Source organism: Falco punctatus (assembly GCF_963210335.1).
Source record: "Falco punctatus genome assembly, chromosome: 4".
Classification (NCBI taxonomy): Eukaryota; Metazoa; Chordata; class Aves; order Falconiformes; family Falconidae; genus Falco; species Falco punctatus.
Window position 1 is genome coordinate 17,421,519 of NC_137583.1, and position 288,358 is coordinate 17,709,876.

The 288,358-nt window shown below is 45.0% G+C and overlaps 2 protein-coding genes across 7 annotated transcripts; one reads left to right on the top strand and one right to left on the bottom strand.

Moving 5' to 3' along the window:
* Positions 1 to 26,297: 26,297 nt before the first annotated feature.
* Positions 26,298 to 152,287, top strand: SLC25A26 (solute carrier family 25 member 26). Of its 4 annotated transcripts, none has more exons than XR_013927445.1 (10): positions 26,343 to 37,644; positions 41,215 to 41,324; positions 57,652 to 57,756; positions 59,215 to 59,262; positions 99,665 to 99,709; positions 111,172 to 111,241; positions 119,531 to 119,595; positions 121,061 to 121,134; positions 125,957 to 127,605; positions 150,508 to 152,287. XR_013927445.1 is itself a non-coding variant. In XM_080382881.1 (10 exons), the coding sequence occupies exons 1-10, from the start codon at positions 37,612 to 37,614 to the stop codon at positions 126,051 to 126,053; spliced, it is 804 nt and encodes a 267-aa protein (XP_080239007.1). In that variant the 5' UTR covers positions 37,477 to 37,611; the 3' UTR covers positions 126,054 to 126,267. The 4 variants fall into 4 exon arrangements, 3 of the variants coding, with proteins under 3 accessions (XP_080239008.1, XP_080239007.1, XP_080239009.1); XM_080382881.1 differs by lacking the exon at positions 150,508 to 152,287 and adding an exon at positions 39,434 to 39,590 and having other exon boundaries at positions 37,477 to 37,644; positions 125,957 to 126,267; XM_080382883.1 differs by lacking the exons at positions 26,343 to 37,644; positions 150,508 to 152,287 and adding exons at positions 39,453 to 39,590; positions 40,163 to 40,265 and having other exon boundaries at positions 125,957 to 126,267.
* LRIG1 (leucine rich repeats and immunoglobulin like domains 1) lies at positions 128,506 to 223,191 on the bottom strand. 3 transcript variants are annotated; one of them, XM_080382879.1, is made up of 19 exons: positions 222,862 to 223,191; positions 186,437 to 186,508; positions 181,366 to 181,440; positions 162,418 to 162,555; positions 161,222 to 161,365; positions 158,848 to 158,991; positions 157,858 to 158,001; positions 152,764 to 152,907; positions 148,843 to 148,923; positions 143,776 to 143,847; positions 142,419 to 142,490; positions 139,974 to 140,137; positions 137,532 to 137,852; positions 136,592 to 136,873; positions 135,613 to 136,032; positions 134,169 to 134,291; positions 133,426 to 133,572; positions 131,922 to 132,230; positions 128,506 to 131,777 (listed from the first exon to the last, which is right to left on the bottom strand). In XM_080382879.1, the coding sequence occupies exons 1-19, from the start codon at positions 223,038 to 223,040 to the stop codon at positions 131,545 to 131,547; spliced, it is 3,264 nt and encodes a 1,087-aa protein (XP_080239005.1). In that variant the 5' UTR covers positions 223,041 to 223,191; the 3' UTR covers positions 128,506 to 131,544. The 3 variants fall into 3 exon arrangements, with proteins under 3 accessions (XP_080239005.1, XP_080239004.1, XP_080239006.1); XM_080382878.1 differs by having other exon boundaries at positions 133,426 to 133,590; XM_080382880.1 differs by lacking the exon at positions 181,366 to 181,440 and having other exon boundaries at positions 133,426 to 133,590.
* Between the last annotated feature and the right edge of the window lie 65,167 nt (positions 223,192 to 288,358).

The window sequence follows — 288,358 nt, forward strand, 5'->3', positions numbered from 1 at the left end:
AATCTTTCCGCATTTCAACTATAAACTTCATTATAAATCATTTAGTAATTTTGTGACTGAAAATCCACAACTGTATCATCAGGAACTGACCTTGGAATTAAATGTTTTCCTCTGAAGTTCTGACTCGATAAAATGTTCCTGCATTTCCATGGTTGGTGAAACTTATCATGTGAGTAGGCAGCTGTGAGATTTTCTGGGTCTGCTTTCCAAGCTTGGCTAATCACACAATTTTAATAGCAATAAATCACTATTTCAACAAAGGCTGTCTCTTTGGCAGAGACGTGTAACTTTTACTCACAAAGGTATGGATTTATCATGTTTATTAATAGACATGCTCTACAGCTTTGTCTTGCTTTGTGTACTGCAAGTGGTGACTCAGCCCTGTGCCATGGGCACAAAAACATTATTAATAAAACCTTATTCTGCCACATTTAGACAGATTATGGACAAGCGATAAGAAGGGATTTGCATACAAGCAACCCCATCAGAAGTACGTGAGAGAGGATCATAGCTTCTGGTAAATTAGATATGCCATTTCCTCTGGGAAAAAAATCTAAAATTCAGGTGCACTATCAGAAAGTGCATTATAGCTTCAAATGCAGTAAACACTAGCTACTAGTATTCACTGTGGTACTTCATTTTGTCAGTAACTGGGGCATGTCAAGATGCTTCCAGAGGAGGATTTGCAGCCTGCTGCTGGGGATGTGCTGGGTTACACGATGGGCAAGCAGGGCCATCCCTGGAAGGAGCTGTGCTCCATCTAGTTCCTGTACACGCTGCAGAATTAAGAAAGCAGGGATTTGCTCCCCAGTTTTGTACCAAAACCACATTCAATGGCAGCTATTAATTACAGGCAGCAGGCTACTCATTGGAATTAAACTACAATAATTCATGAGTATCCCCCAACCTCCTAAGGGATCAGGTCTAGGATCAGATCTAGGAGATCCGCTGCTACCTCGTGCTTCCCAGGGCGCTGCTGTGGGAGCAGCAGCAGTGGGAATAATTCATTGCACAGCAAAATGTTTCACTCTAAAGCTTTTGTCTGTGCTTTGTGGCAACAGGACGTCCCTGATCAACCCACAGATCTTGCTGCCAGCATGGGAACCCTGCGTGAAGACATCTGGCTCCACCAATATTTCTGTATTGCAGGGGTCTGCCACAAAAGGGAAACCAGCCAGCACTGCTGATGGTTGTCAGGTCCCCAAAACATCTCCATATCAGGGTGCTCTCAGTACCTGTCTCTTTGCAAGCCTGGTAAGCACCACTAGCGTAAGAAAACCTACAAAATACTAGTAAACAAGGCTTCCCAGGAGGGAGATAGACTCTCTGCCTTTCCCTCCTACTCTCTCTCTGCAGGCAGGCAAATTTAGCAGTGAGCCAGGATTTACGGTTTTAATTACGAACTTTAGCCCTAGCAATCATTCTGGAAATATCCTGGCTGGGGAAATGGAGAGTGGGACCTGGGCGTGCACAGCAAGGTCTACAGATGTGCCTCCAGTTAATTGCACTGATTCTGGTCCTTCATTAAGGTGATTTCATGTGTCAGGATTTTATCTCCCCCCCCCCTCCCCCCCTGCCCCGCTGGTGACAAGGAAAAGAAAACAGGAAAAAAGGAATCTCAACCTGCCTTTTACTGTATTATCTAATAAACCAGCAAAAATTAGCCTCAGCAGCAAAGATTAGCCTCCTTCAAGCTCACACACCTTAATTAAACATGCTGAGCTCCAGCTGGCAGCAAACTCAAAATGTCTTACACTCTTAAAAACTGTTTTACTCTTCAGTCATCCTGATTTTTACACTCAAAGCTGATCAGAAGTCCTAGCAAGAATGTGACCACAATGGCAGGCCACAGTGTAGGAACTGCCTTGCTCATTTCAGAGAGATTTCAGGCAAGAAGGTAGGGAGATTTTTGTAAAGAAATCACTTGTAAACCATTCTGCAGAAAACTAGCGCAGACCACTGCCACAGTGACCAGTGGTCTTCGTATTGAAATATTACCTATTTGGGATATGCATCTCCAATAAACAGCATAGCTACTGCAGGTTCATCAGGGCAGTGACAAACCAACTCTGACTCCGTACTGAAAGCGCAGCCACATCATGAAGTGCTCCCTTGTTTCTGAGCCTGAAACTCTGCCATGGTCAAGGCTGTGCTGAGACCATGGTTCTGCAGCAGAGTCAAAGCAGGAACACAAGCCATATAGAAGATCTCTGTGGCATTGCCCATGTAGTTTTTTTAATGAAATAAACTTCCTGTGCCAGACTAGTGTGATTCCATAAAGGCATTATGGCACCGGGAGCTCTGCACGAACTTACAGAAACTAATGTCAAGACGCTGTAACTCCCTTTTGCAAAAGGTCTGAGATATCTTCAAAAGCCCAAGTACAGGGAAAGGGGAGCAGCTCAGAGCACAAAATTCAGCTGCAGCATCCCACCTGCCTGAGGCAGAGTATCAGAGGACACCTTGCTGGCAGTCAAACAAACAGGTAAAAGAGCTGAACCTGACCTCTGGGTTGGCCACCCTGAAGTGCAGAGCATGGTCGTGATCAATTTTTGAAACACGTTTTTCATCATATCTATTATTCATTAGACGCTATGGAAAGGGGACTTGCAGTTCCCTGCGGAGTCGAGATTGGCCGACGCCGTCCCTGAATACATTACATGAGTACCATCCCCGCCGGGCACACCACCGCGTGTCTGATCCCCGGCACAGAAGCAGAAAGCAGCATTACAGCTGCAAAAAGATGACATGCTGGGAGGTTTCATTATGTCACGTTTGACCCTCCCAGCTTTCCTAATAGATTGTTCTTGTCATCAGGACCTAACAAAATGCATTACCTTGCTGGCATTTGCTGCTCAGCAGCAAGTACAAATCTTAACTCCCCTAGCTTCATTTGGAGTTCCAGCACTCTGATTTAGAAAGTAACTTCAGAGGCTAAACTTATTTTTTTTTCCTTCAAAAAGATTAAATTTTAAATCTTTTTGTAGGAAGACATTTGCAGCTGAGCAGTCCTTTTAAACTACATTTCTTTCTTTATAAGAAAGAAATTGAAGTGCATTAGAAAATGTTCAACCAAATCAGTATTCTTAAATATTGGCATGCAGGAGACAGAAAAGTGCCTTTTCTTCTCTAGATGGCCCAAGAAAGGCTCTCCAAGGACTTCTGAATCCCTTGCTTTGCACCTGTTGTGTGCCTGTGCATCCCAAATGTCCTTTTCATTATTCTTTGAAGACTTTCAGTTTTATGTTTTAATTTTCAATTCCAAACTATAGCTAGCTCCCTGCTGGTGTTTGTGGCCTGTCTCACCAAGGTTCAGTAGTCAGCAGGAGAGGTTATTTTTTTTCAACTATGCAGTTTAAGTATTATATCATTTCTTCATGTCCCTTTTGATCACATTTTAGTTACACTGAAGATAGCTGTGAATAAGGTTACTAATCTTGAACTAATTCTGTTTTCTGAAGGTCACACAACCCTGTCCTTCTCTCAGCCTCCCCTAAACTCTGTGGTCGTTACATTTCAGTAAAGAGCATATGAGCACCACTGCCACTAACATTGATGGAGAATTATGTTCAGCCCAATTATACAGCCATGGTCCTTAATCCACTGGTCCCTGACCACGTGCAAGCAGAGACATTGCTGGAGGAATCCCTCTAAAGGCTCTGCAAATATTCACCTTCATCTCTTTTGCAGATAAATACATATGTATACTTTCACTCTTAGCCCCTGTTTCAAGACCTGCGATGAAATTGTGTACAAATGCTGTATTTCCTTTACTAGGAAAATTATCTGGAAGAAATATTGTATCAACTGGAATTCACTAATGCACAAACAAAAGCTGTCATTAAGTGATGCATCATGCATTAAAGTTATGGCCTCTAAAATGGATTTGGTAAAGGAAAATTTAACTTACACTAAATTACCTATGGAAATAACTCACCTAAACACTGAATTAATTCATTATGATTGGCACCATTATAATAAATATCAGATATATTCATAGTTGCATGGCATTTATCTTCAGTTAATGACTTGTAGGAAGGTTATTATATAGGTTTCATTTTTTGGTTACTGTAAATGGAAGTATTCATGGAGCTGCCTTGCAATCTCACTCTTCATCCTGAAGAACAGGTATTGCCGAGCCCTCCTGCAGCGTGACTAAGGCGTGGACCAGCCCAGCCGGTGGCTTAGCATTCACTCAGTGCTGACATACCCTGCCCGAGGGAAGAAGCAGCCAATTTTTGGTTGCGCTGGCCAGGAGCTACAAGGACAAGCTATGACTCTACTCCACCCACCTGGCAGTGCTAATGTTGGTCCCTTCAGCACAGTTTACTTGTTAAGAGCAGGCCAGAGACAAGCCTTATCTCAGGTTCATTTGTATAGCCCAAAACTTCAGTGGTATCTGTGGAAAACAAGACAAACACGTCCTACCCCTAATTAATGGTTATATGTAAGTCTACTCCTGCTTCCAGAAGCTGGAATTAATGCTGACCCTGGTGGCAAATGGGTCCATGCAGGGTCAGAGCAGTGAATAATCAGCTCTTCTCCCTGTTTCTAGGCTGGACAAAATAATAATAAATCAGTTGAAGATGCCAGCAGTCCATCTGTTTCCCTTGTGAGCATTAGGTCTGACATGCAAGTCATTAATATAGTGCTCCTTACCCATGTTGCTTGTACTGGAAGCAGCTGTATTGCCAAATCCTAGAATAGAAGCATGAGCTTATCTCATGGCCAGGTTTTGGAAATCATGTTCCAAGAAGGTACTTGGCTGAATGCTCTGCAAAAGAGCTCCTCTTCCATGGCTGTGTCTTTAATCTTAACTGTAGTGTCCCTGGTTTTCCCAGGCCTCATCAAAGCAGTAGGTGGCCTAGCAGGCTGAAAGACCTTTTGTTGCTATTAATTCACCTCCAGGTCTTTTGGTTCTCCTGGCATCTCAGCATGGTGGTTCACATCATCTCTGGTACCCTTAAACCAACTCTTCCTGCCTCTAACCACAGTAAATGCTCGCAGTGCAGAGAAAGCTGCCACCTGTCCTGGCAATTAAAGGCTTTTCCTTGGCTGGTGTTTTATCTATCAGTCTTTCCTCTCTGGACTAATTTTAGAAGCTGGATTCAGTGCCAGCTTCACAGATGATCTTTTCATTTTGTAAAGGTGTTTGGCTTTGTTCACCAATAACTTCATTAGAGGTACTCTCCAAATTCCCTCTCTTCTTACACAGCCCTCACACTTCTTCTTTTCCTTGTTTTCTCTTTCCTTCAGACAGGCATGTCACAGCTCAGAGGACCCAGGGGTGATGAAACGTGGGAACACGGATGAGTGTGTGAGAAGAACAAAGGCTGCAGCACCTGAGAAATGGTTTGCTGAAAGCCTCTTCTGATTGCAGCCACATTAGGAATGTCCTCTGCTTGATGAAAAATTAGGGTGTTTGGGATGCTGAGAGCTTAAGGGAAGAGAGGGGACAGACATTTCACAGACAGTACAAAATTGGAAGTAGTGGTAGTATGCCAGATGGTTGTGCTGTTCTTCAGAGAGACCTTGGCAGGCTGGGAGAAATGGGACAAGAAATACAAAGTCCCATGCCTGGGGAGGAACAACCCCAGGCACCAGGACAGGCTGGGTGCTGAGCGGGTGGAAATCAGCTTTGCAGAGAAGGTCCTAGTGGACACCAAGTGGAACATAAGCCAGCAGTGTGCCCCTTGGGGCAAAGCAGGCCACCAGTCTCCTGGACTGCTTTAGGCAGAGCATTGCCAGCAGGTCAAGGGAGGTGCTCCTACTTTTCTGTTCACACTGGTGAGACAGATCTGGAAAGCTGGGTCCAGTGCTTGGCTCCCCAGTACAAGAGAGACATGGACATGCTGGAGTGAGTCCAGTGAAGGCCCACAAAGTCGATGAAGCATCTCATATATGGAGAGAGGCTGAGAGAGCTGGGACTACTCAGTCTGGAGAAGTAGGGGCTCAGTGTGCATAAATACCTGACAGAGGAAATAAAGAAGACAACCAGAAGCTCCTCAGTGGTGCCCAGTGAGGCAATGGGCACAAAATGAAATACAGGAAATTCCACTTAAACATAAGAAACAACTTTCTTGCTGTGAGGGTGGTTGAACACCAAAACATTGCCCAGAGAGGCTGTGGTGTCTCCATCCTTGCAGATGGTGCCCAATGGGACACGGTCCTGGGCAACCTGCTGTAGGTGACCCTGCTTTAAGCAGGGACTAGGTGATCTCCAGAGCTAGCTCCCAGCCTCAGCCACATTCCCATTCCATGGTTTTTGCTGTCTCTAAGGAGAACTTCTATTACCTCCAGCAGGGTAAAATCTGCAAATGTTTCTGACATTATTTGAATTTCTAGAAGAAACTGGTGTTCCTTCTTCCTTTTTAGGAGCAATAACCATCTGTCCTGATTCCCTGAATGAAAGCTTTTACCTCCTATCAGCAGGCATGGTAGGAAAGAAACAGCAAAGACTGAAAGCAGCTTATTGTTTATTAATGTTTGACTGAGTTTATATCCTTTCTGGAAGTCTGCAGCCTTGTGTATGCTGACTGTTCTCCTGGATATCCTTCCTATGGGTATAAATGTCTCTTTTTTTTAAACTCCTTAATAAACTCTTGGCCACAACAAGAATTCCTGGGGGCAAGAAGTCCCTGAAAACGTGTTATATTAATACAAAATATGCTCCTTACAAAAAGTCTGAGTCCAGGTGTGATGGATTGTACAAAGATTTCCTTGGATTTTTCCAAAAATGTGACCTGAGGCCTTGGGATGGAGGAGGGTTCTGATTTGACCGGCATGGTTACCTGACCCTTGACAGAAGAGTGCGATCCAGGGAGACTGACAGCAGCAGTTTTTTTGTTCCAGCGTCCCTGTTGTTCTGGTTTTATTTAAATTGGAAAGGCGAGAAGGCTTGGGAAGCTGCCAATGTTAATGCTATAGTCACTGACAAGGTAATATGTGCCTCGAAAAGATATACAGCTCTCCTTTTACAGCCGCATTTGCTTTAAAGTTGGAGCTAAACCTCTCCATAGAGCAGATATGGGGAGCATGGATTGCATTGGCCCTGTGAGGCTAGGAAGAGATTTGGCATCTAACACCAGGCCTAGGCCTGCTGCAGGAGGAGGTGGCAAAGGGACTGACTGTTTTGCATGGCTTAATTGCCCTCAGCACTGCAATCTGCAGTAGTTTGTTAAATTATGGCTAATGTTCAGCTTTATTTCTCTGTGAGAAATGGCAGCCAGTAATGAAGTAGAGCATTTAGTCAATGATAACAAATAAAAATAATTTCTTTCTTAAGCAGAAAAACAGGAAAAAAAGGAGCCACAGCTGGATGATCAGGGTTTTCTTCTTTTCTTCTTCGGTAACATCACCAATCAAAAACTCGGGAGCTTTAAGGGGTCAAATGCCCACCCAGAAGTTTATTGGTGTGACACAGCAGGTTCTTCCTTGACTTGACTCTGCCAACTTATGTTTCAATCTTAAGCCTATTCTCTATCAGGCATGCGTTATAACGGAGATTTTAGTCCTCTGCCCACATAACACTTTCTTCCCTCTTGCTTGAGCCTCCTGCTATTGGCAAGAGCACAGTCTCCTACAGAAACAGATGTTTCCCTCTTGCCTGTCAAGGACACATCACTCCTGGGCTGAGGCTTTCCACTTGCCGGTACTTCCAAGCCCCACAGGTAACTCCTGCTCCCGGCCAGAGCTCCCTTCTCTCCCTCGGGAAACAACTGCCCCTCCTGAGCAGCCCTGGGAGAAGAGGCTGAAGTGAGCAGAAGTTTCCCAAAGTATGTCAAGGCTTTTGCTGTTTGTCTGCTCTCAAAAGCAAGTGGGGAGTCCTGGGATGTGTTAATCCCCCTGTATCAGTGACTGATTTGGCTCCCTGTGAATGCTTTGGCCATTTGCACTATCCTTAATATTTCCACAAAAAAGGGATCTGAAAGGGATCTGATGGCACCCCTTTGCAAGCCCAAGGGAAGGCTGAGAAGAAAAGGACCCAGGCTGACAGCAGAAACTTGCTCATGGCCCCAACAGCAGCTCTCTTTGGGACTGGGGATCCTCAAGGTCCAGTCTTTGATTGTTCAGAAAACCTTAAATTGCTATGTAAAAATTCAAACAGGTCACTGAGATGCCATGTAATCTCTTACTGATTGTACAACAGAAACTTTGGGGGTCTGTTAAGAACAGACCAGATGTCTAGGGATGCTGCTGGCTCTGCCTGGTTCCTGTGTATTTACTCATTAGTTCTTCGTGTGCTCTTTCCTGCAAGGTACTGCTATCAGTGTTTGGAAAGATGGTACATACCAGTTACTAACTACACTTGGCTTCCTCTGTTCTGTGCCTCATTAGTTGTAGCTCTTGGCATGTTGATAAAATTTTATCTCCCAGATAAGCTGAACACACTGTGCTGTTGTCTTGACTTGTACAATAACACTTGGCCTCTGTTTCTACGGGAAGTAACAGAGTGGAAAGCGTATCTTCTGAGACATGATTAAATTATCTCCTTGGAGGTCCTGCCTGTGTATTACCACCACAATCAATGGTGTCTGAGAGGGGATCTGAAGATGAGCACCTTACAGGTGTTCCCTTCCCTGCCCGGCACCATCAGCACCTGCCTATCTGATGCAGGAACACACACAGGGTGTCCTGGACTGACAGCTGAGCAATGGCAGGGACAGCGTGAGACCTGATCTAACAACCAGCTGTGCGAAAGGCAAGGACCAGCTGGGGAGGGTCATGCAGCAATGGGTTGTAAGGGACTGGCCTGAAACAAAGGATCTCCCCTTGCCAGAGGCATAGTTCATATTCTTGTGACTTGGGGGAGTCTGGTACCCTCTGGGGCCACCCAACCACTCTGTCTTTCTGCCACACCTAGCCACTGCCCACTTTGCATTTGAGAGGATGCCCAGGACTACATTTGGGCTTGTCCAGTATCCAAGCGGTGGGAGCACATGGGGTTTCAGTGAGGTCCAGAGCACATCATGAGGTAAGCTGCAGCTCACCACCAAGCTTTGAAAACTATGTTATTGGTATCTATATGTATATGTGTGCCAGTACAGCAGCACAAACCAGCACCTACAAGCCCTTTGTGTGCTTTCTCTGGTGTTCCTGCACTGGTTCCCCAGTGCAAACACACAACATGTGGGATCTTTTCTGCAAGCCCCTCAGTGATACATGACTGTCAGCATTAATATAGCAGGAAGAACAGCATAACCATCTGCAGCACTGACAGGAACCAGGCTTGATCCATGAGAGCACTGCATTTTCAGCAAGGATCAGAAAACCAGCTTACCAAGAAGTAAAACAAAACAGCTCATCACTTAATACCCTTGTCTTTTCCTCTCCTCCCCAGGGTATGAATCTGGACCCTGCAATGTTCTGGCTTTTATTTTATTCAGCTCTCCAGAGGATGAAATGACTGAGATCCTCACTCCAACAAGATAAATGTGGCTAATACACAGGTAGTGCCACTGCCAGCAAAGGGCCCAACCTGCTCTAAGGCCTCAAGCGATCTGTGTTCAGTGATCTCTGCAGATGGTTGAAGTGGCTCATCTCTCTAGCAGAAGTGTTTTATGTTCTCCATAGGGGAAAAAAAAAGGGAGAATAACTGCATAAATTATCAGTGGAAGCAATCTCTTCCCTGACAGTCTTCCCTGTCTGCTCTGCTCCTAAAGGACCAGTATATACTGACTCTAATCAGGCTTGTCTGCTCGTGTTGGGAATTTCAACAAGAGGAGGGAGAGGAGATACTCCGCTTTCCAAGCAGCAGAAAATCTCCTGCAGCAGAGATTGCTCTCAGGTGGCTCAGGCCCTTTACCCTCATTGATCAGAGGAAGAAGTCATTCCTAGGCATTACCTAGTTACCTTGGCCTTCCTTTTCAGGAGTAAGGAGACTGCAACTGCCTCCTGCTGAGCATCTGGCTTACATTTTAACAAGGCTGAGTGCAACCATCTTCATATCACACAAGCCAGTGCAACCACAGCAAAGCAGCAGAGCTTCACTCTCTATTTTCAGTACAGGGAAACAGGATCATGAAAATGCCCTTTACAGGTTTCCTGTCCTAATCCAGAAAGAAATTGCTCTCATTGTTCACTGAAGTTAAGGAATTGCAGGAGTTTGTACATTCCTTTAAAGAACTTGCAAGCCCTGCAGAGGCAGTGCCTGTGTTCTGTGTTTTAGCACCTGCAAAAACCACTCAGATCAGCAACTTGCCAGAGCTACAGAGCACATAAGCCTGATATTTTGCATCTGCTTAGTGTGTGCTGTTAGTAGGAACCAGCTGAGTAGGTTCGTGTATTTTTTGCAGGAAAAAGCGGATGACACAAAATCCCTTTTGCTGTATTTTTAAAAGGAGGCCAAGAGAAGCCACTTCTCTCTCCTGCATAAAACATTCAACAGGGCCCAAGATCATTATTTTCCATGTTTTTGGTATAAATCTCTAAAAGCAATGATCACAACTGGCAAGGACAACAGCCTACCAAGCATGAGACACTCATTTGGACTGACTTGTCCCCTCCCACCATTTCAGCTGAGATGGGACCAAGCAGCCCATTTGGGCTGGCTGTGCACGTAAAACTGTTTTTCTTGGTATCGACTGGTATTTCCCAGCCCTCTCACAAGCCATGAGGATTTGAGGGCTGCCTGGGGAGATGGTATGAGGCAGAAAAGAAGAAAACGCCAATATTGAGTTGTTAAATGTTGTCTGAACGGCTGGAGCATGACTCGAGCTGGGAACGAACCACCACTCACAACTGTGCATCGGGTGCGAATACTGGCTTAAATTGGTTCCTTTTTCTACTTGGGCACCACCTGCTGGCATGTAATTAAATTAGCATCATCAGCCAAATACTAAACCCTCTGCAGTCCCTGAGAACATGCCAGGGTTTTTTCCAGATTATTAAGCAAGGTAGAGAGAAGAATTTTTTTAATCACCTTGTGTACTCCCTGTACCAGTGTTTAGTCGCTGTAAACACAGATCCTTGTACATCCCTCGTGTTTTTAAGATTGTGGTGGAGAGCTCTTATGGTGAACATTTTTTCTGGACATTACTTGCTCCTGGCAGCAGGCAAAGCCAGGCGTGTGCATGGCACAGGCACCCAGCCATGGTGCTCAGCTCAGCTGCTCAGCGCTTCCCGCCCTGCCTGTGGAGCCCCCTGGACCTGCCAAAACACAACCGGGACAAACACAGGGCTGGAAGGACATTCCTGGGAGCCAAGGCTATGTAACTGGCTATAACCCCCAAAAATAAAACATTGTGGCTGACAAATACTGGACAAGGTCACCTGGGCATCCCAGGAGCTGCAGCAAGAGCACAGCCTGGGAGCCAGCAAGCTGATCTCAGCAGGGGAGAGCTGTAGAAGGGATAGCAGGAGAGGACTGTGGTTGCATCCTAAGAGCTGCTAATAGGTTTCTGCGAGTTTTGACTTCACGTCTGACACAGATTCAGCTTTCTTTGCAATGTTTTATGCAAGAATATGAATAATACCCATGCACAGCAGCATAAGCTTGTTCAAGCTAGACTGGCACTGCAGGGCTCATCTGCAGCCTTTAGCAATGGTTTGCCTTGGGTCCTCTTCTGCCCTTGGCAAAAAAACTCCTGCAGCCACAGTTGGTTCCTACAAGTTCCTACTTGTTCCTACAAGTGGCTTCCTACCAGCTTCTTCCAGCTGCAAAATATGTAGTATGCAGGCAGCTGCCAGGAAGGAAAGGAGATGGGGCAGAAGGAAGGCTGAGGGAGAACACACTTAGGGAGTGAAGCACTACATAACCATGCCATGGTTTCAGAGCGGCCAGCTACAAAGCACAGTAATCCACCGTGTGAAGGAACACAGTGCTAGCCCACAGATGAACACACAGATGTACCCACAACACGGGGATCGGCAAGCCTTCCCCTTCAGAAAATCATGCATGCTGCTCCCTCTCCCTTGCAGAAAGGGACAGACAAGTTTGCTGGCTGGTGATTCTTCCCAGGAGTGCAACAAAAAGGAAAAGGGCAGCTAACAGCCAACTTCTTTTCCCCAGGCACCCAAAGACATCTGCTGGTGCATATACTGGCAGCAGGGTAAGAGATGGCACATAGTGCCCACTGTTCATCCCAAGATATTTCCTACTCAGCTTTTGGCTGAGAGCTTCACAACTGGTCCCAAACATGCTGTTCTGATTCGCCACATTGAGGGGAAAAGGATAACTGGGACTTGGATTGGGAAAGCTGAGGGGAAATGAGAAGTGACATCCAAATTCCTCATTGCCTGCAAGATGGGCGTACACCAAAAGAGGAAACAAGCCAAGAAGAAATCAAATTAAGAGATATGCTTGTGAGAAATTGTGCTGAGTAAAAAATCTCCAAACTATCATTTTTGCTGCAATCTGCTGATGAAGGCTTGTGGTCTCGCTGGACACCCAGTGCTTTGGGACAGCTATGTCAGGTGGCTCTGCAAAGGGATAGAGAAACATACAGGAGCGTTCAGACAATATCTGCCTTTAGCTGGCTGCAGAAATGTGTGACTTTTATAAACAGGGGTCCTTTGGGGAGCCTCAGACTTGCTGCAGAGCAGATCCCTGTCCATTGTCTTGGCTATGAGCTCAGAGACACAAGAACAACTCCCTGAATGCAGCCAGCGTGTGAAACTCCCCAGGACCCAAGGGACAGGCCCCCATGGGCAGAGGCAAACTCAGGACCTTACTCCAGGCTGCCTGACCCACCAGCTCCCATCTCCTCTGCATGGGATGCACATACAGAGCACAAAAAATGGCGATGCTGAAAGAAGCATGTACAGCCAAGCACACCCCTGCCACATGCCAGCCCCATGGTATGCAACCCATCTTGGGGGGCCCTGAGCCAAACACAGCCCTTTCTCTAGGGAGCAGGAAGCACCTGGGACAGCCAGAATGGGCGGAAAAGTAGCTTTTAGGATGGGGTTGACGGGGTTGCATGCTGCTGGGGTGGCCATGGAGAGAAAGGCCCTCCTGGACCTGAACTTTTCAACCCCAGTGTTCCAGCTGGCTTATTAGGGACACAGGCCTTTCAGCAGGGCTTACAGTACTTTACTCATTAGCTCTTTTACTCATTCAATAAAGGGAACAGAAGCCCTGCTTTCAGAGAGCATCACAGTGCTTACCGAACTGTCCAGAAGAGAGAGGAAAATGGCAGTCAGCTGCCCAAAATAGCGAAGTGCCACTCTGGGGAAGGGGTATCCCAAGACCACTTCAAATGGAGCACCGCCTGAGCTGAGCAGCTTTGCCTTCCCCATCCTACACAGCTCTCCAGAGCAGCAGCTGACTGCTGAGACCCAGCTGTGTGGGGGCTGCCCAGGGAGTTGATCTGCTCCCCAGGAAAGGCTCCTCCTCATACCCTAGGTGCTGGGAGACAAAGTGTAGTGAGAAATGATGAAAAAGGAAGGTGGCCAGGAAACAGTAATTTAAAGAGTCAATTAAGCTTTCTTCTGCTGGTAGTATGTTTTGGGGTAGGGGTCATTACAGGACCACAAGCCTGGGTAAGGAAACAAACAGGTTAACGTTATTTCCAGTTCAGAGATGTCAAACAAGCACAGTGGTGGCATCTACGACACCAGACCAGGTTCACAGCTCATCCACGTTAACCCTTCTAAGCAGCATCCTTCCCAGGAACCTTATGAAAAGGCAGAGCATGGTCCAAAACCTCTAGAAATGAAAGATGCTTGGTTTTGATCTAATTTCTGTTATTGAAGAACAAAATTAACTCAGAAGGTAACTTTGCAAAAATACGATTTCCTCAAGAATTCTTTGCAAGAAGTGGAAGCTTAAGGCAATCAAAGTAGAAATGTTTCCTCCTTATCAGGCACAGGAAGAGAAAACCAGGCCTTTAAAAGCAACTTCTGGGAAGGCCCCTGCAATGCGTGGGATGTGTGAAGCTGCAGGTGGGATTTGTGCAGAAGGAACAGAGGAGTGATCTGAAGTTGATGAAAGGATTTCCTGACGGTCGTGCATCTCTGCTTGTGCATGGTGATGGGGCTTTTACTTGGCAGCCCTGTTCCTGCTCTCTGTCATTCAAAGCTGTTTCAGATCCCCATATGGGTAGAGAAAAGGTACTCAGAATGATTAGAAAAAGGGATTTTTCAAACACAAACCTGAAAGATTCCCTAGACTTCAGCACACAGAGAAATGCATGTCTTCATGTCCTCCCTGCCGTAACAACAGTCCCCCAGCTCTTACAGAGACAAAAGAACCCTCCCAAAATGCAGCCATACTAGCAATTGCATTTAGGATGAAAATTGCACTTAGATGTGGAGGAATGTGGACTTGCCCCAGTCATTGTAATTTCCTGTGGGTCTGAAGGAGATGGTTAAAGAAGTACAGATGGGAGCACCAAGATGCTGTACCTGGCAGAGCTGCAATTTCTCTGCTGGATTCAGCCGACAGGGAGTGGTGCAGCTCCTGGCAGGCACCGGGCAGAGCTCAGCACTGCCCAACCTGCGGCCCTCAGAGGGGAGCAAGCCCTCTACCAGCTGCAAGCCCTCCTTGCTTTGCCCATAATGACTAGTACAGGCAGGGACTGAACATGCCTCCAAGGCAGCACATGAAAAAAAAATAGCAAAAGGATTTTAAGTGTGGTTTGTGAGCAATAACACTTTCCCCATGTTGGCTCAGTCTGACAATCTCTCCTCATACAAATTTCAAAGAGGGTTTTACCCTAGTGAAAATACAGTGAAAGGCTCTCTTTTTATATGTTTTTTAAAGCCTATGCAATCAAAAAGCTCTTTGAAGCTCCAGGAGCTCTAGACATTGTCTAAAAACATCTGCTTCTATTTTTCTGCTGTATTTTTCCTCGATGGGAAATGAAACCAATCAAACTCTTGTTAGGGAGCAGAGGCAGGATGACCCTCTGCTGACAGCCTGGGTGCCAGGCTAGGACTCAGCTCTGCCAGCAGGGACCAGTGACACCTGTACAAACAGGCACCAAGGGATTTCCAAAAGCCAGGCCTCGCTTCCCCTGCTGCAATGGATACAGTTTGATCCAGTGGGCTCAGGACACCCAGTACAGCTGCAGTCACTTCTCCAGCTATTTGCTGTCCCCAGCCCTGCCAGCTCCCCAAAAGCCAGCATGTGCTGCTCACCCTCCTTTCCTGAAGGTCTGGATGGAGAAGTCTCTCTGGACAGCTGATACTGGAGGACACATTTGCCCTCTTCTGCCCAAAGCTCAGTCTCAGGAAGCTTTTCCTTTGGTTCAGCTCCATTTATGATGGAAAGGAGAGCTCGATGGACAGCAATGCTGGCCTCGGAGAGCCCCAAGGAGCTTCCTGCACCATCCCTGTGCTCCTAGCAAGGGAGGAAGATGCTGGCCAGTCAAGCCCACAGCCATCACAGATCCATTTGAGTGTACTGTGTTTAAGCAAGCTGGAAAGAACATCTGTGGATTTGTCATCTAAAAGCATTTTAATGGGAAGAAGCCCATTTTTCAGTGCAAAAGCAGAAGCTCAAAGAAATATTACAAACTGTGAGCATTACTTTCTGCTTCTTTCGTAGCAGTTCTGAGCCATCTAATCTGGCACATTATGAAGAAATTATTTAAGATTTCCTAACAAAAAAAAACCCAAATCCAAAACCCAAAAGTAATAGTGCAGCTACCTTGCTCCTTCTCCCAGGAAGTAATTGCTTAATAGGAACATCCCACTACCTTCAAAGAAAAATAAAGTCACCAGGCCTGCAGGTCTTCCTCCCCAGTTGTTATCTGCAAGTGCCCACAGCTGCTGCCAGTAATTTCTAGCACCCTGGCTTGTTTATGTGACACAGCTACAAAAATACCATCATTGTGAACAACCTCATTGTGTAAGAAAATAGTATTTAGTAAGCTGGAATTGATCCCACAGTGGCAGTCAGGGCAGCATGTTCTGTGTCCCACGACAGTCAGAGCTGATCCAGCCTCAGCCATGGATAGGGCTGGTACTCATACATCAGCTTGGGGTGATGGGGTTCCATTTGTGCAGATACCCTTCAGCTAAAAACCCAGCAAGCAAAACAATCTGGGCTCAAACATGCGAGGGGAGAGAGTGCAGAGTTTCTTGGGCTGTTGTGTCTCCTCCTGCACCTCTGGGCTGAGTAGAAGGTAAGGTGAAAAGTATGAGCATCCAGCCCAAGAGTGCACAGGGAGGAAGCAAAGAGCATCCTCAAGAATACAAATGTGTTTAAGCAGAGGATAATAGAGAATATTTTATGTAATTCTGGAAAATCTGCTCAGAGGCAGTGCTAGGGCAGGCAAAGCAGGAATGACCCTCCTCCCTCACCACAGCTTGTGTTCCCACAGAAATAGGCTAGGGCAAAACTGGTGCTTCACAGCCCCCGCCAGCCTTTCACTAGCACTGCTACCCCTGCACCACATGTGAATCCTGAGCTTAGAAGCTATTGGAAAGGAAGTGACCACCACAGCTTCACTCCTTCAGTTCCTCAGCCCTTTTGCCTTTCTGATATCCAGCCTCAGCTTTCAGTGATTCTGACTTTTGCTATTCCAACCTGATCTCTGCTCTCCTCCAGCTCTTCTCAGACAATTTCAAACAGCCTTTAAGCATGGCTCAGAGTGCTGCAGCTGCTGGCTGTGGACTCCTTGTTTCTCTGAAGACAGTCATCCTGCTGTGTTAGAGTGGCACTTAGAGGTCTTAGTCCTTCCCTGTCCCCATCATGTGCTCCCAGGCCCTACGCTGAGGTTTCCCTCCCATTGGAGGTAGGAGCTGGAGGCTCCTTCCCCTGGATATCTGTTAAGCAAGAGGCAGTGCTGACATGCAACACCTGCAGCATAAAAACTATTTGAGAAAATGAAATTGCAGGGGGTAGAAAGCTAGTGTAACATTTTGTACTCAGATTCAGTCTGAAAAATCTGTGTTCCCCATTCACACACCTGATTTCTTCCCTCCCCATTAGCTCTGAGAGTGCCATCAAAACATTGCAGCTGAATATATTTCTGCATGGAGACAGAAGTGATGATTTAGCATTCAAAATGGATACAGTTTATGCAGCAGAGAAGAAATTTGGGGGAGAGACTTGGCAGTGAAACAGGAAGGTTATAAGATAAAGATTTGATCCCCCCAAACACACACACACCCAGAAACACAAGGGAAATAATTTTTAACAGCAAGACCCAGAAAAAAACGCAACCAAAAACCCCAACAAAACCAGAGTGATGCTAAAAAGAATGCAGCGCGAGCTGCATCTAGTGGCTAAGGAAAGTAAAGCTTTTCTTTGGAAGAGCAGTTCAGCTTGGTAGGAAAAGTAATTACAAGTCCAGGAATAGAGCTAGTGCTTGTCTCCTCGCTGCTCAAGGTTGGACCCAAACTGCAATTGTCCTGCTTTAGGAAAAACAACAGCTTCTGTTAAAACCACAAGCCTCAGCATTTCAAACAGCACTCGTTTGGGAGGTGCCAAAGGTGCCCTCCTGACCCAGGTTTGCAGCAGCCCTCAGAGCCTGGAGGCTACTGCAGGCACCTACCTCTTTGGCATCAGTCGCAATAAAATAAAAAAGGCTGCATCTGTCTGCATCGCTTGCAAACAAGGTGGCATAGGCAGAAAGGCAGCAAATGCAGAGCAGGGCAGTTGCATGCATTAGTCAAGATGCCTAGAAGGCCAATAACACAGACTTAGTGAGCCTGTGCAGCTTCATATTCTGCTCAGGGCTACATAATCCCTGGATGCATGTTATTACAATCCTCAGCATTTCCTCCTCTAAATCTTGACAGTATACTGACAACTCAATTTGCAAGCCAAGGTGTTTCCTTGATGCAGGACTTCTTCCAAACAGGAGGCAGAGTACAACAACCCACGGCATGATTCATTACCCTCATCTCAGAATATATGGCATGTCAGGGATAAAGCTGTGAAGTTTTGATTTATACAGGCTAATCAAGGAGAAAGCTATTAACTGAGGGGCAATGGATTATTAAATAAAATGACAGAAGAAACGTAATGTCAAAACACCCAATTCTGACTCTTGGAACATGTAATTGCTCTTCTTATCTATCCCAAGTCTTCACCCAAAAAGTTAAACCAATCCCTCTAGCTTAGAAGCAATTTTAAACATACTGAGGACCCAATCCAGCTCCCATTTAAGCATTTAGAGCATGGCAAAGTACTTGAAACTGAATAATGTCACTGAAGGGCTTTCTCAAGAGTACTCCATAACAGTGAGCTCAAAGATCAAGACCTGGGCACCACCTGCTGCAAAACTTTCAGTGAATTGCCCATGACTGACAGCAGGGTTAGTTTTCAGGGGCATAGCCTGGAGGGATGTGCCCACAGCATATTGACAGAGTGCAAGAGCAATACCCATGGTTGTAAATATTACCCATGTGGCATCTCCATCCTAAAGAGCAAAAGAGAAACTCACAGCAGCATAGAAAGCAATAAAGAGCCATATATACCTCTATAGATCCAATATTAGACCTGTATGTCTGTAACAGTGCATCTGGAGCAAATGATGAAGAATCCCAACCCATGAGCAACTTCCATCCCCATGACCCTTATTAGGGCTACCTTTAGGATGCCACTCTCTCCAAGGCCACCTAATGCCTTTCACTACCCCCAGCTTGTTCTCAGCCCTCATTCCTGACAGAAAGGTGTCCTCCCCATGCTGCTTCTGCTCCACCCCTGAAGCCCATTCCCACTCTGGTGCCATCCCGCCCAGCACAGAGCCTCTATGCCTCCTCCCATGGCTTGTGCCTGCTTCCTCCCCACCATGATCAAGATGGCATGTTATCTTGATCTGCTACTTGATTATCCCAGCCTGCTACACTCATGGCAGGAACTTCCTGAGCAGGACCACAAGCTGCCTGCCTAAGACCTATTATTCAGCAGGAATCCACTTAAAAGAGCCAGAGGATGGGGACTCAAGCAGAGTTCAGTGCTGTCCTACAGCAGCTTTTAGAAGCTGGGCATTGGTGCATAGCAGATCCTTTCTTAGTCCTAATTAATACAGTTTGCTACAGCTACTTGTCCAGGGCTTCCCCTCCCCCCCCTTGTGTCTTGGTTTTGTGCCTAGCTTACCTGTTTTGCTTTTTCCTATCTGTTCCTCCTATGCAAGGCAGACAGAAAGCAAAGCCTAAGAGGCCAGGGAGCACACACCACCAAAGGAGTGAATGTAAAGACACAGCCTAGAGACATGTGGAGATTCAACCTTAATACCAGCCTTCCAGCTGCAAATTCACAGGAGGGCACTTCTGAATCCCACTTGGCAGCTTAAAGAAAGCAACTCACAAGTCAGTCAACACAGATGGCTTGTTCTGAACCATATTTTCAGTGTGGTGAGCAATTGTATGTGGAGCAGAAATGGCAATATCATCCTGCCTGCTCTTCCCAGTGTCTTGGGCTCACCTGCTCAACCAGCACATGAGCACCAAGGCCAAGGACTCCAAGCTGTCCCAACCCCAGCCCAGGGCTACCTACACTAGCTCTGCTCCACCCTTCATCCTCTGGGGTTATCAGGGGCTGAAATAGCTCCTGCAGCTCTGCCAAGGACCTGCTTCTCTGAACTCTCCACACTGCCAGTACTTTTTTTTTTTTTTTGAACACTGGCAAACTATAGCACGGTTCCTTTTCTCACCTCTGTATTATCAGCTCTGCTAATGGCTGTCCAACTGGCTGCACATCAAGTAAGTGCTCTGTTGAAGTCTTAACAAATGGACATCAGTACTCTTAGCTGTGTACTAACTTAGCACAGATTATGCACAATAGGACTCCCTACAACCAGCTCAGGCTCACTTAAGGTTAGGCTAGTCAGACAGCATCCCATAGTATTTATTAAGTAAGATACAAAACAAACTTAACCATAAAGCAAAACCAAAAAAAATTTCAACCTTCCTGCTCTATCCCTTTACTTATCCTCTTTTTCTTATAAGATTCTCTTGTAAGACTCTCCCCAGCTTCCCTTCTGCTTCCTTTCAGGCTGCATCACTGTATTCTTCTAGTACAGCATCCATTGCCTGGTAATCAACTGGCTTCTGAGTGTCTTTCTTCCCTCCTACCCCAATGCCTTCTTAGGAAAGGGAGGGGAAAAAAAACCCTGAATTACAGTAATTTCTGCTCTAGACCAAAAGCTTTTTGAGTTGAGGAGCTTGTGCTATATTATGCTGCTGTTGGAATGTGGAAATAGGATAGGCTGGAAATTACTAAGGTGTAGTTTCATTTTATTTTTGTTCTCCAAGATCAAGATACAGCCAAGCTCTGTTTCTTGCAGTAATTAACTTTCAGGATTAAGGAGCTGCTGCGTTGATTTTTCTTCTTGTGCAGTAAGTTGATCTTAAGCTTTTTCTGAGGACTTCTTTTTAGTTGAAAGGTTGCCTGTGTTGTAATGGGTTGCTAACAGCTGAGCCTACAAGCTAAGTTCTGGGTTGTGCTTGGTTGTTTATATAAGATAGTATTGTTTCCTACTTTTGTGAATGCCTGAATACAAAGGTGAATGCAAATACTTGTCATAGTGACTTTGGAGTTCCCCTGAAACATGACGTTGGTCATCCCAAGACTTCCTGCAGGGTGTTCAAGGCTCTGAAAAAAGTCTCTAGCATGTATTCCTATGTCCAGGGAAGTGGTATCTGCTTAGTATAGCAAGTGTATGTTCACCTTCTTTGTTTCACAGAGAGATTTTGCTGTTGCAAGTGGATTAGTATTCTCTTCTCTTTGTATCAGTTTTCTTTAACAATCAGTCCGAGATCTTCTGTTAGTTTAAGCTCTGAAGTAGTCTCCTGGCATGCCTAATCCAAGCAGCTGTGTGGCTTCTGGGGCCCTGGGAATTGCAGGAGTGAGATCTTGTTTGGGTCTGTGTAACAAGGGCACTAACAAGTGGAAGGAAGGAGAGCGAAAGGACAGGGAAAAAGTCTGCTGGTCTCAACCCCAGGCTGGTGGAAATATTCTATGAAAGGCCTCTCGAGTTCCTCTGATTGCCTGATATCTATGGCAAGGGAAAATGCTGGTGACAACTCTGTCAAATAAGGTTTTCTCTTAAATAAATCTACTTCTCTCTAAAAGGGATTTCTTGGTTGCTGCTATACAAAGAATATTGAGAGAGAAAAGAGCCATTGGGTTTAGATGTCAACAGTGTCAGTTTAATGTTTGAGAAGGACTTGCCTACATGTCAGTCCTTAGCTATTTCTCCCTGATGTCACACTTCTGGCCAGAACAGAAGTGAGAAGGACCCTTGTTTCTGCCCCTTTTTTACTTTGAAAAGTCTCTTCAACGTTTGCTGACCAGAGAATTTTGCTGCTATCTGGCACTGCAGTTGTGGCTGGCAGTTGGCTTCCTCGGGCCTGTGGTAAAACTTGGAGATCTGCCCTAATTTCCTGCCTATATGCAAGCCCTGGCTCCAGCCGAGGGAGCAGGGGATTTCTATTGGGAATGATTACCACCCTCTCGCTCACTGCAAAGGAGCAGAGGGCTCTGCAATCCAGCAACCTGTCCCTTTGTTCCACCCCAATATCTTCATGGCAACAATGGTTCAGCTCTTGTCCTAGAGTAACAAATTTTTCTTTGGCCCATATTACTGAGTAGTTTTAATTTTCACATGTCTTTATCAGTCTGAGAAGGATGATTAGGTGTGCTGAGGATTACAGCCTGGATGTTTGAGCTGTAAGAGAAACCTGAGTTGTTCACAGTCCGCTGGAGAGCACATGAAGTATGCTGGAAACAAAAGGCAAGCACTCTAAAAAGAGTACAAAAGCACTGATACCTTCAGCCTGAGGATGTCCAGACCCCTTAAAACATTGTGAAATTGTGTCAATAATTTGAAGAAATAAGATGCCATTACGGCTTCACTATCAAAAGCAATATAATGGCTCTTCTTTGCTGTCACTGGGTTAAAGGCTTTCTCTGAACTATAGCATTTTCAGTGGCAGATGTATGTAATGAGCCTGGCATGGTGCAGTCTGTCACAGCTCATTCAATATCTGCAATAGAGCAGAGCTGCCTCAACAGTCCCTAATGCAGTATTTTTCCAGTTGAAAATGCTGTTACAGCACATTGAAACTGCAGTTGGGGAATGGGAGGATTTTAAGGCAACTTCTCTTGGAAAGGCGTTTTCATACGTCAAAAGGGAACTTCTCATTGTGTTTTTTCTTCTGAATTTAGTTTGGGAAGTATAATAGAAAGTGAATGGTAATTCAATCAAAGTCAAAAGCTGGAGAAGGCATTTTGTTTTTTGTAAAGCATTCAATGTTTCAGTAGCTTCCACTGCATTTTCCAGTCTCCCCTGCAGCAGCCTGGCAAGAACAGAGAGTCCTCTTCCCCTTCAGGCAGCCTTGTAGGGCTTGTGGGTCACTTAGTATCTCTTTGGACTTGACTTTGCAGAGTGGTCACAGAGGCAAAGACTGTCACTTAATTAGGCTGATATTGCTAAGCCACCTACTCCTCACTGAAGCAGCCAGGCAGTGGGGTTTGGATTCTAAGCAGGGTATTGATTTGGGAGACCTATTTTAGAGGAAAACTAGCTCTTCTGGCATGTTGGAGAGGTTCTAAACACCTCACATCACCCCCGCACCAGGAAGTGTGAAGCGCCTTGGAGCATGGAACATCAGGAACAGTCAACATGGATTCACCAAGGGAAATCATGCCTGATCGACCTGATAGCCTTCTGCGATGGTATGACTGGCTGGGTGGAAGAGGGTAGAATGGTGGATATTGTTTACTTTGACCTCAGTAAGGTTTTTGACACTCTTCCCACAACATCCTCACATGTAAACTCAGCAAGTGTGGACTAGATGAGTGGAGAGTGAGGTGGATTGAGAACTGGCTGAATGGCAGAGATCAGAGAATTGTGATCAGCAGTGCAGAGTCTAGCTGGAGGCCGGTAGCTAGCAGTGTACCCTGCGTGTCAGCACTGGGTCCAGTCCTGTTCAACTTATTCATCAATGACCTGGATGGAGGGACAGAGTGTACAAGTTTGCTGATGATACTCAACCAGGAGGAATGGCTGTTAAACCAGAAGGCTGTGCTGCCATTCAGTGAGACATAGACAGGCTGGAGAGCTGGGCAGAGAGGAACCTAATGAAGTTCAACCAAGGCAAGTGTAAGGTCTTGCACCTAGGAAGATACAACCCAGTGCATCAGCACAGGCTAGGGGGGCTGACCTGCTGGAAGGCAGCTCTGCAGAGGAGGACCTGGGAGTGCTGGTTGACAGTTGTCCTAGTGATCTGGGACAGCAAGTTGCCCACGGGCCAGCAGTGTGTGACTAGGAAGGCCAATGGGATCCTGGGGTGCATTAGGAGCAGCGTGGCCAGCAGGTCCTCTCCCTCTACTCTGCCCTGGTGAGGCTGCATCTGGAGTGCTGGGTCTGGTTCTAGGTTCTCCAGTTCAAGGGAGACCAGGAGTTACAGGAGAGGGTCCAGCAGGGGACTACAAAGATGACGATGGGACTGGAGCATCTCCCTTATGAGGAAAGGCTGAGAGGGCTGGGTCTGTTTAGTCTGGAGAAGACTGGGAGGGGATCTTATCCATCTCTGCAAATATCTTAAGGGTGAGTGTCAAGAGGATGGTGCCAGGTTCTTTTCAGTAGTGCCCTGCAACAGGACAAGGATCGATGAGCACAAACAGCTCTTTCTGAATATGAGGAAGAACTTATTTGCCCTGAGGATGACAGGGCACTGCCACAAGCTGCCCAGAGAGGCTGTGGAGTTTCCTTCTCTGCAAACATTCAAAACCTGCCAGGATGTGACTCTGGCAACCCGATCTAGGTGAACCTGCTCTAACGGAGTTGGACAAGATGGTCTCTAGAGGTCTCTCCCAACACTGACCATTCTGTGGCTGGTCCAGCAGAGCTGTATCGTGAGCTTCTCCAAGGAGAGCTGAAGATGCTCCTAAGCCCCAAGGCAGCAAGAGATGCCCTGTGAGGCACTGAAATTCCATGCTTCTTGTGCCAGTTGACTATCCCAGCTGTACTAATAAAAGCATTAATGTGTTGTCAATTTTACTGGACCAAACATATCACTTAGGCTTCCTGTGAGAGGTATTATTAATAGTTATTTTTAGTCTATTATTAATAATAGAGTAACAGCTCAGTGCATTTTTTCCAAGATCATAAGCCTAGTTGACTTCTCTATTCTAATTCAAGTGGGAAAGTAAGATGGCATTGCATAGCCTTCAGTGTCTCTTCTATCTGTACATGTGTATCATGAGATTATTTATAATTAATTATAAAAATGAGCAAACAAGCAAATTGTACATTTTTTTCCCCGTCTAAAGAAGCTGCAGTCTGTAATCAAGACACTAGATGGTAGTCTCAGTCCAGAAACACTCCAGTGGATGTTTGACACTGCAGTAACAGTAAATCACGTCTGTTTCAGTATGGTTTGCTCCTTGTAACACAAGATTTGAGGTGATTCGCTTGTGATGTGGAAACATTATCCAAAGCTGAACTTTCTGCAGTTAAGTTCAGAAGCTGGCAACAAATTCCTAGCTGATTTCCAGAAAAGGAGATCTCGAGTCTGATAATTTTGCAGTTAACCCTTACTGATCCCACCTGAAAGTGAGTGAAATCCCTATTACTGATGGTGTGAGCACAAATTTTGATTAAAAGATAAGCCCAGTCCCTAGGTATCTCAATAATGATTGGAGACAATGGGATGTAGAAAACACATTGGTGTTTGGGGGTTTTTGTTGGGTTCCCCTCCTTTCTCCTTAGTTTGGAGCAGATGTATAAACAAGTGTCAGCTGAGACCATGTGTCCTACAAGCAAGTGTCCTAGCTTGTAGGCCATTATGTGAAGCTGTTGTATTTCACATTTGAAATTAACAGACTGTGGCCCATGAAGCCACGGTAATTTTATCATGTGTGTTTGCGCTGGCATATTCTACTTTGTGTAAATCATTAAATACTTGCTGACTTGCATTTTTTGTTAGGGATCCAATAAGCCTATTCTTTGAAGGAACTGGGCTAGAAACTAGCTTGTATCTTCCACAGCCAGGCCCCAACACTTCCCTTTCACTTGCTTCTCTTCCCCTGAAAAGTCAGAATTTTTAAGGTTTTTTTTACAGTTACTGCAGATATATTTATGAAAAATAAAATCAACATATGATATTAAACTTTCAAGAACAGAAGAATTCAATAGCAGCACTGAAGCAGAAGAGACTTAGTTGGCTTCATGACCCACTGACCAATGTTCAGGCTATTTTAGATGTGCTGGCTGGGGATGGAGCTTCTTCCCGCTTTCCCTGAATCAAAGAAAGGACTCCCTTTGACAGCAGTGATGTTAGGAATATGGCTGTGAGTCTTCCTTGCTTGCTTTGTTCAGTTATATTTCAGTGTGAGGTTAAAAAATGTGTGTGGGATGTGGAAATAACCGGTTTTAATTATTAGACATCATAGGCTGACTGAGAAGTGAATCCAATTCTGACTCTGCTAGGGGACTGGGAATAGAATGCAAGGAGAAATCAGGCATGTGTTACTCCTAACATGACCATTTAAGTTTCAGCAAATTGCAAACCAGTATTGATTTCTATACATAAGCTACAAACATAAAAGAATTACAAAACTTCTCAGCAGCCTGAAAAGCCAATATCGACCAAACTAAAATGGCATTTAGGAGAGCGATGCTTAGCTGATGAAAATAAATAGCAGTAAAATAGCTTCTCACTTGTAATTTTTATCTAATATTGTATCAGATCTGTAATCCTTTGCAAGTGTCACCTAATGCATCACTGGTGACTGCAGAAATGTGTAGAATTAATAAAGAAGGTGCCTGGATGTGGACTAGCTACCTACTTCCAATCTTCCTGAAAGGCTTCAGTTTGATGTATGATATTCCTCTGATTAAAGTATAAAATATATTTTTTCACAAAGTGAGTCTTCTTCTTGAGCTCCAGCAAAAGAAGCTCTTTGCTTGAGGCCTCAGTTTCATACCATTGATTTGTCTTTATCCCAACGTGCATCTTCAGTTGTGGTGAAGCTATGTGGTCAAGCACTTCTAATAGGAGTGGTTATGGGGCTGCAAACATGTCGATTAGAATAAAATCTGGTTAAAGACTTTGCCACCTTTAGATATCTGAAGCAGAGGAAGGGAGCAATAGGTAGTAGATGGGTGTGAATTGGCAGGCTGCACATGAAGGGAGCTCTGGCAGGAAGGGGAGTAAAGCAGGATATGGATCACTGGAATGCTGTGAAATAAATGGGTATGTACAAAAGCCAAAGCATGACAAACATTCCCCAGAAGATGTGGGACTGGTTCCTCTGGAGATCCCTTCCTCTTCTGTTGTTCATCCCCTAAAGCAGGGGTCCTCAAACTATGGCCTGCAGGCTGGATACGGCCCCCCAGGGTTCTCAATCCGGCCCCCGGTATTTACAGAAACCCCCTGCCCACCCCCCCCGGGGGTTGGGGGCGAACCAAGCAGCCGCAGGTGACTTCCTGCCACTTCATCCCTGCGCCGTCCCCCTGTTTAAAAAGTTTGAGGACCCCTGCCCTAAAATGTTACTGTCCCAGCATACAACAATCATCAATAGCTTTTAAGGGAAATGGAAGGAGAAAGTCTTTCTCACTAATACAGGCCAATCACCATTTTGCATTTAACAATCTTCCTTTCCAATGTTTTGGTTTCTCCTCTGTTTTAGAGCAGGGGATGGGGGAGCCCGGAGGGATGGACATCAACAAAGCACAGCATGTGGGATCAGTCTGTTCAAACATGTAGGTACACACACAACTTCCACCATCATCCCAGTGCCAGAAGAAAAGAGCCAGTGGAGCTGGTATTAGGTCTCGAAACGTCTAACACCTCTAATGTTCTGGTTAAAAGTGGGACTCCTGGTCCCTCCTTCCTTTGATAGGTCCCAGGTCTCCCTCAGATTCAGCAGAAAGCGAGACCCAGCAGGATGTTCATTGCCTCCCTGGAGCACATCTCAAAATGCTGGCCTCTCTTTTTCAAGTAAGTTTTGAGCAATCCTTAGTTCCTTCAGTAACCTACTCTACTGAGATGAGAAATCCCTACTAGGCAAGTGCCACTGTAATTTTTAGGCTCAACAGGTACTGGTTCTGCAAGGTGTAAACTCTTGCTAAGCATAGGAGGTTGTTGCTTGCAGTAGGATATGGGTGTTTCAAATTCAACACACGCTTTGCAAGCCTGGAGCTTGAATCTTTATCTACTTGTGGCCAACGGCAAGCAAGAGCAGCTCTACTCCTTAGGTTAGGAATATTACTGTTTGACTGGTATAACAGTGTGAAAAGAAATTAAACTGAGAAGCAGGTGTTGCCTATAACCAGACAAAGAAAAAGTTCAGGAAGCCTCTCTCTGTATCTTCACATCAAGATGAACTTTGATAAACTTGGGCTATTAAAAAAAAGTAGCATTTTTCTTCCTCTTTTGATTTGCAAATTAAGCTAAACTTGCATAATCAAATCTGATTGGAGTTTATTTTCAGCTGAAGAGTTTACCACAGACTTAAAAGACTAAAGCCAAGACCATAATTGCATATTGTGGACTGCCCTTGCTGTAAATTTTTTCCTGATTTCAGTGCAAAAAACCTACTAAGTGAAAGAGAGTTTTGTACTAAATGAACAGTTCAAAATGCAGAAATTGATGTTTCCCATTCAAATGCAGAAAAGATTTTGATTCAGATCCCTCCTCCCTCCCTTTGAAATGCTATTTACCTACATCAGAGTCTAATAAGGTTAATGTGTCAGATGTTCCCCCAGTGTAAATTGTATCAGTGGGAAGAATACTGCCTGAATAGAGTCCTCCAGCTCTATTCATTTGCTTTCAATGTGTCAAATTAATTTTGCCACATGGGTAATAAAAGCTGTGCTTCTGTGTATTTCTGTAAACATTGTACGACTTAGAAAGTGTTTATGATTTCTTTCAACAATGAAACTTAAACTGTGTGCAGGCCAATATCAGCAAGTAATTTCAGAAGCGACTGAGGCATGTAATTGAGTTTGTCAGTGTAATTGTATTTTGGAATAGATAGTGGTATGTTTTTTTTAGTCGTTAGCGAGTCTCATATTTAGTGTGCTGATTAATTCTATTAGAGGAGTTAATTAGACTGAGAAGCTGGGGGTGAGAATGGATACAAATCACTTTAAAGCACTACATTTAACTCAGAGTTGATTATTCTGTGCACAAAGAAATGCTGCCTCTCCCTGTTTTGGACTCACGTGTGTGATTAGAGCTCATCAGTGCAGCCCTGTGCCTGCTGACAAGGACAGATGATGAGTATGGATGCAATTCCCTCTCCTTTCAAGTGTGAACTTCCAAATTGAGGCACTGCAGGGTACAGAGCTGACCTGGTTTAAAAATATTAAGCTCCTGTGCATACTCCATAATAATAAAATTAATAATTACAATATCTGTATTTCTGGCACAGCCTCCCCATATTGTTTCCTGTAAAGAACAAAAGGCAATAAGGAATAAACAGGCACCACTTAAGGGCACTCTCTGGCTTTGCAGACTTCAGAAGAGCTTGGGCTCAAGTCTTGGCATGGGAGATTCAGACTTTCCCCTGCAGAAAGAAAAGAGACTTGGATGCTGGAGGTCTGGCAGCTGCAATATCTGCCCTGGAGGTGCTTGAGTTGGAAGCTGAATGCAGGGCTCTCTTGGCATCTCCAAGCAGGCACATCTCGCTTGCAGGCAGCTGCATGGGCCCTGCCTGTACCAGAAGGGTGGATGCTCTGCAGAGGAGTTAGCTTGTCTGGAAGAGAGAGCTGAACTTGCAGCTGCATTAAAAGAAGACTCATAGATCTGGACCATTGGTAGATGTGAACCATTTTTGGAGAGCATCGCTAAGCCTGGGACGGAAAATGGAGGAGGATGGACTGACGTTAATTCTCCCTACCTGTTGCTCATATGCTGTGCACAGAATAGTACAGCCTTAGGAGTGACTGTGGAGGACCTGATGCGGCTCTTAGTCTTCTGCATCCAACCTAGTGTGGACCAAGCCAGATCAAAGTGCATGCAGGCTGAGCTCAAGTTCTCCTACACCTCTCAATCCCAACAGCATGCCCCAAAGCGCTTCTAGGTGCGAGACGGGAGGGGCTGAGGAAAGGGCAGAATGGAGAATTGGAACAGTCTCCTCTAAAATTAAAATATGTGAAATATATACAGAATAGATTTAAGAAGCACTCTGTAATTTTTGAATCACCTGGAGTATTTCCAACTAGACAAACACAAGACAGTGTCAGAAGAGCATTAAAACATGCCTTGAGACATCATTTGAGCTGGACAAAAGTCAGGTCCCTTTATAAACCAAATGTACATATTGGGAGCTAGTATAATTTTCTGGAAAACAGTTCCAGTCCAAACAGATGCAAAGGAAGGATACTGTCAAATGAAGCAGTGGTCAGGACTACAGAAAACCCAGGTCAACAGCCTGTATATTTTCAAGAAATTGTGATGCTGTGTCAGGGAATTTCTCCCAGGCTGCCTACTTAGGCCATTACAGCGCTGTTAGTAAAAATGCCTCTTATCTTCCAACTCCTTCCACATACACATAAAGCAGTCGTGGTCAGTAAAGGGCATATTTTAGTAAGATTCAGAGTGGTAACGTCTGGCAAATTCACATGTCATATGCTTCTCCTTCCCCATGTACAAACAGCCTGTGTTCCCATGCTTTTGTGTTTCCCTTAGATAATGGCTTTTCTGCAACAGAATACTAATGATAGGTTATCAGCTGGGAATGGCAATGTGCCTCATGATGGTATGATATGAAGAAATCATCAGAAACTTTCACTGTTGGGAAACTTCACATCGGAAGCCAGCTCCGATAATCCTACTGAGAGGAGAGGAGCTGGCAAGTCTCTCTTGCTACAAAACAGAAGGAAAAGGAAGAGGGCCCTGGAAAGCTGCAGGAAGGTGAACAAGACTTTCTTGTCATCAGCCTCTTTCCGCTGTTCCTGGGAAGGACCTCTCGGCTGCCTCTCACCAAAGGGTTGTGCTCCACAACATCAAAGAAAACATGGAAGATGTCTCACATCCAGGACTGAGATGAGACTGAAGTATCTCAGTAAAGACTGAGGTGCACAGAGGGAGAAGGCAGTGGGAGCCTCATGCAGAAGAGCAGTAGCGTGGCTGCCCAGGGGTTTCATGCACTATTGGGATAAACCAACATCTTTTTGTAATGGCAGATCATCTCCTGACTGTCAAGCTTGGGCTTGGCTGCTGGATTCAGTGGCTATTACAGCAATGGTGCAGGGGTTTGGGTATCTACAGATGCACATAGGTGCCTCTAGGGATAGTCTGAAATGCTCAAGAAGGTTAAGTCTCTGCAGTCAACAGCATTTATGAACCTGAAAATGTTTAGGCACTACTGAGGCTCTCAGGATCCTGCTTTATCTCACTTTTCTATCACTGTAATCATAGCATCATTTGACTACTAATACTTTAGCCCAACATGTAGGCCCACAATAGTTTTAGTCACTTCTTGTGCTTGATTATAATAAAAAAATCAAGCATTGTGTACAGATGGGGTTTGCACTTGTCCAGGCTGAGGTGTAATCTGTGCCGAACTGATGCTTCTCTAATGTAAAAGTTCAGCTGAGCTTCCAACAGCAGTATAGGCCCTCCCACCAAGTCCCTCAAGACATTTAGGCAAAGCTTTCCAACCTCTTTCAGTGCATGGATGTCTGCAGCTTTTGCAGGTCTTGTGTTTTTAAACTTGCTACCCACAACTCTGTCTCTCTTAGTTTCTTCTGATAGACCACTCAAATGCTGGTGGTGCTGGCTGAAAGCCTCATGCAGCTGCAGTCCTTCAAAATACCCAGTCCTTGAGTAGCGCAGCTGCTTTTGTCCCTTTGTCAGTTAACAGCAGCATTTTGACAGCTAAAGTGATGAGCCACAGCACAGCAGTGAGGAGGAGAGCTGCGTATGCAGGGCACTGCTAGCTCAGCTGGGCAATGCTGGCCCATGGGTCCTCAGACAGTGGAAGAGCTACGTGTGTCCTCCCAGAGACCTCAGCTTGCTGGAGGCATGGTGAGTCTTCTGGAAAGAGTAGTGGAGCTACCAAGTTTTCAAAGCCACTCACCCATACAAATAACACTGTGTAGTCTGGGATTTGTGAGCAGGCACCCGTGGCACATGGTCAATCTGCCAAATGGAGCTGGGTGTGGACAAAGCTCCATTCCCTGCTCTTCTGGAGCTGCTGTTTCACCTTCCCCCAGGGGTATCATTGTGGGTTTGACTTGCAATCGATGACTCAGTTACTAGAACATGGAAAAGGAAGACTGAGTTTAGGCAGCCTTCATTCCTCACTGTTGAACTACTCCTTAGGGTCAGGGAAGCATACACAGCCTGTCTCTGTTTTGGATTTAGGGATCAAACTCTCCATGAGGCAGTCGCCTTCATCCACTCCACTGCTGTCCCTGGCCCTGAAGAATTTGAAAATGAAGCAGCAGGAACCTCATGTAGTCTTACAGGACATAGCCGGCAGTGTGCAGTGGTGGCAAAATGGGATGTGCAAGCAACATGTGCCCTAGCACTTAGTCCTTAGAAGAGTCTGTACTCCCTTCATCCTTCTGCTCCCTGTCCCTATGATGTACTTTTGTTCTTTGTCCTTCTCTGAGTAGTCAAAACAGTTTGAGAAAGATTTTTTCCTTGAATTAAATGATAGTAAAAATTAATTATTATCAAGTACACAGCACCAAATGCACAGCACATTTTTTTTTAAAGCAAACTATTATTTTTACAGTTTACATTTAAAAAATAGCTGTAGTTTACATGCTGAAGTTCAGCTGTTCAAATAAACCCTTAAGTTCCTTTCTTCAGTCAGTCACCTGATTGGCATTTCCCAATAGGTGGATCGTTTCAGCCACGGTGGCTGCTCTACATGTCATTGCAAGCACTTCCCATCAGCCATGCTCCCTGGGAGCTGGAGAATGAATTTAGCTGATAAAAACTCTGAGCTGAGCAAACATCTGGCAATGAACTAATTTTCTAAAGTATTACTCCTTGTCTGTACAGAAAATATTGCAATTTATTTAAGCCAGAAGGCTGATGGAGCTGAACAGTGGAGGTAAGGGTTGTCCTTGAGCTGGAGCCACACACCTCTCCCAGGAGCCAGGCTCACCATTGCTGCAGGGCAGTGCTGGTCCACAGCATTGGGATGAAGGATTCATCCATCCCTGTGGAACAGGGAGGGGTCAATGTTCAGCTCTCCAAAACCATGAAATTCAAGGAAATCCAATTTTAATTAAGCCTTTTATTACAAAGGTCCAGTGAAATAGCCCAAGGGGTCATGCTGGTCATCCACCAGGATGGCCTTGGTCTGCTGTTGGTCAATACTGTTTGGAAGGGGAGGGATGGTGGGTGCAGCATTAATGCTGCGTCCACTCCTCCTCCTAGGAGGGGACAACCCATCCCATGTTTCATTAACACTGCCTGTAGCCTTTGGAAGAGACCAGGTCTGTTAATCCTCTTTTTTAAACAGAGGAAAGCACTAAATCACCAGAATAACTCAAGCAATTTGGTGACTGAAGGACCCCAGTGTCCCAGTTCCAGCCACTCTGCAGGAATGTCAGGGATGCTCCTCTGGGACCATTTAGAAATGCACAACCGTCTGGACAGCTTAGGGCCATCCTGCTGCAAACTTCTTAACTCTGCTTCCTGAGTCAACTAAGTCATTGCATCAGCCCATGAAATGAGCTGAGAACAGATGTGAGTGATTCCAGTGTCAGGGGTTTGGACTACAACCACAAATGCAAGTGTAATTAAGATTTTCCTCCATTTCTCTTACATGCTAAATGGAAATATTAGATTAACTCAGCTGTGCTGTAAGACTAACTGCAGAGTCTCTGGAAGATGTGTTCACATGGAAAAGGTCACTACATTGCCACTGGATCGTTATTTCACCTACTTTAGCCAGTAGTTAAAATGCATGTTTTCTGTCTCTCCCAGACCTTTCATCTTCAATTGTCCAGGCAGCCAATAAGGCAGAATAAATGAGAAGCATCAGAAATCCGTACAGTTTAAGGTTTTCTATCATTATGCAGAATCTATATCTTCATTAATCACTTTTTTCCTTAATGAATTCGGGGACTAGTGTTTCTGCTGCTAAGTACTCAAAGGAGTTATTAAATTTCTGGCTGTCTCATTCCTCCATCTGTTTCCATAAAAATTTACTGCAATTAGTATTTCAGCAAAATTTCTAAAACCTGCCAGATTTTTTAAGAACAGGGAACACTACCGTAAGCATGAGGGGGAGCTTATGGTGTCTGAGTGGCAAGAAATGATCTAAAATCCACATTAAATCAGCCTTCCCTGTAGTCTGCAGGAGGGTTAAGGCAACAAAAGGGAGACAAAATGAAGAGACGCTGGAAAAACTGCTGCCTGTCCAGGTCCAGCTGTCCACTGCTGGCTAGATATTAGGATAATAATTTTCATTTTTCTGAAGGAGGCAGCTCCAGAAGCACATGCAACAGCCAGGGAAGTGGGTAGAGGTCTGCAGCACAGCTACTGAGCATGCAGAGGGGCTATGGGGCACCAGGCAATGTGGTGGCTGCTAGAGGCAAGTACCAGTCCTGGTGGTAAGTCCTGAGCACAGGACTCAGCTTCCTTGCGCAAGCGCTCCAGGTCACTTGGTGTCAGGGGACCTCTTGGATTTACTACAGTGAAGCTATGGCCAAGAACATTGCTGCCCTATCCCAGTCAAAAATAAACTGCAGAATAAAGAAGCCTGTGCTTCTGCAAGAGTATGGCAGAAGCCCTCACCTTAGCATGTGCGTATCAGGTGTTTAAGGAGGCTGGTGACAATCCTGTCTCCTGGAGAAGGACCAGTGTCACACTTTTCCAATGCATGGAGCCACCCGCTCCCCTATACACTGATGTGATCTCAGGAAAGGCCCTTGGCTCTGCACTAATTTCACAGTTCTGCAGCTGTTTGTAATAAAATGGGACAAACAAGATTTTTATGGCCAAAGGATTATGTTTTGTTCCTTGTTTTTCAATTAACAGGCCTCCTCTGCCACGATGTGCTCCTGTGGTGCATCACAACCTCTTGGATCCTGTATGTGGCCTTATTATTGAAACTCCCCCTTCAGATGACCCTCTGGCCCCATTCTGTACCTGCACAGTATCAAATTAAAGGGCTAAAGGGCTCCCTGAGTCTTTATTTTCACTATATTTATGCCAGGATAAATTATTGCAGCTGATAAATTTCCATCTGCTTTTAAGAACAGTGGGACAGACCCAGTTTCTCAGGAAGGAAGAGATGCAGGGTGTTGTCCGAGCTGAAGAAAAAATGACGGTCCAAGAAGGGCTGACTGACTGGAAGGGGCTGGCTCTGATGTGCCTGCATTGCCCAGGAGAAAGATAATAAACAGAATGAGAAGAGCAATTGCTTTAATAAATAAACGGGAACATGTGTGCAACTGATACCGCCAGGGGCAGATATATGCCAAGAAGTCTGTTTTTAACATCTGCTCTTCAGCAGCCTTAATATGCTATGACCAGATCAATATATCTTCTGCTGCTGGTGTCAGATATGCTATAGCAGCTTGAGACTGAGGGAGGAAATACACACAAACAAGCATATAGCCATGCATACATATATACAGATATACATATATCAGCATTTTTATATGTGTACATAGTTGTATCAGTGAAAGGATTAACAATATGAAATTGATTCAAAATGGTGCTTAAGTAGCCCTGACAAAGAAGACCCATCAGTGGCTCATGTTTGTTCCCTACAACCTCTCTTTTTTCCAGAGTATAAGCTAGAGGATTGCTGTTGTTGGCAGCTCATATCCCACTCAGTGCATCCATAGATGCAATATGTTCTTTATCACACTATAATTAAAAGGCTTTTCATCTCTTGCCAAGGCTTTTATGTGCTGCAAAGGCTGAGGAAAGCAGGTGAGGTGCTGTAGGCATAATGGTCATTTGTAAAAGCACTCCTACCAGCCTGCAGCCATGGGCAAGGAAGGGCAAAGAAAGAGAGGAGCAAGGAATGAAAAAGGAGGTGGAAGGAGGGGCTGAGGAAAAACCTGGTGGCCACCAAGCTGCTCCAGTGCTGGCTGAGTCAGCTCTGGCAGGGACAGAAAACTGTCTATTCTCTTCTCTGCTACAGGGTATTGCACACGCAGTGCCTGGGAAAAGCATTGTGTGGCTGTTCCTCAGCCTCCCCAGCTTGCCCACCAGTTCCCAAGCTTCAGCTACAGCTGAAAGCAGGCTTGGGAGAAGCCGCACGACCATGAATGAGCTGAAAACAAGGTTGAGTGAAGGTATGGGACTACAAACACCCATCGCTCAGGTGCAGACTGACACTTCCTTTGCCTGTGCTAGATTTTTCTGCTCAGCCCATTTTCTTCACTTGCAGTGTAGATTCTGGGAAGCACCCACAGTGTTTTTGCACAAGGAAGAAAGGACATGAGAAAGCAGATCTCTCTTCACTCAACTTACTCTGCAAGCTCAGAGGGAGTCCATTGAAGGACTTAGCACAAAGATTAATGTTTGGCCTGCGGCATTAAGCAGAACTTGGTCATTTAAGACGGGACAGTGGCTTGGAAGAATGGGAGGTTATGACCCCTCTGATGCAGCAGCAGTTGTCCTGACAGAAGGTGATAAATAAAAGAGTCGCTGCCTCAGAGTGTATCTGAAAGCTTTGCACTGAACAATGTGAAAAATGCTCGCTATGACCCCAAGAACCTTTACATCAAGAAACCTCCTGGGCACACATGGGGAATAAGGTCTCATTTTAAGTGCTGCCATCACTGGGTCGTATGGGGATAGCAGTAACTCTAAAAGCATGCTTCATTTACTGCAGATGTCTGATTTTTCCCTCAATATCGCTCCAAAGTACCTAATTTAATGACAGATGTGAACCTTGAAACTGAGGAACTTTCAGCTATTGTGTTTATTTAGCCACTTACCAGAACACCAGCTGGAAATGGTAGATTTCAGATCGTTTTTATTTCTGTCTGAATAGCAGGGTTCTTTCAGAAAGCCAGGTACTCTGCTGGGTGTTACTATAATAACTGCTCACAGTCCAGTCTTTGCTATATTACAGCTGAAATATGTAATGGTGGCTTCTGCTGGTGGCTTCTGCTTCTTCCAGGGATCAGAATCAAAGTTTCCAGGAATTAATTCCTAGGACAGCAAACTGGCCTGCCTTAAGCTTCACACGCATTGTGGGCTTTGGAGGAAAACAGGGTCAGACAGCCATACTGCAAACAGGTGTGCTAGTGATGTCAAAGGAGTTCACTTGTTTGTTCATGTCCTGATATGAAACCAAGAAGTGATCCTTGATAAACACAACAAAGCCTAAACTAAAACAAAGTACTGATAATCCACCAGATTATTGTAAAAATGTTAAGTTAGGACCAGAAAACCAAGGAGCTGCCTTCGTTCAAAGGAGGTTGAGAGATACAATACATTCAGGCTCTTTCTATTTTTGCCTGCAGAGCTTTGAGTTTTTCACTCAAATGAAAATGAAAACTAAATGAAATGAAGACTAACATTGCCTGTCTCTGGGGACTGAGGCAGTTCAGGAAAAAAACCCACAGCACTGCAGGAGAGCTGTAATAAATTTGCTGAAGCTGGCAACTCTTTGATGTCAATCACGATGCTGCTGCAGGCAGATGGTACAGGACAGGACAGCATGGTGCTTCCCACCTGCAAAAACCCTGAGCAATTTGATGAAGAGGAGCTGAGCTGCTTGTAGGTGGTTATTGATGCTGAGAATGTGAGGCATCGTCACATCCTTGGCTGCTAGGCCCAAAAGTCATCCCAGGTGATGTGCTTGTAGCCAAGGGCATCTTGAAGCCTGCTTATTTTCTGGTTCTGTGTGCACAATGGTGCTTTCCAACATTTACCCCTTCTCCGTATCCTATAATTTCAAGTGTAGTTTCCTGCTGGGTTAGGATTATGAGAGGACTCTGTGCCAAAACCCTCTCTGCAACTTTGGAAACCACTGCTGATTTGAATGCCCTTTGTGGAGACGCCTCAGCAAGACACAAATGCAAAACACAAAAGCGTTTCTCATGGGAGTGACAAATGGCATCTTCCCTTCCAGGGAGAGCCAGCACATCTCCTCAGAGCTATGCCTTGCTCCAATCTGCTCTTTGTAGGAATGGCCCACGGAAAGTCTGTGCAGGATGGTGTCAGCAGGACATACCAAAACCAGGGCGTCTGCGCCGCAGGTATCGATTGAGGAAAAACCTCAACTGACTTCACAAATGTTCTCACCTAAAAATGTCATATTTTTTCCAGTGGATCTGCTTTCAGAACAGATCCCAGTCGCTGGCGGCTGGAAGCATGGCGGCCACCCACGCCTCAGGGCCGCCCGGGCCCAGTGGCAGCGCAGGAGCCCGGGCTGAAGGAAGCGCCACTTCCCTCCTTTTCTGAAGCGAAACCAGATCTACAGATCACTACTATGTAATAACTAATCAGCGCTTACTGACAGCTGATGGCTGCTTTGGCCCTTAGACAGGCAACCCCTGTGTGCGGGGCCGAGGGTCCCGCTCCCTCAGCAGGACGGGTGACGCTGCCGGGCACCGCCGTCGCTGCCCGCCCTGCGCATGCGCGGCCGCCGGCACAGGCGCAGTGACAACCCGCTCCCGCCTGACCGCGGGCCAGGGGCAGCAACATGGCTGCGCCCTTCTTCCCGCCCGGGACGCGGCTGCAGCGGGGCGTCTAGTCCCGTCCCGCGGTGGGGGCGGTCTGACTGTGCTACGCCGTGTCGCCGCCCGGTATCGCCACTCCTGCATGGAGCCGCGGGAGTCCTGGGCGGCCTTGGCGGTGAGTGAGCGGGCACGGGCCTGCCCGTTGCCACGGCGACGCGGCGGCCTCGGGTGCCGGCGGGAGCGCGCCTTGGTTCGTCCCCTCATGGCTTCGCCGGCCGCCGCCGGGCGGGCATATGGGGGCCGTGGCCTGGCGGCGCTTTGCGCAGCATTTCCCGCCCTAAAAGCTTCTTTTCGACGTGTGCTCTCAAACAGCGTCACATACAAGGGGGTAAAAGCCCGTGGTCTCCGTAGCTAGGGACTGCCCTGCGGGTATCCGGCGCTGGCTCCCGGCGCTGTGTGGGAAGTCGTGGCTGTGAGGAGAGCTGCGGGCCCAGGGCCGCCGGGGCACGGTTGGGTGCAGCTGCCTTCGGGCCTAATTTTGTTTAATCGTTTTGGTGGAGTAAGCTTTAACTGCTACGTCCCACTCCGGGTAAAGGTTTTTCAACTCTTTGACTTCTCATAATGCTGTTGTAACTGAAAGGTGGGGGAGAAGGTGCCTTTTAGTTGTCTTATCTAAAAATCACTGCTATTTTCTGCAGGTGGCCTGAGCACGCAGGTATTTTCGCCCTCTGGCAGGTGCTCTGTGAGCTGCTTCATGAATTTAAATGACATTTAAGATACAGAACTTTGAAAACTAAAGAAGCAATTAGTAACTTTGATTCATGTTTTAACAGATGGCTAGATTAAATCTGATCAATGTTATTGTGAGCAGATAAGGATTTTGATGAAAGGAGTGAAAAAAAAAATCAATGCATGCAAAATAGCCAACTAGATTAAAAGAGTAATTAACTTATTGGTTAAAACTTTAGTAGTAGATAGTGAACACCTCTCTGAATCCTCTGTTGGCCCTGAAAAAAACAATGGTAACACACATGTGATTTGTTTTCAGGCAGAGTTAAGAATCTGCAGCTGTTCCTTGTGCATTTCTTGTGTGTTTCTTGTGCACTGCTTTCTGTGAAATAGACTTCAAACTAAGTTTTCCATTCTGATTAACGGTGCATCTAAGTAATGCCTCATAATGGATTAATACTAAATACTGATTATTTTTCTGTTTGTGAAATGAGTTTTTCTATCTCAGTCTCCTCCTCCTGTCATCTAGAAAAACAAAGTCATCTAGAAACATAGACAATGGAAAAGATTGAGCTTGAGTCAAACCCTTTTTTTTAAGTTTGGTTTTAAGAATTGCTTTGGCTAAAAACCTTCCCCTTTTCTTTATGACTTCGAAAACATCTTTATTTAATATGACTTTTTTTCCTGTAGACTTTTGTCAGCAAAAGAAATTAAAGCCGTTTTAGTTTGGGCTTTGTTCAACAAAGGAAAGGGGAGGGTAACACTTTAAATAAAGAAGTTTGCTAGAGAAATGTGCATGTGCTTTCTAGAGATGCTTAAGGGGGAAGCAGAGTTTCTTCTGTGTTTACCTGATCTTATCACACAACTTCCTGGAGGTGTTGGTCATTTTGTGCTGTGTCATCTTGATAAATGACATTCACTGTCTTGTTTTTATGTGTAGTGGCTAAGTGTTGCATTGCTTTGCTTATGCCATTCAAAACACTGAGATTGTTTTGACACTACCTTAAAAATGGTTTCAAAGTTGCAATATCTATTGCTTTCTCTCTTTTGTTGAAGCATCTTTATAGCTATAGAAGCTATTGAGGTCTGTGTAAGACTATTAGTTTATAATTCGACCTCAGAAAGGATAGGGTCAGTAGTACTTTGGTTTAGGCATGCCTCAGTTACTCGCATAAGCACCACAGCTTCACTCCTATGACTATTAATGCACTTTACTCCATGGTTTTGTCTTGAAGGCTGGTGGAGTTGCTGGTGTCTGTGTTGACTTGATCCTTTTTCCCTTGGACACTGTAAAAACAAGACTGCAGAGTCCTCAAGGATTTAGGAAGGCTGGTGGCTTTCGTGGGATCTATGCTGGTGTCCCTTCCACTGCTATAGGATCCTTTCCAAATGGTAAATTTTCTTTGGATTGTGCTTTGTCTTTAACTGGGAACTTAAGTAGTTTAGGACAGTCATGCCTGTAGCTTCCTCTGCTGCAGGTGACTGTTTGGATTCTGTGAGTCCATGTCCAGCTGTGAAAAGCAGTTTGTAGAATTGTATGTTATTGAACAAACCTTTGAGCGAGCCTAGAATGAAGGCTGTTGCATGTTTAATCTGAAAAGTAACCCTTACTCCTTGGAAGTGTTCCCGGATATAAGCCTGTCCTTACTCATAGGTGCACCCTGAAGCATCTCCCACTGCCAAAGAGGACTTGAGTCTTGCTTGCCCTGGACATTTTTGTTGCAACCCATTCTTCCATGGCTTTGGGAATGGAGCAAAATTCAGAGTGACTGAGCACTGGAGGTCTTTGAGCTAATTGCCCTGGGGATGCTCTGCCCATCTCTTTCTCCCTAGAAGCATCTACAACACTTAAAATGAGAAAACATTAGGAATACTTTGAAAGCCTTAAAAAAGTAAATTTTTGTAGTCCAGCAGAGAAGAGGCACCTAAAATTCCTAATTCCTTTGTCCATTTTGTCTTCGTAGGGAGGGGTAAAAAAGCAGCAAGCTATCCTGTCAGTAGTGAATGTTAGGAGAATTTTGCTGACAAATCCACCGACACCTTCAGATCTTTGATGTCCTTCATAAGGTGATATAAAAAATTCAGTTCTTTATCTTGTCTGCTCTGTTATCTCCTTTTGAGATGATAAGCATCTTTTGATTAGCAGAAGGCAATTCACATAGCCCTTCTTTACAATTAAAATCTGTTCCCCCGCCAGACATGTCAGTTTTTTCAGGATTTACATCTTCAAAATGTGAACTGTGGTTTTACTTTTCCAACGTATGACTAAGAACTGAAATTATCTTTAGGAGGAATAACCCTTAAGGTGCAAGTGCCTTTGTACTTGACTGTTGCAATGAATAAACACAGCTTCTGTTGCTATGCTCGGTTTAGTTTTGTACATTTCTTGTTCATGGACAAGACTTTTACGAGTCCTTCAGAAGCCTGGAAGAATTTTTTTATGGAGCTAAAGTGCAAAATACTAAATGGATGATAACTAGGAAGAAGTTATTAATAACTGCTACTGAAACAGCTTTGCATGTTGCAGGTTAGCAAACTTGTATCAAGTAGCTTGATGATTTCTGGGTTATTTTTGAGTTATTTTTATTTTTTTTCTTTTCAGTTAATCAACTGATTTGTGTCTGTCCCGCCTCCACCCCCTCCCCCCAATAAAGACCATTCAACCAAACAACCTCTCTACCCTTCCTATCTATGAATATGGAAGATAACATTTTTTCAAAACTGGACATTAATGACTAATTAACACATCTTTCCTTATCTCGTTACTAAATACGGCCTTAAGTCTTGACACCTTTGATATTAATGGGAGGTTAACCATTGAGAGCCAGGAGCATGAACTTCTGAAGGAATTATCTCACAGATTGTGTTGGTACTGTTGTACTCTTTTGGGGCAAAAATACCCTGTTTTCAACTACAGTTGCAGAATAATAGGTGACAAAATCCATGTCTCAATGTTTTTGTGCTAGTTCTGTGAAGGAGGAACAGTTAAACAACTGCATGTATTCTTGAATTTCAGCTGCTGCATTTTTTATCACCTATGAGAATGTGAAATCCATGCTGCACCATGACTCTACATCTTACTTGACTCCAGCAACACACATGGTGGCTGCCTCCCTTGGAGAAGTGGTAAGAAAAAAGTTCATATATTGTGTGTTTGTGAGAGGAGTGGAAACCATTCAACTATGAAAACTAAGGTTAGGTGTCACATCTTACTTTTTTGAGTGTTGACCATCTTTGTACTTGTGAGAGTTCTTAGAAAGATACTACTTATTTTTTTTAATGAAGTGTTGGCATTTGTAAGGATTGTTTCAAAGTGAGTAAATGAGTTAGTAGTACAATTCTTAGTAGGCCTATTGGCTGACCTTACTAAGTTAGTAGACAGTGGAAGCATGGATTGTTCCAAAACATGAACACACCTTCACATTGTAATCGTCATGCATCAGTGTTAACATTCAAGAAAGACTTCTAGAGCCTTTCAACTTCATGTGAGGTAGTCATGGAATGGATTTTTATTTTAAAAATAGCTGTAAACACTGATGTTAGATGTAAAGTAGTAGGTGCCATCATCTGAAATGCGTGCACCTTCATGCGTAAGAAGCAGTATTAACTAATTAATAAGTCTCCCCTCCATGCTTTCACATTCAGTCAATACCTTTTACCAAAATATTTTATTGTATTTTTTAACAGACTCTCTAAGTGGATGTACAAAGTGACATGACAGGTTAGGGCAACTGGCAGCTGTGTAACTTCACGTACCAAATGACAGGTAATGCTTTCTTGATGAAACCTGTCTCAGTGAAAAGTGGCATGGGTAATGTAATGAAGCTTCTCCCCATGAGATGGACATCTGTATATTTTGGTGACAGCTTTTCACATGATCTCACTGATAGCTGTAGCCCTTAATTTAGTTTTTTCATTGGGATATTGCAGGATAAAGATACATGTGAATAATGAAAATACTTTCTATATACAAGCTCTTTGAAAACTCTTGCCCCCCACTTTTTGGAAAAGTTTCTGTGTTTTATATCCATTACATCCATTAGTTTGTTTATAGCAGGTTCTGGAGCTGCGAGTAATGGCTTGTTTTGCCAAGGTTTATACAATACCCAGAATAATCAGGATCAGATTCTATTGAACACTTTACATCAGGGGTCCTCAAACTTTTTAAACAGGGGGCCGGCACATGGATGAGGTGGCAGGAAGTCATCTGCGGCTGCTTGGTTTGCCTCCCCAACCCCCGGCGGGGGCGGGGGGGTTCTGTAAATACCAGGGGGCCAGATTGAGGACCCTGGGAGGCCGTATCCAGCCCACAGGCTGTAGTTTGAGGACCCCTGCTTTATGTGATCATTAAGGGAAGTCACAAGAGAAGCCTCACTTGTTTTGATGCCTAGGTCGCCCTTGCCTTGTTAACACCATGTACTTTGCAGAAATTGAGTGTGTGCATGGGTAGGTGTTTGTTTGTTTTATATTGTAAGTTAAAAATGAAATAGCATTAACCTCTTTAATTTAAGCAACAAAATACATCTTGCCCTCATGACTTTCCAATCTGGCATATCTAGGCTCTTTTCCAGGTTAAATTCACCACTCTTTAGAAATCTTTTTTTTTTTAATTTATTTTTTTGGAGGGAAGAAAAAGTTTTCAGTATTAAGGAAATATCAAGGCTGTATTTGAAAGTGACATTATATTCCAGTTTAAGATCATAACATTCACTTCATTGCCAATGCAATGCCAGGATGACTGGACAACCTGTAGATCCACAGACTTGAAGTTTTAGCACTGGGAAGAGCTAGTACATGGTGCTCCGTAACAGGAACTTCCTGTGCTAATAGACTGTAGCAAGTGTTGAGAGAGAACACTTCTTGATGTGATGAAATGATGACCATTCCTATCTGATCCAGACACAAACTTAACTATAGGTAAATACTGAAGACACTTTATCCTAAAACTTGAGTGTTCTGTTTTTAAAAACTGTTACTGAAATTATTTGCAAATAACAAGGGCAAGGTTGCTTTGGGTTAGCTGAATCAAATACATTCCAGGTTAAGCAAAATCCTTTTTTTCCCAGATACTTCTCTTGGTTTTAACTGCAGAGTTGGCACAGTGCCTTGGCAGTGTTCAGGGCTAGGTGTTCAGCTGTCAACAGTCCCGTTGCTGTTCCTGCCAGCACTGTCCACCTCCTTTCTTCTGCGTTTGTCACACTGGGTGTTTTCTGGCACTGCAGTCATGAAATGGGGTGAATTGCTGTGTCTTCACAAGCTTGGGGGAAGGAAGTGGGCTGTATGCAACTAGCTTTTCTGGCTCTTTTGCAACTTAAATTTAGCCCATGATGTGGGGCAGAAAAGTGTATTTGTCTGTGGTTCCGCATTCTGCTTTTATTAACTGAGTTTTTTCGTGCCTTATGACACTGGCTTCTTTCTCTCCATTACACGTAGCTGTGTATTTATACTCCCTGTGGTGGCTTAGCTTACTTGTAGGTTGGTGCCAAGCTACCAGAGTGCAGAGAGATCCATGCCATTTTAGCTTAGCACCAGGTGCCTCACTATTACAGCAGCACAGCCTAGCTCCTTCCCATGGGAAGCAGGCCAGCTCTGTCTGCTCTTTGTGGGTTCAGCTTTGATTCCAAAGTATTTTTTTATTCTTCTGTTAAAATGATACTGATTAGATTGAGTGGGACTTCGCCAGGGAACTTAACATACCAAGCACATGAAGATAGGTGAATACAGCACTTCCTAACCACTCTGGTAGTGGTTATATGCAGGAGGAGATAGAAAGTGATAGATTTAGGGCTGGGTGGGATACATTTGTGTTCCTGCCTCAGGTGGATTCTTTTTGATCTTGATCTGAGCCTGTGCTGTCAGGTTATGACTTCTAACTTAAGGCAATGCACAGAACTTATTTCTATGGAAATTCTCTAAAGGCTGTTAGAAATCAGTGAGAGGTTCTTCACCGCTATAGCAGTGCATGGCCCTTGAATTCCTTGTTTGCCTAATGTCTTATGGAACAGAAGATCGGAGAGGTGTTTTAAGCTTCTCAAGTACTCTTTTAGAATCAAGTAGAATGGTGATAGTGTTCATGAAGAGGTGCTCTGTGATAACATCCTCTAAAAAAATCCCTCTTTTTTTTTATGAGTGTGTTATCTATAGAATATGTCCTCGGCCTCTGAGGGTTCTGTGAGAAAACTGTAACTGGGTAATTTAATCATCAGCAGACAAAGAACCGTTGCCTACAGATGACTCCTTTCATGATTACAGTACCTGTTGTCCTTTTTTTCCAAGGTGGTCTGTAGTCTTGTGACACTCACAACTCGGGCACTTACTGCTTTCCTTTTCATGCTGACAGAGATGCAGCATAGTTAAATGAGTTGCTCAGGGCTGTCTCATGTGCTTGGCTTTTGCTACTCTAAGGCCATTTATTACATATTCTAAGAGAAATATATAATAATAGCTATTGAAATGGCAATCTGACTTTATGGTGTGGAAGCTGTGATGTTGTAACAGCCATTTTTCAGCTAATATAAGATTGTGCTTTTTTGCTATCTTTTCTCCACTTGTGTTATGGGAGAACTAAGCTGTAAAATAATTGAGGTAGGGATTTAGAGATTTGCTACAACAAACCTGTAATAAAAATAGGACAAAGCAAGATCTTTTCATATTTGTTTTATATAAAGTCTTAACCAATCAATAGAAATATATAAACTATTCCAAATTGCGTCAGGGTGAAAGTTATAATTATAGTTGTATTGATTTGTCATTAAGTTTTAATCAGGGTATAACCACTGGGACTATTATTTTGCCATTTTTTTTTTCCCTGATACGTACTTTTCCTCCTTTGTGCACTTTAATAATTACGATGATATAAATTGCTTTTAAATGTGAAATAATAAACCAAAGACTCTTTCATGTTAGGATTCCCAACTCATCTCTTTGCTTTTCCAAACTGTCTTTTTACAAACTGGAGAAATTAAGATTTAGAGCAAGAAACTGATGTTGGATTTTTTAAGTTTGGTGCTCCTTTACTGGTGAGCATAAATGAGTCAGCTACCTTTTTGTGCATCAATAAAATGTGAGTATGTGCTAAGTTTGAAGGTGTGTTAATGCTGACTAATCTATGTTTTGAATGTGACCCAGTAAAAATAATAAAATAAGTAAAAAGGAAAAAATGCAAAGATTGCATCAAGATTTGTTTAAATATATGGGAGAAATTGATCAAATGGGAGCTTTTAGTTTTTATAACAGCCACTCTTCTATATTATTTTCAGCCTGTATAAATTCATGGGAAACACAGTGTCCTGGAACTGGTTTGGTCCAAATCCTCAGTTTCAGGCTAGGAGGCACAAAACCAAGCCGTGAAAAGGCAATGGCTGTAGTGTGTGTGGTTTGGTTTGGTGTTCTTTTTCTTTCAGGCAGAAGGAATATAGAAGGCTAACCTCATCTCCTGAAGTGAGATAAAGAAAAGTGCATACAAAGTCTGATCCTGTTAAACATAGTTTTTTCTTATAACTGAATCTTGCTGTATAGGGACTCGGAATATCCCATAATACATGCAAAATTACTTACAAAGACACAGCCAAAACACTAGAGGGCAGATATATGGTATATCATCTCGTCTCTTCAAGGAAAAAGAAGGTTGAAGAATACATGAATTACCAATGGGGGGAAAACCCTTATTACACCACTTGTGTAACTGAAACTTGGAGATAGGAAACACACGGCATCCAGGGCTTTGGAACTTTTCATCTTGACTCTGCATTGTCCTGTATGTTTAGTCTGCCTGTATCTTTACAGTGAGCTGCCAAACGTGCTTGGAAAACATGATATCATAGGGAGTGGAAAGGAAAACCAGATGTTCTAAAATTTTACTTATAATATTCTAAGGCAGTATAAGTAACTCTAAGAAGGAACATTATGTTTAACCTCCTAGTGCCCATTTTAAATAGTAACCAGGTGTGTCTTGCAGATCCAGAGTTAATTGTACAGCCCCAGATTGAGTTGTACAGAATTTTTAATGTCAGTTTAATATGACAGTGTATACTATTAATTACAAGAAACCTTGATAAAGAGAAGTTCTCCTCTGGGCTTCCCCCACCAGCCTTTTGCAAACATGGTTTTATGGGACAAGTTTAAGACTGTCCCAGTTTGACCCATGAGGTTTCCTTCATGAATGCCAACATGTTTGGCTCCAGCACAGTTAATTTTATGTCCTGCTGGCTTTTCCATGGAGGTGAGAGTAAAGTAGTTTGGATCACGTTCGAGAGAAGCTTTTTCCATCTAGTGTTTAGATATTGCTATGGTTACGATCTGAACTTTGCAAGATATTTGGTGAAAGTTTTGGGCTTCTAAATATCAGGTTCCCTCTTATCTTTCTGACCTTTTGTTTTATTTTTAATTGCTATTTTTGGTGATGTTGTCTTTTTCTTTCTTTTTTTTTTTTTCTTCTTTTTTTTTCATACTCTGTAGTGACTTTCAGCTCACTTGTCTAAGTGTATGGGAGGACTGAGGACCAGGATAGGAGGTAGATGTCCTGTTCTTTTGGCAGCTAGCAGTAATGACGGTGCTCTGGAAGTAGATTACTAGCTGAGGTTACTGACTGCTTTTGTTCTTGTGTAACTTTCCAGAACACTTTAGGATTACAGCACTGGAGATGTGTTGACGCTGTGCAGTGCATCCCCAAGACTGCCAGATTCCAGGTTATTTGCAATGAAGTGGTGTGTTCACAGAGTATGCTGTAGCACGAGAGTAACGCAGATCCTGAAAGCTGCCTAGTCATATTATTGACACTGTGCCTGCATTTGTCCTGTTAAATTTTTAAGCTGATGTAGCCATGATACTTTAGGCTCCTCATCTGGCTCGTTTTCATTCTGCTTCACTGTCTCTGCAGTGTGGTCCTTTGAGTTGTATAAATTCTGGAAAAGCTCGTGGGTCTAGAAAAATGTTTCTGGTCTGGCTGCAGGAATGCTAAAACTCAGGCTACGTACTAGGCTTTGGTGGAGCATGAACCTCATAGAAAAAGATGGAAACTTCAGCTGTATTCTGAGACAGAGAGAATGGTTAGGTAGGGACTACTCCCTTCAAAGATGATAGGCTTGGCTGTTCTTAGCAAGAAGGATTTTGACACAGCCTCACACTTAAATTTTTCCAAAATTTGAGAAAGGGGGGATCTTGCATCAGTTTGGATTAAAACATCCAAAATTTTTTCATTTCAATGGGGAGAGAGGATCATGTGGCTCTACAGGGCAAGGTGAGGACAGGTATTTCAAGGTGAAATTCCAAGCTCACTTGTGTATTCCAGTGGGTTGCCACATAAGATACTTTTGTGATAAGAGCAAAGTGTGTGGTTCATCTGTGATTAGCATCTGACCCTCGGTATTAATAACTTGGGAATTTTTTATCTGCTGTTGGGATGTGTCAAACAGGAAAGCTTCTTAATGCAGGAATTATCTTTCTGGGGAATTCAGCTAGCTTTCTCTACTAGACCTAACTTGTTTCTTAGAAGAAGCAAGCCCAAATGCAAGCAAGTTTATGGTTTACAAATCACCATCCTGTAGAATGACATTTTGAGTGTGCTTTTAATTCAAATAACATAGAACATGCACTTTCCTTCTTTGTTAGGCTTGGGTGGGTGGTGTTTTTTTGGGAAAAAAGGCCTTTTAGTCATAATGGACAACATCATGGTGTCTATCTCTGTCCATGAATTAGCCCCTTCTTCCCAATGCCCTGGCAGTATCTTTTAAAAGAGTTAATTGGTTTCTATTTAATAGAAGAAGTGTATTGGTATGAATTCTGTTGAGGAACTGGCCAGGTCAGTTGCAAGAAGAAAGTTGCTATTAATGTCATTCTGAGGAAAAGGCAGAAGCACGAGTCAGACAAATCCAGAGAGTAATACTATGGAAGAATTTCCAGCAGAATAATTGGTCAGGCTTGACAGCATTGTAAGCCCTAGAAGATCAGCTTGCAGGAGCCCAGCCTAACGGAGATGAAACAGCCATTCACATCAGACATGGAGTTAAGATTTTAGCTATTTGAAACTCCAAAACTTGCATGTTGGAAGATGTAGCTTTTCATTTCAACAGGCAAGTTGGACACTAGGGAGAATTGCTTCTAAATCCAATTGTCTCCTGCAACGAAGAAGTGACTTAGTACTTACTGTGTCTAGACTTTAGGCTGTTGGCTTTGAATTTTTAACTATCCATTTTCTAAGAGCTGAACTGATAAATGGACAAAATTGTTTAAAAATGAAAAGCTGCATTTTCTTCTTCATCCTGTCTCCTCTCAATCAATGTAGTATCGACTGGCAGACCATAGTCTTCAAGGTAGTATCCAAAGTGTGACAGCAGTCAAAGTCTGATGCGACCTCTTCCACAGTACTTAAGCATTTTTTGATGTTTTCATTGATCAGTGCCTGTCATTTTAGATGTGACTGTGTCTTTTGTGTGTGTGTATATCTAGGTGCATAAGGACAATGAGAAGGGGAACGTGCTGACCCTGGCGAGATGCACAGTGGTGGGGAGTGCAGCAATGCAGGTGGTCTATTGAATTAATCATGGTGGATTTTGAAATATTCATAAATTAATCAAGATGAGGTCAGGTCTGCAATACAGGTGCTGTAGGATTTTCACCAAATGCTTATGTAGAAGCATAGCTGAGCTGTGGTTGGAAGATGGCTGTGAAGGTGAGACTGCTGCCATTAAGAGCTAGTGGAGAAGGAGCATAGTTAGACTGGATGAAAACTCAAATTAGAGCTGCAGCTGAAAATGGTTGTAAATAAAGATGAATGGAGGCATGAATCCAGAAATGCTGCCAACAAATTCATCATACAATTAAAGGCTGAAACATCAAATTAAGAACTGTCAAAACACCTAACCAGCCACCCACACTGAACTTTTCTTGCATGCTCCATGTTAACTGCATGTACTGCCTCATTTTCATCAGCTGCCCTTCCTAGATTCCTACTTGGTTCAGGACTTAGAGGATATACTACTTCTCAGTAAAGAGTAGGAGCTTGATGGTTGTCATCTCTTTTCTTTCAGTCTGCTGATATTCAGCAGATTTAGAAATATTTGTAGCTCAAAGTGTCTATAGAGGAAAGTTAGTTTGGGTTAAAGGGTATAAGTGAGAAATAAATAATTTAAAAGTATTTCCTGATGGATTTCCTGGTTTGCAACATACTCTGCCAGAGTTAGCTTTGGAAATGTCTGAGGTAGTTTAAGGAAGTTTATTTCAAAGTAAAGTTCTGTACAAGGTTTGTCAGGAATAGCTATTTCTGAATACCTCCATATGTGGACAAGCCCGTAATTCTTTGAGTGAAAAGGCTGTAGGAAAGAGTAAGGGATCAATTAAAGGAAAATGCTTGATAAAATACAATGTAGTTGAAATTTCCGTGTTGCAGGCCAATGTAACCTCAAGAGACTGAGCAAATTTTAAAATACTAGTCATCTTTCAACAGGAGACTTAATGTGTTTTCAGAAAATATTGCCTGTGTTCTCTTGCCTGGAATCTCATTAACATTTGTCCTCCTGTAACACAGCCTGACCCCACTTGGCTCCTTGAAAACAGTTTTATGTCGGATGGGATACACCATGCTACTTCTGCTGAAAGAACGGTTTGGCTGGTGGATGTGGTTAGTTTCTTAAGCCTTTTAAAATAAGTTTAACAGACTCTCAGTGGTGAAAGAGTTGCTGGGATAGATTGGATCATGCAGACAATTATGTAGGTTGAATTAAAGGTCTACTTTTCTTCAGCTTTAAGGCTTTCTGTGTTTAAATGTGGTAGTAATTTATGATTCAAGCATCAACCAATTTAAGGAAGGTTTTTTGTTTGGTTGGGTTTTTTTAAAGCTGTTCAGCTGTCTGATTTTTGCCATTTAGGTTTAAGCCAACAGCTTGTGACTGTACTGAGGAACTTCAGCATTTATGGAACACTTAGTTTGTGCTGCAAAAGAGATGTGCATAACATCAGGCCACTTTCAGTAAGTTTTAGGTTGAGTTTTAAAAAGGTAACAAGACTGTACATTGATTAAACTTTGAAAGACTAGTTTGTTTAGGCAAACCACTGATACTTTCAAAACATCTGCTTTGAGAAGTACTTCCATGAGGAAGTGTTTAGTGTTAGTCTTGTCAGTTTCACAGACTTTCCCTGTTCTTTGCCTGTTAACTGATATAATTGGAGTAACATTTTCTCCTTGCTGTGAAGGGAACTTGGCAGAAATTTCCACTGTTAGAGGGAAAAAAAAGTTTTTCAAGGTGTACCTGACATGGCTGATGAAGGGGTAGGCAGGAAACCCACAGCAAGGGTTGTAGGGTGTGTAGCTGAGCAGTTGAAGATACACACAGACCTGGCTATTGTGAAGGAAGAAGTGTGTGGTGGTGCAGATGATGCTCTGGAGCAGGAAGAAGTGAGCTCTGGAAAGCAATACCAAGGAGTGGACTGAAGTTTGACAATGACAGGATAAAATAACACCCTGCAAAACAGCTCTGTAGATTCCAGGTGAAGTCATCCAAGGTAGAAACTTGGAGGAAGTTGAAAACATTTGTGCAGTAGTGCCAGTTTTCCAAATGCTTGTGACATTTGGTCCCCGTGAATGGTCTCATCTCTGAAATAATATGTTTTTAAGCTCTGGGAAGTGCTGAGATCTGAGGGATCTTGCTGGGTGAGATTGCTCTTGGAAGAACTGTTTCCTGCCAGCATACAGGGGAGCTGCAGTTAAATTAATGAAGGCCTTATTGTGTCAGTCAGAGGAAAAGATGGGACAAAGAGCTTGGCATTGTCTAAAGTATCCCATCCAGAGCCCATTAGTCAAAACTCGTTCTCTCCATGGGGTTTAAATTAGGAGTGGAGTCACCTGTTCATGACCCCAGCAGCTTTGCACAGGACTGAATTTAACTATGTTGGAAGGGCACATCTGTGCTGTGCATGGATGTGGGAGGGGAAAATAAGATTAGCATATTCTGAGGTTTTACTTTAAAGATGAACACTTTCTGGCTGGCACTTAAAGCAGAAACTGACAGTGAACAGTACATATATTGGGCAGTTTCTGTTATCGCTGGAGACATTCCTCATTAACATAAGTGTTAATGCTTCAATTTTCCAGTTCAATTTTGCTTTAGCAGGTAGCACAGCCTGCTGACAAGCACGTGTGGAAAGACTTGTTCACAAGTTGCATTGTGACCCATAGCAAATTACAGGCCATAGAAACTTAAATTTTTGTTCTGTGTTGGTCAAAAGGGCAGCAATTATTTAGATGAAGGTTTATTGGTGTTTGAACTGTTATGAGTCCATGATTGCAGCAGTTCAGGCTTCCTTGTTCAAAGAAAATATGAAACCAAATGACAAAAGTGTATTTCATGTTTCTGAGCTTTTCTGTTAATTTTCCTGATGGTGGAAAGGGTGAAGCAGTTCATCTTCCATCTACAGATACATCTTGTGCTCCCCAACTTGCCTGCTATCAAACATTCCTAATCCAAGGGTTGTGACCAGAGTTTAGAAACAATTATTTGGAGGATGAAATACTTTGCTAATCTTATAATACTGCACTGAAAAGTTCATTTTTTCACTTTCATTGGAGAGGGGAATCCTGCTGAGATCTGAAGAACCAAACAAACTTAGGTTTGGAGAGGCTCAGAAAGCTACAGCACTGAATTCAAAGTTGTTGAGACCTTCTGACTTCAACCAAGAGGGAAATTTCCTCTTTCTATTTCAGGATTCAAAGGAAATCAGTGCAATTTTAGATTTGCCTATTATTATAATTGTTCAGTTATCTGAGGAATGGAAAAAGACATTTTTAATGTTTCAGATTAAAAATGTAACTTCCTACTTAGAAGGTAGCATCTGACAGAAATCGAGATGCTCAGATTGTGTAATATTTATTAACCTATTTTGGGAAGCAGCAATTTTTTATATTAAAAGACAAAAAACCAACAACAGAACAAACCTGAACTTTAAGGTAGCTTTTGCACTTCAAAACAAAAACCCACCAAAAAAGCAACCAAAAAACAAGCATCCCAAACCACCAAAAACGTCTTTGTTCCTTCTTCTTTTTGAATGGGGTTATAGAGTTGCTCCATTTTGTTGCCTGGTCCAACATCGTGTAGAAAGAGCAATCCTTCTGAGCTTCAAGAATGGGATGAATGATTAGGATTTTGGTACTGGATTGTCTGCAGTTTAAACATATGTCCTTTGCTAAGTCATAGCCTCTTTGTTGTAATTTTTGTGCAGCAGCTTTTTTTTCCTGAATGGGTTAGTGATTAGATTGCACAGGTATAGTGAGGTTTAGTTTAAAGTCTCTGCTCTCTGGATACGAAGTTGTATAGTGTCATAAATTAGATTCTTATTTGATTAAGAATAAACTTACGCAAATGACATTTAAGAGTAACTCTCCCCAGGTATGTTCCTTTAGTTCTGTGTTAAGTATTAAATTATATTTATATGGTGAGCATCAATTAAAGCTTCCCAGACTACTCAGATAAAGTCATTAAAACTAACCTCCTGCTTGGGAAATTTAAAACTAAAAACCTTTAGAAAGTGTTCTAAAGGGTTTAAAGCTGCAACACAGAATTTTCTGGAGCTTGCTACGTGCTTCTGTACCCAATTTTCAAAACAGGCTTAGCTATGCAAGTCAGAGATTTGCTCAGTGTCACTGAGTGCAGGTTCCTAAATCACCAGCCACTAATGTATTCCACAACAGTTTCTGTCCTCAGATGACTCTTCTCCTGCCTTGTAGCAGAATGGCTGGCTAATTACTAAGTGGAAAAAAATTGGTCTCGATCCTCACCCAAGCCCAGGCTAGTGCAGAGCATAGATCAGCTTGTTAGCCAGGAGCACATCAGGTACCAGCATCTTAACAGAATGGGCTTTTAATCTTTGCCCTGCAGTAGCCTGTCTTAGGAGTGTAGGTAATATCTGTCTCTTATGAAAGATAAGAAGTGCTCAGAGTGTATGGTTGTGGCAGCTTTTAAGAGTGTGAGTCAGATCATCAGCTGTGCAAGGTGCATGCCAGGCTGCATGAAGAAATGCTTTCTCAAGTGTTCTCCTTAGAGGTACAGAGCTGCTAATAGTGTTGTACCAGCTGTGTCCCTGGTTCTGAGAACAACCTGCCATGCATCAATGCAATTTAAATACCCAGCATAAGCCCCTAATAGCAGCACTAACACCTGCTCTGTCCTCTTCCAAACGTTTCTGGATACACCTCATGCGCAGATCATGCCTGCAAGGTTGGTGGTCTAACTGTAGTATAGATGCCTAAAAACAAATGCACATTACCTTTGATTCTCTAATAAATCCTACAAAACCATTCGTGTAGAAAATGGTTAACCTGGAGCACAAAGGATGGAAGCAAAAGGCTGTTAATTTAAATGGAATATGTTAATATTTGGGTAATAACGTAGCTCTGAAGACCAGGAGGAGTTCTGATCTTTTCTAAAGATGATGTTGTATTTGGCTTTGCCTAAAGAACAGAACATACTGGGTAGAGGAGCATAGACCTGCTAGTGAGCTAAAAATGATGTCATGGTGGTTTGCAAGGAAGTGCTTACTACAGAACTTGCAGTGGCAATGCAGTGGGTTTTGTCTAGTCCAACCAGCTGCTTCAGATTCTTTGTCACATTAACCATGAGATAATTAAAAAAAATAAAAATCTCCTTTTGATAGGGAATTTTCTTCAGCCGTTTTCACAGGAGGCTGTTTGCTGCTGGTTTCCCTGAATGAGGTGTGTGTGTCTTGCAGCTTTTAAAGTTCCCTGGCTATTGAATCATCAAGGCCTGGACGACCTACTTGCACCGAACCCTCTTGTAAGCGGGGCTATACCCTCTTTGTTCATTTTTATTGTGTGTCCTGTGTTATTGTCTACAGAAAAATGCTTGGTAGCCTTGTGCTGTAGAATTAGATGAGTACTGCCTCGTTCTGAACAGCTGCTCCAGCTTTAAGTAGGATTGGTGCCTATACCGAAGTTAGTGCTTTAAGTGTTTCCAGTAAACTTCAGTGAAGCCATTCAAAAGGCTTCGTGCAGGTTCCTGGTGCTATTTGCAGCCGATCTTGTTAGCTACGGCCACATAGGAACTGCTTTCAGATACACTGAAACAAGCTGTTTAAATCGGTATATATAAAGAGGCTTTGTGTTGACTTCAAGGCACTTTTGAGACTTTAATTGCACTGGTCATTCTTCATGATCAGCCGAGAAGACACTGGTCAGAACTACCAGGATAAGCCTGGGTCCAACATGAATCTGACCAGGAGATGGCAGCATTGATGCATGGAAGGAGTACCCGAAACTTTTCCCTGAACTCGCAAAGGAAAAAAATAACCTGCACTGTCTTAGGAATACATAATAATGTTAACAAAATAGTCCTATTTTTAGTTTTGTCCCTAACTGGCTAATGTAAGTCAGTAAATGAAAAATGTAGTTAGGTTTGTGTCTAAATATTGGAGTCACCCTTTGACCTGGTAATGATTTAAGACAAGGATTTCAAAATTCAGTACTCTTTTGTACAGAAGTGGTTGTAGTATTAAAAGGCTAGAAAGGTAATAGATGCTAATGTCATTTCTGGATACCTGCTCTGTAAACTAATAATAGCTTTGCTTGTAGCTGTAAAACTGGGTTTTGTTAAAACTTAAATCTAAAATCCTTGAGCCTTTTGTTTTCAGCGTTATTCTTCCTGCCCTTATGTATGCATGTGCATTGACATGGGGGAAAGTCTGAAAACTGGACAATTGTATTACCTGACCTGGTAAATAAGGTAGGAGCTTACAGGGTAGCACTCATTTTTCCCCTGAACTTATTCTGTAAGGTCTTGATTCTGTCTTTCTGTTCCCATCAAAAGGTGGGAATAACTCCTGGCTCCAGAGCTTGTCTGGAAAAATTAGCATGGCTCCTATCAACTGTGTGCTGTTGTCTGATGCCTTGATGTTGGCCAAGGTAGCTGAGGGCCCACTGCTGTACCCTTTCCATGTCTGCCTATGTGGAGGTTTGACAGAGAGCTGATTTGACATAGGGCCATCCCCCAAACCAGTAGGATGCACCAGGAATGGCCTGAGTTTTGCAGGTTGTATTGTGCTCTTCTGTGGCAAGCCACAGGCTACATCTCTGTGAACAGCCAAGAGATTAAAAAGCAATTTCTTCCTGGGATCTAGGTGATTTGGGAGGTGAATGAGTTCCTACCATGCGAGGTCGCATTATTGGCTGACTTCCACATCTGTTTATCTAGTAGCCGATGCAGGTAAAAGCATATATGTGAACAGTTACTGCAGAGCAGTCACACAATTATGCCTTTCATCCTTGCTCTTGCAATTTGCTTATAGGTTTCAGATGTCTGAAAATTTAAGTATGAGTTCTCTTGGTTCATTATTATCATACTGGTGCTGCTTGAACCTGTTTAGCCAAGAAAGCAAATTGTGGAGATGTGCATTGTGTTCTTTCAACTTTGGCAGCATTACCTGGAAGGTGCTGCAGTGATTGAGATCTAAGTGTAATAGATTGGAGATTTTTCTGCATCCATCTGTTCCAGGTTGTTACTTTTTTTCAACCTTGTAGACGAGTAAGACTACATGTGAATTTAATCTTGCATACTTTACTTCAGAGACCTGTGTTTGACATCAAAAGACTACTCAGATTGTTATTGATAGTAAGGTACACATGTAGGAACAAATAAGGTAACACATTGTAAGTTCAGGTGCACAGCACAAATGTCACCGTTAAGTCTGATGTTGGCAGCTGTAGCTTATGGCTTTTTTAGTACCAGAAGTGCCCTATGGAGCCAATCTGACAGCGCAGCCCGGGTGACACAAGCCTTTATTTCCTTTCATAACAGCACAATGTAATCACTGTTTTTGTTCTTGTGCAGCCACAGATTCCCTTGTAAGTGCAAATTCAAATGGGAGAAACATCAAAGTTAATTTGAAATGAAATGCACCCCAAGTAGTCCGGGGGAAATGGAGACATTACTTTGTAGCCACCCTTCTCCTGCCAAAACTGCAGCACCCCAGATGTCAGGAAGCCACGCTGCGCTCTTTGTCTGGTCTTGATTGACTGGATTGTTTTCATCCGAGCCTTTTTAAAGCTTTCCTCCTGCCTCCATATTTTTAAGGAATAAAAAGCTAATATAAGGACATGGAGTGTTATGAAGCACATGGAGTGTTATGAAGCATGAAGTTCTATAAATATTTATGCTGAACTATCAAAAAACTTGACAGTTCTTATTTTCTTGACAGATTGGGGTCACTTGTTATTTTTGACCCTGAGAATTGAAGAGCACATGGAGTTAGATCTGTTTGTAATGACTTTTGGATATTGTTGTCTGGTAAACTTGTAGGAATGTAACAGGATAGCAGGCTTTTTCTTGGTCTCTGAGAAAATGGAACTTAAACCTTGTACTGTTACCCACAAATGACTACTTGAGTTACTGTCTCTGTGCCATCTGGCAGTGAATTCCTGAACTAACTTTGGTGCCTGCGTTTGAGCTAGCAGCTTGGTTTGCCACTTCAGATGGACAGCTGTCACTTAGGTTGCTTTTGACTTGAAGTACTCGGTGATCACTCATACATCTAGGAACCACAGTGTGTTCCCCAGCCCAGCACAGTGTGGGATTGAGGAAGGCTAAACATCTGGCAAAGGCCCAGGGTGTCTCTGGTGTTTGGCCACCAGTCCCAGGACTGCTTTAAGTATCCCTGGGGCCAGCTGAAGACAAACTCTTCTTGAAAGTTTAAGTGCTGATAAACAGGCATTTTGTAGAGAGATGAGAAGCTTATAATTCTCTGACACTTCGGGATCCTCGTTCCTCAAAATTATGTACCCAGAAGCTTAACTCCTACCTGAAGCCAGGTCTGGCTTATTCAGAAAAGCTGGAGCTTTGTGGTGGCAGCCACATTATTATATCCAGCTGCATGGGCCTTTCTTGCCTAATAAATTCATTGTGTAGGAAAGAATCCATCTGATGCTTCACCTTGAATGGAGTCCAGCGTGTTTCTATGTAAACCTTGAATATATCATTTGCATCTAAAGCTAACGGGAGTGTTTCTTGCTGTCAGTCACTAGAGGGCTCAAAGGAACTACCTAGGGAAGAAGTCTGTTGTTCTTCAAGTCCTGAATATCTAGTTTAGATCTGTGAAAGGGGCGGCAGGGGTGTGTGTATGGAATTTGTATGGCTGCCAAAAGACAGGATGGCTTCAAAATTTTAGCTTCATCAGTGATATTCCCCACCCAAATGTACTTCTGGTTTGGAAGTTAAAAATTTCAAGGGTATTTCCATTTTTCTGTTTGTACAATTTTATGTTCAGAAAGTACGTAGCTCTTGATGCAAATCCATAAGCTGCTCATAAACAGCTTTTAAGTCAAACTCATTTAATTACAAAAAATATTTCCTTATTTCTCAGATTTCTGTCCTTGGAACAATCTCTAAATGTGTCCACTATATGAAGAGCAAGGCAGCAAAAGGAACTGCTCTCTCCATGTCTGGTTCTCTTGCAGGTTGCATGCCTCATACGGGTGCCATCTGAGGTCATCAAGCAAAGGGCCCAGGTTTCTCCTTCCTCTAGTACCCTCCAGATTCTCTACCGTACCTTGTATCATGAGGTGAGTTCAGAGCACAGTGTCAAATAAGTTGCTTCATTCTTCCTTCTCAGTGCCATACATGTCCAGAAGCATTCCTACAGCTTTATTCTGGATCTTTCTGTGGTTCTGTAGTGCTCTCCCAGAACTTTCCCATCTATTCTTGTGTTGTTAAAAGCAATTGGCGTGTTAGGTTTAAGGAAACCAAACCTCTACCACCCTCATGTGAATGCATTTACATACACACTTCAAACAACTCTTTTTGTTCCCCTTTTTATAAGGGGTACCTACATTTGAAAAAAAAGAAAGTAGGGCGTGGAATTTAGCTTTCCAGTTTCCAAAGCTCTGCTTATATGTATGTAAGCAGTCTTTGTCTGGGACAACAGAACATTGGGTCTCTGTATATAGTTTGCTGAATGGTTTCCAGTTTTTGAAGCAGGCTTTGTAGAGGATGTCCTAAAGACACCATTTTGGAGAGGGTATGTAGGAGCTCTGGAAATGAGTGCTCATCCAGTATTGGTAACTTTTGAAAAATAAAGGCTTCTGTCATCTTTTCAGTAGTTACACTCTTCCTTCCTGTAAAAACCTGTTCAGGGCTGTTTTTACTGAGTCTCACAAGGGGTGTTTTTCAAATTGTGTTCCATAAGAGAAACTGGCTCCAGAAAACGCTGTGGGGAAAAATATTATACACACTTCCATGTGTAAAAGCCAGGAAAACGGAAATAATAAATATGACCTTTAAATGATCCACTTGATTTTTATTTGCTTGTTAATGAAAACTATTGTGATAACCCTGCACAAGAGGGTTGCTGGAACTTCTTTCTGTGACCTGATCATTTTGCTCTAAAAGCTGGTGCTCTCAAAACAGTATGGTTTTGCCCTTCTTTGTAACTGGCCACAGAACTATAAGACTTGCCAAACACTTGAATAAACTGTCCTGTAAGATAATAAGCATAATTTTATATACACTTATAAAATAAATTGTTTTGAATGTTATCAGCTGGTTTAAAATATGAAATATTTGTCTTGATAAAAGCTCTGAATCAAGGCTAAGAAGGTGGGCATAGGAAGCTGTCATTCTATGGTTCATTTTATGCAGACTATTTAAACAGAAGAGTAGTAGTTTCAAAATACTTATGGGATAGTGGATACTTCTAGAGCAAAATATTGGGCAAGTAGAGGTTGAAGTAATGTGTTTCTGTGCCTTCTTGCCCTTCTAATTTTAACTGTAAGGTATATTATCTTCTCTATAAATGATTATTCTGAACAGTGGTTAAATGATCTTTGAAATAAACATAAAATCCTCTGGCATTGTAAACCAGGGAATATAGTATGCAATGTTATAATCAATATAGTCAATTTGCAAGAAGTTCATGTCTGACATTCAGTAAGGTTGTAATGCTTGCCTTGTAATCACTGATAAATTGTGGTCTTTGGCAAACTAATTCACTGTAGCTGATGCTTTCTTTTGTTGGTTTACAGGGTATTGAAGGACTTTATCGGGGTTATAAAAGCACAGTATTAAGAGAGGTAAAAAACTTTTCTTTTTTTTTTAATTGATTCCTTTGCTTCAGTTTGTTTTCTAACAAGTGAAAGTAGTGCAATTGAGATAAATTGCTCTAACCATAAATTCTTAAGCCCTAATGTATTTCATTCTAGATAAGTTACTAGTCTGTAATTTAAATAGAATACTGATAATGTGTGCTAAGAAAACCTGTGTTAAATGCAAAAATTCATCTACCATGCTGTCTCTCTGTTCTGTTGCTTCTAATTGTAAAAGGATGGAAATGTATATGTTAACATGATGAAAACCAGAAAATGAAGTACTGGAAACTTCCCCAAGTCTTATGATTGCATCATGTGAAGTATGTGTATGCCAGCAATGGTGAACTGGTGGCATCAGGCCAAGTTTGGCATAGACAGATTTAGGCTTTCTTTAAATATATTCATCAGCAGATGCCAAGAGATTATCAGTCTTCTGTATATAGGGAGGATTGTGCTTGTTGGTTTTTTTTTAAACGTGTGAAAGAAATGCATTTAGTTATCCAGTCTATAGATGTGATATGGCATTACTTAACTCTAAATCAGAAGTACATCACTGTTGGGGAAAAAAATGGAGCTAAAAATATTTTGGCCTGCTTGGCAGAAAATAGTTCATAAAGTAAAATCTCTTCGTAAATGTACTGTGAATTACAGTATTGGTGTCATGGAATTGTTTCATGTGCTGTGTGAACTGAAGGCAGATTATAAAAGAGGTAGAAAACCATACTGATGAACTCCCACTCTAAAAGCGTTTCAGAATCAGATCCCAAGAGGTTGTATTTTGACAAAGCAGAAGTTGCACCATGGGTAACTCAAATCAAGAGATGAGGCTTGATTCCTATGAAATCATAACAGCTATTGCCCAGGAAGGGTTCTTTACTTACTGTGTTCAATGTGGTATGTGTGGGTTTGTCATCTTATATTACTTAACTGAGTAAACCAGGTTTGGATCTTTGGTTCATTATTTTTTTAAACACAGGATCAGGTCTATTGGCTGTGTTGCCATTGATAGTAAAGCCAGTTGCAGAGGCTTTTTAAGCCTTCATTCAATAGCTCTGCTTTTAAAAGCCTTTATTTTAAAAACTGTTTTAAAGGCAGTTATGTTAGCCAGCTCTTGTTACAATTATGGAATAAAGATGGGTAATAAATAAAAAATACCAAAATAAGAAATACCAAATGTAGTGTTCCTAAACGTGTTGACAAATGATAATGCATTGCAGTCTATTTTAGCAGTTTTGAGTGCTTAAAAATTAGTTACTTGTGCAAAGACAGCACCTGCTTTTCTGAAATGTAACCTCCACCATAGATAGCTTCGTTCTATACTTATTTTCTGGCTCACTAAACACGTTATTCACTCAGTTTTCATTTGGAGGCAGGCAAAAAAGGCCAACGAATCATTTTGATTTCTCTGAGGGGTTCTGAATAAATGAATAAATTTAGATCCCATTGAATACAGATTTTGCATACTAACAGGTAGATAAAACACATGGTTACTACTGGGTGTTATTCCCCTTAAAATTTGTTTTGACATATGTCAGGATGGTAATTAATTTGCAGACCATATTCATGGCATAGTGTGTGACCCTGCTGAGATAACTTTGTTTACTCAAAATGGCAGCACTTTGTTGGAAATTTAATGGGGGTCTTCTCCATTATGTATATTCATAAAAGATCCTTCAGGACTCATTTCAGTTGAAGTATTGCTTTTTGGGAGAATCTGTCCAATAGAATGAGAAATAAATGATTACCAAATGAAATGTGCTTTCTCTTCAAAATGAAACAAATCATAAGTGATGTTTAAGAAAAAATATAAGTCTTTGAATTTAACACTGTTAAGACCATTGCATTTTTCTGACACAAATACTGTAATGCAATGTCCACTTGAGTAAGAACAGCATATTGAACCTTCAGCTGGAACTGTTGTAAGCCTGACATTTAATCTCTGTATTTTCCCTTCTATTTGGGTATACTTTTTCCTTTAAGAAAAGTCTTTGTTTTCAGATAAAAATCTATGTTAATTCATTATTGCACACATCCAGGTAGCTGCATAGTATGTATAGACTGATATTTAATTCCAGCTGACTTCTATATTTACCGAGTTTGTTTACATGCTTTGGTTCTTTACTTACACAAAACTCTTTGTTTAGTTACAGTGGAGTGGGTTTTTTGGATAGAGGGCTTCAGTCCATGATTTTTAATCTAAAAAAAAGAATAATTGGAAGAGGCTGGTAATATTGATGCTTTTTTTTAAAAGGAAGATTAATTTTAGTTGTTGCATCAGGCTAAAATTCTGTGTAATACACAAAGCGGATTTCAGTGCTTGGACAGAGATCTGCTTGTGACTTGCTTGGACTTCAGTGAAAATGAGTCTGTTTGTAAATGGAGTACAATGTTGAAACCTTATCTTTTTACTATAGCATAGTAGATCTTTTCAAGACAGCCTTATTCCGCTCCATGTAATTTGCATTAGCTGCTCTGCTGCTTCTGTTCTGGTGTTCTGGTGCAAGGTAGTTGTTTCATCCTTCATTTTTTATTTTCACTTTTTCACTTATTCCCTTTATCTTCTCATCAGAATACTTTCTGTACAGATGAATATTGTAAGAGAAAGAAGATGGCTAAATATGTAATGCTTTTGGAAATAACTTCAAGTGAACCTCAATGCTTGGAAATTTTGGCTATGACTCTTTCATCTACCTCCGTTTTGGTGCCTCTTCTCTCGCTTGTATCTCCATTACATTTTTGGTCTTTACATCTATCTTTGATGTAGTTACACTGAACTAATCCTAAAATTGAAAGGGAAGTGAGGTACAGTGCCTCATTCTGTTGGCAGTAGTAGCCTGAAAGAGACATCCGTGCTCCAAGAGGAAAGCTTTTGTGCAAAAGCACAAAGTGGGAGTATGGCTATTAGGTTGCTGAATGAGACTTTGAATAAATGGCAGAAATCGGAGGCTGTGAAACGATGTGGAATTCCCATGATGTCATTTCCAAAGCAAATCCAAGTGAGAATTGTCCTTTCCTATGGTTGTAGTGTACCAGTGTGCATCGGTGTGGAAACTGGATCATTGTACCAAGAACAGTCAATGAGCAGGTAAATTTATTCATGTTTTCCACAACACACACAAGTTCATTTGTAAAATCTCCAGCCATCTTATAACAAGGCAGGAGCAGACTATAAATCTGCTGTAAATCCTCTAGAATTTCTTAATGGGAATGTAGTTCTGCTGCTGAGATCTTATATAAGCAAATGGAGCCAGATTTTTAATTCCTGCATAATTCATTTTATTAACTATGACCAAGTAGAACATCTGTTAAAATTCCATAATGTTCAGTTCATGGGAAAAAGAGAGAAACCCCTGAGTTCCTGTTGGAGCTTTTCCATTTCCATTAATGTTACAGGAGTCTAGCAGATGTCTTAAAGGACATTATGAATGAGAGGACAACACAAAAGAAAATGAAGTGCCTGTTCAGTTTCCCCGTGTACAATAGCTTGTTGTACAACGAGTTACTTCACCCTCTGTGTGTCTGCGTGCAGGTTGCAGCTTTGCACAAGCAGTGCCATGGTTAACTGTAGTGTCTCTTCTGTTCTGAGTTGCCATAGACTGGAAGAACTGAGTGAGTTTTCTGTGTGTTTTTAGTTTAATTTGTCACTTAAAAATTCTGCAGATGGACTGGGCCCTAGCCCAGAAGTAGATTCAAAAGGAGCTAAAATTAATATGAAACTCTTCCTTAAAGACAAAGGGTATGGAGGATGACTGGATCCTTACACAGGTGTCTTGAAAGGGGGCTTAGAATAGTTTTCAAATGTCAGTCCTTGCGGTGCAGGTAGCCCTGAGTGGGCTTGTCCTTTGTGGTGCCTCACAGGCTTTCCTGAGAAAATGCAGATTATCCACTTGTGGTGGCCTCCATTCCTCAGGACTCATCTCAGAGCTCTAAATTTGAAAGAAAACTGCTGATAAATCTGAACCCACACTTTTACAGCATCCTATTGATCTTACTTCCAGTGAGATAGCCTAGTCATCGCTTTTGGGAGTCCTTGGTTTTTAAGTTAGTACAGTTGTGGGTTGGGTTGGTTTTTTTGTGTTTGCTTTTTTTCCTTCGCTGTATGCAAGTCAAAGCCCTAAGTGGATAAAGGCAGCTACTGCTGTCTTGGGAGGAAGAGAACACTCCATGCTACATTAATTTTGGGGAGGAGAAGAACAGCTAATTCAAAGTATGCTGTTGCATTAATGAGTGGCAGCAGTGTGACAAACAGGGCACAAATTCAGGCTCTTCTCAATCTCAGAAAGCCAAGAACTAATAATGTCTCCAGAGGAGGAGGTACTGTTTGTTGTATGTATGCTGCAGAGCTCATGTACTGTTATAATGAGTGTATCAAAAGGGATGTGGAGGATACACAATACCGCCTATGCAGATGAAGAAGGAGCTAGCAGAAAAAAGATCAACCAAAAAACCCCTTCTTAAATGACTTACTACCTGGGAGAGAGGGAATCTAAAGCAACTAGCAGTAAAATGGGCCTTAAAGGCACACCTGCTGCATTTTCCTAAATTTAAAGGGTCTGTGAACAAAGGATGCCGAGAAGGGTTTGTATAAAAATGTGAAACCCAGCTGAGATATGTTGACCCTGCGACTGGGGGAGGGAGGGGATCTCTGAGGGCTGAGCTTGATAGGGAGCAGTCTGCAAACAGGGAGCCTAGTTTGTTTATTCACTAGAGGTAGTTTTGCATGCTTTTCTTTTGTTAGGACATCTTTATATAAATATCCTGTTCTCGTAGCTGTTAGAGTTTTTTTTAAGTTTATCTCTGTTGCTGTAGGACAGAAAGAATGTTATTAATACATTCTTTTACTTGCACAATTAAAACTTTGATCTTCTGTCATTCTCTGTGTATTACAGAGCAGATGTCGATAGAAGTAGGCAAACAGGATGCTATCTTAATGCAATATTTGGAAAAACAAACATCCTCCTTAATGAAATGTGTAGTATCTGTCTTTTGTTACCTTCTGGAAAACTGAGCTGGCTTTATTTTATTTTGTGATTCTAGATAGATTATGTTTAACCAGAAATTTGCCAGGCAGGATCTGTAACACCTGTTTTTTACTTTTACTGAGCACCCAGCATTTCTTTGGCTTCGGTGTTTCCATATAGGAAGAACAACAACAGTCTCATCAAAGGGATAGAAACTGTAATATGGATTAACTAGTTAGTCCCTGCCATGTGGAAAATTATGCGGAAGTTATGTGACATGATTAATGGGAGAAATAAGTCCCTCTTTTCCCCTCCCCTTAACATTACTCTGTCTTGGAAAGCTGATCACTCGAGTTGTGTCAGCTCTTGTATCACTTCTACACTTGAATCCTTCTAGATACCTATATTCAAGGGATTACCATTTTGAAAGGTATGTAAAGGTTAAAGATAACTCTTGTGCAGTAAGAGCAGGAGACAAGTCCATGCTCTTGGGTAAAGGCTCAGACACATCCTAGCTTGTGACCTGGAACACTGGTAAATGGACAAAAAAGGAATAACTGTTCTTTGCTGTTGTAGGTTAGGCTTGTTACCTTTTCCCTGCAAATGCTGGAATAGCACTTGGAAGTGAAAATGAAGATCTCAAAAAGCACTTACAAATTACTTGTACAGACCGCAAAATAACCCTGTTTTTTCTACTTTACCAGTTGTGGGAAATAGGTTTTGTGACTGAATTGTCTGAATGGCAAATAAACTGGCCAGGATGGATAGAGACCTATAGAGATCTAAAGCAAATTCCTTGTTGAAGTTTCAGGGGGGGTGATGTCTTCTCCCTCCACCTCCTGTCAAGCATGTGCAATGATCTCAGATTTTCCGGTTGAGCATGCTCCCTCTCTCAGGCTAGATGTAGTATCCGTATATACTGGTTAGAGGCAGAAGAAGCCACCCTTGCCGCCGTTGATTTGCAGTTTACCAGTGGAGCATACAATTATTGCATCTGTCTGACATCAGTGGATATTTTCAAATGAAAAGAATTTCGTACATGCAGAGTGTTTCTGTATTTTGAAAACTACAGTGTTGCATTTAGGGTCTTTGAACAGAAAAAATGCTTTGAAAACTATATGTGCTAAAAACAGCTTATGTGACTTGATAATGCACATTCTTTCCAAATGAATGTGTATGCAAGCAGAGTCATGCAGGAAGCATACTGTGCTGCATGCTTGAAATAGAGATACTATTTCCATGCGTTCTCTAAGCAGCTTACTTAAGAATTTTTGCAAGTGATGTTTTCTGCAGCATTCACAGCGTAGGAATGTGTTTTGTGGGTCAGTAGCAACACTGTGGGCAAGAACAAGTTGAGAAGAAGAAAATGCCTAACTTTGTTCTGGTTTTCAACATGCTGTGATGTTTCTTGTTGGTTGGGGTTTTTTTGTTGTGCCTTTTTTTTTTTTTCTTTTAATTTTTATACAACTTAAGAACTATTTTCTTTACATTGGTTGCTTTTATTTTTTACATGTTTCACAGTAGTTTGAAGAGCATACTCCACATGCTATCTCCAGTGGAGAATGTGAATTTTCCCCCCTCTGTTTCCCCACCTAAATAAAACTACCTGTGATAAAGGATCAGAAAGTGGTTGCAAATCCCTGATGACGGAGAACACAAAGAAAGCATCCCTTTCCCTGATGAGAAGGTGGGACTGTAACAAGAAGGAGGAAAAGCACCAAGAGACAGAGTCCTCATGAAAGGAGAAACGGCTTAAAATAGTAGAAGTAGTAAGTAGCAAATAAGTGATTACAGGTAGTAGTTTTTAAAAACCCAACAAGCTATCTGATAGTGCCATTGGATGAGTAACATCTTTAAAGCTTTCCAGAGTAAACTAAGGATATTAGAGTTAATGGCATAACTTTGAATCTTCAGTCATTGAAGTCTCTAGCATGACACTGAAGTCAAGGGAAACCACTACATGTCTAATGAGATTAGACAGTTGTGCCTACTTCTGTAAAATTTGGCTGGCCTTAACACTTGTGACTGTTTAAAAGCCAAAAAGAAAGAATCAAACAAAAATTTGTGGAATTTTTGGCTGAGTGGTGGCTTTTAGTTTTAATTCCACAGCTCCGTTCCGCTATGGGCAACTGTATTTTGTCTGTCTAAATTCTTTCTGTAGTTCTCAGTGGGAGATGAGATTTCCTGTTTTACTAGGTTTTAGAGTAATCCTGCCAGTGGCTAAAGGGTTGCTGGACTGTGTCTGGGGAAGACCGCGTTTCTTTCATGGGTGAAACCATTTCTGTATGTCTGTGCTGAAGTGGGTAATCCTCTAACCCTAAAAAGACATGTGCGTGCTGTATCTGTTTATATAAAATCTGTGCAAAACAACATATGGATGCATATAATTGTAAAATATGGTATTGTTTTTGATAATACCTTGTCTCAAGGGTCTTGGACTCTCTGAAGCAACTAGTCCTATAAATGTGTGATCTGTCTGGAACAACAAGCAATTTAGCAATTTTCTAAAAGTACAGGGCTTTCTTTCAAGGATGAAATTCTTGCCTGAAGTAGACCAAAACATGATTTTTACAGTGGAAGGCTTCCACCAGCAGAATCACACTGCTGTCAGTATTAATAGCAATTAACTGGTTTTCATACTTGGGCTGCTGTTACCTAGATTGTCTACATCTGCTAAAACCCAGAAGCATGGTGAAAAGAATCAGCAATCCAAGATCAAAAGCTTTTTCCCAAAATTCCTTGTATAATGTTATCTCAACCAGCAGTTCTGCTTTAAGACAAAGAGCCGAGTGTCTGCTCTGGTCAAGAGAAGATGCACTTCAGGACCTGAGGGCACAGTGGGAGTTCTGGGCAGGGCTGGCATGGACCAGGAGCCTGGGCTGTCTGCTTTCTGCTTGTCCTTGAACCTGGCAATGACCGAGAGCCTTTAGCACTTGTGAGTCTCCAGGCACTAATGGAGCGGTGGCTGTCATCTTGCTTTCTCTTTTGTCAGAAAGATGGTGTTTTCAGAAAGACAATGTTTTCATGTTCTGTAGCTTGGGTGAAATAGTTCGGCAAGGGAGGTCTGAAGACATTGACACATGAGCTCTAGTGATTTTTTTGGGAGAATCCCCTCCCTTCTGTGGTGGGGTTAGCACCTCTGTAGCTTGGAGCAGCAGGAAGCAGTGGGCTTTGAGCAGGTGTTCGAAGGAGGGCCTGACGGATGCTAGTTTCTTCTGGTTCTGGTACAGGGGAAGGAACCTCTAGCAATGGGGTGAGGCAGGCGGTTGGGGAAAATCTCTTAAATCATCCCAGCGCTGATTGCAAGAATGTGTCATCTGTACTCTCAATATGAAAATTCAGGTCTGTGTGTATCCATAATAATGTGCCTGCTGGTGGTGCTGGTTTTGGTGGGAGCCTAAACACTCGAATTAATTTCTCTGCGGATCATTGGAGACAGTAGTGAGCATGTAGGAGAGGGGAAACTGATTTTAGTCTAAGCTGCTGCTGAAACCATGCCTTCATTCAACCGTAAATAATTCCACTTGATCCTGACAGGCCACTAGATTTTTAAATATTTACTTTTATATATTTATTTATTTACTTAGATATATAATACTTTCTCTGTTACTTGTTTACATTACATGTAATGTTTATGTATAAATATTAGGCATCTACTGAGAAATATGAAACTGAAAAGTTGAATCTGTAACCCAAAGGTTATTGTGAAGGTGTGAAAAGAAACAAGATTTGCAGCAGAGAGCTTATGTAATTTATCATAGTTACGATAATGTTTGGAAGCATGGCCAGTGGGGCACTTGTGAGAGTCTGCTACAAGAACCATTCTTCCAAATGCTCAATATAGATCATACTTCAATTTTTTTGAAAGACTATCTTGTTATTATCTTGCAGGAAACAGGAGTTAATTCCACTGTTTTGAGTGTAGGAAGTGACCCAAAAAAAAGAAAATACTGAAAGTCATACCTAGCTTCACAATACTTTATGGGCCAGCTTTGGCTAGTTTTAGGGGACGGAATGATAAAATGACTCTTTTTAGCTTGTTTAAAGGTGAATATTGGGAGTGCACTAGCAGTCAATCCTTATAGTAAACATTTTTGCTAATTAAGGGAAAATAAGTCAATTCAGGGCATGGGATCTCTTGCTTCTGTTTAAAAAAAAAAAAAAAAGCTGGAGCACAGTGACTTTTCTCGTTTCCTCCTTGCTCTGGGTGTATTGCCTCTGTGCTACAAGCTGTCAGAGACACCAGAGGGCACACGCTGCCTGCACTTGCTGCAGTGTCAGCCCAAGGAAATGCCTGTCGCAGGGGACCCAGTCTTAGCATGACCTGTGGATCTTGGAATTGACTTTGCTTTAATCCTGCCTCTCAACCCAGTTGCAAAGGAAACATAAAATTTGAAATGTTATTAATTTTATTTGACTCTGGGGACTAGTCCCATTGAATTTCCTGGGACTAACTTGTGTGAGTAAATGGAGTGAGATTTCGTTTGGGAATGATTTTTATGGATTCCTATTTTTTAACTTTGACTAGGTTTTCATTTGATACGAATTGATTGTATAAGGTCTATAGGTCTGTAGTCTTGCCCAGTGGAATAATGTCTATGTGATCATAAAGAAGAGAAAGGAGGTTCTATGATTGTGACACATTACACTGTCCATGCTGAGACTTTGTAGGTTATGTAGTAAGCTATTTTAAATTTTATTTTAGCACCAGTTTTTGCCAAGATTCTGCATTTCTTTAGCTTCTCTGTTTTTAAGACAAATACAATAAGCTTTATAATATTTGGGATAATGCCCACATAATGTGCACCTTAATTTGAGAATCCCTTGTCACTTTGTAGTTGGAAATGCATGTGGGGGATAGAACAGGAGACGGGTGGTAACGTGATTTTCATTATTTTTATAGAAATGGAGGCAAAGCAGGCCTGGTGTGTATACTGCAGATGGAAATGGTGTTATTAAACGAGGCTCTTATCTCGCTTTTATTTTTCTGTTAATTTTATAGACGCCAATAAAGTATAAGCTCTGCAAATTTTCTTTTTATGCCAGTTGAATATGTGAAAACTGTGTTCTTGCTTTTCAAAGCCAGCAGGTCTAGCTACAATGAAGTAGAGCTTGGCCTGAATGTTTTGGCATTACACTGCAGATGCAGCAATGCTCGGGTCACTCTGCCAGATCTGGCTATCCGAGGCTTGAGTCTTTCCCAGGTAAAGGCTGCTAGTGATGCACAACACATGACATGGGTGAACTTCTGTCATGAGTAAACTAGGCATCTCAAGAACACCCCCCACCCCCCCCAAACAGAGAGTGAAACGTAAGCCAGGATACTATCCCTGCCTTCCCATGGGAGAACAGCTAGTACGTTGTATTCTGTGTTTGCATTTGACGTTGTACAGTCCTTTAATGTAAAAGAGCAGAGCAAATAGAGAAGTATCCATGCATATCAAAATAAATAATATGCTCGTACCTTAGCAGAAAGTTATCAGCTCCGTTCTTGTTTTTGCTGATACAAAATCCTGAAGGTCAAGAAAACATTTTAGGAGTTTTGTGAAATACAAGACCATAAGGCACTTAACTGTGAATCTTGTTTCTTTAATGCCAATTAAAGCAAAATTTGGCCCAGTGTTAATTTTGCCACTGGCTACATACCTCACAAGTTTTGGATGGATGTTTTTTTCCACTTTTTCTCCAGCCCTCCCAGCATTTTGCCTTCTGGCCTGTACAGCTGTGCTGCTAGTATACTTTCTATTTCTGGAAATGACCCATGTGGTTAGGTCAGTTTGTTTTAGCCTTGCTCCTTGTTGCTGAAGTAGAATAGCACATTTCCCCTAACTGCATGAAAGCTAGGGTAGACAATCTTGATAAATATGATTAATAGGCCTCTCTGCTTTGCTCTGCAGCTGAAGACTTCCTGAGATTCTGTGTCAGCTGTGCTACAGCTCCCCAAACCAACCTTTGCACAGAAAGTATGCCACAGGTTCAGTTATGTTGTTGAAGATATTTTTATTCACAGCTTTTGCTATAGGAAAGTCTTTGCAATTGAAATATGGTAACAATAGTCTGAAGAGGTAGTATTGGCAGGAAAAACAATTTATAAATATGGGTGAGTGTGGATTTTTTCCCCTCTGTTACCTAGAAGTTTGTTGGTTATGTTTCTTGTGACTGAAGTTAAATCTGGAGTTTAGTCAGGTGTTTAATTCCTCCTCTGATCAGCAGGATAGTAACTATGATAGGATATAGTAGCAAGTGTAGTAGCTTTGAGTCAATTACAACTTGTTGGTACATGGACTGTATTTGTAGGTTACTGTTATTTTTTACTGACTTAATGTGACTTAAATTCATAGTACTTGACAGAAAATACCTTTTGTGGTGTTACTTTTGTCAGAAGGGTAAACAAATGAGTATCATATTATCCTGCTGAAAAATGTTATCTAGAGACTCCAGCAGTTACATGACTACTTTAGAAATGGAAAGAAAGAATATAGGGGAAAAAATACTCACATTGATGTGAGTGATAATAAAATGTGTGATTGGCATCAAGGAACATTCAGCTCGTACCTCTCTGTTAATTAGCAGACACTCAAATTTGTGAGGGTACTTTGTGATTTGTCCTTAAAATTCAGAGGCCAGACTTCTTCTGCCCTGCATGTGGGAATTGCTGGCTGCAGCACAGGCTGAATCTATCTAGTTTTCCTGGTGACTGCTATGCAATTGTAATTGCAGGGGCACATCAGCATTCTCAATAATTGAGTACAAGTCTTAATAGCAAATAATCCTCTTGAAGCTGTTCCCCCCCCCCCCCCCCCCCTCCCCTCCACTGCAATCAAAGGAGAGCTTTGTTAAGGCATTAACTAACAAATTAGCTGCTAAATGCAGGTAATAAACCTATTTCCCATAGATTGCTTTTTAATTATAGCCTAAGCTGTGTGATTCCTGAAATCACTTCTTTGGCAAACCAATGTTTGTGTTCTTTTCCAACCACTGTAACTAATTGGCAAAAAAGTAATTTTTAAAGTCTTTACTGATACCAGAACACACTTTGCTTATATATTCCTGACTGCAGAAATACCTTATCAGTGTTTCTTTTCACTGTTATTAGTATTTAAAATTAAATGTGCAAGGCTATGCTGTGAAATTGTTTTTAGTTTTACTTCCATGTACAATATGTCATCATTAGATTTTTAGATAGCATAGATATTTTTCCACTTAACTGCTTCCTATGAGGGAGGAGGAATTAACCACTTTATTTTTATATGTATTGGTTAATGCAAACTATTTATTTTTCTAATCTGTGTCACAGCAACCATTTAGAAAACTAAATTATGTCTGGGTTTTGGCAGGAGGGTGTCTTTTTTTTTTTTTTTTTTTTTTTTCTTTCTATATTTATTGCTTGTCCTCCCCAGATTTCAGTAAAGGCTGCATGTCTTCCAATATATCATTCCACTTCCCTTCAAACCTGACTTTTTTATAAGGGAGCACAGCCATCAAAATTGGCAAGCGTTAAGCTTGATAATTAGTTCAATATAGTGACCAATTCTGTGAATTATGAGTTCAAAGCAACATATGGACATGGATGAAATCAGATTTTGGCATTTCTCACTTAGATTGTTTCAGGACACTGCTGGAGCTTCTTTGATCTGTAAATAACAACTGCAGTTCAGTGCCTTACTTAAAATACATCAAACGCATTCATGACTCTTGCTTTTACATGTAGACCTCACTTCTAGTTACAGTTTTGAATCAGATTAATGAAGCTATTCATGTTTTGAGATTTCATAAAGAAAGCAACCAAAGATAGCTCTTTTCATTCTTCGTGTTTTAAGAGAAGCAGCTAACATTTCTCTGTCTTAATGTGCAGCCCAGACACATCAACAGATGCTTTGTGAAGTCAAAAGCGGCCATCTCCTGTACTGCAGATCCTCTACAACCTGATGGCAATGGATGTCTTCCTTTATTCTTTATAAAACAGTAATAAAAAGGTTTATTTTCACTGCACCATGTAGTAGCTTACTTCAGTAACTCTTTTTCCCTGCTGTAGCCTGCACATAGCAACCTTCTTCCTAGTTCTGAACTTTGCGGTGGTTTGAACTACAATGTGCCATCTAGCAGACAGTAGCTGGAGATAACTGGACAGGCGCTATGCTATGTATTACTCCTTAAAGATATACACAGTCACAGACCTAGTTGAATAAGCATCATTGCCTTTCAATAGTTTGTTGAACGCACTACCTCTGAGCTTACCAATTAGCTATAAAAGGGCTGTATGCTTTTTTGGTAGCAAAGGAATGTGGGGAATTATGGCTTCTCAGTGTTTTAACCATCAACTTTCCAGCTGGGTAACTCCATTGCGACTAATTAAACTCCCAGTGTTTTGCTTAGAAGTGTTCAGTATTCAGTGGTAGTGCTATGGCGTTGTTTTCTGCTGAGTAGTTAGTGTAATTACCTGAGTTGTACACAAATGCTGAAGAGTTGTTTTCATGGTGCTTTGGGGTCTGCTGAGATAAAGTTCTCGTCCGGTGCAATATATAATTTTGTACCTGGTGAAAATTCACTGCAACTCTCCACTCCCCCCCGCCCCAAAAAAGCAAAGAAAAAACAACCCAAAAAATCCAAACAAAAAACAAACCACCCATAAGTTTGAAACTTAGCTGAAAGACAAGCTTCTTTTTTCTAAGCCACCCTGTCCTTTTTTGTTTATAGTCTTTTGATGAGATGCCAGATGCCTCACACTTGGAGCATTTGTTTTGGTGGGTGGCAGATGAGCAGGCATGTTAGACTTTGCCTGACAGGATCAGACCTATGTTTTGTCCAGTCCAGTATCTTGTCTGTCCTTGGGGCCAGATGTGAAATCCTCAGGGAAGTCAGGAGGTAGGAAAGGTGCCCTGCTGTTTCAGGCTCACAGCTGGCAGCTGTTAAAAGGCAAGCATCCAAACTCCCTTCAGTGAGTCCTTGTTCCTACCAGCACTCCCAAACAAAAATGACTGTAGAAGTAGGTACTGCAAATCCTGAACTTTTACATTAAACCTTTTGAATGGATACAGCTGGCTCAGATTTTTTACACCAATGATTGATATTTTTTTGGGGGGCAGCTTGTATTTATTTTCTGGGAAAACAAATGATTCTTCCTACTTACTCCACATTTATCTTTCCCTTCAAGATTCTCCTCCAAAACACCCTTATTTATTTCTGTATGCTTCCTTGAAAAACATCGTCTTACGCAGATAAACTTTGTGGGCTAAATCATGCTCTCATCAGTGTTTTCCTGCTGACTTCCCTCTCAGCAGAATTGTGAGCCAACAAGTTGGGGCACAACCCACAACCATGTGTCTCCTGAACCTTTGTGGCAGAGGATTCTTCAGGGTGCCGATGTGGTTCCTCACTTTTGTTTCAAAATTGTTTCAGCAGTGCAGTTTCTTGTCTGAAAAGTGAGAACCAGAAAGACAGCTAACAAAGCTACGGACAGAGGAGATGCTTCAGAAAGAGAAGTTCTCACCGTGAAAATTCTTGGCAGCTTTGGAACAACTTCATCCCACACCTGCCATGCTTGGCAGAGGATTTCACTTCCGTGTCAGGGCTGGTAAAAAAAGCTGTATGCATCCAACAAACCCTGAGGTATGTAGGTACAGTGTGATATGAAAGGAAGAGTTAACATCAAAATTCAGCTGGAGCTGTCACGAAAAAGGAAACAAAAGCAGAGGACAAGGAAGACCTGAGAAGTGGCAACAGCGAGAACACCGAGGTGCAGTGAAAGGAGTTGGTGCTCTTGGTGTTGTGTAAGGTCTTGTGTTTAGTTCTAGACTTGGTCAAAACATGCCAATGGGAGCAAGAATTTTCAACTGATTTTCTGCTTTCCTATCCATTGGTTTCCTTTTGGGAGCAATGCACTTGCTCATGGACACTTGAGGGTTCTTGTCATGTGCTCTGGCTGGCTGTAAGGCCTTGTGTTTTGCAAAGGCAATGAATGGGTAGTGCCTGTAGTTTTCAGCGTGAGAAATCTTTGTGGATACTTTCAGTGTAGTGGGTTTTTCTTGCCAGTTTTAAAGGCCTTTGGTTTCTGAACAGGTTTTTAAAAACAAAGAGAGAATGCCACTGCAGGGACCATCTATCTTTTGTGGTTTTAATTCTTTCAGAAGTTTTGATAGGCTCTGCATTTTCTTAGAGAAACAATTCAGTGAAATTCTACTCCTTAGCTTTAGCTTGAGTAGTTGGTATCACTGAGCTACTGATTTTTTATTTTGATCAGCTGGTCATTCAAGCTAAAGATTCTGGTTTGAGCAGTTGGGAAGAGGTGGGCTCGCTCAGCTTGGAACTGGCTAAGAAGGTATGATGAGCAAAAGGATAGTGAGGACTGCTCTGAGAAGGTAAAAGGGGTGTCTGTATGAAGGCTTTGGGCTTGAATCTCAGCAGGATTTGTTTTGTAAATTAATATCTGAAAATTCTGGTAGAGCTAGATTCTGAAGAACATTTTTCCTCTTTTGGTTGTCTCTAGTATTTGTATCAGAACTATATCCCACAATATTATATCTTATGCATTTTTTAGTTATTCTTCCCCCCCCCCAGTTCATTTACCCTTTCTGGTGCTCTGAAATGTATGCACTTTTTCTATGAGTGCTAACGCTTCACCTTAAAAGTAATGAGTAGGAATTTTGTTTTGGATTCACAGCTCTGTTGCCAGTGTTCTCTATTGTTTTTTCACTTTGGTTGTAAGTCTAGATGTGTGTTTAATCAGTTCGTTTTGAATTTTAGATAGTTGAGAGATGCTTATTTTGAATATTTAATGGTACTAACCGTTATTTTCAGAACATGTAGTTTCCGAAAGAATGTAATTAGAGACTAAGCCCAGGAATTTCTGTGGCAGGTCAGGCACTTCTGGCCTCAACTGTCACTGTCTGGAAGAAGAATAAAGCTCACAGTGCCTCTACAAATCACTGAAGCATTCCCTTCCCTGATGTTATGATACATGTCATACGCTCTGTTGAGAGACAATATGAATGTGCCCGGTGGATAAATGTTCTCTGGATAAACTTGGATGTTACTGTATCTGTTATGATCCATGTCTCTGACTGATGTGAATATGTAGAATATGAGCTGCTTTTAAAAACCAGAAGTGTGTATACATCTAATGACCATGGAAAAAAAATGCCTGAGAAGTGAACTAGATGCCGTGGTGCAATTTCAAATGCCAGCCAACAAAAGAGCCCTGATGTGTTTGTTTTCATTCCTGTACTTTTTAGAGCCTATTTCATGATTGGTGATGCTTGATTCAGAATTGTAGGGGGGCGTTTGAGGAAAGCAGTGAGTGTAGTGTGATTTAAGAGGCTGGTGAACTGCCATGGCCTCTATGCATGGTGACTGAGAGCAAACTCACCTTGCCTTGATATTCCAGATGCCTGTGGGAGCAAATAAATGAGGGAAAACAATGACAATTTGAGTGAGGAAGAAAAAGTTAAAAAGAGTTTGGGCTTGGCATACGATGGGGAGAGAATTCTGCCCAAGACCTTGCAGCACCATGCTGTGTTTGGTGTGGTGAAAGGCAAGATGCAAAAGATATTTAGTCTTTTGTTTTACTCTAATATCTGAGTCAGTATGTTGCACAGATCCATGGGTCAGGTGAACATAAATTGTGCTGTTGGGATTTATCCGGCCAGTAACTTAACCTCTGATTCACCCTGGCAATGGTACAGCATTACAAATGTCGTCTTCAAGGAAGGATGAACAAATTTCTTAAGCCATTGGGCACAAAGAAAACCTTGCAAATCAGTCAAGAATACTTCCTTGTTCCACTGCTCCATCACCCCTCATGCCCTGGGATGTATTTATTGCAGCTAATGCTAGGAAAATTCAATCTGTCCATTTGTGTCCTGTGCTCAGAGTGACTCAAAGTACCTTTCCTCATTTTGTCCTGGTTTAATTTTGTGTCCGTTTAAAAATTTCCAGAAGACCAAGTATGATGACTTTCAGCTAAGCCTATGAATATCCATGGTTTGACAAGCTAATGTCTTCTGTTAATTTACTTCAACAGAAGGGAACATAAAGAAGGTAATGCTTTTGCATAGTTTTCTTGACAGTCCCAGCAGTTTAGGAATTAACTACTTCAGGACACAGCAATCCTGTGTATTACTAAGGGACCTGAAAAGATTGTGTCCTCTCACCTGTGATTTCATTTTACTTTCATGCTCTCCTCAAAACCACCAGATGCGCAGAGCTGCCATTAACAGTGAGGAAGGAGCTTAGTACTTCCAGAAACAAGTAAGGCTGCTTAAGTGCTTAAATCTGGTTTAGCTCTTTAAGTATATGAGTTGGAAATGTCTCTTGTGTGTGTAAGGGAACTATTCCCATTGCTAAATTTCCTTTCTCTGGAATTTCCCCCCATTTTTAATTAAAAAAGGGAGCAGAGCTAGGTAATATTGGTAGAAAGAAGCCAACTGAAGTATCCAATATGAATTTTGTGCGAAGTAGGTGGCTGGAAGATCCTGCCTGTATTAAGGGGCAGGCACTGAAACATGGGACCACTTGTTGAGGTTGATGTTTGAGCTCAGTCCCCTTGGAAATGACAATCTTGAAACGGGATGGCCTAGAACAACTTAAAGTATTTATTTTCCCAAGGCCCATGAATTGCCAACACAGAGAGTACTTTTACTGTAACAAAATACTGTGTATTTAAAGAGAATTCCTTCTTTCTGAGCAGTAATGTGACCTTGATTAAATTATTTCTATTTTTAATCAACTTTAAGGTCCCTGGAACTTCTAAAGTTCTCAGCAGCTGTTCCTCAGATGTCTGCTGGCCTGTTGGCCTCACAGATTTCCCCATCTCCTCAGGAGGACTGAGGACTCTGAACACATTCTAAACAGCCAGAGATAACATTTTGTGGCCAAGAAAGACTTAAGTGGTGCCCTGAGCTTGGGAAAGGGCTCTATAAATGGTCTCCAGAGCTTCCCCACAGAGGCTATGTCTTGGAGAACCCTGTTAAAGAGCACTTCAGCTTTAATAGTTGTACGCTGATACCCAAACACTGGATCTTCTTTCTGCTACGGATCTTTTTGTGCATTATGTTTCCTTTGAGAGCAGAATACAGGCAGAATCTCTTGGGATCTTGCTTTACTCTTTAATCCAGCACCACAAACCAGAAATCCTTGGGGTTTAAGCAGCTTCACCATTTATTTACACAGGTCGGCAGTGGCTTTTTGTTTCTTTGTTGTTTCATCTGTGATTTCCCCCCTGCTGTGTTTTGGATGGTTCCGTTTTCTGTAGGAAATTCTAAAAGGCTGTTTAGCTGCATGCACGCAGCTTTCCCTGGATGTTCACCTAGTCATCTCTGCACATTGTGCAGTATATGAGCATCAGCGTGTTCTCAAGGCCATAGTACCTTTTCTTCACTGAAGTAGTTCTATAAACAGAAGAAACGCATTTTCCTATGGACCTGTGATGCACAGCACCTGTGCTTTCCCTACTGTGCTGACTTAAAAGTGCTGCTTTCATGGCCTCAAAACTTCCTCCTACAGCCCTGAGCTGTTGGTTGAGCAGGTGATAATAGATGCTAGCGTGCTTCCTCAGGTATCTGTGTACTGGTTGCCTGCCTGTGTATATCCACTGATTGCCCAGCCAGCAACCACACAGAAAATTCTTGAGCTTCTTCTGCAGCATGTCCTGCAACATTGCCAGATTGAGTCTCTCGGCTCAACCAAGACACTTAGAGATGTGTTTGAGGTGTTTATTTTATGTTCACAGAAGTTCTGGGAGCTTTGGCTCTCCTCTGCCTTACTTGCCTAAAATCAGATGATGAATTCAAAAGCTAAGGAGGAGGGAAAAAGAGGGCAATTTGATGCACTGCTTCAACAGCAAACCAGTCTAAAAATGCAGCTTTATACAGTCAGAGACAAGGTGTCAATAAATATCCTATTGAATGGCTTGTTCACTGCTGTACCAGTAAGTGATGGAAATAATTAATTTTTCTGAGCCAGATTATAAGCATATAGTGGAGGTGGAAACCTTAGCACTGGTTAAGTATCATTATCCAAGTGATTAACTAAAATTTTACCATCCAGATATTCTGTAGTTGGAGCTGGTGGAAGGCAAAGCCCAACAATGCCAGTGAAATTTGGATCAGGACCATGTTACAGTATTAATAATTGGCAAAGGCACTGAGTTTTACTGTACTAACCAAATACTGTAATTTATCTTGTCTCAGGTACCTGTTGAAAATACATGGGCTACAGTCCAAATACCTGTGGAGATTAACAAGCTGAAGGTTTAGTTCAGGGCACTCCTGAAACCACTCAGGTGTTAAAAATGAACAATATTTTTTGGTACAAAATGTTCTCAAACTTGATCAGCGCAGATGTCCTTTCAGTAGTTATGGATAGTCTGTGAGTAACCAAACGTTGGTGCAGGTCTGAGGTACCACTTACCTTTTCCTGGTAGATATGAGACTGTTTAATTGAAGATTTAGTTAAGGAATTTTCTCTCTATGAGCAGAATTCCACAGTTTATTAGAGTGAAATTCCTGAAATAGCAAGGAAAAAATCAGCCTATAAAAGAGGATCAGGGAGTTTAAAGCCAAGATATTAGAATTGTATGGTGTTGTATGTGCATTGGGTTGTAATGGCCCATACCCATCATGAATCAGACTTGCAAATACTGCATGTTTGCAGAGGTGGAGTTTTGCCATTGTTGGTTTATTTTTAATTAATTGTATCCATACCACATACCTCTTACAGGTACTTGAATGAGTTTAGAAATTTTTTTCACTTGAGATGGAGGGTACTTTGCCACTTTTAAGCTTTAGCACTGGTAGATTTAGGTAAATCTGTCAAATGTTATTTCTGCCATTGGTGATCTTATTGCTGACTACAAGCACTACTATTTAGTTCCATCAAAGGTGTTTCCATAATTAAATTTATAGCGCAGCCTAACAACATTTCAGAGAGCATAAAGCTCCCAATGTGTTTTGGTTCTGTTTGAAAAAGGATACCCAGGCTACAGTTTGGATCAGAGACAGTAAAATTGGATAGCATTTTGTGACCCTAAAGCTTTTCTGTTCAACCACATCTTAACATTCCATGGTACTGGAATGGAAAAGGTTTTTGTACAAGTGTGTTTTGAAGTATTTCAGTACAGCAAAGAAAAATCACAATGAAATGGAACTGTTGGCGTTTCTGTACATTAAGAGCTGTTCTGCTCTCCAAGCTCCTGTTAAGTGTGAACTGCTTAAATGAGATGTTTGCAGGGTCAGGCTGCTTCCAGGCATCTAGATGGAAGATACCCGGGCTTCTTTACTTGGTGAAGCATGTTGAATTAAGGGGAAGTTACTAGTACCTTGTCTCTCTCCTCCTATTTTTCCATGAGAATAATCAGGAAATAAAAGTTTGTTGTCTAACAGAGAAATGATCAAATGGTCCTTTGACAGTAAAGAAATGACAAGATTAGAAAATACAATTGACCAAAAGTATTTTGCAGGTTTTGTAAACTAAAGTATTGTGAATATGGGCACAGTGCAGATGCCACAGCTTGAATAAACTTTGTGATCAAGGATGCAGGTGTACCTTTGGATGAAAGAATGCAGAGTTGAGCATTGCTCCTTTTTTAGCATGAGCTTTACCCCAATATATCCTTTAATGCCTGTGCTTACACTAACAGAAAACCTTTTGATTGCTAGTGCCTATAAAGAGCAGATGGTATCTTCTGAATGTATTCTAATATGAGAAGGTATTGAGTATAGATTGAGACTGTGCATATTTTAAATCAACTGTGTCTGTAAACTCCATTTCAGTGTTACCTGTTTTTTGAAGAACTTAGGATATTTAATATGTCTACAGACATCCCATAAATTCTTATTGACCCCACCTGCCTCCCTGTGCTAAGTTCCTGCTGTTACAAGTAGAGCTTTGATGAACATTTAGATTGCACTATAAAGTTCTTTCCTTCAAAGACATGGATTTTCCTCATGGAAAAAGCTTTGTTTCTGCTCAGAAACACAGAGGAGAAAAGGATTGTCTTATGTCCGCAGCTCACCGGTGTTGCAAGTGAGATGGGAATAAATAGGTCTTCCTAGAGCAGTACAGAGCAGCAAATGTAGTTTCCTATTACCCTACAAGCTTGGTCAAAGAAGTTTAGTATATACTTAGGACTTTCGGTACTAAAGACGCCTCTTTCCCTAGTTTTGAAATAATTGCAATAATCAAAATCTTGATAAATACTGTTCTGTGTTTGTTACACGCTTGCTAGTCTTGTGACCTTCCCTCCCCCCTCCCCTCCACCTTTCCAACTATCGATCAGAAGTCTCAGTCATAGGAACCTGGCTGGGTTTTCTTTGTTTTCCCTCTTCAGGAATCAGCTATTTAGTACGAGATAGAGTTTTACGTATGCAGCTGTCTGAAATTACAGCTCCCTTTTCTGAAAGGGGTTGTTCACTGCCTCATTAATACCAGTTAGAAGTTCTACTTTATAGTATTACATTAAAGCAAGGGGGAAACATTAGTAGAAGGTTGAAGTCTGAAATTTTGGTTAGTGCTCTTGAGTGTTGTTACTGTCCTTGTAAAGCTATAGGTAAGCCAGTGTTCTTGTGAGAAATGTGTGCTTCGTCTGGCCAGATGGTTTATAGAGCTTTAGATTTATCATCTTCCTTGTCTGTCTTCACAGATGACCTTTTTGCAAAGCTTTCTAATAGACACCTATTTGATCAGAGTTGTCTTTGAGAGATCTCTCCTAGCACTTCCTGGAAAACCTCATCATTTAATGGTTTAATTTTATCTTGAAGCATTTGGGTTCCATGGAAAATCTCTTGTATGTGTATACATACGCTCCAGTAAGAGGAAAGCTGAAATCTTGCAGCTACTAAAAATTTGTGTTATAATGTCAGGATCTGACCTTTTACAGGCCTTACAGAGGGCTCAAGAAGAAGCCTGGATAATGTACCTGCTGCTTTAGGCTTTGAAGCAAAACTGGAAATCTGCAGACATAATCTGAACATCCCTTGTGTTGCTGGGCAATAAGATCCATAGTGGAGATGTATTCTTATAGAAAATGCTTATCTATAAGTTTTTCCCTTCAGGGAATTGATGCTTCTGAATGCAACAGTAATCATTAATGGAAAGAGGTTGTGTTCTCAGGTGGACTTCATGTGTGTTATCACTGCACATCTGAGCTGGCACATAATGTTTGGGCCCTTCGGCCAGTGCTGTGATACGAATAATCCATACAAACTCGGTCAAAAGCAAAGCCTTACTGTTTTGCTGACTGTCCTCTTGGCAAAAGGTCATCTTTGAGCTCATGACCTTCTAGTCCAATGGGCAAGATGAAGGGCTACCATTTTTTCCAGATGTCAGATCCAGAAAGATTGAGTGCTTTGCCTGAGGTTATGCTCCTAACTTCCTATGCAGTTGGGGAATTCTTCAGAAATGGAAAGACTATCCTACTGCCTCACTTAAGGGTTTTTGTTGTGAACTGAGTTGAGCACACATGTGACATTTTGCAAGGCGCTGAGGGTTGAAACTGTCACACTGACTGACTTTGCTAACGATCTGCTCAGAAATTCAGTGTACATATATGGTGAGTTCCCTCCTGTTCACTTTTGAGCCCCAGAATAACGTAGTCCTGTAGCTCAAGCTTCTGCACCGCAGCATGCCTCGGAATACACAGGCTTGCACAGACTCTTAGGGTTATACTTGTTTCCCACAATTTTCTGCGTGTTTGTCTCTAAACGAACCATGAAATGATTCAGTGCCCGCATGTGGTTTTAATAACAAGCGTATGTGGGCAAATGAGAAAATACAGAATGTTTGACTGGAAGTTTCTAGCATATGATATGGGTTAAAATTGAAGTAGGTTTGTAGTACAGTGTTTGTCAGAGTTGGTTAATTACTTTGGGTTATTTTAGATGAGACTTCTCTCTATAACCTTGTAACAACTGTTGAGTGGTGGAAGGCTCCGTACTTAATCAAGGGCAGATTTGGAGCAGTAAGCTCCAGTTCGATCTTCACTGGGATCTGATTGTTTTTCTGGGAAGTTTGTGTAGTTGTTAGTTTTGGGGTGTTTTGTTTTGCTGCTGTTGGTTGTTGGGGTTTTTTTGAGAGAAAGTACAACACGTAGCCTTCTGATCTTGTTTTAGCTGAGAGTTATATCGAGGGCTTATACTTCTGTAATAGAAAGTCACGTTAGGCATCCACATCTCGAAAACTACAACTGCTATGGATACATTCTGACCTCAGGTGGTCTTTTCAGAGTCCAGAGCAATCCTTCCTTCACCTTGTATCCACAGCTTTGCTAAATGCTTCTGAAAAGACTTTGTGTCTTTCATTATTATTTCGTTAGAAAGCAGTAAGTTCTCAGATTTTCAAAATCTGATTTTATTTTCTTTTCTCCTACCTTAGCCATATTCAGCTCTGATGTTCCTTTTTCCACGCATGCTGAAGGGAGATTGTGACGTCCCACTAGCCTGAAATCAGGAGGAATTTATTGCTGTTAGATGAGAGCATCTCTCTTAGGCTATTCGGACTCTATATTTTCTTTTGCTCCCAAACTTGAAGGGTTAATATTGGTTTTGACTTAACCGGCTTTTTCTAACTATCTGGCTTAAGCTTGCTGATGAAATACACAGTGAGGATTGCCTTTGGCAGTCTTTGAGACTGATGTCCTTGTGTATGAAAGGGAGGAAGAGCATTGGAAAAGCCACAGGGAGGAAGAATGATAGATAAAGACAAGTACTTGAAAATTTTCTGCGAAGGAGAGAAAAGAAAAATCTGTGCCTATGCCTGTGATAGGAGGGTGAAGTAATGATTTAAATTGCTCTGGGGAACTATCCAACAAAGCAACACCTGAGCTGATCATCTGTGCAGTCCATCCATCAGGAGAGGCCATTAAAATAGGTTAGACAAATGTGTTGGAACAGGCCCTGCCCTTGGTCAACGGCCTTTGGATCTCATTTTCTCCATAATACTGTAATTCCTAGGAAAGGCAAGTGTTGTTGTAAGAGAAGGTAAACAAGAACTGCAAGGGAGCAGAGATGTTTTTGTGGCAGCAGTGCTTTGGATATTGCGTAGAATAAGAGACTGAAGCAAAACAGATGAATAAAGCCTATAAAATTTGTTAAACACTGTGTTTCTCCACTTGTCTTCCAGTAAGAGTTTTTTTTCTATGGAGATGTTTTCAGTATCTACATGATGTGTCAAGGTGACTGTGGTGTGTAGGTGCGTAGGTATGTATATAAGCTGTACTGGGCTGCATTGGTTTCTTCTCACTGTGATCTTTGGGTACCAGCCTTGATTGCAAAGAGGAGTTACATGGCACGTGTATGGATCTTTTTGCTGTACTGTGAAGAGTGTAGGTCTGCTGGAAGCTCTGGTCAGTGTAGAGGTCTGAAATGACTGCAAGGAAATTGCAGTAAAATAAATCCTGCCACCTCCGTAACTGACTTACATAAAACTTACAAAAAGTATTTTTGGCCCAGAAATTTGAAACCTGTTGTATGTCATCCAGGCATATAAGCTGGAGCAGGCCAACTGGTCTGTGGTTTAGGAGTGCAGGAGATTTCAGGAGTACACTGAGACTGGGGGAGTAGTTGTTCCCCATGGCTGTTCTTGCTTTCTGCCTCACTGTGGAAGCAGACCCAAACCCAGGCATTTTATGGGACTTGTCACAAAGCAAGGGCTATAGCGTCAAGGCAACTATTTGCATATTGTAGGGGGGAAATGCACTTCTCTGAAGCACAAACATCCCAAGGTGCTGTAGATGATAACACCTGTATGCAGTTATTTTATCTCTGGGCTCATCAGGCTTTAGGAGTGGAGCCATATCTTAAAGGAGCTGTCACAGCAATCCTTGTTTGCCTCCAAGGTGTCTCCTGCAGTGCTCCTGCAGGTAATTAATCACCTAATAAAATACATTCTTTGGCAGTAGGTGGAATTTGGAAATTAATTTGCACCCATTAAATGAGGCTTCTAAAACTGTAATTATCATGAAAGGAAGAAATGAGCTGTATCAGGTGTATAAATGATTTATTTATCAAGAATGAGCTGTCACCAAAGTGGCACTTAAGCATGCAGTGTCTGTGCTGCATTTCTTTTAAGTGAATTAAGCAATGACATTTCCCTTCCTTCCCATATTTGTAGGTCCTGGGGCAAATCTTCAGTTGTTTGTGAGGTGTTTGGTACGTAAGTGACCTGCAACAAAATTATAGCTGCTTTTCCCATGTTCTCTCTCTCTAACATGTGATCACATCTTGCTGCCCCATCATTCCGTGCTCAATGACTTATCCCCGGCAGAGCCTCTGGCCTCCCCAGAGGACACCACAAACCTTGTGCAGCCCAGCTGGCTGTTTGGATTTCTCATTATCTCTCCAAATGGTGGGTTTTGTGAACCGAGTGTTGGTGGCATCAGGAAATAGAAAGGAGGGGGGGAAGTTTTAACAGGTTGGCTGGACTGTGTACGTTGTAAATTACCTGGAATAAGAAGAAATCCAGGATACCTGAATGTCTCTTTCTCTCTCTCTTTTTTTAAGTTGTTGTTTAATGATACAAGTTTAAAGATCTGTTTTTGAAGGTTCCGAGAGGGCAATTTTTAGATCCGAAGAAATGTGAGAATAGCAGCATTTTAGAAGTGAATCATTTACAAAAATATTTACCTTCAGAATCAAGCAAATGCCCTGCTAAAAATGTGTTACCAAAGTATCTGACCTGTGCACCAGAGCATCTAAAGACTTAATTTAGCTGTGTGGGTAAAGGGAACATGGGCTTCACTGCAGCCTTCCCTGCAAAACTGCCACTAACAACTGTTCTAGTTGCTACATCTGAAATGCATTTGTTGCTGACAGTGTAATTTGCTGGCTTCAAAGTGTGCGTGGTGTGCCGATACAGTATATGTAGTTTGTGTGACATGGAAGGAAATTGTCTCATTATTACATATTAATCTTACGTTATTGGTACATTAATTTCTGAGAAAGCCCAAGAGGTTTTCCATTCATGTCAGGCTGACTTCACTAATGCGCAGCCTCTGGGAAGGGCCATGCCTCATTATTTCCCCCATACTTGTTTGCCTGAGGTTAAGTTGATTTGAAAAAGGGATGAAGGTGCTCAGCACCACTGGCTTGATTCAAAAGTCTTTTGCAAACAGTGAGAAGATTTCTTAAGCTAAAGCCTCTTGAGAAAAACCGGGAGTAAGAGTGAGATCATTTACAGTGCCCTTTTTATTTACATTTTACTAATGTTGTCTCCTATGCCAGAAGTGTGATGCTTTTGCTGGAAAGCATCACAAACACAAACAAAATAAGCTGCCATTCAAAAAACCCAATGTGGTGCTATTAGATTGGAAATGCCGTGTTTTAGTTATGGGAACTGACAGATTGCAAATAACTTGTGTGAGCAAAAAATACTTGTGATTCTTACTTTTAGCTTAGGAGTGTAGGTTAAATAATGCTGTGCAAAACCCTTTCAATATAAACTAATACCTTTCTTCTTTCTTCTTCTCCAGAGTTTTACCACAAAGTATTTTTACTGGATTGCAGTATTTTTTGGAGGTGTATGGGAAATATTTTTCATGAAAACCGAGTGGCAAAAATTAAACACTCTGGAATGCAGCTGAAGGGGCAGCCCAACTACCCTGAGCATGTCCTGGTTTGCTTGAAATATGGTTACCCTTTACAGGCACTCAATTCATCTTGAGGCCAATTTTAACAGTGCACAGTGCAGAAATGACTGTTATGACATGCCCTGAACCAGTTCCAGTTCAGCTTGTGTAAATTCTACATGTGGGGTGCTTTTGGAGCTGACAGGTGGAATTTTATTGTGATTGTATTTAACTATCCTGCCACAGTAAAGGCTTTTGTCATTTATCTTACTGAGTTGCTACGTGTTGCAAAGCAAAGGCATGAGTTCTTTGCTTTTTTGTTTTTTTTCAACTAGCTCATCCTCTAAAGATTGTTTCTCAGGGTAGGGTTTTCCCAGTGTTCAGCTACACTTTCCAAATAGGCGCTTACCAGCTGCTCTGTGGGCACAGGGCATCGTGTCAGGATCTTTTCTAGGATGACCGCTGCTGGGTGCACCGTGGTGGTGGTGGGAATAGCTTACCCTTAGTTTAAGCTTGAGAGTGAAATCAGCCTAATTGTCTGTTCCTTAGGCTGTGCTCAGAGATCCTCTTCTGTCTGTACAACCAGCTTGAACAGGTTACAGCCCCCGTTGCTAGCTGCCATCGTTAACCTGGCTTACTTGGCATGAAGTGGGGATGGAGCAGTTATGTGAGGAGCTAGACCAGTGCATGGGAGAGACGGGGACACTAATGTGTGGCGGGGGTTGTGATAAGCACATGGGAGCAGAATGAAAGCTGTAACCCGCCCTCTATCCCCACAGCTGCAGCTGGAAGGGGTAGTACAAGTAGACAGTAGTAGTAGAGCTCATTCTGTATCAGATTCTGTTTCTTAGGCTACTGGAAATTTTCCCCCAGCATAACAGGCTGTTTTCACCATGTCTATCAGCAGTTCAGCATGAATTTGGGAACCTCCTTTCCACCCCAGATTAGTCCTAGGCCTAAGACACCAACAACAGCAGGACTTCCAAATGAAGTCAGATCACGTACTGGCATGATGTCAGCTGAGTTTCTAAAATTGTATGTGCAAATGCAGAATTAGCACACTGTTCTTCAGGTTTCTTAACTCTTTTCATGATCCCAAAGGCCACTAGCAGCATTTGGTGGTACTATTTAAAGAAAGGTATTAATGGTTTTACATCTTTTGATTGAAAGCCATGGTTAATTTTTGCTCTTGTGGGAGTTCTGCAGATTTTGGTGGTTTTATCTGAAGAGTTCTATTAGTCCTTGTGCTGAGATAAAAATTGTGTTATAAGTGAAGAAAGCATTCTGGCACAAATCAGAAAATCCCAGGGAAGATAAATAAAAGTAATTAAAATGCCTTGAGGTTGAAACATTATGAGAATTGCAATGTATACCTTGGTAATCTCATTAGAAAAAAAACCAGGTTTAAGTCACTTGAATATATCATACATTGCTAATACCAGTCTGTTCCACTTCAGCCCAAAAGGTTGTGAACATTACACTGGAAATGGCATTTGCTTTGAGATCAGCTCATTCTTTGTATTAGGCAATAGCACTGCTTTCTTTCCTTTGCCCTTCAGTCCTTACCTTACTTGCTAATTTTTCTTTACTGCATTACCTGTTGCCCAGTTCTTTGAGTCCATCTATGTATATGCAGCACTACCTCAGGGACACTGTGCCTTTGATCAGGATCAGTATTTCTTTTCTTCTTCAGTTGCTGCCTTGCAATTTTGTTGAACTGATTTGGACAGATACATCTCAGTCTCAGGGTGAAAGGAGCATCACACGTGCGTTATAGGGTCTGTGAGTGACAGCCAGAATAAGGCATCTAAATGCTGCAGGAGCAGAAACAGTTCTGGAGACCTATCCAAGGGCAGGTATCTCAAGCAGATACTAAAATACTGTCCATTGAAGAGGTAAAATTTCTGGAGATTCCTCATGGTTAGGGAATGTCTGGCTATTTCCCCAACTGACATTTTTCTGTTTGATTTTCTGTCCCCTCAAGTAATGCCTGTTAGCATGAAAATTATTTAATTGCTGATTTTCTGATTCCCAGCTGGAAAACAATTGGGAAGACTATGGTTCAAATCATGTATCTGTAAATCCCATCTACTGCTGTGTATCACAGACAAAAGCCCATACCAGGCAACACAACCTCAGCCATTGCACTGTGGGTTTTATGAATCTACCTATGACAGCAGGGAATTGGCAAATCTGCCACTTGGCTGTGATGGGCATTTGACATGGCTGCAAAACCAATGAGGAAAAGAAATCATCTCGGTGGAACCTTCTGGATGCAAAATGGCCTTTAAATGAATTAAAGCTGCGAGAGCAGCATTTCCCGTCCTTTTTCCTCTAGAGGCCACGCTGCAGTGGGCGTGCAATTTGGCTTTTTCCTTTTGGTGTCAATGTTTTCCACAGAACTAAGTTTCTTAAAGGGACCATCAGTGTAACAGATGCTGTGCTCAGACCTGCTGCCTGAGAGAGGAGCATGCTGGAAATGGTGGGATCTGATCCCTTTGTGGGGCCCTGGGAGCCACACTGACTGCTTGGTGGAGCTGCAGTTGTGTTGTTACCTTGGCTTATCTTATCCTATGTTGAGTGTTGGAGGTCACTTTGAGTGCTTTATTGTATATCTACATTAACCCACAGAAAAGTTTAGACTATTTTATTTGGCTTTTCTCTTCATTCACCATGTTGGTTGCGGCCCCAAATTAGCAGAAAACTTTGTTTAGGCGTCAGTTCAACAAAAACACTTTGGCCCAGCTCCAGCTGTGGAAGAGCTTTTAGATTAATGCGAAGTTGGAAGCGTAAAGAAGAATATGGAGTCTAAGAACTTGTTTGGGTCTGGTCTTTAATGTTTTTAAAGCATAATCTTGTTCTTATTCAGCAATAGTGAAAGCTAAGCATGTGCTTAAGTGCTTTGCCAAGCATGGAGGGGATGATTTATACTGGTAAAGTGGACACTTAATAGTGTCTACTTCGCTGATCGCAGCTATAACCGGGACTTCATAGAACAAGAGTTATCTGCTGTTGCACTCTGTATTTCAGTTCCCACTGGGCTCTGAAAATAGACCAGAACTATAGCTGGGGTATGTGAACAGCCATGCAGGATGAGCAAATGAAGAAAACAAGGGCTTGTGTGTGTCTGGGACGTTCCAGTTGTTTAGTTCTTGCCCACCAAAGCACCTTTGTTCCTCTGGATCCTGTTCCTGTGTTCTTCTAGTTTGGTACAATTTTCTCATGTCCAAGCTGGGTAACAGTGTGAGAAACTGTTTTGGTGTAGCTTTATGGTTTACCATTGTGGTTATGATAGATCCTCAAGGCAGACAGAAATGAGGTGGCTGTGTGAAGAAATGCAAATGAAATCAAAGGCTTATGGTGAAAGCGACTTCTCCATACATGAATTAAAACAAGTAATTGAGAGTCATGGCTTTTATTTTCACAGCTCTTATGATGGTGGTGCCGTTGTGCAAGCAGAGCTAGGCTCCTTTGAGGAAGCCTACAAGAGGTTCTTGAAGGCAAACCCTCCCTGCTTTCTGCATGCTGGATTTGCGTATGCAGCCAGCGGCAACTAAAGTTTTTTCCCAGCTTGCTGACATGCAGGAAGTTGGGGGTTGCAGGCAGCGAGACAGCTTTCCCAGGGGCTCGATTGCTGTGGACGAGTCTGCAAGTCCACACCTGGGAGGGCAGGGGGTCCCAGGTGGCCCAGCAGTGTCCGACCCGACATCGTACAGCTGCTGCCTTTGGGTGGGGGTGGAAGAAATGCTCCATTAGGAGCAGAGCAGGCTCCAGCTGCATAGGCAGGGAGGTCTGCCGGGTCCAGGGGGCTTCCTGTTTAAATAGTTACAGAGTCTGCAGAATTGGTTAAACCGTCAAAAAAAAAAAAAAAAAAAAAAAAGACATTATGAAGGGTAAAAAAAAATAATAAAGGAACCATCCTTCCAGTATCTGTACATGCATTGTCTAACTTTGTTTGGGTTTGATCAAATGCTTGTTGTGATTTTTCAATTCACTTTAATGAGTTTTAGATAAGGTCTTTTGTAGTGTAGAATCAGATTAAAGTTTGTGGAACTGTAGCTGCAGTTCAAGAAAGCTTATGTTTAATACATAAAAGCCAGGAGAGATCATTGTCATAAGTTAGTAGGTCCCCCATTGTCATTTTACTCAGTGACTTCCACAAGAGCATGTCTTGTGGTTGGGCTAAAGCAATACAATTGTTTATTAAAAAATAAAAAAGGTAGATGAGGGATAGAATATAGCCCAGTCTTATTTCAGGCACAGGGAACAGTCAGGCTATTCAGTACAGGACTTCAGGACGTATTTAACTGCTTTTTTATAAAGAGCTTGGAAATTAGGCATGTGTGTTGGTGCTTTGCAGAAACAACTATTCAGCCAACACTGATGGAGATGACTCATGGGGAGCTCTTTCAAGGAGTCTGTGAAGATCAGTCCTTTAACTCCGCCTGTACTGACTTACCATTTAGGCTGCAGTATGATGGACTGCTCACCCCAGGCTACTGAAGCTTCCTCTGTGTTTCCCCTGAGCATTGTGTCGTTGGCACCCATTGGGACACTGCCTGGGAGATGGCAAACACCTTGCAGGACAAGGCTATGTCTTCTTTACCTGTAGTGTGCAATGCAGATACAGCTCTTCCTAAATAATTGAAAATAGCAGTCACAGAAGGAAGCTTAGCAGTGGCCCATTTTGTGAGAGAACAACATTTTGAATGTGTATACACTGTGTATACCTTTACATGAGTAGTATTTTCTAGATTTGAAATTAATCCGCATTTTTTTTCTCTGCCACATGATGGAGATAATGGTGTAAGATATATAAATAGTGGTGCATGGGTCATGCACTTCAAAGAAAGGAGTTTCCAACTTGGTGGTTTATAAGAGTTGTTCCGTTAATGTTGATTTTGCACTAGCCTTGATGAAGTAATTTTCTCATGGTATCTGTGTGGTTGTTTTGTTTAAAGCAACACTTGATTACTTGTCATGTTCTGGTTTTTGGTGTGGGGTTGGGTTTTTTTCCCTAAAAAAGGCAAATATGTAGGAATACTCTTACCAAATAATCAGGGCTATCAATGCAGCAAAACTCCAAAGTTCAGATTTAATAAAACATTCAAAAGAATTTGCTTAGCTTATATTAACTTTATTTGGACTTTAAGTTGTAATTAAATGTACAGAGTTTTGGCTCAGATACAGCTACTAGTAGGGCTGTTGTATAGGCTTCTATAAAAGCAGAGAATTGGCAGGAGTTCCTGCATATGAAGTTAAAAAGAGCACATCCTAGATCCTGCTCTCACCCTGAGTCTGAGTCTGTGCATCCTTGGAAGGATGTAGTAGGATCCAAATTAGTTGATCCTTGTGTTATATGCTAGAACCCTTGCATCTGCTCTCCTCTTTTCTCCATCTCCAGTGTGGGTCCTGATCGAGAAGCTATCAAAGCTACATGTACAAAATTCCCAGCAATTTCAATGAACTTTGCGTCAGGCCCATATGCAAAGGATTTTCCTGTGGAAATTTTTTTAGTGACTTTCAGAAATCTCTTGGTGAGAGATGTATTTAATTTTTATGGCAAGAGCTGCTGTGTTATATTTGTAATCAAATGTAGTTTGTAATGAAACTGCTATAGGTTCAGATACATCCAGGGAGGGAGAAACACATGATTCTTCCCAGTCTGTTAATTTTTTTTTGTGGCTGTTCACTCTAAAGACAAGAGTTCTATGGTGATGTCATTGCAGTTACAGCTGCACTGTTGCCAAGTTTCTTTGATTGAATATTTGCTGGATGAAGAAATACTCTTGCTCCTCTCCATAGATCAAATTGCTTTGTGAATCAAACACTGCTTGTTTAATTCCTTGTGCTTGGTTCCTTGTATCTCCTGCAAAATTCCCATTTGAGGAAATGTTTAACTTTGTGCTACTGTGAATCTGTCAGTCCAGTGTTTGACTATACATTTTTTTTCTTTGACTAGAGTTTAAAAATTTGTATTTAGAGGCTTTCCCTTAATAGGTGCCTTTTATAAGGCATTTTTGTAATTATACTTAGATGTAAAATGTTACATGTATGTAAAACATACATTAAAATGCCTTCAAAGTTAGCAAACTGACATGCTGCCCAGACAGCAGCACATAACCACGCCTGTGTTTGTGCACCCACATATTGGTGTAATAGCTTCTCCAAATGTTAGGGCTTTTCTTCAGAAGACTTTTTCCAGAAATGCTGCACTCCACGCTCTAGGGTTCTGCTCCTATGTTTTTTTCATGAGAACAAAGATTAGTCCTTCATGGTCCTAAACTCAATGCATGTGCATGACTTAAAGGCATTACCTACCAATAAATAGGAGATTAGCTGCGGCTTGTGTATTTCCTGATCAGTTCAGGTTTTTTCAGATGGCTCGTTGTTATCCCGTTTCCTTTAACGATGGGACACTTTAATGAGTTTGCCATCTGACATACATCTGCTTCCTGTTAAACAATACCTTCATTCTTCTAGAGCTGCTAAACTCATCTTTTATCCTACAAGATTTTTATCTGCGCCTTGAAAACAGCATGTACAAATCAGTGTCAGCATATTCATTTTCTTGTTGAGGATTTTTTGATATGTTGTTTTTGAGAATGAATAGCAAAACAGGCACCTCCTTTAGTGCTTGTTTGTTGGAAAATTGGAGGACATGGATATTATTTGTTTAATGAGGGGCCAGTCAGTCCATCTTATGTTTGAAGTCCAGTAAGATCAACTTATGTGGCTAACGTTATACAATTTCTAACAGTGATTCTGTCCTCCCATCAAAGTAAGGTTCTGGTGCAAAAGGTGGGGGATTTGAAGACTGTTAAATTGTTGCTTTGAGGACGGAGCCTTCAATAGCTTGATGATGGTGTTTGTAATGCGTGTGCAAAGTTGGGGCTCTGTGATCATCAGGCTTTCTTAAATCAGTCCATCCTGCATTCAGTTTGTGGGTCTGCCTCAGTGCTGCTCTTTTTCCCGTGTTTTGGGAACACACAGTCATGCCAGATGTCTGATCGTGCCTTTCCTCTTTGCTGGTCAACATTGCACCTCCAGAAAAACATTTTTTTTTTTACTGGATAGAATTTTCCTTGTGTTTATCTGTCTCTACATAATGTCCTTATATGTTGCTTTTGTAACAAGTGTGCGGTGCTGTTTAAAAGAAAACCCTTTTGCAAGTCAGGTCTGCCACACAGGTCCGAATGACGTCTGTGAGAATGGCTTGTAACCAAATTAAGCAGCCTTGTGGGGTACATGATGTTTTGTCTCAGAAAGGAATTTACTCCCAAACATTCACATATGCAGAGTGACAAGTGGAAATACTTGAGGTTTAGAGCTGTGGAAACAGAGTAGACAAGGTGCAAATATTTATTTGAAGGGTTAGTGGATGCTTGAATCAGAATAATGAGCATAATTCAGTAATTTTGTGTTTCTTCCCATTTATAGCTTGCATTGTCTTCCAGCGCGCACAGTTAATGTTATTTGCTTGTAAAATGAGGGAATTGCTGATTACCTTAGTTGGCTGCTGGTGCATGATCTGAAACCTCTGTTTTAACAATGCTCTTGGTACTGTTGAAACCGGTGTTTCTACCACCCTAAATGCTGTTCCTTTGCCTTTGGCAGTGCTGCAGAGCCACACGTTCAACACCAAAGAGCTGTGAAAAGTTTTTTGTCACAAATGCAACTTGATAGACTTGCCTGTGATGGCCCAGCTTCCCATGGGGTTCCACCTCTCTTTGGCTTTGTGCCGTCTTATAGGAAGGTGCTGTATGTGAGCTTGGTCTTTCACTGTGTCTCTTAAGGAATGCAGCCAAGAGAAGGTCTTCTCTGGTCATTGCTATACCAGTGTTGTCATACTAGCTTGAAGAGTTTTGTTTCTAATTGCACCAGTGTTTATTAACAAAGCCCTCCATAATTTATTTAACATGTAAACTTGTCCATTCATTTACCACACTCGCATCGTGCATCTCTCGGAGCTGCAGGAACGTGGCTGATGGCTTTGACGGTCTTTCATTCATGTTAAGATGACAAATTACCTTTGTTAAATTGCTTGTGAAATCTGCAATTTATCAAGGAGGATCTGGCAGGTGGCATTAATTGAAGCTTTGCAAGAAAATAAGTCTACTTTGTCAGCTTTGGTGTATACTATCGATGATGGCTGTGCTGAGCTCCTCTACACCTTCACCTTCAGGCTGCACAGTAGAAAGCTACAGGTCTTCATAATGGTGTCTTTTGTTATCCCCTCTGACATGAGTGGGGAGAGGCTTACCTCATTTCATGCTGTCTTTTCAAATCCCAACATGGGGAAAGTATATTTATAGCTGCAACATCAGTTTATCATCACCTGATGTATTGGGCAAGAGTGTGAAGAATTTTAGAAGGGCAAGACACCGAACCAGATTTACTGTGATTATTAATGGAAATGTTTTGGTGTTAACTCCAGTGGGCAGACAAAGTTGTTTTAGTCTACTGTATCTTGAACCTATTTGAAAAGAACCATCTTTTATAAAAAAACTGATTAAAAAAAAATAAAAGGAATGTAAAAGCGACTTAGGTAAAGTGAAGATTGTTCTCCTGAAATTTGTAGTTTATGTATCCTTGGAAAACAGTATATTTCTTGATACTCAGAAGTGGATTATTAGACTTTTCTTTCTAATTACAATGGAGGAGCCACAGTTTGGCACCTGCAGCTCACTGTGGTGGAGTGATTCAACGGTGATAGCATCTTTATGAGCCTTGTCAAAGTGCGTGTAAGTGACAGGTTAGGTGCAAGTTTGAGAACTACCCCGTGACAACTGCGGTACATTCTCCCTGAAGTGAACAGATGTTCTTACTGTTGGCCTCTGTGATATTCATACTCTCAAAACCCTCTTCCTAACCGTTAGCCTTTTTCTTATTGCTGTTAATGTAGGGAAAAGTGGAGGTATGGGTGAGAGCGGTTTATGGGATGGAGGTACAGTTTCAGGGGCATTGAGAAAGCTCTTACAAGGTGAGCCTGTTCCTCTGGCTGTTTGTGCCAATCTTTTTTTCAGTATTTACTCTAACATTTCTAAAAACAGATAGCTGTTCTAGAGAGCAAAGCCCACTGAACTGGAGGCAGGGAAAACCTGAATAAACAAACATGTGCCACAGATTACCAAGAACATCTGTAGGTTTTATATTGTTTTAAGAACACATACCACATAGTTTTTAATTTCTTATGCTTTTCTAGTTTTTCCTTTTCTTTCTGTCTCTCTGTTTTCTTCTTCTTTTAAAATATATTGCTAATAAAATTTGGAGGTGGAAAGCACAGCTGGACTCTGCATGACATGCCACTGTTTAATTTCTAGCTTGAAGGATGAGAAGAAGAGTAGTTTTATTGTATCCTAGAAGAGAATAAAGCCACATGCAAATTCCAGCCATGGACATCTGTTTCCTCTTTGTGTGAAAGAATTCTCATATTTGGAAGGGAATCCCAGTTCTGAAGGGGCTGATGAGGTTGGTTTTGTTTTTTGTTGGGTTTTTTGTTTTTCAGTTGGTTTTTATTTTCCTTTTGGTCCTTCCCCCACTTCTTTGCCATTCCTTCAGCATGCTCTCCTTGCACCCTGGCTGCTGTGGTCCCTTCGGGACGATGTCAGCTTGCAATTTAGCATCACATATTGAATGGGTGAATTTTGAGTTATTTGAGAATATTTGAATATTATTAAGCTCCTCCTTAAACTTCTTTTATATAATTAAACAGTATTTGGTGGGATGACATTTGCTCTGTTACCAATCTTCAGTAGTTGCAGGTTGGTTTGTTGTTAGGGTTTTTTTAGAAGTGAGATGTGTATCTGTTGCTCTGGCTGTGAAGTGCCAAAATAATATTTTAAAATCCTCCTCTAGCAGGAGAATTAAGTAGATCTGTAGAAATAAGAATCTGCAACATTCAGTACATTAGGTTAGGCATCAGGTGCTAAGGAATACAGGGACCAGAGTAAATGATAATTTCACTAACCTATAAAACATTGGAGAGTAATGATTTACAGCTGTCTGAGGGCTTTAATTTTTTTTTTTTTTTTTTTTTTTTTTTTTTTTTTTTTTTTTTTTTTTTTTGTGTGAGAGTTGCCTCTGTCGAATGAACAGCACAGTTATATAACATTAGACCAGACATGAGAACTGGTACTCTCTGTCTATTTTATATTAACATTGAATGAGAGGTTGGTGGAGCTTGCCAGGGTTTCATATTTGCTGGCAGAAAGTTACCCACATGTGTGGACCACATTTTTATTGTTGCCTTAGCCTATTTCAGGCATAAATATTGCTGCCTGGCAGGGTGTGATTCTCTTCATTGCTGAAGAGCTTTTCTTCTAAAAAGCAAAATATGAAATGAAATTCTGTAAATGTTCAAATTAAGAAGTGTCCCCAGACTGCAAGATTTTTGTCACGTCTGTTGTGGTAGAGGAGTAAAGGGCAATAAGCCATCTAAAGGCTTTTTCATTGTTGGATGAGTTATCCTCGCAAACCTATTTATTTTTGCATATATTAATCCCATTTTTGGGTGTGGGCTGTTTAGTCTGGCCTCTTAGGGAAACTAGGCTTACGCAAACAGGGTGTATGCGTACGTGAACACACAGCAGCCTGTGCAGCCCTTGGATGCGCTGGCCACAGCAATGTGGCAGAAAGGCAGAGGCTGCAGTGAAATAGAAGTTCCTATAAGTTTCTTGAAAATATATCTGTGAAGGGAGAATAAAGGCAATTAAGGGGTTTTAGGGAAGGTTTGCAATAGGAACTGAACTGTCAACAGGGGCTGTGGAATAGATGTCAAGAGGGAATGTGGTGGAGGTCCCTGTCGTGGGAGGATCACCAAGTGTGTCTTGGAAATTGTTTGGCTTCAGAGAACCTGATGACAAAACCCAAATCTGCAGGAAGCCAGACTCCCTTTCATTCCAGTACCCATGAAATTGCTTGTGTGGGTTTTGTTTTTAAGTCGGGATGTTGTCAAATAGGCTTCAATGGGTGACTGTCAGAAATGGAGGACACCTCATTAAGACCTTAGTGCAGACAAAGGTGCTGCTTTGCTTGGTTTTGTTGGTGGTGTTTCCTAGTTTGTTTGGTTTTTGCAAGTTTTCAAACTCTCTTGAAGTCAAACTTACGAATGTTTAGGCCCTTATCCTGCAGGGATTTGAGAGAGGAGGGAGCCCAGCAGCTGTGCAGATCCCACTGATACACATCCGAAGTCTTCCCAGGCATTTTGGAAGCCTGTGCATAAAACTTGTTCAAGGCAAAAAGAAAGTTCAGACCTCAGTCAGTATATTACAGAGAAATTGGTTTCAGTGTCATCAGTCATAATTAGTACATGTATGAATTCTTTTACGTTGGTTCATACATTGTTTTGACAGAAAGTAACATTCACTTGTACGCCCAGCTAAATTGCGTGGCTATATCCTGAATGGCATCATCAGGGCAATTCCAACACACTTGCTGTCATGTGATAATGCTTTCATAACATGAATAAGAAATGTTATTTTCACCAATTGTCATCTTACAAAAACGCCTTTTCCCTCTGCCCTTGCAGCATCTCGTGGGGTGCATGGGGAAAACCGAAACCTGTAAACCCCATCCAGTTCTGGTCCCCACCAAGTCGGACATGGAAAGCAAACACCACTAACATCGAAAATGAAACAGCAGTCATGAACAAATTTCCCCTGTGATTGAAATGCTTCTAGCTAGGAGATAAAAAAGGGGTTTATGTCAAAAACTTCCCTTGTTGTCTTATTAACAGCTGCATAATTTTACCGCTCATTCACAAGCATAAAAAAGCAAAACTTGGAGACTGTATTTGAAAGCTTGTTTTGTTTGGTGTACAGCTGGATACAGAGCGCTTCCTTTTCTCTTTTTTTAACAAATTTGAAACAAATGTAGTGGGCATTGTTCCTTTTTTTTTTTTCTATTTCTTGGCCTAGATAATAGAAGTTTATGTTGCTTTTCATTTTGCATTGCAAAGAAATCATGCCATTTAACGCCAATTCAACAATGATGCAGCAGCATGTAGATATATATATATCTTCTCATAAATATATTACCACACATTACTGTCAGATAGCTGGACTTTTTCGCCCAGTATTAAAGATGAAATTTAATTGCTACAGTAGAGTTTCAAGGCCCTGATAAATAAGAGCCATGTCTGACCTTTATTGTGGGGCTCTGAGATGCCACCAGGGATATCGCTCATTGTTCAAGATGACGAACTTCCTCTGAGATTTCAGTTTGTCATCTCAGTGTACAGCAGTGACATTGATTTCTTCTCACTGCCATTTCCTGCCTGAATAGATAACAAATTTTATGTGGCAGGTGTCTGTCAAGCTTAGTTTTGCCTGGCAGATTAACTAAATAGACTCATTTATTAATCATTAGTTGCAAGACAGTGAAGCAGACAATATTCTTTAACTCTTGTGATGTTGAATGGATGTACCATTTCAGATTCCTTTGTGTAGCTTTAATTTGGGTTTAATAAGCCACTCATCTCTCTAGCGAATGTTTTTAACCTGACATTACTCGGATTACAAAGAGCAAAGATTTGTGTGTTAGTTAAGTGTGACCCATTTTGAGTGTCTACTACTTTCATGGCAAAAGGTGTGTAAGTACTTTCTGAGACTAATAAAATATTGCAAAACCTGCAAAATCAGCCTAAATAAGGGGGAAAACTAACCCAACATGCATTGTGCTTGGAAAGGAAGATAAGAGTAGAAGAAAAAGGCTATCTGGAAGAAGATTTGAAACTGGGGCTGACCAGCTGTAGGGGAGATACCCGCAGGAAGGGACAGAGCGGACCTGCAGATGCACCTGGAGGGCAATTCTAGCACAGGCTAGTATTTTCATAGGGATCCCTTTCTCTGAGATGTCTTGGGATGGATACTTGGGCTGGAGATAGCAAAGGCAGGGTCAACACCAGAGGTGGATATTGGACAGGGCTTTTCAGAGCGATGAAGGAGGAGGAAGAGCCAGAAGAACTTAGCAGAGAGACTGGAGGAGGAAGAAACTATAGGGGAAGATACAACCTTGGAAAGTGTTCTTGGAAAGGAGCCCTGTTCATGGTGGTACAAACAGGCTTACTACATGTATTAGCCTTACATAGCCTACAGAGCTGACAGAGACGTATGTTTGCTTTTTTACCCTTGCGTTAAGAGGGTTGGTCGCGAGGTATTTATCAGGGCAAAATCTGTAAAGAAGCTAGAAATGCGTTGGCAGTGCTGGGGACACATGACAGCAGAAATGAGCCTAGGTAAACATAACAGGCTGTTGCTGGACAGAAGAACCTCTTGTTATAGGTTGTGAAAAGAGAACCACCAAGCTTATCCCTTGAGTTTTAATTGGGTTGTGGTAGCTTGTCACAACCTGCTTTTAATTCTCAAGGGAGTGTGTTAATGTGAGATCACTGGGAGATGTTGAGGAAAGTTTCTGCAGCTGATGCCCCACTGCAAAGCTCTGGTTGGAGCACAACTGTTTTCAGCTCAGTATTTGTGAGTGTGTATTGCTGGAGATGTTTTTTTGCCAAGCTGTGTTCCTGGTGTTGAACATGTTTCTTGAACCATCCTTACGGCTTTCTTGGCTGAGCATCAAACCAAGAATGTCCCTGCACTAGATCATACTGCTTATTGCTCTTCGAGGCCACCCTGGTAACAATACATTAACCTCTCAGTGGGGAATGTGATAAACAAAGTAAAACTGTTTTAGTGAAACCAGTCATTTAATGGCAGCGTACATAGTGTCCGTAAAGATTTGTAAATGTAATAAGCTGCAGTTCACTGAGTGAACAATAACTGTTCCTAATTTAGCCAGCTGAGGAACACGCCAACCTAATTTACTTTTGTAACATTATGTTGTTGTGTATTTTTTCTTCCTCCCACCTCTCTAGATTCCTTTCTCTCTGGTGCAGTTTCCCCTCTGGGAGTCCTTAAAGGTAAGTCCTCTTTAATGATAGAAATATAAATTATATATTTTGCAAAAGCTTTCCATGGTAAATTATCTAACTTGGTTATCACAATTATGGGCATGTCCAAGAATCAATAAGTATTTTCCAACCTACCCGTGCATGTGAAAATCATCTGCCTGAATATCTGAAAAATAACAGGGAATATCTAACCACTGATGTGTGGTCTAAATTCTACTCCCCAGCATGCCAAAAATCTTATCTTCTGCTCTAGCTTTTTTTTTTTTTTACTGATTAAAGAAGAGTGGGAACCATCTTGTGTTGTGTGATAGGGTTTTTTTATTTTAATTTTTTGTGTTTGACTCTTCAAGGTAACAGGAAATTGTGAATGATACAGACAAAACTGATTGAATCTAGTTTTGTAGACAGGGAGAGACAGTGTGTCACTGACAAGCCATTTTGATTTGCTCTATATAGTTTATTTAAAGGTCCTTTAAAGAAGGTGTCAATGGATGATGTTTTAATACTGTAGCCTTTCAGAATAATGTACTGTTCTCCCACCAGGTGATTGCTTTGTTTATCATGGACAGAGTCAGGGTCTAGATTTTTGAGCCCAGGGTTGGATTTGAAGACATGTAATTTCTCTGTCCCTCTGTTTTTCCTTTAAGTCACAGCAAAAGATGAAGGAAAGGATTTTCAGGTGCTTTGAGATCCTGGGTTGAAAGTACAGAAAAATTGTTGCAGATCATTAAAAGCATTCTAGAAAAATATAATATTTATAAGAGAGGAGCTGGAGAGAGAGTGACTTGCTTCTGGTTGAAGGTGCAGGACTTCTGAGCAACTTGGGACTGAGACCCAAATGGCAGAAGTACTGGAAGGTTGGAACCAGTAATGATCTTCCTTGCTTCTTGCTGCTTCTGGTTAGGGAGGAGGGCTTACATTTTTCTTGGTCCTTGTACGCTGGGTTGGGACAATAGCTTGTCCTTTGGCTGTGTGTCAGTAGCTTGGGTTGTTCTGAGGGGAGGAGCCTTCAGTGTAAATGTTCGTACCTAGAGGCTTCAGGGAGTCAAGTAAAAGGGACTCCACAGACAGGAGGAGCATGAAATACAGCAAGAGCTTTCACAGAACTGAGCTGTGCTTCGTAGAAGATTCTGTAGGTACTTCGTGCATTCAGCCTGATGCGGTGTCTGGGTATCGTCCCATTGCACAGGGTAGCTTTGGCTGCCTTATTAGGAATCTCTTTCCCTGTCAGTGTCTAGGAATGGCTTTCTGTAAACTCTTGGGCAGCGATAGTGGCCTGAGCTGTTAATTCTTAGTGCAGCAGCTGTGTTTGGGAGAAAGAGGTGACAGTGCTTAAGGAGAAAAAGTGCAGTGTTCTTTTCAAAACCATATAAACCAGCAACATCGTGTGGCTGTTTTCAGAATGTAAAGTTGTTTTAACTAATGTCCACGTCGCTGTGACAATAAAATGTATTGTTTAGATTGCAGGCTTTAAAGAATACAGTTTGAGTTTAGCTAGCTACAGGAGTGAATCACTTAGGATGAGACATCATGTTTTATCTAAAGAGGTCAGCACAGATCTGAAGAGAAACAAAACCAGGTCAGTTTGCTCTACGAACCTGTTGCAGTATGTTCTTCTGACTGTGGAACCAAGAGTAGAAAAATGCAAAAGTCAGTCTTGCATGCTCCAGTCACTTTGGCTCAGCACATGGAGAGAGTTCAAGGTTTGTCACATCAGTGAAAGTAGAATACATTTTGTTTATCTGAATGAAGCTCTTAAAAAATTGCCCTGAAAGTACAATAAAGGACAAAAGATTATGGTCCCGTCAGCAGGTTGGATGTGACCAGTAGCATCAACAGGACTATGATTCAGGCTGGGGCATTTCACGCATGCATGAAGGGAGCATGAAGAGACAGTAATTAAGAAGAGGTAGGAGTGCAAAGGACAAGAGAAAAACAGCACAAAGCCTGAACATAGAAGAGTTAGAGATAATGGCTGAAGGTCTGTTCTGCACTGTATTAATGGGATTACTTGAGAAAGTAAGTGCAGGAGCAGTTGTGTATGATGTGTGTGGATCATCTTACGCTGAACAGAACAAGTGCTGTGGCTGTGCCATTTGTAAAGCCATTAGTACAAAGTTACATAATCTGATGAATAATAGAGTCAGTCTTGTAAATGCCCAAACAAGCTAAATACCATAAAAATGAGGAAAAATATCTTCCCACTATAAAGGACAGTTAGTGAGGCACATTGAAGAAGTTTCCTTTTCCTTCACTTATGTACTGGCTGCAGACAGCAGCAGGGTGTTAAACTTCAAGAAGCCTAATAAAGGCTTGTCATAGGTAGCAAATCAGGTGTTTCCGTATGCCATTTTCTCTGTCTGCTTTGCTCCAAGCTGTTCTGGTTATTCTTTATGCTTCCAGAAAGCTTTAGCCACATAGTTTATGTGCACAGTTTTCTTCTGTCTGTGAATGTAGACCACCTGTCCTATGTGAGAGTAAACTTGCATATCATGCATTAAACTAAGTTAGAAGAAGAAAGTGCATTGTGTAGATTACTGAACTAGAAGGTCACGTACACTAAGGGTTGCTGGCGAAGGGACTATTGCAGTAATTAGCAAGAAACAGATACTGCTTCAAAGACAAGCTTTACTGCCAGGTGAACACACAATTTAGAAACAGTTAATAAGACTCCTTTCTTAGCTCACTATGACTTGAGAAACAACAGTAAAGAAACAATGACTATTTTAATAAAACAAAATCCAGCTCCTTTTTTTGGACTTAGGTAGCATCCACTCCTATAATGCATGCTTAGTGTCTTTCCTTTTCCCAATTCTTCATTTTTCAGTATTCTGTTTTAGACACAGGTTATTGATAGAAACCAAAGGGGAGAAGGCAACTGTGCTATGGCGTGTCAGGTTTTAGGACAGACAGACGTTGTAATTCTGTACTAGGATGAGTTAGTGTAGCATTTCTCTGTCTTTTTAGCCCAAGCCTTATGGCTAAATCCAATTTTGAATTCTTCTCAGAGTTCAGGAAAAGAAGGGGCATTTCAAATCTCATTCATTCTCTGCTACACCATCCCTCAGAAGAGCACCATGGCTGATTACCACTGTGGCAGTTTGATCAGATTTAGGTTCTTTTAGGTGGGTCTAATGCTTCTGTTCCCATCTCAAAGCCAGGTGACCATGAAGAAAGGCAGCAGAACATAGATGTGTGCTTCCCAAATGCCAGCCAAGCACGCTGCTTTATTTATTTTAGTTCAAGTTTATTTATATTAGTTCAAGTTCTGGAATAACTTTGTAAGATACCGTCCCCTTGTATGCTGCCCTGGAATTTCCAAGGTGCCTCTGTAACTTGCTTTGGAAGTACTATATGTATGTTCTTCATTGTAGGAATTGCATATTACAGGGCTGTGTATTTGGTGTGATGCTGTTGTGTGTTGCAGGGAGTCTAGCACAGCTCTCCTGCTCTCACCCTGCTGCCAGGGGTGTGTAGTCTCCACCCAAATGACTGTAGCACTGTGGAGGGCATCTCTTTTGTATTATTTTCTGTTCTGTTCAGTCATTTTATTCAGCACTTCCAATCGTCATATCTGAGTACCTACCAACAGTATGTAAGTGATTTATCATTTGTTTCACGTTGTGTTTTAATCTGTAATTTTTCTTTTTTATACCTGAGAAAAAAAAAGACAATTTTAATTTCTGCTGTGGACATCAGGTTATTTCCCAACAAAACGGAGTTTAAAAAAGCTTCACAAAATTAAGAGTCTCTGGTGAGGTTTGAATCCAGAAACATCTTGTCAGAAATGCCTGCTTTTTATGGCTGATTGGAAATAGTCAGCTCCCTTGGAGAACAGTGCTGTAAGATAAACCCTTCTCAGGTGAAACAAGACTCAGTCCTCTTGGGTTTTATATTTCTGCATGTTGGCTGCGCTTCAGAGCCTCTCAGAGTTACTCAAATGCAGCTGTACATGGAGAATGCTCTCTTTATAGACCAAATGTATTGTATGTCTGGAGAAAAGGCTCTGGTAGCCAGTGAGGAGGGATGGGACAGGAGGACATAGGTCTCAAATGAGTAGACTTGAAAAACAAGGGGATTTTTGTTTAGTGGGGATTTTTTAAGGAAAACAAACCTACTAGCCTGATAACTTTTGTCTTTTTCATTAGACACATCCGATTCTGAGATGAGACACGTGGACGTTGCTAAGACTATTTAACAACACCAGGGTCAGGCTGACTTTACCCTGCAGGCTGTGTGTGCCAGCGGGTCCTGCTCTTGTACACGCAGCCTCTCTGGGAGGGCTGGCACAGGCCGTGCTGCTCTGCTGGCTCGAGACCTGCAAGGAAAGATAAAAATTTTGGACTGACCACGCTCAAGGTGATGTACTGGCACCCAGCGAGGCCAGGATTTCCCTTTGTCTCGGTGCTGGGCAAAACCTAAAGCTCTTAGACTTTCTGAAGTTACAGAGAGCTCACATGTTTTTTTGTCACTGGTTTTAGCCATGATAATTTTCTCAAATCTGTAAGTCTCCCAAATTAGCAGGTGTTTTACAAAGTGAGATACTTGGTTGGACTTTCAGAGGAGATAGCTAGAGACAGAGCACTGAGATACATGGACAGGTTTCTCTTGTGGGACCTTGTGGTGACTATGGTGGCATGTGCTAGTGCTGTCAGATACTGAACAAGAGGAATGCTTTGGTGGCTTCAGGAGAAGAGAACAGTTTGAAAAGTACACAGGCATATTTCCACCCTGAAATGATGCATGTGGGGCATCATAGCAAAGGGAATGGTCCAGCCATTCCCCTGTGAGGCTCATCAGTATCAGAAAGTTGGCTGGGTCAGACCAGGAGTTCCCCATGTTGGTCCTAGACTGGTTTCTGCCCACATGATGGAGAGCAGGTTTGGGATTGGGTTTATGCTTCCTTAGGTCCCTAGTTTTCTGTCCAGGTTCAGCTGTCACCCCAGGCACAAGCCACTTCAGTTGAGAGGAACATTGCTTGGGAAATCTGCTGGTGGACTGAACTGTAGATCTACGTGAAGGCATTGGCACGTGTACTCATTTGCTTGGTTCTCTTGGTTTTCCCTCCAGAATGGTCAACTTCTGGGGGCTGATGTAGGCAGTATAGGGTGTGAAAAGTCTGGTTCAAGGGTGGGCTCAGCCTTGCTTGTAGCTGTCGGTGCAGATATACCTTTGAGACATACCTTGAAGCATGTTGTGCAAAGATTGTTTGGTGGGTTTCCATGGAGAGTGAGGACTCTAATCTTGATTGGAACTCATTGCACCTGATTTTAAAAGTTAATAAGAATAAAAAGTTTACAGAATGCTTCTGCCTAGGCAGCTGGGGTTCTCAGCAGTAATACGTGTTTATAACTCCACCATTGAAACAATAAACCACATGCTATTTCCCTCCTAAAATTTACAATCAAATCTGTTGCTGTTTAACAGGGTAAGTAGAAAATAGAGGAATGTAGCCAAACTGGGCCTAAAATGGCTCTTTCCCTGCTCTAGAGGTAGGTTACACCTTTCCTTTTTTCCTGGAGAAGCAGTCTAGTATTTCTTTTCTGCTGTGCTCAGCTGCATGTAAGTCGAGAGTAAATGAAACCCAGGCCCAGCTTTAAACCCATTTCCTTGCAGGCAGTGTAGTAAGTGTTCTACCATACCTCACTCCCTCTTTGAGTAACGATTGGGCTGATTTAGGGATTAAGTCCTAATCGTTAAATAACGCTAACGTGTCTGCCATTTGCTTAGGTGCTGTATCAGGAAAACAGATTTCCACAGCGGCATTTCAAGGCGTGATGTAACTTGTGGCCAGTGCGGCGTGTGCATGCCATTAGCATAACGGCTGCATTTTTCTCGCAAAAGAACAATGTACCCAACAGCTGTTCAGCAAACAGCCCTCACTTTATTAGTGTCACAATAAGTGTCATTCACACAGTCTTGAAGCACAGTTGAAGGAATGTTATATGCCATCTGCACCAAAGAGAAAGAAACAAATGCAATCCTTACAGCACTGCAGACACGCTTGAGAAAGTCAGATGGCCTTGGATCATCAATGCAGCATTTGAAACGGCAGAAGTAAAACAGACTCGCGCAGTCTGTAGATACAGAGCCAGACTGAGTCTCTTGGTTGAGCCTAGACTATAAGCGGTTCTCTAGAAGTTGCTGAGCTTGCCAGTGATGTCTGGGGATGTTTGCTAGATTATAGAAGTAATCAGGGTGAAGGGCTCACCATTTGATTCAGATGCTTGCTTCTTGCTGAAGAACCTTGAAAGACTCATGTAATTCTTCCATGTAATTTATTCACACAAGCCTGCATGAAGCACAGATTTCCTAGCAGGTAGTAGCAGTGCAGATGCTCAAGGAAAGCTGTCCTAACTTCAAAGTGATTTTTCAGAAGCGCGTTTTTCTCCCTGGACACATATATGACCCTTTGTGCCACAGAAACTGAGTGTAGCTGGCATATTATGTTCTGCCTTGCCATGGGAACACTGTTTGGAAGACATTTTCTTTAACCAGGCTTTTAGCACATTCATTTTGATTTGCATCCAATGGGTCACAATCATCCATGTAGTATTATATGGGGAGAAAAAGGAATGAAATGCTTTTAACATGAAAAATATGCTGATGCATGTACGCCAACTTCTCTTTCTTTCAATTTATCTAGAATTTGGGTGGGTTTAATTCCAGGGCCAAATTCAGTACTGGCATTAGTGAGCACAACTCCATTACTGCAAATGGAGTCTCAACATTTATGTCAACAGTGATCTTAGATCATTGAATTTTTCCCATGTTTGGGCTTGCATGTTTCCTGCAAGATAATATACACATGTACTTGCACATATGCTGCACATATGTTCATAAAAATTCACTGGGGAGGACATTTGGCTCTATGTTGTATGTTTGACTTTACGTATAGTAACTGCAATCGGCTTATGAATTTTTTGCTTGTCCTGTAGCTAATGTGCCATGCATCTGTAAGGGGCAGCCATGCAGAATGCCACATTGCAAGTAAAATACCTAGTAGCTAAGGCAAATGTGAAAATTGCTTTTCTTTCCTCAGTCTGCAGGACTGCACACGCACACAAATCCATGTGATTAATTCAGAGAGATTTTTCTTCCGTGTTATCATGAAGTTGAACACTGCCTTGAACAGAGGGGTATGTAGAAATAGTACAGATGCTTATCACTGGATTGAATTGAAATATTTACTCAGCTGCAAGCCTCAAGTTTAGTGTATGCTATGAAGTCTGCTTGCCTTTTAGTGCCTGAAGAATAGCAAGGCCAAGGCAGAGACGTCTCATTTTCTGCAGTGCTTCCTGCAGCGTTTGGGGTGTCGGTCTGGTCATCAGATTTGAGAGAGATGAGAGTGTTGCACTTTCCCAGGATCACTGTAGTTTAGGTGTCCTGCATACAGACCAAGACCCAACTGTGTTGGCAGTATGGACCTGACAGCCAATTTCTGCCCCAAACTTTTAGCACAAATGTACAGCAAAGATGACAGGCATGCACAGGTAAGGAGTTGTGTGAACTAGTCGAAGTTTATTGGCCATCTGGAGGCCAGGTGTCCACAACACAAGGAGTTCATGTTTGTGGGCACCATATACTTCCCCCCTGTATTTAAAGGCAGTAGTATTCTTTTTGTTTGTTTTTTAGATTGAAAAGCTTTTGGTATATCTTAAGAGTGACTCTTCCAATGCGCCATCTGCCCAGCAAACTGGAGTGTCCTTGTATTGTCAGTATCAAAAATGCTAAATAACATTTGTGGTGAGAAGTAGAGGACACTGGCCTATGGGACAGTATGAAATGGGATCATTAGGGAGAAAAGTAAGGCTCTGCCCAGATATAAAACTTGACCCTTCTCTGTGAACATTATCCCTGTGAATAATTTGAAATCTGCATTCAGGCATGCCACTGTGTCCCATCCCTTGAGGACACACCCGCTGTATTGCTTTACATGGTGTGGCAATGCACAGCGAGATTTACATATATATCACATAAAAGTGTTTACAAAAAAAATTAGCATGTGATTGAGCTGGGAAGCTGCAGAGGGCCCCAACTGTACAAGTTTCCATGCACTTCAGCCAGAAGATTTATTTCCAATTTGTTATTCATAAGGGAAGAGCGAGAGATTGGGATGGGGTCCTTTGAAGTGGAAAACAAAGTCTTCTATTCAGCCTTCAGCTTAATAGAATACACATGACACAGGCTTGGCATGGCGGCCTGCTTTCATGTAATGTGCTCCTTGTCATTTTGCTTTCCTAGGCTGTGAATACTAGTGGGAATGGGTATTGCCCTGGAAAAGTCTTGTTATCTCCTGCAGCCTTCTGCGGGAGGAGCACAGTGTAAGCAGGTAGGAGCTGTTTGGTTATGGTGGGGAAACCAGGCTGATCCAGTTGTTGCAGTTATGTTGTCTGTAGTTCACGGTTTATGTTTCATATTGCCAGAGCACGTGTAGGAAAAGCAGTGTAGTTGCAGGGCTCCTACAGACATTATGTGGGTGCTTCTGCCGTGTTTGGAGGCCCTGAGCAGGGAGCCAAGACCCATGGGCTCCGAGCCCGCCTCTGACACCCGTCTTCTGCCTGACCTCAGCTCTCGTTGTTACCCCCCAAGTGGAAGGCTCTTCTGAATTTGTGCAACACCTAGGATGGTGGAGCATGATCTAGACACTGCAAAAATCCAGCAGTTCTGTCCAGAGTCGGTGTTTTGGGGAGATATGTATATGAATCCTGTATTTCTTTCCAGGATCAAGGCCTTGGTTTTACAGTGATCTACAAGCCTCTAATAGCTTCTGTGCTCTGCCCTGTGTTAGTGGTATTAAGACCATGTTCGGTGCAGCACAAAGGCAAGTGATTCTGAAGAACTTACAAGCCCAATTTACCACAAAGCTCTGTCAATTAGTGGGTGTGGGTCCATGGGCTATGAGAGAAAACATGTGTGACCTTCAGCACATCAGCTTAGTCCACAGCGTGAGTGTGGTTAGAAAGCATTTGGACCAGAGTCCTGCTGGTCCTGTGACACTTGTTCCTCTTGGCTTCCTTGGGGATGATGTCCTCATGCCCTGCTTCTCTCTAGCTCTTCTGCATGTTCAGGTTTGGAGCTCTGGGTGATTCACAGAAATCAGAGATGGAAAGAAATGCATGAAGTCATCTCATCCTGCCCTTGCCAACCCAGGATTATTCTCCACAGTACAGTCTTGAGTGCCTTCTCCAGTCTATTTTTAAATGACTCAAAGGAGAGGGCTTTCCTCTCCTCCCTGGGGAGGCTGGCAGTGCTGTTCAGTAGACCTCACTGTTGGGGAATTTTCTTCCTGTTCTCCAGCCTCAATTCTCCTTTTCCCTAATTTAATTGAACTGTTCCTGGCTCCACCCTTCTAAACAATTTTCTGTATTGCATGACTGTTGCAAATACCTGTTGCCAATTTGCAGGCATAACAGATGAGAATTCATCACCGTTTGCCTTGCTTGGCAAAGGCTCTTCGTGCAGAACTGTACTGGGAAGCCAGGCTTTATCAGAAACTCAACTTCAGAGCTACATGCCAAGAAATAAGAATGACCTTTTCCTGCTTCTTTGGACATTAGCGTAACATAAACATATGCCACTAACATAAAAACCCATCATGACTGAGAATAGGCTGGGCTTGTGGCAAAACCATGAATATCTGTATTAATGTGCTGGTTTTTCTTAGTCCTCCAGCAGATCTTCCATAGTGCTTTTTTGCATGACAGAAGTAACTGTTCTGAGTTCTCTTAGTTGTAGATGTATAGACATATGGAGAATGTTTAATGAAAAATTACAGTAATCCTGTTTTTATTAAGTGGCTCCAGCACTTAAATTTCTAAACCCTGGCTTTCAATTTGAGGTTTCTTAAGTACCTGTAGTGCTTAAGAAAATGGGATTTGAAGGTGGGATTTATGCTTTGACAATACCTAGATGCTTTGGAAGGTAACGCCTTTTGTCTTAGGGGGCATGTGTCCTTCATCCAGCAGGACTGAGTTTCAAGAAAATTGGGTGTCCAAAGAGTGTAAGTTATTCCAGAAAAGCATCTTATGGATTTTGAAGAATTATCCCTATTTATTTTTTTATGAAATGAAAATAATCTTCTGCTGTGGGTGACAGCACAATAGAAGCACATGCTGAAAACACCAGGAAAAGAATGGCTAGCGTTAAAGAGACTGTAATCCTTTTAGTGCTTTCGTACAGCAGAGCTGCAGCTATTTAGCTATGGCAGGATACCAAACAACGTTGTGGCTGGCCATTGTTGCTTGAACAGTTTGATTTTTAAAACACTCGACTGAAACATAACCACCAGCCAAGTTGGATGAAGCAAGTCACAAGGACAGTGTGTTAAATGGAGAGTCAGCAAATGAGGGAAACGATGTCTCATGCCCCAGTGGAAAGTGGCTGTATTGCAGACCAGGAGCCCAGGAACAGTATCTCAGCCTAGCACAGCTATCGGGTTGCTTTTAAAAAAAAATTATAGTATAGAAGTAATACAGCTCTAAAAAGAATGAGATAGTGCCACAGCTATAAAATGAAATTACTGATTTCTCTGCAGCAGGTGTCAGAAGGGCCATGGATCCCATTCCTTTTTGCTCAGCACTGATCCTCACATCATAAACCTCTCCTCCAGAGGACTTCCCATGTTAAGCATTTCAGGAGATGGGAAAGGATGGAGCGGAGAGGAGGAGAGAACAAAGTAACCGTAACTGGCATAATAAAAACCATCCCAGCACGCATTGGCCTTTCTTGCTGATACTGATTGGACTCATCAAACTGTTTGACATGGTTCTTGATAGGTGGTTTTTGGAAGGCACTGTTCTTGTTGGTGTTTTTAAGTGCACGTGTTTAAATGATGCTGTGAGTTAATGGACTGGAGCATGGTGTGTGGGAGCAGTGGAGAGGAGAAGGGTGTGTGGTCCCTAATGAAGCCAAGGGAAAAACAGACACACCTGCTTTGGGGTATAATGGGAGTGATAAGAGTAATTTCTTAACGATGGGGGTTTTTTGGGAGTGCAAGGGGAAGGAAGGGTTTGTTTAAGAAATGTAGGGGGGCAAACAGGACTTCTATCTCGCTGTGCTGGGGACTGTTCATTTTAAATGGGAGTGTTTGGTACATCTGGGCTGAACGGATATTGGTTCTTGCATGCCGCCCCCCTGCTCAGTGTTTTGCTTTGCACTGTTTTATCTGCCAAAAATAAAATAAATTCACAAAATATTTGCAAAGTTGCATGGCCACAGGCTTAAATACATACATATGAAATCCCTGAAAGCAATTTGCTTCAAGCCCTCCTCAGTTCCAGACGTCTTTCTCACTCCATCTGCTTGTTCAAGTACACAAGTTCCTTGGGAAAAATCACTTATTACATCACTGAAAAATGCCACAAAAATAGCTTTTCACTTAAGTTCCCATCCTCAGAGTTAACTCACATGGGGATCAGATAGATTCAAACATTTAATAACTTTTTATTTTCCTTTCTCTTTAAACACAGGATCTCTGGTCATGGAAGCAGGGTCACGTGGTGGATTCTTGGCAGTCAGCAGTCTGTGGAGCTTTTGCAGGTGCAAAGGATTATATGTTATACTGGGAAAGACTAAAGAAGAAAGGGAAAAATGTGCAAATCTATTAAGTATAGCAGAACAACATTCCTTTGTAATTTAAGTTTGTTTAGAAGAAAACGGATCCAGTTGTTGTTTGGAAATAGGAAAGTCAGCAAAGGAAAGAGAAGGGAAAAAAAAAAAGACTCGAACAGGGTGTCTGTTTGAAAGACAACCAATTTGTTTTTGACAAATTTCTGTTATTTAAAAACCAGGGGCCTGTCAGTCAGGCTTTACGATTATTTCAAAGTTGATTTGTAAAATCCTCGTCCAGGAGAAACTTTGCTTGGGTGGGGGTTTGTGCAGCTGTCTGCTCTGAGCACTTCCCCAGGGGCTGAAGCGATTGCAGTGAGAGGCCATGATTCACCATTCATGTGACAGCTCTGACAGCCATGTAGATTAACTAGAGTCAGGAGAGCAGAGGCTAGCACTGCACAGCCTGGAGGCAAAAGCCTTCCGTCCTTAGCAAAAAAAAAAAAAAAAAAAAGGAGGACGAAACATCTGGGCAATCTCCAGACACTAGAACAGGAATAAAGAGTGGCAGAATACAATACTGCACTATTTATTACCAAACAAGCCAGAAGTTAATTGAATTTTTCAGTAGGCTTCTTGTTTGATTTTAGCCTACTGTAGTTGGGGGGGGGGGGGGAAGAAAAAAATCAATTAATGACTCATCAGTATAGCTGACAAGTTTGAGGGAGGAGAGACTCAACTGTCCTAATAGAAAAAACAGATTAGTAGTTAAGAGATGGATAGTCAGAGCTTTTCCCCAAGGAGGTAAATTACATTTTGAGATTCCAAACCAGTAACAGAATGTGTGGAAAAAATAAGTCCTGTTTAAAGAGAAATTATAGCATTTCTTGAAATAGAGATTATCAAAAGCAAAGCTTGTTCTTTGATGATTTACAAAATCAGAGCCATTACATCGTATGTAATTTTTTTAAAAAATAAGTTCTGTTAGGGGAATTGAAGTATAAATAGCAGCAGAATTCCAGCAGAGACTGAGGCTTCGTTTTGATGGGCACTGTAACTGTGTCTGAGAGAAGGGAGCATGACTGTAGCTGCACACAGTTTAGTAGATCGGGCATGTCAGCTGTGAGGGAATGGTTTAGGTAGAATTGATTCCATTTTGGGGCAGAGGGGGATATTTTAGATGATCTGTTGTGGTCTTGTCCAGCTGTATTTTCTATGTTTATGTGAAAGGGAATTTTATTTTGCTTAAAATTTGATCTGCTGTTGGATTTTACACTGACTTTATCAAATCAGTGCAAACAAAATCAGACCAGCTGAAGCACATCTTTCATTTTTGTTTTGAAACAAAACAAGCTATCAGACTAAAAATGCTTTAAAATTCAATCTGTACGTCTGCAGGTGTGATAGTGGATCATTAATTTAGTGCTGTTGATTTTTTTACAGTCAGATTGATACAAAAACTGTGTTCAGGCACGTTCAGAGAACTAGAAAGGTTATCTGATTTACCCAAGGCCTTGCGGAGTAATTTCCTGGAGTCCAATTTGGTGCCTGAATTGGAAATCTAACACAGTACCTCCAGTGCCTTCTCTGTATGTCTTGATTCTGACCAGTTGTGCTTGGGCTTGCTACTTTTTGATGGGTGTTCAGTACTGTCTGCTTGCTTTCTAGCAGAAATAATGCAGAAGGAGCTTCCAGAGGCATGGCTATGTGTGAACAGTTCACTGCCCTTTGGCAGACGCTGGGGAGACCTGACGCTGTGCTAGAGGAGACACCAGGTCCTGGAGCAGCACAGGCTTCCAGGTCCATGGTGGTGGCAGATGAGACGTTTCAGCCTCATTGTCCTCATAGGCTCTATTCCCCAAGCACAAATCTTTGCAGAGCCTGAGTCCTGTTTTGTAGATTGTGTTGTAGTTGGTGATGATAAATATTCTCTTGAGTTATCTTTCCAGCTTCACTTCCTCCAGCCAGGTTTTCCTTCTCTGTTCTTTGTCTCCCTGAAATTCCCTTTTCACCAGCAGTATTTTAAACTTCCTTTCTTCTGTGTCCTTTGAAGATCTGCTTCAAAACTCATGAGGTTCAACTCTTTTTGGGTCACAACCTTCCCCATCAGTCTCCATTGCCTCCCTCTGCAGACACGTAACAGGCAGGCCCTGTATTGATCTAGTCTGGTACCGCATCCATTCTATTTCGCTGAAAATATTTAGTCTTGCTGAATGGAGGCAGTTGAAAAATAATTTCCTGCTTTGTGAAAAATGGATTCCATGGTTAAAAATCATTACCTACCTACATATAGCTTCAAACAAGGGAAGAAAAAACAGACCAAACTCTTTATTCCTTTCTTTCCACCCCAAAACAAAAAAATAAAATCAAATCAGAATCTTACCCTTACCTTGTGAATAAAATAAGATGGATGCGTGCATCCGAGTGATTTAAAATCATCATGTTATACACCTTAAAAGGAGAAAATTATCCAAAGAAGAATCTTTAAACACAGAGGTGCTGTCAAATGCCACCATGGTAGTAGTGGGATGGTGAAATCACAGACATGCTTTTCTCCTGTGCTCTTTGCTTGAATTCAATACTTTCTAAAAATATGTTAGAGGTCCTGAGGGGAAGGGTAATAAGCTGAAACAAACTGAAAGAAAAGTCTTGTTTGGCTTCCCTTTATGGCGCGCACACATATATGTGTGTGTCTGTGTGCAATGGTTAGTTCCTAGCTAAATCATAATAGATTATTTGGCGAAGACAGAACAAAGAGCAACAATATATTGAATTCCATCCCCAGTGCCTGTGAAATGGCAGCAATTTCAGCCAGAGTGCTGTGAGAGGCCTGACTCCTCCTTGTTGAGCGCACATGTGTAAGATGTATGTATGCAATCCATGGGCTTTTTATAGAAACGTAATAGGCATAGCATAAATATCAGAGATTTGGAATCCTTTCTGTCTCATCTGTTAATAATTTAATCCCTGGAGGCCTTGTCCAGCTTTGTCATCATCTCTGGTGTCTCAACTAGGGGGGATGTTTGAAGCAGTCGGGGAGTGAGAGAAGGTGGTATCTGCGCAGCCGGTGGGGAGGAACCCAAGGGTAGATCTACATGATATTCTAAGCCGAAGGCTGAGTTTGAACCAAACCTTGCCTCATGTCAGAGCTGTTTGGATGCCAGCGCAGATTGGGGCACAGGCTTTGGCAGGCTGGAGGCAGAGGGGGGAAGCGTGTCCCCATGTTGTGGGCAGCCCAGGCATGGTTGTGGTGGCACTCCATGCTTGAGTCTTCTCTGGGCTTAGGCTGCCTGGCTGGACCACTGCACCCTAGCCCTGCACTGTACCAGGGCAGGCTGTCCCAGAAGAGCTTCTGGATGGGTTTTATGCGTCCTCCGTGGAAGTGGGCCAGTGGCAAGGAAATCTTACTATCAGGTATTGGCTGTTGGGAGAGCAAAGTACTGCCCTGGAGCAGTGAGGCGATGTCCAGCTTGTCAAAGAACCTGAGTGTCCATTTAGTGTGATTGAAAATTGCCTCTGTTAAAGGCGCCTTCTTACTCCCTACTGTAAAAAAAAAAATAAATGTGCCTGAACATTAATAATTAATGCTCTGTGGTGACAGAGTCACTGAGAATGGAGGTGCAAGTCTTGTGCATAACAAAGCACTAACAAGAGCTTTTTGCACATTAACAGTGAAGGCTTCCTGTCACTTTTGTTTTGATCTAATCGGCTTTGACAAGATTACACACTGTGTCTAAAAGCCTCTTTAACTCTATAGCTCTGAATAAATTTTTGAGTAGTTTTCAAGATTTCCCTGCTTGGACCATGCTTCTAACCCTGAGCTGGTTAAATCGCTGGAGGAGCAGTGCTCTGCCTCTTGGTATTTCTGCTTAAGTCCGAAGAGGTTCTTGGGTAACTTTGCTCTACCATTGGCAGGTGTTCCCACAGTGATAAAGGGCCAGAATGAACTTCCTCTTAAAAAAAAAAAATTAAAAAATCAGTATAGTATCAATAAAATAAAAGTTTCAAAACAGCAACAAAAAAAGGAACTGATTGTTTGAAGAGTTCTGAAAAAGACCGTTTGTGAACTTGGAAATAAGTCAGTGTAAGAGGATTCTGTGAGGTTTAGTGTTGGACCTGTGTGACTCAGTTTTTCAGTCTGGATTTGGGATTCAATCCTGAATCAGTCCTGGGTTATATTCAGATGTCAGTATAGAAAACAGTAATGAAGAAAGGCAATAATATGGCTCAGCTTGGATTTTTTAATTTTCCTAAGTTGGCCTAGTTCAAACAAGGATATTAATCAAGCACAAGTTCCTATCTCTTGAAATGAGCTTGACCTATATTGAACTGGGCTGGTGTTGCAGAAGAAAGTGTCGGGGGTCTGGCCACGTGACAGAAACGCAGAATGAGGACAGAGCCTCTGTGATGGCTAGAAGGCTTCCCTGGTTCCTTTGGAAAGGGTGAGCAGAAGTTAAAATGGTACAGAAAAGGAAGATACAGGGACTGCAGAAGAACTTGTCTTCCTTCCTTCAATAGGACCTTATTTGAGGAGTGTGTCAAAGAACCCGTGAAACATTTTCCTAAAGCAGCAGCAGCAGCAAATCCTGCAGGCAGCCACCTTACTTCAAGGACCTAGGGTTATCTGTTGTTCTCAGGTGAAGTTATTTCACTCTGTTCTGATACTTCTCAATTCTTATTTGCATATGACAGCTAAAAAGAGTAGGAAATGCTAGCAGGAACCTGGGGGAATATCTTAAGTCTTCAAGACTTTTTATTCTTATTGTCAAATCAAGGTAGGTCATTCTCTGCAGACGCCTGCCACTAGCACTTCCATCAAGAACTGGTCACTGGGAAAGCGTGAGTAGCGGAAGGATTTTCTGTTTGACATCTTGAGCTTGGTAAAGTTTAGCTGCTTAGCTGATGTGTGAATATGGCGTCCATTGTGTCTTCTTGGGAGACTGGTGATGAATTTTCCGCTACTGCGTGAAGTTTTATTTTCATTAATTTATTTAATTTATTAACTTGCTTTTATTATTATTTATTAATAAATTATTGATTAATTTATTAATAAAATTATTATTAATTAATAAATAACATTTATTTATTTATTTTAATTTCATTTATTTATTTAATAGAGGTGTTTGTCACTCTGCTAGAAGTATTAACAAGTCAAGAGCCTTCCTCATGTGAAAGTCCTTCTTTGTGCCTATTTGCTGAGCCTAAGTCATCACCAGATCCTTCTCGGGCAAGGGAGAAAGCCTCATCCAGAGTGAGCTGGTGAGCCTGTCTGTCTGGGCACAGACTGCCTGCTAAGGTGCCTTTTTCTCTGGCAACTCTGCAGAGAAACCGGAATGATTAGGGGTGTTAAGGCTGGATGTGTCTGGGCCTTTCTTGCCCACCTGATGCTTTCATACCTACTTTTCTTGGTTGCTGACTGGTTGAGCAGGCTCCAGCCTTACGTGGCAGCTCTTGGAGAGTTCCATGACAACAGGAATAGACTGAAGAAGTGAGTTAAAAGATCTGTTGGGCCTTGGTGTGTATTAGTGCCGTGCATAGCTCTCCTATTTTGAATGAGTAGACTCTGGCTGTATTAGTTTGTATCTGTTGTGTTAATCTGATTATTAAATACAGTCACTTTTAAAGTTGTTTTACCCAGCTAAAGTAGGTGGGACTGAGCAGTACCTCGCCAGCACTGTAGCCTGGTCTTGGGTACCTATGTAACCAGTGTCGAAGAGGTCACTCTAAAATCACCTTGGACGTTTAGAGTTAAAGCCGGAGCAAATTCATTTTGTCAGACTCACTGCCTTAAAGGAAATGTGGTTCCCAACAAACGCTGGCTTTAGTCTTGTGTTCTTGTCAGGCATATGCAAACTTGCATTTAATTTAGCTGCTGTCCTGCTGCTTGTTGTGCTTATGAAGCATTTCATTGTTGCTGTTGTCGTTCTAAATTGATTGGTAAATCTGTACCAAATACTTCCCAGTGATGGAAGGAGAAACATTGAAATGTTAATAACAAGAGTCTTGAAAGATCCAGTTAGCTGGGGAAAAAATGAAAACCAATCAGCCTTGATTAAACCTTTCAGATAAGAATTTGGGAACATGTTATCAGGATAAATTGTGTGTGTTCTAATCACTCTATCAGCCAACGTTGAAGCTTCTGCCAATAAGAAACTGTTAGGAACAAATGCATTGAAAAATTACCAGGATCTGATAAGGGAAATAAGTTAGCCTGACTGAAGTGTTACCGTCAACTCTATAGCTGAGTGATACATTGAGATTTTTTGCTTGATACAGGCCTGACAACCATGTGGTTCACTGCTAAATTTTTCTTGCTCTGTGGGCAAAGGAAGGGCTTCTCCATCCAGACTTGTAAAGCCACTATTTTCCATGGAGATTATTTTTACTGTTCTAAAAATACATTGCTGACATGAGTACCAAAGTTTCTATCCAGACCATTCTCTCAAAGCCTTTGGGTCACTTACTCAAAAACTGGCTTACAATAAAAAAGATTTTTGACCTTAAAGGAGGTCCAAGAAAAGGCTGGAATTTAGTTCAATTTGCTCATAGTTTCTGCTTTGGCTTCTTGAATACAAACCATTTTTCTGCTTTTTAGCGAGGTATCACTGCTAGAGAGCTTCTGGCAGAGTGACCCAGATGGGCCAACCTTACATGAGCAGGAGTGGCTCCTAAACCAGGCAGCTGGGACTGCTCGCTAGCTTGGCTTGCCTGCTAGTTCTGGTTTGAGATCCAGGGGACTGCACATGTGCCTTACTGCATCTCCTGAACTGTCATGGGACATTCCTTAATTAACTGATAGGGTGCCAGCTGGCCAGCCTCCTTTCTGACATAAAACAAGGTTTTAATATGTTAAAGCTAAGGTGATTGAGAGAGAGATGCAGGTATAAACTTGAGCCAGCAGGAAAGATGGATTTTTTCATTGCTTTACAGATTTTAGAAGAAATGCTTTTCCCTTCTCCCATCCCAAGGAAAGAGAGATCAATTTTTCTACATTCCATAAAACTTGGAACAGAAAATAGATTATTTTTAGTTTATTCCCAGGGTACTGTGTAGGCTTTAGTCTTTGGAGTCACTTTGTTCCCTGCTTTAGCAGATACAGGATTTATACTAGCTCCAGAGAATAAAAGCAGGATGAAGAAGAAAAAGGTTTCAGAACAAGTCTGTCTCTCTTTTCTTCCCCCCATCTTCCCTTTTCTTTCTTCACTCACTTCTGGACTGCTCCTGCATTTTAAAAGTTTCCTTTACTTTGGCTCTTCCTCAGTGTGAATTACTTGTTGAAATGAATGGGGGGAGGAGAGATTAGAGTTAATTTTAGGATGGGGAAATAAGGCAAAGGGAATAAGATCCTGGGAGAAAAAGCAGCAAAGCTGGTCCCTAGATAGCACAAGAGGCCAGGCTGTAGCCACAGGGTTAAAATATGGAGACAGACACACACGCATTTGTGGGTGAGACATGCAGATGGATAAGCTGAAGATTTCTGGCTTTCAGGAGGAAAGCCACAGCTGAGCTGGCTGCTCCAAGTGAAAGTAATGAGCTCCAAGAGCGAGGTTTGGGAGTGATTAGAGACAATAAAGATGCCCGTGTGGGGAAGATGGCCCTTGTGGCAGCAGACTTCTGACAATTTCCAGAGACCCTTGGGCAGCTTCACATTGTTGTTACCCAAAATGGAACTGATTTTGTTCATTAGAGATGAGCCCTGTCCCAAACATTGGCTTGTCTTTTTTGCTTGAGTCCCAGGTCTAGTAGTTGAAGTCCAGATCCAGTCTGTCCATAACTTGCAGATAGCTTTGCCCCTGAAGCGTGTGTGTTTCAGATGCAGAGCATCTTTCTTCTCTTTCTATCATTCTAGCATTTAAATGGTCAGGCTTAATTCTCAAGGCAGAACACAGTGTGATTAGCTTATTTTCCCATCTCTGCGAATGAGTAAGCAAATCCTTCCTTTCAAACTTGTCTGTAGGTGTTGGAAGCAGAATCCGTTATCCTTAAGGCCTTCATATGTTCATATGTGTACAGAGTCCAAAACAAAAGGATAGTAATCTCAACTGAGATGTTTGGATTTACAGTTAACTAGTGTAGAGTTGTTTGCTTAAGTCAATACACAGGAATGAAACACTCTGTGTACAGACCTTCAACAAACGTACCTGGACTCTGACTGAGGAAACATGCCGTAGGCATTAATAATGGAGCAGTGTTGACCACAGCCATGGGAATTCTAGGCAGTGTGGCATTCGTATTCACCCAACAATGTCTCACTTGTGTTTGGTATTTTAATTTGCTCAGGTGGATTTGCAGCTGCAGTCACCACACCTCTTGATGTAGCGAAGACGAGAATTATGTTGGCAAAGGTAAGAGTGAAGGAGGCCAGTAGACATGCAGGTGAATGGCTCGGGTAGTTCCAGAGTTTCTGTATGGTCATTACAGAATGAAATCCAGCACCCCTTAATAACGATTTCTGCGCTTGTCCTTGAAGGCTTAGATGTAAACAGGTACTGCATGCAGAACTAATGAGATTGTTGTATTCCTTTGCTTGAATTGCTCTTCGGGTCCTTTCCCAAAGGAGCTGTCTGAGAAGAGCATGTGTGTGTGCTAGACTTCCAGAGTCTCATGCACCAAAGTTAAACTGCCCATCAGGGATTTATTCCTCTGTTGTTTCGATAATTGTTGGGCTTGAGCATGTGTGTGTGTATCTTTTCTGAGGAGGGGGTTGGCACTGGATTTTCTGTCCTAAAATTTTATGTCATAGAGATACTGATGGCTTACGTCTGCCAGCCAGGGCAGAAGGAATTTTGCTTATAAGATCAGTAAGTTTAGTAAGTAGTTAAATTGCCAGTAAGTCTAGTGTTCCCATCATCATCTTGCTGACCCAGAGCAGAGCTAAGCAGCCCCATACCTAAAAAAAGCCCCCAGCAGGTGGATATTCCTAAAGCCTTTCCCTGCCCTGAAAAGAGTTGTGTTGGCAAAGGTCAGGCATCCTGGTATTTCTGTGTGGAGCTTTTACCCTATTGCTCACGTCCCTCAGCGCGGGGGTGTTTCTTGTTGGTGACATGCCCCTCCCCAGCTGAGTCATGCACATCTGTGCTTGCCATGTTGCTGTGTTGTGTATCTCTCATTGCTGGGTGTTGCACCTGCTGCAGCTTCTTTGCTTTTGGGTAGTGTGGATGGTAAAACTAAGAACTGGGTTTCATTTATGTCTGCTGCTGACCTGAGCAACCAGGTCAGCATTGGTAAGGGAATGATGGTGCTTGGAGGTGTTCCGAGACCTCAACATCTCTATATTACAGCCTCTTTAACAGCATCTTTATATTAGTCATCTCACACTAACTAGATTACACATGTAATTTAATTATCTGTAGTCCTGCTGTTCGTCTTCTGTTTTGCACTCAAGGCAATCTTCACGTGCAATACACTGTTCGTGTTGTTTTTTTAAAGTAAATCTAAAGGATGCTGTCCTCTTGCATAAGTAGCAAAGTCACTTGTTGAGTGCTCAGAGAGTGTCTTTTTATTAACATCTTGCTCTAGTGTCAGCTGCTGGACATAAGAGCTGAGTGTAGTGCAGAAGGGACTGGATACCCAGTTCTGATCTAACCAGCTCTGTGACCTTGGAGTGACTGTTTTGTTCTTCTGTGCCTCTGTTTCCCTTTCTGCCCTCTGCCTCATTCCTGGAGACAAGGCGCTTTTGTCTGTGCCTGGGGTAAGGAGGTCGTTAGGGTGTCTGTAATTCCTGTAATGTAGCACTAACTAGGGACAGGGAGCTCAGTAAATAACCAAACCTCTCTGCCATCACTTTCTCTCTCTCTTTCTGTGGTGCAGGCTGGTTCCAGCAACGCTAGTGGGAATGTTCTGGCTGCCCTTGGTGGCATCTGGAGGACACAAGGCCTGCCGGGGTAAGGATGTGCTACGTTTCAGGTGTTGTGTGTGTATTGGGGAGTGGGAGAGGGAGGATGGTCTGCTTAAATTTAAACACTGTCATACAGAAAAGACTTCTAATTTCTGTACATGTGGCAAGGGAGCAGCTGTCAGGTAGCTAAGAACAAGTCCCTCCAGGGAGGTCTCATGTCATTACCTTAGTACTGGCTGAGAGCAATGTCCAGGGGAGAGCAGAGAAACGGGGTGTTTTTGGGAGAATATCCATGGTACAATCTCTAAGCTTAGCTCCAGGCTTCGGAGGCAAGGATGGTTTCATGTTTCATAACCTGCTTTGCTCCGTGAATGTGTGCATTTGTGTTTGCATCCATTTAAACTTCAGGCATGCACATCTTGTAGCAACGGGTACCACAGTTTCATCTTGAGGTGTGTGAATTGCCCCTCCTGAGATTTCAGGAAAGGCCAACATAGGAGCCCTCTGTGTGTCCCTTATGGACAGTCTTTTTCTCCTCCTGGCAATTTCCTACCAATTTGAAAACACCAGCGATGTCTCCCCAGTTCCTTTATATTCACTGATCTTACTGCCAAGTGTGATGGGAGCAGACGATGCAGGTGCCAGCAGCAGGGACAAGCTGAAGCAGAAGGAAGAGAGCCGTGTGCTCCCTGACCTGTCCTTTGAGCCTCCTGTCAGGTCTGGGCTTGAGCACATGCCCGTTGGGATTTCTCCAGTGAAGCAGTTGCAAAAATGTAAGTTTTCTGAGGCAGACTGGGTGCAAAGAGTAAGTCTGAGCACCTGCAGAGTGGCTTTCCAGTGACTTTCCTGCTGTGGCTGGAGCATAGAAATGTTCTGGGCTTTCTTCTGACCAGCTGTGGAAGTCTGGGTGATGTTGATCCAGTCTCTTAACTGCTTACTTTGATTGGTCCTGAGACAGAGAATTGCTCTTTTGACCTTGGAGCAGTGTTGTGAACACAAAGGCCTCTGCTAGCAGTTGTAGAATATTTTGAGGTGTTACGAGCTTATAAATTATTATTGATTTTTACAGACACCTGCTTCATTTATGCTACCTTGCCCTCGTTGAGTGCATGACTCATACCAGTTATTGGCCACTCATAGTGAATATATGTCTTAAATAACTCCTCCAGTCCATGAGGTTCAGCCTGTGCTTCCTTTGGTAGGGCTTGTGTCCCACCTGCTCTTGGCCTGGAAGAGAAACAGAGGGTTTTTTGGAAGCTTTACTTGAGGCTTTTTGCTGGAATTTCTCATAGGTTTTTAATCTGCTTGATGTGGCCGATACTTTCAGGGTGCTGTTCTAACACTTGTAAACTGTTGCTCAAAGCAGCATGCACATTGCAGCTTTGCGGGAGACAGTTTTCTCTTAACATCTGATCTCTGCTCGCCCAGCTAATAAAAGTTCAAGCCTCTTTCTACACATGTGGGAAATAATTCAAAACAAATTGCAGGAAGTTCCTGAACACCAGTTCCAGGAAGACGCCCAGCTGTGCCCCCCCGGCAGCACTCGGAGATGGGTTGTCTCAGGTTTGCTCTTGGAGGTGATGAGGTGATGCGGCCGTGGATGAGTTTTGGGTCCTACATGGCTTGGTGAACTCCAGGGCATGTTTAGAAAGGGACGGGGAGAAGTGAGGCCAGGTTTGCTGCTGATGACAGTTGAGCTCTGAAGGGTGTGAAGAGGCATGGATTTGGCTGGGGAAACCTCCCACTTTCCCAGCCAACAGCAGAAAACAGAAATCTATGTTTGTGTTCTTCTCAGGGTGTTTCAGCAGTGCCCTTTTCTAAACACCCAAAATTAAACTCTGCCTAAAGATAGTACCCGTGGACTAGGACCAAAGGGAACACAATTCAATTGAAATCAAAACAATAAGTGATCTGGAGAAAAAGTAACATGTAAAGGAGGCCAAGCTGCGTCAGCTGCAAGGAAAAGGAAGAAAGTCTTGGGAAAAATAAACGCAGAGGCTGCCATGCCTGCTGCCAATTATAAATCTATTAATCAAAAACAATAAAAATGTCGGGCTTTTTTGGCCAGTTGCAACATGAAATGATTTATGGCTCCTCTAATAAATCTCATACTTGAAGAGGAGGAATTCTGAGGGCAGAAAGAAGCATTGCTTATTGCCACCTTATTAAAACCAGAGCACGGGGCTCAGCTTCCTGGTCTGCACCTAGTAAATCCCTCTGCTTCACGCCAAGAAATTTCACATCCTTTTCTGTCTGGGGAGAGCCAGGCCTGTGGCAGGAGGTAGGAGAGGGATGGGGTGAGCAGATCTGTGCACCTCTTCACTCTTGCCAGTGGGTTAGATGAGCCATTCATGTGAAAGCAAATTTATATCTTGTCCAACTGCTTTTCATGTGAGGAGGTGGTGGTGTTTGAAAGCTGTGGATTAGGCTTCACGACTCATTGATGAGAAAGACGAGGATTATTTGACTGGTAAATGTGGTGAGATGGTTTGTCCCAGCTTGTGTGTAGCTGAGGACAGAGCTGTCGGTTTGCACCAGGTGTCCCATTCCTTGGATGAGCTTCCCAGTTGGCGTGGAGATGGCATGGCAGGTGCGAAGCACCCTGCTTTCCGTGAGCCGGATCTCACCAATGCAAGTGGTGAAAGCAGCCCCTGTGCTCAGGGCGTGCTGCTGTGTGAAACGCAAGCTGCCTGCAGGAGTGGACTCATTGCGGAGCTGTAGTCAGATAACAGCGGTGCTTCTCAGCAGGGCCACCTCTTTGGACCAGACCGCAATATGGAGGTTTTGTGGCTGCGCACGCAGTCCTTGGTCAGTGCTGGCCCTTCTGTGCTGTATCCAGACCCTGCAGTGCCTTTTCTAAAGGGTAACTTCAGGGGTCTTGGTTAGTCTTTTGAGAAAGGATTTGCTTTGGGTTGCAGAGTTGCCACCGAAAAATGTCACCTGTGCTGCTGGGACTGTGGAGCTAGGTGTATTGCTGGGTTGGGAACCCCGAAACGAAGAGCTGCACCCCACAGGGCATGCACATGGCTGGGGAGGGCACACCATGCAGGTTTAACACCTGCAGCCAGACCTCACTCTGGGATTTAAACGTGATTCCTGATATGTGACTCCTGCCAATCCGTTCCTCACAGGGCTGTGGAGAGCACCACGTGTCTGTACCTTGAAGCCCGTGTTTGGTCTTTGCCGGTCACTGACATGCTGTGCGTTTATTGCAGCTGTTGATGAGAAGGCAGGGGTGATGCCCTCCAGCCCTTGGTGCTGGATCCCACCAGGAACTGGGAGAGCTGCTGAAGCAAAGTCTAGGCAGGGAGAGAGGAGTGGCAGGGTGCCAGGTGAAATCTCTGCAAACAGATAGCAAATACAAATAGGCAGTTCACCAGAGTGATTTCTGGTGGGGCCAGCAGAAAAAACCACATTTATCTCATCTGCTGATGAGGGCAGGTGTCTCCCAGTGCGGACCAATTGGGATCAGGCCTACAGAAGAGCTCAGCTCTCCAGGTTTGGGGCAGCCCTGGAGCCGTTCAGCTCTGCCCTCCTGCAGAAGGGAGCCCACGGGTAGCAGGTGGGAAAAGGAAACTGAGGGGAGCAAGGCTGGGATTCTTGGAAGTGATGGTTAGTAATAGAGATTGCCAGGGATGCAGCTTCTGTCTAACTCAGTTATCTGCCCCTGTTTGTGTAATAGCTGTGTCTCGAGTGGGCTGTTCTGTAAATGAATGTCTGCCCCTGCTTCTGTAATGAGGGCTGCCTAATTCAGCAGAAGGATGGTGCGCGTTCCGAGCGCGGTGCTGCGCCGTAGGATTTACCCTATCAGCACTCTGTCCATACATGCCTTGTACAAATTACTCTGTTTTAAAGCTGTCATTATGGTAATAGACCCAATTGCTGTCTAGTAAAGCCATAAAATGTTTCCATCTGCCTGTGTGCTCCAGGCTCCTTAGCACAGCTCATTACAACAAAAACCAGAGTTACTGCAGCCAGAGGTTTCCCAAGTGCAGCACGATACCAGGCAGGGAGCAGAGAGCTCCTGCGTAGCCCTGGGGGACGTGCACCTCCTGTGCAGCCAGGGGACACTGGGAATTACACCTTGTCCCACTATGGGGACACTGAGCAGGGACATGCAGCGGTTGAAAAAAGCTGAGGACAGCATCCCTGCGGAGCTCAGCCACATGGTGCTGTGAAGGGCTCTTGCCGTGCAGGTGACAGATCAGCAGGGGGATGCCAAACAGGTTTGAGCCTAATGTTTAATCCTTGCTTGCAGCGAAGGAAGCCTATAGTCCTCCGGGAGGATACTCGGGCCTATCCTGAGGTTGTTAAACCAACTATAAGCTTCGTTGTCTCGAGCAATTGGCTTTGCACGAGTTTCCTGTTAACTTCCAAGAACTACTAGGATGAGGCACCTAAAAATCGTGGCGGCTGAATGTGCGGCCGTGCCTGCTCCCGCCCCCTTGTATGTTGTTGGGAACGAGCCGCTGCGGTGAGCAGGGCTGTCTGTGCAGTGGGGGAGCTCCTGGCAGAGAGGGGGTCTCCCTGCCGAGGCTGGCTGGGGGCTGTGGAGGATGGGGTGCTTCCCATCTGCCTGCAGCCCTTTGGGGAGATGTGTCTGAGCTCCTCTTTCCACAGTCTGGCCCGTAGCCTCCTGCACCTCTGCTTCTGCACCTGAGGAGTATGGAGAGAGGTTAAAAATCACAAGGCTTGGGACTACTCTGTTAGGGAAGTCCAGAGAGGTTCCGTCAGTGAGCAGTGGGGTGGGATTTAAGAAAACAGCAAGTGAGAATTTTTCTTGGCTTTGTTTCCTGAAGCCCCTGCAGCCAGCCGTGCAGCATCCGCTCTCTGCTCATCTTCTGAAACCGCCTTTCCTTTGCCTTCAGCTTGTTCGCAGGTGTTGTCCCACGGATGACAGCTATCAGCCTGGGAGGCTTCATCTTCCTGGGGACATATGAGAAGACTCGCCAGCTGCTGCTCTGACCCAGCCTGGCCGGTCCTGCTGGTGGCTCCCAGAGAAGCTGGAGAAGCTGCCGAGCTGGAGGAGGAGTCCGGCCGTGAACACAGCCTTGCTCCTGCCGCCCCTTCGCCGCAGCTGTTCAGCAGGCTGAGAGCCACTTTCACTGTTAAAGAAAAGTAAATCCTCCAATAATCCAATTTCCCAAACATGAAATTTTCCTGCATGGAAAGTGAGTGAGGTCATTGTGAGAGTTGTGCCAAAAAAGTGATGTTTGGGGGGTAAACAGCTAATTACGGTGGCTGAGAAAGGCGTTCTTAGAACTCCTGCAGGGGAAATGTTTTGCAAACCTCCAGATTGTGGGCTGAGCGGGGAGGCTGAAATAAAGCAAGTTTTCATAATTCAGTGGCACCTGCCTCATACCGCGGGGAGGGTTTCGCTGGGCAGGGAAGGGGCTGATACTGCCCTCCAGCAGCACTGAGAGTATTCCTGGTTGGGAGAGCTCTTTGTAAAAGACAATAATCCATTTGTTTCTGATTTGAGCTGTATTTGTGGAAGTTTATATTCCTATTTATGCCTACAGGTGCTCAGCAAGCATTCCTGTGTGGTAGCTAGTGCAGCTTTATTAATTAGACTCACGTTTCTCCAGTAAAAGCACAGGTTTATATTATTTCACAGCTGTGCTTGTGCAAAGATGTGCAGCTCTGCCTTCTTTTGGTCATCCTCCCTCAGCAGCTGAAGGAGCAGGAGGCTGGAAATCCCGAAGCCCAGGAGGGAGGCTGGGAAGGCAGAGCAGAGAGAACACGCAGGTTCTCCTGCCGATGTACAGGTGGATCCCGAGGGCTCTCGGGAGGCTGCTGGCAGGCAGAGCAAATGCTCTCATGTTAGGAAACAGAAGCTGTACCAGCCAAAACGGTGCAAGGATGAGCTTGGTGTAAAGGCCTTGTTGAAATAACTTAAAATTACCACTGGAGCCTGGGGTGGGGGCCCCCAGGTTTACACCAGCAACTTGGCTAAGTGGTGCTTGAAAACAGTTAGGTGTGGAAAGTGTTTGTGGGGGCACGGCAAAGCCAAGTTGCTGCAGAGCGAAAAGACCCCTCGGTGGGCTGTACCGGCGCGGTGTTACAAGGGGGCCAGGTCAGGCGGTGGCGGTTCACAGGGGCTCACCCCTGCTGCTCGGAGGCTGAGGGGCTCCTCGCGCGTGGCGGGGAGGAGGTAGATGCTGGCTGCCGCAGGGGCCATGGGGAGCCACACTGGGGCGAGCAGGGCGGCTGTGCACCGGGACTCGGTGCCCCGTGAGCGCCCGCCGGCAGGCTTGAGAGGGGCAGCACAGCCCGGTTCGTGCGGCCATAGCGGCACCGAGGCCGTCGGCTTCAAGCTGGTGGCACCACATGCCTGGGCCCGCCGCTCTGTGCCGGCTCCTTCCAGGTCATCGCAAGGCTTCTGGCCCAATGGAAGTCGTACCCGTGGTGACGCGCTCCTGGGATGCTAGAACTTCACTTCCAGGTGGTTCTCCGCATTAGGAAGCCGTATGGGTGCAGGGAGTCCTGCGGCGAGGGAGGACAAATACGGAACCAGGTTGGTGCATGCGCGGGGCCGGGGGCATGTGCCGAGCCTGAGCCCCTGCCCAGAGCACGGGCTGCTGCTCAGCCTTACTAAGGCTGAATGTTTTATGACACCATCGTCCCATGACATAGTAGTAAGACCTTTCTGAGGCCAAAACTTAGGAAATAATGGGCAAACCAGTAAAACTTACAGAACAAAGGAAGTCATTCTTAAAAATAATCTTCAATTAAAATGGGGAGTTTCAGCCAAGCCCGTATTGGCTGGTCAGTTCTACCCGTTCCATGGTGTGGTGTAGCACTCCTTCCTGCCACTTTAAAGGTTGTCTCTTTTATGAAGTTGTATATATCTGTGTGTCTCACAGAACCAATTTTAGGGGCTTTTGTGTGGCAGGAGATTTAATACTCTGTCTTAAAAGCTAGTTTGTATTTTCTGTTAAAGCTTTTTAAACATGATGAGAGGGTTAGCACTGCAGTTGGTGCATTTAATTACTTGAGCTGAATATAATCACGCCTCCTAAGCCACTGGGTCCAAATACCGCATTTTTGTTGGCTTTCCTTAATATTTGCATAATCATTTGTCATCACTGCTTTTTTGTTTAAAACGAAAAAAACAAACAAAACCCCCAAAATGCAAATAACTAGCCAGATTGTTTTAGCCGACAAAATGGGGAGGAGAGACTGGGGAGGAGAGACGGAGGCCAAGCGCTTCCCCTTCCTGTGTCCTGGAGTGGCTGTGCAGCCCAGACCGCCACGGGAAGGACCAGGGCACCCCACGGGAACGGCGCCAGCAAGCCAGAGCCCCAGCAGACAGCCAGGTTAACTCCTGCATGTGTTAAGAGACAATCTCAGGAAATCTGCTTTATACCCAAAGTCCTAACTTGGAGGAGGAAATTATATGTGAATTTTTAAAAAAAAAAAAGTCAGAAACTGAATTGAGATTTTTAGTTAAAGCAAGAATCCAAGCTTATCTCCAAAGCTGCCTCTGGAATTTCCATACAGGGTGGGGTTTGGGTTTGAGAAAGCCAGAGGTGTTCACAACTGCAGCTGAGTCTGGTGCTGTCCTGGCCCCGTTTTTCTTACATACTTGCACATGTGCACACCCCATCTGTTCTGATTTCAGTGCCAAGATAAGGGTAGTGCCAGATAACTTAAGAGAGCTGATATATTATAAATGTATTTCTTGTGAGCTCTTTATTGTATCTTTCGATACAGCCCCCAAATTCCACCCCATCTGCAAGTTGGGCTGCCAGTCTCATGCTGATCCACAGCATCTCATGTTAAAGTCGTGGGTCCAATTTCACGAGCGGGTATTTGGGCAGTCCGTCTGCATTTTCGTCAGACAAAGACAGAAAAGAGTATAGCAATGGATTAGAATTTTATTTCATTTTCAACTGAAACTCCCAAAAGCTCACTCTCAACCAAACAGCTGTAATATTATAAATGAACCTTTATTAAAGACACTTCAATGCCATTCGTTAGACACTTCAATATCTTACATGTTTTTCAATGTACAACATTGTACCAAATTTTCTAATAAATAAATAACTTTGTACACAAAAGTAATACTTCCTCTTTCACATTGCCTCTTAGAAGCAGCAAATTCACATACTTAGTGGAAGTCGTAACATTAGGCAGTTAACTTTATTCAGAAACATTATTTTCAAATGTTAATGTGGCAAATATGCTTTGTATCTGCAATGGTGATGACATTTCCGCCAGCAAAATGAGTCAGTTAAATCATTCCCATCTTCCCCGTGTCCCCGGTTCCACTATTTTCACCTTGCGAGTCAGTTCCGAAGCATACTTTTCCTTTCAGTAAGGGGAAAATTACCCTCCGTTTATAGCTTTCTAACATCCATTTCCTTTGCTCGGAATAAACTTGGCACTCAACATAATCAGCCACCTGTCTCAAAGTGCAAACGTGTCAATAGTCAGGAACTGATACAGACAGGTACCTGGCTGAGTTATGCATTGCTTCGTCAAGGTCGGGCTCCGCTGCCGGGCAGCAGGCGGAGGTCCTTCCCTTACGGGAGGTGGTGGCTCCTCAAGGTAAGGCGGGATGGACAAGCGGGTAACAGAGCGAACAGGCACCTCGCATCCCGGTGCTAGGCAGCTCGTCCCTGCTTGCTGAGACCCTGCAGGCGTGGCAGCGCTCGGGCAGTCACCAAGTGGTGGATTTAATGTTTCTGCCCTTACCTCTGGTGCTTGTTTTGAGCCACAGTACTAGCAAAAGTGGATTTCCACCAGACTCGGCTTCAGTGGAACTGGCATTTGAGTTGCTCCTAAGGAAAAAAGTAACAACCCCCCCTGATAAACCTTCCCCCAGAGTAGTCATCACCAGAGTTAGCAACCTGATGTTAGCAGAACTCAAATTACAAATAACTGGGAGTCCTCCATCCACAGGTACCAACACCAACAGAAAGCAGCCTTTCTATAAATAAAAAGCATTGTAGTGAAGTGAGAAGTGACAAGGATCTGATTGACCAATGTGGGCATTTTTTTCCCCCCGTTCATGGATGAACTTAACTTAAAAGACCACGTAAAAATACTTGGAACATTTCCATTTAACAGAGTACTTTCAACCATAACTACATAGTTTCCCTTCTAAACGAGTATATTTTTGAGTAGCCCAGAATTGCTACACAAGGCAGATATTTTCATATAAAGAGCCTGGCTGCAGATGGGGGTAATGGTGTTTTGCAGGAAAAAAGTAACTATCAGCTGAATTAACGGTACAGCTGTCAGCTCAGGAGTGTGATTTTAGTTTGTTGTCAAAACAGCTCTATGGTTTCAAACCCCCTCCAGAACAGATGTAATTTTTTGGGTGTGAAAACACATTATACTGGCACGTGTTATTCCTTCTAAACAGGGCTAGGCTGTGCAATGATATGCATCTTATACAGGTAAAGCTGCATCCACGTGGGAAATGTCTGCAATTAGCTCTGTAGGTGATCAGTGCTGTAACTGCATCTACAGGCAGATAACGCCCTCTGCTATGAAGTTTTTGAACGGTGCAACATGAGACCACCCCACGGTTTACTGCATGAGTTACTTATTTTGGTAATGACTGCTCACTAATCACGACAGCCTTTTTGTCTGGCTGTTTCGGGGCTCTGCACTGTTGCTGAATTATTTAGTGCCTCTTGTGTGGTCCACTCTTAACGTATCACACAGTCACAGTTCATATACTAATTTGTATGCAGTTTTGAAAAATAATGGAATTTAAGTTCTTCCACCAACAGGAAAAAAATCAGGTTGCTATGTAATTTCTCATTGCATGGGTTCTTCTCATATAAACTTCATTTGAAACAGCTGAAGATCTCTGTTTAAACATGTTAAGTGCAATAAATTTCAAAGGGGAAGGAAATTTGTGCTAAGTAACCCGATTAATTCTTGATTTAAAGGAACTTCCACTGAAAAGAGGACAATCCCTTTGCAACAGTCTGGCTTTTTAAAGTTCTGCTTATGCGTTTAAGGCACCAGAATTATTTCTCTCACAAAGTTTAACAGCAACCTGATACTGAAAACAATATTGCCAAAATTGTAAAATTTCATTCAGTTTTCCATGCACTAAAGATTAAAATAGCCTCTGTAAAAGATATATATATATTTATATATATATATTTATATATGAAAACTCTTATGTACAATTGTATCAAATACTTTTCTCTTTACACAATAACCCCTTGCATTTATGTGCTTCATATGCAAGTCAACTTTTGAACACTTCATACTTCTCAGGGAAGTTTTAAACTATGTACAAACAGATGACGCTCGAACAGGAGTTTGTTCCCCATACAAGCTTGTTTCTCATACCTCAGTTGTTTTGCCTTTGACAGGTCATCAGTTCAGGATTTGAGGTAGAAGTAAGTAGCCTATATACTCTGTGCAAAGAAAAAAAAAATTAAAACTAATAGCGTATTTGTTAATTTGCACGTGGCAGTCTGTCCTCTCAGTCCAGCGATGTGTTTGGTGGCTTCAACTCACGAACGGAGTCGCACAGCTTGGGTGCGCTGCCGTTGGACAGGAGAGCCTGTTTCACTTCGGCTTCGCTCTGCAAATCCAGTAGTGTTGGGGAAATTTCAGGAAGCACGTTCAGTTGCTTTAATGACCCTCCTGCTGGTGAAGCTCTCACCAAATTAAGGTTGTTAAGCTCTGAAGGCTTTGCTACGGCTTGTGAGGAGCCTGCAAAAAGCCAAAGAACCAGTGTGGTTAGTCGGTGCTGAGCCTGCCAGCGCTCCTCATAAAACCAACCCCGCCACTATCATTCATGCCTTTGAGCCAGTTAGAAAAGCCGAGAGGAGAAGACATCTCCACGGAACGACGTACCGTGTTCATCTGCGAGCAGCGGGCTGGTCGTGCTCACAGGTCTTATTCTGTCGTGGTTGCTGGGGTAGAGGGTCCCGTCTGATTCCATCCTCTTGCCACTGGCAATCCCGTTGCACGGCTGAGGATGAAGAAGGCTGGTGCCTGCACCCTTCTTCCTACTTCGTTCCTTACTGCTCAGTGCGTTTGGGAAGGTATTGTCCATAGTCTTAAGGCTCTCAGCATAGTACTCCGAGTCCTTGGGGTAAATGTGGACGTTCATGCTGTCTGTGCTGCCACTGCAGTCCGTGCACACGACCGGCAGGCCATAGCCTTCAAGGGAGGAAGGGAAGATGGCAACAAATGCAGATTAACCAGCTGGAAGTTGTCAGCACAAGCTCACAAGTAGCGGAAGGAAAAGGCAGATCTGTTTAGTTCATCCGTCCCTCGGCAGTGTGGGACTCCCACTGAGCACTGTGGATGGGCACTTCGTGGTTTTATACAGGGCTAGTAAGCACCTGCATTTTTCAGAACTCTGTAGCTATCCCTATAGGTAGTTCCAATTAATAGGTTTAGTTGGTTGCATTTTGGATTTTGGGGGGTTTTTTACTCCAAAGAAGTTGTGACTTCTTTGTTTAAAAAAAAAAAAAAAACAAAAAAAAAAAAACAAAACTGTGCGTTTATTTCCTTTTCCAGGCTTTCTGGTCAGGGTAGAACTAGAAAGTGGAACTTTCCTGTACCTGCTTTAAAATACCAAGTTACTTTTCCCATTTTTGTGCTGCTGCTTTGCAGGAATCACTGTCAACTCACAATGTTGTTATCTCAAGATATGCTGTTACTGTTAGTGGTAACAACAGATGAGCAGAATTCAAAGCAGCAAACAGGAAGGAGTTTCTAAATGTCAAAAGTTAATTTCCCCAGTGCACCTGACAACTTTCCGTTATTAAACTTTACAGTTTCTCCTGGAGAGAAAATTTGTTTCACTGCCTGTTTTTCTGTGTATGTTACAACAGCATGGGAACAGCAAACACATCCTAAAAGTAGAAAAGTATGAGTGTAACACTCAAGAAATTGGCAAAGAGCAGTGGCAGGTGTAATGCCCAAAACAACTTTTAAATTTTGAAAATGAAAAAAGAAAAAAAAAAAGCTCAGCTTTTGCTGAGCTTTGAAGTTGACAACCTCTTTAAAGAGCATGACAAATTTTAACACGTTCAGTTTAAAAGTGCTCTCGCATTTTAGGAATAGCTCAAATCAAAATACCAATCAGCCAGCTGCAAGGAATGGCAATCGTGAGCTTTAGTCTGCCTCTTTCTGACGGTTCCTTGAATTTAAACTACCCAAGCTTGATGGAGGATCAAAGCAAGCAGGGGAAAGTAAATTTACTGTGCTCACACCTGAGAATCATTCTGGGCTTTTTTTTTTTTTCTTTTCTGAAGGTAACAATTTCTTGTCTTAATGCTGTCTGACTTGGAGGGCCTTCTGATCTGTACAAACACGAAATACCTTTCCAGATTAATGGGTTTTGTACCTGTCTTATCTGGAACAAGCATTCCATCAGCCATGTCTTCAGTTTTCCAAGTGTCTTTATTATAGCTGATACACAGCTTTGGCTGTCTACAACCTACAGTGGGAGCTTCAACATCTGGACACCTTCCAGCATCAGTCTGACACATACCTGTAACAAACAAACCATCTGGCTTAAGATTACAACCATCTGCTCTCAGTTAAATGACTTGTTAAGTCTTACTTCTACTGTAAAAGCTGCAAAAGGAAGAAAAAATAGCAATGGAGATAATAGATAATTTTAAGCTAATGTTTAACAGAATAAATGCTGTACAATCCCAGGAGAATCTTAGTTCAGAACGCTTAACTTTTCCTTCCTAACGTGCTGTGTTTAAATGCTGTAAAATCCCAACTTTTAATTTCGAAGCCTGAAGGCAGGGACAGGCAATGCTAATGTATTTTCTAGTAGAGCTTAACTGTGGGTAACTCTGGTGCCAAAAACCTAATCCAAAATTAGCAAAACTATAGTCCTTAGGGCCTGACTGAGCAGTCTCTGAAGCAGTCTGCTTGTATGAACACTGTTATTACTGGGAGGATGGCTTTGTGAAGTGAAAGAAAGATCCCTGTTCTGCATAAATGCAGTAGCTAGAGAATTACATTAAGAAGATCGTTCAGATAACTCGTAAAGTACTTCGTACTGTGATTTCTACCTCCTCCTATCAAGTTCAGATACAGCATTACAGAAAAAATAATTAAACCGGTTCTCACCGTTGCTGTCTATGTGCCCGTTAGGCTGTTGGTTATCTACTCTGATGACCGCTTCCTGCCGGTCAGAGAGAGTCCCTTGTGAAGACAAGTAGCTGGGCACGTCAGGAGGCACAATAGTCTCATCTACAGCAAGGGGAGCAGAGAAATGTCAGTTCCTAGTAAGATACAAAGGCTTCCGTCTTCAAAGGCGCATCAAATCACATTTGCAAGAGGGATCTGGGATTTGGTATTTTCTCTAGATGCAATGGAATCGGAACTGTCTAAATACTCCATTCCCCTCAGAAGCCCCCGTCCTGATTTTTCGAAGCTTAAGGCTGCGCGATACAGCGCTGATAAGGCCACCTCGAGTGTCTGCGTTTGGCATGGCCAGTGCAAGGGAGGTGGTGGTGGAACTGGAACTGTCTCTTCGGAACAAGTAAATCCTTCCTCTTCCCTTGAAATCCAGAGTCCCTCGTTTGACTCAAGTCCTGTGTCTCCCAAAGTCGTGAGTAAAAGACTTCTGGAGAACAGCATCTTCACTACATTTAAGCAGGCAAGTACGTCTAAGCCCCTCGACTATCCTTGGTTTTCTCCATTTTATATCAGGCAATTTCTGTTTCCCTTGTCACACAAAACCAAGTGAAACTCAGCTATGCTCGGCATGAAGCCCTAGACTTCCAGGACTGAAAAAAACCCAAGGGGTGGGAGGCGGGGAGTCCCACTGACACATCGCACTGGTCAGATGGTATCCAAGCGTCCCTACCTAGCCCCTGTCTTTAAACCCCTACGTCATACTGGTTCTAAAGCTAAGCGTAATATAGGAAGGCTGCAAATCCCGGCAGGGCAGGGAGGCCTTGGGTTGGTTCTTCCATGCGTCTGTGCAGAGGCTGCACAGCGCTGAGGGCAGGAGAGTTTATTCTAACTGCAACACTCACTTCTGCACCAAATTATCCCCTTTGAATATCAGGAGGAAGCAATAAACGCTGCTTCTTCCCCTAAAAGGTGAGGGGTACCCCTCATCAGCAGGGCTACAACAGCTCTTACAGGCAACGTGGAAAAAGGGATTGCAGCTTCAAAGTCTAATTTCTCAAGTTTTGAATACAAAGTCTTTGAAAATACATATTCCCAAGAAGACAGGTTCCCAGCATCATGGACATAATCCAGACTGTCTCAAGAGTTATCATTTATGGTCATGGAAAATCAAAGTAGCAAAGCAATGGCTGGAACTACTGCCAAGTGGAAAAGGCCTTTCTGAAGAGCAAGCCAAGGGGAGAGAAGCAGCTCTGAACATGCTTCAGCAGCAAGTGAAAGCTGCTTCCAGCTTTGCAAGCCAAGAAAACCATCGAGATAAGCCAACTGCTTTCCCAGTGTGATCGCGTGGCTACCTGGCGTGCCGATTCAGCCGCACTGGGCAGTCTGACAGCACGGAAGGTTAGAGGAAGCCTGAGCAGGAGACCAGAGCTACCTGTGTTGGTGACACTGTATTCTTCACTCTTCTTCCTGGTTTGGTAGATGATGCAGACCCAGACCAGAGACGTCACCACGATGCTACACACCACGGCAATGGTGATGATCCCCACGGTGGTACGGTCCTTCCTACAGCCGAGAGACTGTAAGATGCTCACATGGCTGTGCGCACGCTCTGTCCCCAGGGTGTTGGACATTTCACAGGTGTATTTCCCAGCGTCCTCCAAGACAACGTTCCTAATGATCAGCAGCTGGTTGCCAGAGGTGAAGTGATGCCTTTCTGTCACCGTCAGGGGCTGGTCACCTTTCAGCCAGGTAATGCGGGGAGATGGGCTCCCTGTGGCTTTGCACTGAAGAGCCACAGTCTCACCTACGGACACTACGTGGTCTTCCAGTGGATGAATCAAAGATGGTGTCTCTGCAGGACAACAATCACAGAAATTAATTCTTGGGGCCAGTGTAACAAAGCGTTTCTTTTAACAGTACAAAATGTAACTGGTGTTCCTGCAAATATACAGCAATGCACTACGCAGCCACATGCTCAGGAGTACGGCAGCTGCAAACTGCGACAGATCTAACACTCGCAGCCAAGGCCTTCCCATAACCAGTTGGTGCTACTCTTCCCAACACAAAAACCCGCGAGGACCAGCGCCAACAGCTGACACACGGGAATTATTTTGTCGGGCGAGAGAGATGGAGTACAATTCCTTTTTGAAGTAATTTTCCCAGACAGTAAATAGGGTGGTTCGAGGGGCTTCCCTGGCACAAGAGGAAATGCGACTTACAGCTCCTTCTCTTAATTAGCGGGGTATTTTTCATTAGTTAATTACAGTATAGAAGAATGAAACAAAACTAATGCAGAGCACTGCCTCTTTCTCCCTCTTCTCTATCTGCCCCTGCTGAAGAGCTTGAACAGCAATCCCTTCTGGTGCCTGCTTCCAGACCGCTTGCTCTCTTGGAGCACTAACGCAGCTTACCCAGTACAGTCAGGGTGGCATTTGCAAGCACAGACCCTGCAGAATTCTGTGCTGTGCAGCTGTACACGCCCATGTCCTCGATCTTCACATCCGTAATGAAGAAGACATCGTCATCGGGCATGACGTGCATGCGGCGTTCTCGGGCCGCAGGGAAGTCCGTGCCCCCGTCCTTCTGCCAGGCGATTTGTGGGGTGGGGTGGCCTTCAGCCACACACTCCAGCCGCGCCGTTGTCCCCGTCCGTCTGGTGATGTTGCGGGGAGTTTTGATAAACGAGGGCAACACTGACAGAGGAAAACAAGACAAAGGGATGAGCAATTCTATGGGGAAAACACCCAACTCCTGGGCAGTTCTAACTGCTTTCCTTCCTGGGCAGGAGATTAACAGATAAATACCCGCAGGCAAGAGGATGGCAAGCTGCTTTTGCAGGATGCACCTGAACTGCTGGGGACTCACCCTGTGTTCCTACAGCACATGCCCACCTAAGTGTCCAAGACTCACCCCCCCATCCCCCCAGGATCATTAGAGCTGGGATCAAAGCTCATTTTCTTCTGTGATTAACCTGGAAAGAAACCCTGTTATCCCTCCTACGGAGACTTTTCAATCACTATAGTCCCTCTTTGTGTCCTTTTTTTGGTTTTTTTTGTTTTCATTTGCCCATTTCACTGGGCAAAGACCCTACCGCGACAGCTGAAGAGAGTCAGCTAAAGCCATGGAGCACGCGCCGAGGCGTGTGGCTGGATGCAGCCGTCACAAGCCTGGCACATGCTCCTCGCGTGGCACTTCTCAACATCCAGAGATGCAGGCAGCCGGTGTGAAGAGGCTGGGAGCTCCGGACCATCAGGAGCAGACCCTCAGGAGAACTGCCTGCCCGAAGTGGGTCCCGGGGAATCCTCCTGGCTCAGGCTGAGGAAAGGAACGAGGAAGCAGCTTCCTACTCACCATTAACGGTGAGCCGGGCCTTGTTGGAGTAGGTAGAGCCAAAATGGTTGGTGATGATACACTGGTAACGCCCTTCATGGGCAAAGGTGACATGCCGGAGATGCAGAATGGTGGTGTACTCCATCACCTCGCCATCCTTTGCCCGCACGTGGGCATAGTTCTCAATTTCAGCATTGTGCAGCATCTCGTTGTCTTTCTTCCACGCAAACATCATGGGGGAGCTGCTACTGCTGGCCGCCGAGCAAGTGAAACTGATATCCTTCCCAAGGACAGCCACTGTTGTCTCAGGCTGGATGATGATCTGTGGCTTGGGGACATCATCTAAGAGAAAACAGCAGGCAGAGTTAGTTCTGGAGTACGAGGCAAGACTGGAACAAGCAAAGAGATGCAGTGAGAAACGAGTAGTGCGTGAGCAAAAGCCATTATTGCACATCTGCTTTTACATCCACTGTTGTCTGCACCAGGAAAGCAGCTTGCTCTTGCAAAGCGCTCCACCATTGCGAGTGGCTCTGTAGTGCAGATGTGCCATGCACAACTCCGCTGGGCAGCTGGTCTAAGTTAGGATTCTCGCTCCTCTGGTTCCTTCTGTAAGCAGTGGACTGAGACGGTCACTTCGTGACCTCAAACACCTAAAGATGACTTGCTGGCTCCACCAATGTAGCTGAACCTCAGAAAGATACTATGGCCTAAAGAAAATAAGCTTTCCTGGTACAAACCATGCGTGAAGCGCAATATTGAAGTTAAAAGTTCACCTCCAGGCCTGCATTAGCATGAAGTAGGAAGACACATGGAAGGGCTGCAAATGCCACCTCTAGGCATAAACGCTCATGAGAGGTTGTAGTGAGGTGGGTGTCAGTCTCTTCTCCCACGTAGGATGTTCAGGAAGCAGCCCCAAGTTGCACCAGGGGAGGTTTAGGTTGGGGATTAGGAAACATTTCTTCACTGAAAGGGTTGTCAAGCACTGGCACAGGCTGCCCGGGGAACTGGCTGAGTCACCAGCTCTGGAGGTATTTAAAAGACGTGCAGATGTGATACTTAGGGACATGGTTTAGTGGTGGACTTGGCAGCGTTTGGTTAACAGTTGGACTCAACAATCTTAAAGGTCTTTTCCAATCTAAACGATTCTATGGCTCTGTGCAGCACGCACTGTCAAAGCAGAAGCAGCTGTTATTTGCCTGCCACCCGTCTGGGGTGGAAAGCTTTGCACAGTCTCTCTCTCCCCTGAAGACTGTTAGTTTTAGCAAGGTTCCAAGCAGATTCATTTATTAGATTTCTACAAATGGTGTAATTTAATATTTGACTAAGGTTTAATTAAACAGCCAGGCCTCTGGAACCAGGAGTACTAGTGCCTGGAGGACTTGGCAGGCACCGGAGAAGCAAAGCTGTCTTCGCTTTGTGATGTTGCTGTGGGGATGGAGCCTTCATGATCTCTTCTTCCAGATGAGCACGGCTAGCCTCCCAGACTCGCTCAGAGGCCACCTAGGCAGAGCCCTGCCACTCTGGGATCAGAAGGGACATGGGACAGCAGCTGGAACAAAGCTTTTGCTCCGTGTTAATGCCAGTCATGCATTCAACTTGGTTAAACAGTGTTTTCAAAAGCTCTTTTCTTCTTCATCAAACAGCCACGTGCAGCTCCACCCAGGATCCACACTGGCTGGCTCCACAGCACAGCTCACCAAACCAGGCCTTTATTTCCCCCAAAAGCTGGATGCATGAGCAGCATCGCTTTGGCCTCCTCTGATTATTTATATTTCTTTTCTTTCTGAGAGAGGTAGTAGATGTTTGTGTGTGCTGGGTATGAAGTTAAGCTGCTTTGCAACCACAGCTCAGGTGCAGAGTCAACTGCAGTGTTTGGGTGGGAGAATAGCAGTAGGTGCTGTTTAGAAGAAAAAACAGCTGTAGGAGAAAAAAATTATTATAATGCAACTGTTAACCATCAGATGGTTCAAGGGTAATGCCCTACTGGCCCAAAAACAGGAGCTGTGGATGGAGAGATTCTCCTCTGCTTTTAACCCTTTGTTATTTCCAAGAGGGAGAAAAGATGAATGAAGAACACAAAGCCACAGAAGAAGCTCAGAACACTGAAGAGTGAAAAAAAAAAAATATAGCTGCAGCCTTGGTAGTCTCAAACCAAGACGACTGGGGAAGTCTCTGTGCAGCCTCATCTGGAACTGGAACAAGCATTAGTCCCTTTTGATTTAATATTCAGGGAGCCCTGTAAGGAAGACGCTAGATGCAAGCAATGCGCTGTGTGGTTTTGGTGGGAAATAAATTGTAGCCAATGACAAATTTTTAAAATGCAGGCTTGGGCTTCCTTTGATCCCATTGAGTCACAAAACAAAACAGAAACCCTCTCATAATAACATGCTGGTAGTCAAAGAAAATGTTTCCCAAGTGAGTTCTACCCTTTATACAACCCCAAAACACACAAGCAAGACTTACCGCACACAAAACTTTCTGGCTGGATGGCAAAAATGCTCTTGCTTTTTAGTGACTCAGGATGGGCGCAGGTGGCCACCACAAAGGATTGCAGCTCTTTCTCAGCTAACCACTGGGGCAACCATTTCAGCTGGCAATCGCAGAGGAAGCTGTCGCTGTTTATGTGACTGCAGGGAAACAAAACCGACGCAAGCCTGCTCTGAGTCCCGCACAGAGAGAAGGCTGGAAAGCTCACGGCCCTTTCATGTTAGACACATTCCTCTCTCCTGCCCCCAGCATGGGTGGAAGGAAAGAACACAGGACAGCAGGTTGTCCTAGAGGCACTAATGCTATTAAATACATAACACATTTAAACGGCATTTCATCTCCACATAGGAGCAACCCACTCCTGTACTGTGGTGACACTCTCAAGCACCTTCTATCTATTTGCCAGCTTCCAAAGTGATCCCCTGGAACAGATGAGCAATGTCATCCCTGGCTTAAGTGAGAGAAGCAGAGGCAGATCACCTACAAAGGAGACAAGCAGCGGAGGCACAAGTCAACAGTACAGCCCATCCGGATCCCGCTTCTCCTATCTAATTACTGTGCGTGCTCCTTCTCTGCCTCTCTGGTTTGAGCATCTTTGTTGGGGACCGAATTCAGGACTAGATTACTGAACAGGGAGAGGATGCCAAGTTCCCCCTGTAAGACCTTTATTTCCCTCAGTGGCCAGCAGCAGTGGAGTAAGCGGAGAGGCCCCTGCCTGCCTTCAGTAAGCTACATCTTCACCCACCAGCATCACCAGGGATGGGAGGTGTGGCTGATGTTGTGTTTACTGATTAGCAGAAGCAGTAGAACAGAAATTACCAAAGACATTTGTGCTAAGCCAATGCAAACAGAGACTACTTTGGAAAGCAAAACACAAACCCCCCTACTTTGTCAGCATCCTAACAGTAACTTAGCACCTTCTGTTAAGAAAAGAGTTGTGAAAAGGGGGCAAATAAAAGGGGAGCCTCAGGATTCTTTTTTAAATATTGTGGGCCAAACTGTGGCTCAGCATAGCTCTGAGGCCAGTGAAGAACTGCAAGTTTACACCAACAGGGAATTCAGACTTTGGTCTGGTTTGGTCCAGGATCCCAGGAAAACCCAGTCTGGTCCCTCAAACCAAATGTGAGGATGCCTCAGAGACTGGGAAAATGGCCCTGGACAGAGAAGTCCTGCCCTGCAATACTGCAAGTTGTGCAAGAGCAGGTTATCAGGACCTCAGCAGAATCCCAGCTCCAGCACTGTGTTGTAAGCTGTGAATCTCCTCCAGTTTTTCCACCTGATAAGCTCAGGAAATCCTAAACCCTGGAACTAGCCAGGAAATAGGAAAAGAAAGAAATGGAGAGGGAGGGAACGAGGGAGGGATCTGATTTTCCAAAGTTGTCAGCTTTGCTGTCCTAGAAAGATGTGTAGCCCCTAATATACATGATGGAGTAAACACTGCAGGTAGCTGGGACAGGTCAGAGAGACCTTCAGTGTTGAAGACTTCAGCACAATGCATTCTGCATGTGTATGCCCCTTATCTGAAAGCCACCTTCTCTGTGGTTTATAAAGGTTCCTTCACAATATCCGAGAACCCACAAACTCTTCTCCAATAAGATCAATCTTTCACCTCAGTTTTTTTTCAAGAGCCAGTGCAAAAGATAAAGTGGTTAAAACAACAGACACACAACATTTATCTTATTTGTTCCCCAGTCACTGGTATTAAATAAATGTCATTGCCAACAGTGACCATCCCATTCCCATTTCCATTTCTAATGTCAGGAGGAAGACTCGGATGCCGCTCAAATACCAAATAAGTGATTTCTTGTTCCACAGACATTGCACTACTCCAGAGTGTAGCAATGCACTGACAGTGGATTAAATATTTATGGTGAAGAGGAGAAAAGGAAACCAGGCAAGACTGGAAACAGTGTCTGATAACAGTGCAGAGTCCCAGCCTAGAGCACAAGCAGCAGCTCTGATAACACATCCGTATTTTTACACCAGAAGGCTGGATGACAAGTGGATCCAGTTCAAATGGTGCTTATCACTGAAATGTCAGTACTGTATGCGAATCCTAAACATAGGTACAGCAAAGGAGCAGATGGGCCACTGGGAATTAAATCAGTGGCAGGGTGAGAAGGAGAGATGTCTAACAGGACCCAGGCTGGACTTCCTGAGCGGAGATGAATAATTGCACAGATGCAAACCTGCTGGAAGAACCTGTTCCAATGATCTAATTTCACTCACTATTGAATGCAAGATGTTCCCTGTGACATCTACTCATGTGTAAAAATACCCTGCAGAGGAGGACAGAGGGGAGGAGGAAATAAATGAGTGGTAATGCGGGTAACACTCCATTGGAAACAACGTGCTACTTCTCACGTCCAAGGCAAGAAGGATCCCTGCCTCCCTAACGGTGTGTACAGTCCAATTACTTACAGCTGCCGCAGGCTCTTCATCTTAGCAAAAGCATCTGCTTGAATTGAGCGGATGGCGTTATCCCCCAGGTTCCTGCAGAACACAACCAAAGGCAATGTGAACAAAAGGGATGCTATGGCTGTGACAAAGTCTCTCCATATTCAAGCAGTGACTCCAATAGCAGGTAATTTGGTAGCTCCTTGTTAAGGCCAGAGGCACTTACAGCTCATCAAAATGGTTTTCCACATAACGCTTTAATACTGAGTAAGTATTGCCGAGCAATAGTCAACCAGCAAAAATTACTGATATAAACCACTACGTCATTCCATACCCCATCTTCTCACTACACTTTCTCAGTCTCAGCTACCTTCACCATCCATAGCTCAGAAATTCCTCAGCCCCCTCCATAACCAAAGATAGTCAGGAATGTCATAACCCAGGCTAGACCTTCAGCAAACATAAAGAAAGCAAATACTTGCACTAAACGGCATCTGAGAAGTTATTTGCAAGTGACTTTGAGAGGATACTATTGTGTTTGAAAAACACTGCAAAGTTTCCAAAAGGAGGTATTCTTAAAAGCTTACCTCACAACTACTGCTACTTGAAAAATTACATGTCCTTTCAAACAGGGTAGTGGATTTAGGACTGAAGTTTACTGAGTGAAGCATAGGAGAGACAAGCGCTGCTTGTAGAGAAAAATCTTGGTACAGCAATAATAAGGGAACACTTGCCTGCGAATGTACACCCCCAGTCAGGCAGCCCCCATCTTTCTGAATGCTCTTGATGGTCATAACATTTCACACAATCAACAGCCAATAAAACATCTAGAGCAGAATCACATATACTTTTATATTGTCTTAATTCAGAAAGTTATTCATGAATCACTGCTAGAGTCATCAGCCTTGAGACACAGGAAAAAAGCTGCACGGTGGCAGCCAAAATTTACTTCTTGCAAATCGCTCTAAGGCAGTTGTGCTGAATGGGGATGTTCAAGTCCTCTGCAACATGTCACTGCCAGCGCCTGGCTTTAGGAGGAAGTTGGGGCAAGGGAGGAGGAGAGAGGGTTACATCTGAAATAGCGTATTTTCATTGCTACCAGCCTGTGAAGAAGCAATGTGCAAGTCAAGGCGATATTTATCCAAGAACAAATCAAAAAATTAAGAGCATGCGGATCTGCCATATGTTCTATAACTTTGTTCCTGGCACAAAAAAAGGCCAAAGTTGAGGCGGACTTATAATGAGAAGGAAGCAGGTGGCCCCCACAAATGGACTGGCTTCTCAGTTTACAAAGACGCTATTAAATTGCTAGCAGATCTCTCAAGCAGCTACTTTTGGCAGACCCCCCTTCCCGAACTCCGAGGCATGGTGGGTTACTCACAGGTGCTCCAGGGCCTCCAACCCTGAGAATGCTTTCTTGGCCACCGACTTGATCTTGTTTCCAAACAGAGTTCTGCAGTTTCCAAACATCCAGTGCCAGATAAACAGAAAGAAAACGGGGAGAGGGGGGCAGAAAACGAAGGAACACAATTAGTGTGGCTTTATCTGATATACGCGCTCAGTGTAAGTCCCGGGAAATCTGAACTGCATGGAGATTAAGAGGGCTGAAATACACTCACTTTCCCGCTCCTGAAATTAAATCCTTTTATCTGCATTCGAATTTAATAGTGATGACAGCACAAAAGGGAATGTGCCATATCATGTAAAAAGACAGGTTTGCTCCAGTGCTTGGAAACCAGCTTGCTGAGTAACAGAAGGTCCCCTCTATTCTTTGCAGGCTGGCTGTGGACAGGATTAAGTGCAATGACAGTTTAACAAGATTTTGGTCTCTCCCTGCAACACTTTTCGTTTCTGACTTCCTCCCAGACAGTAAAAGAGTGGTAATTCATTCACTGCTGCTTGGCCTGAGAGGACATCCACACACCAGGGCTGAGAGCTGTCGCTTGGCTGCACGTTTATACAGCAGCTAACTCGAGTGACTGCCGACTTCCTTCCCCGCCTTGTTAGAGAGACAACAGCAAAGTAACATAATGCAGTAAGTAACAGCCGAGTGGCAATTTCAAGGGGCAAAAGGAGGAAGAGAAAAGGTAATGTACAGAGCTGAGAAGCGTGCTTCTCGCATCTGTGACCAGAGAGCATTCCTCCCAATCAGCAGACAGTGCTACGCAGCGGCAAGACGGGGACTATCAGCAGGCAACAGCCAGCTGGAGCAAGCACAGCCCAGCTGCTAGCTGCAGAGGAACATTCTCTATAAATACTGACCACTGGTGATCTGCCAGGGGCAGGGTTCATGCAAAATAGATAGTCTCCTCACCTGTTTTAATAAAATATCAACCCATGTCATTAATGAGGAAATGCTTTCCTTCCCCAGGTTCTCTCTGTCTAAGGTTTATCCTCCAGGTGCATCTTTTATCACCACCTGCTTCACATGGTGTCCAGTGCAAGTCACTGCTAACACCTCAGGTAAAAGCCGGCACATCTGGTGCTGCATTTCATTGAGTTTTCCTTCAAGGTTTTTCCTTCAATATAGGGTGCAACCTATACCTGCACCCTAAAAGGTTCTACAACTGTGATCCCACTGCTTGCTACCGGCTGGGGAAAGGAGGCTGGGGTACAAGATGGAGCATGCGGAGCCATTATGTGAGCAAATATATTTGCAGAAGCTTGTTAGAGCTTTCCACAAAGCACCCTTCAAACGCCAGGATAATTTGGTTTCTCAGCGCTGGAGCCCAGAAAGCCCAGTTTCCTTGTGAATGAAGCAGTGGATGCCACAATGGGTAGAAAGGAAAACTGGGGCTCATCATGCTGTTACGGCAGCGAGGACCGAGATCTGTCCTTGCAGCACGTTGCCTTTGGAAGGAATGTGGGTGCCTGCCACTGGGACAACACTGTGACCTCGAGTAGGTCCTCACAAAACCAGTCATCCTGATGGTTTTGCAAATCACTGAGCCACCACTAACTTTTGAGTAGACAGGAAAGGCTGGTTACCCCTGGCTCCATACAAAAGGTCTGTGGCCCCTTGCCATTTTAGAGCAAAACAACCAAAAGCCTCGAATCCAGGCACAGCAACCTCCCAGCCCCCATAGTGAGACACACGCTTGAAGCCCTTCCTTACAGGCAGAGTTAACTTGGTACAAAACCACAGCTCAATTTTCATAGCTGTGTTCCTTCGTTAATTATTTGATTTGAGGTGAGAATAAAGACAGCTCTCAGAGGCATGTTAGTGGCTGATGGCTTTATGCTGAGCTTGGGTTTGGTAACTGGAGATACTGGTTATATCTGTTTACTTATCTGTGCAGAGAAAAGCAGTACATCTGGGGATGCGAATACACGATGTATACGCCACTTGTATAGGTGCGTACAATTTTACGGCTAGATATATATATGAAAAATATGTAACAGCGGGTAATAAAGCCATGCCCCAGCAAACTCATTAAAATCATTACGCCTTTCAAATTTCAACTAACCACTTCTGCAATTCCGAAATGGTTTGAACCCAGCGGCCCCCTTCAAAGGGCTGTGGCATGCCGGAATGCAAACGCGGCGGTATGCAGCTCCACAATTAGCCTGCCTGCTGCAGTCCAGAAACTCTCCTCCACTGCCGGCAGAGCTAGGCACAAGCATGCTCTCCCGGCGATTGCATAAGTGTAATTACACGCTAGGCACGCAATTCATTAGAAAGCGGCATTTTCTGCTCCAGCCAGTTTTGCACCTGCAGGAAGATCTCGGTCACTGAGTAAGCCATCAAAAAAAAGGGTTACATTTAGCAGCTTGAATAATTAGGAAACTCGCTGTTCCCCAGCGATTCCACTGATGCTTTTTACGCTTTGATGCTTCTCAACTCTCCCTTTCTTGAAGCAACATTTTAATTTAGGTCTGCGCTCTCCATCCTGGAGAGCTTCATATATAATTCAGAGAAGGCTAAAGTGACCGGCCTCCCCACCTCTCAGTTTAACACCTTCCTTTCAGCGAACAACCCTCTCTGTGCTAAATCCTTTCAGAGGCTAATCTGTGCCAGATCAAAGGGGAATGGCTTTTAAGGCAATCTCCACAGAGCTGAGGTGATTATTAATTCATCGGAAGGTCTCCTCTGAAGTGCCCTTTTTTTTTTTGTATGCTAATGCATTTAAAGCTGGTTGATGGTTTAAACACAGACCCTAAATCACGCAGGAAATGTTTGCTGTAAAGGCTGATATTTTATTTTATTTATGAAAAAATCCTGCCAGCAAGAATGATACTTGCTTCATCCTTAGATGAAATTACAAGTTTGGGATTTATGGGCTGATGAGCTAACACAGACCTGAGCAGATCCCTTTAAAAGCAACCACTCCCAAGTGTCCCCAGACCACCTCAGGACATATAATTAAATAATCTCATATTCTGAGGGTGTTTCTAGCCTTACACTCCGGCTGACAACGAATGATCCCAGCAACCTGTCTGTCCTGCAGCAGTTTCACTCTGTTAGGTAATCAAACGACTGCCGTCTGCCCAAGACTAACCTGATCCACACGCTCTTCCAGGCTATGAAATTCGCGCAATCCTTCCCACAAACCACAGGCACATGTCCTTCCCTGCCTTCAGCCAGACTCACAACTGGCCCAAGTTCATGTGCAATGAAAGAGGTCAACAACATGAAAGAAAAGATGCAAACCCAGCTTCTTTAGACTTGGGCAAGCCCTTGCCGCATCCTTTGCTACTGGCAGACAAAACGGTCCTTCTTTTGAAGCCATTCATTGTGCTGGACGATAAAACACCAGATCAGGCCACAGCTATTTCACAGGGGAGCTCTGAACACACAACCCGCACAGCCCCGCAGGCTGCCCCTGCTCCTTCCTTCCTGCCCCTGCTCCTTGCTGTACCTCCTCCTGGCCTCTGTCTGACCCCTACATCTCCTCAGTGCTCATTTCTCCTGGATGCTGAGTCAATCCTTCTGCTGAACTCTTCCCTTCAATCCTGCCTCCTCTGGCTTTTTAACCTCTCTCCTGTTATTCACACACAGCATTTCTAACATAATCCCAATCGCTCGGTCCACTACTCTTGCTCCCGTGCCAGTGGCCACACTGGAGTGATGCCCTAGGGAGGATGTCCCACCAGGACAGCTCTTTCGCCACTCCTTCCTCTCCCTTGTCAAAGCACCACTACAGACTCACAATCCTACAGCCCGCAAATCCCTCTGGACAAAGCCTCTGCTCCCACTACCCTTCTAACTACTCAAGTGGTTTCACTGGCTTCTTCAGACAAACCAAAACCTTCACCAACAGCAGACAAGGACTGTCCTACCCACCACATCTGCTCCTCTGCCTTTTTTCTAGCAACTCATGGGAAGATTTCCCAACTCCACGTGCACACCAATTCCTACTGGCACCTTTGTCTCCCATGCTCCTTCTGCCTCCCTGTCCAATTCCCCCCATCCGTAAGTCCTTCTCTGCTTTCTGCCTTACTCTACTCACAGCTACAACTTGGTTCTGGTCTCCTTGGATCCAGTGACTCCTCTCAGCAATGATCAAATGTCTGTGACTTCAAATCTTTCTTCTCTGCCTAAGCATTACGTCCCCACAAATCCTGCCATGGCTCTTCCCACTCCCCCAGGAGTCTCTAATGAGAGCACGACAATATACCGCCTGCCAGGATTCATTCTAGCCATCTGCTATCCATCGAGGTACTTTTACTGCACCTCTGGCTGTGCCATCTCAGCATCAGAGACAGCATGATGGGGGGGTGCTGAGAACTTAAACAAAGGCAAGAGGTAATGATTAGAAAGAGTCTTGATTTGTCACAAGCCATCAGAGACTTCTCTGACAGGGCTGATTTATATAGCCGATTTCAAATGGATAATGAACAAGTACAGAGCAATGTGAAAATACTTGCGAAGGCGAAGCAAGCTATAAACATTTGCAAGGCGCATGCTTGCCTTAGGTTTCTTTTTATCTCTTTAAGAGCCTATGCCCCATGGCGCCTTTTATTGTCGCTGCACATGGAAGCAAGCCCAAAAGATCACTCTCAGACAGAGTATCCCACAGAAACGAATCCTGATTCAATCCTCTGTTGTAACAGGAAGTGGGGTGATTTTTCTCTTCTGTTTATTGTTATTTGCTGCATCAATCAATGCTTCGCTGAAGACTGCAAAGGGTCTTTTTTGTTGCTGTTTGCTTTTAGAAGCAAGGAACGGTTGTACTGAAGCGTATAGATTAAAACAACTTGAGTTTCTCCTGCGACTCTGAACTACAGTATGTGGCACTGTCTGTTCGTTGCTTTGAAAGGACTATAATTGCCTGTGCTTCTTGATAACCAGGTCATCTGCACTCTTGCAGCGAGCCTGCAAAACTAGTATGTCTCAAATTTTCTGTTGAGTTTTATCTTGTTCCAAAGGGAGGAAGGCTGTGTCAGACAGGAGAGACCCACCCCCAACACAGCTGCTTTACAGAACTTCAAACCCAGGGCTACTCACAGCTTGCTTAGGTTTTCTAGGCCTGCAAAGGCTCCATTGGTATCTTCTATTGTGCCTGAGATGTCGTTGTGGTCCAGTTCCCTGGGGAGAAGACAAGAGAAGGCTCACAATCAGTGTCTTAGTCCTAGGCTCATCATTAAAAACAAATGTAAAGAGTTTGAGAATGCCACACGAAGAGGTGGCATTTCTCCTGACAGTTTTCAGAAAAAGCAGAGTCCCACAGCAAAGCAGCACTACTCATGTTCCTGCACTGACCCATGCTGAGATGCTGCATTCCAAAAAGAGCCCTGGCTTCTTTCTAGCTGAAACTGTCCCTTTTCTGAGACAGCAGCAGTAGCACATAGCTACTTTTTAACAAGGTTTCAGTCCTTTTCCAATTCTGTGCATCCAAACAGAAGGTGGAAAGTCCCAAAGCTAAACTGAAAGAAACAGCTGTCCTTAAATGCTATGCTACTATCATGAATTAAGATAACTTTGGCTGTTCCAATGTATACATGTATTTGTCTACAGCCATATTTTAGGAAGATGACTTGGTGTATTTTCTATGAAGCTGCATTTTTTTTCTGGCAATGAACTTGAAAACTCAACAAAGGAAAACACAATCATCCTTGCACAAACCTAACCACTTTAAAAAAAAACCCAAAAACAAACAAAAACAAAAAACCATGAATAAGAATTCCCTTTTCAGAGTTAGCTTCTTTTGGCTTTCAAATTGACCATCCATTACAAAAGTCAAAGAGGTCTGAAGAAAAACAAGCACAGAGAACAAACACAGAGATCCACAAAAGCTGTTTAAACAGTCTGCTTAAAAATCCTTCCCTCCTAGCTTTAATTCCAGCTAGCAATGAATACCTAGCAGCACAGACAGAAATTTATCATTTCTAACATTAAGTAAAAAGAAAGAAAAAATAAATAGGCTTTGTTGGTTTTGTTACATCACTCTGATTTAAAACCTAGTAAAACCCAACAAAAAGCAAACTTAGCCATCCAGATAACCCCCTGAACCCCTTTCGCACCTTTTGAAGATTATTATCAGAACATTCTCTGTTTAAAAATATTAAGATCAAAAAAGAAAAAAAAAAACACAACCCCCTACATTTTGCAACATTCCAGACACGGACATCATAGTGTACCTTCTGGGCTATGCAGCACAAATACACAAGAAGAGAATAAAAATTTAATAATTCCTCTAGTTTCAATATCAGCATTGTTTTCTTTAGCTGAGATGGGGCTGAGACTTTTGCTCTCAGAACCTAAACTGGCTGCAGTCTTTGCTTGTTTCTTGGCATTGGTGTGTGAACTGAAGATGTGAAGGGAGATGGCCAAAAGCCACAATTCCTCTTTCTCAGCTGGCTTCAGTGTGAGACCTGAATCTCATGTCCCCGGGGAACTCTGGCCTTAGCCAGCAGCATTATGGATGTCAGGGTGATCTGTGAGTCGGTCTGTGCCAAAGGGATGGATAAAAACTCAACATCCCCATGGGGTATGGGCGCATATAATGCTGTGGTGGCACAAGAGACAAGTCCAGGAGAGACGCTTTGATGTGCTGACATTTTCAGCACCATCCAAGCCGGGCAGGAGCAAATACATCCTTCCTGGAGCTAAGTTTCTACATTTCCCCTATGGTTACCAAGCCAATGCCTGTTGTTCTGTTTGTTTTTTAAGGGTAAATCTCTTCTCAGACATTTCTCCTCTTCAGTTCCACCACTAGCTACTTGTCTTTGGACCAGCAAACCCTTTCCCATGGCAGAGATAGACAAGTGGGAACGGCCTGTAGAAGCTCTCTGACACACACTTTTATTAATTGACTGCCACACATTGTGTTTTCTTGAAAAAGGAAAAGAAAATGGTATTGCTTGTTCATCCAGAGGCAACTCAAAGGTTTAGTGTTAGAAAGGAGGAATAAAAACCTTTTTAACAAATGAGTGAAAATAGAGAGAAAGAGAAAAAGCGGGGTATTTTGGCCTAGCTCGCTTTGTATTCAAACTCCTCTCCCAGCCCCTGTTGCCAATTTCCTATTCTTTCTGGCTGGCTGAGCTTGAATGCTCGCAGCCTTGTTAATCATTGTGCTCCGAGGTCTCGGGCCTGACCTCTATTTGAATAGCTCCACATTTCAGCAGTTTCACACCCACCAAAGGCTCCCCAACAATAGGCCATAATTAAAGCATGCTCGGGTCTTTTTCACCAGGTGCAGGACCCAATAGGCCTTTCTCTTTATTAAATTAGAGCTCACTCACACAGTCCCTTCCCCCCCTCCCCCAGACATAAAAGAGGCTCCACATTCACTGCAGAGCAAAGAGAACTACCAGCTCCCCATCCCCTCCATTTTTCTTTGGAAACATTTAGTTCCGGTCTTGACAGCTGCCTCAGAGAGGTCCTTTCTGAATGCCCAGTGGCTGAAAGGCTTTGGCTTAAGTTTAAAAAAAGGAAAAAAAAAAGCAAACAAAACCCAAACTCACTTTCCAGTCACTTCCTTCACTGCAAACTTCAATAAAGGAAAGAGTGAGATGCAAAGTACTGTGAAGAGGGGAGATCTCTCTGTTCCCGTTTCCTTTTAACTACTCAGGCCACAATGGGCTTCTGAAGAGGAATAAAAGTAACAAAGTGGGTTTTTTTCTTTTGAAAGAAGAATTAAATCAGCCTGCTGAACCCAACCAGCCTGGGAGCGTGGACGGTGCTGTAACGCAGACTGTGAGAACTTTGTGGTGTGCCAGCTGAAGGTGCTGAGCCCACAGCCTCTGGGGAGAGGAGAGCAGCCAGCAGCTCAGCAGGTACAAATAAGGGAGACGGAGGCAACACCGCTGCGAGAAAGGACAATTATTAGAGTTGGATTCCCCATCTTCTGATGTTTCTAAGCCAAGCCCAGATGTACTTCAATCTAATGTAACTCTTGGGTTTAACAGTGCGTAACAGTACAGTTCTATAGCTGGCATTGCAGAGGAGGTCACACTGATCTGACTCATGGTCTCCAATAGCCCCTAAAATCTTGGAAGCTGGGATCCAGACTAGCAGGCTCATTTCCAGCACGACATTTCCAGGTTTATGTTGTGTCAGTGACTTTAAAATTCTCTGGTAAATGACCTCAGCGATCACTGGATGTACTACTATGCCATTCAATATTAAAGCACAAGAGATTTTACTATTGATAGCGTGGTAGCATTTGTGTGTTCAGGGGTTACCAAGAAAGTCAGAGCAACAGAACATTTAATGACTCAAGCGAGCCCAATTCTGCATTAAAGAGAAAGACTTCTGGTTACTTTCATGGTACCTGCAGCAGCTTCTTGCTCCCATGATTGGACCCAAGACCACATGAAGCTTCATGTGTTCTTACACTTCTGGTATAATCAGATCCCAAGCCCAAGCTCTACATTTCTTTTGCCATTTTTTTTTTCCTTCTTAACACCATCCTAGCCCAGAATTTTATATTGATAATTAAAAAAAACCCCAACAAACAAGTAACAGCATGCAAAAATGCTCAACAACACAGTTAAGAGGATATTCAAATGCGCAACGACCCAACAGAAACTGTCCTTTTCTAAGAATTTCAGTATGATAGTAAGAGAAATTCAGCTATTAGCTGAAGGACTGAAACCTCAGATTTTTGCTCAGCTAGGCTAGATTCAGGATCCTGTCCCATGCTCCTAAAATTTTACTCCAGAGCTCTCTACTCTGAAAGCACCCTACAACACTGAGCAGCCCAACTGCAATTCTCCTAACTACTCTTAATTAAAAATCACAAGTTCACTGAAGCTGAATAATGGGGTAAACACAGCAACTGCTAAAGATAACAGAGCAGCATGTAGGGGAGTTTGACGCTGAGGACACTGGCACTCAAAGTGACTACAAAGCAGAACAGTTTGGCAGAACACAAACCCTGGAGGGAAGACGGGTGTTAGCTGACAAAAGCTGGGAGCAACTTACAGGACACGTAGGGTTTTGAGTCCCTTGAAAGCACCTTCTGCAATATGGTTGATGGAATTGTGGCTCAGTCGTAGCACGTGCAGTCCCCCAAGGTCTGCCAAGCTTCCCTCATCCAGCCTGGTTAGGTTGTTGTAAGAGAGTATTCTGAGGAAAAAAAAAAAAACAACATCCCTTGTCAATTCAACTGGCATTTTCCAAATTCCTCTGGACCAACCAGTGCCTGCCTTCCACAACCACCTTACAAGAGGCAATGTGTACTGGGTGGATACGTAACATCTCGAGTAGGAAGCAAGCCTGCAGGCTGCAAATATTCCCACAAGTTACCCAGGGGGCAGCCTGGATGACCTAAGGAAGCAGGAGGCATTTGGTACCCGGCTATAGGAAAGTCTCCTGTACAGGCAACAGAGAGAAGCTCCTCCAGAAATGAACGAGCAATAAGCTAATACACATGCTGTCAGTTATGGCAGGGACGAGCTACTCTTCCTCCTGTACGGCTAGGTTGGGGTCTGGGAGCACCACCCCTCAGTCCCTGGATGTACAGGTAACAGACACCAGTCCTGGCTGTGTTCAATCCTCACTTCCATTTGGACTCCCTCCGAGATTACAGGAAAAAGCACTCCCCTCCTTCCCCACGCCCTGCCAGGTGGGGAGCGACATCAAACAGATGGATTTTGAAGTTCACACGCGCTCTTGGCAAGGTCCAGACTTCTGTATTCAGGAGGTATCTTACCATTCTGCACTTGGGCACAGCGAGCCCCAGGCGTCTGGGTGTGCATGTCTGCACAGCCGGCTCCACCCCAGCTGAGAGCCAAAAGCATTTCACCACAAGGCAATTGAACACTTCCTTTCATGCACAGGAAGGAGGTACCTGTTGTAAACCAGCTGCCTTCCCTCCTGCTCCCCTTTGTTAAGGAGTGTACAGTCTGCTTGAAATCTCCACTTACAAGTGACTAATATTGGAGGGTTGGTTGGTTTTTTCCTCGTTTTCCAACTGTCTCTTCCTTTTGCCTGTATTATCTCTAGTTTTGGGAAATTTTTTGAAGTGCTACTCCTGTTGCAGTTTGGAAGCTGCTAGGAAGAAAGCTGGTTTTCTCTCCCAGACAGAGTGTAGATGAGGCTTCTGAGACTTGACCACGGGAAGCTACAAGCCACTGCAGACACCTCACACACTGTGCAACCACCTTCTATGCAAGCAGTAAAGGCGCGGAGCTGCTGATGTTCAAGGCCAGCTTGGCTCATCAAATGAGGGGTAGGAGCAGGCAGTCACTCGTATGTGATCTTCAGCCTGAAGCATTCACCCACTACTCCCTGCTGCGAGTGTATTCCTCCCTACCTCTGGCGGTCACTGCAGCTGGGTAAGCCCTGCAGGGCTACTGCCAGGTGACTGTGAGCAGCAATAGCCTCAGCTTTAAGTTGCCTGCACACTGACATGCGGAGTATTAAAAAGGAGCATTCAACTACTTGCCGCTACTCACATTTTCTCAAGCTTCTCTTTACAAAATGCAGTTGCATAGGATTTTTGAAAATACCGTAACGACCTGGGAGCACAAATCACTTCAAGAGATGTGAGGGTCTGGGCTGCTGAACTTCCCAAAAAGTGGGGTTAGGCAGCTTTGAACAAGCACTAAAATCCTTCATTGTACAGACAAAAAGAAAAAAAGATCTCACTGAGTTCCAGATCTCCAAATTCCTCTTCTAGTACTGCCTGTTAGTGAGCCTGCTTAAAAATGTGTCTCGGGCTTGCATGGAAGCCACTGCAAAGCCAAAACCTAAGTCAAAACAGACACATACTCCAAAGCACTGAGTGTCATTTACTTGGCAAACGAGCTGTCCATCTTTTAGCTGTGTGAGTGGGCAGAGGGCAAGCTTTGGAAAAAAATCAGCAAAGATTAATGAGTCTGAAGAAGGTATGGGACAACATACTGTCATTCCTAAAATAGTTGTAGTATTAGTTATGAAGAACTGGCATCCAGTCAAAATTATGTTCTCACCTGCGATTAAAGAATTTGCTTTAAAAAAAGTGTTCAAAAGTAATCCTAAACCTGGCTGACAAAAAAAAAAATAGTTCATTTTGATTCTACATAGAAGAGTTCCTGCCACAACTGGTGAAGGCATGTTCCCCTCTGTTCGTTCTAACGTCACCTCAAGATGGACGGACAGCAGCGGTATTTAGGGGACTCTCTCAATGGCTGTATCCAGACGGAAGGTGGAAGGTTTCAGGAGCTAATGCACCTGGCAGCGGCTTCCTTCAACACGCAAGGGCTCTGCTCCCTGCCAACGGGACACGCCAATTTACAAATCGGTATGTTTCCCTCCTCAGCAGTTTGGATTATCTGGGTAGAGAGAAGTTAGCAAGAAGTCGCTTCCCCTACCTCGTCATCTCTCTACGAGTGAGACAACGCTAGAACAAACAAGTGGAGATGTTCGTCTACACACGCCTTCCGGCCTGGCAAGGAAGTGGGAAAGCAGCGTGTAAAAAGTGATACACAAAGGGGTTAACCAGAAACCTGTTGTGCAGCTGGGGCTCCTGCTGCCAGCCGGTTCCGGACCTGGTATCTCTAAAACATTTCATTCCCACTGACCAAACTATAGGTAAAAAGTGAAAGGAAAGGCCCAGCAGCCAAGTCATCATTTACCTCTAATGAAATCCTATGCTCCAATTGTGAATTTTTCCATGATGTTGATGCCCTGCCACCTGACTGGTGAATACAATCAGCCCTTTCTCAGGCCCATAATAAGGGAAGAGCTCTCTTTCGTTGTTAGCTTTTCCATCAGACCAGAGCATGGGGTCACGTTTTCTCCCAACAACTGAAGGAAAGACAACTCATCCTTCAGATGACCACCTCCTTCCTTAGCACAGATAAGCAGGGGTCTGGCCACCTCTCTTTCTTGGGTCAAGAACTTTGAAATTAATTCCCTGTACCAGCACAGACTATTTTTTGATAGCTGAAACCCAGCAGATTTAGCAATAGTGGAGGTGAGCTAGGATCTTTTAATTAGGAACAAAACATACACATTCAAAGAAGTGCACAGAGGCTGTCTAGAGGTATCTAACGCTTCCTTTCCTCACCCTTCAATTTCAGAGCAGATCTCTCCTACAAGTACTCTTTGGCGGTGGGAGTTTCAGTTAGGAGTATCTGATGGCTCCCTGCAGCAGCCTTACCCTAAAGGCAACACCTGCAAGAGCTTGTAATATTTTGCAGAGATTTGCGCTAACACCCACATAATCGTCTGTCGAATCTCAGCTAATGTCGTCTCTGGCCTCACACTCCAGCACAATCCTGTTTGTCAGGCCGAGCACGCCCCGGTGGCTCCTACCACCTCACCCCACCACCCATTTCCAAACCTACCCCATTCTGCACCAGGGCAAGTGAGTCCTGCGCTGGGTTTCTGCAGTTACTGCAGAGGATGGCCTCTAGGCCAGGACAGCTCACCGTGAGCACTACTTGCTGGCACGAGATCCCAGTCCATACCTGACAAAGGACTCAGCATGACACGCAACCTCCAATCTAAACCTTGGGGGTTTGCAAAGACAGCGTCAGGTAGAAAAGACAAGTATAGTTCTCCCTAAAAGATTAGGTCTGCAAGATGCAGACCCTGCTTACCCTTCCCATCTGAACCCCAGCTGAAATAAAGCTTTAACAGAGGCACCAGGTATTGGGTCCCTAAGAGCAAAAAGCTCCCGGAGCCGTGCTACTAACACAGTGCCAGTGATTTGCACAGCGATTCCAGGGATCCAACTGCGCGTGCCTTAGGAAGGCAGACTCCCCTTTTCTGATGCTGCATTCACTTGCAGACCATGGGCAGAGCACGGTGTCAATTCTGATCTGTTGCCTTGAAGATTTCCCCATTGACACTGCTTTAACCTAGTAGAGTATCACTTGAGGATCTGCACGTGAAGGAACTGTAGCTCTCTACAGCACTATGCCAAGCAAAGGAGCCCTTCAGGCATAGGCAGTTTCACAGCAATTTGAAAAATCAGGTTAATTAAACAATCAAATATTTAACCAAAACAAAAAATAAAGTATTTCTCTGTGCCCCCCCCCCAAATAATCCATATCTGAACAAATGATCTCGGTTCAACAGAATATGATGACTGGTCACTGGACTAACAATTTTAGTTTCCAAACTTCAAGGAATTACATGTGTCACGTTCACCTATCTCTGAATCCACATCCCAGAACACTAGGGACTCACAGCTCTCGCAGCTGGGGAGAGAGATACCAACCTTTTGTCTGAGTCCACAGTGAGACCTCTGAAAGCGGGAAGCTGCTTTACCATACTGCTTAATGGTGGATAGGAGAATCCCCAACAACGTTTAACAAGAGATTTCCAAGCATCCAGCAGAATGAATTACAGTTCCGCTAACCACATGTGTCAAGTTCTCCAAAGAAAAAAGTTAATCTTTCCACAGTCCCACCGAGGGGATGACAGCTACTTCTGTAAATACTGCAAGCATCCATGTGTGTCTCTTCAAAAAAGCATTAAGCAGTGCCACAGACCCAAAAGACACCCTTGTGGGGCTGTCCTCAGCAGCAAGGCTTTCTTTCATTTATCAAAGAGACTGTATTCACAGCTGGAAATCTCAGGAGAGCAAAGTCGATGTATTTACTTTTCAACAACTGAGCCCTACAGGAAGGCTAAAGTGTAAACAGGAGAAACAAGGAGAACTGCCTTTAAAGGGCCAAATCTCTGCTGGTTAAAAACATGATTGTTCTTTGTAAATACAGAGGATAAAGCAAAGTTTCCTTCAGGCTGTACAGCCATTATATGGCAAGCCATGAATGTCTTGTAACTAGCTAGCTAAAAAGCCTTGGCAAGCCGCAGATCACAAACTCTCCAGGTCTTTTGGCACTTAGTGGGTTCTAGTCTTTGTTTCTGGTGCAAACGTATTTTAGTCAGGTGCTCTGAAGGTCATAACATCATGAATAACAAGGGCATCACACAGGAGGCTGCAGTTCCTGCACTTCTACAGGCATTGACACAGCGGGAGCTGCCAGCCATGCCATTAGGAAAAATCCTTACTCCCCTTTCCTGCCAATGTTACATTAGCATCAAAACCTAACCAACCAACTGCAAAAGAAACCAACTTACAGCTCATGCAGCTTCTGACAGAAGCTCCAGCCATCAGGGTTGATGCGGGATATGGAGTTGTTACTGAGGTGAAGCTGGTGCAGAGATGAAAGGCCATAGAGAGAGCCACTGTTTACTTCTGTCAGGCTGTTATACTCCAGGTGGCTGTGGAGAAAAATCAGAAGGAAATGATAGATAAGAAGCACTGGTCAAATGCTGAAGAACTTCCAACAAAGATTAGCATTTTAGACATTCCTATACACCCTTCTAGATAACCCGTGGATAGGTGCATGTGTTGGCATTTCTTGTGCAAGTGAAGGACAGAAATTCAAGGACAACACAAAGGAAATTCCCAGCATGAACTGTAACTGCAGAGGTACGCTCCACTGCAAGTAAACTGGGCTTAAAGCATCACATTCGTGTTCGTATTTGCAGAGTTTCAGTTGTGTGACAGCAGTGTCCAGCAATATGCTGCCTTGATCACTTGTGACCTTGCAAACACACTTGATAGCCAACCACATTGGAAGTTTCAAGCATTTCTTTGCAATGACTATTCAATTTGTTCTTTCATATGGAAAGACTACATCACTGCGATAGGCCAGCAAGGTATCCCAAGAGGCAGATTAATCAGGTCTGCAACACAGAGTTTCCATCTATCAATCAAAACAAATTTGCAAAAGCCAGATGACCTTTTATTTAAAGACCATTTGAACTGAGATCTTACTGAACGTTCAAATCGTCAGACTTTCAAAGGAATAACGCCACAGCCTGAAAAACAGGACTTTTTTTTTAATCAAACACCTGCTAAAGCAATGAGCTTTAATAAACTGGGGTCAGCTAAACAGAAGCTGCTGTAGCAGAGCAGAGCTCTGTGCATGCAGGACATAGCCCAAGGGCTGGCACAGGTGCCCACAGGTTTGCATGGGAGTCCTTGCCAAAATGCAGAGAAGGACAGGACATCAGGTGAAGTCTAGGCTGTTTAAGGGAAGACAGCCCATCCTTCCGACTTACAGAACTTGCATCTTGGCTAGACCCCAGAAAGCCCCATCAGTCAATTTGCTTATGTTGTTCCGCTGTAGTTTCAGGACTTCCAAGCTGTCCAATCCCTGGAATGTCAGGCCTTCAATCAGGCGGATGCGATTCCGGTTCAGCTCCCTGAAATCACCAAGGCCATACAAGTTTATTAAATCCCAGTCCTTTCTCACGAAATCATCTGTGCAGCATACAATGGGGACAGCAATGCCAACAACTCCTCTGTCAACGGTTCCCAGGAGACAGCAGAACCACACCGGAAACTTTCAATCCCAGAGCCAGCCAGGGAAGTCAGCTGGGTATGATCGCTTAAATAAACTCACCCGGGGACAGACTTTCACTATAGAGAAATAACAGAGAGAGTGCAGTAATTCCTCTTCATCCCCCCTCTCTCTGCATTTCTTTTAAGCCATTTATCCTTTTCATCAATTTTCACACTTCATCTTCTCTCAAGCAGAGACACCATTTGAACTAATACAGTTAAACACCAGCATTATTTCCCCTACAACCCATTGTTTTTACAGGACTTGTGATCACCCGGTAAAAATGTGCTCTGAAACAAGCAGGTGCCATAACAACTATAAGCCCAAGAGGAAATTTTATGGCTAAGTTTGAAAAGAAAGCTTTCAGTTCCCCCTGACAAATTTCACGTTTTTTCCTATTATAAGAAACTAATAAAGAGTGAAATGAGTTGTTTCCAATAACAAGGCAGTCTTAGTATTTTGTGTATACAAAGATCTCTGACTTGGTTCATTACATTTCTCTTCCCCCCCTGCCCCCTCGGGTCGGGAGGGACTCCTAAATTTTGGGAATACCTTTTTTTCTGAATATCAATACAAACATCACCTATATCAAACAGTCATATGGATTGCTAGACCCAGACATACCAAGTGAAAACCCAGTTCCATAAAGTCAGTGGAAAACTTCATCGACAGAATGTACTAAAGCTGAAGAGAGAGGTTTTTAAAATGGATACCGTTCCACACATACGAGACTAACCTAAGGGCAGTTCCCTATTCGGTGTTTGTGGGGAAGAAAATGGGGGAGGTTACATCATCAGAACTTGTTTTGGAAAATATGAGGAAGCCGCAGAAACTTTTAAACTTACTTTTTAACTGCCTAAAAAAACAATGTTGAACTTGCACCCAAGTGTAATTACAGTCAAGTAAGCAAACTTTGGAGAAGACCCTTGCCTTAGTGCACCTCCTAGGCTATTAGTGAACTATGCTTTGCCAGATGAAGAACTGTACACAAATTCTACAATGAATCAAGTCTGTATAACTTGCAATTCATTCAAGTTTATTTAGAGGGTTAAACAACAAGCTGTAAGACTGTCTTTAAGAGCACCAACTACTCCAGCTTTCAGTGAAAACTGTGCTCCTAAACAGACCGAGTTGACCCTTTTCTTTATTGCAGTTTTGCACATGATCTCAGCCAATGGACAGTAACTTCCAACTGAGAGGCAACAGACTTAAGATGCATATGCTACTGCGTCACACTGTTCAATCCCCAATTGCCTATAAATCCTCCACGTGTGTAAGCACAAATGCACACTCATTCCTTAGACACATCTTGGCTTAAGGATCGGTCTCTCGGTCAAGAGGTTGCCATTTAGAGGTGTGAGTTCCAACAGCTTTTGTGGACTTCATGCTAACAGACACGTTAACCTTTTGCCTATCAAATTTGATGGAAAGGCTGCAATGGGCCTCAGGCTGGGCCCAGTTCTCCAACAGCAGCAGAAGGGAACAGCTAAACAATTAGTGCTACTATCTAACACATAAAGCATATTTATAGCTGCAAATGTCTCTGCATCCCCATGCAGCTCCTGCCATATGGACTGCAAGCAGGACACAACAACATGTGCGTTAATTCATCTAGACTGCTGTTTTCTCTGCCCAAACATCACCATGCAGTTTAACAACCTTCCGTCATTGCTTTTTTTATTGCCACATAAAGGTGCCTGTGTGGTCTTGAAAAACTAACATGGTAGCTGAGCGCTGTTACTTGCAGTAGAAACATCTTCCAAACCTCTCTTGCGCAACAGACACCAGCAGCTTTCAAGGGAATGGATTTGTCTTAGGCTGTCAAGCGCACGAGATGCTGACGCCTGCTGCAGCATCCCTCCCTTCCCACCTGATCAGAAGAATGGCCTGAAAAGCCAATAGTTAGAAGACAAAAAGGAGCCTCTCCCAACATGTTCTACTAGGTGCTGGCAGAGGACTACTGCACTGTGCATTCGAAGTTTTATAGACAGCAGGTGAGGAAGGGTGACATTCGGTGTGTATATCCCTCAGGGACATTTCGTCTCTATAAAGTGTGACTGAGCTTCATTAAGGTGCACATTTCTACTCACAGTTGTATTAGCCTGGGTAGCCTGAACGCCTTGACAGGAAGCTGAGTGATCCTGTTTTTACTCAGACGAAGTGTTAGCAGGGACCGTGACAGACTATCAAAAGCACCAGGCTCCAGGGTGCTGATTCTGTTGCTCCCCAGGTAGCTGCAATAAATCACAGCAAAGAAATGAACAGTTCTGTCACAAACTCCTTTTATCAGCATTTAGGTGGTCTCCAGACAGGCTGGTGAAATTACAAAGGTGGTTTCAGATCAATTGGCTTTCTGGCAGCACAAGGAGCACAGCGCCTTTCCCCAGAGCCATGTCACAAATGTGAAGCACACTTCCCAAGAGCTCCTTGATACCCTCCTACTTCAGCAAGACAATTGGGAGTGGAAGCCAGAAACTGGAGAATATTCCAGCGCAGGATGACTCTATTAATTCCCCATTTTTCCCTCCGCATCTGCCCCAGGGCTCTTTCTTACCTGGACCTTAGTCTTAGCCACAGAGGCTGTTTTCAACAGGACAACAGGCAAATATCAGTCACAACACCACTCTCTTATACCCTCTTACAACCGGGGCAGGCACTTAGGTGCAAACTCTAATGCAAGCAGATTATCTGTCTGCGCCTCTTCAAAGGTATCTAAACCACAGATTATTTTAGATTTCCCTGAACAGCCAAACATCTCTTTTGGGAGGGTGTTACTTTGTTTAACCCTGGTTTTCTTCAAATAACCAAAGAGAGATTTCTGGTCTTAACATTCAGTAGCCACTTCAATGATGAAACTGTCACCCCTCCTCCTCTCTTCTAGATGCACATGAGCTGATCTGAGAAACAGCAGCATATACACTTCTCACTGGGGAAGAAACACAGATCTGCTGCAGATTTCTGGCTTCTAGGTTTCCAGCTGTAAAGACACCCACACCTAAAGGATGCAGGACACCTTTTCTCTGTTGCAACATTCCCATGCAACACCATCAGTAATAATCTGCATTCTTTTACACATACGTCAGAAACCAAAAAAGACAGGGCTCAAAAAATAACCTGACAGCAGGGATAACATGTTGCTTCCTAATTCTCCTTTGCCCTTAAGATCCTGACAAATAACCCCATAGTTTGTATGTTCATTCCCCCTCCTTTTTTTAACGAAGGTTTGAGGCCCTTTTTCTCTGCTGTGGTAACTCAACAAAAGCTGTTCCCAACAAGAAAAACTCACAGCTCCTTTATGTGAAGTCCCTGTGGAAAGCAGCCGTTTCGGATTTCCGTGATGTCATTGAAACTCAGGTCCAACGTTTCCAGGGTAACGTAGGGATTCAGTTGACTTGCTTCAATGCTGCGGATCCTGTTGTGATGCCTGAAACAGTCAGGAAGAGAAACAGATACAACTTAGTTCTCTTAGAAAAACAGAAAGAATAACTGAGGCCATAGCAGGCCCATGAGCTGGCCCCTGAGTTCGTACCTAGGCTTATGGTGCTTCTTCAACAGCTGTCTGAGGAGAAACCCACACCAGAGAGACATTCCCTCATCCCATGCTGTTCCTATGGCTAGAGAGACTAGCTCACAGGTATTTGCAAGCTTCCAGACACTTTTCTAATATAGTATAAGACTTCTCCCTTCTATAGAACTATTTATTCCATTCATCAGCTTTTCTTCCAGTGATTTGGGCTCAGTCGCCTACAAGCCTGCACCTCCAGAATGGATTTATTACATGCAAAGACTGCAGGGCTGGATTTTAATCCCGCAGGCAAGGAGTACTTATCAATGGTTTAAGCAACCTGCCAATGTTTCACACAGAGAATGGGATTTTCAGAGCAGAAAACGGGTAAGTAAATATAATCTCAGCAAAAGTTACAAAACAACGTTTCCTTAATTCCTAAGGGTTCTTCTGAAAACTCCCAAATTCGGACTACGTTACGCTGATTTGTAATGCACAGAAACTGTGTAGGAGGGTTGCAAATGTTATTGCAAACGTTTCCTCATCTTTTCCTACCTTTGCCCTACTGTGCAATTAGGACAACTCTGTAGTGCCAGTGCTCTGCCCAAGCATCGACCGCAGGATCAGGCCCTGTAACCATCACCTGTGTTTGCTGCCTTACCAGTACCAGCCTGAGGGAGTCAATCTAATATTTTTCTTTAGAGAAGGTAATACAAACTCTCCTCAGGTTTTCCACAGCCATCAAACAGTTAAATACTCTACTCCTCATCTGTACTCAACAAGGTCTAACTAAAAATCCCCCCTTGAGTCCTTTCCTCTGACTCCTTCCTGGCCTGAATCAGTCGAGAGAACAGTAATCAATTAAAAAAATACATGGTGCATTAGTCACAAGTAGAGCACATGCCTGATGTGAATTTAGACCAGTCACTGATATTACTGGCAAGGCTGTGAGGCACTCCAAACAGAGACGCTCACCAGACACTTGAGAACTTGCTGAATAATAAGAGATAGTAGGGAGGCTTCAGACAAGTACTGTGCCTTAATCCAGCCTGCTACCTATTGAGTAACCAAACGAGGATACAGCAGTCAGTGAAAGCATTCTTGAATGCAAACCAGGACATCCCAGCTCTCTTTCCTTTGAAACAAAAAACTAACAGATGAGCCAACCACAGCCTTCCAGGCACTGAAGCTGATGAGTGTCTAGGAGCCCATCTTCTCCAGCTTCACCCCCATTTCAGGCTCTCCCAGGGGTTCAGACACCCCCCTTGCAAAGAAAAGTCTCCTCCCAAAAGAAATAGCACACGGCAAGGGACCTGCTCCCTGCACTGTGATCCGCTCCTTTACCCTCCCTATTATTAAACCCAGATTGTTTCACCACCACATTTGCTGGTGTCTGTAATAGGAAGAGGGTAAAAACTCCATCTCCAGAACAATACCCTTTCTGGATGCTCACCCTTTAAACAGCCAGCACATGACCCTCGCTTATACTGGGGAAGCATTCGCAGAAATACTGCTCGGGCTTAAGAGTTTAAACGCTACTTAATTTTGGTGCAGGCCCACAAAACATTAACAAACAAATTTTACACTACTGTAGCAGCATGCTGATAATACAATGTTGAACGGTGTCAAGAAAATCAAAGGAAAGTCATAACTTATGTCCCCAAACTGGTTATTCCATGTGTTACAGGCACACAAGTCTCTACAACCACAAACTGTCTAAGAGACAATGATACAGCTACTATCCAAATGACCAAGATTCTTTTACAGCTAGGAATAAATAATTTTCACATCTGCGTACACAGTAGAACAGAGGTCCAGTGAATTATGCTATGGTGGAAATTCAGGAAAGTACCTCAACACAGACGTAAGTGAAAGCAAAGCCCAAGCACGCTTTCTGGAGCTCTCCTGAAGCAGGGGCTCCGAGTTCATCTCTGATCTCATCTAGACTGTGATGCTGAGATGAATCTGGCTGTGAATTAACAGGAAATGAAGGCTTGTACAAATGATTGTGGAGAATCCATAAATTACCTAACAATCCCAGGGCAAGGCAACTAAGTCTGCAAGGGACTGAGAGCACTGAGTGAGTCTGGACATGAAGTGCTCTTCAGAAGCCAATGTGGGGATTTTTTTTTAGTATTAATATTTCTGTGCTTTAATTGCTCAGCATACATCCAATCTGCCTGCCTGCCAGATATCCCAGCCCATCCCAGAAGACGGGCTTTAAGAAGGGAAGAAAAGGACAAGGAAGAACTATTTCATTTGAGCCATGTTCACGGTTTCCAGGTGACTTCTGTCTGTTTGCCTCTTGCTTTTCATGTGCTACAGCTGGCAGATTAGATGGATGCATTATTTCACACAGGAAAAAAACAGGCTCGTTTCTCTCCCTCTCTCCATCTCCTTCAAACATGGGCTGACTCCAAATGTAACTCTCAGCTCTAAACACCATCCCCAGCGCCAGTCCCAGCTGGGGAATGTCAGACAGTTCGCTGCAAAGCGCTGCACCCTCTCAAAGCACTGCACTTCAAACAAAACCAGCCCCGCTGACTTTTCCTATACACAGCATGCAATATGAACGCAACATCGTCCAAACCTTTTACTAGCTTGCTTACATTTTATTTTTCATTCTTTCAGTAAAAGCTGAAATGTGATTTAACCCTTCTTGCTATTATTTCGATCCTTTCGGCTCGCCTGCCTTCCTTCCCAGTCTCTTATCGTGTTTTATAGAAAAAAAGAAAGAAAAAGAAAAAAAAAGCCCAGTGACGTTATGACTTTGCCTCTCCCCTTTAGCAGTGACTGGAAAAAGGCTGGATTTTTCCCAACTAGCTCCTTAGTTTAAGCTTCGTTGGCTTCAAAGGTGACAGATCAGATTTTAGTACCAATTGCCGAAACCAGGCTTTAAAGCACAAATTAGTGGTGCTTCCACAACCAATTTGCCTTCAGGTGTCTTTTCCTCTCCCCGCTCCTTAGGTACCACAGCCTAGAAACAGCTTTCCCTGTCTCACTTCAGCCAGTGTTACCTCAAGACTATATGATGACAGGGCTTCGGTGTGAGATTGTGCAATTAGAGCCTGGAGCGGGAGCCAAGTCTCCCAGTTTCTATTCCCAGCTCTGGCACTGACTCATCTGCCTTGGGCAAGTTTCTTAACCCCTCTCTGCCTCTGCTTTACCAATGTGTATGGGAACGGACTAGGATGATGCAGGACTGCCTGCACCGCTAAGAATTTGGAGTGAAAGCAGCTCAAGGGAAAAAGAAATCAGAGGCACTAAGGAGACCATACAAGCCCATTTGGGTTTGCTTGTGAATATGGGAGGATCTGGCTAAACCAGCTGCATTTCCCAGTTCACACCCAACCTCATTCCCAGAGACACCTCATTTGCAGCTAACGCAGATCTTGAACTGTAACATCTTGGTGCCAAACTAAGGTAACTCCAAGTCAGCAAGAGATTGCTTTCACACTCTGAGCTGCATACATATGGCACTTGTTCAGGAACTGCTTTGCCCTCAGGTCAGCACCAGCTACAGCCTCAAACAGTGAGAGGAGAGCTGGGGGAAGGAACCCTCCAGCCATCGCTGCTTAACCCACCCGCACCCCAGTTCGACACCCTGAGGTAGCGCAGCGTCTTAGCCCTTGCACTTTGCACTGCTCTTGAATAGACCCCTCGGGACTACAGGAGATTTGGATTAACCTCTGCCAGCTCTTTGCTGAACCAAGCCCATCAGGACCACGTCAGGAAGCAAACGCATGCTCTGTGTTCCTCTGGGCTGCTGCAAGACAGAAAAACAAGCAGAACATTCCAGCGAAGCCGAAGCGTGTTTGGGTTTGCTCTAAGTGAGGAGGGAGCCGAAGGGGGTGGCAGGGAAACAACAGGTGGCACAAAGTCAAAAGCTTGCAGCATTTCCAGGAATCTCGGCTTGTATTTTAGAGGTAAAGTTACACTTTAATCCCGGTGGGTTTCCTCGTTTGAAACATCTTTGCGAGTATTTGATAAACAGGCTGTGAAACATTTTCCACCAAACCTAATAGGAGAAGAATTCACCTTCCTCTTTGCAGCAAGTCTGTCCTTTGGAGAACACTAATGAGTTTAATTTAGACCGTGGCTTCAAACTCCTTGTGTGAAATCGATGCAGAGAGCAGCACAAACATGCTCCTTTGTTGCTCGAGCCACATTCACTTCCCCTCAGCAGCTGCCCGTTAGAAAGCTGACAGCGGAAAATCAAAGCAAGCAGCCCCTCAGATGGGAACCTACGAGGGGCTTTGGTGGGACCGATTTAAATACAATCAGCACAAAACCTCCTGGTTTAGACAAAGCTTGAATTAAGGCTGCCTTGGCTGCTGGGAGTCTGCAGAGCAAATGTTTGGTGTGAAGTGAGGCTAAAGGCAGGGAGAAGTCACATGCTTGGCCTTCATGTGGTATCAGCTTACAGATCTGGCTGGGCTGAAGAAAAAAAAAAAAAAAAAAAAAGGCAAGCCGTAGTACAGCAAACCTATTAAACCAACACCTGTTATAGGCATCAAAAATAAAATCAAGCTTCAAAAGAGAGGCTCTGCACCTCGGGTAGGTTTCTATTAATATGCCAGCACATTTTTCAAAATTAGCATACAAGGGAGATCACAAGACCAGAAACAGAGAGATTAAGAAGTTCAGGGTTTGGTTAATATTTCCATACTGGGAAAGTATTGAAAAAACTAAGTGCTGGAGCCAGAAAGAATTACGGGGTTTGCTACTGAAGGACAGGCAAGGTTTGGTATCAGAGACAGGCCACGCAAAGAGAGCGAGATCAAAGGCATCGTAACAGGAGATGGATCATATACACTGTGACTAACCCATGCCTGGAATTACCTGCCCTCCTCCACCTTCTCAACTCAGAGGAGATCTAATATTGATCCTCCTGGAAACACTAAAGAAGATTCAAGACATGGTTTCCTAAACCCTCACCTTAGATGATCTGCCATCTGACTTTAGCCCGTCACCCACACAAAAAATAAAATAAAATCACAGTTTCAGAGCCAAATGCAATGCCTGAGCAATTTTCCCAACATGGACGAAGAGAAACCGACAACCTGGAAGATGCATTCGTGTTTACAACAGCAACAACAGAAATGTTTCTGGTTTTTCTGGTCACCTTATTACAATCAATAACTGAAGGTCTGTCCCAAGCGATTCTTATTAATGTATGGGAAGAAGGAAAACTGAGAATGTCACTGGGACCTGGACATCAGCTTTGACTCAAAGTTCATACAGTTTTCAAATGCAGAACTTCTTACATGTTCTTAACATTTTACTTGTAAATTTCTTTTTTGCTTCCAAAGACTTTTTTTACAGAAAAATTTCTGTTCTGTACTGTAAGTTGTGAAAGATCTGCTTCAGAGCAGTGAAGCTCTCTCTGCACCAGCAGATGAAGCAAACATGCAGGTGACATGCTGGAAATCTGTGGCACATCATCCTCTAGTTCTTCACATGAGACCTTCCCTGAAAAACTGAACTGCCCAAAGTTAACAAGTCCTCATGCTTCCCAATTGCTCCAGGAAAGCCTCGCTAGCTGTAGGACACTTTGCACTCATGTCAGCCTTGCCAGGATAATCCATGAGGTGCAAACTTTTGTACCATTACAAGAATGTACATTTTTATCCAACATAACATGCACTTATTTGCTTACAGGAACAGCTCTGCTGTCAGTTCAGAGTAAGGCTGCATGGGTTATTGTCCGGGCAGGAAGCAAGGATGCATGCAAGCAGCCCCCACTTTTCTCAGATGCTCTGAATCACTCCTTCCCTGAGGAATCCTGGCGGATTCCCAGGCTGCTGCAGATACAGCTCTGTTTGTTCAGGTGCTGGCTGCACACACAACAAGAGCAGAGCAGTGGCAGGCCAACCAGCCACTGCATTTTAGGGTCAGCCACAAAAAAAAACAAAAAAAAAAAAAAAACAAAAAAAAAAAACAAAAACAAAAAAAAAAAAACACAAAAAAACCCCACACCCAAAACCAAACCACCCAACATACCACCAAAAAAATCCCCTTGTGTAATTTTTACAGGTATCCTAACTTTCTCTGAAAAGTTTACATGCTGTGCCTGAGGCTGTATGTCAGGATCTACCCTCTCCCTAGTACTCCTTCAGAAAAAGATCTTTCTAAGATGCAGCAAACAAAATCTGTGACCATTTTACACTGTTTTTCACTTTAAAACATCATATAGAAGTGTAAAGCAAGAACAGACTGACAGAGCTATTCCAACTGTATCGAACTATGGCAGAAAGTCTAAAGACATCTCTCCATCTGCTGTACATTAGCTTCAAAACAGATATATTTCAGGGGGCTTTCATTCATCAGGTCATGTTCTTGCCCTGCGTTGGTGGTTTAGGCTGGACAAGCATGAAGCAAACCACAGCTATACGCAAGCTGGGACAGACAAGAAGTTCAAAAACCAATAGTTTTACTTTTTTTCTTTCTTTTTTTTTTTTTCCCCTTTAAGGAGGAGGGGGTGGGAAAAAATGCAACCTTTCATGGAGAAGTGACTGCATCTCTGTTCAAGGTCATGGATGTTTAGAGTCAGAAAGCAGTCTGGGAGCTGAGATTTGCTAATTCATCCCCTTTGGACCTGGGAACTGCAGCCACCTGCAAGTCAAGTCAATGACACTGCAAAGGGCTGTGTTACGAACTCCTTATTCCCACAAGCAAATTATTGCACAAATAGTTCCACTGCAGTCAAAAGGGCTATTCATGTGAGACCAGAGTGACTCAAGGGCTATGTTTTCACTATCTATTAAAGACTATGCAGTGGCCACCCACAGGACCCAACTCATCTGCCTCTCACATTGATGGACTGCAACTACTGACCCCGGTGCAGGCCAAGTGTGGCCTGAGAGCATCCTCAGGCCCTGGGTACCTAATCATGGGCAGATGTTATCCTCTTGCCAGGCACACCCTCATAGCTCTTTCATAAGGCAGACACATGGATAAGAGTTAGGCAGAGCTCAAGCGTGCTCTTTGGAAGCTGACTTTCCTAGCAGCTGGACATAAGCAAGGGCCTGGATCTGATGAACATTCATTAAGGGCTTTTGTTGGGTTCAGTATAAACTGCAAAAAGCAAAGCCTTTTTTCTAATGCAACCAAAACCACCACATCTAGTGAGATACATATTCTCTGAGGATATTTGCACTAGCAATGTTTACGTAAACTTTCTGACTTGTTAGATGACCTTATGCTGTGTGTTAGATCCACTGAGGTAAGCGATGTGATTTTTAAAAGCTTTCTCCCTGACTTTGATCAGCATTTATTCTCACTAGGCTTTTTTGACTTGCCACCATATGATTTTGGATATTTTTTGCAATACGCAACTTCCTAGGCCTTTGGCAGTCATTCCATTAACAAAGCAAAATGTGTGGGACAGGCAAGATTAGAAGTTAGTCATCTTTACAACAGAGGCTGTCTTATCTCTTCAACAGATTACACAACCTGTTATGACATCAAAGCAAATTAAGATTCATGAAGACAAGCCAGCCTCTGTTATGGCCACAGTCCCCTCATCAGCAACAGGGTGGTTCCAAGAGGACCAGAGTTTCTGCTCTCTTCTGGTTACACTGGATGTTTCATGAAGAATGTGCTCTGCAGAGGCCTTTCAGATGATGTATTCACAAAGAGCACAGATCCATTAAGAAGGCTATGCAAAGCACCTTTGTCTGTCACAGCTTCTCTGTAAGGAGCTTTCCTGACCTTTTATGAACTCAACACCAGAGCACAATCTCATCTCCCTGCATGCAGCTCTACCTCAAGATATCTCCATGATTATCTTCAGTCACAGTGTGCATCCCTCAATGGGGTGATGCACCTGCTAGGGTTGGGGCCAGGTATCTTCAGCAGGGACTGTCCAACTTGTAATGCAGTTTGACCGCTTCTCTGGCACAAGGGAGGGAGAAGACCTTTAAGTCACTGAACATAACCCATGCCATTTTGAAACAGCCACTTTGTGAACACTCATAGCTGTGCTAGTCTTTCAGCCCCTTCTTCTCCAGTTCTCAGTCCAAACCACTGCTCTTGTCACTCTCCATCTTCTCACATTCCCTGACCTCAGTCTGGAGCAAGCACTGAGAAAGGCTGCACAGGAGAGGAGAGGCCCTGCTGAGTGCTGAACTCTGCTAAGAAGGAGCAGAATTGTCCTATGGGAATAGAAGGGAGAGAGTCATATAAGGTAAAATGGCAGTTTTCATACAAGAATGCAGGAAACCACATGGCTCTGCACCAGCTCTCTGAATGGGGTCGTAGGGCTCAGCAGAGCGTCTTTGAAGGAAGGGCTACATCAGTACTTGAAAGGACTCATTCAGTTGCTGGCAGATGACAGTCAGGTCAGTGTTGCTATGTTCCGTATCTTATGTCTTTGGTCCACTACTCTCTTGCTCTGCCACTGGCTTTCCCTCTTGCACTTTTACCTCAAGGGCTTCCTTCTGCTGCTGATACATGCCAGCCAAACTCAATTTTCTATCATAAATTAAGTGCATAAGCCAGTCCTCGAAGCTAAGAAAGGGCTCAGCTTCGTCCGCACCAGTCTGCTGCTCTGATGAGTTCCTGCTCTCCACAGCACCCAGCACAAGGAGCCACTCCACATCAGGGCTGCTGCCTCGCCCCCCACACCCTTATCACTGGCCTCAGATGAGTCAGGTTTGTGACAAGGAAGAACAGAAACCAAGAATCAGACCCAGCCCAGATATCAATTTAACTAGCCCAGAGCAGAGGCTGGGGCAGCTATCCTGTCCCACTTGCAAGCAGAGACAGCAGCCTCTTTTCATTTTCATTGCAGGGAAGTTTTGTGCTTCTAATCAACAAGGGCAGCATTTTCATTTGAAAGCCAATAGGGTCCAGGATCACAGGGCATGCAGGCACTTTTATCCTTAAACCCTGATGCTGATTTTAGTTTCTCTTTGTGTAATAAATGATCAAAGTAAAGAAGCTCCACCACAGCCTAGTGAGTGCATGTGTTTTGTGGATGGCTTTGTTTTGCTTTTGTCTCTCTGCAGGAGTGAGGAGGAGAAAATACATAAGTGGAGAAGCAATTTAAGTGCAAACCAAATGTAATGGCTCTGCCCATGATGCTATAAGATTAATCCAAACTGTAATTGCAAGCAGACTCCTTGATAGCATGCATTGCTTATGCCTGAAAGCCATGATGTGACACAGGGGCTTTTCCCACCTTTGACAGGAGCACAATGAAAACAGGTGGATTTAACTACACAAGAGCTCTGTGACCCTGATGCTAAGGCAGGTAAATAAAGGACAACGCACTTGAGTATACCTACTCTCCAGACTCTCAAAGTCTCATGGAACTCGTAGCAGAAGTCTCTAAAAGACTTGCTCGTTGAAGAAGGCAGCAGTTAGAGAAACATTTTTGACTGGCCAGTAGAACTTCTGTTAACACTTTAGAGATGTAGATAGGCTGGCTGGTTCGTCTGTTCCAACATGACACACACTTGTGCTCTGTTGAAAGGGCTTATCTGTCTTGTCAGCAAGGTCACCAGAACAGGGATAGCCTCTGGGCAGGCTTCACTGTGAGCTCTGCTCTGCTGAGACTGTTCAGCCTGCAAGAAAGAATGGCTCCTATGTGGAAAAGCCGTGGTCAAGTTAGCAAAGGAAACAGCTCTTCTTAACAAGTCTAGGCACCCTGTTATTAACAAAGCGTGCCAAGTAGGAAGGATGGCTTCAGGAAACTGCAGAACAAGGTGTCAAAAGGTCCAGGGAATAGAAAGTTTGAGTTCTGAAGTAGAACTGCTATTGTGCTAAGCCAGGCTGGTGTAAAACACTACCTGTTCAGGCTTCCCTAGAGCAGATCTTGTAAAATCAGCAGTAAGCCTTTACCGCCACTCAGCCAATAGGTTCTTCAAGCTTCTTTAATAAGATCATTTAGTTATTAAACTCCTCTTATTTTGAAAAAGATGACAGCTGCCTCAAAAGCATAAACTGCAGGGGGGGGGGGGGGGGGAAATACCTTCAGTAAGACTACCAAAAGGTGTTCCTTTTCCAGGGCACCTGAAGAATTACAGAAAGTCCAATCCCGTTCCCTGGTTGTTTACACTAATCACCCCTCTGCTCAGCAACTCCTTCCATTATGGACTGGACAGGAAAAATATTTTAAGTCTAAAAACAATGAGCCATTTATAGACTTTTTTTCTTTTGCCATCAACTCTTAACTCTTCCCCTCTCCCCAACTTATTTTTCTCTGTTCAGATCTGACCACTAAAACAGTTGTCTTTTCACTTGTACGCCCCTGCACTCCTGTTTCATTTTCCAGCTGCTGTTGCTATTTTCCCTGATGTGCAATTGAACATTAAATGGTTTGACAGGCAGAACATGTACTCACCTAACCACTTATCCCCAATCAATATTCACATGGAATTCCTGTTAACAAGCAAGAGTTATGCACACACTTGGAAGGGAGGGTGGCTTCTTAAGTGGTCACTTCATCTAAAGGTATGACTGATCACTTTCTCATCTACCTCAAGCAGCAATCAGATTTTCCACCCCGCATACCCCAGAGTATGCAAGAGTAAGTTCGTAACATTTGATGTGATCTCTCTTGCTCACCTCTGCAATTAATTGGGGAATTCAACATGGGTAAAAAGTAACAAAAAATCCAGCACATAGCCAGCTTTTATTCAGTTAAAAATAAGCTTTCTAGAGATTATTTGCTAAACTTTTCCAACCTAGACATGGCAGGATCACATTTTAGTGAACACAGTTTACACTAGTGTTTCTTCACCCTGAATTACACACTATTCCTAATGGTGCCAGTGGAAGCAATGATGGAAGCGCTAAGCACCGTACAGAGCAGAAGGTAAATGGCAAAACTGATGTTTTACTCTCTGGGCTTTGAACCACATGGGCAGGATTCATTTTTTAACACCTCTGCTGAAACAGTTTTAGCCTTGTTAGAGGAACTAAAAGACACTGCCTGTTCCCCAGACTTCCAGGATGCTTGAAAGTAAACAAAATGGAAAGATTCTGAAAGTGCTTTATGGCACCACGCTTCGCAAAAAATAAAAATTAAAATTACAATTCTACCCCGACTCCTGTTCTTGCTCCTCACTAGGCATCTATTTGATGCTCTGAGCAAGCACCACCAGTCTAACAACCAGGATAAACTGATGACCAGTAATGAGCACTAACGGGGCAATCTCAGGAGGGAGGAAAGCACAGAAAAAACACAAACACATTCTGATAGTTCCCCGATTTTGTGTGATTTAGTTACAAAACTGAATCAGCCAAGCTTTCAGAGAGAAAAACAGGTAGAGAAAAAAAGATAAATTATTTAACTTGCTTTTATTGCAGCTGCAACTCAGCTTTACTCACCCCTGAACAAACTAAATTGCCATTACTAGCAGTTTTTAGGCAGGAAACTCCAGTATGTTAAAAAAACTTTACACTCAGCAAGTTATTTATGTTTGAAATCTGCTCAACCTGTGAAGACTAACAAAGTAATTGCTTTTGTAGATAGGTGCTTTATTTGCCATATGCCATTAAATGAGACAGTCAATCTACCACAGATATTAATAGTAGCAAGTTTGGACTATTCTAAGGCTCAAATATGAGGCTATTTTTCATATTGACCTTAACAAAAGATCATGTTTGCAAATGACCCTAACAACAAATCTAGACTTGGTCTGCAGAGGGACAGAACCTGGAAACCATCTTGTGTGTTGTACATGACATGCACCTGCCCTCGAACAACCCACCAGAAGATGCTTTACCTTCACGAGGTACATCTGCCCTGGGGCAATACCTGCTCTTCCCCAAACAAGAATTTACTTGGTCTCGGAGCGTGATGAGTATGTGGGACACACACAAAAAAGACAGACACGGTTCCACCATTCCAACTCCTAATCTTGTGCTTTGTCCCGCAAGACCACTTGTGTCCTCTCCTTCCTCCAGAACAAACACTAACCTAGCACGGCCTGCTAAGCAGCACAACGATGTCTGAGCAGACCTAGCCCAGCTCGAAGCAACTCTCTACCCACCGAAGAAGCTGCCACAGCTGCAGAAAACAGTGAACTTCAGTAGTAAATACGTAGTCAAGTAGCCTCAAAGGGTAAATGGTATTCCATGAGCTGCCACCAACTTTCACTATCTTTTTTCCTCTGGCCAATTTTTACACTGCTCTATACATGCCCAGAATGCTTTCCAATGCTCTTTAGTTGATTCTGATGACTACAGGCTTTACTGCTGTTGCTTTTCTAGAAGAAATGATTACTCATTTCCCTGGAATAGCCTCAGATCCTTTGCCATTTCCATGTGCTCACATTGTATCTGAAAGCTTGAGGACATGCAAATGATTACAACAGTTCCAACGGCCCAAAAGAGAAGTCAAAACAGCACCTCTTCTGGTGCTTGGGAGCACATGATTAATGAGAATTTCCTCCACTGGGAAAGGCTCTTGCAGCCTTTGGCCTCAAAAACTAGCAGACTCTGCACACCAGAGCCTTACTATGAAATCTGAGCAAAACAAACAGGAGAGGTGGGTTTCAGAATATTATGCCTGTACGTTGCTTGCATGCTGCTTGCATACTGAACAGCCTGACTGCCAGTATTCCTTCTGTTCACCTTTCTACATCAATATATTCACATCCAAAACCAGAAGCTGGGTAGTGTAGCCTGTAGCATGGACCAAATCCTCAGAGAGCAACTCGCTCTCCAGCTGCTGAGGGGAATTGCTTGAGTAAACATTGGAGAATTGCTCTCTGTAGACATTACACCATATAGGAACTGATGCAAGCAGGAGCTGGGGTGAATCTGCTCCCACTGATGGGCCTACATCTGCATATACCATTTTGCCTTACTTACCGGAGAAAGTTTTCTTTCGAATTACGCAGCATGGCAGGCAGTGCAGTTTTCTGAGCTGCGCAAGACACGTCCTGCACACAAGCAGAGCCTGCTGACTTCAACTGGACCCTGCACACGGCTGCGTCTGAGTCATCTGGATTTTGTGCTTATGAGTACAAAACCGCTTGCTGTGACCCAGATGGAATTAACAGAGTATTCTCCTTATTTCTAATTGTTAGATCATGCTTTTTTAACTCCAGCAAAGATGACTTGCAGACTAAGCCTCTTGGGGGGTCAAGGCAGTTGTTTTGTTTGCACAGCAATTAGCACAGCAGGATCCCAGGCCACAAATGGCCTCCAAGGCTACATCTATACTATTGTGTTAGCTCAAACCTCAATTCTTCATTTAAGCCCAAACTTCCCAACTATCAACTCCACCTACACAGAGGTTTATACTCTGGCCTCGTCAGGAACATGAAGTGAGCTCACATCTCAAGTCGAGTCCGGCTCAGGCTTCAGCTCTTGCTCCATGAGCAGCACCAATGCAGCAGTTTTGAGCTCCTTCCTCTTAACTGGGGTCACCCAGAGAAGCTGCCATGGGCAGGAACTTAAGCTGCATTTCTCTTGACACTCTGCCAAGTCTTCAACATCTTAACTTCAAAAGCAAAGATGAACTGGAGTCATACATCTCAACATCAATATTTCAGTTCCTGGGAAAAGCTTGCAGAAACAAAGGTGTATTTGCTAGATCACACTTGGATCAGCAGAGTACAGCAACTGCTAGCATTGTTTCAGCTAACATCGCAAAACACGTTTGTCTCGGATGAAAGCGAAACAGCAGCTCAAAGAATCTAATGGACCACGTGGGTCTTTAGAAAGTCACTGCAAACACCATTTCACAGCACCAGCGAAGCAGTGCAAACAGCACTAAAACAACAGTTGCTTTCCCAAGCCTTCACTAAGAACGCATGAGGCAAAGCACCAGGAGGAGGGATCAATAGTCTGATCCCAATTCTGCCACACTGGGGATCTCCCAGACCAGTCAACTCTAATCCCGTAAAAAAGTCTAATGAGATACAATGAAAACTAAAGCCAAAGTCAGACAAGAAACAAGGGTCACTTTAACAACATGACTAATTTAACCAAAGTTATAATGAAATCCCCAACTTAAGAGGAAAAGCTCTCCAAGAAATCATGCAACTCAAATTGAAACTTTACTTTTGATGCAGACATGCTGTCTGCAGTCTTTGACCTGTCTTACCCCTGATACCCAGACAGAATACCACAGAGTACCTTCTCTTCCATGAGGGCCACACTGCCCCAATTGGCATCTGAGCTCACCAGCCCTTTCAAGCTGACCTAGCATGTTCCCTGCCACTCCCAACTTCCAATTCTCCACGTATTTAGTTTTCAAATTTTACATGATATATTTTGCCTGTGGCACAGTAGATCACTTACCCTTCTCCTATTAGCCCTCTCTGTTTAATTACAGTTTAATGTGAATTGATCTTTACATTAATGAGCCTGTAAAGAAGATTGATTTTCTTCAAGAGACTTTTATGCTCAGTTTGGCAGCAGAGCAGTCCTATTGATTTCGTTTTCCCCAGTAAATACACTGCAGTGTGTCACTGCATCCCCTGTGAATCAGCTAATCCTATTTCACACTCTTGCTCCAAAAATCCCTATTCTGACTTCCTTATCTGTGCTTATTCAGAGCAACATCATGGGGCCAAAGCATCTCAAACAGCTTTAACTGTTGCTAACACACAGCTGACTGTCATGGGTCATTATCCCCTTTGTTCCTAAATGGTTGGGGGCTTAAAAGACTTAGAGTGAAAGAAACGAAAAGTTATTTTTAAGTGTTTAATCTGTTAACTTCCTTAACTCCTAGCCAGCTGAGGATGTGGCACAGTGCGCTGGGTTTACCATGCTTGCTTCAGAGGTCTGGTTAGCAGGCTCTCTGCTGAGCTCTACAGCTGTGTACCAGCCTGTGCTGGCGTGCCTGCATCACTGGCTGCTGCCTGATTCAGGCTGACCACCTTGGAGTCAGGGCAGAGGACAAGGATCCACCTCTGTCATCCCGTGCAGACATCCCAAAGCCCTCCAGGATGCATTTACCCATGTGCAGGAAGATGAAGCAATGGCAGACAGGCCCCAGAGTAAGGGCTGGGCTTGTGCCTGCACAGGGGTTTGTGGGAAACCTGTAGTCACAGACCAAAGCAGAGCTGAATGCAGCTCAGGTCCTCCTTTTACCTGGCACAATAGCAAGGCTCAGAGGCTCTCCCTGCAAGTTACTGAGGAAGCTGCATATAAACAGGCTCAGTTCTGCTGCAAATAAATGGTTTCTTCCATCACCCCCTTCCCCAGCAGATCAGGTAACACAGTCTTCTCAAGAGCCTACAGAGTTAACACACTTGACTTGCAGCAGAACATTGGGAAGGGAAATCCTCAGCCAAGAGCATGTCAGTGAAAACATCCTGCCATCAACTCCCAAATGTCCAAGTCTAGGAACTGTAGCTAAATTACAAATGCTGTGGGAATTTCAGGCAAGATTCTCCTCTCAGCTACTCCAATGCAATTTCGGAATGAATCCAGATTCAGTCTCTCCCCCTCCCAGCTGAATTTCCTGGCTTTTGTTTGCACTAGCAGATGTTTGCATTTAATGTCTGCCTTTATTTGGTAACCCGTACATAGATTATTTTTCCCTACTGTTCTATTAAAAGCCTTATCAAGTCCCTTATGTTTGCTCTTGTTGAGATGAACAACTTTGGCAGTATTTTCAACATGCAAGGCAAACAAACCGACTCTTCAAGGAATAATTAAATCAAACTAAACTTCACAACAGTATATTAGGGCATAGAATGTTTGATACATATGTTATGTCTGCATCCATCTGCAGCCTGTAACATCCAAAGTTTTGCATAAAGCCTTGAGAATTCTCTCTCCAACAGATTCCCACATGCTTACATATATACATAACTGGCCCATGGTCCACACACATGTGGGGTCAAGCAAGTTCTGGTAATGGAGACAGGTATGGGAAACCCAAAACCAGGGAATGCAAAGCTATCAAGCTCATTTTCCATAAAGATTTTTTTTTTTTTTTTTAATGTGAGTTTAGCAGTATGGCAGATTTCTTTCTCCCAGCGCCCAGAGGAGAAACGGTCTCTTCTCCAGTTTAGGAAGAGTAGGAGATGAAGTAACTCGTTCAAAAGGGGCTATTTTGAGTGACAAATATACAACCCTTGCTTTTATAATACATTCACAGCCCTTTGGAAATACTTAACCACATGCAATATACAAAACCTACTTCAGAGGTTTGTGAGGTAAACATACTTCACACATTTCTAAACACTGAAAAAAAGAGAATGTGTTTATTTTTCTTTAGCAGAAAGAATACACTGTAACACTATATGCTTAAACATAAACTAGTTCCTCAGTACACAGTCTTCATTATGAGTATTCACCCTGGGTTTGGTTTGGCAGCGTCCCCAATTATTACTTCACAGATTTGAAGGCCAGAAGAAACCAGTATGACCATATAATCTGATTCCTTACATCACAAAAGACCAAAGAACTTTACCCAACAATCTGCCTATCAAGCCCACTAACCCAGACTTGAACTACAGGACCATCTTTTAGGAAGCCATCCAATTGATTTAAAGACTCCCAAGAATGGAGAAAGCTTCACTTCCTCGGCAAATCATTCCAATGTGTGTTAGTCAGCAACATTGATTAAAGCAGGTACTTTAAAACATCTTTCAGATTATTTTTACCTCTGATAAAAATTAAAAGGAAATGCAAGGGGGGAAAAAAGTGGCATTCTCTGACACACGCTAAACAAAGAGATCCTTCTTGCAGTGGTATGACAGCAGCATTACAAATCCCACTATCAGAGTTATTTATGTGTAGCAGCTGAGGAAAGCAATACAGATTTCTGGAAAGTGATACTAAGCAGGTCTGTTTAAAATACCGTCCTTTTATCATTTGGCTTTGTACCTTCCCCTTCCTTCTGCACCACTCTGAAATTTCAGAGGAGCTGTAAATCTGCTGCCTTCCACCAGTCATTATTCCTCCTTTCCAAACTGCTTATTTCATTTCAGGAATAAAAAACCCAAAGCTCTAGCAATTTGGTCCTTTGCCAACAGCTAAATTAATAGCAAAAACAACAACAGGGGCTTGTGAAACTCAGATCATTTATAGACTTCGTGAGAAAGAAAAGCCGATTTGGGGGGCCTAAAACTATATCCTGGATGGTAAATTGTATGCAAGCTTTCCACCCATAAATCAGATTTCTGAGTTTTTAACACACTTGAGTTATGCAGCAGCCTGGTAAGCTCAGTTCAAGTGGCAGGCAGATGGCCCCTCATGTCAGGGGATCGTGCCTTAGACAAGGGACCCTGCTCAGAGGGACTTACTGCCCTGCTCTGCGGCCAGCAGCCCCCAGGTCATGCATCCAGACTTCGCATGCGGTCACACAAGCAGGGAGAGGCTGCGGCAGGAGGCAGAAATCAAACAAGATGGTTTCACACCAACTGCATGTGACATATCTGACAGGTCCGATAACTGCTGAGACACAAGCCGCCCCTCCACCCAGGAGGTGAAGTGGTTACTTACGCATTTAACAGAGACACTTGCTAGATCCAGCACTGATGATAGCAGAGGAGCACTTCAGCTCTTCATAAGCTCTGCAGGAACACGGTATACCCAAGAACCAGATCAAAGGCACCATATCTCAAACAAAAGCTAAACTCGCTTCAAGCTAGGAGTGAGATATGGACACCAGTTTGAAGCTAAGATCCTTAAACTGAAGTAAGACAGTGAGGGAGCTGTTCTGCTTTGCATATTTTAACACCGCCTAATGGAAGAGCAGGAACAGTGCCAGTTCATTTCACTCAATTCTGTCCTTGATTTAAGTAACGGGAATGTACTTTTAGTCAACAGATCGAGGTTGTCTCAGAGTATGTCAGAGCCTTTTGAGCATGAGAGGCCAATCACCTGGTGGTATGGACACGGCCATTTTCCACTACAAGGAGAAGCAAATCCATGGCAAACACAGGCACCTGCCTGCGGGTGTATGCTGCAAGGCCATGCGTGCTAGAAGCCATTGCCTGAACTGCTCAAGCACTTTGCTGAAGCCCGTATTAGCTATAATCACTTCCCCTTCCTAGGAACCTGGGAGGTATTATGCATACCTCAGCAAAATTCCTCCTCTCTGCGTATTACAAGCAGAGACATGCAAAATAATTTTAGAAATCTACAGTCTCAAGGTACTAGTTTGATATTATAACGTCTATACTCCCTTCAGCAGCATCCTCAATCTGAGACCCTTGGTGGCAGATACACAAGGGCTCTCAGGTGTCTAACACTTCTGCAGGCACCTAAACTATCGAAGTTAGGAACTTCAAAGCTTCAGCAGATCTAGCCTTGTGATCACCAACCACTCTCTCAAAAAGTAAAAAGAGTTGAAAGAGACCATAAAAACGAGTCTGGAATGAGCTCCCTGAAAGCTTAAGATGTGAATAGTCTCTGACTTTAAGAGAAAAGAAGAAACTATCAGAACAGGGCCAAGAAAAAAAACAATGAAAGATAAAATAATATACTTCTTTAACAGCACAAGTATGACATAATAATTGAAACCCAAAGATAGATGAGAAAAAAAAAATTAGGCAATATGCAACTAACCTGTGGAGTTTTACTGACATAAGTTACCGATGACCACAAGCACAACATCAATCAAGCCCAACCTCGCACAAATCGCAGGACTCCAGAAGATGTTTCTTAATTAAGGTGCTAACAAGCCTGATAATGAAACCTGAAGAGTCAGCAGAAACGGGTGTGACACAGACAAAACTCTTGGTAGCAGCTAAACCTACCCCACACGCAGCGCGGAGTGACAAGCTGAAAGAGGCAGCAGTGACTTACAGGTGGAGGGCGCGGACGCTGGAAGCAGCGGGTCCCAGGGAGGGAATGGCGGTCAGCTCGTTGTTGTTCAGTTGCCTGCAACAAACAGCAAGGAATTGTTGAAGCCAGCAGCCTAGGACCAAGCACGCAGGAGCAGGGGACGGCTGCAGCACCCCCATATGCAGCCCGACTCTCCAGGAACACCAACATGCCGGCAGAGGCCTCCATCTCAAGGGGCTTGTCTGGCTCTCTCTGATGGTCCCACCTTACCCTCCCCACCCAACCCTTTAATAAAGGAGAGCCACCATAATTTGTCCTGCAGTATCTCTAAAAAATTAATGCTTTTCTTCTCCTTCCACTCACTGCCTGAAACGGTGAAGTGCCACCGAGGAAGGCACTGTGTTAACAGCCCGAGCTTCCAGTCACCGCTGAGGCAAACCCGAGACAGGAGCCTGTCTGCACCCACAGCATGAGGCAGCCAGGTCCCGCTACCTCAGGACAACGAATTTCATTCCCTCCCGAAGCGGCAGCCCCTACTCGCCCCTCCACGCCAGGCCGGGGCGCAGGGCCCAGCAGGATGCCATGGCGGTGGGGGACGGCAGCCTCAGGCCTCCTCTCCACACCGGGCCAAACACTGGAAATCCTGAGCCAGCAACACACACACACACACACACAAACCAGCATTGGGCACAATAATGTCACCAAAAACAGGTGACCTGCCATGGCCGGCCAGCTGGGGAGCACCAGGCAGCCCCCCCCAATTGCAGACTTGGCCGGCTCCCTGCAAGCGCTGGTACAAAAACGTCCTTTTCAATGGCCTAATGTTTGAAGTGTTTTTCTGACTGAAAACAGATCCTTGCCATGTGACCGGCTCTTCCTTGGTTTAAAGAGCCCTTGTTTGTATGGTGAATTAGTCAATTAATTACTGTAACAGTCGCTTGCCCGCCTGCTTGAAAATTACCTAATTTCTCAGCCATCTTGCCCCCCCCACCCCCCCACCCCGCATGCTGAAGCAATTAGGGGCGAGTGGGGCCACGCAGGCAGCACGCAGTGGCTGCCCAGGGCCGCCAGCAGCTTCTCAGGACCCCCGGCCGCCCCTGACCAGCGATGGCTGCAGGCAGAGCCCCCCAGCCCTCCTGCCACCGCACACCGCTAAGCTGCTCCCATCACGGAGGGCTCTGTGGTGGCATCTCAAAAAGATCCCAATTTGGGTGCGAGAGGCCAAGCATCCCGTGGCGGGCAGGGGAGCACTGTGCGCTAGCTGTGGGAACAAGTTGGGGCAATCTGAAATTATGGTGGGTTTGGGTTTTGGTGGGTTTTTTTTTAATTCTTTCCTTTAAAACTATTTTTGGCAGGTGGGAGGGGACAGCGGTACGTCCATCCCAGAACTTCCTTTTGACTCCTCCGAGAGCAGGCAAGAGATTTGATTTCATACGGAGTTCCAGGCACTGCCGGGATAAAAGCTTTCCTCAGCCTCAGCTCTGCCTCTGACATTATACCTATACCTTAAAATGTAAGGGAAAAAAGCCAGATGTGTTGCGATTTAGCAAGGAGCTCCACTTTGCAACTAAAAGCTCATTGTTGCTTGTATTATATCAGGGTCTAGAGCTTTCAAAGGTACAAAGCAAGCTGGAAAGAGCATTAACAGGCTTATATTTGAGTCATGTTTTCATTAAAATCCAACTGAGCGTCTTGTGGAAAGGCATGGGAGAAGAAGGATAATTAGACCCACCCTCTGCTAGCCTGGGTCAGCTCTGGTTAAGCTCTGACACTGACTGGCATCTAACAACTAGTCAAACCCTCCTCTGACATAAGTGTGATTTTCATCTATCAACCCCCTGTCAGGTCAGAAGTGGCTCTGCCACCTCATTTTCGCTCTTGGCTCAAAGGCACCAGTTGCTGATGAAGAAGAGACAGCCAAGCTCCATATTTGCCTGGGATTTCCCTCTCATCTTCCCCTTCACTCACATAACAAAAACCCAAACAAACAAAAAAAAAGAAGCAAAAACCTCAAAAGAGAACAGCCAGGCTCAACAAATTTAAGCTTTCAGCCTCCTTTCTCCTCCCCAGCCCTGCTTCCTTTGACAACACAAACTTGCTGCCTCTGGATGCTAAGGCAGAGGAGGAGGGGGGCCTCCCGTATAAAATATTTACGGTCCAGTTGCCAGGCTGATGTCAAGCTGAAATGGAGCCTGCTCAAAAATAGCACAGCTCTCCTGAGTCTTCAGTGAAAGGCACTTTGGAAAATAAAAGGTGAGTTGTTGGGAGAGGAATTTTAGCACAGTCGCTACTTCTTTGTTACAAATGAGCTTGGAAAACCTGAGAGGCATGCAACCATCACTTTTCATGGATGCCATGATCTGTACGACCTGAGGAAATGCCAGAAAGGGCTGACCCCACAGCACCACCCTCCATTCCACTCTGTCAACTAAGGTATGAGAACAGGGGTCTGTCATTAGAGGGAGCCACCAAAGGGGATGAGGGAAAGCATAGGTGTCCTGAAGGAAAGTAATGTCCCGTGCCAGCCCCTACCACCTGAGCCTCCATCAGCACAAAGCTAGCTATTTCAGAGCATCTGGGATCACAGGGTTTCATATCACTTTTGAGTCAAATTTCATCCCACACAGACTTAAACTTTTAAGCAAAAAAAGATTTTCAAACAAAACAAAAAAAAAAAATAATCCACAAACAGCTGTCTAAACGCAGGGAAAGGGAAAAGCGTAGGGGAAATAACAGCTATTATGTTATTACAAACTCAGTAAAGTAAAAAACAGAGCATCCAAGATAATCTATGAAGTTTACATCTGTTGGTATGCAGACATTTTCTTTAAATCAAGGGAAAACAAAAGGTCTTCAAAATATATCACACTAATTATTCACATACAGAGACACACACAGAGCTTTGAGCCTCATCTGTAACGCTCAGGAACCACAGGCACTGTGTTTGAAGCATCATGGGAGGTTTCAGGTCTTATCAATGCATCTATTATTTGGGGCAATCTCTTTCCCTGAGGGTGACTTGGTTTGCCCAGCACAGTGCGCACAGCAAAACACTGACTTGCTCTCAAGACATGCCACAGCATGATGCTTATTTCATGAATGTTTGTAAAGTGCTTAAGAAAAGAAAAAAAACTCAGAAAGGAGAAGCTCTGGCAGTACAGATGTGGTTCTCTTTGTGAAATGCAGTTTATTTCAGTGGTCTGTGGTTTAGCTGTTATTCAAAAGCAACCAAGATTGGTAGATAGGGCTTTTAATAGGGCTTCTCCCTCACACTTTCCAGAGCCTGCCTTCCAGGCTCCGCTCCAGACCTCTGCCTCCCTTCCAGTCTCCCGTTTCTAACTGCTCCCTCTCCCTCCTACTCACTCCTCTGCTCTCTCCCTTTTCCCTAACCCTGCCTTTCTGAACGGCAAACAGCTCTTATCTGCACCATTACTTTGCAGGCTGTATTACTTACCTCCCCCGAACCCTGATACCTTTTTTTAGCAGCTGACTGCTCAGTGCAGGGCTCGTCTTGCTCTCGAGGGTGCAGCGCTTTGCACAAGGGAGCTCCCTACCTAAGAGATCAGAAACCGTACGCATTTCCCAGCCTCACACTCCCTGAAGTCACAAGCCTTCAGGCACTTCCACAAATAAAAGCTATTGCTAAGCCACAATCATGTTAGGATAATTCTAAAGTCTCATGGGATCAGGGCTGCAATTCTCTTCTTTAAGCACAGAGTAATTTAAGGCTTTCCAGAGTTTAAAGAAAAGTTGAGAAAACAGATCCTACAGGCAGCATTTTGCTGATCTGCACCACTTTCTCTCCCCTTCCTGACTGCTCTCTAGGATGATCACGATGAACCGATTCCAGAGCACTGCAGTCACTCCTGATCCATATTCCGCACTTAATCATGACCCCTTGTAAATCCCTACTATTAGTGTAAGCAGGGGAGCCAGAGGCAATCAGGCTGGGGGAGAGATGCTACATTAATCCCCACGGTCCAATCCTGCAGGCATCAGTTAGGCAGAACTCCTGCTGTAGCAAAAACTTTTGCCTATTTAAGAATCACAGGATCTGACCCCTCCACGAGCCACCCCAGAGCCAACACTTAATGAAAACAGACAGAGGACAAGAGAAAAGGCACAATATACACAGAGCACAGTATTGTTTCTGAAAGGAAATGTTTTTTCAGTTTCCCATGAGGCATCAGTAGCTCTTCAAACAGAGCCCAAACCTCAAGAATGCCAGCGATTCGACATTCAAACGCGAGCTCATTACCTCAACCCACCGCTTGCAATTTTAGTCACTTTCGTTTTTCAAAACCCAAAATCGGAGCTCCGGGAACCACTGCGAAGAGCTGACAGGCACAGCTCCTCTGCGAGGGTAACTGCAGAGCGTTTACACAGATCAGGAGCTAGAAAAACTTGCGATTGCCCAAAGAAGGCTTCTTGTACCAGCAAGGGGGGGCCGGCCTGGTACAGCCACTCAGACCTTCACCAGCTCCTTCTCTGCCCCCACCAAAGCAGAAGACACCTCTGCTGTTTTAGCCTCTCCTAAAAATGTCAAACTTCAAGCTTCAAACAGAATTTGTTCTCCTTCCAAAAGGAGCACAAATGTCTGAGAGAGGAGGAGACACAGTTAAGTGCTTTGTTATCCACTACACTACACCTTTGTTTCCTGGGAGATTTGGGTTAGGTTGGCATCAGGTATCACAGTCCAGGCTGCTCTGCCTTGCTTCAGGGTTATCCTTTCAGCAAGGAGCTTTGTGTGTATGTTCAGGTGTGTTAGCTGAACTGCTCCCTCCGAGCGTTGCACAAGAGCGAGGGAGGCAAACTCCAATGATTTCCAATAACAGCTTATCTTGTCTTAATTGGGATGTTGTGTTCTGCTCATTGATTACTTTTAACAAAGAAAATACAGCACAGGTACAATATGGAGGGGAAAAAAACCCTCCAAACCAAGTCGGATCTGCTCATTAAGTCACCTAAAGGAAGTTACTATATATACTATATAATACTAAGGTACTAAAAGAAGGAAACTATATACAATTCCCTTCTGGCCCACAAATTGCCCTGGCAAAATACAATTTAAAATCTTTGAAAGAATACTTACACTTCCTGCAGGATCGAGAGCCCTTCAAAGGCAGAAGGATCAATCTCCGTCAACTTGTTGTAGCTCAGGTTCCTGTTTAAAAAAAAAAAAAAAAAAAAAAGTGGGATCAGCATAGTGCAGTTACAGTGCTCAGCAAAATAGTTGTCTTAATTATTTTGGATTGCACTGGGTGGGTGGATTTTTTTTTTTTTAACAAGAGCACTTAAACATGGCAGAGCAGCACTTTCCTGCTGAATACATGAGTGAGCGAGTTTAGTTCCGTGATCAAAATGTTATCTAGCTCTCCCCAAGCTTTTTCCTTTTTTGCGTTAGTGTGGTTTTAATTTGTCTTTATATTACACAATTACATTTATTATTCTTCTATTGGTTATTCACAACCACAAAACTAATCACAGATGAATAGGATATTTCCTGACAAATTAAAGTCTGAACTAAAACCATCAACAAACCTTCTGCTAAATATTTTATAGCTATATTCACATGGAGCATTTTTGTATCCCACTGTGTGTCACATACAAAATAGACAGATACAGGTACATACACTTACTATGTGTAATCATAAAATGTGTTCTACATTTTCTAAGATGATGATATTATATCACTAAATGTTTTTTAATCAGCAATTACAGCTTTTAGCCAGTCACGCAGTAGCACACACTTTGGTCCTCAGCAACCCCAACCAACACTTTCCCACCACCCGACAGCCCAAATCTAGATCATATTATAGCACTTCACGGATGCTGTACTATCCAACAGCAGCCTGGTGGGAGAGCACACTTCACAGGACACCCTTGTTTGGAAATACAGCCAGAGCTCAATGTGCTTCTGGAAGGAACTCACTGTGAGGATCGCCAGGGACAGCAAACAGACAATATAATGCAAATAAAGTACCGATTCCGAAAACCACAAGCAAGAGCTTTGCCATGCTCTGCTGTAGCAGATGATCAGATGCAACAGCAAAGTCTCCCCTCCAAGATAGGCACTGTCAGCACACCACACTTGACAGGTCAAACCTGCAGCTATGGACTTACCAGGAGAGCACAGATCAATTAAGACCAAGTGCCTAATGATGTGAAAATTAACAAACGGCCTAATTAACATGATGTATGCAGTGCTGGCATGTTCCTGTGAGTGTGTAATCTAAAGAGGGAGGAGGCAAATTGATGGGTGGTAGCAGAAAAGCAACCACAATAACTTGTAAGGAAATTGTAAGGGGGACCTACATTAATTTTATGCTGCTCCACACCCTGCTCTAGGATATTATCCTGGGTAAAATTCAACCCTCCTGTCTCCTCTGCAGGGAGGTTACACCCTCTTACTGCACCTCTGAACATGACCCAAAAGCTTCATGGCCTGATTTTAGATAAGCCCTCAAACATTCAGCTGCTTATTCAAACCACCAAGCCAGTCTGACTAGAAAAGTGGCCAATCTTCCCTGGTTTGTGTATTTTCTTTGTTTTGAAGCTGTGCCCACAGATTCCAAGCAGGTCTGGAGCCCAAGCAGGTAAAGAGGACCTAAGTCACCAAGGCACCTACTGAACTTTTACCCATGCTACGCAACCCAAGAGCTGAGGGACACAAAAAAGGGCAGCTGTCAGAAGACCACAGATGGAGACGTCCTGTTTGAAGCGCTCCTGCTAACCCACTGCACTGGGAGGTAACGTGAAGAGAAATCTAGGTCCACAGCAACCTTACAAATACCAAGACTTGAAAAGACTACAAAGCTTACCAACTTTGCATGATTAGCAGGAAACGATAAACACCTCTTTTGAGCTGAGAAGCTGTTATTGATCACCTGCCCTCCTATAATGCATTTATGGGAAGTCCTCAAAGCGTTCCCCTGCATGCAGGAACCATTTGATAGCTCTCATGCACATGCTATTCCCCATCGTGTCAGTGCAGCCAGCTCTAGAGACAGGTCCTTACATTTTGCCTAAAACGTTCAAATTTTTTGCCAATACCTGCTGTGAAAGAAGGCTCTACAAATCAACAACACAGGCTGCCTCTTGACTGAATCTAGACCTGAAGCTACACAGAAGTGTACAACCTAACCAAGCATCTAGTTTTAAAATATGCTGTCCTGTAAGCCCCTACTGCCTTTTAAAACACTCAAGAGACCTTTAAATCAATACCAGCCTACAGCAGATATCCATTTCACTATGAACTCAAAGGCATTTATCTAAATAAAAGTCAAACTGCAGTTTAAACTCAGAGTGCATTTGAAAGCCAAGTCCATATTCATAGCACAATTACGAATTAAAGTGCAATTTGCCCACAGATTACATTACTACCTTTTTTTTTGTTTGTTTTTAAACCGCACAGCAAGATCAGGTTGGAGCTTGTCCCTGCCTGATGTACAGGCAAAAGAGAAAAGACAACAGGCAACATCCTACAGGCTCAACACAATAAAGATAAACCTGACACAGAAATAGTAGTGACAAACTGTAAGGGGGGGAAATACAACCACGGTCATGACTGTACATGAATCCATCTGTTTTCAAGTATTTCTATGCCTTCTATCGCCACAAATCTTTGCGTTTCTTAAGGTATTTATCCTCAAAACATTCCTTTGCAATAGGCTAAGAGCCTATTTTATGAATCAAGAACTGAGAATCACAGGCACTAAACTGATCGTCCCTACACTTGTCAAAGGGACCAGAGCCCTGGTTTAGCCAGTGCTCAAGCTCTGAGTGATGCTGACATGAACCTCACAAGTTCACAAATGAAAAAACAAAGGTCTTTGTAAATTAAAGGATTTCATGGCCACAGTTCAACATCATCCAAAGCGACTTTCTGATTATTGTTGCTGCCATTCAAGAAGTTTGAACATCAAAGTCATTGCACAAGTAGCTGGCTCTTCACATAGCACAACCGTATTTTGCCTGCTCCAGCAAGAGGAAGACTTCCCAACAGGTGCTGCAGAAATGCAGATGAACTCCACCTTCTTGCATGCCAAAGTCTTCAGTCCTCCCCATGCTACCCACTCCAACCACCAACTACCCTCACCAACCATACAATACATTGTTCAAAAATCGGTGGGGAAATGGAAGCTAGAAAGAGAGTCAGAGCAAAATAAACAGGAGACCTGAAATTAAACAGATACACCAAAATAAACAATTTACTCAATTTTTGAGACTAGCTGTATTTTAACTTAGATTAAAACACTCAAGAATTTCTAGCCTGAAGCATTCATTAGCAATCAAAGGATGTATTCCCAGAACTCAGATCCCCTCACTAGACAGTATTTGGCATGCTAGTCACAGCATTCAAACAGGAGAAAGAATTAACGTGCTCCAATAGATAGATCATTGGGACTGGGAGACAGGAAACCTCCGTCTATTCCTGACTCTCAATCTCCTGCTGGGGTGACCGGGTCATGTCACATCACCTCTTCAGAGCTTTTGTTTCCACCGCCACCCTTTGTCTGTCTTGTCTATTTAGACTGTAAATAAAATTGAGGTAGGTATTGTCTCGGTTTGCCCAATGCTGATGAAGTGAGGCCTCAATCTTGGTTGGGCTCCAGCAATGCAAATAAAGAAGGGAACTCAAAAATTGAGGTCATGGGTGCAACATGATGCTTCCCCACCGCCAAGTACAGGTCCCGCATATATGGCAGTGCACGCTGCAGGGGCTCTAACGTCCCCATCAGCTCGGCCTCTCCAAGCTGAGCAGCCCAGCAATGCAGGCTGGTTGGAGATGCCAAGTGTGGGGGTACAGCTGTCCCATCGCTGAAAACTGTCATGTTTCTGCTCTCCCATACCACAGAACACTTTCCTTCTCAAGGAGCCCCTTAGTCTGACATCATGCAGTAGTGCAACAGATCACTGAGCAAACGTTTCTGCCATCAGTATTTTAAAATGTCTTCTTCAAAGAAAAAAAAGTCCTCAAACCGCAAAGCCAACACACTGTCCTTTCCCAAATGAGCACGCCCCCAACCCATCCAAGCTATCTCAGGTGCTGGGCACCTCTTCAAAGTGGCAGTTTATAAAGCATCACCTTTTATTTTTAAAATAATAATAAAAAAATAATAAAAGTGTTTTATGCCAGTCCCAAGAGACCATGTCTTTGGTGTGCCGGGTCTGCCCATCTTCTAGCAGTTGCACCTAAGCAGGGTTAGCTGAGCCCAAGTGAGGGCATACCCACACGGAAAGCAGGCTGCCCCGTGTCCCACCTGCTCCTCTCACGGGTACATGTTTCTACTGAATTACTCATGGGAGGGTATTCTGATGCCTCCAAAGCAACTGTGGAAAGAAAACGGAATTCAGACAACCAACACAAATCCTGGACAAGGGCCTGGGCTGTAAGCTCAGGGAAGCATTCTACCAAGGTCAGAAGCTTCCACAGACAGCAGAGAATACACAATTGAGCCACCAACTTGAGTAGCCCCTAACGTTCAGATTGTTCTTCCCCCTGTTGAACAGAAGCTGACCTGAAGTTCATGGGGGTTTTTATTAAACTTTATTTCGAATTAGAATGAGAAGTGCTCTGCACATTATTTATACATTACATACTTCAAGTCTTCCTTGTGTTGGCTAACCCAACAACGTAGGGATTTTCCCCTCCTGTCACTCTAAGGTGCCCATGATCAGGAACCGAGAGCCTGTTAAATCAATACGGGAAGGGCCCTGTTCTGTCTATTCATCCATTCCAGTCTCTAACAAGAAGGCAGTGTTTGCCTTCAGTTAGCATTGTGAAAATGGCACTGTGGATCACTGAACACTGCAGAGCCTGAAAGGAAAGCCTTGTTGAATAACCAGGTACGTAGCCTGCCTTGAAACCACCTCCTGAAAGTAATAATGCTGTCACATAAAGCGTCCTGCTTGCCAGTGAGGAGGTATCAATCAGCTCTCTGAACCATGAAACGCCAATCCTGCCTCGCTGGGCAAGGTGCGGGGTAGACTGGGAGTTCATGTGGAAGTTTTGGCTCTGCTTTGGGAACCTAACCAGTGAAGAGAAAAGCCACCTCTCTTTTTAAAGACAGAGGTGTCTGGCTGGCTCGCCAGACAAAGGAAGACATACGTGGCTCCTGGTCTCTGCTCACCATGATGATGGCTGAATTCTGTTCAGAGAGCTGAAGGTTTCCAACCCTTACATCAAAGCCATTTATCTGTCAGTATAGAAGATTATGTCAAAAGCGCTTCTGCACCTTTTGATGACAGGCATTGGAGAAAAGGAGGATGGCTCGAAGTTCTGCCACTGCCAACTGTGGCTTTCATTAAACACTTTGTCAACCATTGTCATAACACAACTTTTCATTGCTCCTGCACAAAAGGGAGCCGAGGGCCCAGAACAATCAAGCCCTGCAACAGAAATTCCTCTGGCTAATCTGTCGAAAGATAGCTGCCTAGTCCACAGCTTACTGAATAGGCACCATCCTCTTCCCACATGTTTGTAGATGGCTTTACAGCGCTGGAATGGAGGCCCCATGCACACTTGATTGGGTATGAAAAGCATGGCTGCAGCTGAATTAGCTTGGGGACGGGGGCCAGGGGAACAAGAGAGGGAATGCACTGCCCATGCTAAAAGTATACAGCTGTGCGGGGAAGAAAGCACACTCGAGTTTCTCTTTTGAACAAGCTCGTGAGCTCCCTGGGAGATGGCAGAGTCCCTGTAAGCAGTGACATGCGAGGCTTAACACTGAAGCACAAAGCCATCGAAGAGACTGCAAAGATTCAGGTGGTTGTATGGACCATAAGGACAGAAAGAAGCAGCTTTAGTCCATTTTCGGTTCTTGCATGCAGGACAAGTCCAAAATCCTCTCCCATGAGGCAAAGGCAGCCAAACAGCTACTGCTGCTGGTGCCAACTACCCACAGCTGCGCTGCACGGCAACACCTTCCCTTAAATGGGATTTTTTTTTTCAGTTTCCCCTAAAAAAAATGGCCACTAAATGGAGTTGCAAAAGCCACCACAGCGATGAGAGTAGAAGGAGCTTTCACATACTAGATATGAAGTCCTTAATTACCTTCTGGAGGATTTCTTGCAGATTCCTTTGAAGTGGTTGACTCACTACCAGAAGCCGAAGCCTGGACTTGGGGAAATCACTCACCCAACCCACCACAACCATTCCTGGGTTTTCCCTTGAATCTGCCTGCTAAACTGATAGAAAACCACAGATTCTTATGCCCCTCAGCCCCCTCATCGCTCTCACCTCTGTTCCACTGCTCCCGAACTCAGCGTAACCTGCCTACGGTCAGGAGGGACAAAGAACAGAAATAGATTTTTGTGGAAGGATGCACTGAAGGGCTCCGCACCCACGCAATGCCTTGTGCTTCAGCCAGCCTCAAGCACGAGCTCCCACGCTGCTGAGCAATACCTGGACTGACTGGGACTCTGGGATGCTCACGTTTCTGGGGCACCCATGGCCGCAACAAGCCAAGCCCCTCATGGTTTCTTTTACTGCTTACCCCGGCGAGCTCTGCCTGTCTGTGCAAAGCATCCAGCTTACAAGAGAGGGACACCTCTGGGGTGCAGAAATGTCCCCTCATCAGCAAGAGTGACCTCCTAAAAGGAGGTAACAGCAACAAAACACAGGGCACCAGAGAGGTGAATGTCCCAGCTTGCTGCTCTAAAGTGCTTTGGAGAGAGGAAGGGCCCTTTGCAGGACACGGGAAGGACAAGCAACACCCACACGGGTGAAGCTGTGCCCCATCACTGAGAGGTCCTGTTAGTGGCTAAGCAAATGTGCTCACTCAGGCTTTACTTATGCCCTAGCTCAAATTAGCAGCAGCAGCATCATATTAGCTTGGGTTAACAGCCTGCTCATATAAGGGGCTTTATGTGCAGAAGGGAGTCAACTTAAGGGCAACCCTCAAGCCATAATATGAGCTAATTTGACAGTGAAGACAAACTTTGAGAGGTCATCCAGACACCAAGAAAACTGCACCATGAATCACTCTCAGTCATGACCAACAATACTGTCTAAAGGAAATTCCTGTAGCATGATCACCAAAGAGTCAATTCCAGCAGATGCATGCAGTCATTAATGCAAAGAATACTAATTAAAACCACATCACTGAGAAACATTGTGCCGGACTACAATTTAATTTAGTACATGGTTGATACGGTTCAAGGGATTAGGGAATTATCTTCAAGTAACTTCCAGGGACACATCTCCAGCAACAGCCTTCCATGCTCCACCACTCCAGGCTCACAATTGTTAGCGCTCATGAGCGCGCAGAGACCACACATCTGGCACGTACAGACGCCTGCGTGTACAAGCCTGGTAAGTGACCACCAGAGCCAGTCTGCTCGCACGAGGCTGCAAACATAAATGTCTCCATCACTGCCAGCTCTGCGGCTCCAGCAGGCAGCCCCGCTCTCGGTGCCTGAGGAAGGACAGAGAAGCCCTTAGCAGGAATGCTGGGTAACTCTAGCTGCTGCTGGGGCTTCTACATCTCCTACAAGAACACTTACAGGCTTATTTGTCTCTTTAAAAAGGGCAGTATCAGGTTATTTTAGACCCTGCTCAGTTTACGTGAATGTGTTTTGACAAAACCTAGGATCCCATCTCCTCCTATTTTAATAACCTTAGCAAAACTAAAGCAGAGATCCTTTCTGCCCTTTTTTTATTATTTTGCTTGGAAGACTATCTCTTCAAAACACCCCAAATGTTTAATTATTTTTTTTCTAAAAAAACCAAGGAAGATCAGCTTCAACTTAATCTACATAACCATACACATATGCAAGTACATCACAACATATGTGCAAAGCACTTGGCTAACTCAGGTGCTTACGGATCTCTTGCTATGCCCCTGCAGCATCAGGAGGGACACAAGGATACTCATTTCACCAGGGCTTGATCCTGGTCTACTCAATAAGAGTTTTCTCAGTATTTCAACTGCTTCACGCTCCAAAAAAAGTAAAGTGAGATTTTAAGAAGTGAAGTAATTTGAAAATCATCCAATGGCCTCAATGGCAGAGGGAGGACTATGAGCCCTTGTCTCTGCAGCGTGCCCCACCGGCCCCAGCAGCACTCGTGGCTGGGGACACATACAGCCTTTCCCGGCACCCAGTAAGGACCTGAATCAACAGAAAATGGCAGGACAAAGTAAGCATGAATGATAAGGTATTCAACAACACTTTCTCCGCTTCTGAAAAAAATACTAGCAGCACATACACTGCCCACAGTTACTGAGGCTACAAACCCTCCCCATTAGGACTGCATGTTCCTCTGCTCCTAGTAAGACAGCCCAGTCAAAGGTGGTATTGTATGCAGGAACAGGGGATGCTGCAAGGGTTAGAGCAGGCAGCATTTAATCACGCTAATTTTTCACTTTATTTGCTGCTTCTACTAAGCTGCACTGCCTGAAGGAGACCAATCTTCTCCAAAGCACACTGAGCCATCAGCTACAAGGATTGCCTCAAAGCAAAAACACGTTTCAAAGGGGCCATGGACATCTAAATAAAAATAACTGTATTTAATTTAATATAAAGCAATCCTGGTTTGCCACCTGTGACAGGTAAGAAGTTGGAAGGAAAAGCAGGATGTGGAAGGTTTTTTTTAACCCACAAATACAACTCCACCCTCCACCTGCCCAAACACCCATAGGGTTTGTTCTGGGTTTATTGTTTTAACTGAAGTGCTACCTACTGTCATGAGAAAAAACATATCCTAAACCCAAAAGGCTGCACAACGTTTGCTCCACTGTGTAAGAGCAAACTCACCTTTTTCTAATTTGATGGCAAATTTCTTTCTCAGCCATTTTGCCTCCACAAAGTAAAGTACACCGTGTCTTAAACTGCTGAAGCAAGGGCTGGAGTCCTAGCTCAAACAAAACAGTCATGAAACGTATTGCTCCTGCGTCCATCACCACTGCGTTTCTCCAGTAAATCAATAAAGGCCATGACTTCTCTACTAACATTTTCAATTAAGGTTCCCTACTGTGTATTCAACATACTAAACCTATTTATTGAGGATTAACGACTATATAGTTTACTATATGTGTCTACCTTAGAACAACTGCTAAGCCTCCATTAACTGATAACAAGAGCTACATTGATAGATCAGCATTAAGTGCTATTTACAGTTTCAAAAACTGCTACTTCTGCAAAGCAAATATTTTCATCTGAAAGTTGCGCAATTTTTCACAAGTACTTACAGCAAGCAGATAACCCATGTTAAACCTTTGGCTTTTTGCGATGCTTGGAAAGACCCACAGCAATACGTTCAACTGCTGGCAACCTAACCCTCCCGCCGCGTGATTTTGCAACATCCAGCTGTAGGTTACAAGTCGAGTGTACATGGAAAAGAGAGATAATTCAGGAGCTCCCTGAACACTGTTCAGAAGTTTCCACAATTAAAGAAAACATTCGAGGTCAACAATCATCCAATAATATCCAATAACCCATATTTTAGATAGGTTTTCTCCCAAAACGCAGAACTGTAGTGTGCTGTGCTCCCTGAGGATACAAGTGGTTTCAGTCATGTCCGCAAGCATTTCTGGTAAGCTCGGTGCGTAACTAGCAGAGAAGACAGTTTTCCACTGCTCTAACACCACAGTTTATCAGAAATACCCATTCTGTAAATACGCCACCAGGCACAGCTCCCTCGGTGCCACTGAGCAGCAGCACCATACACTGCACACCGGGAAGGGAGAGCGCCAAATCCCGATGCCGAAGCTCTGGCACACCTCTGCGGGGCACAGCACCGCCCAGCCGCATCGGAGCAGAGCCCGGTCAATCATTAATGGTGAGGAGAGGGCAGGCAGCCCGCTCCCATGGTGTTTGCTCGGCGCTTCATTCTCTTGCAGTGGTCCTTATTAATAGTTAATCAGGAAGGCCCGATCCCCCCCCCCTCCAAAAAAACACACTCGCTTGGAAGTGGCACAAAGGAGTATTTGTGCACTGGTTAAAACTAGTCAGGCAAACTGCTGGAGCAGGGGGCAATTCTTAGAAAAACTGCGCAAGTTTTTCCTGCAACTCAGGCATGGGGGCTCACCAGCTTGCTCTTGATTCTCTTGCACTCAGTGCTGCTTTTTAACACCGCAGAGAGGGGCTGCATCACCTCCTGCCCTCGTACAGGGGAACAGTGCAAAAGCAAGGAGGCATCTCCCAGGAAGAACCACTGTTCTCTCCCCATCGGCCCAGGCTGGCCATGCTACACCACTGTGTCACCAGTGGCTACTTTTAATCAGCTACCCAGTGCATGTGCTGTGCTGTCATCTACGAAAAATCTCAGCTGATACACTGACTTGAAGCTCTGTTGCATTCGATGTGCTAGGAGGCTTAACAAGCTAACCAAAGCAGCCAGCTCAGCTGTACCTGCCAGGATGGTGGCACTGGTCATCGCTCCCAGCTCTGCTTCCCTCTTCCACCTCGTGGCAATAACTCCATCTCACAAAACACCCAGACACCTCTGCAGCTTTGTACAGTGGAAATAGATCCCCTTCTGATGCTAGCAGCAGTCTGAGCGCAACTACAACACTGGATGGCTTCCTACACCCACTGCAAACCTACTCAGTTTAAAATCCACCCAAGCAAGGGCACTCCTGGCACTTTTCAATGTCGTGGGCTGAAATTGAGGGGCTGACCAAACCCAGAGATCTTGTGCATGGAAAGGAACGATGTGTATCACCTCAAAGCATCAGCTAAGGGACTGGTTACCCACGGGGCAGTCAATGCCTGGCAGCACAGCATGTGGCAGGGCCAGCTCTAATCGCCCAGAGGTGTGAAAAACACACGGCGGCAGGCAGCTCTCCATTTTCAGTTTAAAAATCCTTCTTCTTTATTACAAAGACCAGCATTCTAAGGGCAAAACAGGCACATTTTAAGCTAAAAAAAAACCCTAAGCTGGCCATCCTGGTTGGACGCACGTGGCTTACACAGGCATTCACCTCTCTCCTTTTGAGTAATCAATGTCCAATCATAACGCACTTTCATCCCAAGCACTTTTGTATTGCCGATAAAGCACCAAGCAATTTAATGGATTTCTAACCCCAAATTGGAAGCTGTACTGCATCCAACTGATTCAATTTGCTCCGTCTTAGAGGAAGCCCTGGAACAAAATGCTAGAAATAAAACCACACGCACTGATAACATTACAGAAATAGATACACCAAGAAGTAAATGTTCTGTCCCTTTTATTTTATCTGACCTCCAACTTGTTTTAATTGACCTTCAAGATGGAAAGGCTGCATTTAAAAGAAGCCATTTCCACCTAGATCAACAGAAATAAAAGCCAGGCTATATATAATGCATTTGCTGCAAAACAAGGCAAATAAATCTAGCACAGAACCACCTTCCACTTGACAATGAAAAGCCAGAAGAGAGTTTCAAGTTAATTTCCTCCATATTTTAGGTCCTAAGCAAACTTACTTTCCTTGATAAGCTTCTTTCTCTGCACATGGCCTGAAAACAGCAGAGATGGCTTCCTCTACCCTCACCTTGTCACAAACTATAGCACTTGATGGCAGACAGCTGTATTATCACCTTGGGCTAGCAAGAGGCTGAAGAGGCAGATCACAGACGCAATGGTGTGATGCAGGAGTTTCCAAAAGGTAGTCCACAGAGCACCTCCAGAGAAAGCCAGCAGGTCAGATACTGTTTGACACAGTAGGCACTTGTCTAACATTGACTCTACACGTAAGTGATCACTGTAATTACAGTAAGTATGACCTAGAATATGACATTCCTCCAGAAGATGCTCTTTATTTCATGATGTGCTATAGAAAGCTATATTGCTGTCTCTGTGTTAAGAGCAGGGCCATCTATAAGTAGAAGCATTCATTCCTTTTTGGCACAGCTCCTGTATCAGTGTTTACTGCTAGGACAGTGGCAGGATACCAGCAAGAATTTCAATGCACATGAAGCTGGTGCTCAAGTCTCTACCCAAAGAATGCCGTGAAGTAGTAAAGGGGATTGTTAAATCTATTGCTGCTTTCCATTACACACACCAGTCTCCACATTCCATACATACAGCAGAACATCACGAATGAGCATATATTCTTGCTTAAATAACTTGCACATGTACGTGACTTTCACTATGTGAATTTACAGATGCATATGCAGCTACACACACATAAACATGCACACCTCTGCATATGCACGAGGCAAGATAGCTGTAGTGACTTGTACAGGTAGAAAGGCTTTATCAGGAGACTGTGGGACAGCTGTACAGCTTATGACTGAATTGCGAAGAGCACTAGTAAAAAATCTTTATTACACTCTGCCCCAGTATACAATGCCACATCTTTTACAGAAGCACTATTTTTAAAATGTTTGAGAGCTTTACGGTTTTTATTGGTGCTATTTTTCAACTCCTTCCACTTACAAAGCCAGACTTCTTTATCAGTGCAACTCAAACTGCAGAAAGAAGAAAAGTTACAGCCAATAAAATTTTAGAAAGTTCTTCAAATAAGCTTGCTCTTCCGAAGTCCTGTATCTCAGGACTTCCCAGGATTAAAAGACAGCCCCTATTTCCAGTGGCTGCAGGTTTTTGCTCTTCAGTTGTCTCAACCTTTCAGGAGCCCTGGGTAAATGGGACTCTGTGCAGAGCAAAGGTGAAGCAGCCAGTTAATGAGCCCACACGTGCTCCTGCTCCCCACACCCCCTGTTGGGGCACCTGTGCTAAGCTCAAACCCTGCATTAGCCTCAATCAGGCGCCAAAGCTGAGCACACACTTCACCTTCAGATCAGGACAGTATTTTTTATCTACTTCAAAGTGCTATTATGATGTACTTTGCTGGATGGATGCCTTGATTTATTATTCAAGGAAGTCCCTTGGATTTGTGCAATTTCTCAGCTAAAAGCATCACAGCCAATTCAAAGGGAGGGTAGATGTTATTAAGGTTGAATCAAGAAACAAACTTTCTCTTCTATAGTTTTTTATCCTTTCCATGTTGTAGATGGATGGGAAAGGGAAAAGTTCCCTACTCTTTTGCTACTGGAAGCAATTAAGTATCCCAATCTCTTGCAAAACTGCTGGATTCAGAAGGTATTTGGATAAGCTCATTTCATCTTCTTTTAACTATTATTACTGGAATCATTACTCTCCACTTGGCATTTGAGACCAGATTTTTTGTTATAACTATCTTAGATTCTGCCCACCAGAAGGTACATATATGCCAGTGGAGGCTCCAGTCCCAGCTTCAACCACAGGGAACCACCTGATCTGAAAGAAAGCTGCATCGAACAACAAATTCTGCAGGGAGATGTTAGAAGGCAGGCATCTCCTTCCCTCTTGCTTGGAACCCACCTCACTCAGGCATACCCTAAAGTAGATGCCATCTTAAAACTGCCCGATGGGCTCTGAAAAAAGAAAAAAAAAAAAAGTCCCATAAGACATTCCAGGTGGGTGGCCGCCTGCTGCATCGAAAATAGAAAAGCTAACACTACAATTAGACCAAGAACAGAAATACCCTTTCGTTCTTCTGAGTGGTCCTTGTGAGCCCAGGCGCCATGCCAAGGAGCTCACCATTCACTACTCGCACTGCACCTCTCTTGGGGCAAAAGGAACCTTGGCTTCACACCAACGCCTCGGGCTCCAGAAAGCAATTACTTGAAAAACATGAACGCAGAAGGCACTCCCAAGGTTTCTTATTGCATGGGGAGGGCCACAGGTGTACTCACCACTTGGAGAATTCAGACCACATCTTTTTGAGAGTAGATAAATTAATCGCTATGAAGAGAATAAGGATAAGGAATATCACCATATCCAGGTAATTGGAAAAAGAGAATTCTTCGGACTCGTGGAAAGCATTGCTGCTCTAAGCACAGACAGCAATGAAAGAGTGCAGCACTTCACGTGCAAGAGATGAAATCTTGAGATGAACCATGATGGAGAACCCAAAGCACCCCACAAGTGGGGCCATGGGAGACATGAAAGAGGACAAGTCCAAGGAGATCAGAGGGTCCCATTACATCACGTAGTTGAAAAAAAAAAAAACCCAAACAAAACAAAACACACCAGGAAAGAAACACCCATGCAAGTCACTACCACATCTGTGAAGCCACGAGGAGGCGACAGGTTTTCCTCCTCCAGGAAGGTTAAGCCTGGCTGTTAGCTGCACAGTTTTCTCAGTCCTTCCTAAAACACGGCATTGTCAGAAGCAGGACCCTGGGCTAGACAGGCTGCTATTCACAGTGGTGTGGGAGCACGCGCTAACGTAGGCTCTCTACTCCAAGCCTGGCTCGACTACAGCAACGCCACATTAAAAAACAAAAAAACCCCACCACACAACACAACCCACATTTTCCTCAATTTGTCACAGCAAGCGAGGTATGAAATAAAAAACTCCAAATCTTCCAAACACACAAGCTCCCCCCCAAAGCCTTTTGCAAACCAATGAAAATTGTATAAAAATAAATTGTAGTGCATTTTATAGGGGAAAATAACTCTACTGCAACTGGAAACACATAATCTAGCTTTTCTCTAACAAAACCTACAGGAAATGGCTCTGCAAAAGTTAACTAAGTGATACTGAACTTTCTCCAGAGTGTTGTATAGGAAATAACACTGCAGAAACGACTGCCTGGTTTAACCTTTTGTCCAGACTATGCTACAAAGCCATACTACAGAGGTATCTGGCTGATGTTAACAATCCTCTGGTGTATTCTCTAGAACTGCAGCAGGGAAAGCAGGTTATCTCACACATGCTCAGCAAAACACCCTTTACCACAGCACAAAGCCCAGGCAGCCAACTGCTGATGGAAAACAGCATTTTACAATCTTCCCCTTCTGTGGCTGGTAGTTGGATTTTACTTTGTTTTTTAAAGATGTGAAAATGTAACAGTTGTCCTGTGGTGCAAAGAGCAAAGCAGATGCATGCATTCCCTGCATTCGGACCTGTGCCAGATTGGCAGTGCAGACATATCAAGGTGTCCCAGTTCTGTCATCTGTCCGACTGCCCATTTGTTAGAGACCTCATAATGCGATACCGTAGTATTTCTGGGTGAAAACCCCTTTAACATCACATTTCTCAGCTCTACCACAAGCACTGACTGAGCTTCTCGCCCTTTACGCGCCACCTCCACCATCCCAGGAGGGGCTGCTTCATGCAACAGTGAGCGCCAGTGAAGGATCTCTTACTCCCAAGGCATCTCAGGATGCCAAGAAATCTGGTGTCAATATTTGCCTGGAGCTCTGCAATCACAATTACACAAACCGAGCCAGGCTGCCTTCTATCCTTTCTCCCTCGCCATCCACATGCTCCAGCGTGGAGAAGGTGCTGCTGCAAAAGCCTGAAACAAGTCTAGTTTTCAGCTTTCATTTCTTTTAGTAAAAAAAGAGGAGCTATAGCTTACGTGTATACTCAACCTACCGAATCCCCAACATCTCACTCTGTCTTTGCTTTCTATGAAATTAGTTGTACGGGAAATAAAGAGGTAAGGAAAAGAAACCAAGCCTTTTCCACATTCCCACAAAGCTTGCATTCCTGTGTAATTGCTTTAACCAGGACAGAGCTTATCAAGAGCTACAGGACACGCTTACTGCTTGATCAGGTTAGCCAGCAGGAAATCATTTCATGTTTTTCAGCGAATATGACGCCACCACCAAAGTTACTCCAGGACACACACACAAAAAACCCCACTCATAACCTAAACCAAACATGGGGCAAGAACCAAAAAATAATCCATCTAGAGCAAGGGCGTAACACTCTTGTTCAGGAGGCTCACAATAAAGTGCCCCCCACAGAATTACACTAATTTCAATATACTAAATTGGCCACTGGGAGGGAAGCCAGTACACAGCAATACTGCAATCGGCCTCGGGAATTTGCTCAAGAAGCTTTTTTTTTTTTTTTTTCCCTTTCCCTGCAGCCCCACGCTTACGTCAAGTCACGTGAATACAATTACATAAACTGTACCTTTTCCACGAACACCTTCTCTGGGATAAAGGTTCTCATTTTACTCTGCATAAAAACACTCTCCACAGGTTTATAGGCTTTAATTGCTATGTGAACACATAAAAAGTGCCCAAATAAGTCTATTTAACGGTTACACATTAACTATCATACACCTCCAGGCTTGTGTTATCCACTTATTTGCTAGATCAATAAACTGCTTGTAGGTAAACTTTTTAAAAAAGTTGCTGCTGCTGAAAAACATTCCATTCCTATTTACCAGTAACTTTATAAAATTAACTGAAACTCCTACCTATATCTGAAGTTTTCTGCTTAGTTCTGTTAGTGAAAAAACAGGCTGGTTTTTAGTACAAAGAACCAAAACCACATCTCTCTCTCTCGTGCTCAAAACTGGACACTAGCCCACAAGGTAGTGCAAGAGCAGCACAGCTCTGGGCTGAGAAGGATTTGGGTGAAGAAAAACATGCACATGTGTGCTTGCAGAAACAGAGATCCTCTAAACCCCAGGAGAAAAGGTCCCTAAGAAACACCATAAGCCTGGACAGCCAGGAGCAAGGAAACCACTTGCACAAAGATGACAAGTGGGAAGCATTAGCAAGGGGTTTTAGGAAAGCATATGCTCAAAATACTCATTGGCAATTAAAATTAAGGGCATCATCCTCAGTGAATCCACTCTGCCATTCACCTGCTGCTGTCCTACACTCACCCCACGAGGCTCTGACAAGCAAGTCTGGCCAAGGGAGCAGCAGGTAAGGAGGTGGCTGCCTGCAGCAGCAATGGATGGGACAGCATCAAATAAAACCTTCCCATCAGGCACCCTCGCCTGTTAAACACCAGCTGAATAAGGCACTTAGAAAAAGCTTCAAAGGCTGCCTGCAAAAGCGAACCCTCCACAATGCTCCACACGCCTCCGTGGAGGGGGCCAAAAGCATTTCATCTACTGTCCCATACCCAAAGGGGCATCAGCAGCCTGCTGCAGCCCGACTGCTTTCCTGTTACGGTGAGGACGCACTCAACGCCGGCTGAACTGTACCTTGGGCACTTACTGTGCCATGGGCCCAGCCAACAGGCACACGAGGATGACTCCTGCACCCCCTGCCACCTCCGGGACGGGGCAGAGGGCGAGCGGGACTGAGCCAAGCAGCCTGAGAGTGATTAAGTGTTGATCAAATCCAACCATTTCATAAAGTTTCTGGTATGCCCAACCAGCTTCAGTGGTCTCTGCACTTGACTGTGAAATCCCTGTTGTTTTTATGAGAAGTCTGCAAATAGCTCCTTCGACACCTTTTCTTTCTCCTCATTAGTAAGTAAAATGCAGAGTCCGAAACTCCAGAGCTGCACTTTGACATCCCAGTGTGCTTCTCCAAGTGCTCTCAGTGTGGGCAAGGGCACCAGAGCCCCACACCTCTCAACCGGCATCCTGCCGGGGATGCATAACACAGCTGCCTTCTCTCCAGCCAGCTCCCCTTTCTCCATGGCAAGGAAACCATACGCAATAAGGGACAGGCTCCTGGCCACTGCCTTCCCAGCCCATCCGCAGAGCCGCTTCCACGGGGGGCAGACAGACAGCGGGCACTTCGCACCTCCCCACCATAAATCTGCCCAGAGCAATTAGCCAGCCCCGCTCCAGCTGGGAACACATTGCTGCCTCATTTATAGCAGCAGAGCTGCAAGGGCAGCAGGCGGCTGGCCCCGGGGCCGGGGTATGCACCGAGAGAAGGCGAAGCCCCATGACAGCAGAGGAAACGCCAGCACAGGGGGGCTCGCTGCCTGCTCCCCCCGCCTGCCCACCCCCTGCCTGCGCCCATTAAAAAAATTAATCCCAATCGTAAAAGCTGGAGTACAGCCTGTATTTCAGGCCAAATAATAAGGGGAGGCCTTTATAAATAAGGAATCACTTACTATTCAGAGGGAGGGGGGATTATAAAGGTTATTTAAATTAAAAACAAACTGCACAAACAAATAAACCCCCTAGCCTTCCCCGCCCCCCGGCTGCTGCAGCTCAAGCCCCACGTTGGCTGCCTGTTCTGCACATGTTATCTGCAAACCGCAGGCAAAGCGATTCTCTGCTCCGCGCTGTTTCACAATCTGATCGCTCTGAACCTTACACTACGTCAGGAATTAAACAAACATTTCCTCCTTCTTCTTCTGGGTTTCCCCCACCCCGCTTGTCCAGAGCTTGGCTCCAAAGTCCATCCAGGCGGCAGGCATGGGGCTGAGGTGTAGCCACCAGCTCTGACAGCTCGGCACGCTCCCCACCGCCTCCAGCAGCCCCCCCAAAGCATTCCTGGGGGGGCTGGTGGTGGTGATGGGGCACACTGGCCCCGTTGCACTGGGAGAAGTGAGAGGAAAGCTGGGGGGGGGTGCAGGTATCCACTGCAGACTTCCACAAAAACGCCCAGGATGCGGGAGAGGGGCTCTGTGAAAACCCAAGCATCACCCCCCTAAGAGAGGATAAATGCACTGAAGCCACCAAATCTGTTTATCACAGAAAAAACAAGGAATTGGGGGAAGTTTGTTCATAGCCTTGCTCCCAAGGAAGACAAAGCTGCAGACACGCATCCTCATCCCAAACAGTCTAAAACTGAGATGAATCCAGAGGGGTGGGAAGGGTGAGTGAGCTCCGGGCTGCAGAGCTGGGCAGCAGGGGAAGGACAGTGGACAGGGGCCAGCACAGCCTTTGCCCTTGGCTTTGGATCACCTGGGCCCATTGCTATGGTAAACAGGCAGCCACACACACGCCTAAAATACACCATGGACAGCCAAGGTGGGGAAGGAAGGTGATACTAAAACCCAGTGCAGAGATAACAGGAATACTCTGCAGAAGTCAATTACAATGTTAGACAGCCTTGGAGACAGAAATCCTCAGGAACCCAGACTTCGTGTGCCTGTTTCCATGCAGATTACTGGCGATTATGAGTAACTGCAGCAAAAGATTTGATGAAGTCTTCTCTTAATCCATTGGTATGTCCAAACAGGTTTACATTACAGATTTGGGGTTTATCTGCCTCGAAAAAACACAGCAGGAGCCATAGCGGGGAACCAGCAAAGTGAGAGCATGGGATAAACGGAGGGGCTGAACATCGGAGAACCAAGGCAGGTTGGTTGAATTTTTGTGTGGTTGCCACTATTTAATGGCAATGCCTCGTTAAAATTTGGGATAAAGGAAGCTTTTGTTAATGATCTGCTCTTTCCCTCCCTCCTGTACCTTCCCTCAGGGTTTTGAGATCACATAAAAAAACACATCCCCAAGCTCCTCAAGGGATTTTTTTTTTCCCCAGCAAAGCCAAGGCTGACAAGACTTGACATTCCTGAAATGTTTAAATGGGGGGAGAGAGAGAAACAACAACATTTTTTCAAACCCACTTTATGCATCAGAGACAAGCAAAATTTGGCCCAGGGCCAATTAAAAAAAAATAAAAATATTTGCAAGATCATCTTAAATACTCCCAATGTTCCTGATGGAAAAGTCCCCAGCTGCACAGCGGACACAAGCCCCCGCGCCGAATACTGCACATTCCTGGAGGGAGCTGCAGAGCAGAAAGACATAATCGAGACGATTGACAAACCACCACGTGCGAGTGCTGGTCTGTCCCCGAGCGCCCCGTGGGGACGTGCCACCACTGGCATTCACCCACGGCAGGTCTGGGGCTCTGCAGTGAAGCCTCTGCAGGAGGTAGGCAGGGAGCCCTTAAAAAAAAATAACACACACAACACATCCCACGGACTTGGTAATGAGCTGGGGATTCAGAAACCTAGCTAATGAAGAGGTAAGAGCCAAGATATCCAATTTCTACTAAATACCAGGAAAAGCATACCACTATCAGTAGCCATTATATTAATTCATACATTGGCCCAATTTTGTAGCTTTTTCCAGGCTGGAATTTCGCTTGCCTGATGCTGTGGGACAGAACTGGGCAAGAAGGGTGCAGATGGAGCGCTACAGCTTGCAGTAAAACCCACTGAAGGTGATACAAACCAGATGTGGACGGTAACTCCATGCGCTCCGAGAGGTATTCCAGCTTCCCATGCCAGCCACAGCACGCCAAACCCGAGCGAGCACCCACACCGCCAAAACACACTTGAGAGTGGGGAGCATTTCAAGGGGCGCAGAACAGGTTAACAGAAACCCACCGAGCTCCACCGACCAATTATTCTGCCTCGGTTTACTAGCACAGAAATTTGGGCATCAAAGAGGACCACAGTGTTCCACTTGTGCAATAAACTCCTTTCACCAACATCACTTCACACTTCCCAGAGTGCAAAGTTCACGCTGATATTGTTGGCTTTCTCACTCTCTGCTTTTTGGCACCGTCCCGCCTGCTTGGCTGTTCATTAATATGCAATCAGTACATTAAAGGCTTCATTCCACAGTCCCAGCTAGACTGTAACAGCCTTTTCCAGCCGTTGCTGTCTTGTGAGGGACAGAAGTGCAAATGTGTTTAGGTGCTCCTAAACACTCAAAAGAAAAAACAAACACAAACCTCAAAAGTTATTACCAATTGGGTTTTACAGAACAAGGGATTATTGCTATCAATGCAAATTGTGTCCAGAGGAAACTTGGAAACTATACTGAATTTACTCTTGTTACACTTCACTCCTTCATGCACCAGCTACAATACTAATTTTTTGCACAATTTACAGACTGACTAGTCATAGCTATAGAGCAAAGGCTGCCTAAATGCACTGGCAATGAGAAAGTTTCCACCATTTTCGTTTGAATGATGGCTACCTGGGAGGCTATGAACACTCTCCCCAAAAAAATCCCACCTGTTTTTTCAGTTATCCTCCAATCTTCCAGATCTGAGCAGGAAGCACGACAGCCCTGTCTCGTTTAATGTCACAACTGTTGCATGGAAAACCACGTCACCATAGATCAAAGTAACTTCTGCTCTTTCGGGAGCACTTTCTGAACAGCTCTGGTCCGCACACCCCTCGCTCCTACCAGCTCCATCAATGTCCCAGCAATCCTAAACCATCCATGTACAACACTCATCCCAACCAGGAAACAAAACTCAGCTTAAGTCCCTGGTTTTCTCTACAAAAACAAGCCATCAGCTGTTGGCTAACAAGCTCCTCAATTAAACACTTGTTATATGTGTGTGTATACTTCACAGCCTCCTCTGCTCCTGGCCTCCGGCTTGACCATTTCAGTCTCCGGTCCAGCCTGTCCCCCCAGCCCACCCACCATCACCTCCCACCCCGCTTTCCAAACAGGCACAGAAAACTTACTCCAGCCTCCCTTAATATATTATTAAATCCCGTCTTATTTTTCTTCCCTGGGAGACTAAACACAGGCTGTTAGTTCAATATAAAACTAAGTACATGCTCAAAAGGCAGAGCAAACAGAGTTTAATTGTAAGGAGTACTAAAAAAAGCACTCTAGTTGTTTCAGGTCATTTTAAGCCACATTAATTATTTTCTGTCCCAATTTTTCAAGAGTTGCTTATGATGGAGATGAGCCCAACTGGAAAACGAAAATCAAGAATCCCTGAACTCTGAAGGAAGGTTTATCTGAGTTTGGGCCCATATCTGCACTGAATGCAACACAGCCAAATAACATTTTTCCATTACTTTTTATCACTGTTGCTTTGTGTTCTCCCCCCGTGAGCACAAGGTCACCTGAAAATTTCTCCAGGCGGCCCCCAGTCCCATAAATTGTTAGAGATCTGGATTTACATCAGTGGGATTACATGAGATCAGCCAAATGTGCACATGCTGGAGGGAGAGGGGACAACGCAGCACTTTAAAACTGAAGAGTATTTTTCATTTATAAATAGTTTACATTTTTTGGATCCAGTGGCGGACAACCCGCTCAGTCTGTACTGAAACCAAAGAAATATCATGTGTGAGCACTAACCACAGTGTAACAGAGATAATAAACAACAGACAGGCAGCCATATGCAACGATGCTAGTGCTTTTGGTAGGGGAGGCATATTAAAAGGAAAAGAAACACCAAATTCAGCAACCCTCAGGCAGCTAAAGGACCTATTCCATTTCAGAGGGACCCATTTCTCCAAGTTAAGCTACAGGAGTAATCTCCATGAGGAAGCCAGCTCCCAGCACTCTGCTGTGCTTCCCTACTCTTGGCTGTACTCATGGTTTTAGCATCTCTCCGACCATCATCCCAGTGCTAAGGAGGGCCCAATCCAAGTACCCGCAGCAAGAAGGGAAAAGATGATGTCCAAGCAGTCATGCAAAGTACGTGCATAACACGGTAGCACCCGAGTCCCAGGGCAATACTCTGCATTAATGTGTGCAGGAGGAGTTCAAATTCTGATGCAGGACAGACCTGGTGCACTCTTCTAAATATATATAGGAAACGACTACAAGAAACAGGAACCTAAAATACACTGTGTGTCTTGCAAACACATACCATGTTTTCACACCCTGTGAGATTCAGTTTACAAACAGCTCGTACTCAGCATCAGGCAAGTGAGAGCTGCTACGTGCAAAGCACCTGAAGCCTATGGGCTCCTTCCCGAGCCTCCAGCCTCATGGGCTTCACCAAGAGAACTAACACCAGCCTCTGCTTTCACACCAAACAAAACTAAAATAAATGCTGACATTGTCTTATCCATGCTTCATACATCAAACAATATCCTGTATCTCACACAAGGAAGAAAAAAAAAAAAAGAAAAAAGTCTTAAAAGGAAATGGGACAACTCTGTGTTTGCCAAACAGAAGAACCTGGACTTGGAGCATCTCTACCAAAATCAGACTGCCAAGATCAATCTGATGTATTTTATTACTGCAATTAATTCCAGAAATACGCTGGTAGCTCTTGAGTGTCACATGATTTCCTAGGTAGGAAAAAAAATCTCCCCAAAATACGCACTTTATGGATTTCACATTTGCCAGAGGAAAGAGAATTCAGACGATTCATCTGCCACAAGTGTGTAGACACCAAATCTAGCAGAAGAGGCTGAGCACCCATCTCTGTCATGAGTGAAAGCCTACAGCCAGTCAGATATGCCTGGCTGAACAAAGGTTTGTTTTCTATTATATTTCAGATTCTTCTAACAATATCTGCGTGGCATCTGGCACCAACACATCTAAGCCTTTGAAGTGGTTCTCTACTTCAACGGGAAGAGGGGGGAGGGCAAAAAGGGGAATCAACCAGCAATTTTGGTCCCAGTCAAACCTCTTCTCTGAGGAGAAAATGTTAACACCACAATCCCCCGACACAACCAAAATGTGCTAGCAAAACCAGAACACCCAAAACAAAACCCCTATTTGGGTCCAAACAGCAATGGGGCTGCATTGGGGTTGCTTTTTTCACCTTCACAAACAAGGTTCTGAGATACGTGGGCCAAGGGTCCTAGACACAGGAACCTTCCTGCCTCCCAACACCCCTTAACACTGCCCTGAGTGGTGTAACACTGCATCCCCTTCCCAGTCACTCACACCTGGAATAAAACACTCATGGGAAGAGACGTCCAACGCCTAAACCCCAAGCCCAGCAAAAGCACGGTTAAATTGGGCAGGCAGCGAGCGAAGCTTGCCATCCCATTCCCCATCCAAAATGCCACTGCTGGCCACACAGCCCCAGGACAGAGGCAGCACTTTATATTTCTGGGCAAAAAAAGCAGCTCCCACTGAGCTCTTCTACAACAACTCATCGTGAATGTACGTTTGGACCATCCACAGCAGACCAGGACAGCAACACACAGGTGCTGTGGGATGCAAACTATGGAGCGACCACAAGACTGAATCACCTCTGGCCACGTGCAGGAGAACATCCCCGCAGGCATAAGCGCGTTTGTGGTGCCTGCAGGTACACGAGCTGCCATACACCCTTGCTCCCCTTTCACCCAAGTCCATCGTTAAATATCTAACCCCCTTTTCAGACCTACCCTTGAAAAACGATGCCAGGATCACCAGGGAAGCCAGTGCAAGAGCGGGGCAACAAACCCTGTTTTAAAAAGCATAGCTTTACCTGGTTTGTTCAAATAAGCACAGCTGTGGTTTAACAGCAACAAGGTGGCAGAGAGCAACAGCTCCCAAGACCAGGGATGGTGGTTTTGATCGGAATGATCTTCATTTAAAGAGGGATAAAAATGCCTTTTTTATTTTCCCCAAGCCGTGCCCAAGTCCTACCAACCCTTTTTGTTAGGTCAGGCAGTTTCTGGAACATCTTCTGGCTTTAAACATTTGCAGAATTTCAAGAATCTGTTCCACAAATCTTGAGGCTGCTTTGTTCAGGAATGCTGACATGTGGGCAAAGGGAAACCAAAACGTTCTCTTGAATGCTGCAGAAAACTTTCAAGTCTGCCCAAGATGAAAAATGCAAGAGTCAAAACTGTGAAGGAAGTGTGGGTTTGCTGCTGCATTTCAAGTATCACCCCAAACACGCTTTTCCAGCGCAGGGACACGGCTGTGCCAGGACAGCCCACGTGCCTAGCGAGGCTGATGGCCTCCATGTGCTCCCCTCAAAGCAGGGCTGGAGTTAGGAATGAATAAATAAAACAGACTTTCAGATCAAGTTTTCTTGGCCTTTACAGACACAATCATGCCGTGAAAGAGCTCTGGGCAGAGAGCCTCTTCTCCCCAGACAGGATCCACCCACTTCCCAACATCTCCCCATCCACCAGCACCCAAGGGCAAACATGCACTTGATCTCCTGTTTGCACGGCTCCCGGGACAATACTTGAGCTGTCCTCCAGAAATATCCACTGCATTCCACAAAACTGAGAAAACTAGATCTCCAGCTTATCCATAAAGCCCAATATATTTATTTATAGGCTTACATTAGGTGAGAGATCTTTACCGCTTTAATTACAGGACCTTTTTCAGGGTGAGGAGCCTTGCCCAAGACAGCAACCTGCTGGCAGCTGCCAAAACAAGGCCCAGATCCTGCGGCAACAACGCTGCTGCCACATCAGCTTGTCACTTATTTCTGCCTGGCTCCCCAACGAGTCCCAACAGACATCCCGAGATGAGGGCTGGAGGCATGCCTTCAGCTCCCAGTTGCCAGGCTGTGGGACACCAGCATCACGGCACCAGGCCGAATGCAGACTAAGGGTGGGAAGCAACCCCTACAGCAGTCTAGGCATGGGTTAAACAGTCACATATTGGCCCCAAAAAACCAGCAGGTATTACACACACACCTAGAGGGGATATGGCTGGTTCACCTTGGCTCAAAAGCCCTCGGTGGAGGCGGCCACAGGGAACACAAAGGAGCCAGAACTGAAGGGCTGGCAGAGGGAGCGGTGCTGGAGGGCTCCTTCCCGGCTCGTCCTCTGCCTTTGCTTTCTGTGGACCCAGAGCTAAACCGGCATCCTGCAACCCCCTCTCCCACACCACGGGAGCACCAGGAGAAGGACCAACTCTGCTCCTCCGGGTAGGTGCAGCCAGGCAGCTCCAAAGCCATCCGAATGAGCCAAGCAGGGTTCTGCATTTCAAACCTAAAAAGCAGGAAAACCATCAAAAGGCATTTCAGCTGCAACAGACCATAACCTCTCCAGAACTTTTCAAGGCACATTTTCCATCCGCTCCCAATCCCACCCCAGTCCCACAAGGGCTGTTGCTGTCATTGTCTATCACACAGCAGCGTCAAGAAGCTGACTTCCCAGGGGTCGGAAATTTTCCTGCCACCAGCTGCAAACAGCACAGGGAGCCCAAAGGGAGGGGACGAAGCTGCCCGGGGAGACGATGGGCCAAAGGGAGATCCGAGGGATGATGCATCCTGCAACGGCAAGGCAGACTGTTTTATAACCGGCGGTCAGAATTACTCAGGAAACCATAGAGGAAGCAATTGCAAATTGTTGGACAGGGAAACTTCCCCATTTTGTTTCCAAATGTGCAGGCCCATAAGTCTGTGCTGAATTTGTTTGTGAGAGACATGGCTAAAAGAAGACAAAGCAACATGAATTCACACGCAGCCCCCGAAGTGTTCAGCTGCCACCTCCTCCTCCCCAAAAAAGGTGGATTTGTGTTGTTTTGCCTTTAAAAAAAAATTTACGACAAGCCTAAACGGCTTAATCACGCACAGCCTGTTCCCCAGCAAGCCCCATGCTGGCATTACGACTTGCACACAGGGTGCTTGAAAACCTCGCCTTCGAGCTGGCTCAAGTATTCACAGCTGGAAAGTGAAGCAAACAAAGTAAACAAGCAGTAACCGGAGCGGGGCCAGCAGCCCGTGCACACCACCGGCCCATTGGCAGCACCAGGGCTGCCCGCAGGGACCCTCACCTGAGGATGGGGTGGGCAAGGGGCACGCAGGGAAGTTGTCAGGAAAAAGCTTGTTCAGTCCAAGGAAAAAAACCAACCAACCAAAAAAAAAAGCCACAACCCCAAAACAAAAAAAAAACCACAAGGAAAGGGAGCTGGAGCAAGCCTGGGAAACATGCAGAGGGATGCAGCATAGCCCCAGCGTCCCTGCCAGCTGAAAGGACAGCTTGTCAGGCTCCTGTTAAGCAGACCACAAAGTGGTAGCACTTGAGACACAAGTGCTAGGAACCATGAGACAGAAATGCTGTAGTAAACAGCTTCAGCCGCGATTTGGCATCTCCCAAGGATGCTGCCCAGCTGCATGGCTCTGCCTTCTCCCCACTCCTGCTACAAAGCCCAGACCCCGAGAGCAGCCAGAGCCCCGGGCAGCCGTCCCTGCCCTGCCGCAGTGCTGCCAGGGAGCAGAAATTCAGGCACCAGTGCCACTGCTTCCCACCCGCAGCAGATTGCTCAACACCCATCAGGCCACGAAGACATCTTCCTGGAAACTCTGCTCAGAGAGAGGAGCAGCAACTCACCAGAACAGATTCCCAGCTGGGGCCATGGCAGTCAGAAGGGCTTGCTGCTTTGGTTGAGATGCCCCCACCACATGTGTGTTACCACTTTATAAGCAGAAAAATGACCACACTGGTCCTCAAAGAGGCCAGAATTCAGGTGTTGCCTCCCACGGCATCCCCTGCTCACCAGAACAACGCACAGGGTCACCCAGCACCAAGCCCTCCGCTCCCACCTACGGCCATCAGCTAGTGCCAGCACCATCCCAGCACGACTCTGAACCCCTTCTTCACTGACCTCTGAACAGAAGGAAGCACGGTGCTCGGCAGTGCCACATCTCACAGCTGGGCCTCCGTTAGACACTTCTCCTGCGGGGATCATTTAATGGCACTGCTCTCCCCCATGGAGATTCTTTGATGTCTCATATGGGATAATCTCACACTGCTTCCCTTCCCTCAGTGGGGATACAGCCACTCTGCCCAGCCTGCTGCCTAGGGGAGAGGTAGGCATTTCAAGTTTGACTTCACTTCTCAAACTGAAGTTTGACAACAGCATCAAAAGTTCTGGGGGGAGAGAAAAGACACCGGCACCATCGCACAGCCTCCCTTCTCAGCAAACCTGGGTAAAGCGCCCTACTCCAGAAATGATCCAAAGGTGTTTGAAAGCCAAGAATTCTGACTTAAAAGACTTGTTTAAGGAGGAAGAAGGAGGAACAGAGTTGTTTATAGACCAGCATAGACAGGAACAGCAAAAAATATGCTTAGCAAAGGAAAAGTGGAAAGTATTATGACACCTTTCAAAATAAAACATTGTTTAAATCTCCTAAGACCAGGACAAGTCTCCCCATTTTGCCAAAACAAATGAAACACAAGTGTGGATGCAACTCTGCCCCCTGGTTCACCAGGGGACAAAGGTTTACGGCGAGTTACAGACAAACAGAGCACGGGATGCCCTTCTGGCTCACCAGCACAGCCAGACCACAGGCAGCAAAGGGACAAGCACCAGCCAACCACCCCATGCCATCAGCACTGGGCATGTCTGCATTGCCCATGCCATCACCAGACAGGTGTGGGACCAATGAAGTAACTGGGGATGAGAGAAGGCGAAGAGGGTGGGGAAACATCCAGGTGCCACCCAGATCATCATGAGATACCTCCTCACCCTTTGCAAGTGACCGAAGTCACTGCTGACATGGGCCACAAGCACTCCCCATCCCCACATCCCCTTGGGGCTGCAAAGCCCAGTGAGAAAGGAGGAATTCCCCAGGCTCCACGCAGCCTCCAGCTCCAACTCAAAGCGACCACCTTGTGCTGGGGAAGAGCCAAATCCAGGTTGCCTGCTCATAAACCGGGCTGCTGCAGGGACAGCCCATGCTGTCCAGACTGCTAGAGGATATTTTTTAGGTCTGTGCTAAAGGAAGCCTTCTGGTGATTTTTCCACAGCTCTTGAACCTGGGTGGACCGCAGCTGACTGAGACACAGTAAAAAGCAAGCCAAGGCTGCTCAGGGCTGCTCCCCAGGCAGCGGCGGTGGAGAGCTAGCTCCAGCCTCCCCCCACACTACAGTGGAGGAAGGAGAGGCACCAGTGTTTGGACAACTGGAACACATTTAGGGGGTGATTTTTCACAGGGCCTCCAGCCAGGCTGTTTCCTACAACAGCCATTTTATTACCCATGATACAACCCACAGACCAGCAGCTCCCCCATCTATAAGGCCTCCACCACCCCACTCCTATGGGGACACCACCCACATCAAGCCCCACTGACGGAGCACCTATGCACCCGGGACACCTCCAGCAACACATCCCTAAAGGCAACCAGAAGACAACGCCCAGAAAACCTGCCATCTCCATCTGAATATCCTCCACCAAGCCCTGGGCACATCCTGTGCAACACCTTCAACCCCAGCACCCATCTGTACTGGTGATCCAACAGCACTAGCCCAGCACCGCTGCACACACCGCCAGCACTGGCTCGCTGGCCAGCCATCACTTTTTAGAAGTATTTTTTAGATGATAGATAACAGAAAACTTGTGTTTATATTGGCACGCAGCAGGCTAAAACAGACTTTAAGTGCAGTTATAAAACAGCCCCGTCTACACTGGCTAGGCAAAACGTGTTTTGAACTTGCAGGGCAGTATTTGCAGAGAGGGTCACTAAGCAGCTGGTGTTGATGGCAAATTCTCCAGTGCAGAAATATTCACAGCACCACAAGACAACACAGTCCCATCCTGGCAGGTGCCCATCCCAAAAGCACAAGCTTTGGGCAACCAGGGAGAGACAGACACATCAGTGATGACGATGGATCCATGTCCCTATGTGTGGGGAGAGGGAACCAGCACAGCCCTGACTTGGCATTTTGCATCTCTCATTTCCTTCTTGCACCTGAAGGCTTGTCCTGCCTTTCTGCAGGGAGAAAAAAAACCTGCCAGCTGGAAGTGCCAGTCCAGGAAAAAAGCATCTTATTTCAAGATTTCATAGCCAAATTTCCACAGAACTAAAGGGGTGTGTTTTCTAATCTGAAAGGATTCATCTAAAAACCAGGTATCTTCAACAAAAGGGAAATATCTGCAATACACAGCCTGTATAGGACAGCAGGCTTTACAATAAATGTGTTTAAGACTGCACCTCTGCAGATTTCCAAAATTAATGACATTGCCCAGGGGGTCCAAAAAAAGACATCAAAAGAAAATCCACGAATAAAAGTTGCTGCTCATTATGAGCAGCAATAGTAAGACTACTTACCTTTCTCCTTAAGAAAAAAAAAAGACAAATTCTCTTGCACACAAAGCTTTAGACAGCTAATGCATTTTTAAGTGCAACTTGTACATGACACGAGTATACGTTTTATAAATCTGTAGCTCTGTGTGAAGCTGTTCAACTGTAAAGGGCCTCTGATATTTGCTCTGCTGGAACCCATGCAAAGCCACTGCAGCAAACTACGAAACTGCCATGACAAGTGCACATAACCAACCGCCTTGCCTGCACGTCCAGCATAGTTAACATTAATAAAAACCAGGGAGATGGCTACAGTTTTGAGACCCATCCTTCAGTTCTTACTCCAACTACAAATGCAGCCTTACAACAGTGAACCATGCTCCTGGAATTGGATGAGACACGTCTTCAGGTCTTGAAAGGTGCCCCCAAAATAGCAAGGCCTGCTTCTAGACTTCTCCAAAATTACATGGTTGTGGCTTGAGAGACAACGTGCTGAAAGTGTAATGAAGGAGCATAACATATTACGTATGTTTTGGTCCTGCTTTGACGCTGGAAGGGGCTGGGGCTGAAGGACTTGGGTTGCATTGCAGGACTTGGTTAACTATTAATGGATGACTCAGCTACAATAATACTAGGTATTCTGTGTTGTGCACTAACACAACGGCATCCTGGGCCCCTATGCATGAAAGAAAAAAAACCTCATAGTACATCACTAAATAGCTAGACATACCGGGAAATAGGGTTTATTTGCCCTTTGTTTCTTCCTACAGCCTCACGCTCTGCCCCTTGCTTCACATGTCCCTAAAAGCTAGCAAGGGACCTCAGAGGAGAGCTGCTAGTGGATGCCCAGCCTCCCAGGCTTGCATGAAACCACAACCCAGACCAAGGGGCTCTATTCACTGTTATTCACCAAAGCCACGATCTCGCCCTGAAAGAGTCCTGGTCCTGCAGGGCTGATGAACCCTGAGCCTGGATTTTCTACAGACAGCCCTTCCCAGCAGCATTAGCCTAAGTTATCTCTACTCCATTCATCCACATGACCCCATCCAGCCCCACACTGCAAAACAAGGGAGTCACACCAGGTGATTAGGTTAGCAGCACAAAATGATTACGTTAAAAGCTGATGAGCTGAGCTAACTCAATCCAAGGTGCCTCCAGGGGCAGACAACAAGATCAATTAAAAACCCTGCAGCCCTGAGAGTTGCTGGGTACAGCTGACAAAGTCTGGGACAATCCACAAGTTCTCAGAGCTGGCTACTGAGGAATCAAAGCCATCATCCCATTTTGCAGCCACTCGGACTTCCAGATACAACTTTAACCCCTCTTCAGGAGACCAAAGCAACCAGGAACCAAAGGCAGGCACTGCCTGGGCACGGCCAGGGCCTCCTGGCACTCCGCAATCCCCAGCTGCCCTGCAGAGCCAGTGGGAGTTGCGCTTCTGTTCATGAGCCCAGGTGTATGCACAGAGTCAGGAAGGTGTTTCTCCAGCACCTGGGGCACTGCCTCAACACGAAGCCACCCTGAATCCTTCCAGCACACTGCTGAAGCCACACGCTGGGGAGCATCCTTCCAGCGCTCCAGGACTGCCCTCAAGCTGACTGAAGCGAAGTGCTTCTTTCTGCATCTGCCTAAATCCCCATCAAAGGCAAGACTCCAGCACCAGTTTCACTTTCAGCAGGGAGGTGAAATCTCACCCATGCTCAAGGAAGCATTTAAGTACCTGAAGTGCTTTGTTGAAGTGTCTGGGCTCCCAAACATATCTGTTTGCCACCTTTAGGCTTTTGATGCCAGCAAGCTGGGAAGGCAATCAACCTCACGTTTGCTCCTTCATCCCTTAAACTCCAAGGAGCAAGTCCTGCAAGGCTCAGCAACCCCAAACCTTACTTCCACAGAACTGTAAAGAAGTTTGCACGAGCAAAGAAAAAAAAAAAATATTAAGCTGTATATAACACATCATAATGGTTGATTTTCCTAGAGAACAATTGATGGTGTGTTTGGTTTTTCGGCTGCCTACTGAGATGCTCGTTCCCCTGCCCTGGGAATTTTCCCTCTGCGGCTCCTCCTCCCCCAGCTCCCAGACCATCCATTCTCCCCTTTTCAAACTGCACCCATTGTAAATGGCACTGAATATTAACACAGCCCATTGAGCACTTGCTCCTTTTGTATGGGACCCCTGCGTTTCAAATTGCAGTCACTGTAGAGAGGAAAAGCCACGAAGTGATTAAATGCCATGAAGTTTCTCAAAAGGAGAGAGGAATATGCAGAGGAGGCTGAGGGGGTCCTAGAGCCTTTCACTTGAAGCTTCTGCAAGAGCCAGAAAAGCTTCTTGGTGGGGATTATTTTATCCCATTCAGGCTTCATCATGAATCTCACACGTACTTCTAATCCTAGTCTGACAGAGATAATTTCTGCCCCAGCTGTGGCTCAAATCAGGGATTAAGGAGAGAAGATCAGACAGCAGTTGCTAAGGGCTTGCTGTTAACTGCTGTTCTCCAGTAAGCACCAATAAATATCGCGGCATGCTGAGGGTGGTCAGCGAATCCACCGACACACGTTCACACAGGAAGGGTGGTTTTATTTGCAAGTGCGTGTATATTTATTTGTGCATAAGCAGCAGGCCTGGAGAGGCACAGCTTTGCAAGGAGAGACTGTTACCCCACCGGGGCCAAGCTCCAGAGCAGCAGCTGCAAGTCCACTGGGTGCAGAGCCATCCCGCAGCCGTGGGGCTGAAGACCTTCCCCGAGCAGGGCCACCACTGAGGATGATGCTCCAGGAAGCACCGAGCAAGTGTGTCATTGCAAGCCAAGCAGGATTTCTTTTACAAGCACCACCAGTCCCAGTACTGTCCTGCTTGAGTGGGAAACCTTCCGTGGACCACCACCCAAGAGGGAGCTGCTGGCTCTGCAGAATTTCTTTGGGTTTCCATTCTCTTTTCCCAACAAGGGGGACGGGGACCAGCCACCTGCACCAACCCACATCCCTCTCTCCTAAGCCATCCTTCCAAGCCCAGCGGCCCCCCGCGCAGCCGGCACACCGCGAGGGCTCCACAGCTGCACGGGGCCAAGCGCCACGAGCCCAGGGTGACGATTACTTAATCTTTGTTCCATTATTTCAGCAGGGCTGGAAGTAGGACATGCAGGCGAGAAACTGCCAACAGCACTCTCCCCCTCCCAGCACCGTCAGCAGGAGAGGCCCCCCCACTGCCTTCCCTGCATCCTCAGAGGAGCAGGAGTTACTCCGGAGCCCAGGAGCGACTCATGTCCATCTCCAACGAGCACCATGCATGGCGGCAGCAGCACAGCAAGTTTTCTGCAGAGCCCCACTCTGCTCTACCAAGCAAGCAAAGCCACTACCCTAACACGTGAGACCAGAGAAACAAGACCCAACACATTAAAAGTCCAGTTTAGCATGAAATTTAAGTGAATAGGTAATTTTGAGCACAAACGTTCAGTTTCATTGCTTTCAACAACATCTCTTTGTGTGCATGCACTTGAGCACAGCAAGAGGCTGCTCCTGACTCCTAGTTCAAACCCACTTCCAGGCCCCAAAACCATTGACAGGCACCCACAGGATTTTCCAAAGCATCCAGATGCTTTGCCCAGCTCTCTCCAGAGAGCAGCAGCACCGTGCAAACAGCCAACATCCACGCACGTGGTGCCTCAAGGCAACTCACCAAACCCCAGAGCCTCCCTGGGACACCCTAAGCAGCTCTTAGCCCAGCTCTCCTGGGCACTCGAGGACACTGCCCTTTTCCAAGACATGCCAGGCACACACTGATCCAGAGGCAGAAGGGCCTGTGCACAGACAACCAGTATCCCAAAAAAACTTCCCCTAGTTATCTGGGTCAAAAACCACACATCTGTTTAAAATAAAAACTACCATTCCTCCAGACCATACCAGCAATGAATTAACTATCCAACTGCACTTCCAAAGCCCCAAAGCCTTCTCACCATTAAAATCTGTACCCAAAATACTACTGCTCTGTCACTAAGAAGGAAGAAAAAGCCCTCTCTCTCCTACATGATGCCTAGAAGAAATCTCTCTTGTACCACTCCTCAAGAATTAAGATGCACAGAAAGACAGAAGCAGAGGATGAAGGGGATGTACTGTACCACCAGCACCGCTGGCACCCCACACCTGGCTTGTCATACTTAAGCTCGGCCCTTAAGTTTGCGCCACGTATTACACTCTGATGTAAAAAACCAACCAGCTTCAGACTTCAACACCAAAAGACATGAAGCATGCCCAGCAGCTTCGAAGGGAGACACACTGCAAAGGAGTCCTGCACGGGAAGTGCTCAGCAGAATTCAGTTCTCCCGGCATTCCCCGTGGACCAGGGGGGGTTCACAGCTGCGGAGCTGCAGCTCCTGTGAGGATGGTACGGGTCATGCCAGAGTGTTGCAACATGCCCTACACAGGGCTGCTCAGCCAGCAAGTCCTGCCCATTTACGTAAAACTTGCATGCAGCATTCAGCTGCCTGTTGCTTTTAAGAGAAAAAAAAACAATGCACATCTGTGCCATGCTGCATTAACTGTGAGTAACTGCAGTGCAACAGCCCTTCTGCATATCAGTTAGGCCTTCTGAAAGCTAGGGAGAAAAATTACAACTCTGAGCTCGACTACCAACAGAGAAATAACAATAGTTTCCAAAGATCCCAGTGCTTTTCCTCAGCACTGACAGTCCTGTTGACAAAATACACAGTGCAATTAAAGTCCCTTCCAGAACCCTCCCTAGCGTGCCGAGCCACATTTCCAACCCTACAAACAACAGCTTTATCTCCAACACACTGAAAACCCACTCCGAGCACTGCTTCAGCATTGTGGCACTCATCAGGAGTAAGAGATAAACTGCTAAGGAGGGAATTTTCAATAGCACTTTAACGAAGTTAAAGCACAGCCATCACGAGTCACCGAGAACAGGACCTACCTCATCTTCAATTAGCGATCAAACCTGCCCAAGCTTATCATCCCGGGGAAGCAGACACCCTCGGTGGGACATGTAGCATGCCCAGAGGGATGGAGACGAGGGATGCACAGCTCTGACATCTCCCTTCTCATCCCAACTTACCCCGCACCCCCAGGCTGTGCTCCTTATTAAGGCTCCCAGGGACACTCTAAACCCCCTTTGCCTTCTGTGGCTTTAAGAGGGCATATTAAAAAAAAACAACAACAAAAAACCACAAACAAACAAACAAACAAAACCACACAAAACCCAACAAGCAATGGAGATAGCTGCACAGAGGTAACTTTTCGCCAGCACACGGTGCTTTTATAAAGAACATTAAGCAACTACTAAAAAAATGACTTGGCAACTCTCTGCACCAGAAATTAGCATTTATGATCCTATCAAGCATGAAAAACGTGCTTCAGCTTTGTGGCCTTAAACTCAAATAAGCAATTTAAGTGATTTTTAGCAATTAGAAACAATACTGCTTTAAAAACAAAAGTATCTGCAATAGCTTAAATGCCCGCTTTTTCTATTAGCTATGGAGAAGGAAAAACACTCTTAATTCTGCATTGTCAGATATGAAAGCCATCACAAATTTCCACTTTAATTCTTTGGTTAGCTCAGAATTTACAAAGTTACAAACCATATTCTGTCTAAGTGGTTAAAAGATCAACAACCCACAGGTCCATAGCAGGAGATTTATACCTACTATTACTTCACCAATAAAATTTAAACTGAACTCAAGACACTCAAAAATCTGTTCCATATGAAAAAAAGACACTCCTGGGTATTAGTGCTCCCGAAAAAACACAACAATAAATTTGTTCAGACAGGGCTATTAATGCATTTCTCTGCATGAACAAATATACACTGTCCTATTTTAAGAGGTGCATGGGGATGCTGGAATTATGCTGAGAAAACTAAAAGCTTGCTCTGAAAGGTGTCCAGGGCCGGAGGAAGGACCCTTCACAGCACAGAGCGACAGGTGAACGGGATGAGTCAGGGTTTTAATGCAGAGGCCACACGTTCCTCTGGGTACGACACCTGCTAATTTCGTGTAAAACTAGGCACTTCTGAAGCCAAAACCGACTAATACCAGGAGAAGCTGACAAACCTCTAATAATTCTTCTTAATAAGGAGCTGGATGATCTCCAGCAACACTTCAGTGACCGTTCTCTCTGCTGGCAGAGCTGAGGAGTATCTATTACAACCAGGGGTTTTATAGATTCAATAATCTATAAATCTATTCAAAGACCAGAAAAGCCCAGCAACAGAAGCGCCGGGACACTTTCCCCTTTCTGGACCCTTATGTCCCCGAGGTTAGCCAACAGCCGAGGACACTTATTTTATAAGTCTGGGAGCACATACATGCATACTCCCAGTCCTCCAGCACTGCCAAACGCCTGGAGCTGTCAAAGCCGAGCTGGCTTTCCCTCGGGACCTCCTGGCTTCACATGTCCCAAGGTTTATTTCAGACCTGACCAGGCCAGCGCAGCGGTGACAGCAGCGGAGCAGAACCCGGCCATCCCACCGTCCTGCGCTCGGCCGCGGAGAAAGGGGGGGGGTGGGGGGGGGAACCCCAACCACAGGGCTGTACCCGCAGCCAGGTGCTGGGCTATACGTTCAGCTGCCACCCAAGCCATATGATACACCGCGGGTTAATAACTGCCACAGCCGGACAAGCACCGAGGGAACGGCAGCCAGCCACGCCGCCTTTACTGGCAAACACCTGGGGTAGGGAGTTTATTTTTAAACGACCCAGCAGCACCGCAAGAGCCTGCGAGCGTCCCGGGGGCTGTCACACCGTACCAGCTGGCAGCTCCGAACGCCGGGGGGAGCGGTGACAACAAGCAGCGGTGGGGGTCGGGACGGCGGGATGGAGGGACATCCTAATAAGGATGCGGGAGCCCAAGCTGGTCCGTATCTCCAGCGGATCCCATCACCGGAGACCAAACCCGCTGCCGGCTCCTCGTCCCCCGAGACAAGTCAACCCAGCGCGGGAGCCCCGGCCCCCCCGCCCGGCCTGGGAGCGGCGAACGCCCCGCATCACGGCTCAGCTTCACGCCGCGCAGCCCAGCGCCTACCCGGCGGCAGAGCTCGCTTCGCTTGGAAAATAACCCCGACTTCTGCGGGTTTGCTCCTTTAGAGGGGCATTCTTGTTTCACAAGCCGCCCCGGTGCGGCGCTGCCCACACCCCCCCAGCCCCGTCATCCCCCAGCCCGGTACTCACACGTGCCGCGGCCAGCGGGGCAGGTCCCGGGGCACGGCGGGCAGCGCCAGCCCGCCGCAGCTCAGCGCCTCCCCGCCGCAGGCACAGCCGGCGGGGCAGCCGGCAGCGGCCGAGCCCAGCAGCCCCAGCAGCAGCAGCGCCGCCGCCCCGCCGCCGCCCGCCCGTGACGGCACCGCCATTTTGTATCCGGCACCGGGGAAGGTCCGAGGCGGGAGGAGGCGGCAGGAGCGGCCCCGGCGCGCAGCGCAGCGGTAACGCCGCGGGCCCCGCAAGCGCTCAGCGCTGCTCCGCCGCCCGCAGCATCGCCTCGGCCGCCGGCCGCACGGCGCTCAGGGCACCGGCATCCACCGGCGGGCGGGCGGGCACCACCGGGCGAGTCGGCTCCGCGTCCCCGCCGCGGGGAAACGCCTCCTCCTTCGCGCCGCACGGCCCCGGCCCGGCGGCCGCTGGAGCTCCCCCTCCTCGGTGCGCCGCCGCAGGGCTGAGAGCCACCCAGAGCCGCCGCGACCGCCGCTGCCGCCCCGCCGCCGCCCGCCCGGCCCCAGCGCCGCTCGCCGCGGACCCACGTTGGCGACACCGCAACATGTAGCCGCGCCGCCCCCCGCGCGCCCGCCCATTGGCTGGCGGGGGCCCTCCGGCGGGCCCGCGCGCGCCGCCATTGGCCAGCAGCCGCCCCCCCGCACCCCCTCCCAGCACGGCGCCGCGGCGCCCCATTGATGCCGGCGGCCTGTCAATCAGGGCCGCCGGGGCCCGCCCCCCTTTCCCACTCCAGGTGTGAACGCGGGCGGCCCCGCCCCCCCGCGCTGCCCCGCTTAAAGGGGCCGCGCCCGCCGCGGGGCAGCGGCTTCAGGCAGATCTGCCTCTCGTAGGTGCGGACGATCTGCTGCAAAACCAGGGTTGGGCGCTCCCCTGCACCCCGACGCTCCTTCCTCCGGGTGCTATGAAGCCGCTGCGGGGCCGCGCTCCCGAGGGACACGCGTGTCCTGCCACCGGCCCAGTGCAGGAGCGGGTTAATACCTGCACGTGTTTCAGACCAAACCCAGGAGGCGGGATCCGCTTGCAAAACGTACCCCTACTTCTGAAAACGCAGCACTCACCAGATGCAAGGGAGCACACAGTCTAAAGCGGGTCGAAGCATGACTCATTAGATAGCTGCAGCAGCAGCCTTACCGGCAAAATTCATCTTAGGGTGTCAATACGCTCTAAAGGCTGAATTTAGAGGCTGCTCCTGAGCTCAGGAGAGAGCATCCAGCTGGCTTTGGTCAGGTCTGGATGTGGCCCATGCAGCACTTAGGGGATGAAGCCCTTCATGGGCTCAGCGCACCCAGCACCAGCCGAGCTGGATGCCAGGAGTTGCGTGGGGAGCTGGAGGTGCAATATTTTAGGGAGAGAAACACACACCACAGCCCAGCTCTGCTGCCGCTGCCTTTGGTTAGATTCCATCCTGCTGCTGCAGGTTCCTCCCTGGCGCAGGGATGGAGCCGTATCTCCTTTTTGTAATGAGACGGGGCATTGCACTGCAGGGTGCTTTAATCACACCGCGCATCTTCCAAGAGTCACGTATCAACTCATATAAAACAGCACATGCAAGGGGAACTGCATGGAGGTTTGCTCAGCGCGGCACCCAGGCTGCACAAACATGCCATCCCCTGAAAGGCAGCAAACCCGGATTGGTGTCATCTCAAGAGCAGAGCAGGTCAGCTGAAGCAGAAACCTGGTGCGACATCGGATTTGCTGGCAAGCCCAAGCGAACAAGTTGGGCTTGGACCACAGGCTGTAAAAGCCCCATGTCCAAGCCTGAAGCATCTCCACCCCACACGGGACGCAGAGCCCGGGCAGCCCCGAGCCCCGCAAGGAGCCCGCAGCCAGGTCTGCCCTCCATGCCCACAGGCGGGAGCCCGCAGCACCGAGAAGCGCCATGCTGAAGCATCACCATCAATTGACAGAAGAGGGGTGGAGATGACAGACCAGCCTTCAGAGTGATGAAGAGTTGGGGCTTTTTAAGTCTGGCCTTCTGCATTCTGTCTGTGGACGAAAGACCTTGCAAGACCCTGCTCCACCACAGCATCACGGTGGTGAAATGTAGCTTTGATGATGTGGGGGAAGGAGTGAGAGGAGACACGTTTTTGGAAGCCATCACTCTGGATGAGGACTTCCTCTTCTGCCTATTCTCCTTCTTTTCCTCTGGATTTCTCACAGGTTCATCAATGGAGCAATTAATTTCATCTGACATAACGCACAGGGATCTTCTAAGTTCCCCAGCCAGCTGCCACAGGCAGCTATCAAGTCTTCTGCTGGACCTGAAAGTGATGTGGGGGGGCCGTAGAGCAGCCCCCACGCCTCCCGGCTACTTCAGCTTCTGGCATCAGCACATGCAACGTGCACTGCTGAAAAGTTATATGTACAAAAATCATACGTGAAAGAAATCGGAAAAAGGGAAAGAAGTGTGGAAAACCTGAGGGAGGAAGATTTAGGTTTGGAAGATGACATGATCTGAAATCTACAAACTGGGTTTATTGACGGGACAAGATCTTGCTGCAGGGTGAAGGGTTTATGATTTCAGCATCCCCACCCGAAAGCTCGACCATACACCGCAAGAAGCAGTGTTAGCTATTACTGCCATAGCATTTCCCTCTTCTCTATTTACTCTTGACAGTCCACCTGCATGACTGTTTGGCCTTCGGGACAGCTTTGAACGTATCAGATTGCCGAGATGAACGATAAATGGAAAACTTGATCTCTGCAAAGGCTTCTCCCCACTCAGCACTGGGGTGAGCGGGACTTTTAGGTGTCCCATCCCACCCAGCCACACCTTCCTGGGGACCAAACGCCCAGTGTGCTGAGCCCGGGTGATGCTCACCGGTGCCCTGGGCAGCGTGGCCGGGAGCGCTGCTCCCCCCAGCCAGGCAGAGCCTCGCGCTGGGTCCCCGATGACAAGCACACCCCTCAGCGCAGACGCTGAACACCATGTGGGCCAGACCTAAATCTTTCCGGGAAGAATCAATAGGGATTATTTATAGACAGGGGCTTTCGCTAGGTAAAACTTGGGGTTTAGGCTGTTATGGCTGGGGTGGAGCAGAATGGGAATTAAATATGTATTCACACTATTGCGGCTTAGGCTCTTATTTTAGCCTTCAAGAACTGGAGAAAACAGGAGAATGGCTTAGGTTTAGTCCTGTAATTTATTGGAAAGCTGTTTGCAAACAGAGAGCAAGAGCTCTTGTCCTTGGGGAGGGAACCTGAGGCAGGAAGGGTAGATGTATTATAGAAAATAGTGCAGCCTTACACAAATAAATAGCCAATTAAAAAGAATATGTCTTTAGTTCTTCCATGTGGGAAATGCAAATTTTAAGGCACTTCTATGGAGCGGATTTCTCTTGCCCAGTAGGGAAGGCAACATGAAAATAAAAAGCTCTTGGTTCTTTTACAGTGTTCTCAAATTTGACCAGCAAGTTTTTTAATTCATTTTATGATTTCATTTTAATACTTTTCAGCTATTCTTGCAACCCCTGACCTCCATCCCAGTGATTCCATCTCACCCATTCAGGGCAGGACACTCACCTGGCACCATGCAGCTGCCATCGCAGTGCCTGTCCCAAAGCCCCTCCGCTGCTCCCCTGCCCGTGACAAGGCTGAGAGGCCGGCCGTGGGGTTTCCCAGGGTCAGAGAGATCCAAAAGCCTCAGATAACCTTTCTAAAACAGAAATCTACAGGCAGCTCTTCTGGAAACTGGGCCAAGTCACCCTGCGTTTGCACAAGATCGCTGTGCACTGGAAATAATGGGATGAGTGGAGTTGGTAGGACACGAGGCTGTGCTCAGCTGTGCTCTCCCTCCTACCCCAGTCAATGCCTTTGCTAGAAAGGAGTCTGTGTACAGCATGGAGGATGTTTCTTCCTTGAGCCTCATTAAGCCTAATTAAATAGCTTACAAAAGTATTTATGAAAACAAATTTTAAAATGGCAAATGCATGCCAACAAGGAAGATCTTTCTAATTCTGCCGGTGTCTTTTTGTGGATTTGGAGTCGGTTCAGAAGTGCACACTTGGAAGGTAATTGCTGACAGCGTGCAGAATCCATCAAGCTATAATTAACACTCTACTGTTATTCTAATTGCCTCACTCAAGCTTCTGTGTTTTTTAATTGTAGAGCAATTTGCCAATAGAGAATTTAATTGCAATACATATTTTATACATTTTGGGACAAAGTACCATTCTTTCCACTTCAGCAAAAATGTTCCTCCGTTTTTAATAGCTTGCTTTATTCTTTTCTAGGATGCTTCTTTTTTTTTTTTGCCGGTAAAGGAATTTGATTGCAACCTCTTGTGAAATTAGTAATGATATAATATACAGGAGTGCCTGGAGGCTTCAGTTTGGATCATGACTCTATTAAGCTAGGAATTGTACATACATGTAGGAAGACACAGCCCTGAGGAGCTTGAAATCTAAACAGAGAAGACAAACTGAGGTGAGAACAGAAGTATTATCCCGATTCTACAGCTGGGGAGCCAGAGCCCCAGATGACTCACCTTAGGTGACCCTGCGCACCTGGGCTGCAGCCAGGAACTCACACGAGCCCTGACCGTGGGGCACCCTTCGTCTTTAACGTGAACTTATTTTCTCTCTCCTGGTTCCTGCAAAAGTATACTTCTATAATCAGATTTGCAGGCTAGACCTTCTAAATAATTTCTAACCATCTAGAATCTACGGTCATCTTTCACGGATGCCTCAGCTTTCAGAGCCAGACCCAGCACTGAACAGGAGCCCTGATGATGATGCTGAGCACCCCAGTTAGGTGTGACACACTGGGTGGAGGATGATAGCAATGTTGTCAGGCTTTGTGAGGGATGTGCTTGACTTCTCCTGGGGCCGCCTGAAGGTCAGATGCAGTGAAATAAAAAAGGATGGACCTTAGTTCACACTGACTATCCTTGCATTTGACAATTTTCCAGCACTCCAGCTTGGTGATTCTATCTGCAGGGCCACAAATCTCTCTGTAAGACTGCCATCTTTTAATGGTGCTCGTGATGGCTTTCTACCCAACACTGATGGTGCTGGGATTTGCAAAATGTCTGATACCCACGGCTACAATCCCTTATACTGTCACCCTGGTACACTGATGTGTCAAACAGCATTATTATGGTGAGAAATGGAGGTGTGTTGTGGGGACAGCATACAAGATCATAATGATTACTCAGCACAGAAACAGTCACATTTACAACTAACCGTGGTCTTTGGTATTAGCTGCTCATGGCAAGCTGCATGGTTTGGGGACCTGGCACCCAGCTTGTGAGAGATTGTTTCTCTGGTATGACCAGATCAACCAAAGCATCAACATTCCAGAGGCTTATTAGTCAATCTGGTTACACCAGATCTTCAAGGACAATTTTATGGCATCTCACCACCCAAAGCTAGTCTTTGTCTCTCTTGGATCCCAACCCTGCTCCTCAGAGCTAGTTTTGTTGGAACAACCTGTGAGATGCATGACGTGATCCAAAAGTGCCTAGCAGCAATGACTAATGATAACATCCCTTCTCACTGCTATCATGTGTGAAGCCAATCCAGCTTAGCAGGAGGCAGCCTGTGACAGTGAGAATTAAAGAAAAAGATGATCAAGCCAAGCTTCAGTATAGAGTCACTAACAGTGCTGACATCAAAGTTTAGCTTGGGCTCAAACGCCAAAGAGTTTGCCTTGCAGTGACACATAAGCCTTTTCTTCCCTTAAAAATAGAGACCAGTGCTTGAACTCTGGTCCTCCAGGAACATAAAGTCTTTGATCATGACCAGATCATGCTTCGTTAATCTGAAAGTTCACTCGAGTAGCTGCTGTCATTTTGATTTTTCACAGGCAATGAGTTAAACTGCTTTACAGCCTGGGACTGGCACAGGCAGGTAGCAAAAGAGGGTGCAGATAGCTAGATCCAATTAAGTAAATCCGTGTTTTGTCACAACGTTGCCAGCTCTGATCCTTTTTTTTTTCCTTTCCAAGGGGCTTGCTTTAAAAATTTTGTATAAGTGTATGCGAATTTATCTCATCTTTTTAAAAGATGACTATCAGAAAAGCATGACAGCAATTTACCGTTGAGACAGGACAGGGAGAAAAAGTGGACTGTTAGCACTAGAATATCACCTGCCATCTGGGTGGGCAAAATGCAAGGTAAGAGCGAGGGTGTGAGTGTAAACCTGTGATACTCGAACCTGGAGCTTACACCCAACTGCTTAAAAGCATGTTTTTTGTAGACAAGGCTATGTACTAACTCCAAGAGCACGAGAAAAGCTGGTAGACCTGAAGTCCGAACACTGTCTGCTTGGATCACACGTTTCAGCACATTACTCTCCCCTAATCAGGCTTGAGATCCAAAATCCAGTTGTTTCCCTAAGTCCAAGGAGAGCCTAAACGCCGTGCGTGAGCTGGCAGGTATTAGGGTTTGCTCTTCAGATCTGGGCTTGGGCTCAGATCTGTGCCAAGCCTCCGACAGCAAGAGCAGAGCTGGAGACACAGCTATTCCCGACAGTAACTAGCACTAATAGTGTTTATGGTATGAAGAGCTCTATTAACTGGCATAATAACTATAATTACATGGTGTAACTTCTTTTTGTTGCTTTCACCTCTAGGCTGAGATGGAAGTGTGAAGTTCTTGCAGCCCCAGAGGAATGTGTTAGATGAAATCATGCAAGCGGAGCAAAGAAGCTGGAATCTAGCTACAGCTGAAACAGGAGCCACCTGTCCCGGACCAGAGAATTACAGAAAAAGATTTACAGATTTTGGAGGAGGAGTTTAACTTCTCTTTCAGAGAGGGATGCTTTAAATTGAGACCATTTCTTCAGTCTGGACAAGCTTCCTCTAGAAAGGGCAATAGACTTTAGGTGCATCTGAAAAGCAGTACATGTTTTGTTTTACTGCAAACCCTTGCCTCAGCGTAAATGGGAAAACAAGCCACTAGTTTGCTTAATAAAAGTAATGGGCTCCAAAGCATTTCCAGAGCAAAGCTTGTATTTCCTTGTTGATGGCTGTTTACTTTCAGCGGCTTTCACAGCAAGCCAAGGTAACTCACCCCCCCACACACCCCAAAACAACTCGCACCTCTCTCTGGGCTGAGAAGGTTGATAAGGAAAACCCCAGATGGAGCGAGTGCAGGGTGCCCTCTCAAAAAGGAGCCAAGCTGAATATTTATTTAATAGCTCACTGTCAAGGCTTCATACTACGGAGGAAGGGTGCCATCAGCAAGGGTGGTCTCTGCCTGGCAGCATTTTTAAGGCAAGTTTAGCCAAAAGTTGCACAAGTTATGGCTGTTCTCAAAGGTCCAGATTCCATATAACAATTAAAGGAAGATGATTGCAGAATGACCACAGCAGCCAGACTTTGGAAGGATCTGGCAGTCAAGCGCTGCCTTACAGGTCAGAGCTAGTTTTTTCCAACTGTTGTACTTGATCTTTATCCATACTGGAAAAGGGGCAAGATACCTTGTGACAACTTTTATTGGTACTCAGTTACTGCCTCTGTGATTACCACAGGCTATTGCTACTAAACTGCCTCTTGTTGCTTCATCTGGCTGGAAGATATTAGGATTTGTCTGCTGCTTCATCATACTTTGATCCCTTGTTTAGAAAAGAAATCTGTTTCCTTGCTCTTGAGTGCCTCGTTCTTGGCTAGGGACTGAACTGCAGGCTGATATTTCTGTTTGGCCCTTGAAGCCAACTATTAACCACACTTCTTGTCCTGCTGGTACCACCCAGGAGTGCATCAATAGTGCAATACAAATGCCACAGCATCATTATATGAAGAACAAAATATGTGGCGAGGCCCTGCTGTGGCTTAGAGGCTCTAAGAAGAATCTCTCAAAATATCTTAGACATCTGCCATGTGTAAAATCTCATGGTTGTTCTTCAAATTCTTCTGTGGAGACATCAGCCTCTCCTCCGCTTCTCTCCCCATCTCCCCCTGCTAACGCATGTGCTTCTTGCCAGCAGTGTGTGACACAAGGGCCATTTTCCTCCACAGTTATTCTATTTATTCAGTACCTGAGGTAATTATACTCTGGTTTGAGACATTCTAAATCACTTCCATAGTGCACAGTTGGGATGACATGAAGGATTATGACTTCATGTGGGAATAAGGAGGAGCAGATGAAGACTTAATAGACACAGATCCTGTTTTATGCCAATGCCATAACTAATTAGAAACAGGGGGGAAACTAGTAGATGGGAACTGTCTCAAACTTCTCTCAGATTTTGCCATGGGATATGAATGAGTCTCTAGCATAGTCATGCAAGCATTGCAGTAGTTGGACAACTTTGTCCACAGATGCAGCAGTGGATGTTTGGGATTGTATAAGCTCTGTGTGTCTCCAGCAACACCCGTTTCTCACACGCCTTCTCCATCTCCCACAAGATGTGAGCAACCACGGGAAGTTGCAGGGATGCGTAATAACTGTTTCCGTTATATCCCAGGAGGATTACATTCCTTTTGCCTTTGAGATGAGGTTTCCATCGACTTGGAAGTAAGGCACGTTGTAATGGAAATGCTCACACAGAAGAAATGAGATTGAATCCATTACCGACTCATCATCTAGAGGCAGCACTGTTTGAAGATGCACGAGATGCCTCATGCCCCCTGCCACCCAACTTAAAAAAAAGAAAGAGAAAAAATGCCCCAGTATGATGTAACTTGTCTCTTAGATTAGAGGAAGCTGCATAGAGCTTTCAGCCTCACAGCTATGCTGCTCCAGAGAGGAGCCCAATTCAACAAGGATTTCTTTTTGTTCTCTAGCATCCATATATTTCTCTAAGAGGGCTATGTTAGTCCCCTTCCATCCCACTTGGCCAAAGCCTCTTTGTTCTCATTACTCAAGGCAACAGCATCATCTATTCTACTTTGGATGATCCGTAACCAGACAACTTTAAGCTAGAGCCATATCAACCAGCCACCTCTGCCCCCCCTCACCTAGCTAGGGCACCATCACCTACTCCTAGGGCACTGAGTGTGGGTTCTTGTAGAAGACAGCTTAGAGAACAGGCAATATCCAAGAGGAACCCCCAATGAGAAGGTGGAAGGAGAAAAAGGGGGAAAAAATGCCACTCTTGCCTCCTGCTTACCCCACTCTGTTGAAGGTGGTTTTGCAGTCAGTGAATCCAGCTGGCAACACCACAGTAAATAGCCACATCCCTGTGCAGGGGCTCATTGCTGGCTGACATGGGTGGGCACAGGCTTGCTGGGAAGGGGAGCTGAGCTCCTTCCCTTCTGCTCCATCAGCACCAGCTAAAGATACACAAGACCTTAGCTATGCAACCATTCCATTTAAACCAGGACCATGCAGCAGAGGTAAGGGCTGTTCTCCCCAGCATTTATGGGGTTTACAGGTGTCTGTATGCTGCAGCTCCTCTGCGGAGCCTTTCCAGATGGGCTACACCTGTGGGCAGAAAATCACCTGTGAGTGATCAACTGCCAATCTCACGTCCCAGGCACCACACACGCTGCCCCAAGCTTTTGTCTTCCAAGGGATCCTTGAGGGTGAAGTGCAAGGTAATGGATGTTATTTTTTCATGTGATGACCTAGCTTGCTGTTTTGCCAGAAATACCAGAGCTGCACTTTGGATGACTCCTTGTTCCTGGTGCTAAGACTTGTCCTTTTTTGAGGCAGAAGGGAATGCCTCTGGGGTCTGCTGGATGTTTTTGAGTGCATGGTGGAGTCTCGTGACACTTGGAATATCTGTGGTGGTCCCAAGCTATGATGTGAGGGGTAAGTGAATGAGAATTGCTTCTCTCGTTAAGTGATATTTTATCAAGTACTGTCTCGTTTTGGTTTGTTCACCTCCAGCTTGAGGAGGAATAGCTGGTTGACTTTATCTGAGCTACTCCGTTGTTTGAACTGGTGTCTCTGTGTGAAGTGTTTCCCTGGGACTTCACATACCTTTCTTGCTTCTGCACAGGGCCCAGTCCCTGGATGTGTTCAGGAGGGGTTGCCGGTTCCAATGCCCAAGGCGCTTTCAGATGGCTTCCACAGGGACTGATGGTTTCCCTATGGCTCTTTGGCTGGTGGCTTTGAGGCTGGAGCAGTGGTTCTCCTAAATGTCTTCCTTTAGCAGCTGGGCAAAAGGCAAACAGGCAGAATGCAATATAGACAGGAGGTGTATATGTACCACAATGTATATAGGTAATGCAAAGCTTAGACTGGCTTGTCTCTGAAATGCCCGGGTTGCATAGGTTTTGACAGCTTCCTTGCATATGCAGCCTGCAGGTGATTAGAATCCTCTAATAGATCATCCATAATTTAATAAAAGTTAGCTTGCTGTATTAGTGTAAGGCAACACGTTGGAAAAAGTCATTAATCATAGCAAGTCTTGATGGCTGCTGAGTCCACACCTGCGAAGCTGGAGCCTTGGGAAATAGTATTTTGAGCAATCTGCATGGCTTTGACAGAATGCCTGTAAGTTTTTCCCATTACATCATTACTGGGGCCAACACAAAGGCTATCTGGGTTGCTCAAGGAAGTGTATTGTGGAAAACAATCCTACTTTGATGACTGATCCAGGCATTTATTTAGGCAAAGCAGAAGCAGTTGCATTGGCTCATTTGATCTGTGCTGTTAATAGGAGACAGCTCAGTGCATGCTTTTGTTATACTTGCTCTTGCTTGCATAAGCTCTTGAGATTTTTTTTTTTTTTGAATGAACAAAACTGTCTACCCCTTCACGTGGCAATGTCACAATCTTAATTATCACTCAAATTTTCCAGATGGGATTTTTTCCAAAATCTGTCTTAGAAGAGTTTGCCCAGGTTTAAGAAAGTCACTCAATATAATACTGAACAACTAGAAAGGTATACATATACAACAATAAATTAAAAAAAAAAATGGGATGCAATTTGTGAAGACATGGGGTAAAAATAAAACAGCTACTTGATTTCTAGTTGCATGTGTTGCTTTTGTACCAGGACCATGTCAGTAGCCCTCTGTATCCTTTTTGCAACAAGGATGCAAATGTTACTGGTTCCCTGAAAGGGAAGGAAATCTGTTACATGAATCACACTGATCTCTGGGGCTGTAGTTGGAGCACCTTGCAAACCATTTACTTTTTTTAACATTCATTCTCTGCTAACATTTCTCATATGTTGGTGCCTGTTCATTGAAGGCTTGATAAATGGTTTGAATGAAAGGCTTGCAGAAATAGTCAGTTCACCTCTTTGGTATCACACTTTGAAACTTTGTGTGCTCTTTATCTAGATAGTCATTAAATAAACACAAACTGACCTTCCGAAAAAAAATTAGTTGGACTTTCAACAATGTAATATCTGAAAATAAAAGGTGAAATTTGGTGAGGGCAGCTGACAAACAGGGCTATGTTCTCCTCAGTGGGAGAGGGATGGGTTTTCAGCTGTACCTTACTGGCCAGAAAGGCCATGGTAACTAGCAGGGCATCACTGACTGAATTGCAAGAACCTGCAGTGAGGGGAAATCTGTTCCACCCTCCACTAAAATAAAGCCACTGGCAATAAATCTTTCCCCCTAAACTTGTCTTTAAAAGACTAAGCCATAAATGTTTCTTGCATAAAAGGGAGTAAACTGGGTGTCCAACTCTACACTCACGGGTACACCAGCATCCCTGGGGCAGCTCCGATGGCAGCTGGCTCTGTTACTTCTCATCCTGCAGCAGGTCATACAAGCAGTGACCACTCTCAGAGTTTCAGAGAAAGTTTCCAAAAACCAGGAGGGCAGACCCCCCAGCACACCTTCCCAGGGCATAGCTCCAGCCATGACAGCCGATGGGCTCCTTTGGGTGCCTCTTCTCCTAAAGCATTGCAAACTGTAACGGGGTGGACCATTAAATTGGTGTCCGGACAGCTGGAACTCACGTCTTGCAGGATAATGGAGCGTGCAGATTTGCACCATTGTGGATTTGATCCAAACTGACTGTCTAGCTTGCAAGGATCCTGAAGGAACCCATGGGGGGAGTCGTCCCCCCCGCCCCAGCATCCTTTAGCAGAACAGTCTTTCCCATCTGCTGCCCTTAGCTGCTAGACCATTTGTCTGCTTCATGGTCTCTGGTTTTGGCTAGGAATGACACATCACCATCTTTTCCTAGTTCTTGGAATTCATTTTCTACAAACGTTATAGGGTGTGTCTATTTTTCTGCGAAAGGGGTTTTTAACTAGCTTTAAAGTGACCTCAAAAGCCTGCTGCAGTGTGAAGCTGGAGGGAAGCAGAGCTGCGTGCGTGCCTGTGTATTGCCTGCACGCACCAGACCCTGCAGCTACTCATTCCTTCTTGTGCAGGCAGCTGAGAGCGTGACAATAGCATTTGGATAGCATCCCGTTTCCTCCCCCCTTAAACCTGAGTGTTGTCTTCCAGGTGTTACAGACGTTTTTGAAGTCAAAACACTTGCCAACTCCAATTAAACTTGTGGTTTGCAGACAAATTGGGAGCTGGCCGGAGAGGAAGCTGGCGGGAGGAGAGCTTTGTATGTGTGCCGGGCTCCAGGACAGCTAGGTTTCCATAGGTTTTGTGCAAATAGCCAGCAGGGAAGAGAAAAGCTTGTAAGTGCTCTGCCTTTAGTAAAGAAGGCATAAATACACAGCTGTATTGTGTCTGCAAGGAAGGATGTGCTTTGGTTAGGTAGGGCGAGATCCTGTTGGAGACTGCAAAACTGGAGAACTGGGATTTCATTTGTCCAGCTCAGCATCCAAAAGCGCAGCCTAAATGCCACCCCTCCATGTGTCCTGCCTGCAGGCGCACCAGCGGCTGGCTGGAATTAGGCTTTACATGAGCATGATCTGCTCATCTTCTGGGGTACCTCTATGTTCTTTGTAGAATCATAGAAGCTTGGAAAAGACCTTGAGGATCATAAAGTCCAACCGTTAAGCCAGCGCTGCCAAGCCCACCACCAAGCCATGTCCCTAAGCGCCGCACCTACACGTCTGTTAAACACCCCAGGGATGGTGACTCCACCGCCTCCCTGGGCAGCCTGTGCCAGTGCTTGAAAGCCCTTTCGGTGGAGAATTTTTTCCTAATATCCACTCTAAACCTCCCCTGGTGCAACTTGAGGCTGTTTCCTCTTGTCCTGTCACTTGTTACCTGGGAAAAGACAGACACCCACCTTGCTACCTTTCACCCCCCATCCTGTTTACTTTTTGTGCTTAGCCTTCCTTCCTTCAGGCACCGATCCCTCCTTCTCCCTGATCCAGCCCTGTACCCTGCCTTATTCTCTGCAGGACCTGGTCAGCAGAGGGTTGGTTTGTTCTCACCTATTTGGAAATGATTTCTGGACATTTGAGGTCTCCTTTCACACAAAGCTTTTCATCGAGCTAAGAGACACCTTGAGGCCATTTGTAATGCATTTCTTTAAAATGGAGTGGGAAAGTTTTCCCAAACTGGGAATATTTTAGAGACCTTTGAACAATTAATTCTCAGATTGCATAGTGACCAAGTTCAAACACTTGAGTTTTGTTTGGGGGCAAGGGGGGAAGTTATTTTGATCCTTTTTCTGCTTGCAACTTTGGGAACCGACACATCTTGAACAGCAACATGAAAGGACCTTCAATTTTGGCACTCCCCTGAAACGGGACACTTCACCTGGATTTAAAAAATGGATCCAAATGGCCTCAAAACTAAACATTTCCTGCAAAAAAAAAGTTTGTTATGACTTTTTTTTTTTTTCTTCTGTGGGAAAATATTGTATAGTGAGGAAACTGCTCATGAGTTCTAGCATTTGATACTATTGGAGAGGTCTTTTACAGCTTAAAAAAAATACTGCTTTTTTAATATTTTTTTTCGCATCCACTCTGCCAGCCAAAGTGGAACCTGAGAGCAAAGTCAGACACAAAACCTGGAGGAAACAGAGCTTATTAGACTGGGGGTAACTTTTGCATTGCATCTCGCTGTACTGTTGTAGTGTCCTTTCCAACCTGGCTGTCTGCATTGCAAACGCATCCACAGATAACATGTCCCTGGTGTTGCAATGGTGTTTCTTCCCAGCATCCTGGCAGTTCAGCTCTGGGGGATTTCCAGCCCTCTTGCTGAAGTTTCTTACTGTTCTCTGCCTGAAGGCACTACAACCATCTCCCAAAATGTCTGTGTGCCCTTGTCATGGCCTCGTGCCATAGCCTTTTAGATTTTGCTTGCTGCACCCTGTCTACCAGGCACCACTTTCGTTTGCTGCCCCTGCTACACCCATAAAAGCTCCACACCGGTGTCTCTGAAAGCCCTCGATAGGCTGTGCTACGGCAGAAGAGAAGCACTTGGTTGCTGTTGTGAACATGAGGTTAAGGAGGACCAGGCAATAGTGCCAAATTACCTTTTTAAACATCCTACTTTGCAGTAGAAAGTATCTTGTGCGTCCCTTGTAGGAAGTGTCTTTGGTCCAGGTGTTTTGGAATGCAGAGCGGGAGACCTCCAGGGAGGTCTGTGTCTCTTTGGTGGCTGGAAATGAACCTACGTCCACCATCCTTCCCACCAGTGAGACTTTTGCTTAGCTGTTCTCAGCGCTGGTGGCCATGTGGTGTCCCGGGTGGCCAGGCAGTATCTGAGTTTCCAAAATCAGCCGCCTTGAGTGGCCCCCAGCTTGTCATCCTGTGAGGAAGAGCTGTGCCCTGCTGTTTGCCCCCCACCCTAGGAAGAATGTGCAGGTCTTGGTGAGGTGGTACTTTTGCCTCCTGGAAGCGTCTCTCTTCTCCTGCAGCCTTCTTCCTGACCATTTTTCTGTTTTTTCTCTTGACTGCTTCTCCATCCTCCCCCCCCCCCCCCCCCCCACCTCCATCTGGTTTCTATCTGGACTAAACAGATGTTTTTCCACTTCTTAAATGTCCTGTATGCTCACCTCAACGGTGTCTAACAGTGATCGTTCATTCTTCTTTCCCCAGGTGAAAAACTGAAAAACAGGAGGGGCTGGGGGAGAACCAGCTTCTCCTAATACCTTGGTGTGCATTTAGTGCTGGACGGAGGGATAAGAGAAACCTCTCCAACTATTCACCTTGCAGCCTAGAACCCTGTTACTCTTTCCAGGTCCCTTTTCCGTCGCCAGTGTATACAGAGGATCAGACCTGTGATTATACACACATGCCAGGGCAGTGTGTATAATATTCTCACTTTCATGTTATAAATGTTTAACAAATCCACAAGGTATCAAAAGAACTCGCAGAGATTTGCTAAGAAGGGCTTGTGGATAAACCTTTTGGACTTGGCTAGAAAGCAGACATATACAGTTTATTGCTTCCCCCTGCTGTGGAGTGACAATAGGTTAATTGTAGATTTTTCCTTAAAATAAAAGTGCCTCGCTTGGCAATTCAATCAAGTGGTATCTGTCACGCGGAGGTCTCGTGAAGGATTTATTCCCATTTTAAGTAATGTTTCGGGGGTGCACGCTCCATATGGAATACATTAGATAGACAGCAGCAAGGTTTGCTGGCACGTTCGCAGGGCTGGGGAAGGTATGTGTCCTGTGGGCACTGGGGTTCGGCGGCAGCGATCTTCCACGGTTCAGTGGGGATCTGGTTTCCTCTCACCCTCTTTCTCTCCTTTTCCCCTTACATGGCTCTGAAGGTCTTTGAGGGAAGGTTTTCCCAGCCTCCCCCGTGGAGGGACCAGGAGCATCATGGCTGAGGGGCCTCTGCCCATTGCCAGGTGCCTGGCAGGAGAAGGATCCCATGTGTGGAGCAGGAAGCCATGGGCCCTCCTGGTGACCACGGGGCAGAAATCCCGGTGCAGATCCCAGTTTGGGGCAGTGTCGGCATAGCAGTCCCCAGTCCTTGCAGGGCTTGCAGAGATGCTCTGAGCTGCTTTGGGTCCCAGACCTGGTGGCAGCCACTGCCAGTGGCTCTTTCTGGCCATGGCAGTGCCCAGCTCCTGGGCAGGGGGAGCTGAGGATGGGGCTGAGGTGAATGACCGCTTCTTCCCTTGAAAAAAACAACTCCCTTCTGTGATGGGAACTGAATGACCGAGTAAAACAATGTCATTTGGAAGCTGCTCTCTACTTGGCTTTTGTATCTATTTATTTTTCAGTTGGCCGGACTTGTTCTCCTGTAAAAACAACAACCAGAGATAGGCTAAGCAAGCAAAATGCTTGCAGGGCAAGTGCCTGCCAGATTTGGGCCGGGGTGTCACAGCCCTTTGCCACTGGGAGCTGCCGGCTGATCAGGAGGTGGGTGCTGGCCCCCAGCCTCGGGGGCAGCTCCTCCTGCTTTGCTTTAGGTTATGGAAACTGTCCTCCTTAGAGACCGTATCTGCAGGCACTGGCATTTTCCACGCTGCCTGCCAAGGGGGGCTGTGCAGTGCAGATTAGCCACTGAGCGTGAGTGTGCTTTCCTGCAGCGGGCCTTGGTGCTCGCTGCAGCGCAGCCTGCTCTCTCCCGGGGGATCTGGCTTTTGGCATGCACCGGCCACTGGGACTAGAGCACCCACATTACTGCTCTGCAGGTGCCTGGCTGCGAAGGGTGCTTTGCTCTGCTGGAAAGGAGCTGGGAGAAGTCCCACTGGGGCACTGGTGAGGAGCAGCAGGGAGCAGGATTTGCTTTTGCTGTGAATTTGCTCTCATAGGTGCTCTCCATAACATCCACGATCAGATGGATGCCCCCACTCCAAGCAGGTGTGAGCACAGCGCTGCACCGTTAGAGAGGCTCAGAGATGTGAAATGACAAACTGTGTGGAGTGAAAAAGCAAACAACCAAAAGCAACAACCCGAACAATTTGAGGCCGTTTTAATCTGGCTCCACTTGTTAATACAGCTGCAGCTTTGCAGCATCGTGCACCTCGGCGCTGCCTCAACATACCACATCTGGTCGCGAGGGCTGCAGGTTCCCTGCTCCCTGGGACTGTGGGCATCGGGGCATATTCCCTGCATTGCTGCCAGTCCCAGAAAGAGTAAAAATATTCCCGTGCACCCCAGAGGAAGCCCCATAATGTGGGGGCAGAAGGAAGAGAACCAAAAGTAGGGTCTCGGTTGCTTTTATGAAAGTATGTTGTAATGCCAGAGAACAGCCAGCCCTTTTGGCCAGGGCGAGCTGGGTGTCTGTTAAAGCATCTCAGCATTGCACCCACACAAGGTCTTTTTGTAGACGGGACCCTTCTCTGGGTGAAGTTGGTGGCCCTCCACCTCAGCGATGCTGGTGCCGTGTGACACCAGCACCGTCAATGGCAGAAAAGCTTAGTTTTTCACAAAACAAATTTCCCTCAACTTTCCGACCTTGAAGTTTTCGGTCGGAGCTTTGGTATTTCATGTTCCCCAAGCCAGTGAAAGATGAAACTCGGTGCGGAGCGGACGGGGTGCAGCAGGCGCGTTACTAATGGGATGTGGAAGTGCCATATGGTCCTGAAAAATCACTGTCAGCGAGACAACGTCAAGGAGCCCCCCCTCGGAGGGGAAGCGGGGGAGAGGCGATTAATCATCTTCACCTCCTAATAAGTATGTGAGCTCTCATACCAACCAGCACTCTTGTTGGAGGAGCAAAACTTCAAAGCGCGTGGTGCCCTGTAGCCCAGCAGATGCACGGGGCGTTGCTGAGCAGAGGCTGCATCCCACCGGGTTACAGTATGTGCATCTGAAAGCACTGAGAACCGGTGACAAATGTGGCGGGGACAGCTGTAAATGCTCCCTTGAGATGGGGATATTGTGTTTTACAGGGCTTCACCTGGGGTGTGCAGCTCGCAGCATCCCTGGCTCATCCCAGCCCTGGTCTTTGTGTCTGTGGGGTTAGACAGGGAAGTGTGCTCCTGGGGGTTTCCAGCCAGAGAGCTTTCATTTCGCTGGGAATGTTTCAGGGCTCCACAAGGCAGGGAAGATTTAACCCCTGTGAGCACATGGGGCCCAAGTCCCCATCAGATCAGTCGTGCAACCGTGATGCTTAATAAACACACCCCCGGGGCCACTAGCTGACTTTACACAACCAGCAGCTCCTTCTTCTTTTGTCTTTAAGCTGTGGCTGGACGAAGCTGAAAGTAGTATTGGGGAAAAAACTGTTTATTCAGGCTTCTCTTACTTTAACAGACTTCTCTTTGTTCTAAGCATCTCTATTTCACAGTTTCCCTTCCCGCTGGAGTCTGCAGTACCGTCCTCTGGCCACAGACAGGCTCACACAACCCTTTCCACTGCTTCAATCATAAACTTGGTGTTAGGCTGGAAAACTCTTGAGCAAATCGTGTTTCAGCTCATCTCGACTTCCATTGTCCATGGGTAAAACAATACTTCCAAACCTCATAGCACTTCATAAATATCGCTGCCAGTGCAGAGAGCAGTAGGTGATTTCCAGAGCCCTGTTTGCCAGGCCACAGAGAATTTTGAATAGTTATTGGGAAGCTGCAGCTGGATCTGTCCCTGCCTGCGGTGCCGGCACTTGCTGTTTGCTGGGGAGCACAGGTCAGGGCAGTGGTTTGCTTGGGGCAAGCCTGCGACTTCCAGAAGAGTTTCTGCATCCAAGTCCCTGGGGCAGAGGGATTTGTCCCTTGTTGGTGCTGCTGGTGAGGAGGCAGACAGCGGGATGTGCGATGATGCTGGTGCTGTAGATGGATGGGCAGCCCCTATGCAAATGCAACTGAGTGATGAGCAGCAGCGCTGGGAGGAGAGGGCTGGGTGAATAAGCCCTTCATATGCCTCACAGAACTTCTTCTGCTGAGACCACATCTCCAAGAGGCACCTTGGGAGCAGTTTCCCATTTGTCCTTCTCGACCTGCACCAACCAAAACTTTCCCCCATGGGCTTATCCCAGCATTTGCAGCCCAGCACTGACACTGCTGCTGCAGCCTCTCTATGCTACTGCGGGAGCCGCAGCACTTCATGTGGGGTATCCAGAATAAAGGAAGTCAAACCAAGCTGTCCTTGGCTCGTGCTTAGCTCTGGCTAAGCCAACAGGCTTTGCAAATTCTGTGGTCTGAACAAGCTTCCACTTGTATTTCCACATGCGGCATCGTCCCGAGCTGTAACATAAAACAGATCCCACAGAGGCTTGCGTGTGGGAAGACCTTTGCCCAGGCAGGGATCAGCCCCCAGCATCCTCCCTGTGGTGCTGTTATCCGGGCACAAAGTGCCCGCGCAGCGCAGAGTGGTAGAGACCCGGAGGTGAACGTGTGTGGCGTGTTGCTTAACCATAAAAACCTCTTTCCAGCCTGGGGATTGGGTTTTGCTGGGATTTTTTCAATTCTCCGAGTGTGAAAGTGTGTGTGTGTGTATGTGTCTGTGTTCTTCTCCCTCTTGTCCGCTGTCAGCTGCAAAAGGGAATCTCTATTTCCCACAGACTCTGCCTCTCTCCTGTGCCCAGGAAGGCAGCACCGCTCTCCTAGCAGCACTGCAAAATCGGTGGCTTTGGTTTCCTTTATATCCACCCTGGTGTATCTGTGGGGAGAAAAACATCCATCTGATGAGCACAGTCATGTCGTCAGTCACAGGGAGGGCCCAAGAGCAGCCAAGCTGGAAACAACCGATGCTCTGAATAGGTATTGGAGACCTCCTGCTTGCTGTGGGCAGGGACACACGGGACTTGGCTGAGCGCGCAGGGTTTCAGCTGCGAACGAGCAGCAGCAGTTATATATCCAGTAATCTCTGGCAATCACCGTATCCTAAAAATGTTGTTTCATTAAAGCTGCTTTCTGAAGCAGCTCTTCTGTCCCAGTGAGGGGAGGTAGGCCACTGAACCAGCTGTGGTTTTTTGTTTGGTTTGGTTTTTTTTTTTCCCCCCTAGTTTGCTATACTGGAGTTTTAAACTCTGCTGCTTGGTTTGCCAACTGCTGTTCTTTCTGATGCTACCCAGTTGTTTTGCATGGCCTTGAAGTGGTTTCCCAGCTATTTGAACTCCCTAAATGACAATGCTTCATTATTGTCTGATGGAGAAGTGGAATCTTCTGTTTACATGTAAAGGTTCCCCTCCTTCCCCCCTACCTCCCTCAACATATGCAAAGGCACTGCAGAAACTGGAACCAGATAAAAAGAAGAAAACAGGCTTTTAAAGCAAGTTCTGAAGTGTAAAGATGTGAAGGCCACTTAGAAATCATTGCCTTGCGCTTTCTCCCACACTGGGATTCATTTGGTCCAATCCATCATTGATTCAACATGCTCATCCGCCAGAGCCTTCAAAGACAACTGTGCATCTGCTTTAGCCATTCATCAAGGAGAAGCACAAAAGAGAAGGGCAAAGGAAAATGTATTGCCAGCTCCCTTTGGTGCTGTTTAATGGGTGTGAAAAAAGGACAGTGGAGAAGCTGGGTTAATGAAAGCCAGGACAGCGGGGGAAGTGCCCACGGGACATATATTTCTCAGCCCAGGTACGGACCTTGCTAAATTTGATTCTGCAGAGCAACTTCAAACGCTGAGCGGGAGAGCCAAAATGAGGTCAACGTGCAAAAGAGTAATCCAGTGCAGGTGGGCGCTCTTCCCCAGATGTGGCCCCCAGCCTCGTGTGGACACCGAGGGGAGAGGGGCTGCGGACCATGCAGCCCTGTTGTATCTCTCATTTCCCTGATAAGCATCAGAGTATTTTCAGGGAGGTGATGCTCTGCTGCTCCAGAGAGCTCCCATAGCCTGATCCCTAAAGAGATGGCCTCGTATGCATTTTCTTCCATTGAAAAAATTCGAGCAGCAAAATGCAAAGGAAGGCTTTGCCTTTGGGGGCTGTTCATCCAGCTGCAGTCCTGCCTGCAGATTGCTTATCTTGCACCTCTCCTGAGAGGTGAGCCCCTGCAGCCCAGCTGTGCTGACTTTGATGTCCAGCTGCGTGCACGTCACCCTGGTCTCATGGACCTGCTGCAAGCGCCGGGGGTGCCCGAGCTCACTGGCACTGTGCTAGCACAGGCATCTGCTCTGTGCTCTGCCCTGTGGGGGACACGTATGGCTGAGCAACCCCCCTGAGCAGCAGCACCACCTCAGGCCAACCCAATGTGGTGGCAAACCCAAGTTTGTGATGGGGAAGTCTCTTGTCTTAACACAACCTGGATGGTATTTGGTTGAGGTTGCTGGGCTTGTTCCTTATGTCATCTGTGACCCTGCTGAGCTGTCTAGTGATGAAGTGAGGGATGTTTTACCTCATGTGTTTCCATTTATTTTATTGGCTTCTCACGTTGTCTTTCTCCTGGCTCTTCTTCACCCCCCATGGTCCTCCCTTGTTCTGTCTGTCCCTCCTTCTCATGCACCCTTCCCCATGTGGAATGGAAGAGGAGGAGAGATGGTTGCCTTTTAGGAGCAGGTTTGACACTTGTTTGTTCACTTTAAAAAACTGAGACTGTTGGAGAGAAAATACTATTTTTGCAATTCTCTAAGTCCACAGGAAAAAATAAAAGGAAAAATAAAACAATAACTTGTGAAAACATTGTGCCATCTGACTGCACGGCCCCATGAGTCTCCAAACACGCATTTCAAATCATGTCAGTGGACAACACCGAGTGGAACAATAGGAGAAGAGACATGGTCTCCATCTCTCCTCTTGTCCAAGCAGAGTCATGCCTGTCCAGGTGGGAGGTGGCGGGTGCTCAGGAGGACCTCGGTGTTTCTGATGGCAAAGCCAGAGTGCCACAAGGAGGGTGAATTCACAGACGACCTGAGCTGTCCTTGTGTAACATCTCCTCTCCCAAAGAGAGTTAGGTACTTGGGGTATGACTGTGCTCTCCTTGGCAAGGACAGGAGTTATATTGACAGGATTTTTTTTTTCCCTCTTTTTTTATTCTGGGCACCCTCGAAGCTCACCCCAAATTCCCAGGCCAGCCAACCCTCTGTTAACAGAGATTATTTGCCCTTCTTTAGTGTGAGTTTATCTTGGTGGAGGAAGATTGTTATGAGTTGCACAAAGGAAGAAGGACACTGTACGATACCATGGGGGAGTCTCTTGGGCAACTTACTGGCTGGTGTGGAGCAGCAAGTGATAGAACATGTCTCGTAGTTAATTATCTCACTTTGGGGTGTGGTCGAGGCCTCCTCCATTTTTTTTTCTCATGTGATATTTATTACTGATGTTATGTTTTTTTCAATCAAAGATACTTAGCCTGAAGTTTTCTGAAGACTGCTTCCAAGCAGTTGAGCAACAATTTGTTCTCGGAATAAACCAATTTGCAGCTGGGGCCTGAAATGCTTTGAAGAAGATGAGTTTATACTTGCAGGCATTCTGCTTTGCGCTTATCTTGATTTGGCCTTGCAGATCTTAGTCCAGATTTATAGCTGAGTGCAGTCTTTTCTTCAGCTTCGGGATGGGGAGGGAAAGCGCTGTGCTTCCCAACAGCATGTGAATGGGTGAGCTCTTGTCCAAAGTCCCTCCCCTGTGGATTAGACACAGCTTCTGGACTTGTGTAATGCGCTGACCGGTGCGTGATCATTTCTGTCCTTCCCATACTGCAGGATATAGATGGAAGGCAGTATGAATTATTAATATTTGCAGTTCAGTTCTGTAAAATAGTAGAGTTGGAGGTTACAACCTCCCCTGGAAAATGTTGGAAACTCTGGGCAAGAGTACTGTGAGTTTTTTCATTTTAGTGCATCTATCACAGAAGCCCTGCTATGTCAATATTGATGTGATTTGTCTTTCAGGCCAGCTTTATGGGCTTTTTTTTTTCTTTTGGTCTGTATGCTGCAGGTTGGGATTTGCTTTTCCTGGCTGTCTCCCCTTCAGCCTCCCTTATTAATGCCCCTTCTTTAACTTTTTCCCCTTGAATTCCTTTGATTTCAGCCAGTTCTGGAGCTTTAAGACTAAGGTCTGGGAGATCCCTGCTCATTTGCTTACAGCTCAAATCCAACACAGCAGCCCCTCTCTGCAAGTTCATCATTGTTACGGAAATATTATAAATCATTTGTGTGAGGTTTGAGTTTGCTAATGAAGAAAGCAGGACAATGTATGCTGCTAAATGAGTGAACTCATGTTAAAAGGCTCTTGATGGGAATCCAGGGCAGTGAAGTCACATAGCCCTAGCCTGGGTGCGGTCAAAATTGTGAACAGACATCGGTTTTAGATAAAACACTGTTCTAGCATTAGTGTGCTTTTATAGAAAGTTAGTAGCATGGATGTTGACCTTATGTTTGGCAAAAGTAGACTACCCAAAACATGTATGCAAGGCAGATGGGGAATGCGATTTAATTAAAAAAGAAAATATTATGATATTCTGAGAACAAAGTGGTAAAGTCTTCTGGCTGTGCAGGAATTTCTTTTCAGAAATGGAAGACACTGAAAGGCTGGACCCGGAGGGGATGGGGTCTGAGGTGTCCTTTCCCTGTGGGGAGGAAAAGGACGATCCCGGGGTCTCTGCCTGGCAGCAGGGTTATCAGTTACTCTCTGGAGCAGCGATGGCTGGAGAGCTTCCAAGCACATTCTTCCATAGGAGGGTGCCAGCTCGCTGGAGCCCAGGCGCTTTGCAGAAGAGGGTTTGATTCCAGCGCGATAGTGGCGATGGCTCCCTGCCTGCCTGCCGGAGCCGGCTGCTGCTGGCACCCCCTGGCCCCACCTGTGCTGCCCACCTGTGCCTGCATCGCCCCGGGGGTCCACCCGAGCCCCCCAGATGCTGTGCCAGAAGCCTTGCACTGACTAAACCTCAAGGCACCAGGTGATGCAATGAGGAGGTGGGAGCTGAGCTTGGTAAATGGGAAAGTCCTTCACCCATCAGCATTCCCGTGCATCTGGGTTTCTCTTTGTCCCTCAGGACATTGCTAAAGTCCCGGAGCCTGGGGTCGCTGGCTCCCAGCTCCTCTGCTCTTTGCCAGGCAGGTGGTGAGGAGTGAAGCCTTTCGAAGCCCTGCTGCAGCCAGGCAGGTTTTTGGGACCAGGGAAGCCCCACAGGAGTACAGCTGTGGAGCCCTCTCCCAGTGGGAATGACGTGACCGTAAATTCCACCGCAGATCTTTGCTACCCACGATTGATGCCTCTCTGGGGACTCGAGCAGATTGCTGAGTGGGCAGGGGTTCTGGAAATTGGACGATTTAAGGGGCTTTTGTGTGGATTTAAGAGCCTCCGGACAGACACCTGCTTCTGAAAATACATGCCAAGGGCACCAGTGGGGAAAGGACGTGGGAAAGTATCTGCGAGGCTGAGTAGGTCTGGGACTGCTGGGGCAGAGCAGGGTCCCTCTCAGAGGGAGCTGGAGAGGGGACAGTCCTGGGTGCAGGTACAGGGGTTACCTGCTTGCTCAGCAGACAGGGTCTTTGGTGGGTAACAGGGAGATGCCTCAGCTCAGGGAGGACTTCCCTCTCCACGGAGCTGCTTGTATGAAGACATCAGCCCTGCTCACAGCATCGACCTCCGGGCGGCAGGGTGGCTTCTGCCACAGGCTAGCCCTTCAGGGAAAGGTCCCCAAACCTTTGGAGGTCATCACCCTGCTCTCGAATGACCCCGAGAGCTACAGAGAGGGCAGTACAGCCTACAACCCTGATCCTCCAACCCATCATCCAGCCCTGTCCCCACACAAAACCTGCAAGCTGCCTGCCCTGGCTCTGGGGGTCTGTGGGGACTGGAGCAAGAAGGTCTGGCTGCAGCCTCCAGGTCTTCATTTGTAAATAAGCACCTAGCTGCTATGGTAATGCTTATTTAATTTAGGCTAAGTATTTCTACAGCTGTTCTGGGAGAATCATGCTGCTTTATGCTAAATGTTAATTCTTGGCTGCTCACAGCTGCAGGAGTGTATTGGTTGGGTGCAGCCCTAAGGACAGGTTCTGCTGTGTCGTCCCGCACAGCTGCACGGCTGCCCCTGCTTTGGGGTTTATAGAAAATGCCAGTTGCCCTCCCAGACCATTTGCATGCAGCTCACACAAGACAGCGACCAGTGCCTACCTGTGCTAGCAGAGCAGGTCATAAGCTGTAGGTTACCCAAAGAATTTTTGAAGAAAAAGGATGCCACTTCTTGGATATAGATGTCCTTCAATTTACTTGCCCCCTGCCCAGCCTCGCCGTGGCAGAATGCGCGCTGGGTTTTCCCACCTCCGTTATATAGCGCTACACCTCTCCTTGCTTCTTATCCAGGCTCTGAACAGCCAGGGTGGGTCAAGGCACAGAAACCAAAGGGACAGCCACCGAGCGTGGGGCACAGGAACCCATAAGCCTGGGGTTGCATGCTGTCGGTGGAGCCAGGTGGGTGGCAGTGAACTGCTGGGGGTGGCCCTGGCCTCGGAGCAACCATCGGGGCAGAGCTACTTCAGAGCTGATCATGGGAGCTCTGTGCAGTCCCCCTCGTGCTCCGCTGCTGCCCAGTTCCTCTTCTTTAGAGGTGCAGGGACACACTGGCCATCCACAAAGACTCTGCAGATCCCCCTGCCCCATTCTGCAGCGCACCTGAGTTTTATTAGTCCCTCCACGGCCAAAACCTCTCCCAGCCATGGGATCAATTGACTCCAAGGCTGAAATGCTGCCAAGCCATCCTGCTGTAGCAGGTGGGCCCTGCTGGCGGGTAGGAGCTGCAACGAGCGCTCGCAGCTCCCAGCCCTGGCTCCTCTGGTGCTGCGAGCAGCTGGGAAGCTGTTGTTGGCCAAGTGTGATAAAAGTCTCTCTCCAGCCTCCCCTGGGCTTGGGTGGGTTGGAAAGCCCGGCTTAGCTTGTGCTGGGGCTAAAGATGCTTTCTGCAAAAGCCAGATTTTAGGGCATGAGAGTCTGCAGGCAACTTTCTGTTGAGGGTGGTGTTTCAGGGCAGGCTTTGGGGAGCAGCAGAGTGCTCTGCAGCTGGCAGATTAGCCCTGGTCTCCAGCATGTCATGGACCCCAGCATTGTCTCAGGTGGCGCAAAGCTTGTGGAGCAAGCTTTGTACCACCTGAGATCACGCTGGGTCTAAGCGTGGTACAGTGCTGGGCCTGAACATGCTGTGGACACAGCAGCTCTGCAGCTTTGCAGCACCTGAGGTGATACTGGGTCTGAGCATGCCATGGAGCAGAGATGAGGCTCATCCAGGTCCCAAGCTGGCCTGTGGTCCCAAGTGTGCCACGGACCTGGGATTATGCTGGGCCATGGTCCCAAGTGAGCTGCAGACCCAGTCTTGTCTCAGGTGGTGCAAAGCTTTGCAGAGCTGCTGGGTCCACAACATGGTTTGACCCAGCATCATCTCAGGTCCACAGCACCCTTGGACGCAGCATCAGAGCCCTTGGCCCAGCTCTCTGAGACGAAGCTGGGTCCATGGCATGCTAAAATACAGCCCCCCTTTGACAGGAGCCTTTGCGTGAGCTATCACGCAATCTGTTTATAGCTCGGGATTGTCTTTGACTTTTAAACACTGCAGTGAGGAGTAAACGCAGTGAGCCCAACGTGGGCTTTGTTATGACATTTTGTTGCAGGCAGGAGGCAAGCTCCGGCTGCAATAACAAACACCCAGTGTTATGACACTTTTACCTTTCCAACTATTTATGTAAGCACAAATATTTTATTTTAAGGTTTGAGACATGCCGTTAACATAAAGCAGTCTCATTCCTTTCAATACGGCCTGGTTTTCACTTGGGGAGCTGTTGTTTAATGAAAAGGTTAATTGTGTTTTATAGGGCTGTATCGCCTGCCTACCAGTTTCTGGCTTGGAAGGCGGCGAGGTGCGGCTCCTGGTGCTCGTGCCAAGTTACCGGCCATGAATGCAGGCGGTTCCTAGGAAGAAAACAAAACGTGTGACGAAAAGTAGCTCAGAAATCAAGGGGTTTGGTGGTGCAAATCCATTTAGAGGCTGCAAAACTAATTTCAAGTGAAATGATTTCCAACGAGCCTACCCCATGACTACACCCTGTGCAGTGGCAGCTGAGATGGGAGTTTCAGAGAACATGAACTGTTTTCCGCTCAGCAGTAAACACACTCAGCCTTTCCCTTCCATAGCTGCACCACATTAAAGAAATCCTGCATGTATTTTTCTCTCCTGAGATTGAATTAATTAACTTGAAATTTCTCTTAACAGCACATAATGACTGGGGAGAGCAGAAGGAACTGAAAGTTTAATCTTGACTTGTCAGCAAATTCCTCCTCCGGCAGCCCAAGGAGAAGCAGCCATGCACTTGCATTATGCCCTGGTGTGGCCACCGGACTGTTTTGATTAAATAGATTCTGGGGGTTTAGGAAAACTACAAATTTTATAGCTATGGTGTTCTTTGCAAAAATGATGTAAAACATCATAAAGCTGCCAAACCACCTCTGCGGTGCAGAGATTCATGCTGGCCTCCTCTGCAGCAGTGACTGTCAGCCCCAGAAAATGCTATTAAGAAAATATCTGAGATGGAGCTGGTAGGAGGGCATGTTACGTCTTTCTGAATGTTTAATGTCTTTCGGTCCATGCCACTCAGAAGCCACATCTGAATTTGGCCCAGTGTTTGAATTAGACATTTGTGAGCCATTTCTCTGCAGTGGCATCACTCATGGCATCTGTAACAGCATTGTACCTGATCTTCCTTCTTCCGTTTCAATTTAACACCAGCTTTGTATCAAGGTACTGACTATTTCTGCTTTCAGACTGTGCTGAAGATGGATGCGGGGGAAAGTTGCTATTGAAGCAGCATGGTTTCAGAGCATCTCTTCAAAAGAAGGTTCTGTTGGCCCAAAACCTCGTGCAAAGTCGCCTCCTGCCCCATACCCACCCCGTGTTGCAGCCTGGCTGCCCCAAGCAGTTGTGCCCAGCCTCAGGTGCCCCCAAAGGGTGAACTTGTGTCCAGGTGTCTCCATTGGGGTGGCAGATGCGTGCTGTGGTCCCCAGGTTGGTCTGTGCCCCCTCACACCTAATTCAGCCGGCCGACCTTGCTTCGCTGGCTCGCTCAGCGATGACCTGGAGCCCTGCAATGGTAACAGGCTGGGATATATGGCCACGCTGGTGCCCAGCTGTAGGCTTTTGTCAGCTCCCCGTGTTGCAAAGCCTCGCAGGCTTTGGGCTGGATGGAGGCAGCAGGAGCAGCGCACCCTCCATCTCCGAGTGTTTAGGGAATGCTCCCTCTTTTGGCAAATTTTGATATCTGTTCCTACGGATTACAGAGATGAAGTGCAGCTCAGAGTTTCTTAGGGGTGTTAAAAACTGAATTCCTGAAATCAAATCGATTGCATTAAAATTACAGCCACCCTTTCTTGTGGCCAGTGCCAGGTGGGTGTGCTGTGTATGACTGGTGATTTTAAGGGCTGGGACCTGAGAATTTTAACATGCCAGGCCCTGAAGAAGAGTCAAACTCAGAGCAGAAAGGGAGGAAACTGAGCCCTGTTCCCTGCCAGCAGTCAGAAGGGAGGACAGGTGCTCTAGTCAGCACTGCCACCCAACCAGTCATTTGACTGTTTCCTTTTTTTTCCCCTTCCTTTTGCTTTCCCTTCCTCTTGCTTTCCCTTCCTTATCCTTTTTTCCTACACCCACCCCCCCCCCCCCCCCATCTTTTCATCACAGCAAACCACGCTGCCAACATCATCGGGGCAGAGTGTTTAGTGGGGTTGGATGATGCTCCCTCTGCACGGTGGAGCTGGAGGAGGTTTGTACGGTGGGGTTGCACAAGCCCCGGTGCTCTGCCCTGCAGCTGGCAGCTCAGCCATGGTCCCCAGCACGCTGTTGGACCAGGCATCATCTGAGGTCCATGGCACTCTTAGACTCAGCATCACCTCAGGAGGTGCAAAGCTTGCGGAGGTTTTCTCATGTGCGGGAAAGTTGTGGTGTCAGTGAGGCCTCTACTTGAAGCTGGTGGAAAAAATTTAGAATCAAAATACTGTTAAATGCCTCTAATGTATAAATGTAAGTTCTCTAAACCTGAAGGTTTAATTGATATTTTTTCTTCAAATAATGGACAAAGTTGAGTAATTTAAGCCATTTTACAGCAAAGGCAATTGAATAATTGCTAATGGCTTTCAGCTGAACGTATTTTAAAGTCAGGTCAGAAATCTGAGCTGATTTAAAGACCAAGGGGCATTCCTTTCTCTTGAAAAAGAATTAGATAACAATGGTAATTACAAGATGGGATTCAAAGGAAAACTGAGATTTGCATATAAGCCTTGGCAGAGCAAGAGCTAAAGAGCTGACCTGGCAAAGAAAAATGGTGACCAGCTATCCTGTGGAGCACTCGAGGGGAGAAAAACAAGAAAACAGAGACCTTCATGATAGAAATTTGAATTACGTTAATGTGCATTGAAGGGTGAAAGTTGAAGGGTTTTTTAGCTTGGTGTCACAATGTGGAGGTCAGGCTGGTGCAAGATTTCCTGAGCTGTGGCTTCGCCTTGCGTCCATTCACAAGCTGGAAAATGATCTGGAGACGGGATGATGGGCAACCTTGGCTGGAAGATCCCCTGGGGACATTGAGGCATGCAGAGTGGAGCAGGCTGGGAGGGGAGCACCGCCATGGGCTGCGTGCCTAGGGATGGTGGCAAAGCAAAGTTCTAAAATTACTCTAAAGCTAAGGAGAAATACGTGCCCCTGAATATTTGTGTGGGTGTTCTCAGAGCACATACACCTCATGCTCTTCCGAAGAACAATTTATTGATACTTCAGACAAGCTGGGACTCCTGCCCCAGGCTGCTGTTGGGGCAAGTCGTTGTTGTATTTGTTTGTTTTCCTGCCTCTGGCTCAGGGATTCGTTGGCTTTGGGAGCTGGCAAATGTCTGTCCTCATGCCGCCGCACGTGTCTTACCGAGGCAGCGTTAAACCACGGCGCTGAGCGCTGCCACATCTGCTGCCTGCCCCTGCCTCTGCGCTGGGGGACTCATCCTGCTGCTGGGAAGGGCACTGCAGCAGGCAGATCCGTGCACAGCATCTCTAAAGCTGCTCTATGTAATAATTCCAAGATGTAGCCTGTGTGCCCAGCCCAGGGCCTGTGCGATAACTCTGGATATTCGCATATATTTCATCTGGCATTGTTTCCTGAAGCTAGTGGGGCTGCAGTTTCAGTGACATCTTATGGTAGTCACCTCCATGTCCCAGTGATAAGGCTGCATGAAACTGCCTTTTGCCATCCTCTGGACTGGTCTTGCTGGAGTTGTGGGAGAAGGAAGAGAGAACCCCCTCATCAGCTTTCTTTGGATAACAGAAAGTAGATTCCCTGTTCTCCTCCTTTTTTTATCTCCTTTTAAGGTAGCTTGCACTGGCTCTTCAGAGAACTTTTTTCTTGCTTCAGTGTTTGCTCAGCTCCTCTGAATTCCTCTTTGCCCTGCGTCCTCCAGGGATGGAGCGTCCTGTGGCGGAGTGGCACATCCCTGCTTAGCTCCGTGTCGCTCTCGGTGATGGAGTTTCCCTGAGACATGTTCACCGTGCCTGTGTGTTCAGCTGAGGTCTTCCCTGATCCTCCTGCTTTGGTGCTGCCGGTCCCCTTCTGCCCCACGCAGCGACGTGAGCACCTTCCAGCGTGTACAGCTTTGCCTCTGTCAGCGCTGGACTTGGGTTGCTGTTGTTTTCTTTGCATAAGGCGACAGTCGTGCCTCTGGAGTGCAGCTGTTAGGGAGCTTTTACACACCATGGCCTTCCTTCTGCTGTCATTTCTCTCCTCTGCCAGCCACCACACATGGCATGAGGAGGTTTGATCTATTAACACAAAACTGCATTGAACTTGAAGTCAGAATTACCCAGGATGAGCCATGGGTAGTTTTCCTATGACTCGTAGGCCTATGACGACTTTTTGGCAGTTCAGTAATGCTCATGAAGCATTCTTGCAGCCCTTCATCACAATTCTCCTGGGCTTTCTGAATGCTTTACAGCTCCTGGCAGAAGATCCTCACTGGATCTGATGTGTTCAGTGTCCTCAGCTGAGGCATCCTTTGTTAAGGTCTTGTTCCTTGCAGTTTCCCTTCTGGATGCTCCTGTTCTCCATCAGCCTTTGGCAGTGTTCATCCTGGTGTCATCGGGGCAGCTCCTCATCTGAAGTTACAGCTACTCCTCGTTTTCCTTCCCTTGCCCTGTTACTTGCTTCCCAGGAGTCTCAAGACATGAGATAAGGAGAAACCAGAAAGCAAGCAAAGCTGCCAGTGGACTTTTAACATCCTGCCTTGGGAAAGGTGCTGGATCTTGCACTTTACCGTTTCCTTTGCTGTCACCCAACTTTCCACCACACCCTGACATGGGAACAGTTAAGCAGCATAAATGGCAAACAGGTTCACGTGCCTAAGCGCTTCCAGATGCCTGAGCAGGTAATGCTTTGAAATGTCTTTTAAATGAGCACTGAGTTTTGACCTGCAGGATAAATGCTGGCTGGCATGACACAAAAAATACCGATCTTGAAAATTATCCCAAATTATCCCCACCAGTTGTAATGGTGGTAACAGCTCGGAGACCTGCGCCTTAATGAAGCCATTTCCTGCCAGGATACTGTGGGGCCCTGCAGTTACTGTCACCAACTTGTACCTTGAGTTACCACGTCTTTGCTCATTGTCTGTGCTTCCTCATCTAGGTCTAAATACAAACCTCGTATTTTTAATTTATTATCTGTTCATGCATCCATGCTCCGGCTGTGTCCGATCTCTGCATCCTCTCGCACCGGACCTAAGGAGCGGAGTGCTCACGTTCGGCATCGCTCATGCAGAGCTTTTTCCTTTGGTGAGCTTTCCTCATGCAGGGATTTTGCAGCTGGTCTCAGCAGGATAGAGGTGTCCATTCCCCCCTCTCCCTCTGATTACAAATCTCTTTTTGAGGAGGATGGTGCTTGTCTTACTGCAAGAGCAGCACTACCAAAGGAGTAATATATTTAGTTCAGAGGCGCTTAGATATCTCCGTTACAACTGTAGGCTCCTGCTGTCCAAACAGCTTAGATGGCCCCAGTACATTTAGGAAAATAATTAGGACAGGGTGTGTTTGGAAGAAAATCCTTTGGAACCACTCACACTTGAATATAGCCTGTAAATCAGAACAGATCAAACTCCAGATCAAACTGGTACTGGTGTGAGGGTGTTCATTTCTTAGGCAAAATTAAATGGGGGAGAGGAGGCTGAGGTGAAAACCTGGATCCCACTCCTGGATCCTTTGGGAGGACTTCTCATCCTTTAGAAATCTTGGCATCAAACCCCGACTCCTTCCAAACTGAATAAGCTCATGAGGGACAACTTCTATAGAAATTGTCATTACCCACGTGCTCCAAAAATGCCCCTGTGTGTTTCTTTTTGGTGTTTTTTTGCTGCTGAGAATGAATATTGCATCTGTCATGGGAGAGAAGTTAAAAGGCAAAAAATCTGAGGTCTGCCTGTGGGATGACCCAGTGAGCTGGACCATACACTGCGGTACTGCACAGCGTGATCAAATTGTATTCCTGGTAACTATTTACAAATGCTTGCTTCTTGTTTTTTGTCTTCTATATGTAGGCAAGGAATTAAGCTACTAGTTTAAAATAATTATGAGAGAGGTCATGTCACTTTGTGCTGAGTGATAACAAATATCCAACATAATTGTAGAGTCCTTCCTTCCTCTGGCTTTTAATATTTAAAGTTTAATACTAAAATAAAATATTAAAGGCACAATTCTCCCTCTACTGCCTTCTGCCTGCACCCACTTTCTCTTCCAATAGCTGAAGGAGACCTTCCCTAATCTTTCCAATTAACTCGGTATTTCCTGTCAGGTTAACACCGAAGAGGGTAAGAAAGGAGTGTAAAGCGAGGAAAGACATCTGTCAACTATTGGAAATACTTTCCACGTTAGAAATTGAAGGGAGCCCACACTGAAGCCAGATGATCCGACGAGAAGAACAATTGCAGCGTTGGCTTGAAAAGAATGTGGGTGATTTGTTATAGCTGTCCTCACAGTAGGCACCTGGTTGTCACGTTCATAGGAGAATACCTTGGAGATATGCTAAACGCATATCCTGTTCCCATCAGGAGTGCTGAAGGGCCAGAACAGGCAAGGTTTGACTTGCATTTTCTGGAAGACATAAATTATCATTTGTTCCTAAATCCCCATCGTTTCAAATCCTTCTCATTCCTCTCTGCTGTCCCGCGACTAATTTCAAGCGACCTGTGAAGAGTTTGTGTGTTGCGGCGGCAACTGAAACTGTTTTACCAACTAGAAAGTTTTACCAACTAGAAACTTCTGGTTGACTTTTTTCGGGGCTGAGCCTGTGTGTGGAAAGTTTATAATGCTCTGGGTTTGACGATGAGCTTTATAGAACAGGTCAGCAGAGACCCATTTTGGTAACACTGCAGGAAAAATATGAAATGCTTTCTGGGGAGGAGAGACCCAGAATTTCAGCTGATCTGACGCATAAGCTCTTGGGTTGTTTTTGCCTGTTTTACTTTTTGGTTTGTCCTTAAGGTTGAAAATGGCTCTAGCGCAGCCCAAACAGGCTGGAACAGTTCAGCTTGGTGAGCCAGGACACGTTTAAACAGGAACATGGGTCTGCAAATTTCCGGGGTTGTCATAATTCCTCTGCTCCTCCTCACCCCATTGGATGTAAATTAATTCAAAATATAGAGAGAGGAACCAGCTTTATCCTCCTAAAAGGCAGAAAACCTGATTTCATTACAACAGTTTCTGCACCACTCGGTGTCTTCCTTCCTTCCTTCCTTCCTTCCTTCCTTCCTTCCTGCCTTCCTGCCTTCCTGCCTTCCTGCCTTCCTGCCTTCCTGCCTTCCTTCCTGCCTGCCTTCCTGCCTTCCTGCCTTCCTGCCTTCCTGCCTTCCTGCCTTCCTGCCTTCCTGCCTTCCTGCCTTCCTGCCTTCCTGCCTTCCTGCCTTCCTTCCTTCCTTCCTTCCTCCCTCCCTCCCTCCCTCCCTCCCTCCCTCCCATGGAAGACCAGCATTTGAGCAGCCCCTCACCATCCCCACCTGCACAAAGAGACCCAGGAATAAGTCAAGCCAAGACGTGGCCCCACCGGTTTGACATTGTACTCTCGTATTCTCCTGCACTTCATCTCCCTCATTGTGCCAGGCCCCAGGAAACCAGAAGAAACTTCTGTCAACAGCTGGAATAGTTTTAAAGGCAGAGAGTATCACAAGATCAACAACTGGAAGTTTACGTTTCATGAATCATGGGATTTACACAGTCACCCTGGCAACGAGCCCAATAACTCTTATTCCAAAATGGCCTGCCAGTGAAGATGTCGAGGGATGGAAACTGCACTAGTAGCTCCTTTGTTATCTTTGTGCTTAGTTGTGATGCTTGAATTTTACTATGTTCATTTCTAAAGCTAATTCACACTGGCCCTTCCTCCCTGAATTTTGGCAGTGGATGTCACTGTCGGATGAGAAAAGAACTGTGGAGGTCACTGCTGCCTGTTTAGGTCCCTTAGAGCAGCCTGTGCTCTGGATCTCATGGAAAAAGAGTAGCCTTGCCCGTGGGAGCCCAGCAGCACTCTGAAGTATCCACCTTGAGAGTATGAACTGAGGATGTCAGGTTTACCCCTGAAAGCACCACATCTCTGTAGCTGTGTGCTCGCCTGCTGGCTTTAACACAGAGGGACCTATTTTAAATACAAGCCTTTTATGAAAACTGATCAACATGTTCTCCTTGAAAGAGTCAAACCTGTGTCATCTTCTGGGCTTTTTCCCTCTCAAGCTGGCATTTAATAGGGATGGACCCAGCAAGAACAGGAATCGGTGCAAGGCTTATGTCAACGCACTGTGGGTTTTCCTGCTCCAGCTCACACCTGGAGAAGGTAGCGTGTCCATCCCGACCAGTAGACCTGTCCAACTGCATCATTTGTATTTTTTATATATATATATATATAAAGCATTGCTTCTTCTTATGAATACTGCCTTCTTTCAGCCTGCTGACCGCTGTTGGTTATGCTGACCTAGGTTGTGTGGTGGGACACCCTGGCCACGATCACTTTGAGCCCCTGCCTCCACCCTCGGGATTTAAGCTCCTCCCTGCGTTGCATGTCTCCTGAGTCCAGCCTCATGACATATGTGCTATTTGCAGAAAATGTTTGTCAAGACCAGGTGGTTGAAAGCAAAAATGCCAACAGATCTGCCTTTTGTAACCGTGCAAGCAGCTTGTTAAAATTAGTCACAGGCTAAGCTGCAGGACATCTGTGCTGTCAGCCGTCCAGGGAGCCATCGATACTGCCCGCTCCCGCTGCGCCAGCCCCAGATGGGAGCTGTGCTGCTAACGCCGATCTTTGGGTCTGCGCTAGCACAGGCTGAAGTCATTCCCAGAGCTTTTTCCCCCTCCTCCAGTTCACAAACCTTTGCCCAAATTTAGCCATGAACCTCCCTCTAAACGCATAAACATTTGTGTGTCCTGAGTTTCAGATGCCCACAGACAGCATCCCAAAACAAAACCTGGGAAATGTTGGCATTTGCTTTAGAAGAATTTGTACTTGGCTGTTCTGAAAACTGTTTTTTTGTTCACTTAATTGAGCAAGGGCTGCGATTTCCAAGGCCTTTTGGGGAGTGAGGTGCCTAGCTCTCGTCGGGGGTTTTATTAAATTTGGGCCCAACTCCCATTTTCTGCTTGAAAAACTGCAAAGCAAAATTCCGCTCTGGCTCTCTGCTGTTGTACAGCTGTCTATCAAAAAGCACCAGATCAGCTGGTCATTAATAGCTGTCCCTGGTATTGAGCTGAAGTCATCTGTTCCCACTTTCTGTGCAGCACCCAGCACCAAAAGCCTTTGGGGACGGTGCACCTGCGAGCGTGGCACGTGGGGGCGAGATGGCAGAGGTGCTCTCCGCTTCCCCATCGGGACCTGCCTTTGATGCATGTCCAAAAATACAGCGTGAACTGGCTTCTTTGGATCCATCGTGCTTAACTGCTTCGTCAACGTGCCCCACGGTACAAATACATAAACAGTTTGCATGTCTGTCCTCGAGCCAAGGGTCTTGTATTTCTGTGCGTCCTACCTCCGATGACTTCTCCTGATACGCCGTAAGCGATGCCTGCGCTCATCCTGCCCCGCATCCCTGCTCCCATCTGATGTGGCCTCAGCATGCTCAGCTTGGGAATTGCCTCTCCTTCTCCTGAAGCACAGAAACATGCGGGGTTTACTTTTCCACCCTTAAAACAGATTCTCTGGAGTTTGACCAAGTTCTCTTGCACCACCACCAGCAATGGACCTAACGCTCCATGCTTGGCTGGGAAAGGGGAGAACATTGCTCTGGCTTTGCCCATTTCAGAGCACGTTTGGCGCTGACTTCCAGGCATTTTGCACATAATTCCCTGCCTGCATGAAAGCCTGACATTGTGCCGGGAGGACATGAACACAGAACCTTTGTGCTCAGGGTATTATGCTTTCCCCGCGCACATGCTCTCTGCTCACACATGCCGTCTGGCCAGCCCTTGTAGCTGGGTCTCTTGCATACCACGCTTTCCTATGGAATTTGGATTCAAATGTGAAAATTCTCCGCCACACAATAAAAGTGGCATTTCCATGCCCTTTAGCACATCAGTCTTTCCTTGTGAATAGAGCCCTGACTTCTTTGGCTTTTGCCATATGGAACAATTGATCCCTTCAGTTCACTTGCCAACAGTAATCGGTTTCTTCTAGCCATAAATTTTACCCATTCTTTCCCCTCCCCCCCCCCCCCCTCCTTTTTTGGGGGGCATGGAGAGGAATAAAGTAATAAGAAGAGACAGCCATAAAGTAGGCAGCTGTTACTAGTCAGATCTTGGCCTGGGAAAGAAGCAAAGCAAGTATCAGCCCTTTACCTGGTGCTGTCTGCTGACGTTTAGCTGTTGGGTCAGGTTGCCCTACGACGGGTCCTGCTGCCAATGTTCCTGCTTCCCCTGAAATGCCTGGCCGTGTGGTGTTTTGCTGTAATTTGAGCTAAAGGAATAACCATTTTTAAGCACCTTGCAGACTTTGGTGGTTGTTGGAGAAAGTCAGGTAATACCCTAAGTGGGAAAGGCAGTAGTGAGACAGTAGTTTTGTTACAATGGGATTTTTTGATATATCGTTTTCCTATTTGGTGCCATTTGTTTACCTGTTCTTTACCTCGCATTGACAGACTGCTGGCGCATTTTACCAAGGCTTTCCTTTTCTAAGGGTTGCAATATCTGTTTTGAAGGGAGGGGCTCAGTGCTCCTTGCTGTGGTTGATTGCAGTGAACTGTTGGTTTCATGCTGGGTGGCACTGGAGAGGCTCTCCAGAACCCTGCGGCATCCTAATGCCAATCCCAGCCTGCAGACTCTCCCTCTCCTCTCCCCACCACCATCCTGGGGACCACACGTGTGTTTTGCTTTCCTCCTGTCTGCAACTGAGGCAAAAATGGATGGGAAATGCCAAGGAAAACAATTCCCCCCTCCCTTCCAAAGATGAGTGGCACAGTTTACTTTATAGGACCTGCTTTCTCCTAAACCTAGAGTGTGACTTGAGGATGGGTTTATTTGAAATATATTTGTCCCGGAGGGAGATTTTCTATCCGTATGGCTCAGTACTGTAAGAGTTGTTTCACGCTTCTCTTGTGGTTTACAGTAAACTGTGAGCACCTGCCTCTTCTGGGCTGGGGGAGGGCAGAGTGGCTTTGAAATTGCTGATAAAATTGTTCTGCAAGGGAACTCGATCTTGCTCAGTTTCCTTCCACCGCCTGCTCACTGCTTTGTGCTGCCGGTATTGGAGGAGGAGGGTGGGGGCCTCTGTCATGAGCACCTTATTAGAGGAAACATGGCAGATTTTGGGTCTGATCCCTCAGAATTTAAAAAAAAAACCACCCGCCTGCAGCTCTGGGAGGGAGGAACATCCTACTTGGGACCAGCCTGCACCTCTGCAGCTGCTGCTGCCACTCCAGTGACAACCAGGAGGCATTACATGGGTATCTGATGGGGCTAGGTGTGCTGGGTGACCTGCAGAGTGACAAAAAAAACCTTCTGCAGAAAGAGTTTCTCCCTCTGAAGTTGCAGATCTGCAGACATTTGCCTTCCCCCCCAGCAGGATTTTGATTCCTACAAAGTTCTTCCAAAACTGATGTCATCTGGGCAGAGACCTGCCAGATTTTCTGACCTTTTTGACATGCTCCCAATATCCACATCCCCCAGGGACTCTGTGAGATGATGTGTGCCGTGGCCAGAGGCTGTGGGGCTGCTGGCCCTCCAGCAGGGCCCTGGGCTCACAGGCTGCCCTGGGAGAGCCAGCCCCCAAATCCACACTCCACATCCCCCCCAGCCTGCCTAAATCCCTCCCACTGAAACCACTTCATTATCCTAAAACATTCTACAGCTACTTTTTGGTTGTTTTTTTTTGTTGGTGTTGGTTTTTTTTGTTTGGTTGGGGTTTTTTTGAGAGGGTTTAGGTTCCTTTCCACAATCCCCACCGAGGACTGGAAAGAAATGGATGTATTTTAAACCCCCTAGATTTGGCAGAGTCAGCCCTTTCCAGTGCTGTCCCTGGCCGTTGGATTTGTACATCATGTGCCAACATCCAGCTGCAGTACAGCTGCAGTATCACCTTGTTTCCCCACCTTGTTTCCCACAGTTCAGTCTGAGGCATTAAAACCTTTTTTTAACCTTGGATAAACCAGGACCACCAAAGAGGGCTGTAGCCATGAGATACGTCATCAGATGCTTTCTCTTTAGGAGATATCCATTTCAGTGCCTTGTGTCTTCTCTTCCACTTTAAATACCACGCTGGTGTTTGCAGTGAAGTTGCACATCTCCCAGAGTCCACCTCGGAGGACCATGTGCATCACCAGCTGCACTAAGGAGAGGGGGATGGTTCTCAAACACAAGTGTGAAGCAGCTGGACCAGCCAGTGTGAGGGGTGAGCCCGAAAAACATTGCCTAAGGCTGGACACATCTCTGAGGCATTGCGGTTCTCAAAAAAGGTTGGGTGTTGGGTGGATGTTTCATGCACAAAAGCAGAATCTGAGACCCTGGTTCAGAATCCTGTTCTAGATCCTGACAGCTTGGAGCCACCTTGACTGAGCAATGGCTTTCCACCTTCGGATGCACAAAGCCTAGAGCATGTTTTTGAAGCGAGATGGGATGTTTTCTTTTGTCCATACCAGGCATCTGCTTGTGTGTGAGGCTGCAGGGGCTGCCTTCTGACCGTGTTTGTGCAGGGTCTGGTTTGAGATGGGACCTCCTCAGATGGATGTCCAAAATGCTGCTGACACCCGGAGAAGATTAACAAACTCCAGGGAGGGCCAGAAATAATATATGTGGCCCCTACTGACATTCTTGTCATGATCAGTTAAAAAAATAAATACACATAACTGTCAGTCTACCACAACCGAACACAGTTGTATTATCTGCTCCGCTTTCTGATTTATTTGTTAAAGTATAGCAGAGCACTTATGCTCTATACAGCTAATAGTTGCTCTTTCACGAGCAGCAGAAATGCTTACGCATTCCAGTAGTTAAATGATGCAATATCCAGGTGGATATTTAATGGCCCATGACAAATCTGGAATGACACAGCAGACACCATAAATATCTTCACTCCAACAGATAGAACAAAACCTTTTTTATGAAAGCTGTGCCCATTTTTTTCCCACGTGCTGGCCATATTTTTAAAATACTCTTTCAAAACAGCCCAGGGAATTGTCCCTGTCCTCCCTGCAGCCTGATGCTTTCCGAGCTCTTCAGGACGTGGAGCCCGTGGTACTGCATGCAGCAGAGCGCTTTCCTATTGGACACTCTTGGCATTTCTTTAAAACTCATGGAAAAATCTGAAGAAGTTCATTCATGCAAATATACCCATTTTTTTCCGTGAAACTCCTCAGGCCTATGCGCTTTTATGGTTTTTGCATAAGCCTGGAGGGTTTTTTAAGCATGTGCTTCTGTGTGTAGGGAAGTGCTGCCTCGGTCAGGGCACAGGGCAAGCTGCGGCAGGCTGTCAAAGCCAGCAGTCACTCCCGGCACTGCTGTGGGTGCTCCTGGGCCACCAGCCTCCTTCAGCAAGACGATGTTGTCCTGCAGATGCAAGACGGACCTGAACTGTGCCTATGCTGATGTGCTGAGCATCTTCCCTGAGTCTTGCTCTCATCGTGTTACATATAACACACTGCAAAGGGGCAGGTGGATCACTGAAGGGAAGGGCGCATTTATTTTTAAAAGAAGGTTTTGGAAGGTCTAGAGCTTTTGTGAACTGAGACTGAACTTGTTACGTCTTTAATTTTTCTACTCAAGCTTTTGAAAAATCCTTATGCTTCATTTTGTCATCCTTCAGGTTTGAGTGTATTTTAGGTCAGCACTAAAAGTAATTTCAAAAGCAGAAAAGTTTTCAAAATGCAGTCTGAGTAACCCAAAAATGAAACGGACTATTTTATTTTGAATCAAGAAAAAACACATTATGTATTGAAGACTTTATTTGAAGTCTTTCGAAGGCTAGGGAAGAGAGATGAGTGTTTTTCTGCAACATTCCTTTTGGTTTAAGGTTAATAGGTAATTTTAAGTTACTTTATTTAGTTAGTCATTGACTTTAAAACTTGATTTGCTTGTCTCTGTTTCTACAAGAGTGGTGCAGCATCCTTAGTTTGATATTTAGCTTATGGAGATGCTGTTTCCAAGTGCACAGTGCCCCAGCCCCCCCCCCCTCCCCCCAGTACAAACAGACAGTGGTTGGGTCGTTATCGAGTACTGAAATTTCTGATCTTAAAAAGAAATAAAAGTGGGTGAAGGGTGGAACAGGGGGAGCTGGAGTTAGCAGGTCCTGCTGGCCACAGTCACCAGGGCAGTGCTGATGTGGTCCCAGGGATGCTGCTAAAGGGACAGGGTTTGTCAGTCCCTTGGCTGCTGGGCTCCCAAGGAACACGTGATGGTTTTGGCGTTGCTTTATCTAGGATTTGAGCCCTGGTGGAGTGCATGGCAGACCCATAAGCAACTGTTCCCAGGCAGGCTATAAAGAATCAGAAGAATGTATCTACTGCTACTGTCTTTGTTTATGGGCCTTTTTTGTGTACTTTTTCACAAAACATTTAGAAAGCAGTAGGATTTCATTACCAATACGTGCACCTCGGAGGCAGCTACTGAGTCTAGTGGAAACATCATCATTTGTTAAAGAGTCCTTTAGAAGATAAGGTATTAACTGATCTGCTCGGTTTAACAGCACATGCTGGTACGAGGCACCTTGGAGCCATTTTTCAAGGTAGGCAAGTCTAAAATGCAGCACGCTCAGCTTAATGGACTACACACAGCTATACTCCTGCCCACACCTCCCCTCTCCAAAAATGTTCTTTATTCTTTTAAATACATCCTTTACTCATAAACAGTGGAGAACTTGTCGATTTACCACGGTTTCTATATCCCCTCCCGCCAGTTAAATCCTTATTACAGTCTAACATAGCTGATTTTTATCTGTTCTTAACCACTCTGGTATTTTTGAGTCACATTTACTGATACTCATGTGTTTATTTCTGTTTAATCTCTAGTGTCAAAGCACTAGAAATCTCTCTTGGTCTTGAGTTATGGGATACTTGTCTCTACCACAAATTAATGAATGATGTAATCACAGCTGCATCTTGAACTAGCCTGCGTGAAAGTACCTCTGCGCGCACTCCAGGCATCACCATGTTGCATTTGCCCTGTGAAAAAGCCCATGCTCGGACCAAACATCAGTGGGAGAGCCTCACAGATGCACACATGGGCATGTGCAATTGCTCCATCCAGCAAGGGTGTAGTGACTGTCCCATGGAGGGCATGCCCTGGTCCCCAGTGGGGTGCTGGGTTTGTCCTGGGAGCGGGTCTCTCTGATGGAACATTCCTGTTTGGAGCAATGGGGAAAACATCCTGGCTGCTGCTCAGCCTCCCCAGCAGTGATGCTTTCCTTCTTACGGCTTTGAACTTGCAAACTCTTCTCTCCTCCGGCAAACTTTAATGTTTCACTCTATTGTATGGGAATGTTAGTGTTGCTCTGTGAAACAGTGAGGATTCTTCTTTTTTTTCCCCTTAAACATAGACAAAACAACCCTGTTTTCCATGAGCTCATTCTATGAAACACCAGACATATTTCAAGAGATTTTTTCCCCCTAAAATCTAGACTGAAGCAGATGCTCACTTGGAAAATTGAAGCCCCAATAGCTGAATTTTGGCAACAGCAAATGAAAAACCAGTGTCTTGTCATGGAAAGCATCTGACAACTGTAACCATTGAAAAACACTACCTAAAATAAACCCTGGGAAATCATTTAGCATGCAAGGGAGTCTATGCAAATGGATAAACGGGGAAGGATATCTTCAGGCGTGTGGTTTTCTCCTTGCTTTTGGACTGATACTGGCCAGTGGGGCTGGGAGCCAGTGGGGCAGCCTGGCTGCAATCAAGCCACGCTCTTGTTATCCAGGGAAGCATTAGCATAGATTACAATGATGCACAGCCTCAACCTTGACTTGGCCAGCATCCCATTTGCTCCATCTCCACTGTGGTTTGCAGCCGCTCTCTTCTCCTCATCTGCCTTAAAAACATCATTTCCCATAAAACCACCCAAGAGTGCAGATGTGCAGTTGTCTGTGCATGGGGTCTGCTGCAAGGGTGGGCTGGGCACTGGCAGAGGCTGACCCCAGCTGGGAGAGCCCCTCTGGAGTGTGGTTTGATGCCGCCCTGCCCTATATAAGCACTTCTAGGAGAGATGCTCAGACTTCCCCGGCCCCTCTGGACCAGCGCAAAGACACCAAGGAGAGTAGCCAAACCTAATTTAAGAGATTTTTTGTTGTTGTTGTTTTGTTCCCCCAATGTCACTGATAAATTTCTTTGCTCATCTTTCTGTTTTCCTTCTCTCCCCTTTTCCCATTAGTAACAGTGTGGCCCCCTCCCGGGGCATGTCTGCCTGGCTGGGAAGACTTGAATTTCCATTACTAACATCCGTCACGTGTTTGTCAGGTCCTGTACACAATTCTCCCTTTGTATTCCCAAAGTGTTAGATTGCATTTATTATAAAGGACACCAAAAGAAAATTGGCGAAGCAGTTGATGGATAATTGTATTTCTTATATTTTCCCCTTTTTCCTCCTGTGGAAGAGATTTGTTTGGTGAAAAGACCTCTGCATTTTTATGCAGTTTTCCACCCGCTGTGACAGAGCTGTGCTCTCATTACTCATTCAATTTTTATCTTTTATGGCAATGAATTTAGGGTTTTTTCGGCCATGAACTCATTTGTTCTGACTTTGCCCTGATTAGCTCACATTTGCTTTTCCTTCACTTCCTGCAAGAACATCTTTTCCTACAAAAACTTCATGCGTTTAAAGCATTGATTTGTGAACTGCCACCAGGCCTTTGTACTGAATCCAAAGGCAAAAGCCCCAGTATCTCCAGGAGTTGTTTGCAATCTGACTGCAAAATGGAGTGCTGTACGTGGCAGGTGTTTGCACGTAGGTTAGGACCACTCTCCTGGGCCAGACCAAAGTTTAGCACTGCCTGTGTCTGGGGCCATGGAGCAGATGCCGAGAGAAAAAGTCTGAGGACAAGGCAAGAGTGCCCTGATACCACCCTCAGCATCATTTTGATTCACGGCAATCGATGGCTTGGGGACTTCCCAGGCTAAAGGTTGTGTTGCCTCTTGGTATTTAATGTTCATGCCAGTAATCCCAGTTTAAATGCTGTGCTTAGTAACATTTGTCTATGTGGTGGCTCACAAAGCCTTCTGTAAGTGGCTTTTTCATTTTTGTTAGCAAAATATTTTTGGGTTCCATAAAAGGTTTTCCTTAAAAAAACAAACAGAATAAATCTTGGTAATCTATCAAATTTAGTGCTGTAAAAATCATAGCAATTCCCAAGACAACCCCATTGTCTTGGGCTCGGCTCAGACTCTCTGACAGCTTCCCTGGGCAGTGGGAGTTTTCCTGGGGTGCAGGGACCTCCGGGGGAACCATGCGTGTCCCAAGACTGTGACTTCTCCATGCAGGAGTGAGTCTAAGTGTACAAAACCTCCCTGGGGTAGAGTCACTTCAACAGCACTTTGCTGGAATTTTTCCAAGAAAACTGATTATTTTTTTTTTTTTCAGGTGTCTTTTGTATGTCCTGATTTCAAGGTGCTGCCATTATTTGCAATGTTTTGGGTGTTCCTTGAGTGACCGTGCTGCTCACCACACGGCTTAGGGACCGATTTGCTCAAGGGCTTGTCCATGTAACCGTGCAGATCATTGCTGCATCCTGATGCTCATCTCTTCTCCGTGTGCTGTAGAGAGGGAGGAGCCAGCCCAAAGGGGACAGTGTCTGTCCTTCTGCACCTCCTGGTGGCTCCTGGATGGGGACACTCTCAGTGGGAGGCAAAAACCTTTCCTGGTGCGTGCACCCCCCAGACTGCTCTTTGCAGCAGCTCTTCATTTTAAGGATTTTTTCCCAGCCTGGGATTACTTTCTCCTTGAGGCATCATGTAGAATTTCTCTCCCAAGCAAAACGTCACCTTCTGGTTTTGACTCTTCCCCCTGCAGCTTTTTTCTCCCTTACAGCAATTTTGTTTCCAGGTGATTTTTTGGAGTGGCTCCTCTGCTGGTTTAATTTCTCTGCTAATAATGTTGAATAAACCTGACCCTCGTGCAGCCAAAATCTCTGCACGCCCCCTCTACCTTTCCCTGTGGCTCTGCATACTCGACACCGTATTTCCCATGGCTGTAGGTCTGTGGTCTCCATCTGAGCCACTGGCTGTGCTTGTCCCATAGCTGGAACCTGGGGCCCAGCCCCAAAGGCTGCCCACGGAGCTTTGCGGCTTTTCCCAGGGCTGGGAATCGGGGTGCAAGTGGGATGCAGCTCTGCTTATCTGGCTGAGCCCGACAGGATTTGCAGCCGCTTGGGCGTCCGCTGCGCCTGTCCGTCTGTCCGCAGCCGGGAGGTTGGCTCTGCCAGGGGCTCGGCTGCAGCGTGGAGCCGGAAAAACTCTGCTCCGAGCGTTTGGGCAAGAGCCTGTTTTAGAAAGTTGCCTGGGTGCCTTGGCAGCAGCGGTTGTTTTCCAACCCGAAGCAAGCCATCAGGGCAACAGATGATGTTTACTTCATGTGACATAATACTCAAGTCAAATATTATTTAATAGTGCTTTCTTTCATGTTCTGACAACTCTGAAAGTGCCTCTGTATGACAAAAAGCTGTCGAACAACTTTTTGCAGCTTTGTCTTGCTTTGTGTGCGGGGTGAGCATTTGTCTTTTCTTTGGCCAAGTCAGACTGATCCCAGAAGAGCTACATCAGGTCAGACTGAAGCCATTTGCGTTCAGTTTTACTAGCACAAGTTTATCACGCCCCACAAAGGAGGCTGGAAAAAGGCTCCGATGAGTTTTGGACTGGATTTAAGGTCAGCTAGAGCACTCGGTGGAGTGGGAGGGATTAATAAAAATGTTAGCAATGGGTGATGGAGAGAAAAGCTCAGATGATGACAACCCAAAAAAGTGTCAGTGCTTTGCAGCTGTGTTCAGGTGTTTGGGCTCAGGCTCTTGCTCCTACTGACACCCTTTGCTGGGCACTGCTGCCCTCATGCCACGTCAGGGCTGTGTAAATGTCTGGTGCAGACAAGCACTGCTGACATCTTGTAACTGGGAAGGGTCACTGACTGCTTCGGCGTGCCCAGCTTTGAGCAACCAATGACCAGTGGGGGTTTCGGAGGCTGCCCAAGCCTTTCCTCTCTTTGCTTCATCCTCCAGCAAAGGGGATTCTGCCCACTGGGTTGCTGCCAGCCTTTTTTGTTTCTGTGAAATAATATGATAAAACTTTTGTGGGTCTTTGTGAGCCCCAGCAAGCTCCAAACCAGAGCTGTGATAATTCTAACTGAGCACCATCTTTGGGACCAAGCCCAAACAGTGTCCTTACATCCATGTAGGAGAACATTGAGGTGGTGGTGTCCAGAGACACCGTCACTTTCTTGCTGCAGTGGCTGGTTCATTCACCTCCTGTAAGCCAAATCTGCACAAGGACATGAGACATTTTAGGGACATGACCTGGCATCTTGCAGGATCACAAGCTGACTGAATTTTAAGAACCTTTCCTGCTAAAGCTTTGTGGATCCAACAAAACAAATGCCCTGGCAGTGTGGTAGCTGTGATGTAATGGATGTCCTATTTCATTTTTACAGTGTGCTTAGATGTATTTTATTATCATATTAATGGCAGAAAGTAAATACCATCAGTCTTGACGAAGACATTTCTTTGGAGATGGTATTTCAGGTGACTGATGCTGACAGAGGGGAACACGTCTGTTCTACACCTGCAACAAGCTTTCTCTTTCAGAGTCAGCAAGGCTCCCATGGATAAAGTAGAAATATCCAAAGTTTTTGCTAAAATTTTTGCTGATGAGAGAAAATACTATTACTAGCATGCTTCCTAGCAGCACCGGGAGGACTTGGCCAAGCTCAGGCTCTCTGCCCTGCGCCAGGTGCTCTCCACACCTGAGCTGGTTTTGCAGAGGTGAAATCTCTGTGAGAAAGGCAGCATCCCGTTTGGTTTCTAGGACAGGAGTCAGTGGATCTGAAATTATTTGGAGAGGTTGGTGTTTGCCCTGTGTTTTGAGACTGCAGGGGTCAAGCACATCACGGATGAGTGGAGGGCGTGTCTTGGAATGAGGGTTATGGTTAGGATGTTTACAGGCTGTGCTAGGTGTTGCAAAGCATTTGGAGTAAGTTTGTGTTGGTCCTAATTTAGCAGTGAAGGGTTGATAACTCCTATGTGAAGAGCGAGTCTTTCCGCCTTCCCCACAACTGCCTGCAATACTGATGGGACAAGTACAAAATGCTGGTGACGGCTGAATGCCACAAAAAATATCATGAATATGCATTGATATTTTTACATGAATTTGCCTAAGTTGTGATCACACCCTTTGTATCCACTTTTTACTGATACTCAGTTCATCAAGTTTTACTGGCAGCAGCATGCAAGTGTTGAAGCCAGGATGTCATTGGCGTGAGTATTTGTAGAAATTGAGCTTTACATTCACATGCAGGGGAAATAAAGGGCTGAAGAAAAAGCAAAATATTCAGGTCACTGTTTAATAACAGCTGGCAGGGAAATTGGGGTCTTGGGAGTTGAAGTTTACTTCATTATGGGCTTGGATGCTAGGGTGCCAAGTACAAAAAGGGCAATAGCCACCAAGACCAAGGAATAACTCAGTCTTTGCAAAGCAGCATCGCTGTACTGGTTAGGGTGGGTTGCCTCTGTGTTTTAATTACCCGCATAAAACTCTCCTCTGGACATGCTTAGCACAACCCTCTGAGCAACTCCTCAGAATTAAAAACATCTAAGAGCATTACATATGTGCAAACATGAAATCAATTTTAAAGTTGCTAAGTTATTTAAAAAAAAAAAAAAATTATCTGTGTGCTCTGGAGTCCCATCAGGTCCTCTCTGTTGTCTTCAGTGGTGACTGTGTGTGGTAGTCAAGGAAAATAAACTCCAGCCCATTAAAGTAGCCTTTGCTAAGAGTATTGGACCAATAGAGCCTACTTTATCATCATAAAGTCGCACTTACAGTCGATACAGATCTGAAGTCACTAATGCTGATGTGTTTGGAAGCAAGATGTTTGGTCTGTTTTATGAGTTTTATTGTTTTAAGATGATGGATGTTGCAGAAGGCTTTATCATGCTGTCAGCAATAAATGGAGAAAGGACACAACGTGTCCAGAGTAACTGAGCTGGTAGCTCGGTTTGGGTCTCTTGACTTGCAGCTGTGCGCCTCCTCTGCTCGGCCACCCTGTCTTCTCCAAAATACTGGACTATTGTCAAACCCTCTGCCGTGTCCCAGCTCAGCAGCGAGCCAAAAGCCCGCAGGAAGGAGAGGGATGTCTATCAGCAACTCTGGTGGGCTCTGCTTTAAGAGCTTCGAACCTTGTGGGATTTTCAAACGGAGTATTTTCAAACCCAGACAGTATCCCAGGCTCCACTTGGGGCTTCTGCAGACACGTTGTAGCCGATTCAGCTTCACATTTAGATTGGAGACAGACAGCACAGTTTAATCCAGAAAAGATGGAGACAGAAGCTTTTAAAAAAGGACTGTTTATTAAAGCTTCCTTCCCGCTTTAATGTCAGGAGGGACATTTTAAGAAGAGGGAAGGCTGGGTATCTCGCGCTGCTCCTCCCTTCCATCATTCACAACAGGGTGCAAACCACCCCCCAGCTCCAGGCACAGGGACCTGCTGCCCAGTGCGCCCGCTCCAGAGCCTGGTTCAGCCCATCCAGCCCCGCTCCCCTGGGTGCAAACCCCAGTGCCCAGCCAGCGGCGAGGGCAGCTCTTGCTGTACTTGCTCCCTGCCTGCTTGTACAGGGCAGCATTTTTCTGCCACTTTTGGCTGCGAGACAAGCTTTGTCTGAACAAGCAGGAGGGAGTCTTTTTTGGCAGCTCCCCGTCTCCTCTCTTGTTTGCCCTGGTGTTTTGGCTCCTGCTCCGCTCTCTGTTTATTCCCTCAGGAGCCCAGACACTAGCAGAGCTGTTGAGACTCTGGCGAGGGTGCAGCAGTCGCAAACATGCAATCACATTTCACTTTGCAAGGAGAGAAAAAAAGCAGGCGCTGGGTGCAGGGAGCTTCCCCTGGGACGGTGTCCTTGGGGCCAGTGCAGAGTCAGACCTAGGTTGGCACCAGCTGGCCCACAAGTCAGGTTACTTTAGATGCCACCAGCCGTGGAGGCCACTGTGTCAAGCACTCACAAAGCCAGCCAGGACAGGCTGGGCTGGGGGGTTGAAGCTTGGGAGCAAGTCTGCCCTGTGAGGGAGCATTTGTAAAGTGCCTTTAATCCCCGTGTTGTTTCTGGGTGCCTTTCCTCTTTAGGAATTCAGATTTTGGATGTTCAAAGGAGAAGACGGGGTCTGGATGTTAACAGATTTGGCAAATTCAAGCAAGGGCTTTGAATCCTCACCCAGAATAACTAGAAACTGGAGATGTAGTGGTATATCACTGTCTCTTCCCTGACCTAGCAGGAGATGGGGGTTTTTCCTTCTCCACTATTCACCTGCAGCTCCTGGGACAGCTCTTTGGCTGACAGAAGCCATCCACATTAACAAGAGCTGCTTGTGGGCTTACCCTAGCCCAAGATCTGCCTGTCCCACCTTCTTTTGGAGCTTTTGAAATATCTACTTTTCTTCTTAACTGTGATTACCCCTAAAACATTGCAGTGAAACTCCCAAATTTCCTGGAAGAGGTTTGCTAGCCATAGGGATCCCTTTGACCCTGGTTGCATCTATCTTTTCCTGCTCTCAGCAGGGGCATCTGGGGCTGGCAAGGGAAGGCGGGTGCTGGTGGGCTGAGCCCAACCTTCAGAAACTTTCCTGTCCTACAAGTCTGGGATGAATAATGACAGCTAAGCCCCTCTGGTTTTCTAAAAGGAGCTTTTTGGCTTTTGAAAGAGACTTTAGGAGCTCCTTTGTGACAGTAGGAGACTGGATTCAGAGGTCTTTTCCAGTTCTCCATCCTTCAACCCAAAGGTTGTAACTTAAGCATTAATTTTACCCAGGGAGCCTGGTGTCCTGTCTTAAAAAGCCTAAACTCAGCAATGACAACAGTCTTTTCTCACCTTAGCATCACCTGTTGGGGGAATGGGGCTGACGTGACTGTCTGATTTATCCCCACCATGAGTGCCTGTCAGCAGCACTGATGTGATGAGGCCAGCAGCCTCCAGAGAGGACCGTGAGGCTCTTGGTGACACCCCAGCAGGACAGATCTGAACCTAAAGCCTCCCCACCAGCCATGCAAGAGCCCACATCCAGCTCTGACGGCCCCAACGGCTCTGCCATTCATCGGATGCATCACAGGGATGGCTCTGAACCTCAGCTTTATCTGCTGGAGCTGCCAGCTTGCCTGGCACAGGGACCCCCATGGTCCTTCACAGGGAGTGTTTGTAACGGGGCCGAGTTGACTTGGATGTCTGACCCCACATCTGGCAGGATGAGTGATGGAGGGAAGGACCAGCTCCCCTGCCCCGCGCCTTCCCCAAGTGAGGCAGAAAGCGCACAGAGCAGCTTTCAGCCCAGTCCAGCTCCTCGCGGGATGGCTGGCAGGGAGGTTTGTCTTCTCCACAAACCACCTACGAGTGTTTCCTACGCGCCACATGAGTCTGGGCTTGAGTCTCCGTGCTTTGAAGAGCAGGACCACACAGAAAGTCCAACCACGCGACGAGGGACGCTGCTAATTGTCTGTGTCTACTCGGGTGTCTGGCTACCGCTTGGCAGGAGCCACCCGTGCGCGCTGAGCAAGGTGGACTGCAAAAACACAGCCCAGGCATCTGCAGGACACAGCAAGGGCAAGCGGGCTCTTTGCGGCAACTCGTGCTGTAAATTGTTCTATAAATAGTTGAGGAATTACCTTTCTATTTCTTTCAGGAAGATGTGCTTAACTAAACAGAGAGCAGCACCGAGGGGTTGCTTTGTTTGTTGATACAGTTGGTCTCCATGCAGTACACGGGCTCTGCCAGGTTGGAAACCCTATCAATATTTTGGTGACACGGAGTTACTAAGCTACTGTCAAACCTCGCCGAGAAAGCGAGCAGATCACCTCCCGGAACGCAACGTGCTTGCTTAACTTGCAACTCACATTTCGAGCCTGTTTTTACATTTTATAGCAATGTTGTGCAATGCCATTATCTAGTCCTACTTAGCTTCAAGGACGGTTGAAATCAGGGTGCTCTTCCCTTCCTCCTGGAGATGCCGAGCTGATAATGCTCCTCCCTGTGATGCCCACAGCGGGAGGTGGGACCGGGATGTTGGAGGAGCCTTTTCTTTAGGAAACGATCCCTGGCCCGATCCGGCTCCCCGTGCCGGCTGTGGTCATTGCACTGGGGTGGCTTTGCATGAGGCAGGAGCGCTGGGCTGGGCTGAGGGTGGTTTGTTTGTTCTCCTCTCCATGCTTTGACTCCTGCGAAAATGCCTCAGGGTTAGCAAAGTCTGAAAAATATATTTCTTTCAAATACTTGGCTAGGCTCTTTTTAGGCAAGGTTCCCAGCACAGGTGTGAACTTTTTTGGGTGCTGGTTGTAATGCAGTGAAAGAAGCGCTCCCCTATTCTGCCTGGATTTTATAACCCTCTGGCTTTTGACTTGCAGCCCTTGGCAGTGTTTGTTTTATTCCTTATTTATTCATTTATTACTTAAAAAACACCCTCCCCTCCCTCCCTGCCCCCCACTCCCAAGCCACATTTGGATGCAGGTGGGGAGCCAGGAGAAGCTGTGGTCCCTTGGTGGCTTTGTCCGCAGGTGGGGACACTGCGGGGGGGCTCCTTCCCCTGGGGCTCTCTCCTCCCGGAGCTATTTGCCTGGCTCTGGCCCTCATGGGACTGCAGTGACTCATACAAGAGGGAAAGGGGGTTTTTTTCAGTTCTGCTAAAAAGGTGACAATTCACTGAACTCCCAAGCTGGCGTTTTGCCTGAATCAACGCTGGGTGTGCAGGGTGGGTTTCTCTTTTAAAGACGGGGCAAAAGTGTGCCTTGTTTGCTTTACCTCTTTTTCCTCCTCCCAGTTTGATGGAACAATTGAGGGGCTTGTTGAAATAGGACTTTAAAAGTCAGACAAGCATTTTCTTGACATGCAAGGGGTCTGTGGCGTTCCTGTCAAAACACAGCTCAAGTGAAGGGACGTGGCGCTCGGAGTTAACTTTGTGTTTCTTTAGAAAATAATAGTGTAAAAAAAACCAAACCCAACACAAGTTTTAGCAGCAGAGCAAACTGGACATAAACAAGCAGAAAATAATGAGGTTTGTAATCCTTAAATGATCAAACCCGCTGGGGTTGCTGCAGTTGAGGAGACCGAAGAGAGTGGGAGGGTGTCAGGGGAGATTGTGATGCTTTTGAGAAAGTGCCTGTGTGGTATATGGACCACTGATATAGGGACATATAGAGTGCACAGAGGGGCAGGAGCTCTTGTTTTTTGTATCTTGTTTATTAATGAGAATATTTTCATAATTAAATAGCCTGGTGAGAGCAGCAGCGCGTCCCAGCTTTTTCCCAACGATAATTAGTATCACAATCTCGTTTGCTCCGTTGCTCCCTCAGTTCACGGTGGTAGAAGCACCGGAGCAGAGGCTGTGGCCCAGGGGCACTGGCAGCTTTCCCCTGCAGCTCCAGTTATTCAGGTACCGTTTCAGCCAAGCTTTGGTCTTGGGAGCATCTTCACTGCCTGGAGGGGAGCGCCCTGAGCCTGGCACTAGCTCTGGGTGCTCTCCCAATGAGGGGCTTGACGACATAAAGTTGTCGGTTTTGCCACCAAAATTAATGAGGTTAGAGCAAACTAGGGAAGCCAATCAAGCTGCCTCAAAGCTACCACTGTTAAATGTGGGAGGGTAAAGTTCAAAAGCTCCATATTAACTCAAAATGTCAATATGTATTTCTCCCTATCTTTGTACCAGTGGGGTCTAAGATAAGAGCCTGGTTCTGCTCCTGTGAGCAGAACTGTCTTTTTAAAAAAGCTGCATGAAAATATTTAATTTTCTTGGCAGAATTTTGATCCTCATTTTGTCCTGACTCATTTAGTCTAATCTGAAATATTGGAAAAACCTCCAAACTCTCAAAGCTTGCAAAACATCTCCGTGTCCCCTGAGCCCCACATCTCTAGCTGTTGGCTTTGTCTGCTTGGCTTGCTTTTCAAAGGAGACCTGGTTTTCTAAGGCACTGCCCAAAGACACCAGTAGATAGTTTGATTTAACAAGAAAAATGCCTAAAATCTTATTAAAATAAGTGAGAGTGAGCATCTGGGGATGCTGCAACCCTTGGTGTACCACGGGCTCTGTGCAGTGGGAAAAGAGGATTCTATTAGCAACAGCACCTTGTCCTGAGCCCAAAAGTCCTCCTGATTGCCCCAGGATTTGTGGGCTACACAGGGTCTCACTGCCCGGCACCATGGGGTGTGGTGGGAGGGTGCAGGGAAGGACCTGCTAATCTGCTGGAAAGGCCATTTCCCAGAAAATCTCTAATGCAATCAATACACCAATACAATGCAAGGTGGGGATCCCACGGGAACAGTGCCCTTCCCAGAAACAGTCAGGGGGAGAAATCTGATATAGGCACGGCTGTGGCATCCCCCTTCAGCATCCCCCTGGCACGGGGCCTCTGGTGAGAAGAGGGGTTATGGCCATTAGGTTCCATATATTAGGCCACCACCATATGGCCAAGGTGGATGTTGCTTTACTTTCCACAGCAGTGTGTGCAGGGTCTGTCTGTGCCTTCCAGTGTGTTGCTTTGATCCAGCCTCAAAGCTGCTGGGAATATTAGCCCATTTTCCAGATTTCGGAAACTGAGGCAGCACCAGAAAAATGGCTTAGGGGGCGAAAGCCAGCCCCTAATGTGCTCCCCCTCAGCTCGCTGCTTTCTCCTGGTCTTTGGGGATATGCTCTAGGACTCTTTCCTTCTAGAAGTATTTTGAGCTCTTATTAAAGGCTTCTTTGAAAGGGAATCATCTGTAGCTCTAGCATCATTTCCTCGGTCAGGCGTGACCCAGGAGTTGTAAGTACTCACATTTGCTATCTGTACTTCATTTCAACTTCAATAATAATTCCTGCTTTTAATTTGATGCTGATTGATGGTGAAACCGCGCGTAAGCCGTATGGCACCATGTGTACAGTTGTATACCATTCCCATTTTCCAGCAGTCATATTGAATGATTTACGCAGCTCCAGACATGCCTATGGGACAGCCAAAGAGTGGCATTAGTTTTGATTAACTTATTAATCCTTTATTCAATCAAGAGGAATCACAGCGAATGCATAGCAGACCAAATGTGTACAAACAAGACTGCCCAAACTCACATGAGGGCCAGCAGGCGGGCTGGGAGAAGTGTTTGGGAGGGTTTTACACATCTGCTTTCCAAAAAAACCAAAAGATATCTTTGTCATAAAGGCCTGAGAAACTCCTACTGAAGGCAGAAGGCTCAGTTTGCTGTTCCTTCCCCTTTTCCGGGTTTTTCTGGATGTGGCTGGCACTGCTGGTGTGGGTGATGGGCTGTGCAGGTCGGTGCCCTGGCAGGATGGGCTCCACCTCGGGGGTGCGGGAGGAGCAGGAGGACAGGGTGAGCATGGAGGGGTCCCCAGTTTCTGCCTTGCCAGCCCTCAGGCAGCTGGAGGTCAGAGCCTTCCTGACCCAGAGGCTGCGGCATCACGTCAGACCGAGGTGCCGGGTGCCACTTGGGCTCCAGCTGTGAGCAGGGATGTGCGTGGCATCCCCCCGGAGCAGGGACATGGAGCAGGGCTACCCTGGGAGCTGCTGCACAGACCAGGCTGCAATTCCTGCTCAGTGCTGAGCAGAGATCCTGGCTGCCCACTGCCCGAGCCCTCATTGCAACACAGGTTTTGCAACGCTTTATCCAAACCCGGTTGTACTCTCAAAGCCGGGAGGATGCGTTTTGGCCAGCTGTGCTCACAATCAGGAATTCCAAATATCCTCAAAATCTGACAAAGGAGCGTCATTTCCCGCTGAACAGATCGAAACAAAAACTCCCATAGCTACGGGCTGGGTATGCGATGGGGCACTTCTAAAATAAAGCTTGTCCTTTTTCCCCACCGTGTGCCTGTGAATGTACAAGCCACAGGTGCTGCATCGGCATGGCCTAGATTATTCAAGGTTGAAACATAGACTGCAATGGCAAAGAGGCAGGCAAATCATGACAAATCCCGATATTCATTGTAATCTTATTCCTGACTGTCTGGAGTCTTTTATGATAGCCAGGCATCTGAGAAAACCAATTCATATTTAAAAGATTGGTTTCTTAAAGGTAAACTGCACACTCAAAATGAAAACCAGGTTAAAGGGAGAAATCTGGGCTGGATGCCTCACTCAGACTGGGTCAGGGCAGATGAAAATGGTTTCAGTCTGAGGTCTGCAAAGATATTTTAGGGATATAGTGCTCAATTCCTATTAATTCAAAAGCTGTTGATCACTCGCATCCCACATGTAGCCTTTTCCTTTTTCAATAAATGCTGGTTGAGTTAGCTAATTATAATAAGACCGTTTTCTTTCATAAAGAACTCCAGGTAGGTAAAAAGAACACATTGCATTCCAATAACTGGAGCAGCTGTGTGGTATGTAGTTGCTGTCTGGGGTTAAACCACGACACAGTCGTTTACTTCATTTAAGATCCAGCTTAAAATCTACTAAACTTTAAGGAAAAAAAACCCAACCCTATCTGTTTCATACTTCTCCCAGTAAAATCCCACACCTCTTTGCCAAGAACAATGATGAATTCAATAGTGAATTTGCATTTGCTGGCATAAGGTGGGAGCAAACAATTATGTGAGGCTATCACTAGTAAAAGTGCACCAATCTTCTCCAAATACTAGAAATGTCTTCTGCCACACTGAGAAATGCATGGTTACGGAGCGCTTTGCCCTGAGGAATGGTTTTCTCCCTGACACTGAATTTCTACGTGGATAGCAAACATAAAATGGAGTATATATCTATTAAACATTTCACATTATTGTGTGCCCTGTTTCTTTCTAAAGCCTCACAGTTAAAGAACAGAAAGTGGGAAAAAAAGTCAGCTTTTCCAGAAATGCCTTTGCAGTTGGACTTTACCCAGGGCAGCTTCCAGTTGTGCAGCAGTGGGAGTGATTTGACCTGCGGGATGCAATGCGTTACAGTGTTTTTAGGAGGCTTTTAAAATCAAGAAAACTGGAAACAGTAAGGCTTTCTGAGTTGAATGGCCACGGTGCAGGCAGGGCGATGGTGCGGGGAGACCGGCAAGCACCGGGGCCAGCATACGGATGTCAACTGACAATTAGGGTTTATCTGCAACAAGCAACCGCACTTGTAATAAAGCACACGGACATGCTGCTGTCAGCGGCCCGTTCTCCCGGCTGCTTGTCTGTCACTACAAGCAGGTCCAGGTTTTGCCGGAGGGAGCATTTCCCTGTAACTCTTTGCTTCACGCACAGGTATTTATTTGCGGTGCCAGGAGTAACTTCTCTCCCACGAAGCAGCATCGACAGGAGACCTCTCCCTCCCTGCCTCCTGCTGTTTTCCTTTAAGACAAAGCAAAAGCCCAAGGAGGGAATTCAGAGAATGTTTTTTCTTCCAACTAAGGAAATCTCAGGGGCTTTTTCTAAAACACTGGCTAGTGCCCCGGGCCTGGCTGCACTGTGCTGCATTTTGCAGTGGCTCAGCCCCATCCCCGGACAATGTGGCACAGCCTCTCCGGCAGCAGCTGGGGAGCAGCTGGGCGCTGGGCTGGGTCAGCGCTGGCCACCCTCCGCACTAGGCTGAGATGCAGAGCCAAAGCAAAAGGCAAAGGAGGGTTTCTGTATAGGTGGGGTGGGGTTTTTTTGGATGCATACAGAAGGTAAACTTCATGCTTGCGTGTGCCTCTTCTGGCAAGGATGCTCAAGGGCAGAGTTGTTGCATCTGCACTCGTATCCTCCAACAAAAAGGGGTTCGGCAGATGTGTGGCCTCGCAGTCAGTGTTGCAATGAGGCATGGCATCACTTTGCTGGGGGTGATGGCTTGGCATGTGACAGAGGACAGGTCATGGCACTGGGCTGCTGGGCTGGTGCTCTGCCCCATCCCCTTGTCGCTCGACATGGTCACCGGAGGCAAGTCTGATGTTTTCTGCTGGCTTTTACCCAAACACTGCCTGACTTTTTGACTGATGCGCTGCTGCAGGTTAGTTTGGGTTTCACATTCAGTGATCAGGAATGGGTGTGGTGTCTCCTGACTGTCACCACATCTGCGGGTTTCTCCCTGGGTGGCCCTGTAGCTCCTGCTGCAGCTTTGCTCCTGGGGCAGCCTGAGCCGCCCTGGGAGAAATGCAGAGAGTATCAGCTAAAACGGTCCAGGGGCTGGTTCTGAACCTCTGACACTGTGTCTAATTTATTTATGGAAAAATAAATTCCTCCTCTTTCTGTCAGAAAATCCAGTGTTTCTATATGAAATTCAGACTGATTTGATGTGTACCAAGGCTGAAGTCGCCCAACATAAAGATAGTAGATTCTTAGTGCAGTGTGAATCTGCAGTAATTTGGTTGACTTAAGCCACATATGAAAACCAGCAGAAAGTAGCTTTTATATATGTATATCTTGCCATATTAGAGAAGTACAGAAATGTATTTTAATTATTTTTAAAGTAGGAATGGTTAAAATGAGAACAGATTGAAGTATTTGCTTTCTGGTAGGAGCAAGGAGTCTTTTGAGGACTCTTAGGCCAGCTTCAAAAACACCTAAACGTTGCATGATCGAAGCTTTGTTTTCAATTATTCATTTGTTTTCAATATCTGAAGGTCATACAACAGGCTGGGATGGGGAATGCAGCTGTCATTAAAAATTTACTTACTTTTTGTACTCCAATTAAACTTACAGATAATAGCAGATAAAAACAACCATGCAATTGCTTTCCCGATGAAGGCACTGATTTATTGATAGTGAACTTGGCTTCAGTGTACTTACACCAGGGGTGAGTTTGTCTGCAAAGGTTTCCTTCCATTTTAGGAAGAAAAAAATTGACAGCTGTAAAAACAGCAGGATGTGATACTGTCCTTGATGAGGAATTTTCTTGGCGGCATGGCATACACAACTTGCAAGACCATGACATGCCCCACTCCCTGCAAAGACACAGTCAGCTAATGCTGGTGTGCTAAATTAGGGATTCAGTCCCCCCCCACTCCCTCTGCAGTCAATGAAAAAGGGAGGAAATCTGGCTGTGGGATGAGGATGGGGATGGAGGAGCTGCCTTCAGTGTCCAAGCACTGGACCTCTCCTGTATTTTGCAGCATCTGTGAATTTTGCTACATTACAAGCAAGATCTTTCCTGAGAAATCACCTCACGTTCAGTTTGCTAGACCTGCAGGCTGGTGTTTCAACAGTTCATTGGGGTATCAGTAGGAACAAAGTTATCAAAATAATAAGTGCTTTTGGAAATCCAGCCACGAAACTTTGGCATTTGAACAATACCTCCTTTTACAGCAGGAAAAGGAGACACTGCAGTGAATCGATATTCTGCCCCTATCTTGGACATATTGACTTATGGGCCAATAGTACCAAGAACAACTGCAGAAGTAATTGGAATATGCGGCAATAATGCAACCTTTTGTTGTATGTGATCTAAAAAAGACATGGGACCCATCCTTGCACACCGGTTTCTCCTGTCTGGGTCAGGGCTAAATTCACAATGTGTGTACTCAGCTACAGCCACCTTGTATATTCTTCGACAGAGAGAACTGGGTAGCTACACCAGAGCAAACTCTAGTCTAGCAATGACTCATCCCTGATCACTGGTAGTTAAACCTGAATTATACTCAATATATTTGCAAAGGTCTGTGGACGTATTAAAACTGTTTCTAATGTTAATAGAAAAAAAACTCCAAAAACAACCACCAAACCCCAACAAAAAAAACCCACTAAAAACTGCATTTGGAAGTTCCTTTAAAACAACAAGACATCATGGTTCCTTCATAAGAAAGATTTCTTAGAAGAGAGCTGTGTACAGAAATGAATAGAATAATTCATTTTTATATCGATGTTTCAAGGGTCAGGATTTCCCAGAAAACCCCAGCAATTTTAAATGGAAATGGATCAGATCAAAGATAGTTGCACTCTTATGCCTAAGGCTCTCTTCTTCTATGTGGTTCTCCATCTCTTGTTGTGGTACGGTTTGTTTTGTCCCTCTCAAAACTTATATCTAAGCTTATCAGTGATATTAGGGATTGATCTTCAGCATTAGATCAAAGGGATCATTTGACTCTGAGATTTCTTGCTAGTGAGCTTAGACTTCTGCATAGCAGCGACTCCCCCCCCCCCCCTACAGCCTCTGTTCCAAGAGGGAATTCATCACCCATGTGGGGTAAAAAAATTCAGAAATACTATTTGGTAAGTGATTCACTATAAAGCGAAAGTCTATTTTGGTTAAGAATGCAAGAGCTGATGCAAAATCTGCTTAGGAATGGTCCAGGGCACGCTGAATTTTTACCCTTTATTTCTGCTATGAAGAGAACTGTCTTGAATATCCCACAGGCTTTGATGGGAATTTTAGAAAAACCTGTTAGTAACAGTAAAGATAAGAGCATGCTATTACACGTTTGGTTTCTCGGGAGCATGTTTGCTGGCACTATAGGCAAAATGCGCTCTGCAACATGTTCCTTTGGGATACCTGAGGACAGGCAGATGATGGTAGGAGCTATGCAGATAACAAGTCCCGTGAATTCCATGGGCTGTGTCATTCTTTACTGGGCTAAACTTTCATCCCCTTTTTTTAATGCTACTCCAATGTGCTCTTTAGAAGCTTTGAATTTCATACAACATCAAAGAAGTTATCTTCATGGTGCTTTCAGAAAGACTGATGGTACAGGCTTGCTGTCATCACATTGTCATCTTGTCCAAAGTGGCTGAATTGCAATAAATTAAAGCTCTGGTTTGACCGACGAAAGGCTTGTACGTACGCTTCTGAGGACAAACCCTTGCTATAAGCCGGTAAAATGACTAAGATGGATGAGGAGGGCTTAGGTTTGAACCATTCTTTAGGTCCTCCTCATGCCTTTAAGTCTGACTGATAGGGCTATGCGCAACGAGTAAGAACATTGGGTCTAAATTATGAAAACAGCTGCAGCAGAAGATGGCTCTTAAATCTTCTCTGGATGTCTGCATGTACGTATGTGTGTATCAGTCAGCAATGTCTTCCTGCTCAGCACCCAGCTGAGCATCCTTCTAGGCAAAGCTTAGTGAACTATTTTCAGCAAATTTGAGTGGAATTTGATGAGTAGTTTCAGCTGGGGTATTGTATAAGGTGAATTTTATAAGGATTTAAAGTGCCTGCTGATAAGTTTGTAACCAATAAATTTCACTTTGTTATTTGCTATTTTTCAACAGTGTGTGAAGCACTGAGCGGAGTAATGGGCCATTTTGACTCTTCATTTTAGTGTAGTTCATTTGTGGCAATGCCCAAGCTAAAGATGCTCACCCCAAATTGTCATTTGAAGAATACTGGTGTGAGTGTTATTATAGCCACGGTGAAAACCTTAAACTAGCAAGAATAAGGGTTTAAGAAACATGAGTACTGAACAAAGAAGAGATCCAAACCACAGCTGAGATGAAGTGTGGGACCACTTCTTACCAGGACACTTGAATGCCCTCATTGAGTTGAACAGTCTGGGGAAGGCTGGTGGGATCGCCTTTTCATTTTCCTGGGAAGTTTTCCATACCCAAACTTTTTTCCTCATGTCACTGCCTTGCAAGCTGATAAGGTCCATGCAACCCATGAAACTGAAGGCCCTTTGTCAGAGAGTTACAGCTGAGACAAGACTGATGCAGCATCCTTAAGCTGAATGCAGTATTTGCCTGGGAAGGAGAGAAAATGCTCGACTGTTATTAATACAGACATGGGCAAGAGAAGTTTAAGGATTCTCTCCCTGCAGCTAGATTTTTTCTCTGGGTTTTCTGAAATTAAAATAGCTCTGGACTGTATTATTTCTTTTCTTTCTGCTGATGAGCATTGTAATACAGGGAATATTTTGGTACCCACAGAACGTTTAATTTTCCATATAGACAGGATGTTAAGAACAGCATTCTTTCTTCTTGGATATTCACAGAGGCAGCCTGAGATGTAGATGATTACCAGTTTGGATAAAAAGATGAGCAGTTTTGGTTTTCCTTCACTAGATTTTAGTGAGGTGAAAAATTTAAGGAAAGGGCAATTATAGAAGAGGGTAGCCTAGAAGCATAAGCGCTAGAAGCTAATTGAATGGATACAATTGCGTTTAAAAAAAAACTTTTATCTTATTGCAATGTTAACATTAGTGTATTTTTTCCCCTTACTGGGAGGCAATGTCACACTAAGCTGATATCGGTGTGATTAGATAAATGCTACTTTTGCATGTATACCGCCTTAGTGGTTTGTGTGCGTATGTTTTTAATGATAGAGTCCTCCTTTCTATTAGAAAAATATCCTTTTTTACATTAGCTAATGTAAAAGGACACAGCAAAAGTAGCCTATGCTTGGGAAAAAACAGTTAAAAGTATTTGGAGAGTTGGATTTTGTCAGAATGAGCAGATCTATACAGGTAGCATGGCTGGTGCAAGGGAAAACCCTTCCCCATGGAAAAACGGAAAAAGGTTCTGCTGGAAAGAATTTCAGACACATATATTGTCTTCAATTAGCAAACTGTAAATTTCCTAGAATTTCTAGGTGGTATCAGATTTCAATTTTTCGGCCTCGGTATTTCAAGTATGTCTGACTTTGCTCACAGAAGAAGCCTCCCTGAGTTCAGCAGCAACAGATCTTCTGCAGAGGGGATCCCTCCCCGGTAGTCACACATGGGAGCCCCAGCCAAGCCCAAAGGAATCAAACCCAAACTGCTTGTACATGGGTACAGGGTAGCACTAGGAGGTGATAGTTATTAAACCAAGCAGTAAAAATTTCTTCTTCCAATCTTTCCCCATGTATTCCCTGCCCATGCATTACCCTGTTCTCATGTGAAAAGGAACAGGAATCTGGGAAGCTGATACCGCGTTTCAAAGTCTTTTTTTTGCTGCTATTGTGGTTGTCTAGTTACTGTTTCAACAGGAAAGTGTTTAATCAACACAAGGCGAAAGGCAGAGAAACGAGCTGGTGGTTTCCAGAAGGAGAAAATGTCGGGCTGATTAGAGTGTTTCTTTCTCAGGATGGAGTAGACAATACAAAGCGTGTGATAACATGCTCAAGATACGCCTCAGATCCCCACCAGCAGCCCTGTGAATGAATGGCACATTTCCTATCACAGCTTTTGCAGTCCGAGGCTGATAAGCAATGTCTATTGCAGCAGAGCATGTTTGTGCGAGATCCTTGAATACACCTTTGGAAAACCTTGATCTTCTCTCAGGCAACAAAAACATAAGAAGTTCAATGAAAGGAAGCAGTTCGCTTTGGATTTTTAGCTTGTAAACTTGCTGGTTTAATTTTATTTCCTATATTAGATAATTGCATTTTCCAGCTCATATGATGGCAGGACAGGAAGAAAGAGGATATTTTCCTTAAATATTGATCTGGAGAAGTGAAATATTTGCTCTCCAAGTGGATACAATGTCTTTTTTGTGCTTTAAAATTTGATTGACACTGGCAAAAGGGACATATTATGCACATAACACATGTAGCCCTTCATATCCTGCTCAATGTGTGAGCTGAAGTCGTTAATCTCACCCATTTCCTATGCTCTGCACTGTGTGCCAAGATGTTCAGAAATAGCTAGGGATTTGGGATGCCTTAGCTATTGGGTGTCCAGCTAAAGACACTCCTAAAGGTCTTGGTTTTCAGAAAGCTTTGAATCGCTGTCCTCTGAAAATGTGGCTTGTAAAACATCTGTTGGCGAGTGACTGGACTCAGCTCTTGGAGGTCTTTGTGGAGCAGACATTTTCACAATTGCAGGTTGGGCTTGGGGGAGGAGCATCACCGGCATCTTGTGACGGTCCTTCAGAGTCACGCTGCCACGGAGGCAGAGGCGTTGGGATTCAACTCTTACCTGCTGTGTTGTGCTGCTTTAGTTCTCCTGGCTTGTACTTGGCTAGCATGAGAAAAGGGCAGATTTTCCCCTTGGGGTGAAATTTGTGGTCTTTAAATGTAAAAAAGGGAAAAAGAAGTACCTTCCTGAGGTATCCCAGTATTATGTTCAGTAGGATTCAAACCAGGTATGCCAAATCTGCGATTGACCTTCAAGCTGTATGTTTTAGAGACAGAGGAGTGATGTGCTGTGTATTAAATTTGCAAACCTCAAGTTTAATAGGAATGTCAAATTCGTCTTACTCTAACTGGTGTTCCCCAACGTCAGCTCCTATCCCATCCTATCCTGTCCTGCCCTGTCCTGTCCTACCCTATCCTATCCCAGTCCTCACCTCTACAGCCTCACAGCAGCTTCTAGAAGTGCTGGCTGGACACATTTCATAGATGAACTCTAAGGTTAAAACACCAGAGAATAAACAATACATTGAACAGAACCAGCGTGTACCAGCTTGTCTTAGCGGTACAAAGCTGAATAATACCTGGGTAAACACGGCAAAAGCAGCTATTGACAAATCAGCCGCTCAAGAACCCAGTGACCTCTGAAATGCTGGAGGCCTGCCAAAGTCCAGCAATGGCAAAGAATATGATGAACCACATATGTTTGAGAGTGAAGACGTGGGGAGAGATATAAATTACATCCCGGATGTTGCAATGTCCTACAGCTAACGCCTCTGTTATCTACAGTGGCATGTATATAGCGTACAATTACACACACTTAATCTGAGCAATAAACATGTCAAGGGAAAGCTAGTTTTCACCTCTCTGCTTCCAAAGCTTCTGTCACCCTTTTAGAAATAATATAACGCAAAATAATAATAATAAAATCTGCTCTTCAGAATGTCTGCAGCCGGTTTGGCAGGTTCAAAAGCTAATCCTTCACACCTTTTGGCTTTAAATAAATCACTTTGTGCGTAGACAAAAAAAGCAGCCTAGACTCTTTTTCTTCCTTTGAGGAACCAACCCTACATGATACCTCCCAGCTATGTAAATGCTCTGGTCTTCATGCAAACACATTTCTCAGCTGGGCAGGTGGCTAACATCTTTTCTTCTGTCTTGGGGACCGCAGGAATCAGGTTTGTCCACGCTGCATGATTTGAAGCAGGCAGCCTGCTAATCCTTTGCGAAGTCTTTGTAAAGGCAGAGAAAGGATGCTTGTTCATGCAAATAAGCTGTTGGTTTTGCTTACATAGGTATGCAGTACACCTTCATGATCTCATGTAACATGGAGGCCTTGAATTTTTCCTTTCCATATTCTGTTTCCAGACTTTCCACTGTCCTCCCCCTGAAAGTTGTCTCGCAGGTAGGGTTACTCATGAAAGGTGTGGGTGCTCGTTACCTCCCATCTCCGCAGGGCTGGCGATGCACGATGCACGGTTGGTAGCAATTGCTCCTGTGAATATCAAACACCTGCAACATGAGCTGGGTCCTGAGCCCTCCTGGAGAGCCTGCAGTCCTCCCCTCCTGATGGCAATGGATGGGGGGAACGGTCTGAAACGTTAGAAGAGGCAGAGGTCTTACATGCATTTCTCAGGGAACAATTCCTACTGTTTTTTTCTTTTTTAATCTCCATTCTTGTCTTCAATGGGAAAAAGCAAGATGTTTCTGTATTCAGAACAGCAAATTTTTGGTCTTGGGAAGATGCATGGCTTGATGATGACAGTAGTGGCTACGAATAAGGTTCTTGGTAGGGAGAGGTATGAAAACAGAAGGCTCTGCCTTGGTCCAGCTGAGGTTTCTGAAATATGATTTCATGACCTGCCCTGTGCCAAGACAGCTGAAAGAACAAGCCATGCTTACACTTTATGCAGACCATACGCCACTGATTTTTTTTTCCTCTGAAACACGGCCAAAATCTTTCACTGGTCAGATGAAGGTGTGTGGATAATGCATTTTACCAATACCAATACTTCATGTCTGGAGCAAAACATAGATACCTTTTAAAGCAACTCCTTTAAAGATTTATTAAACACCTGCTCTTACTCCCTGCTTGATCTTTGGCTCAGGCCTGCATTGAAAGCAATTGAATCTGCTTTTAAACACAACATCAGACATTTTAAAAAAACTTAGTCCTCCACCAAAATAAAAAAAACCTCTTCCTCTTAAGAAATGAGATTATTTATTCTCCTGCTCTTGTACGAACACGTGTCCACTTCTTTCCATGTCCTCACTTCTGGCCAGCTGTAGTTCACTTGCTCTGCTGAAATGGGATGTAAGAGTGGCTCTTCAGTGAGACCTCTTTAAATAGTGGTTTGCAAACCCACTGCTAAAAGCCCGTTTTCCTCCCGCCACCCTGCGTGTGTCCTGTGGAGCCCTGCGTCCCCTTTCATGGTTTAGCTGTGGCTGCGCGGCTGCTAATCTCATCTTCTCGCCCACCTGGGGGGCTAAACCATTTGACCTGTGACCTTCAGCTGATCTGAAACCTCCATCAATCCTTCTGAAAAGTTTTACTGGAATCAGGGCTTCTAAATGACCCTTTGCAGAGTTTCTAAAATGAACAAAAAAAACCCACCGAAAAACAAACCACCAAAAAAACCCCAACAACCCACTCAAAAAAAAACCCCAGCCCTGTGCTGTTTTCTGTTGTTTTAGCAGAAACCAAACATAACTCATAAAAACACAGGCAAGAAAAATAGAGCACACTGGTTGCCAGAAAAACAAATCATAACAGAACATAGAGGGGCCTCTCACAGGGAGGAGGCAGGGAAGAAACACCTGTGATTTCCATTGAAAATCCCCTGATATCTGCATTCCCCCGTTCTGCTCCAATAAAAGTTCTTGTGTGCTCTATCTCTGACCCCGGGGCAAGGTCTCGGTGCGAAGGGGTCCCTCCTTGTCGGGCCGCTTGGACGCAGCCCTGAGCGCTGGGCCAGTGAATCACAGCACAGCTGAGGAGCACAGAGCGTGCCTGCCAATTGTCCTCGTGTCATTGCTATGGTTATCTTAAAGTGCTCTGCAGATGTTTGCCTGCTTAAAAAAACAAAAGGAAAGAAAATAGGAGTGAAGAGAGAGGAAGATAAACCAAAGCTTTAAATTTCCCCATCCCTGACTGTTACACCACAGCTGCTGAAAACCTTGGATGGAGGCAGAGCTGTTGGTGTTGGTTGGATTTTGGACTGTGCTGGTCCCTAGGGGCTCTGGTGGAGAGAAGATGCCCAGATGGCCCTGCTGTGCCCAGAGGGACATACCGAGCACTTCCAGTGACAAGTGAGCAGGGAGCAGGGATGGTGCCCAGGACACGTGCACAGCACTTGGATGGGCTCACTTCTGCTTTGACCCTTCCCAGTGCAGAGGGGCATTCACAGGAGCTGTGTTCAGCCCTTCAACATCCCCTCCACACTGGCTGATAAATGCTGAAAATACAATTTTCCTGAAAACTTCTTTATTACCATGTGAACTTTGGGTATTGAAGTCAGTTAGGCACTGAAACAGGTACCTCTGCACCCCCATCATGGGCACAAATCCTCCTGG

Excerpts from the sequence above, each read along its gene's own strand:
- SLC25A26 (XM_080382881.1), top strand. The coding sequence starts at position 37,612 with ATGGAGCCGCGGGAGTCCTGGGCGGCCTTGGCG. Across the intron at positions 59,263-99,664 it reads AAAGCACAGTATTAAGAGAG|ATTCCTTTCTCTCTGGTGCA; the intron begins GTAAAAAACTTT and ends CCACCTCTCTAG. Across the intron at positions 119,596-121,060 it reads CGAGAATTATGTTGGCAAAG|GCTGGTTCCAGCAACGCTAG; the intron begins GTAAGAGTGAAG and ends TCTGTGGTGCAG.
- LRIG1 (XM_080382878.1), bottom strand. The coding sequence starts at position 223,040 with ATGGCGGTGCCGTCACGGGCGGGCGGCGGCGGGGCGGCGGCGCTGCTG. Across the intron at positions 162,556-181,365 it reads AGCGTCCGCGCCCTCCACCT|GCATCACAACAGGATCCGCA; the intron begins GTAAGTCACTGC and ends TGACTGTTTCAG. Across the intron at positions 136,033-136,591 it reads TGCCACCCTGACTGTACTGG|AGACACCATCTTTGATTCAT; the intron begins GTAAGCTGCGTT and ends GTTGTCCTGCAG.